General features: G+C 41.4%; 7 protein-coding genes across 10 annotated transcripts; 3 read left to right on the top strand and 4 right to left on the bottom strand.

Annotated features, from left to right (window-relative positions):
* Nucleotides 1-19,856: 19,856 nt before the first annotated feature.
* On the top strand, nt 19,857-25,269 carry anp32a (acidic (leucine-rich) nuclear phosphoprotein 32 family, member A). Of its 2 annotated transcripts, none has more exons than XM_076732412.1 (7): nt 19,857-20,032; nt 22,356-22,505; nt 22,581-22,703; nt 22,802-23,000; nt 23,105-23,220; nt 23,312-23,366; nt 24,002-25,269. In XM_076732412.1, exons 1-7 carry the CDS (start codon nt 19,979-19,981, stop codon nt 24,067-24,069), a joined length of 765 nt encoding a protein of 254 aa, XP_076588527.1. In that variant the 5' UTR covers nt 19,857-19,978; the 3' UTR covers nt 24,070-25,269. The 2 variants fall into 2 exon arrangements, with proteins under 2 accessions (XP_076588527.1, XP_076588534.1); XM_076732419.1 differs by having other exon boundaries at nt 24,005-25,269.
* Nucleotides 23,842-66,852, bottom strand: coro2ba (coronin, actin binding protein, 2Ba). 3 transcript variants are annotated; one of them, XM_076732385.1, is made up of 12 exons: nt 66,607-66,852; nt 39,971-40,171; nt 33,961-34,077; nt 32,399-32,548; nt 31,697-31,861; nt 30,719-30,835; nt 30,519-30,623; nt 29,549-29,645; nt 29,031-29,143; nt 28,834-28,924; nt 27,987-28,126; nt 23,842-27,590 (listed from the first exon to the last, which is right to left on the bottom strand). In XM_076732385.1, the coding sequence occupies exons 1-12, from the start codon at nt 66,619-66,621 to the stop codon at nt 27,456-27,458; spliced, it is 1,446 nt and encodes a 481-aa protein (XP_076588500.1). In that variant the 5' UTR covers nt 66,622-66,852; the 3' UTR covers nt 23,842-27,455. The 3 variants fall into 3 exon arrangements, with proteins under 3 accessions (XP_076588500.1, XP_076588514.1, XP_076588507.1); XM_076732399.1 differs by lacking the exon at nt 66,607-66,852 and adding an exon at nt 48,115-48,151; XM_076732392.1 differs by lacking the exon at nt 66,607-66,852 and adding an exon at nt 43,017-43,396.
* Nucleotides 66,853-88,347: 21,495 nt separating this feature from the next.
* itga11a (integrin, alpha 11a) lies at nt 88,348-133,607 on the top strand. The gene is made up of 30 exons (XM_076738390.1): nt 88,348-88,504; nt 97,021-97,135; nt 107,011-107,123; nt 107,639-107,730; nt 108,007-108,121; nt 108,250-108,377; nt 108,569-108,717; nt 108,798-108,942; nt 109,461-109,626; nt 110,181-110,251; nt 112,714-112,858; nt 113,854-114,002; nt 115,854-115,997; nt 119,870-120,073; nt 120,501-120,631; nt 120,727-120,893; nt 122,667-122,806; nt 123,235-123,345; nt 123,496-123,581; nt 123,723-123,933; nt 124,044-124,142; nt 128,045-128,121; nt 128,330-128,413; nt 128,700-128,790; nt 128,889-129,002; nt 130,391-130,474; nt 130,580-130,690; nt 130,867-130,962; nt 131,852-131,965; nt 132,797-133,607. The coding sequence occupies exons 1-30, from the start codon at nt 88,432-88,434 to the stop codon at nt 132,872-132,874; spliced, it is 3,603 nt and encodes a 1,200-aa protein (XP_076594505.1). The 5' UTR covers nt 88,348-88,431; the 3' UTR covers nt 132,875-133,607.
* A 3,702-nt stretch (nt 133,608-137,309) lies between these two features.
* On the bottom strand, nt 137,310-139,527 carry LOC143325392 (relaxin-3 receptor 1-like). Its single transcript, XM_076738401.1, has one exon. It carries the CDS (start codon nt 139,491-139,493, stop codon nt 138,333-138,335), a length of 1,161 nt encoding a protein of 386 aa, XP_076594516.1. The 5' UTR covers nt 139,494-139,527; the 3' UTR covers nt 137,310-138,332.
* Nucleotides 139,528-141,094: 1,567 nt separating this feature from the next.
* adamts7 (a disintegrin-like and metallopeptidase (reprolysin type) with thrombospondin type 1 motif, 7) lies at nt 141,095-208,033 on the top strand. Its single transcript, XM_076738413.1, has 24 exons — nt 141,095-141,467; nt 144,792-145,159; nt 155,084-155,267; nt 157,191-157,387; nt 162,033-162,116; nt 163,211-163,335; nt 165,041-165,190; nt 167,401-167,544; nt 174,387-174,531; nt 179,340-179,432; nt 180,624-180,769; nt 181,751-181,920; nt 182,026-182,159; nt 183,532-183,652; nt 183,819-184,063; nt 184,615-184,756; nt 186,976-187,102; nt 188,606-188,819; nt 189,557-191,314; nt 191,703-191,855; nt 192,862-193,035; nt 193,445-193,591; nt 195,139-195,301; nt 207,313-208,033. Exons 1-24 carry the CDS (start codon nt 141,347-141,349, stop codon nt 207,456-207,458), a joined length of 5,451 nt encoding a protein of 1,816 aa, XP_076594528.1. The 5' UTR covers nt 141,095-141,346; the 3' UTR covers nt 207,459-208,033.
* Nucleotides 208,034-212,181: 4,148 nt separating this feature from the next.
* On the bottom strand, nt 212,182-215,326 carry LOC143321787 (calmodulin-like protein 4). The gene is made up of 3 exons (XM_076732431.1): nt 215,270-215,326; nt 214,604-214,792; nt 212,182-212,519 (listed from the first exon to the last, which is right to left on the bottom strand). Exons 2-3 carry the CDS (start codon nt 214,755-214,757, stop codon nt 212,422-212,424), a joined length of 252 nt encoding a protein of 83 aa, XP_076588546.1. The 5' UTR covers nt 214,758-214,792; nt 215,270-215,326; the 3' UTR covers nt 212,182-212,421.
* An 839-nt stretch (nt 215,327-216,165) lies between these two features.
* Nucleotides 216,166-226,612, bottom strand: LOC143321798 (ceroid-lipofuscinosis neuronal protein 6 homolog). Its single transcript, XM_076732440.1, has 7 exons — nt 226,407-226,612; nt 224,935-225,055; nt 224,721-224,819; nt 222,816-223,004; nt 221,022-221,077; nt 218,337-218,459; nt 216,166-217,893 (listed from the first exon to the last, which is right to left on the bottom strand). Exons 1-7 carry the CDS (start codon nt 226,460-226,462, stop codon nt 217,623-217,625), a joined length of 915 nt encoding a protein of 304 aa, XP_076588555.1. The 5' UTR covers nt 226,463-226,612; the 3' UTR covers nt 216,166-217,622.
* Nucleotides 226,613-229,970: the final 3,358 nt, after the last annotated feature.

The raw sequence follows: 229,970 nt of genomic DNA on the forward strand, positions 1-229,970 counted from the left end.
AATTTCAAGCTTTTCTTTAAGCTCAAATGTATTTTGCACCAGGCTGCATCAGGGTATTTCAGCAAAGACTTAAATAAATGAGACATTCTCCTCTCTTTGGTACACATGCTGATGCCAAGTCTTATGAAATACACCATGACAAAGAGTAAAGGAAGATGATATCATCACAGGAAAAAAGACCCTGGGGTACAGCACGTGCATGATGCAAGACAGTAACATCTCCCCTTTGAAAAAACTGTGTAAGTGCTCTCACACTTTCACTTTGAGTTGACTGCCAGTTAAGCTGTCTTGGAAGCTCCAGAGGTCCCAGTCAAGGATGCTCATTAAAAGCAATAAGTAGGGTTTCACCACAGTCTACTGATGTTCTTGTGGTAATAGCCAAAGCTGCAAATTTCTCTTCTATTTGTGCTCTATGAGCCCTTCAGAAGAAATAGCCGACATTCCAATCAAACTGCCGCAGAGCAACAAAGAGCTAATTAAGGTGTTAGTGAGACTCTCAGTCAGATATTATTTACGCTGATACATTTTTAGCCATATGGCTGCACGTCTCGAGGGAGGGCAATGTTGGTTTGGCGGTCAGTCCACCACTTTGGTCAGGATTAAAATATCTCAGTAAATATTGGATGCATTGCTAGTGCATTTTGTACAGACATTCATGGTCCATATCTGTGAAACTATTCCCATCGGCCACAGCCGTGCTTTGTGTTTAGCTCCAATTAGCGAACGTTAGCGTGCTAACATAAGATGGCAAAAGAGGTAAACATTATACCTGTTATACATGAGCCATGTAGTGTCACTGTGAACATGTTAGCATTCTAAATAAAGCCTCACAGAGCAGCTGGCATGGCTGTAGATTCTTTGTCTTGTTCTTTAAAATCTGATATGAATCCAAAACTGTGTTGATCAGCAAATTTAATCAGGGAGATGGGAATAATATTATATTCAGTGAGGGGTTTGTGCACGAGCAGAAATATTCTTAAAGCTAGATTTCCATTATTTTCCATCCTTTTTAATATGCTGTTCTTCTGTAAGCCTTGTAATATTCCTCTATAAGAAAAACAAGGAAACGTAGGCGACAGTTTTTCCTATAAATGATTGTGTGAACTGACTGAGGGAGGACAATGATATGTGGAGCTTTATATTCAGTGTGAAATATTATGCGCTGATTATATACAGCTTACCCTGGAAGTTTATATTAGTGATCAGAGGTTGTTTTTTTGTTGCTTTTTACAGTTGACAGGGACAAGAAAACAAACAACAAGACTGTTTTTTTTATGAGGTATTATGTTCTCAAATCAAAGGAGAAAGCTTTCAACAGGATATTTGACTGTGATGGAATAGATTGATATGAGCTGTACAAGGTCATTTTATTTCATCCTGTTTAATTGTGACATTGATTTAGATGAGCTGTACATCTATATGTTCATCTAACTTATAGGGATGACACGACTAATTGCAAGAAATTCCATAATATAATTTCAAGTGTTAACAGGTGTTGAGGGTAATGGGACTGATAATAGATTAAAATGTAAAGGAAATGTAGCTCCACAGCTCATTTCACCACTCAGCATGCGTACACCATGCAAATCCAGTCACTCCCTTTGAACAGAGTAATATTCTGCTATCGCTGTTGAGAGGAAGAGGTATTGCTATCAAAAGTACAAACCAAGAATTTAAATTTGGGATTAAATAGAGGTAATTCAAAGCAGATAATTTTCCCATTTCATTCCTCTCACTGGAGAATGCATAACAAGAAAGTCGCTGTTGGTGAAGACGCACCAAGGGTTCTTCAATCGACAGAGAATATTTCAGAACTTAATCACATTTCTGGCAGACAGTAGCAACCGTCTCCATCAAACCCCACTCGCTGAGGAGTAACTGAGGAATTTCATGGAAATTAACAGGTTCTTTTTTTAAAAAAAATTCCATTCAAATACTGATTAAACACATCACAGCTAAAGAGATTTATGGGTGTTTTTTGTGGCTCAAACTCTCAAAGTCTATACTTACCTCCAAGTTCAAAATGTGGACTCACTGAAGCTATTTAAAAAGAACTTCAAACAGCCGTCCCACTTTTAATACCTGTCAGAAATCATTCCAGAGCGACAGCAGCAAAAAATAGGGATTAGCGGACTTAATGCTCTGTCTTAAAAATCAAATTCCCTCCTTAAAAATGCTGCACAAACTAGAGTCGGATGAACTTTTCTCAAAAATGTCCAACAACTGCATGAGTGGAAAATAGAAAGATTCTTTGAGAATCAGAATATAGTAAAATATTGAATGCAATATGTGCAGATGTGCTTGTTTCGTGTGCAGCCAGAGGTAGAGCTGGGAGGATCTCTGAGGCCATGGTCCTCTCTCCGGGTATTTGTAGCAGGCGCCAACTCCAAACTGACTGACTGACTGAGATAAGGCGCTCAAAATCCCGACCATTCATTTGATCTGTGGCTATTGGTATTCTAAGTCCATTTCTCATTTTAACTTTTGGGAATGGAGAGCAGGTGTGCCACTTTAATGTGGCGCTCTCTGTATCTGACATCAACCTCAGGCACAAGAAAGAGAAATGAACTGAGTGACAGCTCTATGTGGACAGAGATAGAGGGAGCGGGGGGGTGGTCTCGCTGTGGAGGGAGACATTCAAAATAATCTTCTGTCTTATATCAATGTGACGTTGAACCATTTCGTTTCCGAAGCCTCGGAATGCTGCTCGGTGATTTGTGTGCTTAATATTGAGGATGTGTATGCAGCATCATATTTTGCACCAGACTGAGCTTTGCTGAGTGTAATATAATTGCACTAATGAAGAGCGGTTTCACCGACTCATAAAACCCACAAAAACCCACAGAGACCATTCACATCGATAATACTTTGTTAGTTATATTGCTGATTTCCATTCTTAGTCCTTGAGAACAATAAAGTTGTGTTGCTAATGGAACAAGAAGGAGAGCAAAGGGAAATAATCAAATGCTAATTTTCACACAAGGCACCCTGGGACATGACTGATACAGGCCTGGATGCAGTTGGCTTTACAAATTAATTCCCTGCAAGCTGTCCTGTTTCATAATGTTTCTAAGTGATGCGTTGAAATGTATTTATCAACAGTAATTGAGAAAGTCGGACTGAGGGAGTTAGGTACTGGTGGAAAAGTGCGTGTGACAGACTAATCTTCTGTCACAAGTTCAACAAATAAAATCTGCCACAGAAAAGGTTTCCTTCCTAAGATGTAGCACGAGTTTTATATCCAATCACCTCTTTAGAAGAGCTCAGCATGAAGGACATTTTAGAAAAAAAGCGTAGTCCTTAAATCATCATATAACAAGGGAGAGCAGTAAACCTGACTGCTTCTACAGCTAATGCTAGAGCTACCTGGTGCTCGACAACAACAGACCATCTTTACGTGAGCCTCAGTGTGACACAACAAAATCACATTAATCATACAAAATAAAGAGTTCAGTTCACTAATGCAGGCATGCTCATGTAAAATTAATAATAATACTAAAAAAACACCTTGTGGCACTCTGATGAAGTGCTTTCAGAAACTGGTTCTGCAGCCAGTCTGGACCCTCACCAGTTTGCATTCAGAACCAGCAGATCCACAGAGGATGCCATCTGCACTGCCCTCCACTCAGTCCTCACACACCTTGAAACTATCAGCAGCTACATCAGAGTGCTGTTTGCTGATTTCAGATCAGCATTCAACACGATCTCCCCCATGAACCTGATGGTAGACGTGGCACTCTGGTAAAGAAAGCTCAGAGGGACCATGTTTCTTAAGGAAATTAAGAAGGCAAAGTTGAGAGTTCTTGTTCATTTTTACAGAGGAGCAACAGAAAGCATCTACAGCAGGTGATAAAAACCACCCAGAACATCATTGGCACCATCTACTGAGCATCAGTGACATCAGTGAGGTGTTTGCTCAGAGCCCAAAGGATACTTGAAGACAACACCCACCTCAACCACAGCCTGTTCACTCTGCTGCCGCCTGGCAAGTGATACACGAGTATCTGCTGCCGCACCACCAGACCACAGAGCAGCTTCTTTCCTCAGGCTGTGAGGCTCAACTCGTCCTCTGCACTCCACCATAAATAGTTGTTTGGCTTTTTCGTTCTGTGTGTAACATAATGGGACCACAGCTTGATTGCTGTGCTGTATATGTTATATGTAGTAATATTTCTACTTTTCTGCAAGTCAGCCAAAACCATTTATAACATTGGTTTGGCGTTACGGGCCTTTTAACCACATGCAATGTAACTACAGCACTTAAGCGCTTGATGCTCTCCTCAAAGGCACTGCCTCAGTCACAGACACAGATTAAGATTCACACAGAGATGAGTCCACCTGCCTGACATTTGATTGATCAGAGCGTTCACTGCGAGCGGAGCCTCTTTTGTCTTTCACTTTATCGGCCCTCTCAAGGTCATAAAAGATTCATGCGCTATGGCTTCCGGTGTTTTTTTAATTTACTTTAAGTAGAGCATTGCAGAGGGACACCGGGAGAGAACAGCGGTGTGTTGATTTTCTGAATATTTTCTAAGTCCTCCTCCTTCCCCGAAGAAAGTTCTGTTTAACCTGTGAACAAAGTGAAAGAGAGATGGCTGAGTGAGGAAAACAAGCTCTTTTAAACCAAAGTATCCAAGGAGGCATCTCAGTTTTTTATCTTTAAATGCAAATCTACTCCCACGCCTCCTGCTCTTCCTTTAAACTGATGCAAACAAACTCACCAGTTGTGAAGTCGACCACAGTATCCACAGTGCAGATGACCATACTACAGATTTAGAGAGCAGAGATTTAATCATACATTTACATCTAAAATTAAATGTGATGACATACTGCGTAAAAATAACTATTGGTTAACTCGTATAATGAGAAGAGTATCGATAGAAAGCAGCTGACAAAGGGAATATTTTCCCATAAGCATTTGTCTAAACATCATCACAATCACAGCTCAATATTACAGCAAAATTCAACACCAATGTCACAAAGCTGTCAATCCAACCAACATGAATATGATTTCTTGCTTTTGTTAAAACAAGTAAAAAGCCCCCCTCACCAAAAAAAAAAAAAAAAAATCACTTGTTATTCATTACTTTAATACTTCTGCGGCAATTACCATAAAGCTGCTCATTTTTAAAGAGGTTATGGAAGTGCTGAAGCAGGCAGCTCCTCCTGACAGCCGTATGAAAGCTCAGCTTTTTCACTTGCAATCCATCACTGAGCTAAAGCGTGCTTTGACAAATTTGAGTCTGTGCACTTTTCAGGGGATGCATACGTTTTATCATCCTCAGTTTCACCAAAAGGAAACCTGTTGTGATTGGCTTTAAGAGCTAATCTGGAGTCAGCGAAGACAACGAGCTTTGAAGTCACCTGTGATGTTTGGAGGCCGACCACTCTGCTCACCATGTGTCATCTTACTTCAGCACTAAATTAGAATATATAATAAGCTGACAAACAGAGAAGTGAGGAGGGGTTTTGCACATTAAAACAGTAATCTCAAGGCGGTTGGCTGGTGAGGGGATAACTGCAGCCCATGGCTCATTGTCACCAGGCCCCACCCTCCCTCACAGACCAGTCGATACACGCCAGCAACCTGGACAGAATCCCTCATGTATATACATCTAACTTATTCCTCCAGTGCTTTTCGCTTGCAGCAGCAGGGGAAGGACAGCTGTTCACGGATGAGCTTTTGGTTTAAAGGAGAACTCCAAAGTCTGTTTGCAGGTCTTGGGGAGTGTTACTGTGTATGTGACAAAGGTTGCATGAAACCTTTTGAGGCTCCAGAGAGAGCTGCAGAAAATCTGATAAATGACATGAAGCGACCTCTGACAGAGCTGTTGGGGGTCAAGCTGCTTCGTGGCTAATGTAGCTGCATAAGGTGTGGAATAAAATAAAAGCGAGAATGATATAGTACTGCGATGATAAATCATCAGAGTACTCCTTTAACAATACTTACATTAAAGGAATATTAGCAGACCTTGAGTCAGCCTGTCTAAAAGAAATAGTTCATTTTCACTTATTTGCTGTCTTTCCAAGAGTTAGCTGAGAAGCTAAACACCAGTCTCATATTTGGCCAAAGCTTTATCTGAAGCCCTTTTTACACAGTTCAAGATGGAGATGTGGAGCTTTGTTGTTCCGCCTTTAAGCCGTCAGAGGAGGAAGTAGCAGAGTCTAATTAATATCTGTGCCAAAAGGGTGAACCTGGCATGAGGTTGATGCTTTGATGATGTGTTACGTGAGCAACACAGGCTAGCAGCTAGCAGCAGTTAGCAGCTAACGCATAGAAGAAGAGCAACCACAAGTTATCAGCTAATGTACAGAAACTGAAAATGTTGTTCAGAAAGGGTTAGAAAGAAATGCCGCTGCCTGATGCGTGTGTTATATGTCACACTAGACAACAAAGCTGTTACACCTGACATCTCTTCTTGATCTCTGTGTAAAAGAGGCTAATGGCTGCAGCCAGCTGCTGGCAAGCTTAGCTTAGCATAGACTGGAAGCAGGGGGAAAGGGCTTGCTCGGTGTGACATGTAAAACGCGCTGTAAAAATGACAGGTTGAGGTTTTACAGTGGGTTACAGTACTTTGATGTCAAGGTGCCACGCCAGCTGTTTCCCCCTGCTTCCAGCCTTTATGCTAAGCTAAGATAATCAGCTGCCAGTTTTAGCATCACATTCACCGAACAAATACAGGAGCAGTATTGGTTTTCTTATCAGTTTCTTACAGTCGCAAGAAAGCAAACACACTTTAGCAATTTCCCAAAATGTCAAACTATTCCTTTTAGACAGACTGACTCCACGTCTGCTGATTGTTCAAATTTGTTCAGGGCCAAAGCAATAAGGACAGCTGATGAATGCACGTCTAGTTATCAACGTTCAGCAGTGAGAAAACCATCAGTGCTCAAATATTTCTGCTTGTTTCTTTACCTCCTACAGGCAAGAAGTCAAAAGACAGCGAAAGGTGTGGAGGAGTCAAAGCACGCCACAGGAGAATAGGAGAGTACAGCTGCACTGTGCTGGCAAGTCAGCACCGCCATTGTTACAGCTATGCAGACGCTGAGGACAGAGGAGTTTAAATAGAGACGATTTCAGCTTTTCAGACAGCTGAAAATGCAATCTGCTGTTTCGATAGTCTGTCCATCATCAGTGTACTGTGGCTTTCTTGTGACTCCAATCCATCACAGATGTTTACTGTTCAGTTCTTGAAAATGGGAGGTTTTTTTCAAAGATTACGATTCCCACAAAGACGACTTGAGATGGTTGGAAAAATTGCAACAGCAGCTTCGCTCTGTAAATCATGAGCTGTTAAGGTTTGAGCAATATGGATTTGTTCCACTCACAAACAGCACAATCATGTCTTTCCTCAGAAATAATTTTCCTACGAGAGGAGAGCAGGAAGAGATGAGTACAGGAGAAAAGAGAGCAGCTTTATGAAGCTGGGACCACTTCATATGGGATAATGGAAATTATGCAAATGAGGCCCGGCCTTTAAAACATTAACACAGAGAGAAGTCATGCAAATTACAAAAGTTCTTGATACCAGATAAATTATAATTTCATTTATCTCCACAGTTACTCTCTTTTAGTGCAGTGGTTTTTGGGAGTAGTTCAAAGAATGTTTTTTATTCTCAGGAGACTGAGGACATGATGCTTCTTTCTGAATGTCAATCATCCCGCTGAGGCTGCTGCTGTGGCAAGACTGTGACAAAACATTTCCAGAGAGGAGGAAGAGTTAGTGGAGGCCATTATAGTGCCGGATAAAGATTGTCTACAGCCATGCTAATGCATGATGACATTTATTTAAGTGAAGATTTATACTTTATATCAGAATATGCAACACATCATATTTTATCAATTAGTTTATTGCCACGATTTGCACAATTTGATTAATGGTAATTTTATAGCATATATAGATAGATAGATACAGTATACATAAAGCATTACAGTAACTGAGTTTGCAGAAACTACTTGCTGTATGAAAATATGCCTCATCTGCTGCAATTGAGCCTCATTCCAGCGTACTGTACAGATTATCTGTCAAATGCACCTCCATCTCATAATAAACATGAGGGCAATGCTGCAGATTAGCACTCTGCAAATATGTAATTATGCATCATCCACCATACTGAAATATGATTAGGCACAGGCAGGGATGTTTTGTGTGAATGTGTGTGTGAGGCAGAGATAGACAGAGAGAGAGATGGATGTAGCGACAGAGTGTACGATTTAGGTATTTACATGCAGGGTTAAAGAAGCAAAGGCAGCTGTTTCAAGGATGTTCGTTCCCTGATTAATGCTCCTAACTTTCTCATGCCTCAGCTACACTAAACCAAAGTCGACCTAAAGTCTTCTCATGATATGTGAAATAATCCTCATTCTACAGCAGGTGAAACACAAGCATCATCTCTGCATATCAAGATCAATCTGAGCGGGATTTCCTTTCAAAGAAGCCTGATTATTGCTTTGTTTAAAAATTGCAGGCCGGTGGGAAAAAGCTAGCAGGTGACGGGAAAGGAGAGGCTGAAGAGCAGCGAGTCTGCACAGTAACATCTGACTGCTCTAGTTGAGCAGAATGGAGAGGCCTCATTAAAATTTAATTGCAGCACGATGCTGAGTGCATTGCCATTTACATCAAGATGCATGTGACCTTCTTTTTTTTTTTCCTCATTGCACTTCCACCAAATGAGTGTGTACACATCTCATCTGTTCTCTTGTCAGCTTAGCAGCCTTGCGATTAAATAAAAAGATGTCAGAGAAAACACGGACTCAGTTAATTTTTGCACTTTAGACTTTTAAAATAATAAACAGAAAAACACTGACAGCTGTTCAGTATCCCACAGGAGTAATCTGCATTTCATTTTATTCTATGTTTGTGGATATGGGCATGTTTTTGCACTATCCGGGAAAGTGTTGCACTTCTGTTAGGCATGAGAAATTCTGCTTATATCCCTGCAGTAAGTCATGAAAATAAACAAATCTAGGACCAGTCTGCACCCATATTCCTCACAAAAGGGCCCAATTCCAAGTGTTTCCGTATGAACAACCTCCCATTAAAGACTGCTGTATGTGCACAATGAACACCATGATGCTCTAACAATAGAAATCACACTCCAGCATCAAGAATAAAACCTGAGTCACATGGTTCCTCACTGCTCCAGGTTGATGTGAGAAGGAGTCACATGAGCAGGAAGCAGCTTGTTCGGTACTCATGCTGGAGGAGATTGGTGTGTGTTTATTGTCTTCCTGTCCTGCATGGGTGTTGCATTACAAGGTATTGTCTCCAAACTGCCAGAATCAATTAATATGAATAATGAATGGATACTGACTGTTGGTCGTGAGAGCTCATTTTGTTCCAGCTCTCGCACATGCAGAGTGGTTTAATTTTGCAGGAGGTACAAGAAGCTAATTCTTTTATGGATAAATGTAAGGCCTAAGATATTCTATATCAGGTTAAAGGCACCACAGGTCTTCAACAAGCCTCACACCACAAACTCTGCACTGCTCAGCACCACAATGCCTAAACGTGGCTGTTAAAGAGGATCTAATGTGCAGGGAGAAGGAGGACAATCTCATCTCATGTATGGACGGACACCACAGAGTTAAAACAAGAGACATCGATGGCATCGCTAACCCTACTAAGATCACCTTACGCACTCAGGCAACCACAGCTGGAAAGCTCACACATATTAGCCAGGTCAGCAGGCGCTAAGCAGTGGTCACCGAGCACCGGCAGACACTTTTCAGCTCTTCACAGCTGACTTCAAATTCAGATTTCCTGCTCAGCGTACAGTAAGATCACACAGAATATGCTTACCCAGTCCATTACTGACAAGGATCCAGCAAGTGATTAAAGTAAGTAAATTAAAGTAGTTTAATACAGCAAATGGAAAAATAAGTGCGTCCAAGGATTCCAGAGTCTTTCAAAGCAAATCGTTTAGTGTAATGAGCTACGAGGCAAATCAAAGACGAAAGAGAAAAGAAACATCTGATCAGGACTAAGTAAAGAGAGCCTACAGCCATGCTGGTGGCTTTGTGAGGCTCCACTGAGGCACAGCAATGCTTTCAAATGCTAATATGATCATGCTAACATGCTCACAATGCTAACATGCTGATATTATGCATAATGTTTACTAAGCTAACCGTCTTCGATTACTGTGTTAGCATGCTAACATTTACCAATCAGCATGAAACACAAGTGCTGCTGAGGCTGATGGGAATGTCATGAGTTTTGCAGATATTTGGTCTGAAACTAAAGCATCGCACATATTTTGTGCTCACAGTGGCGCTAAATGAACAGCCAGGGATAATCTGCATCATTAAAATTCAGCATTTGTGCCATCGCCTCCATGTTGAGATATTTCCCAGGATAAGTGAAAAGTCAGAGGATTACAAAAGTCTGGAGGCTTCATCCTCTGGGGACCATGCATTTCTGCCAAAAAAAAAAAAAAAAAAAATCCATTTCAATCCATCCTATAGCTGTAGAGATGTTTCAGTCTGGACCAAACCGGTGGACTGCTCCACAGACGTTGCCTTGCAAGGCAGCTGCTTCAGCATCAGTTACATCCGAACTGGAGAGTATTTCTTCATGAAAGAAGAACAAAGACACTGAAGGCTTTTCTCCGTGGAAAAGATGTTTTCGCTCCTCTCCCAACTGGCCCTGGCAAGAGTTTCACTGTCTACTAAGTCATATGGTTTGTTGATCTGATTGGTTCGAAGTTAGCCCGCGATAGACGGTGACAGACAGACGGTTCATCCAACCACCTGCCAAGTATTATTTGAAAGTGCCTGCCATTTTCCAAACAGTTTCCATGGACGGCTTCCCACTTGGCTCTGTGTAACAAACCATCTGGTGCGTCAGGTTAGGACAGACCGTCATTACTAAAGTCATGCTGCTAACACGGCTAAAATAAAAAGTACCTGCTTGATGTTGAACCCCCTCAGTCCCACCTGACCACCGAGGCTCCACGCAGTGTTACAATGAGGCTTTACCTCTGTGAACCCGTGAGTGCATCTCTGCCTGTGTACACATCAGCGGAGCTTCGCTTTACAAACAAAACAAGCCACCATGCTCGGTGCGCATGCTGCATGGAGTGTTGCCATGGCGATCGTCCTAGCACATGAATGCATCAATTTTGCATGTGTCGCGCTCTCATGCAGCAGCAGAAGAGGTCATAAAGAATTCACTTCAACTGATATTAGTTTCCGCGAATTGACAGTTGCATCCAGTTAAGGGTTTCCATTGCACTTTTGTCTGCGTGGCTCAAGCTGTTCAGCCCACACTTGCTGTCGTTTACGTCAAAAACCTCACAGATTAAACTAATTACTCAGATTACTGTTTTGTATTGAGCTATCATTCTGCATGCAGATGAATGGTGGCAGAGAAAAAACATTTGGCCGTTGACTGAAAGGGCTGATATGCAGCTCGTCCAACATTAGCATGTTTCAACCTGTGAACTGCACGGCTTCATTAGAATTGATTAGTTAGGGCAATATACTGCTGTGTTATTGCAGCTCTGCAGGTTATAGCTCAATCGATCTATTAGCATTTCCATTATTGAGTTTTATGTCAATGAGCAGTTAACGAAGGGGAGGATTAATTGTGTCCAATAGCAGGATAAACTGAGAGCTACAATTAGTATGACAGTACAGGGTGAATGATAATCTTTTAGAACTGAGATGCTCTCAGAATATTTAAGCAATATTTCAAGACGAGGCCAAGGCCAGCTCTAAATCCTGAATCCCAAATAACTCTTATCTGATGAAAGCATCTCAATTAAAGGCTTGTTAATTATATAACTCACTGAGATGCACATTCAGAACGTAGATCTTCTTCTACACCCACAGATCACCAGTGTAGGCAATCATTTTTCACTTGCCATCTCGCAACATCAGGTCATTATTTTTCCTGCTTCTTTATCCTGATGCAGTGTTGGTCTGACACTGGAAACATTTCTTGTGCTTGATTTAAGTGTTTAAAATGATGTCTAGACAGTACAGCTGCTGTTTTACACAGTATATAAGAACACCTGCCTGGATTCTGCATCTAAAAACCTGCTTACTGCCCAGGAAAGCTGCCAAATTATTCCAAACTCCAGCAGAGGAAAAACTTCACTCTAATCAAGTCTGCTCAGGTTTATTTTGTTAAATTTGCAGGCAGCTGCTGGTGGGAGAGGAGTTAATTAGACCCGACAACTAAGTAACATTATGAGGAAGATTTAATACAAAAAACTGCAGTGTGGGAGCACTTAAGTTGGGGGTTACCACAGGCATTAAGTGCTGCCATGTGGAGAAAAGTGGAAGAGCTTGATTATTTCTGCAGCGACTGATTGCTTCCTGACGTCACTCTGAAATTGACGCGTTCACCTTTAACTTGATAAATCATGGTTTTAATGTGTATTTAACAGAAGGTGTTGAATTGCTCTCAACAGTGAAGTAGGCAGAGAACTTGAGATTTGATTATTTCTCTTGACACATGCGCTGTAGCTGTTGCAGTGAAGCCTTTTGTCAGCACTTCCTGCTGAAGTTCTTTCTCTTTCAGTGCACAATGTGGAACATATTAACAGAAGACGTGATTTTCAAAAACTGCCCAACATGGACCGCTGATGCTCTCACTCCTTAACAAATATCACCCTCTTGTGGTACATGAACTCTTTTACAAGCACGTTTTCAACAAGCCTCCAGTGGTGTTTTTATGGAGGAAGCTGGCCACGTCCTTGAAGGAGAGCTTTAGATCATCCCTCATCTCTCACATACTGTATCCACCATTACATTCACACCTGGTGGCCTCATGGCTCTGCATTCTGCTTCTTCTTCTTCTTCTTCTTCTTCTTCTCATTATTATTATTACAATGTATTACTATAAGATTATTACTATGTACTATTATTACTTTATGCATTACTATATATTACTATTTGGTATTATTATAGTATTAGTATTAGCAGTAATAGTATTCTAGTATTCTATTACTGTTGTTACTTGATGTAGAATGTTGCACAGCAGACATGTTTCTATATAGACGGTTGCTATTTAGCATAACACACATACTTTACATATGTGCATTTACATATTTCATATTGTTTTTATGGCTGATTCATATTTTTTTGTATAGTCTAAACATTTTTCCAAGTTCTCTAAAATATTTCTTATTTCCCTTTTCTGTCTTATTACTGTTAGACAATCGGAGCAACTGCAGCTAACCCAGTTTCCCCTCTGGGATCAATAAAGTATTCTGATTCTGATACCAATATGATGAACAATGGTAGATTCTCAGGGAGTGAAGATTGACTGAAAAGGATAAGTTATGGATGCACTGTGGAAACTCCGCAAAGCACAGATGTCACTAATAACATTATTGATGGCTCGGTTATATTTAAGCCCCAGTTAGTCTTTATTTTTTTAATTCTTTATCTAATCAGGTCATCTCACTGAGACCAAGCTCTCTTTTGCAAGAGAGGTGTGAGAGCAGCAGATAGAAATAAGAACACGGATGTAGGGTGACGAGACAAAAGCACACATGCAAACAAAGAACACTGACATAATGAAAGCACATACAGCTCAGAGACAATCACACATAGATAGACTCCAAGTCATGACAGCATGACAGCGCATGCACAACACCAGGACCCTGAAGCAGCTGAAAGGAATCCAGCCATCGTTGTTATTATTTATCTGAGCTTTTGCTGCTGTGGCACGTCAAAATGTCCTCTGTGAAAAAGGCCTTTCAGGCAAAGCTACGGTGGAATTACACAAGGCCATGAGACGAAACATAACAAATAGATTAGAAAATGTGTTGTAGCGTCTTAACAGGTGCAGCACTCTACACACGCTCAGGAAACACCTGTTGAGGTGTACCACTGCTGCGCAGGGCCTTTAAATGGAAGCTAAATACAGAGCATACATGCATCCACTTTAATGACTGCAGGGCCTCATGTTAAACATGTGCACGTTTGGGTAGAACGCGCTGAAAGTTGCTCTGCATCTGGTGCAAACCTCAATCGACAGCAAAGTGCACCTGTGAATTTAAGGCTCTCCTCGCCACCTGAATTGAAAGCATAATGAGCCACGACAATGAGAGTTTGAGCATGCTAACATTCGCTAATTAGATCAAAGTCATTACGATTGATGATGTGGAAACCACCAAACCTTTGTGCTACTGCGTCTAATACATGTTGAGATATTTCACAGGTGAAAAGTTTGCAGTTTAACGCTCTCCCTGGCCCCTGAACTGAAAACACAGCCAGAATTAAAAGTTTCCAAAAGAAAAGTGAAACACCAACTAATACGTAAACACAGAAAGATTTTAGAATGGGTCACACACACACACACACACACACACACACACACACACACACACACACACACTTATACACTAATGTTTAATACTTACACACAGAAACACATGCACACAGTCTGTTTTATCTCCTCTGTTGTTTCTGTGCTGAATCTGTTTTATCCACTTATTTATTCAGTTGTTTTATCCGGAGCCAAACCAATCTTTTAAATCCTGTGCACATCACATCTGCTGTCTCTCTCTGCTGATCTGTATTGTCTCTGTTTAATGCTCTAACAAACAAAAATAAACATTAACTATACCATCCACGCAGGACACACATGCATGACCTAAACACACATATATTACCGGGAAGTGTGCTTTATAAATCACTGTATGTAAATGCAATTTATATTATTAATCTAAATCAGTCCAATAACAATAACAGCAGCGGAGGCCATTTTAAAAACTCATGATTTGATAAAACAGTGGCTGATGCTTCAGATTTGCTCGAAAGATCCACGATTGCAAGAAAAATTCTTCGCCTTGCGAACATTTCCTGAAAATAAAAGTCTCCGGATTCTGTCTGAAACAAGTTGTTTTGAGAGCTGAAGATCTAAATTCAAAGTCCAGCAGCAGAGAGTCTTCAAAAGGGAACGCCTGCACAGAAAATCTGAAGATTTTTCTCAAACAGAATTAAAGAAACACGTCCGCGTTAAGAGCGTATGTGCAGGCGCTTCTTGGAGCGCCTGTGTTCTCCAGCAGCAACGACTCGAGTTAAATACATTTGGGATTATTTGGGTTTTGGATGAGCCACACATTTTGCCAACAATCTAAACAAGAATTACTCCCCTGTGACAATGAACCGCCTCGGGCATCTTAAACCACTTAAAGATGATTTCACAGATGCAGTTTCTGACATGACACCAGTGATAGTGGTGAGTCAACTGATATTACAGACAAAGCAATCAGATGTCAGTGGATTTCTGTGATGTGTCCGGGAGTAATTAGGTTAAAGAAGCATTTCTAGTGTTCCAGTATTCAAGATAAGTTACTTAGTTCAAGCCAGACCACTCTAATACGTGTCCTAACGTGATTCCCGGCAGCATGGTGAGGCGAGCAGTCTGGCAAATACACATAAAAGATATATCATGTTTGTCTTTCTGGCAAGTTAAACAAGATTTATACAAACAATCCTGTGTTTGTCATCCAGGGAAGTGTGCAAACTCCAGCCAGAAAACCTTGCAGCTAAGTGCCAAGTGAAAGCAAGCAACTGATGCAAGTTATTTAAACCGTCTCCTCATAAACAGCCGTCCTATCTCACTGCATGTGTGCATGCTAACACGCTGCAGACCTCCACACACATCCTCTTTACATCGCTGCATGACCCAAGATGGCTGCTGTCAGTTGTCTGTGTGACAGTGTGGTGAATGTTGTATCAACACACCTCAGTGGACATCGAGTTCACACACTGCTTTAATCTTTATTTGAATCCCCATAAGCTCCCACAAGAATCACACAAAATGAAGGAAAATGGACAATAAACAGCTGAGAAAGATCAGAAAACATGAGAAATTATTCCACAGAGTCAGTCACAGTCGACCTTTGACCTGTCTGATGTTGGTGTGGAGAATATTCCAGGAAGAGGATGTTCTATAAGGAACAGTTCTCATCGTGTTCTCATAAACCAGCTTTTCACCAAAGAAGTGAGTTGGATTTTTCCAGACAACAGTTTGAAACTGCTGCCGACCTCTCGGCTGTTATGGTGCTGTTTGCAGCTCGTTAAATGAACTTTGGGATCATTGTTAATTGTAAGCTTTCACTGAACTCTTCAGCTGAGCGCTATGTGCTCAGACCGACACGAGATATGGATTCATTTGGAATCTATACTGGGATTTTCAAGCCTGCAATACAAAACTGGCTGCTGTGGCTCAGGAGGTAGAGTGGTCGTCCACCGATCAGGAGGTCGGCGGTTCGATCCCTGGCCTTGGCAGTCCACATGCCGAAGTATCCTTGGGCAAGATACTGAACCCCAGAACTGCCCCATGCTGTGCCATCGGTGTGTGAATTCATATGTACGTCACTTTGGATAAAAGCGTCTGCAAAATGACTAATTGTAATTGTAAAAACAATCCACTACAAGTAAAAGTCCTGCAATTGAAATGTCACTTAAGTACAATGACATAAGTATTACATTGCATCAAAAGTAAAAGTACTCACTATTCAGAAAAATTACCTCGGTTTACTATTATATTTGTATTACTGGTGGATTAATGTGCTGCAGTCCGAAGAGCTAATTTCAACTATTTTAGATACTGTTGGGTTGTTAATCTATAACAGAGCATCATACAGCGTGCTTTGTCTTTTTAATCTTAATTTATTTCACAAGTACAGCTTCAAAAAATGCAGTGGATTAAGAAGGTCTATATTTCCCACTGAATTATAGTATGTATACGTAGAAGCATAAGGTAGCTCTTAAAATCAGAATACTTGAGTTCACGCTAGACTTAAGTGTAGGAATATGACATTTAAAGTATCACAATAAAAGAGTTTGAAGAGTTTCCTGTGGAGCCATGTTTGGTCCTTAAACAACATGTGAGGGGAGCTGAACCTGCTTCTCCTCCTGATGGACCTCAGAGGATTCACTTTTGTCTCACACTCCTTCTTTAAAATGACAAAGTGGAACACATCAGTGGTAAATTCAGACCTTTCACTGCCGGAGGTGGAGCTGGCAACAAGTCAGAGGTTGGCAGTCACTATATGCTGTTTTAGTTTAATTACTTGAAATGTAAAAGACTGTTAAACATACTCAACATCTTTCCACATTTTCGATGTTTCTTAAATAAATCAAATTCTCCCATTTGGACTGTTGTGGAAAAGTCAACTTAAAAACCATTTCAGTGCTCATGGATCATGGATCATGGTGTCACTCGCGCTGTGGACTTTGTATCTGCAGCAGATTCTTGCTGGGAGACAGATTGTGATTGGCTCCACTGTAACCGTTTCAAAAGAAAAGCATTGATACGCAACAGATGGCACAATCAAATGGAGGGATTACTCCAAAATAAAAGCTTTATCTGTACTTAACATTTCATAAAGAGGTTCTCCAGAAACAGAATTAGAGAAATACCACATTTTTAAGTTTCCACACTGATGGTCTGGTTATCAACTCAGTTGTTTTTCCTCATTAATCCATCGACACTGGTTTCTAAGAAACAATCTATGGCTAAAAATACATCCTGCAGCTGCACCGTATGGCTCAACCTGCATGGACAGCACCTTTACTTTGAACAGTTATTTCTGGAGGCTCAGAGTCATGCTGGGCTCAATCAATTCCCACAGTGAGCTCTCAGCGTGGAAACAGGACAGAGGCGCCCTCTGCTGGTCGACGTCCCACCTCAACCTCTTCATCCCACAGTCAACTGATGCTGTGCAGCCAAACTTTGCTGAGTTTATTTTACGTTCTTGCACAGATCTCCAACAAGTTGGGCTTAATTTGGTCGAAGTGCGTACAGAGTGCTGCACAAAACATCCAGAATATTTCAATTTGATGGAATAGTGCAGCCATTAAAAAGACATTGTGCCTTGAGTTTGAATGAAGTGTTAATGAAGAGCTGATGCACAATTTATATGCGATGTCAGGCAGAGTGAATGACATGAGTGTTTCCAAGGCTTGGAATCCAAGCATGATGCTACTGACAGTAAACAAAAGGAGAAAAGTGGATTCAAAGAAATACTGTCTGTATTCAGCATTTAACTCTTCTCCTGGATGTCTGACTCAGTCTTAATAAACTGTTTTGTTTTTACTGTAAAGGACTGTGTAACTGTGTTCTGAAAGATGCTATACAAATAAAGTTTATTATTATTATTAACAGGTTGTCTGGGTGAAGCAGACAAACCCGTATTTAGCAGCGACTCTGCGCTGCATTCATGACCAACAATGTTTCATTCCAGATTAATAATACATGCAGGAGTGAAATCGCTGGTGTTCCCCTTCGTTAGGATCAGCCTCATTAACCATGATGCATGTGTGCTGCTTTCAAACTGCAGCTTGTTTGACACTAATGGAGTAAAGCTGGGAGTTAATGTGCAGTTTAGGCAGCCGAGTCAAACAGAGAAGGGAAAGACGACTGAGGGACAGATTGCCTCGGAGGACGGCGCAAAAACAACAATACTGCCGTTACTGGCAGTTACTCACACGTGTCCTTATCACGAACACGCACGTTATTTATCACTTGAATAAAGTTACATGGACAGACAAGAGACACGGTGCTCCCTCTTGATATCCGCTGGCATGCATTTCTATTGGGCAAACGCCCCGTTGATATATCTTCTCTTCGTATTAGGTGTGAAACACATCACGTGGCTTCATTAGAGCAGTTACTGATCATCATAAACTGTGGCCGGAGTGTGATTACAGACCCTCCCCACCACCCTTTACCAAGGGTCGAGCTGAAAATGGCCACTTAATCATCCTGCCATGGTCACTGGCTCCAGGCCAGACGCTTTGCTTCCCCCTTGTGGATGAACTCCTCACAGCCTCAGACGGAGCTCTGCTGCTGGGGAGAGTTCACCTCAGGAGGAGGCCACACGGTGCACGGCGGGCTGTCCACACGAACCATCGATGCTCCTTATTTGTGTCTTGCGTCATGGCAAAAGTTAGTTTACTGAGTTTGTGATTGTGACAGGAAATCTTGAGAAGCTTCGCATCAAATATTCAAAAGAATCAAAATGTAGTAATGGTTTGTAAGATTTACTAAAAAACACTGAAGTTTGGACATGAAACTGCAGTTTTATTATCTTCATTTTAATATTCTCTTACTGTATTTTTGCCTGGTTTTCAAACTCGTGAACTGATCCTTTAGGTGCGATCACACCATGGATTACAAATCAATATCATGTAGATATTGTTTGTAATGTTTTCACGTCTTCATGTTGTATTCTTTCATTTAGTGAAGCTGAAGGTGCAGCAGTGTTTGGACAAACCAGGACTCTCTGTGGACGCTGTGCCATCATCAAACAGAAACTTTTCAGTTAATAAACGAAATGTAGACACTTCAAAAAATATATTATCTAGAATATATAAATATAATGGCTTTTTTTGTACTATTTTCCAGAAAAAACAACAACAAAACAAAACAGAAGTTAATCTGTATGTTTGTTTCCTGTCATGCTTCACTTTTGAGCAGAACACATTCATTTCCATTTTATTCCCTCATTTAATGTCATTTTCTTGTCTTTCACGTGCATGTGTGGATGGGTTTATTTGTTCTCTCTGGGTATACTGGGACAAACGCATTATGTTCTTGTTTTGTGACAGAGCTCTGCATGATGAGCACCTTTAACCGAGGCTTCAGCTCAGGTGGAGGCTTCACGGTGACACTCACACACCTGTGCACGTGTCATCCCTCGGATTCAGCCTCAAACACTCAAGCGTTACATTAACCATTTAAACTTAAGTTAACAAACAACCAAACTTCGACAACAAAACCCCACCCAGTTGCATGAGGGCGGCTTCATTGGCCTGCGCGTCTGTAAATCCGTTCCCTCTTCATTCGGCGCCTGCCATTGGTCGGCGGTGACGACAATCGTGAAGCGTGCTCCCGCCCACCGAGCGGATCAAGTTTGAATGAACAACAGCAGTCTGCTCCAGAGCTGCTAGTTGCATTTGCAGTAATTATTAAAAGTGTGTATCATATCGCGGGCGCGCGGATCCAGGATGGACATGAAGAAAAGAATTCACCTGGAGTTGCGGAACCGCACTCCGTCAGACGTAAGTTGCCTCACATCTCGCTCGGTTCGTGTTTCACACTCAGCTAATGGAGAGCCTTTCGTGTGATGTCTTGGCGTGGAGACACAAAGTTTCCTACAACTTAAAAGATGATGGGGGCGTCGGGTCACATTGTTGCGAACATGCTTGCAGTTGGCAGGTGCCGCAGGTGCGTTGGTTCAACTTTTGTGCTGCTCCAGCATCACGTTTTCCATGTGCAGTTTGAGAATGCAGCACAGCTTTTTATGCCAGCGGTATAAACAAGGCAAGCAATGCGAGGAGCCATATTTGTAACTTTTGATCTCCGAGCGCAGCCCTGCTCGTTTAAAAGCCCGGTTATTGTTATTTACTCGTTGTTTGATGCGCTATCTGCACGCTTTGACCGGGAAATGCGCCCACCTGAACATTTTAAGCCGTGCACTTGGCGCGTTAAGGATGCGGATACTCAAAGTCATGACATTATCAATGATGCATAAAGATCATAGCCTCGAATGATCGCCTCGCAGCTGCACCCCACTCCCACAGCTGCTCGAACAGTCCCGTTCAAGTCGTTTATTTCTGCAGGAAGTGCATTCAAACGTCGGAGCAGCGCTCACCGCTGAGCCCGCAGCCCGTGCAGGCGACAGCCGGAGCCTCGGTGCGCACAGATGGCCGAGGGAAAGCGGCGTTAGCGTGGACCGTAACCAGCAGCAGGCTGGGCGATCACACCGAGACACCGAACACCAGAACCCGCCCGCATCGTTCACAGCCGCTGGATGTTCGTTCAGCGGTTTCGTCGAGACTCGTTTTCGACGTGAGGGCGAGGAGGCTCGACGGAGAGCCGCGCTGTTGCTCTACTTCTCCAGAACTAGGACAAGCCGCCATTTTACCGAGAAACAAAGGCAACGGGAAACGCAGCGAATATCCCGTCGTTTGGACACACATGACGGACGATTCATCATACCTTCTCATTAACAGAAGTCTACACACGCCATCAATCCAATCGGCAACTGTTTAGCACGAGCGACAATGAAACGTTTGCCTGGCAGCGATCTAATCTGCCTCCGCTGCCCCTCCTACTCACAAATGACCCTGTGCACGACTCGTAGGTCTGTTTCACTCCGACTTGTTTTGACTAAAGTGCTTCTGCGCCGCTTTCAGCCCTTCACACACACATCTGACTGCTTTTTAACGCGGTAAACGGTCAAAACAAACGCCCTCAAACCGCCGCGCCGCGTCTGTTTCTGCTGAAAAAGCAGCTAATGCGATATTTACGTAATGAAAGCGTCGCGATACTTAAAGCGCTCAAGTGTGTGCGGTGCTCAGAATATCGATGTATTGTTTTTTTTTTTTTTATAGTTCTGGTCCTCAGTGCTGATTGGCTGAGTCACGCTCAAGGCCGCGCTAAAATATCCGGTAACAGCGCACCTGTGACCGCATTTCAGACTATTGAAATATCAATGCGCCGACCCAAAACACGCTGAAACGGAAGCACAGCGACGTGGCTGCCACTTTGTTTAGCTACGTAGCTAAAATGTAGAACATTTTATTATCTCGTCAATGATAATCAGCATTTTGTGTTACTTTTTTTTTTTTTTTTCTAATAGTTAAAGTGGTGTTAAACCAGTGTCATGAAACTGTAAACAGTGGTGGGAGAAGTATAGATCCTACAGTTTAGTAAAATAAGCAATACCACTCCCTCACTAACAGTCCTGCTTTCAGAGATTTAAAGTATTATTTAATCAAAAATAAACGTTACTGTGCAACATGAGTGGATTATTAATCCAGTGCGTTTTAATGACCTTTCTGGTCACTGTGGGGCCAAATTTAACTACTTTATGTACTGCTGGGCTGTAATGTGTAGTAATTGATCATGTCGTACAAGCTGATTATATATTTTGTATGGAGGGGGCTTTAAACTGCAAAGTAAATTTTAACTCTAGTAGTTAAATAAATGTAGTGGGGTAAAAAGTGCAATATAAGTTCTTGGGTAAATGTACTGTGACTTAAAGTCATGTAAATCATTCTGTTAGCTTAAATAAACACTTCAATTCTGAAGACTAGTCAGTAAAAGTACTTGAACAGAGCAGGAGCTTCCCAAAAACTGAAACAAAATCTATTTAACGTGATAAATACTACATTTTTAATCTGTTTACTTGGCATTCAATTCAACCTCAGTAGGAATAAGAGCGAGAAGTCATCAGAACTGTATGAGCACCATCCCACACGAACAGAAAATGAACACACCAATTGTATTTTATCCACTATACATTTGACCTTTTTCTGTATTTTGAGCTGCTTTTCATTTGACAAATGTTGACTACATGTATTTGTGTTTGTTCTACAGGTCAAAGAACTTGTGCTAGACAACTGTCGCTCAAATGAAGGCAAGATCGAGGGTCTAACGGACGAATTTGAGGAGCTGGAGTTTCTAAGCACAATCAATGTCGGCCTGACGACAGTTGCCCACTTGCCGAAGCTAAATAAACTCAAAAAGGTGGGTGTTCCTCCACATAAAAGCAGTCGCTGACGTTAAGGTTTTGCATGTTTTGATGGTTTAATTGATCAACAGCTCGAACTCAGCGATAACAGGATCTCAGGAGGGTTGGAAGTTCTGGCGGAGAAATGCCCCAACCTCACACATCTCAACCTCAGCGGCAACAAGATTAAAGACCTCAGCACAATAGAACCATTGGTGAGTGAAAATCCTCAGGTGAAGAAAAAAAAAAAAAAAGCACAGTGTACAAAGCAGCCGGCTGTGTTCTTCATCACACTTGATTTTTCTATTGACAGAAAGAATTGGGGACCCTGAAAAGTCTAGATCTGTTTAACTGTGAAGTGACAAACCTGAACGAATACAGAGACAACGTCTTCAAGCTACTACCCCAGCTCACGTACCTGGACGGGTACGACAAAGACGACAAAGAGGCACCAGATTCTGACGCTGAGGTTTACGCAGAGGGCCTGGATGACGATGAGGAAGATGAAGATGGTAAATTTGAGGCCATGGCCAAAGAGCCGTGTCCTTTCTAGCCTCTTGTAAAGCAGGCACTTGGACATTTGGCTAATGAATAACCATCAACCACTTTCACCCAGATGTAGATGAGGAGGAGTATGATGAAGATGCAGCACCAGGAGACGAGGAGGAGGAAGAGGGAGAGGAGGATGAAGAGGAGAATGAAGAAGAGGAAGAGGAGGACCTCAGTGGAGAGGTGGGATGAGAATATTTTTTTAATGCAGTAATTGTGAAACATGTTCGGTCTGAAATAAGAACACTAACTTTGCTTCGTCTTTACAAAAAAGGAGGAAGAGGAGGAAGATTTGAATGACAGAGAGGTCGACGATGAGGATGATGAGGGTGAGTAAACTGGTGGCTGACTAACTCAGACGCTGTCTCCCAATTCCAGACTACATCCTACATATTGTACTTTTACTAACAACCTCACTGCTTGTTTTCGTGTCACCTCCGCCGACCGCTGAGCAGCGACAGCAGAACAGTTACGATAAAGTCATTCGGAAGGATTTTCTCCTCCTAACTGAAACGGAAAAAGGGAATTTATTAGTTTTTATACAAACAGGAAATGATACGCTAACACGCGCCATACAAAGGAAATCAAACCACGACTTTAGAGCGACGCTGTCAGTTAAACTTAGAGAAAGAAAAGAGTGTTTTTCCAGAATCACGTTCCTGGACGTTACTGCATGAGCTCAGGGACACTTTGGAAACCCATCGTCAGTAAACACAGTTTGTTTGCAGATTGATTCTGATTTTATTTATCCCAGCTTTTTTTGGATTCGGGGTTGTAGTTCAGAGTACAGATTTGGGACTCAGCTGATTCAGAAAATCTTTATTGTCCATCACAAAGCGAAGGAAATTTGTCTTGTGATGTGAAAACAGTTGGAGCCAGCAATGCAGTAAACCTGAAATCGAAGTTTTAACATTTATTTGCTAGATTCTGGTGTTTGTGTCTAAATGTGACTCTTGTTTTCTAGAAGAAGAGCGAGGTCAGAAGAGAAAAAGGGAACTGGATGAAGAGGGGGAGGAGGATGAAGACGATTGAGAGTCCTCTTGAAGCTAAGTTGTGAACTGTTTTAAACTTGTATCTCCCAGTCACTTCCCAACAACCCCATGTACTTTTCCCCCAGTTTCATATTGCAGTAGGAGTGGTTTTTGTTATTGGCCAGTCAGGTAGACGGGGTCGTCTGGACAAATAAGTAAAATTTCTGTACCTTTGATGGTCCCGTGTTCCAGTCTTTACGGTCCACTTTTAACTGCTTTGTGGACACCAATTTTGTAATATCAGATAATAGCAAAGATGAACCTTTTTAAGAAATCTTTTTGTTTTCTCACCGTTTGTGTAAGACCAGTTTCTGATGACTCATGTATTTTAAGACCCCCCCCTTCAAAAGAAAAAACAAAACGAAACAAAAAAAGAGTGCATGTCTAATACATTTTAAAGTCAAATACTGGATTTCATGTATGGCTGTCTTCTCCTCGTCTTAAACTTATTTTTGCATTGTACTTTTTTCTTTCTTTTTTTTTTTTAAATGTAAGTTATGTATTTGTAGTGTCACCAGTATGCCAATACTCTCTGCTGTCCTGGTGTGAAACTTCTGTCTGAACATGCACAGTGTGACCCTCACGGGGCATATTTTTAAATCCTAGCAAAAAAATGTCTGCCCTTGTCAAAGCCGCTCCTCCTCCTTAAACCCTCAGCTTTGATAGTTCGGAAATTACGTGTTCTTGTAAATAATGACCAAATCTATTTTTTTGTATTCTCTTTGATGACGGCAGACATTGAACGGACAACTGAGGTGAAACTATGACTTGTAATAAGATATTAAATATGTATGCTGCTTTATCTAAAATACGCAGTGTGAAATTTCTTGGATTTGAACATAACTTTGTATGCATAATCTTTCCATAAACAGAAACGTTCGACATCAGAACTCATCGCTTTTTTCCATGTTCTTTTCTGTGGCACACAGGTGGCATTGTTTGAATTTGTGGTGGTAGTGTAGAGAAGTACTTGATATAAATGGAGGTTACAACCGCAACTTATGTGCATTGAAAATTTATTGTTTCAAAGTGTAAACTCTGGAAAACGGTCAGTTATTTGGACTTTGTTTTCACTATTACACGTAATGGTCAAATTGGCCTACCTCAGTGATTTTTCACTCCATGTTAAATCCACTGTCATCAGCCAAATTGTTTCTTTTTCCCTCCCATTCACTTCAATAAATCCCTTTTCTATATGTTTTGATTTGTTGTGGTCCTTGTACAACATTGTCGGGTCAGATGGAAAAGTGTTTACAGAAGTCCAGTTTTACCATCAGGTAGCACTGATCCAGGAAGCGTTTTCAGATGAGAGACTGTTGACTCTAAACTGAAGAAGACTGACAGTGCTACCAAAGACTAAGCTAATGTAAGCTGGGGTTCACTTGTGTCCCAAAAAGAAAATCAAGTTCAGTGTACAAAGAGAGTTTCAGTCATATTAAAAGCTTTTCTGTCCTGTTAAATGGTTCATTTTTGTCCTCAGCACACCTACTGTACACAAGAGGCCCTGACAGCATTACTCCAGCTGCAGCTTCACCTGTCTCTCCACTGTAGCTCATCCCTCTCTGGTGGATCCTTTCCCCACTGTCTACTTTCACTGGAGCCTTTTATTTTTCCTGCAACAACATTAACCATTAACGTGTCAGTGGTTCAAGTCTACATTTAGTGGGTTCTGATTGTTTTACCTGAAGCTTTAAAGCTCTGCACCCTTTAAGTTCCCACTATGATGCGATCAGGGAAGACCTGTGACCTTCAGTCCTTCACTTACTTTTTACTTACTGCAGGTACAAAATCCATTCTCGCCATGCATGCAGCCAATTTGTCTTTTTCCTTTTCTCAGTCCACCGAGAGCAGAATGAGTAATAAGACAGAGCTGAATGTGATTTGGGCAGGATTAAAAGACAAGGCAAGTAAAGCAGAATCTTTTTGGTAACTGCTTGAACCTGGCTGGCATATTAGAACCAATCAAATATTAATCCAGTGCCTGTTTCTCTTAAATATCAGCCGGCAGGCAGGAAAACAGTTCAATGTTAAAACAGAAGCATTTAAACTGCAATTTGGCCGAAGTCTGTTGATGGTACAAGTGCAGAAGGAGAGGCAGATGACCCGGAGTCGCTAGAGCCAAAACTACACATCTACAAGTAAACACATTTCAGTAATAGTGACATAGTTTAAATGTAAAAGGATGATTATTATTACTACAGTTTTCTGCACTGTTAGGAATACGCAAGAATACATGATTATACCTTATCTGGAGTTATGTTGGAGTCAAAGAACTAATACCGTTTCAGGTACAGGTTCACACAAATCTTGCACCATTTCAACCAGGAACATTCAGCAAAATCTATCAAGCATCACAATCATTACTTGAGTAGCTGCGTCATACAAAAACAATGGGATTAACAAATATACATGTTATTAGCTGAAAAGGTAAAGTGTGACAAAATAAATAGAAGCAAATATACATTAACCCCCATCCTCAAAATTAGCCCTAAAAACCAATCGCTTCCATGGAGACTACACTCCTCCGCCTCCTCTGGATCCACGTCTCCCCTGCTGCTTTCCCACTATTCAAATGAAAATACTCTAAGTGAGTGAACTATCCACTTTCCTTGGGAGGAAAGAATGCATTTATGCAGCTATTGGTCAGTACTGTGAAGTAAATATACAGCCAACACCACCTGCAGGTGAAAGAAGTTAGGGGAAAGCAGCTGCGTGGAAAAACATGATCCATGTCTGCAAAGCGCGTCTCGTCTGTCAGTCACAAAAACCTCTTCACGTCGGCCATTTTGAGAGGAGGCTGCAGCTCGCTGCAATCTGTGTGTGCAGCAGGGTCTAAGGCCTTGGGGAAGAAAAATAGGAGCCAGTGACAGTCTTTTGATCCTCCAGTTTCGCCTCAGCGAAAATGAAAACTAGGTGACGGGTCGGTCATTACAGGGGGATGAGTGTGGGGGCTCCTCTGCACGGCGATCGACGTATCGCAGTGTACATGATGGGGAACAGTGAGACAAACACACAGGAAGTCTGGCAGGAAATATGCAGAAACTGATCAAACACCTGAGAGTGTGCTAGATCAAGAATATTAAACAGATAATACCTCAAATGATTGGATCTCAGACCTTCCCTGTTGACTCCATCTGAAGGTGGCGATCCATGAACACTTCCTCGCCTCCATTACTTATCATATTTTGCCATTATTACAATAATTCCACTAATTGCACCAGTTAAGACATTATCCAACAGTTATCATATTATTGTGTGTGCTATGCAGGGCTGAAGGAATGACGTTATGATATATCAAAAAAAGAGGGCTAGGAGGGCTCAGAAGCTTATTGGAGGTCAGAATCGAGGGCAAAGGAAGCAGCTTTGCCAGTTCAGGAGGCTGAGAGGTCAGACGTTGTTGGGGCTAACGTTCTTCAGGTTGTTGAGCTCCAGCTCCAGCTGGCGTATTCGCACGTCCTTGGTGGTCAGCTCCTCCTTCAGCCGCCGCAACTCATCCTGCTGCCGGAAGAACATCCGCAGGAGCTACGTGCAGAAGAACAGAAACTCATGCATGTAACAAGCACGCTTCGACATGCAAGTATGAGCGGCGAAGGCTAAGTGGAGGAATCTTGGAGAATGTACAGTGATGTTCTTCAACAAAACAGTCTCATTAATCAATCGGATTATTAGTGTTTAGAATTAATTACAGAAAACTGAACACGACAGCTACACAATTAATGTCAATATCCAGATAAACGTTAATAATCTCCTCAATCTCTCCACAGGTGGAAACAGTCTGAGAAACAGAACGTAATGTGTACAAAGAATCAAAGAAACAATGCTCTGACTCCATCCGTCAAACTATTTTCTTCAACTACATCATTAGATGCTTTGTAATAGAGGAGCAGCAGTGATTCCCAGCATCAGTTCTTCACGCACCTCGTTCTCTGTCCTGGGTGGGACGTTCTCCAGCAGATCGATGCCATTCACCACCACGCTCTTCTTCTCCTTCACCGGGGCCTTGAACACTAACTGGTTTGGCCGGTGGTAACCGTCCTTCAGGGACATCAACACAGGGTCTGTTTGCACAAAGCAGCAAAAACACTGCTGAGCGAGTGAAAACCAACATTAAGCACAAAGAGGCTTCAGTCCTTCACAGACTGTCTCAGGGAATCCATCACGAGGTCTTCAGCTCAGTGTGTCCAACTCCCATAATTATGACAGCTTTTTAGCATGTGGACATCCATATCTGCAAGTCTTTTGGTCATATACAAACTGGTCTGCAGACCAGAATCTGGAGTTGTTCTCAATGAAAGCCTCTAACTAACTTAACTGGAGAAGGTACTGCTTCAGCAGACAGACCATGAAGAACGACGGTGATGAAAAGACAGAAATACACTTCCTACCTCCCACTTACCTTCCTTCTGGATTTAATGTTCAACTGGCTGATGTAATTTAAAGAACCAGTGAAAAATGCAAATCACAGGCAGCTGCAAGTTGTATGATCTTGATTAAAAGGAAATGTCTGTGGGAGTTTGCACGATGTTGGTGACAATACAAACCATATGTTCGGCGAAAGTGTGCGAGAGTTGGCAACGAACAACAAACTGGAGTAAAGTGATTGAAGGTGACTGTGTTTCATCAGCTTTACTGCAGCTCAGTTTGAACAGTCGCCACACGCAGGCTCATATATTCTGTCTAGCGCAGGTTTAGAAAAAGTGGCTTCTGTTAAAATGTTGTTTGATAAACCACCAAAGGAGCATCAACCAATCCAAGTGTTGTTTACCTCTGTTAATGCCGCTCAGCCACTCAGTGGCCGACAGCGCAGGCTCTGTTCCTGCTGTCATGGGGTAGATGTCCTCCTGGTATGTGTCTGACTGTAAACCAGGAAACACCACATACATTCTCATTTTATTGATTAGATTAGATTAATGAGAGAACAGACTAGAATCAGCTAATTACATTATCTCCTCCCTCACTCACCCTTCTTGGCACAATCATCGAAATGGGCTCAATCAAGCCCTTTAGGGTGACCAGCTTGTAGAAGCGGTACACCTCACAAGCTCCCACATCCAGCCCGTGCTTTGGCATCACACCTGCAGACGAGAACAGAGGCGTGTGGTGACACAGCCAATTTGACAACATGAAATGGCTTCCCAGAATTCCTAGCTAATTGGAGTCACATCAATCTGCTGCAATATGCCAAAATGAGTTAAATGTGTATCTGAATTTGGTAATTATAAGTCATACAAATATGTGAAGTCTCAAAAACAAGTTTGTGAGCTCATAAAACAACACTGAGGGAACATTTCAACCCATCTGCCTTTTCTTCTTCAATGAATTTGATCCTCTCAGCCATGCAACACCACTTTTAGAGCAGAACTGAGGCCGAGCCCACTGCCACTGTGGTCCATCCTATCGACTGATAATGAAGTGGCTAGGATCTCTCATTCTGCTCTCAGCAGGAGAGATCACATATCGCTGATCAACAAATGACTTACCCAGTCCTTTCTGTGGGGCCGGGGACCGGAACTCCATTAGGTACTGTAAGTACGGCTTCTCTGTGGTAATCTCAAAGTAACGGATGTTGCCGTCTCCCTGTCGGGGCACCAGAATGTGACCATCACATTACAGTTCATGAAGTAGCTCCTGAAAATTTCAACCACTTCACATTTTAATCCCTGATGGTTCTACAGAGAACATTAACACTGATACACTGTCGCGTTTCAGTGATCAGGTATCTGACATGGACTGAAACAGGACCAGTATAAACCACTTTGACGGCCTGTGAACGATAGCTTGGTGTCAAATTTAAGGCATAAAAAACATTAGATATATATATTTGATACTGATTGTTTTGACCCTGATCTGTTTGTTCTGTTCATCTATGAGGCACTTCATGCTTCTCTACATTTTTTGTTAATGGGATGCAAAATTGCCACATTTATCAATCAGCACATCAAGTTCTCTTGATTATTTATTACTGCAAATCATGTATGGATGTACTGCATGTATGTATCTACTGCATATATGTATGTTCAGTATGTATGTATAAATGTATGCTCTTCTGACTTCAAAAAGGGCATCACTGACCTTTGTTGCTCATTCATTTGTCAGATTTTTACCATACAAAATTTCTACTGACTGCTTTTATGTTGCTACCTGATCAGGTGACAAGGTCAAGTGTCTCTCTTGGACTGTGACTAAACTGTGACTTGATGATTACATTACATTACACTGCAGGACAGTGTGCAAAATGTCCGTTACCATCAGTGTACAAACATCTTTTCATTGTGTGAAAATGAAAACCTTCATGCAGTTTTGTTCATTCTGTTGACTTCATAGCAGAAATACGTGCCTAAATGAGTTACATGTGCATCTGAATTTGGTACCTTTGAGAATTCTAAGTCATATATACAGTCATAATAACAATAATCTCCTTGTTTTGACCCAGTAAAGCTTTGTGCTGACCTTGCCTGCCAGGTACAACATGTGTGTGTCAGCATCATAGAAGGGAAACAACAGTCCTGAGAGGCCGTCTATGTCCTCCTCCGTAATTGGCATGGACAAATCCTCCTAGCAAGAGCAACACACACAGGGAATTAAACACACACACTTGCTCCACCCTCTCTGGCATAACAGGCAAGAGCCATATGGAGGTGTCGTCTGACCTGATCCCAGAGAGCGATCTGCCGGGTGTTCCAGCGAGAAACCCCTGTGGTGAGCAGTCGCTTCATGTTGCCCAGGAACACCACTCGGTTTACGCGGTGGTTCTTACAACTGGCTTGCTGGTGGACACAAACACAGAGCGAGGCTTTACCGTTGTGACTATTATAAAGATGTGATAACTCAAACTGAAGTACATTTTTGTGAACTGAAGAGAAAGAATTAGTCCTTGCATTTATACATTTTTAGGATTATTTATAGCAGAAGACCACCCAGGTGGCATATCCCCTATAATGGAGATCCCTTCAATATAGTCTATATATACAGTCTGTAAATACAGATTTATCTAATCCAAATTTTGGCTTTAAAAATAGAATTTTATGGAGCTGTAATGTCTCCAATGGTCCTGAGGGGTTCAAGACCCGCTGAAGAACCAAAGAGACAATATGGCCAAAGTGTTACACAACACAGTATGTGATTGATAAACATCTAATTTCAAAACCATGAACATTAATATGCTGCTACACACCTCTCCTGGGAAGGTTTTCCACAAGTTTTTGGAACCCAACTACAGGATTTTCTCCCATTCAACACAAAAGCATTAGTGAGATCAAACATTGATATTGGATGATAAGGCCTGGCGCACTGTTGGAGGTCCAGCTCATCCCAAATGTGTGATGGCACTGAGGTCGGGGTTCTGTTCAGTCAAGTTCTGTACAAAAGTGGGAAGATAATTTCTGTATGGACCTCACTTTTTAGAAGGGGTATATAGTGTTGAAATAGGATGCTGCCATTGCCAAACTTTTCTTAAAAGGTTGGCATTTCAAATATCAGTGTTTGCAGTACCATTAAGATTTCCTAAAGTTGAACTAAAGAGGGTAGCCCAAAGCTCCAGACCAAAGTGTCCACATACTTTTGGCCATACAGTCGTACTAAATTACATTTTTAACATAAAGCTCTTGCACCAGCCCCCACCCTCTCACCTGAAGGACTGCCCCGGAGCGTGGCTCAATGACACGCAGCTTCTTGTCTTTGCAGCTGGTGGCCAGCAGGCTGCCGTCTGTGTTGAAGGACATGCTGAGGATGACGTCAGTGTGGCAGTCGATCATTTTCACTGGCTCGCCAATCTCAAGGTTCCAGATCAGGATCTGACACAGTCAGCAAGGATTGTTTGGGTGGAGCTGTTAGATGGCTGCCATGCTTGAATAGATGATGCGATTATGTTGTGAGCTTGTGAATGGAAATTGAGTTTGTGTATGTTTGCTACTACTAACACATCAGAGTGGTCTCTGCTGATATCCAGAGTGAAATAAGAAGAACATCGTAGTTGTACTGAATTCTACATGTCGTGAGTGTATCATTTGAAAACACTAATGTAGATACACAGGCCTGGTGAGGGGAAAATGGGTACACAGGGCTGCAAGAAGTAATCATTTTCATTATTGACTAATCTGTCTACTAGTGTTTTGAGTTTAGTCTATAAAATGTCACAACATGATGAAAACCCACCATATATTCAGATTAAAATGATATAGAATAAACAAGGTCCTGAGTCCTCACATTTAAGAAGCTAGAACCAAGAAGAAGCTTTAACTTGTAGTAGTTAAATCATTGGTACTCATAGTGGTGTCCCTAAATGCTGTGTTGATTCCAGCTTGTTGTGTTTGGAGTTACTGATGTGGCACCTTGTAGTCGTAGCCAGCACTGAAGAGGATGCCGCTGCTGGTGGGGTGCCACTCGATCAGACCCACCCGTCTGCTGTGGCCGTACAGCTCCAGCACTGCCTCCGCCATGTTGCGCCTCAGACCGCCCTCTGGGATCTCCCATACTCGCACCTGCCGCATTCACACAGAGAAAATACAAGTGAATACACAATCAAACTCACAGGCTGTTTAGTCAGAGTCCAGTTCAGATTCTTCAAATCCTTTTCGAGGTATACTCTGCAGAATTATCCTAAAAAAACAATGTATAGACTCATGCAGCATCCCTCTCTAATCCCTCTCAATCATCATTTCTGCCCCAACAGAAGTGTGTGGTGGTGTATTCATCTGCCCTCTGCCTGTACTTTCTTCTTATTTTGCTGTGGTCAGGGTGTTTCTAGGCTGCAGCCTTTGGGCAGTGGGTGTGCAGCCCCAGCCAATAACATCCCGCAGCTGAGGTCAGGACTATGTAAACAAGGTAGTGACCAGGTGTCAGACTATTAGCAGCACGTTAGCAGCATGATCCCAAGAGGACAGGAAAACATGCAAATACAGCGAGGCTAAATGCCAAATGGACAAATCTCATTCCAAGACATAAGTGAAACCACGGGTTGGCTTTCACCCCCTGGCCAGCACTGAAGCAGAGGATGGGGATGAAGAGTGATGCAGAGTTGGCCTGTTTTCTGTTGGACAGGGAGGTGCTGGCAGTTAGTTTTGTTAGCTTGCTAAATTTCAGCTTCTCCATTACAGCACATGTAACAGCCGTACAATAGTAGCTTGCAGTTTATGTACAAGCAGAGCGCTCCCGGTGGCGCTGAGCCGGGGAGGAGGGGCCAATTGTGCATATTGTGTTTACAAACAGTGACTGACATCTCCTGCATGGTACACCTTTAATATGAGCTCCAAACTACAGTCAGTATGACACAGCTTGAGATCCCTCTGATCAAAAATAGCACATGGTATCAATGTAGCCCATTGCATTAGGATTAGACTGGATTACAGCTATGGCTTGAGGCTCTGTGCTGGACCAGAGGAGATTATCCTTCAACAAGTGAAAGTACTATACAGGACACAGCGCTACCATGGCTTTGCTATGCAGAGTAGAGTAATGTAACAGGTGCATACTGGAAAAATGGCCCACAGGGTTTTAGTACATGTCAGGCAACATGTGAGATTAAGAGTAATAGTGATTGATTTGATATTGTGTTTTATGTCATTCATTCAGTCAGCCTTGCTCAAAGGAATTTCACATCTGTCATTGGCTGTTTTCAGGCCCGCAATGACAGGGACCAGAGCAGCAATGAACCAAAATCCAATCACACAACTGTGTCCAGTATAAACTCGCTGAATCAGTCACCCTCTGGCCACAACGAAGCCATAACCTCGTTCCCTTCTGGACCAGTGGCCGTCAACCTCAGCATCTAACAAACTCATGGTTTCACAGATACACTATGTTTCTCCACCATTACCCTCGATAATTATCCCGCACCAACCTGCTGAGTAATAAACGAACATTAAAGAGAAACAGAAGAATGTGGGTCACTTACAGAGGTGTCCTCAGAGCAGGACGCTATGATGTTCTCAAAGAAGGGATTCCACTTGATGTCCAGTACATTGCCTTGGTGGCCACACACTTTTGGGTAATGAGAGTCCAGACGGCCAGACTGAGAGAGAGAGACAGAAGTAGATTGTTTTACATTTACTTCTTCTGTTTTAGGAGACCTAGCACGTAGGTGGAAGGAATAAAAATATCATCACATATTAAGATCTGTTGTACCGTGTTCTGTACCGTAAGTACGAGTTCATAAAATAATGTTGAGTGAAAGCAACAGCGTGTTGAGTGCATATTTTGTATCTTGCAGATATGCATATATAAAGACACCCAGAACAAAAGAACAGAATATAATTTGTCCATGACCTAATAAGTGGTGATAGAAATGCTAAGAGAAAGTAATTTATTTAATTCTATTTGCTGCTGGATGCTAGTAATGTATTAATCCATGAAGAACATTGCTGAACAAAACAATTCTTGGCTTTTATTGATGTGAGCAATAAAATAATATAACATAATAAAAGCTAAATGACATCAGCCAGATGATTTGATAAATCCTGAGCAGAACACACAGACCTGGTTATTGTGAAGGGACATCTGAGGCAGCATTATTGTTATTGCAATAACCCACAGAGTCCACAGAGGGGCAGTGGCTCATAACAACAGACAACAGAAACCTCCAAATGTCGGTCATGATGTCATGAATGTTTGATGTCACTTCAATCCACTGACCTCTTTTTTTATTTCCTCAGAGATTTGTTTAAGAGCGTCAGGTCATGCCTCACTGAAATCCTGTGTGTGTGTGTGTGTGTGTGTGTGTGTGTGTGTGTGTGTGTATTTACACGCACTGTCCTCACTGAACCCTGAGGATTCACTCCAGATGCCTTACCAAGCCGCAGCAAACTCCACTTTGAATAATAAAATGTTAACTACTTTCAGTAAGGTCTTGACAATGAAGTAGCAGCATCTCTGCACCTTAATCCCTCAAAGAGAGAATGACATAATGAATTTTTAAACTGCCCTCTGCCAGACCGCAGGAGGCAAAATGGTGAAACATAATCACACGGCCACAGTGAGGCTTGGCGTTTAAAGAAGTCTGTGTGTGTATATGAATGCTGAATTTAGTTATCAGATGGTGTTTATCCATATTGATCAATATCAGCTTGCTTCTGACACCTAGCTGACAAATTAGCCAGGCAGCACTAAGGGGAAGAGCAGTCAGTCAGGTTTCAAAATATGAGCCACAATTCATGTCAATACAATCCAAGAGGCATGCATGTAACACAGCAGTGTGTGTAAATATATGATCATAAAAAGAGCACATCAATAAATACTTTACTTGTAGTTAAACAACTAAAAGTAGCAAGCAGGAAGTCTGCCCAGAGAAAAAGTTTCGAGTTAACACACTGCTAAAGACACTGAAGGCCTTGCTGACAAGATAAGGGACACATTCCAAAACCACTTGAAACCAGTGTCTGCCAAGACTCGACAACAGTGAAGTGGGACATCAATTCAGTCAATATAAAAGGAGAGCGTGGGACTAAGCGAGACAGGATGATTCATAAATATAATCGACACATGATACGAATTAGCATTAGAGGCTCTTTGACAACTTTTCGAGTCACTTTGGACCAAAATAGGTTCTCAGGTCTGCTCATACGTGCACATGTGAATCTCAAGAAAGTCAGACAAAAAACTCATAGTACAAGTTTTGATGACGCACTTTCTCTATAATTGCTAGAGTGACTAAGAGGTTTCAACATGGCCTCAAAACATTAATACCATAGGATCTAAGGGACTCCTTATTTAGGTGGAACTAATTACGTGCAAAGAAATAGCGTCTGCTGGGAACCACAGGGTTCAGGGGTTCCATGGGTATGATGAGGAATTCAGAAGTGCCGCATTCAGAGCTTAAATTTCAAACATTTTGGTTTCACAGCATCTCTCAACCACAATAAACAGCAAATATTAAAAGAAAAAATAATGTAAGTAGTGCTGATGTTTGTCTGGATGACTTGCAGGAAAGAGGCACAGACCCACATTTGGCCTCATTGTCTTTGTGTTGCTCATTTCCTGAAGCTGTGGCTCAGACCAGCAATCACGGTGACGCACATGTGCAGGATAGGTACCAACAGCTCCAGTACGCCAGAGGCACCACACTCTGATTGCTACCAACTCTTTATTGATCTGTAATTCCCAATAAATCCCCATTAACAAGGCTTACCACTGCTGTTCTGTGGTTACAGTATTAATGCGGTACATCCTAGTCTCACAGCAGCCTTTCAGAAGATTAATGTTTTGAAAATATAATATGACTCCTCTGGCAATAAAATGCAATAATGCGAATGAATTGCAGAACAGGAGGAAATGAACAACTAATGTGGATTCAATAATACAAGTACAATATTTGCAACTGTGTCTCTTCTCTCCTGCTGTCAGTGTCCATTTCTCCTCTAAGCAATTCAGTGCTGCAGCTCAGTGTGGCTGCATGCTGTTTCACTACAAACTATAAATCAAAGCAGAGGAAGTTCTAAATATTCTGCGGCACATCTTCCCATATGGCTGGCCACTCGTTAACCTAAAAAGAACATGCTGGCCACGCCTGTTCAGGGGAATTGATATTCTGCTGCTGTGAACCATCACATGGCAGTGGCTCCTTCATACATAAGCACCAGCAGTCTGGTCTACAGCGGTCTGGTCACTGTCATTGGCTCACTGGTGCCATGTGTTTCAGTCTACGGTAGAGCCTTGTTTACAATGAGCTCACAGTCATACTTTAACTCTAGGGTCATTACACACTGTGACAAAATAAAATCCTTATTCATGACTTTGTGAGCATGGTGCACAACATATTGGAAATCCTCTTTCTATATATGCCACTAAAACATGTACGCTGTAAATTACTCTCAGTTTAGAATAAGCATCTATGCATCTATCATACATGATTAATCTGCTGATTGTTTTCTTGAATAACGGCCTATAAAATATCAGAAAACTGTAAAAAATGGCCATCACAATATCATAGGGCCCAAGATGACACCTATGATTTATTGGTTTTGCCCAACCAACAATTATCAAATTTGCTGCAGATTCCTTTTCTGTTGACTGACTGCTTGATGCAATTGTACACAGTAATAGTGGTAACAGTATAGTACGGAGGTAGCAGTAGTATTACTAGTAGTAGTAGAGATGAAGCACCACACCCACTGCACTCTCTTTGTCTGAGGTGATGAGGAGGTGTCTGTGACCTTAAGTGTCAGTTTCTGGGCCGGTCTGTGTGCCAGGTGGTGCCAGCGGTGGTCCCTCCACTTGCTAATGGCGCTGTCTTGGGGCAACCATATGGCCGTCTCGCCGGCTGTCATTGTAATATGTCTTCCATGTTCACACCTCGCCATTCGCCAAAGCTACCACAGATTAGCTTGTGTTTTTAATTGAGCGGGGGGGGGGGCTCGTTTAGAAGGGTGCCTTCTTTAAAGAGGGAAAAACTGAAGGGAGATTTCCTTCAGTGCTTTTCTTATCTCAGTTCACAGCTCAAACTGCCTTTCTGTCATTTCTCTACCTGTTCTGAGTGATCTCATGCACACGACTCTCCATAGACTGCTTCTGATGATGACATCTACTGATTTTGATTGAAGAGTGCCTGGTGACATCACTCTGCATACCATGAATCCTTCTCATTCAGACTGAACCCCATGCATTGATTTGTCAGTTCAACTCGTTTGGAGCCTCATCCAATATCAGGTCACCTAATAATAACAACAACCAAAAATATGTATCTAAGGTTAACTGTCTTATACAAGGGTTGGCTTCAGTCTGCTGATTGTTGTTCTGACCAGAGCATGAAACAGCAGCCATCGTCCCACAGAAACTGTCATCTGTGCTGCTGCTGCTGAATCGTCAACTCAGCAGAAACAAGATGAAATGCTTGAGGTGCAATACTTAGATGAGGAGGAAATCAATCAAGTTATGGTCATGGATAGAGTCATTATACAGCATGAAAATTAAAATATGAGCTTCACTTCAAGAGCTCTTAGTTAGTGGAGATGATATTGTGCAATAAGTTGAGAATATGGTATCAGACAGGAGTGAGTCCTCAGATCAACTAATTAAACCACAGATGATCCAGAGAACGATCTTTTAATATCAGAAATGCAGTCAGAAAGTGAAGTACTAAGTAGTAATATATGATATATTTTTCTGGACATTCACTGTCTGTGAATTTTCTGATTCATGAGACTTTCCTCGTCTTGCCTGGACTGACTGAAAACAACTCATTTCCCCAGTACATCTTAAATTGACACACATCTATTCATTTCTTCCTCTGTGAATCTTCTTTTATCAAATTGTACTATACTACTCTATATAACTGAAGTTATTACTGGAGCTACAAGTAAGCCACCTTGAAGTCACAAGTGAAACCGGCCAACATGACCTCCTCTATCTATCAATGCAATCAAGCCTTTATATCGTAAATCAACATGATGCCAGCAAGTGTTACTTTCATTATGTGATGCTTTGAAGCTCAAGACAAAGAGTGTCATAAACAAATAGTGCTGCATCATGGCTGCCTAGACAGTATTACCTGTAGCCTCCCCAGTTTTTAAAGGCACAGTTCAGCAGTGGAGGTAGACAGAATGAAAAACACCATTTCTTAAATATATTTATGGATGACTGTCTGGAGTGATATCATGAGCCCTTTGTTTGCTCTCTGATGTTCTGCATGTAAAAACATAAAATGTGGCTACAGTCGACTGAGTCTGCTGATATGACAGTGAGAAGCACTGTTAGACCTAAAGGGAATATATCAACTATAACCTAAAAGGCAGCGCACACACACAGCCAGTACTCTGTCTTTTTCCATGACTGAACACCATCGGTCATGATGATGTGCAGCAGAAATGTAGCTGAGGTCTCCCTGCTTCAGACAGCAGAACTGCTCAGCTGACTGAATACATCTTCAGTCTGATAACAGCTTGACTCGACTCCGCTTGGCAGCCGAGAGCTTTTCAAGCACCTGGCAGAGTCTCTCTTAAAGAGGCAAAGCATTTAATGGTCTCTCAGACCTACACTGTCATCTACAGAGTGGGGTGAGATGCAGACTACACTGTAGCCTTATAGAAAGCCAACACTCGTATCTGTACTGTTCATAAGACAAGGATACATAAAAAAAATGCTGACGATCAGCATCATGTAGGAAACGCTTGTGTTACTGAATACATGAGTAGCTCAATTCATACAGTGACAGCTCTACACTCTTCACATGAAGCCAAATGTCACCACTACACTAAAACATGAGCACACACATTGTCTTGGAAAAATTACTTTCCATATAAGGTGATTTGTCACTATATGTACAATATCTCTAAAATGTGCACCTTTAAAGATTATCTGCAGCGCTGTGAATAATCCAGCTGCAGATGGAAAACCGAACTCAACACATTGCCTTTTCCTATAATAACTAAAAGAATTTCACACTTTCCATTGCAACAGCACCCTTTTGTCTTGTTTATGGGCAATACCAGTATGCCTTCATGTGGTCCTATTGGCAGTTGGCTTTAAATTCTGGCTTGAGGACTTGAGGCTGGAATGCTCTGCTATAGCAGGCAGGGTCTGTGCTGAATGTGTGCAAGTTTTCAAACTTCAGATCTTACTGTGAAGAAGCTGAAACCACAATAATCTGGTGTAAACCCTAAACAAAGGTACAGTATAATCCACATCCACATCCTAAATGCTTCGACTCACTGGGAGTCACTCCAGCTACGATTGTTAACGTAAAGTACATTTTGAGTAATGTACCAATGCCCAAATCCCTCTCCGACAAACTCGATGCATTATTTTCAGAACCATCATCAACCGAGCGTTTTAAGACACATTAGGAGAGCATCATATATCTCCTCTGATGCTGAGGTGGAGTCAAAGTGGAAAAATAACCTTCAGAGAATCACTGTTTTTCACATTGGTTGCCATAACAGCAACAGCAAATCAAGTGTAACAGCACCAGTTACCTGGGATACAGGTATAACAATGAAAGAGCCCCCGCCGGAACTCTCGGTGACCACCGCCATGAACTTGGAGTTGACGGCACAGAAGTGGTTGTCATGGACGTTCTTGGTGATGGGGATACCGTCGAAGCAGTTCTCCCGGTTGGCCACTTTTCCGTAGACATTTCGAAACTTGGAGCTTCGGTAGGTCGGACGCCATGACATCTGAGGAAAACACATAATTAGTTTGACAGATTATTATCAATGAATGTGTTTGTCTTCAATAAACTGTCAGAAAATAGTTTAAAACGCCCATCACATTTTCCCCCGGACCAGGTGGATGTTTTCCTTGTTTTGTCCGACCAACAGCCCCAAATGATTCATTTATAATCTACTCCTTTAAAGTACTGACTGTCCTTTTTAAAACCAATAAAGGATAAGAGCTTTAACCTAGATTTACTATCCAGAAAAAATATTTTGTATATTGAATTTATTGTGGTTGAACTACATGCTTGATGACAACCTTGCTTTTGTTTTGTTTTTGGATTTGACGTTGCACATAAGCAGAATAGAAGAGCCGTGCAATGACAGAATAGACGAGGAGGTAGTACTGTAATATCATCAAACAATTACATTACGCTGTAAGGGAATTTATCTTTATCTTTTAATTATCATTTGAAACTTGACATGATGATGATTACACAGGAAGAAAGGAAGAATCAGCGAAGCCTAATCGAATTCTCATCTACCAAACCCACAGTTGTAGGGTGGGCTGCCCCATCTGTGCAGACATGATAACAGTCACACATGCAGTTGTGGGAAATCGTCCAAATTGGTCATGGGTGTGAGACTTTCGAAGGGTGAAAACTGGGTGAAAATGGTTTTGACACTATTTCACGTTGCCATAGAGCCAGTGATTAATGTGTCAAGAAGGAAAAGCAATAGTAAAGACATTTCTTCCACATAACTTGAGCACAAACAACACAGCTGTAAAAACCAAAATGATTCATCTCAGTCATATGCAAGCGAGTACAGCGCGTCCTGTTGTTTGTCACTTTATTTTGGTTCATATGGGTCTTACAAAACAGAGAAGCAGCCTTTGTTTGCAGCCACTACACACAACAAAAGAGAAGTGGTTACGCTCAACTCAAGACACTTCTTTTGTTTGTGTCTCCACCACAAGAACGCATTGACGGAGCCCTTGATTTTTTTGGCGTGAGGACTCAAAAGTTGACCCAGACTCAGGAAGTGGACGTCAAATGCCCTTTGTCCCATCGCGAGAGAAGCTTCTTGTTAATGAACATAGCTACATTTCGAGAAATTCTCTGAAACCAGATCTGTTTATAAGGGTGAGTTGCAGTGACGCTACTGATGGATCATATCAGTTCACAACAGGAACTGAGGGGAGAGGATTTATGACTGTTCTCACATCAGTAGCAGCAATGCCGGATGACATCAGGCAATCCTCTATTCAGCATTGTTCTTGGGATGTGGAGGGGAACTGGTGGGAGTGGTGCACACATGCAAATAGAAACATCCTCAGACCATGCTGCTGCCATTGTCTTTCCCTGTCCCTTTCCGTCTCAAACCAGACGGGAGAAATGGAATCCAGCAGGCTACAATAGTGTGGGTGATCGCTTCGCCCTCACTTGAGTGCTCAAATGTGGAAGACACTGTGACCCCGCAGCGGTAATACAGGACCACTGCTACAGAGTATTAAACATGGTGATGTATACATATGATGTATTCATAAAATACAATGTATTGTAATAGATATAACTGCCTGTTGTTGCGATTTGTCCACAAACTGGAAACCAAAAGACGAGTGACGCACCATATGAACGAAACGTAAGCAGGCAAAAGAAGTCAACCGCTAATACAGATGTTTCTGTGTTTTCTTGGGGTTTATTTCCCCTATAGCAAGCAAACAAAGAACAAAGACATCATGGCTCCTTCTGCCTCTCTTTCTCTGGTAAAATACCTTCCAGGTGCATGCTGGTCCTATATGTGAAGGTCAAACTCTCACAGGCAAGAGAAAATATTCTCTAAACAGAAAAAATCTCTAGAATAAATCAGTCTAAACAGTTTTTTAAATATCTCCATCCTGACAGCAAGCAAATCCTGCTTACATGCTTAATGCATCAGTAATAATAAAAGTAGCCATAACAATTTCTTTTAATTTCAATACATAAAGTATATTTTACTGCTTCTGTAAAGGAGTATATTTACAGCGGTATTACTACTTTTTCTTAAGTAAATGATCTGATTACTTCCTCCTCCACTGCTTCTCTGTTTTATATAATTTTAAACTGAATAAATTTAGATTTCGGGCTGATGATTAGACAAAAACAAGACTTTTGAAAAAGTCACTCCAGGCTCTTGGCTGCAAAGTGTTAATGAAAATAACTTTCATTATTTTCAGTCCTACATACATGATTCCACTGTGAGCTGGTAATATGCAGCATACAAATGTCTCACCCTCATGCCACTCAAACCCAGATCGACTGCTCTGATCTCATGTCTGTATGAGCAGCATAATGGCAGCTTGTTAAAGAATTAATGTAGAACAGAAGAGCAGCAGAGAGCGGCCTGAGGGACGATTAGAGGAGAGGGAGAGGGGAGACTCGTCTGCTTTGAGCTCCCTCCACAAGGATGCTCATTCATTGGTCACCGGGTATGGCACAGAGAGGATGTTTGTGTGTGTTTGTGTCTTTCTTATCTCACGAGGGTTTGCAGCATGAGAATGTGCAAGCGCGCACACACATACACACACATACACACCATGAGCAGTGACGTGCACGCACACAAAAACACAGCTCAGAGAAGAAATGACTTTGTATCCATCAACAGATCACAAGACTTGTGTGTTGAGACGATTCCCTCTGGGGTCAAACAGCATGAGGCCTTCTTAACTTTGCAGAGTTTTTTTTTTTTTTGTTTGTTTTTTTGCACATTTTCACCATAAAATAGTTTTATGCCAAGTTGGATGCAAGTAAAATCCCCCTTCGTGTTTAACAGAATAACATATCTGGATACCACACTGATCACCTTATTCAAAATGCCACCTTACCTTACCAGTGTCCTTACAGTGACACTACAGTCACAGTGTTGCTGCACCTTCTCAGACTGCAAACATCCACCCTCCTTTACTAAGCGAGCCGCCAGGATCCCCTGTCTTCCTTCCTTCCCCTTGAAATCCAAGCAGGCAGCCTGTGTCTGCTATACCTCCTTCTCTCTCATGTTTTTCTCCCCCCTCCCCTTTAAACTCACTCTTCTCCTCCTACTGGTACTGATAGCTGGAGGGTTGGCACTCCCCCTTCCTCCTCTTACCGTCTTCTCTCCCATCCTGCCACTCAGTCAGCCCTCCGTCTTTACCACAGTTCATTCTCCGGACCAGGGAGAGCAGCAGTGTGAGAGCAGTGGCCATTCATCCTCTTTCCTCTCCCACACACTGCTTGTTTGGAATCACAAGGCCATTCTGGCTGACTCCCAGCACCACCAGCAGCTCTTCACTCCCTCCATCCTCCCCTCTTTTAATCTCTCTCTACCTTCTTTTACTCTAATCCATCACTCCACAGGTATGAAACCTTCCGAAACAGGTAAACCCCAGGAAGGAATAGCTGCAACTGTGGACCTACTTGGAAATTGCAGGAGTGCCAACTAACATTTTCTGAATTACTATGACGCAGTAAAAACTGTATTGCTTTTAGAACTTTTGAAATATTTTTAGACAAGAAATATAGAAGACATATTTCCAATAAGGCGTTGGGTTTTGGTGTCATGAAATCAGAAAATAAAAACTGTTTATGGGAAAAAAATAATTATGCCGTCCTTTAAACAGCCACAAGGATGTGAAAGCAGGAAGATAAAATGTTTTTCCTGAGATTTAATGGTATAAATTTAGCTCCTAATCAACTGAAACTATCACTTTTTTTATGACCAATCTACTTACCAATAAAGCATTACCAACAATGTATGAACCTGTTAATGAACCTTTAGTGTGCAAAAGTCTTTATAAATGAGCATAATGCTGTTCAGTGTCAAAGTCTGTTTTGGCCATTTCCATAGTTGTAGTTACTGTATTGTTTTGGAGTTGTGTGTGATTTAAGTTTGATTTATGCTTCATTTATGAGGTTCTTTGATCCACATATTACAATCATTATGTCACCATGGTTTGGTGGAAGAAACAAGGTGGAGGCAACACTTCAAACAGCTGAAGTTAATTTGAGTATCAGTGTTTGTTCCTATTTAACTGCATGACTTCACTCGATTTAACTAGATGACTCCATTAGGAACAATAATAACATGTTATAAATAAACACTGACTAAGCCTCCTTTCCATGAATATGTGACTTTTTTTTCAATTCACACAATAATATTAGGGAACCTGTAAATCCTAAAAACGTCTTTTTGCATCCTATTCAAATGCAAATCTAAAGATTTAATGGAACTGGAGATAATCGTGTGAATGAGTCCAGCTCCTAAATCACTGCCTGTTCCTCACTGACGAACCCTGAAGTCTCTTTCACTATGAACAGACTCTGAAACGAGCCCTGCTCAGTTCGATAGACGGAGGCAGGTGTGATAGTGAAAAGTGCATCCCCTGATGACTGTCTGTGTGTTTGAAATGTGAGTGAAGCCCTGCAGGTTCACTGTGAAGGAGCTGTGTCTTGGCCTCTTGGCTGAGTGTGTGTGTCTGTGTGTTTGTGCCATATACTGTACATGTCTTTTGCCTTTACTATGTTTCCGTGCCTACGTCCATATCTGACCATGTGTTGTCTGTTTGCACCAGTATACATTTACTGTGGAGTTCATAGCTCTAAGGCGGACCACTCCAGAGAGCAGAGTGTGTTTATTGATTTTTTTTTACATCTTGCTTCGAGGCACTGCTGCTGCTCTGTGCACACTCAGCCTTTCTCTGTCCTCCTCTCTCTCTTTGAGTTCTTAACTCTCTTTCCAATATCCCAAAAGCAGCAGATCTTTGTTTCCGAGTTAAAAACACTGACCAAAATACAAAACCAGTTGTTGAACTGCCTGAAAATCCATGTTTAAACAGTTATTACCAACATCTCTTGGCTGTACTCTTCCATCATCCCAGCTGCAGTCAAAACGCCCACTCTCTTTTGGAACCAGGCACAGTCAATGGCAGCATACAGACTCATTATGAACCATAAAAGGCCATTCAAACACCAGCAAATCAAATCCATGGGTTAAACTATTCCAATCAAGATTTCCTCAATGTTAGTGCCAAGTAAGGAAGTAGGGCCATCTGAGCTCACATTCAGTAGATACAAAAGGGAAATCCACAGGGCGACTGCATGTCTTGTCGCTCAGACATAGTGTAGCCCTGTCAAACCTCCTGTCATGCTCAGTCTCCTCCTCCTCTCCCTTGGCAGTGACACTGTACAGTCATTTATGATGACTTCCCCTCTCTGCGAGGAGTAAATATCACAAAAAGAGTTTTTTTTTTTTGCCAACTTTGCTCTCAGCGTGAAGTGGGAGCTCTATTCCTCATTTGCACAGGAAGTGTCACAGCTTGGCTGAAAGTGCTGGGATAGTTTTCCACACAGCAATGGCAATGCCTGATGGGACAGTTGTGGTTATAAAAGGCTGTTGTCTACTGTGTAGTTGGGGATTATTAGAGCAAAGTATTTGCTTTTTACAAGCTATCAGCTGTCAGTCTGCATCATTGGTTGGTCTTAATCCTCTTCAGAGTTGCATTGTTGACCATAACCTCACTGCATGCAGATAAGTCACATTTTCTTACAAGTTTACAATTGAAGTTTATTTCATTATCAAATATTACTATGCAGTGCTTAGAAATATTTATAGGAGCTGTAGTTTTCTCTGTGCTCTCAAAGTCATTGTTATTTAACTTTGTCCAAATCGTGATGGTTTTGATTTTTAATAGGATCTGCTGCAGAGGATTCTGGAACAGAGGCTAGCCAGGACAGGGCTTCAGCTCTTTGACTTCAGCTCTCTATAAGAAAAGCATTAAGCAAATCAAGTTAAAGCCAACAGTTGGCAACAATGAATGGCGGCTGTTAGAAGTCATAACAAACATAAGAGCAGTCAATAAAGTAGAAGTTTGCACCTCACTGCAAGGTCTACTTACAAGTTTCCATCAGATGATAGACTAGAAGAACACTTACTGACCAAATCTTACTTCACATAAAATAAGCTGAAACTGATGCACACTAGTGAAACAACGAGCTCGTCCTCACCAGAAAAATATTTTATCACGACTCATATTTATGTTTATTGTAGGCAGCGCCCTCTAATGGCTGTGATAATTAAGACATGAGCAAAGGAGAAAGTCAGGTAATGTATGAGGAAGAAAGTCCGCATGTGGAGGAAGGTGGGGTGGATGGATGGCTCCAACAAACAGGGCTATCACCCAGGAGGCTGCTGCTTGTGTCCTGTGTGACACTGAAAGTCAACACTGACCCATTTTAAGTTACATTACATCACCTACATAACAGCAATGCCCTCAATTTAATCCATGATCTTTTCCTGAACCGAACCTAGTAGTTTTGATGCCTAGACCAATGCAAAGTGCAACCGTTTCACAATGTCAACAACGTGAAGATGAAGGTTTGACAGAGGCGCTCGTTGTAATGGCTTCTTGCTGATACTCTCCAACAGTGACATATGTCATTTTGGGAGTCACTGGCAGTCCAGCTGTTCAGTCATTTAGATAATAGGATGTGTTAGAAACAGCAGGATTCAATGTTTGCTTTCAACAACACATTCACACAAAAGTAAAAAAGCAAAGCAAAGCCAACACTGCAGGTGATAGCAACTGTGAGCAAGTGGCCAAAGGAATAAAATAAAACAGAATAGATTTAACACACCTGCACCAGCAGCCCAGAGCGAATCGGTCCATCTGGATTTTCCATGGATTTTCCAGATGGCCAGTTCAGGAATGTTGGAGAGGTAATCTTTTATTTGAGCCCGAGCATTAATTTCAATCAGTTGAAAAGAGGGGTCACAGGAGCTCTTGGAACTCACTCAGTCTCCATTATCAGGCCTGTTAATGTCTATTACAGTATTTCTGAAGTTTCTCAAACATTTAAAAATACAAACAAAAAAGGCAAAAAGGCTCCAATTAAAGCGAGGGCAGGTGGTTGTGCTGCTGCTGATGATTGATGCTGGTCTGTCAGTCAGTCAGTCAGAAATTTGTGGTCCCCTGAGGATGAACCCCATGGACTGACGTTGACATTTGTCATGAGCAAAGTAGACAAAGTTATATGACGATTACTCTTTATCCAGTCTTTGTGCCATTAACAGGAGCCTGGTGAAACAGAAGCCAGTTTTGAAGTGTGTGTTCATGATGATAGTGTATTTCTAGGCGATAATGACAGGAGATGCAGAAGCTCAGCTAATGGCAGCTCTTGGGCCTTAAGCGGGCCCCATTAAGCAGCGGTAATGGTGCAAAGAGCTCACTAGCCAAGGACAGGAAACCCAGCTGAAGGGCACTTATCAGAGCACAAGTACATACAGGAGTGGGTGTCCCAGAACCCATCCATCCACCCATCCATCGCCTCGTATGGTAAAAGGAGTTTGTTGACAGCAGTGTTATCATCCAGGTTATTATAATTACTATGGATATATGCTGTAGGATACTTTGTTTTTCAATTCCTAGACATTCTGATATGCACAAAAATTCTAGTTTTGAGTTTCTTTCTTCATCTGTCTGTCTAACACATGCAAAATTTTACATTGCAACACAAATCAGTGACATTTTTTCCTATTCCACTTATAAAGTCAGCCATTGAAAACCAGAAGAAACATCTAAATTAATTATCCCCTGTGCTTGCCTCTCCTTTTCCCCAAGGGGTTTCTGCCACATGCTTTTTGGAGCATAATGATGCGAGCTGGGCCTCACACCCCGAATGACAGAGGGGGGTTGCAGACTCAAGGTGGAGGAGAAGTCCGGAGGAAAGACAGAGAAACAAAAGAGGACATGTGGAAAAAAGACAAACAGAGATAAAGGGAGGCAGACACCGACTAAAAGAGAGAACAAAGCACTCAAGGTGAAAGAGAAGACAAGATAAGAAGAGAAAGGAGAGGAAGAAAGGACGGGGCGGACAAACAAAGAATGATGAAATATTTAAAGAAACAAAGGAAAAATGCAGACAGAAAGGAGGAGCAGAGGAGGCTCTTACCAGACGGAGATTAACTCCCCCTGTGTCAGACCACCTGCCTTCTCTGCAGACACACACACACACACACACACACACACACACACACACACACACACAATATTGATATTTTCAGGATCTAAAAACTCACAACTGTAGCATCAAACTGTTTAAAATATCGACATTCAGGAAGCATTCAAGCTTTATCATTTTATACACAATATCCAGACAAATGCCCTTAAATGACAAACTTCTTGTGATGCCAGTGAACTGTCATGTCCTGCATCCTTATACCTGTAGATAAATAATTCTCAACACAGAGTCTAAAAGTCTATTTTTAAGATGGTAACAAAAGCCGATGTGATCATTCCATGTAGTCGCAGTTTGAAGAGACAACTTGAGTTTGGACTGTTTATGTGGTCGAGCAAAGACAATACATAATTAATGGTTTGTTTTAGGAGAAAGCCTACAAATCTTTTCAGACGCAACACAAAAAAAAGTTGATTTATGTCGTCGTGCATGAATCTCATCTATTCTATTCTGGCAGTGGCACAAAGTGAGAAGTCCAAATGGCACCGAGCCGAAGATGCAGGGGAAGAAGATGAAGGAGCACTTTCCTCAGATTACTGAGATCTACCACTGAAGAAACGAGCTCTGTGGAATGATTAATGATGAGCCAGTTATGATTTCAGATCTGTTAAGATATTGCATTTCAAAACTTCAAGGTGATTTCTGATGGCGCACGTAAATCCTGTACCCAGAAACTGCCCGGAGACTGGCATCAAAATCAGCTCGAGTGAGTCAAATACAAACAGCAGCTCTGTCTGATGTGCATAATAACACTTCAGCTTACAGCATGTTAACAAAGTGTAGGTGGCTAAGCTGCTTTTTCAGAACATAGTGCATGCACACAGATCACAGTATCTTCTGAAGACACAAATAGATGATCTTAGTCATAAAGAAGGAATATTTTGGCGAAAATTTAGTTCAAAATGCCAAAAGGGCCCTTTCAGCCAGTTAATCAATGCAAAAACAGAGCAGTTTCCCAGTGCACAATGCATCTTCGTTAGGGAAGACATTCTGACATTTGACAGTATGAAACGCACTGGTGTAAACAGTAAAAATGCATGACGGCTGAATTCCATTCAGCTGCTTTAGTTTCAGGATCCTGGTGTTGTGGACGCTGGGACACTGTCAATCTGTCACGGCTCACTGGGACACTTGGACGCAACAGAAGCATGATTAATGTTATTTGTGACACCTGTGCTTTCTTACCATGACCAATCAAAATGTCTGCAGTGAAAACGGCCAAACCTGACTGATAATTGCATCCTAACAATGTTATAGCGAAGACATTCTAGAAAGAAACGCTAACCACGGGCTACAACATGGAAAGATCTGATGCTCACACAAAAGCGTACAGTATATTTATTGCTCAGCTTTTCAAGTCTGAGAAAAGCTACTTGCTCATCCAGATTGGATGACACAGAGCTTTGAAGTTCAGAACCGCAGAGACTCAGTACGCCAGGAAATCCTGCTCCACTGTGTCATCAACCAGATTTTGGTATCTCTATCTCCTCAATCTTTGACTGTCTGTCTTCCTCTCTTTGTCTTTCTCCTCTGTCCTCTAACTATCTCTCTCTCACTCTGTGTCTCTTCGCAGGATTAGATGGATGGAGAGCGTGAAAAAGTGAACCTAGACAGAGAACGTGGCCAAGCCTTGATGCCAGACCATCTGCCCGGCCAAGGACTTCTCCATTCGAGACAGTGACCATCTGAACCTTGGCAACAAGGATTTGTGCTGCTTGAATACTGATCTTTCATCATTTACGCGATACTGCTTGGAAAGAAGGATATGATAATTAATCCAAAAAGGAACAGCAGCAGAAAGATCTAGTATTCTTCAACTCAATTTGCTGCAGTCATCTTGGCGCCAAAAATACTATATTTTCATTTTGACATATTACCTTGATTATTAACTGATAGGATACCTGAATATAACATAGGCCAACAAACAGGACATTTCTAAGCCAAGAAATGTTTGTACATATAATGAATTTGAAGTAGCAACTTAGACTCACGTGTTATGTTAAATATGAAAGAAACTACAGAAATAACACAAAAGTTAAGGAGCATACGCAAGAAAAAGTCAAAAGTCCCACTAGTGGTCTCTAGTGGCTGAAAAGACCCTTACATCCCATAATATGAAAGTGTTGTGAATTGTCTATTGTTTCTTTTCCAATGGGACTAAAACAATTCCAGTAACAGATAAATATATTTATCTCTTTGTGACTCAGTAAATGTAACATACAGCAGCTGGCTTGCTAGTCTGTCCAGTAGTTGTTGAGATGTTTTGCTCTGGACCAAAGCACTGGAGAGACTAACTGACAAGCAGTAGCTGCAGATGCTGGATACCAGTAGTGAAAAACTATTATAGAGCTATTACTCTGACAGACTTACCCAGGGCAATGAGATAACTAATGTGTTTATACATGGACCTCATTCACTTCAATATCATATTACTGCACCAGGTCAGTTCTCTTTATGGTTACTCACAATTTAATGGAGCCGTCGATTCACATTGTAGAATGTCTGCAGGTTTTATGACATGATACAAACAAATGTTCAGTCAATGAAAATAAGTGACACATTAAGTACACTCAATATCATTAATGGATTAATAATTTGGAAAAGGTGAGTCATGCGGTGTTGATGCTGGAGGAGAAATCACACCAAAGAGAGGCCAGAGAGGAGAACAGCAATAAAAAGCAGTCAAATTAAAAACAGCATACCAAGATATTGGCTAATTTGGCCAAAATGTTTTTCTCCTGATGGTGGTTCTTCAACAGAAATGACAGATAGGCATGTCAGAGTCTATTATCATGGACAGGATACAAAGAAGGCCCAATCTGTGGGAGACAAACTGAATGCAGCAATTTTGGCACCTTTGTCAGCTTTAAAGTGGGGGCAGGGAAACTCCAGATGTTCCTATTTATTCTGAGCAGGGGTCATGTGGAAAGACTTCTAATGGGTTTCTCTACACAAGTAAGCAGGTCAAACCACAACTGTAGTAATGGCCCTCGGTTATTTACCGGCAATAAAGGGAAGGTTAGATATCGAGCTGGTGTAGATTGTGAGTGGAGATACGCACAACCGCATGCACTCCTGCACAGCTGGGATAATTTCTCAAGTGTCTCTTCAATATTGTTTTGCAGAGCTTTCAGTTTCAATTAAGACAAAAAAAAACACATGCTTATCTTCTTTTTGCGTGCGCGCGCGCGCACACACGCGCGCACACACACACACACACACACACACAAAGAGAGAGAAACTGGCGACAGTAATCGCTTTTGCACCCGTTTGTGAGCTTGTTAAGCCACATTTGAAATGACAGTATTCCCATATGTGGGTGAAGGTTAATGTGTTGTGAATTTGACCTATTTCAGAGGAGCCACTCTGTTGATGAGATCACCCAGAGACAACTAACTCCAGGACTGCAACACGAACGCTGCTGTCATTCTGCATCCATGTGCACCCATTTGTTATTATAATTTTTCCATTCTGGGAGAAGTTAATTATAAAGTTTATAGACCAGCATGCCCCTCACATGGTAGGACAGTGTTTGGCTTTCTGGCAATATGCTGAATATCTATTATATGGTCACTCACGCACATCTTTCCAGTCTGTTGCATTGATCACTTGATAGCCAGCCTGTCAATTGGACCTCTGCAGTACACTAGACCTATGTGTCCCAGTTTAAAAGCCAGTCGTAAAACACAGACCTCATTTCACTATCCTCTATGGGGACAAATATTTAATTCTGGCTGTTATTCCATAAGGGATTCTTTATTGGCACCATCTTCTCCCTGTTGGATCTGTTCACTTCCAGATTCATACTTTAGCTTCTTGTATTAACTGCACCACTCTTTTTCTTTCTGTGTGTCTGTGTATCTCATTTTTTGTGTATTACAGTATTTTAGATGGACTGGGAAATAATCTTGTCAAACAGATCAAAGACACAGAAATGATTACGTAAACAGTGATGACACATATTTAGAGCTGAGCTGTAGGATACACTGTTATTGTCCCCCTCTGATAATCTGCCAGGTTGTTCTTTGAAATAAGAGTATTTTCCAGTGATGTTCAAATTAAGAATTTTGATCATCACTACACTGTAGGAACATTTTGAACACTGACTCAATTTTTTTCCCAGACAGCCTTATACAGAGCCTCTGACATTGGTATAAACAGGGACAGCTGATTAGTAGCGGCATGGCATGGGAAAAAAATGTGCAGTGATAACAGATCCTCTAAAAACACAGTGAAAAAAGTGCAACATATATGCGTGCTGGTATTGCTTACAAACCACAACTGTAGTAAGTTAATCTTGTTAAACATGAAGCTCTGTCATACATGCAAACCACATATTCAGTTCTTTCCAATGTACATTGACATTGAGACAAAAATCAAACATGTATTTAGAGTGTAGACGTAAATAAATACGTGACACACACAAACATCTGATTTCTACCTCCTTAACATAAAAACTCAGATAGGCTATACTGCAAAGCCTCCAGTATACTTGTAAATGTAACAATCATTAAATTTATATTTAGGACATTAACTTTCTATCAGACCACATCAATAGATGTTTCATATACATGACTGGCACACCCCTCCAATCTATGGGATATAAAAATAGCCTTAATTGCAGGATTCAAGTTACTTAGTGAGGTTAATTACTCATAAAACGGCACAAATTAAAACCAAATCCAAGATGAAAATCCCAACAAACAACTCCCAGACTTCTGAACAGCCTGCAAAAAACACCCCACAGTCATCAGGCTGGATGGCTTTATAAAATTTGAAGCTGAAATAATCCCAGGATGGCCTTGTCCACGCAGTAGTTAGGCCTCCCGTCGTTTTTTGTTTTGTTTGTTTCCCAGTCCAAATGACAGAAATGCTGCTACCTTATAAAAGCACAGTACATGTAGCTAATACCATTTGCAGTTCTGGAAAATGGCTAACTCTCCTGGTGAGTTCATTTGGATGTTCTTGCTATCTCCCTGTGGAGGGAAGCCACAGCTTGACATTTTTTTCCAGTCTAGACCATTTACCGTTTTACAGTGACATAAGGTCACTAATAAAGGGATGCCGACTTTGCAGAGTAAATTCATTGCTGGAGCAGCAGAAGAATAAAGGTGGTGTTGTGTGGGGGTTGTAAATCTTTATCTCTAAACCTAACATAATGATGAACATTAAAGTCTCTCTCTTTATCTTTCCCTGACACGAGGACCTGCTTAATTTCTGCATGCCTTTCTTTGCTGACAAAATCAGCACCTTTCCACTCCAAACCACAACAGCTTTTTTCCTCTTACGTTATGGAATAATGTCGTTTAGCCTTTATTACCCTAAGCTCGGGAATTCACAGCTTCCATTCTTCACTGTCAGGAGCACTGCCAGGCTACAGTCCTTTCCTCCTTTGCCCGACATGAGGAATACAGAGAATCTTACGGAAAGAAACTAAAATACCTTTCTAACAGTTTGTTAAATGAGTCTACATGATCCTGGCTAAGTACTGGTCAACTTAACTGATCATTTTTAAGGTTAACAGTCCCAAATCGATGTACGTCGAAGATGTTCCAAGTTCATTTAAGGATATCTTTGATCTCCGAATAGTGTGTTTACAATTGTGTCTACAGACCAGAGCCTGGTCTCCTGAAATGTTGTGAATTAAGTGTTATTTCAAAAAAGGTAACATGCATCACCTGTACAAAGAAAAAAGGAGGCATGACTGTAACGGCAAACAGCATGGTGGAAAGTACGGGTATAGGGTGGTGGATAGGTGGTCATGGCTAACTGCAGTGCTGGTTCGAATCCCTTCTTAGAGATGATGTTTTTGCAAACTGCACACTTACACATCCAGCAGAAACAGAACAGCATGGGCTTCCCTTTGGAGATGACTTTCTCATCTCCTGTCAAATGTGAGTCCGATGAGGTTTCATCCCTGATTCAGTCAGACAATCTTTGACTTTTCTTCACCAGCCACTCGGCCAAGCAAAACAACAAGCTAAAAGCAGCAAAGAGCTCAGGATGGGGTGTTAATTCTCTGTGGATGGGCAGAACTGACAATCCTTTTACATGACAGGAAATCGTTTTATTCAACTGACAAAAATATTGTTTAATGGTTTTTCTTATTTAACCATGACTACAGTCTTTCCTAAACTTTAACTTCCTTTCTTCCTCAATTTTCTAATTCTGAACCAACATTAATAAAAATGTTTTTGTTTTTTTTTATTGGCTATAAGTTGTTTCTCATGTGTGAATTTAAGAGAATTGGGCTTCCAGATCTTGCTGCTGTCACATTACTCATCATGTTGTGGAGGAATGCGAGGAAACAGACGAGAGAAGACTGCTGCACACTTAAATTATCCATGTCGTATTTGCAATGCTTTGATCTGAGCTACATTTTGATCAGATCTCTGGATGTTTTCCTCACGCTCTCTTTGCCACCATGTTATCTCCTCCTCCTCCATGCATTACTCTCCTCCTCTCTGCTTCTTCTCTTTCCACAAACCATTTACATAAATAAATGACCTGGCACATCAGCATAGCCCCAGCAAACCCTCTCAGCTGCTGTCAGCACCCACGGTGAAGACGCAAGGGGCTGGAATGCAGACACAGATGGCTCTCAGCTGGTGAATCCGTCCAGTAAACAATAACACACAGAGAAAGTGCATACAGTAGGTCTATGTACAGCAATGTGGTGTCCACAGGATTTCCCTGAGCAACTGACTTTGTTGTCCTCTAATCCAAAGTGTAGAGACCTTCCTATCACGAAACCAACACAGCATTATTAACACGTTCACTTTAAGTTACATTTTGTTTTGTGATTGAGGAAGCTTCTTAATCAAACTGGAGAAGGAATGTGCAGAACACTGTCCTTGGAAAGTTCAAGCCTCAAGCATTTTTCTTTTCTAGAATTCTGCATGAATGGGCAATTTGTTATGTACAATATGCTTTATTAATGTCAAAAACAATACATTAAAAGTAGCAGAGGATGCAGTTCGTGTTTGACATGACTGGAGTAGCATGAATTCTAACGCCCAATAATTTCTGAAGGCTCTTTGTTTTCACGCCTCTGTTGTTAGACGGTTGCTTTTTAGACAGACAGGCATACCCACTGTGTTCCCATAGTGACAGCAATGGAAATCCAGACAGCTGGAATTACTGTATGAACAAATTATCCAAAAATAAGGACCGACTGACATTTCTACTGACGTTTCTCAGTCGTGATGAAAAATATCTGAAGGAAGAATGAGATAATAGTTCTGTGAAATGAGTTCCAGTATAAATCAAACCCAGTGATGAAGTGTCATGTTGCTGCCTATACAAATCATAAAGAATGGTTAATTTAAGATTACTGTCATCCAAAATTCATTTCTTTTTCTGTCTTTTTCTTTGGCATCGGAATGGCTGCTAACTCCTCCGTTGGTCTGAGGAGGATGAAGACAGCAAAATGATTCCTGTGATCAACATGGTGTTTCTTTTCACCTGCCAGCTCACCACAGCTGCCCTGCGTGCGCTACCCGCCCCAGATCCCATTCTTTCCGCAAGACACCCTGACCAACCTCTAGGAGTCACTAGTGTAGCACGAAGAACACCCTCTTCTACCAACTTCCCACCTATGAACACAAACAGAAACAGTAGGACCAGGTCTGATGGACCTCTGAACTGAACCCAGTTTCTGCAGCACCAACAGCTTTCTCCTTGCACCACCTGCAGCCTGATCTCTCCAGCAGTTAATTCAACTCACGCAAGCCTCGCTTTGGCCAAACTCATCTAACAAACTGCTGACATACCAGGCTTTATCAGTGGCTCAGAGCTGACACTTTGACCATATACTGTAGCCTTTATAAGAGGATTACGTATTTATGGTTCATGTGATCTCCTCATGAGCTCTTCAGTCTGTTCATAACAGAGAACCACCATGACCAACTACCCTTCAAATATTTGTTTAATTGTTTTTGTGTATCTCGTGGATAGCAGTATTGAAGAGATCATAGCACAGACGGTAGCAAGGTTATCAAAAAATATGTACAACATAAAGGATAGTAGAGCTGTGCAGTAGGACAGAAGGCATATGAGAAATGGAAATGAAAAACATGAAGTATTTTGTGCTGCAGAGAGACTATTATCTATATTTACACAGCTATCAGTGCCCATAGGCGGAATACAGAGCTGAAGTTGACCCTAATGAACTATGTGGATGTCTGTGTGTGTGTGTGTGTGTGTGTGTGTGTGTGTGTGTGTGTGTGTGTGTAAGACAGAGAGTGAGTGTGGGTGGTTGTATCATCCACCGTGGATGTGCTCTCACTCGTTGCCCCACTCCCCACTCGTAGCTCTCTTATGTTCACTCAACTCTTCAGCGCTGTCTCATTCAGTGCAGCATACAGTACAGTACAGTATACAGTGTAATGCACTCCAAGATAAATTCATAATGTGTATGTTCATATGTATTCTGTTTCACATTTATCACCAGGACAAGACATCACAGTGCATCGGACCTCGTCACCATACCACGTGAAATACACAAATCACAAAGCATTAGGCGTCTGCACTGATGACAGAGAGTGCATCAAATGTGAGCTGACGTTGTTTAAGCATGCAAGAAATGAAAACACAGCACAGTATACAGCACTGCCATTGTCAGCCTCATGCCTGGGAGTGTGATGTAGGATAAAATTACGTAAGAAGATTCCATGACAGTTCATCAAGCTTCCCAAACAGGCAGCTAGTGTTCAGTGAAATATATGGACCACCCGGACTCTCACTGCAGTGGCATTGCAATGGCCCGCATAGCTGACAGGTATTGACTGCTGCAGTGTCACCAGTGCAGCTGTAGTGATACTCAAATAGTGCATTCCTTTCTCAGTGCCTCTGTTCTCTAAACAGCAGCATTTAAACTATGAAAGCTCAGAAAACTGAGTCATTTCATTTGTACTGTGACTATTAAAGGGACAGATTGGCTTCTGGGGACGATTCCACTTGAATACAAAGTGGGTCGTATGGCCACTATTCCTCGATTATGATTAATCTGTACTCAAGAAATTTCTGAGTTCTGGTAACAAGGGCTGACATCTTCTGGTCGGAGAAAAGCGCTTCTTAATCCATCAGTTCTGCTCACTCACCAGAGCTGTTTAATGTGCTGACACATTATCTCTAGATTAACTAATTGATTGGCTAAAGAGTAGGTAGAATTTCAGTCAACCAAGATATTCTTTGGTTGACAGACAAGTTGTAAAGAAGCTGACATTTTTGTAATGATTACCGACATCTGGTGCAAGCCTGGATAATCAATGATCGCATAAGAAAACAATGTGTGTTCAAAAGCACACAACCACAGTTGGTACAAGCTGGACCAGGTTGTTGGTCTCTTAACTGTTGTGGATGTTTAACGGCTTGGGTCATAATTTTACCGTGTGCCCTCGTTTTCTCTTCAAAGTAAGTTTCCCTATCCTGTGGGCTTGCTCACTGGTAGTGTTTCTTGCTTCTTCCATCTTCTTTATCTCGGTCTTATTTTTATGCATTAATGTTAATATATCAGAAATTACTTTGGAGAATACAAAGTTATGATAGTTGCTAGTTTATAAGGTGCGCCTAGCTAAAGTTAATGGAGTCTAATACAACAGTGCTGCAACAACTCCTATCTTAATAAAGGTTATAATGTTCAGTTTTAGCTGAGACTGTTTTGGAGAGGTGCTGATTCAACTGTATGATCATTTTGGAGGAAGCAGTTTGTGGTGGTGATGATCTGAAGTGCACTGCAGGGGTGAGAAATGTTGGAATAATCACCTCTGGAACTAAATACTAATGAAAGGGGAATATTCAATGGCCATGACTTGTTTCTATTGAGTTTTGTTATATAAATAACACCTGTACAGCTGCTGCAAGCTATTTCATCTGTTTCAATGTGCCAAAGCCAGAAACTATCTGATAAGAGAGCCTCTTGTGTCACTACAGCTCCTCTGTAATAGCCACAGGAGTTTTAGGACCCTCTAAAGGAGAGGGAAATTTAGAGAAGGGGAAAAAAGAAAGGCAGAGACAAAGACAAAGACAGACAGACAGCTCGATATAAAAAAGAAAGCAGGTAGCCACAGCTTTAACGTATAAAACAGACTGACGGCCTAAAGGACATTCACAAGAGGAGATGAGATACAGGAACGAATTAGAGATTTTGTACTGATATGTAAAGCATTAGCACTGAGTCTTACTACCAGTTTTGTCCTATATACGCTGTAAAAAAAATGCATGAACAGTGTGAGATAGATAAGTTTTCTTGAACGCAAACAAATTTTCCACAAAATTCTTGAAAACTCTTCTTTGGAATTAAGTTATTAGCCCACCTTGCTTACCCTTAAGTGTTGAAAACCAGGCGATGGGAATTTTACGGTGCACAAAAAACTTTTCACCACCCATCCACCCCTTCCACACAATCACACACACACAAAGTAAAACCCACATCTGTTTCAATGCACTTATTGCCTTGACCCCAGGCCCACAAACAGGAAGCACATCCTATGTCCTGATTGTACAGACTGCACACACAAACACATGCACATAGGCACAGGCACACAGATTCCGTGGGATGTGCACCTAATCTCAGCTGGAGGGGAAAGGCGATGGTGGTAATGGTCACTCTCTCCTGCGTCTATTTCCTCCAGAGGACGTTCACAAATAATTTCACATGATTCCATCCTCTTTTATTCCAGCAACCTCCCAAAGGGGAATCCAAAAATGAACACTTTCATCCAACAAGAGCCACAACAAAGCTTTCCTCTGTGCAGTTTCGCAATGAATTCAAGTCATACTTTGGTGAGAAAGTCACCTACTATGTGAGCGTCTGGATTGTGTGAATGCATTCGCAGTGGAATGATTCATGCAGTGACACAAGGAAAGAAGGGCTTCCCAACGCTATTGGAAATACACTACAGGCTCTTCACACAGATTTGAAAAGTACAGTTTTTACAGACAGTCACACACACACACAGACACACACAGACACACACAGACACACACAGACACACACATTGAGCGGGGTAAGGAAGCTTTCTGACGGGCAATGAGCTCATGAGATCTGAATGTCTTCCTGCGGTGAATGCTTTTCTGTGGCTTTCTCACAACTATTTCCCTTTTTTCTGTTTTTTTTTCTCACACTTTCTGTCTGTCCCCCTTTACACACACACACACACACACACACACACACACACACACACACACACACACACACACACACACACACACAAACACACACACACACACTTGCTCTCCCCTTGTTAATTCCTTTATCAGCTCCATTGAGAATAAATATGAGAAACAAAAAGCTTAATTCTGGATTTAGTTGTTTTATTCTTAATCTGCTAAGCTGCTGTGTAGATTTCCTACTCCAGGAATAGCACGTTTTGGGTTGCTAGGTTGGCGATTTAGGCCTCAGTTTAATGTGGCTGTCTCTGTGTCTGTTTGTGTGAGAGAGTGTGCGGGTAAACATTAAGCTTGACAAATGGCCAGTGGTCTAAATCAGACTCAATTAAGATTTATGGTGGGCGAGGCGAGTAAAGAATTTAGACAGTTAAAGTGTGGATGGACCTGGATTTGTGTGTAAATGTGTGCAGCGGTACAATTTTGACTGGACACATGAAATCACAATAAAAGCATATAAAAGTGAAACAAAATAGTCACGATGATTTGTCAGAGCATTCATATCTTTAAACACAACTTGAATCATTTAATACTATGAGGGTCTTAACAGCGTTACAGTTAACAGCAGAAGCTGTACCATAAACACTCTGAAAATGGCTTTCAGACGTCTTTCCAACCACACATGTGCGCCTGACATCAGAGCAGCGTGGGCCTCCTTCATAATTGGGGTGTTTGCAGATATATAATTGCAAACACACTTAAAGCAGCTGGAAGGCTACTTTGAATTATATAGAATTCACGTCAGTATGGTTAAATATAAAGCTTCTGCTGGAGAGAAACAAGCATGCACATGCAAGTGTGTTCTTGTACCTCTATGGAGGCAGAGCTTGAGACCTAATAGAACCCAGACATTTTGGCAAAGTGAGTGCATTTGCAGTGCTGCTTATCAAATCTTCAAAATCTTCAAATTTGGATAGGAGCAAATTTTAGGCACTCATGCTGAGAGGAGCAGGAGTATGTTTTTAGTTAGATGGTTTGTTCTTGAAACAACTACAATAAACTGACCAGTTTCTCAGCAGGTCTTCATCAGGGTTCAACTTAAGAAACAATACCTAAGTCTGACCTTTCTACGCATTGATTCAGGGGTGTGTCTGATTGGGTAAAAGCTTTCGCAAAATCTTACTTGAGGGCTAGGCTTTTAGTTTGAGGGTTAAATAAAACTAGGATTTAGGGTGAGGTTAGGCATGCAATGCAGATGCTTATGGTTAGAATTATGAGCCAGAAAATGAATGAAGCCATAAAGGGTCCTCTCATGTATAGTAATGAACACATAAGTATGTGTGTGTGTGACAGTGAGAGAGAGTGTGTGTGTGTGTGTGTGTGTGTGTGTGTGTGTGTGTGTGTGGGTCCACCCTCTGGGAATAGACAATCATTTATCACCACCCGGACTCCCTTTAGTGTTAGCTGGGGAGCATTTTTGCTGGTGTCTAAAGGAACAAAAAAGGGGTACTCCGAAGGCCAGTCCTCCCCCTCCTCATCTCAGTCACTCTTCTCCTCCCTCAGTGTCCCTCTGTCCATCTCCCCAGCCCCCTTCCCAGGCCTGGCACACTGCTCTTTCTGTGGTATCCAACCAAAAACAACTGGACCATTTTAAGGGGTTGCTGTGCAAATCACAGCTTTCTAATCAAAGGGGTATTCAAAAGAACAGTCCAAGTGTTCTGAACAAGTCTTCCTATGCCAGCAGCTTGCCGTTATGCTTTACGGGACTGCTCAATAGTTTGTTAAATTGCTTTGAATATGAAACAGGATTCGGTCCTCCAGTGCTTTTATTCCCCAACGTCTCTGGCTGGAGGTCATTTGGCAGACAGAGGGCTGGTTGACCTCAGCCTTCTGGAGAGGTCAGTTTCTTGCACAGAGAAATCCCACTGTGGCCATTATGTCTCTCCCTTGAGCCGCGTGGATTGAAAGCAAAACTAAAACTGACAGGAAGGTAGCTCAGGGCAACGATCAATGCTGGAGCTAGCCTCTGTTGCCCCCTGTGTTGTTGGAGGACACTGAAGTGGTCTTCATTGAACAAACTGAAGGCTGAGGAGTTCTACTGTAGGGGTTGTTCTTCGTACTTGTATGTTATGGAAGGGAGCAGCTGTGAGCTGCAGGGTTTCTTTAGCCTTCTTTGAGATGAAGTCAAACAGTCTTGAGGATAGAGTTTGGCGGTATCCAAATTTTGATACCGTCAAACCTTCCCCACATTTTCCCGGGGTATACGGTATTACCGTGACTGATTAAAAATCACTTTGAAGGGCAGCGTGACATGCGCAATTAAACAAATATAGACCTATCTGCGCAGCATTTGTTTTTAATGACGGTAATGAAACTGATACCGTTGCTATTTTTAGATACCGCAGGATACCTTACTACCGGATTACCGCCCAACCCTACTTGAGGATGTAAGACACACATTCACATGAGTTGAGTGAGTTTTAGGTCAAAAGACAGCAGATAAACAGGTCTGTTCTTTTGCCGATATCACAGGACCTCAACACTCCGTACAGATTCAGTAGTAGTGATGGAAGTTATCCACCCACCTACACATACTGTAATGTGTCTGCCAACTCACATTTGTGCCCTCCCACCCACGTCCACACACTCTTACACACACAGACGGACATGCAATAACAAAGCAAATGAGAACAGAGTGTCCAGATATAGCAATAATGATCCCATGCCGTGCCCTGATGTGCTAGCTGTGTTGGCAGTTTTCTTCTACAAGTGAGAGCTGCATGCTGTATGCAGCACTGAGCTTCTCACTGAAGTAAAACATATTCTTCTAACTTCATTGTAATAATTTACTTATTTTCACATCTCAAGAGTGGAGTATGAATATTCTGCAGATGAGTCACAGCAAAGCTCAAAAGGCTTTTAACAGCATTTCCACACAATGATAAGGTGACTGACAAAAATAAAACAAGACAAACTCCCTGTAACTGATCAATGACTGACGCTACAGCAAGTTTCAGGTACTGTATCCACCAAGACTATTTGCAAAGGAAGCAAATGTTAACAATAAACATACTTTCAAAACTGCAAAAACAATGTGCAAACAATATGTAATTCTTAGGGCTAAAAGCTGCAAAACACCAGTCTGGTCTCTTTTAGATATTTCTAAAACATTAATTTGCATTTTGGAGTATTTTGCATTTAGATTAATGGAAATTCCAGTAAGCTGTGCATCATCCATCTCCTTAACAACTCCTCAGGAGTGTTACAGTGACATCATTTGGCATGATTATATAGATAAACCTGAAGAATAAAACCATGCAGCAATTTAGGGAATGCATTAGCCTCAGGTATTTTACAAATCGTATTATGATGCTCAATTTGAGGTATTATGATATTTGGTGGCAATATGGGATAAACCTCCAGGTTCAAAGAAATTATTGCCAGCAGACTAAATTGTCGGTGTTAAAAAGCTAAAGAGCTTATGTTTCCATCTCACAGAGGACTCAGTCCAGTAAGGCCACGTCTGAAAGCAAAGGCCATGGATTTAAACATGCAATGACCCATTTTCAATGAGGTGGACGGTAGCTTCTCCCTTCATCTGATGATCTATCTATCACAGTGACAGACATACATAGATTTGACATTTTCACATGTCTATCTGTTTCTGGTCAGCAGGATTCCTTTATGTTACACACACACACACACACACACACACACACACACACACAAATTAAATATGCAAAAAGCCTGTTTCTGGCCCTGTTTTCATGAGTACCAGATACAAGAGAACCAGATTGCTCATATGTGCCCTTTGTGATGTGCTACTGGACAGTGATGGATATCCATCTTCCACCAGCAGTTAAAAACTCTGCATTAACCAAATAGTGTGAAGTCTGATTTTAGCTTTGTTGGTTGGCTCAGATTCAGTCCAGTCAGACTCTGCTCAGGGCTCAGACAATATCAGCATTTCTTGGAGCGTTTTGTGTTACTATGACAACCAGCGACCTGTGCCTTACCGCAGCATCATTGCATATTAAATGGTACTTCTTTAATACAAAGATCTTGATATTTAGTACTTTTTTCCTTTGTTTTAATATGTTTGAAAGCATAACATATAACACAGTTAATGTACCTGCAGATTTTGAATTGTTATTAAAAATGCACAATAAAATTATGATATGCTCAATCTTAATGGACCCCTGGCTAGTCCTTAAGGCTCCCACTAACCCACCTACCCACATGCAAAGTCAGCAACACCACAGGCTCAACAAACACAACAAACATATCCAAGACCGCCACTAATGTGAACCTATAACCATTTAGCCCTCATGGTTGGGTCGCCCAGGTGAGGGTGTCCAAAGACCTGAAACACCCAATGACCGCGGGTTCATCATTGACGAACTGTCCAAGCCACATCATCAACATGTAGATGGAGTTTCTCTAAACTATAGGCAGATGATGACACGTGCGAAAATCCAAATACATTACACAAATCTATTTTTTATTCTGTTTGGTGTGTTACCAGCCCAGGTTGTCTATGTCAGAAAGCACATGACCTGATTTGTAAATGTGAAATATTTGGAATGCTGATGATTGAATATGAATATTTGGATGCTAAATTTTTCACAGCAAAAAAGCAGCTAGTAACTTAATAAATCTGAGCACAGAAACTCCACTTTGAGCTTTATCTGACTTCCCCTGAGCTTTTAATTGACTTTTTGATTAATCAGGTGTGTAGATGTGCTAATGAGTCTAAGCAGATCATCCAAGTGGCAATACTGCTCCTATAAATGCACTGTACTGATGCCAAGAAGCCTACACAACATAAAAATTACGCGGACACAAAGCTAATTTAAAGAGATGACACTGTTGTCATGCTTATGCTACATGTGCAAATGGCCCAATTATAATCATTGTAAATCTGTACTGTAGTGTCTGAGGTTAGGCCAGACCATGCAAATCTTGGTCTGATACTAAGCAGGCATTTAAGGGACCGTCTCTCCAGAATATTGTCAGTCTGTATCTGTGTGCTGAGGGGGGAGAAGGCTGTTTAGCCCCGTCAGCATAGAAGCTCTTGTCCTGTATCCCTCCCAAGGTGACTTCTCTGCTTTTGGCAGGCACTGCCATGAAAACAGCTCCCTAGACTCTCTCTGCTTCTCCCACACACTCATCATCTTTTAGATACCACTGGGTAATGTGCTTTCATACCTTTTTCACAGAAATGTCAAAGCATGTTTTAGTCTTTCCTTTTTTTTTTCTTCGCTCCTTCCTCCTCATCTCATTTCCATAATTGCAAGTAGGAATCAAAATGCAAGCAAAGACAAAAACAATCATGGGTTTATTCATTAGAATTCACTTCTATGCCTTTGCCCTGGTCTACAGTCAGATTTAGGATTTGGCTAAGTGCCAACACATGAGCACCTGACCTTTTTCCTCTTTCAGTTCTCATAGTGGAGAGCGTCCACCTACGCAGCAGCACACATACCTCCCACACAATCTCTCACACACAGGAGGAAAAATTGTACTTTGAAAGCAGTCGTCTGTGAATCTGTGTGGTTTTGTGTTAATAGACTGCGGGCTGGAAGTAAAAAATGACACCCTTCTGTATTTACAGAACTTTTGTGTGGAAATTGCAGGTGTGTGACAATAAGTGTGAGTAAATAGGCCATTGTCCTGTGTCTACAGTAGGTCATCTATTTTGGTCCAGGTTAATTCTCTACATGAGAGTAGGTGTGCTAATTTCCTCTCTCTGTGTGTGTCCCCTCCTGTCTCTCTCTCTCCCGCTCTCTGTCGCTCTCTCGCCCTCTGTTAATTGATTAAGAGGATCAACTAACCGCGTTAAGCACAGACTACGACCACCAGTGCACTTCAGTGCATGTAAACAGTCATCCAAGCAGCCTGCGACAACTACCCTAAGATCATCTTGAGAATGATAATACACACACACATACACATTTGTAGTTTCATCTTATGAGAATGCCAACTGACATAATGCACAACTAAAATTTAACCCCAACCCTAACCTAAACCTAATTCTGGCCAAACCCTTAAAAGCAAGTCTGAACTCTCAAACAGCCCTTTAAAGATCTGCCCAAAAGAGAGGACCAGCCAAAATGTCCCCACTTTCCAAAAATTTCCTCACTACAAACATCTAAAAATCAAATTGGTACTCACAAAGATAGCTGTTCAAGTAGACACAAACACACACCAACATACATACACAAACACATACATATTTGTTTCTGTCACTTGAGAGGACACTGCATTGACTTATATCCATTCCCAGAAGAATTGAAGTACCATAATCTTAACCATCTTGAACTATCTGAACCCTAACATTAACCAAAGACCACGTCTTAACCCTAAAATTTAGTGGTTTGCCTTGTGGGAACCGGCTTTTCATCCCTTGATCGGGGCTGAGTCCCCATCATGTGACAGTTTTAACAGTTTTTTCAGTAACATTGATCCATCTGCTTTTGTCTAAAGTTATGTACAAATGGGGAACAATCCATCTGAAGTACAATATGTCTGAAGCACACTGAAGCTTCCAAATACCAAAATACCCAAGTTAGGTTTTCATGTGTTTAGAAATCCGCTGTAAACCAGAATTTGCATACTGTAATGGAAATCTTTCTGTTAATTAGTATTATAAATCATTACTTGTTGACGCCACGGCTTTAGAGGATGCGCTTTACTCCCTGAAGCTGCTTGCAAACAAAACACCAAATCAATAGGGACCTGATTACCAGTTGTCATATTCTTATTGATACAACAACCAAACGTGGCAAACTCTGTCACCAACACTACGTATCGTACCTGTCCTGCAAATACAGTACGATAACGAGAGGGAGTCTTATACAAAATTACAGCACCTAGTAGAAACAGTTTTGCCTTCAAACGTCAGGCCTGACATTTAATTTCTTCTCTAAAACTCATCTAAATAAAGTTTATGTAGCTCCAACACAGATAAAAAGAATTACTTTCTCATACTCAGAATTAATTGTTGCCTGTAATACGCTGCAGATTAGTAAATGTAATCACAGAATATGGTTTTGGTCTTATCATAACCAGGCTGCATTTCTAATGGGAACACAGTCATACACATTAACACACATCCTCAGGCAGTAGCAGCATCCTGATAACCTTGCGCTACCCGGCAACTCCAACACTACTCAAAAACTCATCTTCACTCCTCCGCAGACAAACAGACACACACACGAGAATAACAACTGAAATAACCTTCACAGTCCAATCCAACCCCAAGCCCAGATCACAGGTGACATGCGGAAAGTTGTTCCCCATCCAAAGCAGTCTTACCTTTGTGACAGTCATGCAGAATCAGTGGGTGAGGAGCAGGCCAGTGTCCCCTTCAAGCAGAGAGCAACGCCGCAGGAGTGGCAGAGTGATGAGGAGGAGAGGAGGGCAGCTCTGCTGAATATGCAGAGAGAGGGAGAAAGGAGGAGGGGACAGACAGGTTAGTGTGTCTGGCTCACTAAGTACAGAGGGGCTGATTGCTGCTGCAGTGAAGTAATGGCTGGCAGTCGGCGTGCGGTTGGTTACTACAACAGGGAAAAGCTCCTCGCTAGGATACACCCCTCCCTCCTCCCTCCCTGACTGCACACACGCAAACACACACACACTGATGATGCACACAAAGTCTGGCTGCCCTACTCTCTCACTCTGTGTCTTTCGCAATATGATTAGTGATGGGCTAATACAGCTTATTGATGAGCAGTCAGCCAGGCTGCAAGAGGAGGCGAGAGCAATGCTGCCTGGGACAGGAGAGGACTGCAGAAACAGAGAGAGGAAGGGAGGGAGGGGGTTGGACGCTGTGTCGCAGTCTGCTACTCAAGCATGGGGCTGGCTGCACGTCATCCGGTGTGTGTGTGTGTGTGTGTGTGTGTGTGTGTGTGTGTGTGTGTGTGTGTGAGTGACACAGGCATTGATGGGAGGAGACAAGAACATCTTTGATTTCTGCACCAAGTTAAGTCCAAACTACACTGAATCTTGTTATTTCTAAACAATATTGAGACTGAGGCACATGCACACGGACACACACAAAAATTACATGTATACACAAGCTAAAAGTTGTGAAGCTGTACTTATGAGGACACTCTTTGACTATGTTTATGTTAAAAATTCAGGATTATTTTTGAGCAACTTTCTGTGGAATCAAATTGTGATGATACTATCATATTGTGTTATTACTTTACCAAATTCTGTGTATAAATCAAAGAAATTGGGTACAAATATCAACCAAATCACTTATTCAAGCTTTTGTTTTACGCATATGATACATTTTCTCTGAGTTGAACACTAAATGCTAATGATCAGTTTGACTTCACTTTGGGTGCATTTGTTATATTTTGACATATATCACTGTCAAAAATTACTCTTTTACATGTCATGATACTGACACAATTGTGCACTTACTGTACATCCTAACTATTGACCTTTCTAATCTCAAATTTAATAATTTGCTCTTGAAAGTCCTAAATCTAGATGAATTTCTCAAAGAAATCAGAATCTGTATGGTATCCTGTGCAGTGTCAGCACACACTGGAGTAAAGGTCACAAAGACATACAAAGAGAGGAGTACAAATTGAGTGGCATGATAAAAATTGTCCATTGCAAACAGGTCATGATGGTTTTCTGTCTTAAATGTGCTTTTATCAGACTCACCCATATTGTCATTCAGTGGTTACATCGCTCCTCAATCTCAGTCTTTGGGAGTATCATCTGAGGCCCAGCTTTCAGCATTTCCTGTCTAGAACAATAGTATTTCCTGTGTCTGTGTGCATGTTAGGACAGGAGGGGGGGGAGGGGTAGTCTTCAAAATCTATATGAGAAAATATTCAGTCTGTCACTGTCTGATTGTACTTAGCTGTGCATACTGAGCATGTATTACTGCTCGCCAAAGCTTAAATAGTAATATGACAGGTTGTACTTCATTCTAAGAAACACATAATATGAGGCATTAATGTGTTACAATAAATGCATTGAAATCCTAGAATCATTGATTTCTTGAAAGCATTTTCATTACAACCTCAATAATTCTGGCATTTCAGCCAATTCAAATAAGGAGAACACAAACAAGGTCATCATTTCTAAAACCTGCATGAGTATGAGCTAGTGTGAAACCTACATGTGGTGCCACAAAACTAACCCATTGAAGCTTAATTCTTCAGGATGTTTGAAGTACGTAATCTTTCCAATTTACATCATGAAAAAGGTGTGGGAGGAACAGACATCATCCACTGGGTGGAGGTGGCAAGTACAGGAACCTGCAGACCAGGAGGAGCCACCATGTCTCATTTGTTCCACCAGACATCTATTAAAAGAAAATGGAGGAGGGAGGAGAGAAGTTTTAATCTTTCATTGCGAAAGTCAACATGTATGGATATCAACAACATTCATTTTGATAAACAGAATAATAAACAACAGTGGTCACTGTCTGCCTTGGCTGTATGCTTTAAATTCATCATTCCCTTCTGCTCCAGTGAATTATGGCGGGTCTGTTTTGCATTAGGAATTTCATTTCCTTGTTGTTTACTATTCTGGCTCTGACAGCTGTGTAACCTGGGGGAGTCCACCATATATAACAGTTTGCCGCCATCTTGTGGTAAAATCAAAATATTACCCCCAGGTCCTTTGGCTTTGAAATTTGCTTATTTTTCAATACTTGTAGAAGACTTATTCTAAGTTATTAAGTTTTGTACACTAGAGGACTTCAAATGTATGAGTCAAATAATTCTTATTGTCTGTGTTTAATTTTTCAGTGGAACATTTTTCAGTGCCAGTACCACTTTTTCCAACACGAATTTCAATGACAATGTTTCCTTTGTCGATGGCAAATTATATTTTTCGATGCCAAAATTTAAAGACACTGTTCTAGCCCCATAAGATGGTCTCCTGTTTTGAATTTTCACACTCTTTATTGATAAATGAGCTGCAAGTTTCTACTCTACATGAAAAAGAGATCATCATCATGCTTATTCGGATAAAGAAACAATGTAAATGTGATTTAAATGTACATATTGAAATGAATATAGGAAATATAGATTTCATTAAACCCAATATTGTAAGCACACTCAATGAAAGATCTGAAGTTAGTCAGCAATCAGAACTTTGAGATTGGCTACTGTGAATTCTGTCCACCAGGAACATGCCAACTTACATTTTACCAGATTTGCTGAGAGAAAAATAAGCTTTGTAACATCTTATGTGTGTTGACTGTGAATTGAGCGATGTGTACTGATGAATTAAGTACACGAAAAATTAACATTCTTTTGGATATAAAGTTTTTCTTAGGTCCACTAATTTATGGACCTCAGTCATCATTTAATAATTAAGCATACTTTAAGATCGGCAGGAATGTAACATTTAACTTACTAACTATTTTAGCTAGCAATATTATATTATTGTAGCCACATTTTTCACGACAAAAACTTGCAGTGGAGAAGTTAGCTAGCTAGAGCTAGCTAGATTAAGCTAAGCTAGCATCTTGTTGTGAAAGATCAGCACAAGCAAAATGAATTTTTAGAAACCGCCAGTAACATTTGGTCATTTTACAATTGGTGGTTTTAAAGACATTTCATAGCTTGGCATGTATCAGGTGAGTTTGGTGACACTTTGTCATTTCAACCTAGTGATAAATATGCGTAACTTTAACTGTTACCTCCATGTAAACAACTACAGTTAGCTAGATGTGGCAGTGTTCATTTTTGGTCAACTGTTAGTAAGGTGAACTTATAATGTGATTAGCTAGTAACATAATGTAACATAAAAGTAACGTATATCATGGGACGGTAAATCCGCCACAAGTACGTTATCTAGCAATGCAGCTACTGTTATGATGGCTAACCAGCAGATGCTAATTAGTAGCACGGACTGCTGCTCACGCTGAGTGTGACATTCTCTAGCTTTAGCTGTGACATGACACTACTATTGCTGTTATCGTGGATATGGTCAGTTGGCTGTTTTGGTTAGCAAGGATGCGTTTTTAATGTATATCACTGACTAACCTGTGACATGGTTGTCTGGGCGTCATGGTGATAATCCTGAAGTGCTGGTGGAAGCGTCTGACTTTCCAGTCATTTTGTTCGGTAAGAGTACCGTTAAGCTTGGTTTAGGCTTCTGCGTCGCGGCGACGCCGTACCTACGCCGTCGACGCAGACCCCTACGCGGACCCTACGCCGTAGCCTGACGCGCGCCTCCAAAAAATCCTGACTACGCGTCGCGTCGACGCGTAGTGACGTGAACGTCGAGGACTGTGATTGGTCCGTTCAGAACGTAATTTTCGGTTCAGTCGCAGCCCTATGGTCGCAGCACAACAACACCGCCATTTTCAAAGTTTCTGTGGTGAGAGCTACAAGAAAAACTGGACCAAGCCGAAGAAAGAATTGTCGAGGAGGTACGCAAGTACGACCACCTCTACAACTCCTCTTCGCGGCAGCAAGAGCCCCCCGAAACCATACAAAGACACAGCCGCACCCCCCTAGCGGCTTGGTGGTGAATTGCGGAGCAACGCGTTCCCTCGACGCAGAACTACGAATGCTCAGTGACGGCGTAGGGTGTACGCCGTAGGTACGGCGTCGCCGCGACGCCGAAGCCTAAACCAAGCTTTAGCCGGTCAGTCACAGGTCTCGCGCACGGTTGGAACTCCGCCCTCCTAGAAACCAGCGGCGATCATCTTTAAAGAAAGATGGCGGCCGGAAATGACATTTTTCTGGCGATACATCGATGAAAAGAAACGAGTTTTAAGTTGAAAATTATTCTTCCCAGCAGCTACAGTATATATTTTTCTTGTTCCAGGTAGATAGAAGAGACTTAAAACTATCTGGAAATATCTTGAAAACAGAGGTAAGTGTTGCCTGTCTGAGTCTTGTTTATTTTTGCTTGCCTGACTACATCATCAAGTTAACCGTCAATGAAAAAGTCTCAAACGTACAAAAACAATTACAAGAGAAGCCTTAACTAGGGCTAAGTAGGAAAATATAGTGTTTTTCCCTCCAGTACTGTCTAACATTTAATGAAATGGCGTTTCACTTATTAAGCTAGCTAGCCAACAAGCTAAGCCACACAAGCTCTGATCATATTTTAAGGATGGCTAAACTAGTAAACTTGTTTGACTGGTTCTACATATTATGCCAAAACCAGTGTTGTTCTGAGATTGTGCCTTTTAAGATGTCACATCAATCAGCTATTAGACAGGGGTTAGACAGGGCTTCATGTACTAGGTAACAGTTTTTTTTGTTTTTGTTTTTTTTTCTGCCCAAGTAAATTGATTCTCAATAAACTGAGAGGAATTGTGTGTAACTGCACTGCATCTAGTTTCTTAAAGTTAAATGACCAAAAGTTAGGTTACCAACCTCACCAGAACCGTTTCTGAAGTGGCTTTCAAATTAATTGTCATCTGGCCAATGGTTGTTTACAGATTTATGAAGTCTATGTGTTATTGTCACTCAGCTCTCAGGCTGGCTTGGTAAACCCTCCCAGACAAATGAGGGTGTACAGGCTACAACTGAAAGGCTGTAAAGACATGGCTGTAAAATATTTAAAAAAAAATCACTTCATCATTTACTGCATTTTCACAACTTTTATGTTTACAGCATATGGAAGCCACTCCATATCCACCCCTCACAACGTGCTTGTACACATGTAGGAATATTTATACAAACAGTAATACTAATTAGATTCATCTACAGACTGTATCACTGGTCACTGGAGGCTTTGAAAGTTTCTAAAACTTATCTATTATGCTCTTTAAGTGGTTGAGAAATTATTCTTTTAATTCTTGTCCCACTAGTAGCTCGCAGGTTGTATTATATCAGTGTGGGAGCTCTCCACAGCTAATAAATCCTATAATTGCAACACTTCAGATCACAACTGGCAGCAAAAAGATGTTCAGTTAGTTTTCAAGAAATCTGAATCTCTGCCAGCAGGCCTCACATTTTCTTAAATATTTTTTACATGGATTCCCTTCATTGTCTTATTAATCGTGTTGATGCACATCAGTGCTCAGTGGAATCCCTCATGATTCATTCTTACTCTTAAGTCAAGTGTGAAATAGCATTATTTTGTAAGTCATTATTTAATCAGTCTACTCAGCAGAAGACTATTACAAAAGACATAAACTTATGGAGCCAACTGCTGTGTCACTATCTTAAACTGGCTACCTCTCATAGAAAACTGGCAAGGCTGTGCAAACCACTAGAAAAATCTGAAAGTTCACCTAGGGACCCCTGTGCTTTGGCCCCTTAGCTGACTCACCGTTTAGAAACCACGTTATACTAACAGTCATTCGCATGACTAATCTTGCAGACAAGGCTGTTTGCATATGCAGCTTAAAAACTGCAATGTTAAAACAGTTTTATGCTTCAGGTAAAGGTGACATACAGAGTTGAACCATTCCAAGCAGCATTTTAGAGTGTACTATTAGTCAGTGGCTATTTTTCTGTTGGCCTTAATGGCTATAAATGTCCCATTTTAAATACCATAAACCAACACAAAAAAACAAGTATTACTGTATGTAGCTCCAATTATAGCTATAATTCGACAAATTGGTATGTTTACATGCGGTGCTATATGTTCTTTTAAACTTTTAATCTTAGGTGTTCTTAGAGCTGCCTTTACAGGCTGAGGTAAGCCCTGACAACAAGCTCTCAACAGCTATTTTACAACATTGCAATGGATTAAAGTTAAACACAACGATATGTTCTGTACTGAAGCCGATCCACAGGTGGCGCTGTGTTTCTGTGTCCTGACAAGACACTCATACACATACTACACATACAATTTGCTCTGTAACTAATCTGCTGTTTTTTTTGCTTTGGTGGCCAGCTGACAGCAGAGGGAGGAAGAGAGAGAGAGATACGAAGCATGGAGGAGAAAGAACTCACATATACAACAAAGGTATGTGGTCAGATTTTAATCCCAATCTACAGCATATGGCATGCACCAAAACCATCTCAACCACCAGAATAGCCAAGTTCTTATTTAGAGACATGAACAGTGCCCCCCTCCTATACTACACCCAGCCCCCCCCCCCCCCCCCAGATGCTTTAACACTGGCCCACCGCATGATTTCCCCTCACAGAAATTGTTGCTCTAGTGGAACATTTAATGCACAGGGGCTCAAATTTCGGCTTCCCCAGTGCACAGCACAGTGTTCCAGCCAGCCACAGTCTGCACACAAACCACTTCCTCTATCTGAAGCAAAGTGAAGAAGATGAAGAAGAGGGGAGGGGAATGAGTAGGGCCATGAAGAAATGGATAGAGGCGAGCAATGCAGCAGGTAGAGGTCACCAGAATAGGAAGTATGAGAGCAAGTGGAAGTGAGTGATTGAGGTTCTAATCAGTCAGTCTTGTGTATTTCATAGAAGCACACACTGAGGAGTTTTCATGACTGAGTGCCTCTTTGTCTAGGTGATGCATAGCTCAACCATGAGTAGACAATTCCACAGTTTATTCACTCAGAAATGTATTGCTCCAGTCTCGCCTTCTCTTTTCCACTGGTTTTAAATTCATCCAAGTCTCCTCTCCAGCTACGTTTCCCTTCCCAGAGCCTCTCATTTGGTCTATTTTTTCACCTGCCGGTCATTGGGGCAGATTTACGGAGTCGTCTACTGGAAAAAAAGCCCCCATCCCTCCCAGCCTTCACCAGACCATGATTCATATCAGAGTGTGTCAAAGAGAGATGCTTCTGAATTTAATGCTGTTATAATTTAATTTTTAAAACATTGCATAAGCTCTCTTCCTGCTTTATGCATGGCCTTGGTTACCCTGTTGTTGAGTTATAAATAGTTTGATTTATAAAGGTAATAGATACTACAATTAAGGAAGGAGATTTACTGCATTGGTGAGTCAGGGTTTAGTGTTGCTCCCATTTGCAACAAGCACCAAACCTAGTAACCAGACACACATATAGCTTCTTTCTTTATTTCTCTCTCTTTGTCACTGTGTATCTGTCTCTTTTCTTTGCTCTCATACACATTCACCACACACGTCTGGAAAACAACACTCTCACATTAAGTCAATGACAGCAGTACAAAGGCTTAACATATGGTAATAGTTAAGTGGACCTTGCAATCCAATAGAACCTAAAATGAAGAAGAAATTACTGGAAACATAGCAAGCAGCTTCTCATCAAATACGTATCTGACAGGAGAAAGACATAACTTTTGCCCCATATGCTTTGTCAAGGTCTGATAAAAATATTCTTCCATTATATAGCATTAGTAGAGACAGAAAAATATAAACTGCTACCTTACTCTAGTTCACTCATTTTCTCTTTATGCTAGCCCAACGCTATATATTTGGCTCTCATAAAAGTCAGTAAGTAAGGGAAAAACACATTCAATACTTATAATTCCCGGAGGATCATTCATTGAACTGTGAGTGAGTCAGTTTGGCAGACACAGTACATTTAAATATTCCTTTGGTCAGCTCTGTCCCCACCAATGAATATGAAGTGCCTTTTATGTTCATTTGGTTTCCATTTGGGGCCAAGTTGAAGGGTATTGCACTGGCACATGACAAATTTCTGACTTGTTTCTTTCATGGGTCTGCTGTGCCGTAAAGGTGCTGAGGCAGGTACTATGTACATATGTTTTACAGATAATTCAATTATTAAACAAATCTTATGGAAAAGACATAAAACACAGACACATATTTATCTTTTAATTATCACCCATGATTAGTGAGTCAGTGACAATGGAAATCATCCCCTTGTACGATGGCTTCAGTGAAAACACCCTTAGGGATTCAATTATTACCAACCTTTTTGACACAAACCATAATTTGTTTCAAAAATCATCACAGCCACATTTAAATCCACCCTTTCAGTCCTCATCAGTACAAAAACACAAAAATGAAAGAGCCTTTTTTGGTCTTTTTCTTTGTTTCATTTGACTAAGGCCATCTTAGTAAGGTGCTTCGATCATCTGTTAAGACGACAGTGTAAGAGAAACACAAGTCCTGTTGATGCAGTTGTGTGGTCTTCCTATCTCAAATGCAGCAAGGACAGACAGGCTAGGTCCTAGTCCAGCACTAAGTCCAATGCTCTTTCTTCAATTAGTGAAGCTCCCGACATTGCTTACACAGCTTTTTGGCCAGCCTGAAGTTTTCACTCGCAGGCTTTGCACTAACAGGCTACAGCTTATCATAAAAGCAGTGGAATGCTATTGAACCTTCTGCAGAACTCTGCATCCCTTTCAGTGTTCTGCCAAAAGTGAAAACAAAGAATCTCGAATCATGTTTGCCTACGCTTGAGGGTCAGAAAGTCGGGTCAGTTACTTGAAAGCTCAAAAACGTCCAAAGAAAATGTATTGTCTTCTAATTACTGTCAGAGTAAGTTCTGGGTCGTTCAGGAATCAAAATCTCATAAAAATTGATGGATTTGTTACAATTTTGTAAATTTGTATCTCTTCTGCTCTTTGACTCCTGTATTCTGGTCTGTTGTTGTATTGTTTATGTTTGACAAATAATTTGAATCCTAACTTGATTGCATTCCAAATTTCCTCTTGATTGTGTTTGATTGAGCTGGTAATCAAACTTGGAATGCGTGCTAAGACTGATTAGTGCCATCCACCTGAAACCAGTGGCATATTTCTACCACATGGAACTAGTGACACAGTGTTGTTCGATCGAGGCATCTCAAGTAATTAGATACAGTTTCCTATAAAAGAGGTATTGGATCATATTCTAACTCTGGAGAAGACTTAATGATATCACAAAGATATTACACAAGCAAATCCTTGAATGCATTATTATGTGCGTTCTTGTTATGTATTCATTCTGACTTCATATTTTCGGGAGAACAGAACAGGACATACTTTCAAAATATGAAATTCTGTGAGTTGATGACCAAAATAAACATTTCAAATAGTTGAAAGAGGCTATCCTCACTCTAGCCTGACAAATGAGAAACTGCTGCTCAGTGGTTGGGAGAGTCTGTTGTTGTTCAGTAACCATGAGGCATTTTTACAAAGAAGATGAATAGCGTGTGTTTTGTCATTGTGACTAAAACAGTCCATCTGCAGTCTGCTTTGCCTTACGGGGTTGTAGACATCCCGTTCTAATGCTTCATCATGTAGCAGCTAATAGCTCGTCTTCACAGTCACATCTGTGAGGAAACAGCTGCTGTTAGGCACAAGTGTTTGAAGCTGTGAGAGAGAATACAACAGCACTAATTGGGTGAGAGACCAGCATTTCTTTCTGGTTTGAAGAACAAAAACAATAATTTAATTGTCTAAATCTATGCATTCCTGGTGCCTTTGAAGCAGGCTTTCTTATTATGCATCCAAGTTCTGTTTCTCTAACAGACAGACATAGACACTGATAAACAGTACATTTTGAGGAAAGTGATGTTCATGTGACTAAAGACATGTAACTAGTGATATAAAAACAGATGCTGCAGTTTCTGAAGCTGAAGACGTGTTTGTAACTACAAGTCTTCAGACAGAGAATGGACTCGGTGCTCATGAACTGCGTAATTGAATGGGGGGGTTCCATCTGTCAACATCCACAGGAGGCATATTTACCTGTGCCTGGCAGAGGAAGGATGCTCAGCATGCAGCAACCCTGTGCAGCTCTGGACCCTGCTCCTGGCGTCATGCCATCCTCTTACTGTAAATCACAGAGCAGTCGGGGTTGTTGAAAAAGTTTAAAAGTCGGAGATGGTATTTCCAACTAAACATCTCATTCCTGGACACCAGCTGTTTGGCAGAGTAAAAATGGGGCTCTGGTCAGCTATATATCTTGGTGGTTTTTGGTAAAGGTTGCTGTGCATTTTTTTCCATGGCTCATTTTCAGACTTTGCTTGATGGTACGTGATGTTTATTATATGTTTAGTACAGTGTGTCTGGCATGGCTGTGGTGTGTATGTTTGTAAGCCTGTATGTGCTGTGTGTTTGGAGCCCACTAAATGTTATGTAGTCCCGGTACTGCCCAGGATATTTTCTCTAATCATATAATGTAATCTAAGCCTGTTCAAATGTTCAAATTCAGATTTGATACTATTACTACTACTACTACTACTACTACTACTACTAATAATAATAATAATAAACTATTTGTATAGCATCTTTCATAGAGGAAGTACAGCTCAAAGTGCTTTACAAGAAAGAAATCACATGCACCAAGTGAATGCTTCACAAGACAGAATGGATATGAAAACAGGGATAAAAAATGTATGTAAAATAAGGAGAATGGAGATAAAAACCCACTTGATAATGATAGCAAGAGTAAGATAGAATAAGGATGAAAATAGAAATAATGATAATGCATAATATGAGATGGAAACTAAAACCACAGAATAAAGTAATGAAATATAGGTACGAATAGTTTGGTGATGTAAAGTAAATCTAAACTTGTCTTTTACATGTGAAGGTGCATTAATTGATTTCATGTGAGATTTGCAAGGCATAAACAAGGACTTTAGAGGCCTTTCCCAATATGCTCAACCATTAGCATCTTGAACCCATTGCAATCAAAATGTGGCCTATGTCATTTTAATTCAACACAGAAGCTCTTGACCATAATTAACCACAGCCAAGACTGTGTGATTTCTTACACATCAGTATTTCCTGTCTGAGACAGCACACATGCTAACATTACATTATAGTCAGTAATCAATGTACAGTCCCTCATCACCCTGTCATGATTGTTTACATGTGAGCTATCTTTTATCTTTTTTCTGTACAAAACTCATTTTGTCTAACTTTAAAACAGTATGTAGCCTGCTTTTGATTCAATCAGGCCTTTGTACATATGCAATGGTTTAATTTAGTTGATATTTTGAGTTTATGCTTTAGATCATGTGTTAATCAGAGACACCAATAACTTTATCAAGCTGCACTCGGCAGTGCTAATAAGGCTGGGGCAAACCCAGATTTTTTCGGCCAGTCTGGGGTCCCTGCAATCTTCCGGTCACAAGCCCACTCCTTTAACCTTTAGTGCCATTACTCCTCCCATTCACACATTCATATTTACTTTTCAAATTTTACCCCAGTGTCCAGGGGCCTCTGACTGTTGGGGCCTTGGCTGACGTAAGGGCAAGGCCCCTGGTGATAAGAGGCCTCTTGAACCAGACCTAAAGGCTTAGTCAGTTATCCAACCCCATTGGCACGTGACACAAATACTAACCACACATATACATAACAAACTAATTGCACATGACGTGTTTTTTGTGTCCATAATATACTGAAACTGTTGCCTCCTTTCTTGGAAAAATATATTTCTCCAGAAGATACACTGGAAAACAGTTTAAGTTGTGCTGAGGTAATCACATTAATATGTAGTTTTTAAAATTTCAGCCGAACCAGTGAAAACAGGTTGTGAGACCTCCACTCTAATCTTGGCAGATACTTATAAACACAATGTACAGCACAAACTATAACTGGCTGATTTAGGGCAGACACTTTGTGCTTGCCAAAATAAATGGTTCTTTGAAAAATACAAACATAGTTAGGGAAACTGAATCTGCATCTGCAAATGAACTGCCAAACCTGATATGAAAATAAACACAAGGTTTAAACTCTCATTGGAACAGTAGCTGCCAGAGTGTAGAACAACATAAAACGCCATCACACATAGACTTTCCCTTTGGAAACATCACACCACAAGATGTGTTGCATTAACCATTGATGTGTTGTCATAAGGATTGCATCTTAAAAAGTCTGTGAGAGGGACTTAACTCGGTGTTTGAGTGGTCAACCTGCAACAGACAACTGCGTATAAGCTTCGTGAAACCTAATAATTACAAGCAGAAAATTGTAGACAGTTTGGTTTTCCATTGAGATCCAAGAGGAGGAAAAAAAGCCTAGTACAATTTTTCCATCTGTCTCACAATGAATGTAAATGCAAATGCAATGAAACAGGAGTGTGTTCTCCCATGATGAAGACATGGCGGAGGCAGATGTTTGTTAGACCACAGGACGGTATGACCTACAGTAAGTCTCTGTGTGATGACTTTTGAATTTTGAGTGACTTCAATTTATTTTTGACATTTCTTGTGTGTGTGTCCTCGAAAGTAACTCAGCTACAAGAATGTTGTTTGAGAGCTGATTATATATGATACGTCTACGACTGTCTCATATTCAGTGCCACCATTGGAAACGGGGCAGTGGTGAACTAAAAGTTTGAAAAGCGACCTTGATGGTCAACAGTTCCAGCTCTGTAAATCATACAGGACTCACTCACCCAAACATAGCCTCGGACAGCTAAAAGCTAACTTAATCATGACGTTGTTAAAAGAAGCAAACGTGAAAAAGCTTTCAGCTCAAGCAAGCAAGCATTTTCGATTTGCTTACGGTAAGAAACGTTGAACGCTATTGCTAGAGACATTAAAGGGCTTTGGTTTGGCGCATCAGCTAACAGTGTTTGCAAGTTGGCAGTAAATGTTAGCTAGTTAACAATAATACTGCCGCCTACATGTGGAATGTTTTTTTTTTTTTTCCACTTTCATATTAAGAACAGCAACTATATGCATAAATTACTATTTTTCAAAAGTGCGCCCAAATTTTTTTAAATGCCCCAATCTTTGAGACACTTGAAAGTTGTCCCCCAAGTTTTTTTTTTTTTTTTTTTTCAAATTTCCGACACTGTTCACTGCTGTATTGTATCCATTTTCAGGAACCAGACTGGGAAAAATTCTTACTGACATATAGCACATTACTACATCCATGGAAGTAATTTCATATGGGCAGCAAGGCTTTGTGTTTAAGCTGGGTGTCGAGAGACATGGCTTTGCCCTGAATCTGGATGTGTGAGCTTTGCGGCGTTCCATTGTCGTCCATCTTGTGGCGTGTGGCTTTAGTTTCCACATTAGTCTATTTCCCACTATTGCTACTGGCACAACTTAACCTGCACAATGCTCTGCCAGAGATCTGGAAAAGTTAGAATGACTCACTCGAGCTCAGACAGAAACATTTACTTCTCTCATTCTCTGTATGTGACTCTTTAATATGTTCATTTCTAATATACAATATATTGAGATTTTCCATGCCATAAAACTAGTAATGACATTGTATCAGTTACTGGGTAATTGTTTTACTCTTTGGGAAATTCATGCAGTGGACGTGTGGTAACAAACACCAGAGAGCTGAAAAGTAGGAGGCAAGTTAAGCTGATTATTAGCAAAAAAAAACCAAACAATTTCTTGTTACCCCTGGTAGATTCATGGGTCCTGTGATCATTGTCTTCCTTTCATCGATCTTTCATCAGTAAATGTCTGAAGTACACTAATGTGACAAATCTCAGAAATGCTGAGCCATGTCCTGTGATGAATTTAAAACCAGACACAGTGACACAGTGCTGTAGATACTTCAACCAAAGTTTTTGTCCTTCAGCTGTTGTGACAACCAGATGATTTTTGTGTTTCAGACACTAATGGACTTATAGTGTCAAATTCAGAAGAAAAGTAAAGTCTTATCCAACAGGTCCAGATTCATTACATTCAGTTCCTGAAAAGTACTGTGTAGTTGGGCGAATACTAACAACGGCAAAGTTAAAGGTGGAGTGATTGTGGGTTTTTTTTACATCTATTGGACAGATGAAGTACAGTAAGCTGACAAAACCACAGTCCTGATACAGTATCACCATATAAAACTGTTACAGCCAGTGTGTTACACAAAATATCAATGAGTGGAGTTTAAACTCACTTACTCCATGTTTGAGTGTGTTCCTAATAGCCCCATAGTAACTTTAGCTGCTTACAGTGAGAGGAGAGAGCCTTTGACTCATTCTGTAAATCTGTGTGTTGTAAAATAAACCAAAAAAAAAAAGGCTAAAAATCTATGTAGAGCTGCAGATTTGAACGTTAGTTTTTCATGTTTTCCTCAAGGTGAACGACTCTTTCACATGTGGTGGCTATGTCTCAGAAGATAGTTGTTGTTTTGAAGTGCCTTAACATGCAAGCTCTCCAATGGCCAAAAAGAGCTGGCTCAAAAAATTAACTCAATGAAAGTGCAGGGGATACTCATTAAATTCCCTTCAAACTACACAGTACAAAGTCAGTACAGTTTTTAGTATTTATCCAAATATGCAGCTGTGATTGCTTGGAGACGTTGCCCACAGCCATGTCAAGTTTAGTAAGTTTCATTGAGATAACCTGTACATCACAAATCACAATTTGCCTCAAGGAGCTTTACAGTCCATACAGCACACAGCAGCCTCTGTACTTAGACTCTTTGTTTGAATGAGGAAAAACTCCCTCAAAAAATCCTTTTTGGGGCAGATGGATTTTCCTAAAAAACAAAGTAATTCCTGTCAATCGTCACTTATGTCCCGCAAAAAGTGTGTGGTGGTGTCACTGTCTGCAGAGACCCTGCCCTCTGCTTGTGTTTTCTTATTTTGCTATGTTTGGGACTTTTCTGGGCGTCAACCTTTGCTCAGTGGATATGTTACCTCCAGCCAATAACAGTGCACAGGGCGTGAGGGCGGGACCCTGTAAAAATGGGGACCAGGTCCCATTATAAGTGCATTTCCAAGAGGAAGCAACAATCTGGGGAGGAGGGGCCAAGTTTGATCATCATGTCAACAAAGCACAACCAACAAAATCCTGCTCATTCTGCCTTTAACAGGAAAAAATAAAGGACGAGAACGGGCATACAATAGATGTCACGTGTACAGAACAGATTCACAACAGAAAACCACAGTGTATACAATTATGTCAACAAAATGTACATTGGAAAACATAAGTGAAGACAACGCATCCAAGGACAATTGAGCAGCTTTAGGTGTTACCCACTAAGTAGCATTTGAGCAACATTAGTCCTCTCCACCTTAGAGACCTGGGAGGAAGACAGACCACACAAGAGGAGGACAAAATCATTCACACAAAGAGGAGCAACAAACATTCAGAGGGCCAGAGTAGACCTCAGTTGTGCTTGTGTATCCGTGCCAGGCTTGTTGGACAAGTTTATGATAACTTCCTGCCTTAAATCTAATGCATCTTGGGACGGGCTTCAGCTCTCCTTGACCCTGAAAGGAATAATTAGGGAAAGAAAATGAATGATGGAAGTGTAGAATTGTTGGTCAGGTGTCTATTTTTCAGCCAACTCTGTATATTTACCACCAAATTAACAGAAGCTCAGCATAAAGCTCTGCTTTTCCGATGTAAGATACCACAGTGACTTGCACATAATGATATGTGGGATGTATTACGTTTTTCCACTTCAGCTTAGCTGTGGGTGGACAGTCTTTGAATCTTAAAACCATAGATCTCAGGTTGAGTTTACGTCTGTCATAGACTGTTTACTCTAAATGCCATCTTTAGAAAACATCTGTAGAAAAAACGAAGCATAACCGAAGCAAAGACTTTCAGTTTAACACACAAACACACAGAAAAAGATCCTTTCTATGTTTATTTACTCATCACAGTATAATTTTGCTTATAGGTGGAGTATACACATCACTTTCCTGCAACAGAGGAATCTTATGCCACATGCATACTCACAACATACAGTTGTGAGTACAACAGCAAGAAAGGCTTCAAGATACACAGTAACCACAAAAAATAATTTAAAAAAGACGGTTTGCATTCTGTAGAGTTACAGGATTTCTGCATGGCAGCCTAAAAACCACCGAATTCCTCCCGGCCTGCATTCTGTCACTCAAGTTCTCCTCATCCAAATCTGCTCCCATTGCCTTGAATTTTACTGCTTCTCTATTGGTTGACCATCCTTTCTCATTCCTGAAGGATGTTTTTATACATTTGGTGAAACAAAGGCCCTGGCTTTAAATCATGAAAACAGCCTAACACTGTGTACTTTTTGTATTGTAAGACAGTATGTTTACGTAACAGCAGTGGAAATTAACAAGGTAGATCTACTCAAATATGTAATTTAAGTAGAAATTTGAGTTACTGGACTATCTCCATTTTGTGCTACTTCATGTTTTTTCTTGACAACATTTCAACATCTGAAAACTAGAGGTACTAGTTTTCATACAAAATAATTTGTATAAAGTTTTAATTGTTCCAGATTTAACACATAAACATGTGTTAAGTTGTTAAAAGTTGCTCCACTTGTGACATCTACAACATTAAAGTGCTGCTTATTCATTAATGGATTAATAATTTAAAGTAACACTCTGAATGGTCTCCTTCAGTATACTGGTTATTTGTAGTAATAGTGTATTATTATTCTTTGTCATAGAACATTTTGTTGCTTTTGCTTGAATAACAGATATGACTACCTCTTCCGTCTCTTAACATTTGTCCAGTTAGCCTATTTTCATATTGAAAGAAGTGAAAATACATGTGCATCAGATATACAGTAACACCAGAATACAGAAATGCTAACCTGTGATTTTGAACTGACAATTTGGAGTTCTTTCTACACTGATAATAGATGGTATTTTGATTGGTTCATGTATTGTACAGTACATTATGCTTAACAGAGAACTCTGCAAGAACTTCCTGCAGATGACCTCCCAACACGTCCACAGGTTAATGCTTTATGCAGGGCTACTTGTTGGAACTGTGTAGTAATCGCTCCCTGCCGTCCCCGCAGCAGATGATACAGGGCCAAAAAAACGAGCTGCTGGAACAGCAACGTGTTTCAAAAAGCTCCTTGGAGAACTTTGAGTGTGTGCTCTGTTGCTCTAAAAACCATTCATTGTTTCATGCTGCCCCTGCCTTACTTGGCTGTGATTTGTGGAAAGTAACATCTCCACGGGCAATAAGCTTCAACATGTACAGCTCCATGTTTAAAGAACAATTTCCAAGAAAAATCCTAGTCAGAAACAGAGAACTGGAGATGACTTCTGACAACAGGATTTGGGACTGTGGGCATAAAGACTGCATATGAAACTTCAAACAAGGGCTTCACACCCAGATCTGAGCTTCTGAATCTGTCCTCCCAGTTGCTTCATCTTTTTGAGTCAAAAGTTGAATACTCCCTCGCATTGTTTTGTTGCTTCAGATCCCATGCACTTTTGGGGAAGTCCATCCTCTGAGGAGGATATGAAAGAGAAGCTGAGAAGAGAGAGAGTTAGTTTTCTCAGTTCACAATGAAGCTGAAAAGCCTGTAACCTTGCTTACCTTTAGCATCAGAGACCATTGATTATTGGCAGGGGTTGGTCAGGAAAAAGTATGTTCTTTTGCTCTAAGTTGTGTTCATAGACATCATTATTTGTATTTGTATCTGTTCAGAGGGAAAAAAGGTCATCCTCATTGGGTAGAATTGGGTATTAGCTGTGTATTTGTCAGCTTGGTTTGATGTTTTTACAGCCCCCTAGTGGCCATAAATCAATTCATGCATTTTTAAAGTGCTTCTTAAAAAATGGAAAGTGCTTGTGTTTCTGGGGAAGATTTTGTGCCCACAACTGTCAAAATTCCAATTCCAAGGCCATTCTGTCATAAATAGAATTACAACACAAAAACCACATCAAATTGGAAAGCATTTGTGAAAACAGTCAGATTTAAATATAGTCCCCAAAATTATAATGGCACTTCAAAAACCTTCACCATTCAACTCTTACCTTTGCTGGTGAGCTAAAGCTAAGTATTGATGCCTCAGGAAGAGGCAGTTCAGAAGCAGCTGAATAAAAGCCCCAGAGACCAGACTTGGAGGTCTCAGACTTGACAACATTATGATATGTGATAGATGCTGGGTCTCAACATGAGGCACGCACCCGGTCTGAACTCTAATGGGAGTTGGCTGTTTGCGTCTTTACGTCTGATCCCAGAGGACTTGTCTTGTGTCTGGCCAAAGCTCCCGTTCTAGCCTGAGGAGACAGCCATATATCGCACACAAACAGATAATCCTGGGGTGATTGAGGTAATTGCTTGCAGTTGTGGTATGGTGTGAGAGAGGGCCCTGAAAAGGTGAGGTAAGTGCAGCTCCTGTTCAGTATTGATTTCTGGCTGCAGCTCACAATGAGACTCTCGATGGCTTATATGCTCTGGAGGAGGGATAAAGAATAGGATTTCAAAACCCAATTTTTCACACTCCGTTTAGATCTGGTCCCCCTAACCTCAGTCCCCCGTTACTGACAGTAAGCTAAATATCTACATGGCAATTTAGGTTAGCAGCAAAGCACTGGGGAGCATTGCCCACCCCCCCCCCCCTGGTCTTGAAACGTTGACAAAAAGAGCCCAACTCTAACTGCCTTCATTCAGAGCACCAGACCTTAATCTTAATTGTAGGTTCCTCTCCGATCTACCATTTGTCTTACAGGCTGACAGTGGGGGATTCTTGAGCTATGAGTTTGTACCCACAATACTGGATGAAACAATTATTGTTATGAAACTTTGCATGTTCATGGTGAACTTTTTTATGTTATAATGGCTGCCAAACCCCTATAACTTCTTGATTTCCCCTCCAATTTAGGAATGTTTTTTTCCAATAGAGTTTGATGGGCTAGGAATGCTGCCTTTTAAAACGTTTCCTTGTTGTATTGTCTTGTTAGTCTGCCTGAGGGAATTACACTCATGATGTGAAGCGGTATACCCTGTAGACTTGCTTTTGCTTTAAAACAATATAATGTCAGCAGGAAGGACAACATGTCAGTGTCATGTAGATGTTTTATAGTTCAAGACAGAAGAAAAGTCCCAACGTCAAAGGCAGATGTACTGCGTCCAACCACGGAGTATCACTTACTTTCACTCACTGAATGCAGTAACTCATGTCATGAATCCTGCCCATTGATATTTACATCTGCAGTGCTGTGAACATTTTCAGGCACCAGCAGCACGCACAGGGCTTAATTTCCTGCCTTGAAAGAAACAAGGGGGCCAACAGTCTACTGAGGAGAAGTGATGAAGGGGGAAAAAAATCCAATGAGCTTTTAAGCACTTTCAATTAAGGCATGTCTTGTTTCTTTCTTGTTTTTGAAGGCTCGGTTATCCTAAGTCATTTAAGCACAAACAACAGCTTGATTTGTGTGATCTGCGGTTGCTCTGTGTTGAAAGTAAAAGGGATTGTGATTGCAGACCAAGAGGAAGTGTCTGTTGGAGCCAAAGATGTATATTAGTCAGTTTGACAGATTTTCAGATAGACAGCTGCTCACAGGACGGATATCAGATCTGGATATGTGATAAACTCATTATGTATAACCGCCGTGATGAGTTTCACAGGCACCTCACAGTCTCACATGGGCTGTTTGACCGCCCGTCTGCTTAGGTACTCATGGAAAGATGTACAGTACACCTATTTTGAAGGCTACTTATTCTTACTTCAAAACTTCTTCATTCATCACTCCCTGAAAGCCTCACCTCTTGGTTCCTGTAATATGTTTTCCTATTAAACTGGAGTATCCTGTCATTTTGACTTTTTAAAATCAAAGACAAAACACCAACACAATCTATGTTATTTCAACAGCGTTTTACGCTGTATCCAGCATACTTCCCCCAAATTGAAATTCAGTTTAATTGTATTTTATTCATAATGCACCTTAAACCAATAACTGTTTTGTTTTTTTGTTTTTTTTGGCCACTTGGGGGCAGCAGCACAAGCTGTGAACACAATACTAACATGTTATCACCTTTTAAGTTGATATGACAAAATAAGTTAGAAAATAGTTGCTTATTTATGCATCCAGCAGTTACAGAGCAACGTTATCATTGTTGAATTTCACAAATTTCAGCCCAGTTTCATTTTACTTTTAGCTCTGTTTGATATTTATCAACTGTTGCTCACTGTCTGTCTGCCATAGCTTACAGTAAATTTTGAGAACTTGTTCTGTGGAAACACAGGTGTCCTGTGGCTGAAAATGATACTGAGAGGGGCGAAAGTGAATCAAAAGAGCAAAGTTGAGCACCGTAAATGTTAAATTGCAGAGTCGGGTGGGTCTGTTGCCATCACCTTTCACTAAAGCACAGTCCAACATGCCTTACAGAACAGAAGAAAACAGGAATTAATATGTTCATAAAATAGATCTCAAAAATATTGACAATATCACCAATAGCACCACTATGAGTACAAGTACCAATAGTAGTAATGAAGCTATTCTTGTAGTTTTAGTATTGATACAAAACACACAAAATAGTTACATTACTTTAATGAACATAAAAAAAATCATGGCTTTGTATCAGTGGCATCAAATCTGTCACAGATGTTTACACCAATTAGAAAACTGCTTCACATGTACAAAGCTACTGTGCAAGTGCTTTGTTAAGCCGGAGTCGATGTATTTTCTTCAAACATGGCCTCACTCATTGTCAATGTGAAAATCATTTTCCAAACCATCGTGAAAAAGAGGCCTATGTAAAGAAAAGATGTGCATTTATGTGACACACAGTGGTTAAGCAGTGAATTGGACTAGGTGACCACAAATGGATTTCAGGAGAGCTTATGTACACAAACTATGTCTTATTACGTAAGTGGGATCATTATAAGTTATGTAGTTGGGACTGGATGGTTCAACTGCAAGGGTATGAGGTAACATACAAACCCCACATTTGCGTTCCAATGTTAATACACTGGTTAGTTTGTGGTTGTGCCATGATGATAGCATTTGTGGTGCATAGCTTGAGTCTGACAGAGGACGTTTTAGGCATGTAATGAGAAAAGGTTTGGCGGCGGCACTGGTCGACTGTATATTACTTTAGATTCACTTTTGGAATATCTTTGTAAATGTATGTGATCATGGTACAGTTGTGTCTTGCATCTGTCTGCGTCTACATGTGCCCCTCCATGACTTTCAGTTGTTGGTTCATTATCTACAAAGAGACTCTGCTGTCTTCCAGTCTATAGTGAAGTAAATATCAGACTTTTCCATTAAATGAAATGAGTGTACGTGTCCAACTTGTACAACTCTGATTCACCAATTTTTATTTCATTTGTTCCACATGAACAACATCTTGAGCTGTAGTGAAAAGATTAACTTAATTCCTTGACACTGGAACAGCTCAAAACCTCATTTTGCTCAAAGATGAGCCATTTGAGAGTATCCATCCACTCAAACCGAGTTCAGTGAGTGTGTGAGCGACAGAGTATTCCTGCCTGCTGTGTCAGAGTGGACCTCCTCCTCCTTCTTCAGTCCCCTCCCACTTCCCCCAGATATAGGCAGCGCTTTAACTTAGACTTAGAGTCAATCAGAGTGGAACTTTAACTGCGCCTGCTGCCAGTGGGTCTCTTTGCCTCGGCCCATCGCATACACACTCACAGCAGGCATCACTCACACACACGCATACACATGCACACTTGCACCGGCAAACATATGGAGTACTACTGCTTCATCCTGCTCTGGATCTGCAGCCAGCAGTTAGGTGAGTGAAAGGTGTTTATGTATGTATGTGTGTTATTGTTATTGTAAGTGTGCGTGTGTGTTTGCATGTGTGCATGTGTGTCATATACATCCTTGCATGCTTGTGTTATGCTCGTGTATGAATCTGACCGTCTTTCTTCATGTAGCGTTGCAGTATAATAATGGCACTCTAATTGTTAGTTATACTTTGACCCGCTCCAACAACAACTGGAAACTTTGAGACTGCTGCTCTTAAAGGTTTTTCAAAAAGTAAAGTAACTATTTGTGAACATTTTAAGATTTAATTTCCAACCTCATTGAAAATCCACATGTGCACAAATACTCTTTACTTGAAGAACAATAATATCTGAATATCTGAAGTGAATGAATGGATGTCTGTGTGAATGACATCATAACCTGACATCTTGACCCACTATCATGGTAAGAGACAGGAAGGCCAAGCTCAATGGCTTTGCTGAAGGATATATTGTCCCCCTCAGGTCTGTAGAGGTGCTGTGTCTCATTGGAAGCAGGCATGTTCTCACAAATGAAAGTTGATTCTATCTTTTCACAGTCAAGTTTCCAGTGAGGGGAGAGTTTTTGGTGCTGAGCCAGAACTGTGGTCAATTACCAGTGAAATCACTGTAGCGGTAACACATCTAGACAGGACGACAGGGAGAGAAAGAGTGAAAAAAGACTCCAGAAGCATGCATATGTTTTTTTTTTTCAAGGCCAACCATTTAACATGTCACATAAATTAATATGCAATTGCCATAAGTACAAGTAAAGCTAATGAAACGTAATGCACCCTTTGACTATACTGTGAAACCTTAAAGACAGATGCAGTGCACAGAAGAACTTTGAGCTCAGCAACCACATTATTTAAACACACTGTGTGCTGGCCAATGTTTCCATAAAATACTGCACATGTTGTCACCGTGGCATGAATATTATGTTTTTCCAGTTGTTTGCAACAATGAATTCACTCCTTAGTACTGACGAAGAAACTTTGAGGTCTGCAAGAATTTTTCAGAAGAAGAAATTAATGAATCTTTGATTTAAAACATCCTGCAAGTAAGACAAAAGTAAAGAGTGTAGGAAAGGAAATTGCCATTGTAAATATTTGGTTTAATTTTGGAATTTGTTGGAACCAAGTTTTGGACTGATGCCACAGTGAGGGAGACACTGACCTTGTAGCTGGAGTCTGCGGAGAAAGATTTGATGCTGGCTGTGGTGTGGGATGTTTTGGCAGGCACATAAGAAGGAGGCAGCATTTTAATCTGCTGTTTGTGGAATCCTGGGACTTTTGGACCGATGATCCCATCCAGATACTTTGAGTAAGGCCATCTCATATAGAAGTCTAGTCTATGTCAGATGGAAACAGTGGGTTCCATTTGCATCAAGAAACTACCATTTTACATATACTTGAAAATCAAACCTACATTTAATTTTTTTTTTCCAGATTGAATGTCCTTCTTGCATACATTTGCCAGATTTAAATGCTGTTCTGGCCGGATATGTCAACTCATGTGAACTTAGAATGTAGTCCTTTTTATAGATGTTGAATGTGGCCACTCCATGCAGAAATGATCAAGCTGTCCCAAATAATTCCCAGTATGACTTCTATTTTTATGTAGAAAGTGAAAAGTGCATTGAAAGTTACAATTATGAATCAATTACTGACAAACTCACAAAAAAGTTGCTATTACTTGAGGTCCTTCAAAATACAAAATAATGCAAAAGTTACAGTGTGTCAGATTGTGACTGGATGAAGTCAAAAGTAATGCCGTGTGAGGTGTCCTAATAATAATCAAGTAGAGACCAAGCCCATTATTTTCTTAATTAGTAAACCTCAAAGCGCCTGGTTGCAATTATATCATGGTCATTTGGAGGTTTGGAGGTTGTGTTTGCATCAACATCCACTTGTAACTTTTTTGGCGTCACTATAACCCATATTTAGCTCTGTTTCATCACTGAATTAACTACTGCTATAGCAAGAAGTTTACATATTGTGCCACAGTATAGCTATCTGCCTTATAGCCACCTATCTTACAGTTACCTGTACCATAACAGTACTTGATTTAATGGTAATTAAAGCTGCATTCACATTTTTCAGCCACTAGAGGCCAGAAGAACTTATAGACCTTACGTAATATCAAGTTATACAGTTGCTATGGCTAACATAAGACAACATTGGTATTGAAGTAACTATTCTGCCCCCTGATAAATTGAAGTCCAATATTCACTCTTCTTATAGGTCTGTCTTGGTTTCCACTAACTCCTGAGAAAAATATGTGGCTCTTTAGCAGCTTGGTGCTTCACTGTCTTCACCAGCTTGTTGGTACATTTGTTTGTATGTCGTTTCAACGCAGTCTCACAGCAATGCATGAAATGTCACAAAATTAGGCCCCAAATGTACCCTACATAGACACAAATTTCCCACGTTTCTCATGACACTCAGCTTGACTTTCAAACTAATCTATTTCAAATGAGTCTTTACTAACTTTACTAACCCTCCTCCAGACAGCAACTGTCCAATCATAGCTTAGCAGCTGTAATTAGGTGCTGGCAGGCCTGTCAAGCTTTGCATTTCTCTACAAAGTCTGGCATGTAATTTGCATTGTGCATTAGGCTCTAAGATGAGGGGTACTCAATATCTCAAGAGTAACAACACAATGGTTAGGGTTTGGTTGGGTTGAGGCAAGGACGACTTGGTTAGGATTAGGGAAGATCACAGTTTGGGTTAAAATAAGTGGTTTGTTAAGATTACAAAGTCGTCGTTGGTTTGGGTTCCGTGGGTTACAAGAAACCAAAGTTTGCTGTCAGTAGGAAACAGGAAACGGCAATCTCCCAATTTAGACACCAAAGTTTTGTTAACACCCTGAACCCCCTCAAACTTTTCGCTATGCAAACTTTATTGCTCAATTGTAATGTCACCCAACTTCTTCATTTGATACCAATAGACAAAACTCATGAATCCTACTGCCGCTGGAGGGCTTTGTCACATGTAAATCTATGCTGATTTGCGGATGCTGTTGTCTGTCTCTCTGCTGAAGGATGCTGTTTGCTGCTGCTAAGACTGTGGTTGATGAAAGCAGCAATCACAGGTATTTATTGTACCTCTGCCAACACATTTAGGAGGAGGTTATGTTTCACACATTTTTGCTGTTTTCTTTGTAAGACTGCATAATTGATCACAATTGGCAGAAGAAGATTCAGATGCTGATAGTTTGGTGAGGGTCCTAATCAGGGATTCCCTCATTGTGTGTCAACTATCCTAAGGAGTGAGTCTCATCTGTTGGCATTTATCAGGACAATGTTGATCAAAACAGTAATTAACACAAGAATGTCTCATCAAATGATTGAAGAGATTTATCATTTGAATTAGTTACTTACAAAAATACCTGCTTATAAATGAAGAGTAGTTTCGTTTCACATTTATATTTATAGGCTGCTGAAGATTTAGTGTTGCAGTTAGTTAATGTTACTGGCCACAAACAATTAATACTCTACCTCTGAATAAATCCTCATCAAGTTATTTCTCTTATAATGAACTTAACACTTACTAACTCTATGCAGATGTCTGGAGAGCATCATGTAGTTGTGTGTCACAGCTGGTGGTAAACATCCTTCATTGCACGGCCCATAGAGACTTTGTTTGAATCCCTAGAAGCCCTTTTGTTGGCTCAGAGGGATAGCAGCTTGTTAAGCAGTGCCCAGTTGACTGTTGTGCATTAGGAACATCTGGTTTTAGATACCCTGTACCTCCCGGAGTATTTTCGTTGGCGTGGGGTAATTGCAATATGAGGTGCCAAAATGTTTGAAAGTGCATTATATTGTAAAGCATGAAGTGTCTTTCCAGAGAAAACCATTGAAATGGAAGCACAGAATGAATCAATGGAAAAACAGTACATTCTGTGGCAACTCTGTTCTCATATTTGTTAAAAAGCCACTGGCCCCATAACACCAGTCAGATGCAGTGATAAGGCAGTGTCCTTGACATCACATACACCAAAACTGATTGTAAATATAGACTTAATGTGGACGAGGAAACTATTATGTAGCATGTTTTCATAAATCCTAAACCATATTACACTGTACCAACTTATGAAAGAAGTGCGTCATGCACGTCTGATATGAGGATGTCTCTAAGCCAGGGGTTTGCACATCGCATGACTGCTCTATGTCAGTGGCTCTGTGGTGGAGCTCCTGCAGCTTGGTGTTGGGCCAACAGCAGCAGCAGCCTGATGTGGGTCGCACCGGCAGCCACTGGCCTGAGGTTTATTTATCTGGGCATAGAAGCCGGTACACAGGAAACCCAGCAAGACTCCGAACTTGCGTTAGAAGCTGCTGATATTACTGGGAATATTAAATTGCTCTGCCGCATTAGTAGCTTGAAATGGAAACTGGATCACCTCCATTCTCATGCTTTCACCCTAACACTTTCCCCTGTTCCTGTCTTAGCTTTTGCTCATTTTTTGCTCAGACTTCTGCCTGTCTGTGATTACGTCTTGGGAAATGTATTTTTCACTGCTTAAAAGTCATGCTAGCGTTAAATCAGCAACCAGAACTGTTAACATTTATATGGTCCAGTTGATCGATGATGGAGAGACTTCAAAGTGATACAGTCCACTGCCCTTCATTTGTCAAATGATTTATGCTGCACCACACTGCCAAGAGTTACCTACTGATTTGTATTTATTTTTCATACACCTTTCTGTTCCCAACAATCTATTTTCAGTCACCTCTTTTATGTTTCTAGATAAACAGAAACTTTGGGAGGATGTTTGGGGTTAGGATCAAACACCAGCTGAACATGTGAACCATTCATTTGACAGGAAATGAGCAATGTGGAGAACGTGTCAATATTTACACCAAGAGTCTGCATGGCAGAGATGGCCGTTTATTTTAATGGAGTTTTTCATGAAAAAGAACAAGTGGTCTATAGTTGTGCCAATCAAGGTGTGATATACTCCTGGTCCCCCAACAGATGTGAAAAATGAACGACTGATTCACTCTGTGGCTGTCACACCACTCACATAATGCCCTGTGGTAAAGTGACGGTTTTGACACTGCCTGCAGTCATCAAACCCTTAGTTTCAGTTGTAGGTTTATAGATACTTTTCGAGGACCAGTGGGAGTAGATATTTGGTTTTGTGTTTGTTTAGACAACCTATTAACACTCCCAAATATTCAGTATCTAAGGAATGCAGACAGCTTCATATATATCTGTTGAAGAACCATTTTTGTTCAAGGAAAACAGCTGCTCAATATGCAACCTCCCCTCCACATTTCATTGTCAAACAACACACCAGACAAATAAATCTAACTGTCTTCTAACAAACAAAAGGCTCACTTCAGTTGCAGCTGTACTGTGTATTACTACAGGACTGTATTTCATTTCAAACCTAGACTAAAAGGTATTTTCATTTCATTTGACCTACTGTTAGAATATAACAGGATTTAATCACTATTGTAATGCCATATTACAACCTCAGTACTCAGTGAAAAGTCCTTTTAACCTTTGTACTGTCAAATTGCATTGCTTGTTCTGTAGTCATAACAACTGGAGGTGGATCACCTGATGCTTGATTTTCAAGCTAAAGCACAGGTGCGGCCCATCACAGTGTAACAGGCTGTTGTAGTGATACAGTGAGTCTCACAGTGCAAATCTGTTAGCTAACGACAAAGCGCTAACATGAGTTATTTGTTTTATATTGTCAACTCAGACTTTACACAAAGGGAATTTTAGAGGCAGCAAGGTTACTTACCATGTCAGATTAGATGCAGATTCACCTTTGAATCTGCTTCATAAAGGCACAGAGACGAGAGGAAAAATTTGAGAGTACCAGAAAGGACCAGAATTTCGAGTCAGTTCTCAGATCAGTCAGAGGTAAGGCTGAACAAATACACACAGGCATGAACTAAAGTGCTTCTTTTTATGTTAGTAAAGAACTAGTCTGTATGATGTGCTGATGTCAAGAACCCAAAATATTTATAGCTGTTCCAAATGGCTACAGTCGAAGGCAGTGTGAAAAACAGGGCATCACAGAGAGGGTGATACAATGATGGCTAACATATGGAGATAACGTGACACACTTTCAGACAGCCTCTCCTGGAAAGCATTTGCTGTATTTTACTCAGTTGTAGAGAATAGTTGTGCAACAAATGAAAAAAGAGAGCTTTCTGTAAGAGACCTCCAAGACCTCCAACATCTCGCTTGGGACTGTCTTTGGAACCAAACCACAAACTGCTCCACAACAATCTTTTGTATGACGCGGCTCCAAACCAACACATTGACACTGAAATGGCAATCAACTAAAAATAAATGTATGATTGATTTCTTAGAATCATAGGTGGACTTCACGCATCTGTAACCTCCTGAAAACATTGTATTTTTTTTGTTTTGCATAGTTCATCTATAAAAATGAAAAAATAAAAAGGTTTTGTCTCCATGTAGATGACGAGGGCAAACTTTGATAGTTATTGTTTTCCATGGATGGCCAAGAAAAGCAAGCAGCTCCTGTGAGGCGTGTTTAAAAGACTTAACGATAGTTTTCCTAATGGTGCAATGGTGCACATTGTTACGTCTGGGACATTTTGGGACGCACAGTCTTTGACAGACAGTTATGTAACGTGGGCAACTTCTGCTTTTTGGTTGATCTTGGCATGCAGATGAGTATCACTGGGATAAAAGTGAAAACAGATGCTATAATCACAATTAATAGGGTTATTCAATAACATAGCAACCAGAACAACAATAATATTAAGACACTCAAAGTGTTTTCTCAGCATAACAGTTTGTAGTAGCCCAAGCGTTAATCACAACATTCTCTTTATGATGAATATTTTATGTAATATTCTAACCTGCACAATCACATCATTTTGTTCAGATATATACCAGTCAGTTTAATAACTGCCAGTTGAAACCAATGAAAAATCCAGTTTCACATCATTGCGAGCGAACACTCTGTATAACTGTCTTGAATTTGTCCTCAGCTGTCACTGATTGCGGGTTAATTTGAATTTTACATGTTTTCCAGCTTTGTTGAGCATTCCTTCACCTTGTTGTTTACATTTAACTGAATTTCCCCTTGCAGGGACTCAGTTAACTTGACGTGACCCCAGAGCTTAACAGACGGGGAGTGAGCTGTAAGTGGGGTCATTTAGCGTGAGGCGAGGGATTGAATAAGCCCAACAGTGTGTGGACGAGAGCCACAGGGATGTATGAAGTGGGGGAGTTGTGGTGGTTAAAAGCAGAGGCATTTCTGCTCTCAGCTCTGCTGCGCAGCTCAAACTGTGAGAAAACACTTTATTTTTAAGCAGTAATTTCCAAACTACAAAACAAACCTCTGTGTCTCATTAAGCATAAAATCTGCTCAACTCTCCCTCCTACATTCTTTTCTTTACACATTTTTGTGGCTCTGAAATGTAATAGTTTCCAATCTAAGTTGGTACATTTGGGAACTCAGAGTATCAGTGAGCTGTCGCGTAAAGGTCACCATGATCCTCGACACCACAGTGGCTGAAACATCAGTGGAATAATACCAGTCAACAAATACACCTACGATTGGTCTGGCAAGTGGTGAAACTGAGATCAGCAGGAGATTAAGTAGAGGATAGGTTGGCGAAGAGATGGATCAAGAGGAAGTCAGAGTGGTAGACAGTTACATTTTTCCCCCCTCTCTTCTGCCAAAAGGAAAATCTCATCACCTCCATGTCCTCACACAGAGTTCTCCTCTTTTGATGGAAATTTGAAAACCAAATGATGCTGTCACCATTAATTAGCCATAATGGGTAACTTGGTGACATACAAATCCTGAAAAATACCTTCCCTGACTGGTATTTTAATTAAAAACAGACATCCAGTGCTCTTTTGTGCCACCTGGTAAGCTGTCTAAAGATGTGAGAGAAATTTAAGTACACAGTCAGGAAAGCAGGTTTGCTTTGATCAAGTCCCGCAGGAGCTTTTACTTCTTACCTACTTAACTACTTGTCAGGTGACACTTCACCATCTATTCACTGCAAAATCAAAACAAAACTCCTTGTCCAATCTCAGAATTGCAGTTGCAAGTTATTAAGTTCTTACATAGTGCAGGTTTTTTGTCATATGGAAGGAAATTTCTTCTCTCTCACCACTGAAATGTAAATCGCATATTTCACATCTTTGACTACTTACACAATTACACAATTGTTATTTGTTCCCTTAAAAGGGAAGTCTGTGTTTAGACTGATGCAGGGGGAGAAACAGACATGAGACAGAGATAGAGTAGGGATTATTTTAAGGATGAGTAAGTTTGCAACTGTTTGTGACAATTAGGCCAGATGCTGAGTTCTGCTCAATGTTAATGTTTCTTTCAGTGCTGGCGTCCATAAAACTCTTTACATACTAACATGCTGCACTGAAAACAAGGTGTTCTGTATGGATTATTCTGTACTAATGCTACAGAACAAGAACTGAATTTCAGGTTATTAATGACAGAAGTTTAAAGCTCTCCTTTAGCTGATGGTGATGAAAATGGTCTTTTCTGTTTCAAGGATTCCACAACTGCTTCAATATCGACACAAAGAGACACAGGATCATCAAAGGCCCAAAACAAGCCCAGTTTGGATACACTGTCCAGCAACACGTGGCTGCTGGAGGCGAAAAGTGGTAAGGGACCTACACACTGCTGCTGTGAGCTTGTTCATGTTTTGCAGTGACCTGTTGTCACACTCTGCTGATCAGTGCCTGTCTCAACATGGCAAACGTTGTGGCCTTTGTAAAGTCAATGCTGTTGAGTCATTTTGAACATCAGTCACAGTTCGCAAGCTCAAAGCACATTAAGGATCAAATAAGTGCTAATTTCTGTCTTATTTTGCAAACTATCATGCTTTAATTTCTGACACCACAATAACCTCTTGAATAACAGCTTCACTTTTATTATCTATATTTTATGGCATAGAAAATCAGTATCTCTTATTGTGAGGTATATTTTTAGGTTCTGTAAAACTTCCAGAATTTACCTTATTGATCGTAAGATTAATAGGTTTAGTGAGAGTGTAAAACACACAGTGCTGACAGACTGACTGACTTGGCAGCGAGACCTTTTTTCCCTGGAAAGATAGTGATCTACTGTACCTCTCCTCTGGTGTGCAAAGTTTCCTCCCATTAATTTGTGCTTGCAAAACAAACTGTAGTTCAGAGCTGGATACCTCACATTCATCATATTACCTCATAGCACAAACTGACTCCTGATGCACACTATTATTAGGCCAACTGGCACCGTGTGGTGGCCAAAATTAGTTTCTGGCATCCCCAAAATGTGTGGTTGCAAGCACTGTGCAGAATTCCAGTTGTGCTACTGTGTGTGTGTGTGTGTGTCTGTGTGTCTGTGTGTGCGCTAATCATTAGTTCTGTTTATTTATACTTTAATTATACGTCTATTTTTTCTCTTTGACGTCAATGGCTTCCAGACCAGCCTCACCAGAAAAATAGTCGTATGTTTAAATGCTAAATACCTTGTTTACAGTTTCCTGATGAGCGATCTCTTGCAGTTGTGTGACAGTGACTGTGACCTCCAATTATCTTCGTTTGATAAGGTACATAGTTTGGTGTACAATGCACATGACATCAACTCCTGAACGTGGTTCCCATCCCGTCTCCTTCTAACAATCGACTTGGTTTAAAGCATTAAAGTCACATTAAAATGCAGCCCCCTCAATCATTTCAATAGGACCACTGCATAGATGCTGTCTGGCAGACCTTTGCAACAACACAATGCAGCGTCATCAGGAAAAGTGCTGCACTGGCCACTCAAACACATACCAGTGAATACTGCTGGTACTTTGTAATGTGAATGGCGTATTTCTACTGTTTGTCTCATGACTGTCATGGAGAAACATACTGTAAAAAGGTTTCCTCTATGCTTACTTTCCAGAGCACTAAAATGCTTCCTCATAATAACATAAACTGCATCACAAACACATGAAATGACTTTGATTGTTATAGATAGTGTTAGCATAAATGCTGGTAATTGTATCAAATCTAATTACTGTTGCAACAGCATTGTAGTGCAACTGGCTTTTAGCTTATTAAGAGTTTACTGGTCACTCTGTCCTTCAGAGAACAGCCCAATTTTATAATCCAATTTTTTCCACTAAGTGCTGCTCTGCAAACATTATGGGGCCATTTAAATGTAGTAAATACCATCATGGGCTTACTGTCCCATGCTGATTGTTTTTACTGTTCCTCTTGGCAGGTTATCCATCCTCTGTCACCCTTGGGCAGCCTGAGGTCTATAGTGTTATATGTGTCTGTGAAAAGAGAGAAAGTATTGTATTCATATAACGAAGCTTAAGAATATTACACTTGGCAATGAAATCATGATATTCTGCTGGCTGACAAAATCACAGATCAGTAACATCGAAGTCAACAAAGCTCAGGTCAGGCTAAATGTTAGGCCTGTGATGGTTATGGGGTGCCTGGTGATTTTTCTTCTATTGTCAGCAAATCCCATGAAAAGAAAAACCAACAATGAATTAATCCTACTAACAGTGTTTGTGTAGCCAAAGTCTGATATGGCTTATTGCTCTGAGCCAAACACCTCCAAAGTTGTCCAAAAGCTATTAAAAACACATCAGTGAGCAATGCTGTTTCACTGGGTGACATGTTCCTTCTTTCTAATGAAAATGGGCACTGTAGTTAATGAGAGAGTCAATCCAAGATAAACAGTCCTGCTGCCATGAATATTCAGTAACATACCAAATGTTAACAGTTAAAAGAGTGAATGTTCATGACCTGTTTTTAAAGATTGAAGCCTTCAGTAGAAACCACACATGGGGCTGGGAAATCAGAAAGCACATTGTTGGTTTTGGTTTATTCATGGGCTTGTTTGACAATAATAAAAATAGAGAATATCCCAGTCTTATCCTTTAGGGTTTAGTTTAGACGTTAGGGGGTGCAAATGTGTGTTCTCGGTGTACACAAAGGGACAGTGACACACTTGGAGAGTGAGGTGACAAATTAGCAAGAGTTGCCAGCTCACAGAAGTCAAAGTCTTCCTTTGCCACAGGACGTACGTGTCAGCAACAGTCGATTACGCTGTAAAATCCAACCTCTTTAACATTCTGAGCCACTGTGAGTCAGCCATGTCTACCAGAATGGAAAAGGTCTGATGAGGCTGATTTCTGTGGAATAAAGGTCACGAGAGACACTGCTTCGCCTGAGGTAAATGTCTGAGAACGAGGTGAAAACATCTGCAGTGGGAGAATAGTGCAGCTCAGGCTGCAAACAGCGTCCAGCCAAATGGACCAATTGGGATCAGGATTTTGGCGTCTTTATTAAGTGCTCGTATATCCTGTATAAAAGTGCTTTTATTCATAAGCAATAAAATAGTCGTCGTGTGGAAGAGCAGTAATGTTGTGGAAAGTCTTCTAATTGATGCAAAAAAGTCTGTTTTTTAAATATGTTAACAATGTTATAAAGCATGGGTTGAGTATTGTGGCTGTTCAGTATATCGTTTATACTGTCCACAGTGCTGAGTATCACACTTGATTTACACCTCGGTTATGACTCATCTGTCATTCTGGCAGACAAGTTCGTCATCCAGCGGAGTTTAGTTTTGGACAGACTGTTTAGTCAGTGCAGCAGCGTGCGTAGGTGTGGGTATGTGAACTCACAGCTGCATGGACAAGCAAGACTGTCTAGTCTAGTCTATTTGTGTGTGTGTGTGTGTGTGTGTGTGTGTGTGTGTGTGTGTGTGTGTGTGTGTGTGCGCTCGCGATGCATAGTCTGACAGTTCTCAGCTGGACTAAGGAATGCTGCAAGATCTGAGGGAGATATGAAAACATGGTATTATTGAGTGTGAAAGGAATATTAAAATTATTAACAATAATGTTGTCCTCACGTTTAACATGATTTGCTTCATCCACATCCACCAAAGACAGTGCTGTCAGGACAGTAGTATTATTTTGGCTAAAGACTGTGAGCATCCACTGAAGTATCAGAAGTATTGTAATGCAGAATGCATTCTTTACAGTGTGGTATAAATGTACTGGTACATTGAATCTTATTGCAACTGCTTTGTACTAGATTGAATTGTATGATTCATTTATATGTTTTTAAGTAAAACACTGATCTGCAGAGAAAGCAGTAACTATGGCTGACAAATGTATTTGTAGAGTAAAAAGTGCAGGAATTCACTCTGAAATGTTTTGAAGTAGAAGGGTGAAGCAGTACAATGGAAATGCTCAAAATTGCCCATAACTACAACATTTAAGTAATTCATTTAGTTGTTTTCCATCACTGGTCCCAGTTCAGTGATGCTTTCTTCAGTCTTATGTGGGAAATGAGCAATGAACCCCACATGTCTCTCATTTTTAACTGTGTCCACTAAGAGGTTTCTCCAAAATGAATGTGTTGATGAGGCAATGATTTCTGCAGATTAGGCCAGAATCTGCTTTTTGTTTCAAGCAACTGAAAAGGCATCTTTGAAGTTTCAGACAGCAGCTCTGCAGCAGAACATGTGCCCACCAAGTGTCAGCACCTCAGGGGGTTGCTGATTTTGTGTTTATCTGATGGCCTGTGAGACTGCTTATACTCGCTGTATTTACAAATGTGACTTCAGTTAGATTAGTCAATTAGAAAACTGTTTTTGAATGATACACTTGTACTATAAATTGAGGTGGACAGTCTGTGCCGTCCCTGGCCATTTATGCCTTTTAACTTTCTAACATCCACTTTCCCCTCAAGTGGTTTCACCTCAACTTAGCGTTCAAGAGACTTCAAATTGTTGCAATTACTGATGTTGCATGTGAGCATCTGTGTTAGACTGCAGTGCTGTCAACTTTTCCAGACTTATGTATGATTCCTGAAAACCCTCAGCTCTGTGTTTGGATAGGAACAGGATCACAGCTGGAAAGTGACTCTGTAAGAAAAGCTTTTTATGACCCGAAGCTGAAGTAAGGCAGGCATGCAGCTAAATTCAGAAGGCCTTCTTTCAGCACCAAATTAAGAAAGTAGTGCTTGTTGATTCAGGGGTGCTTGGAAGTTATTCACAAGAGCTTTCATATATCAGATGATTAACAGCATGTGTAAAATAAGACTAACCTGAGAAATTCTTTCATTAAGGTTTTTTCCGAGCATGTGGTGTAAACGACAATATTTTCCCCAAAAAATACTGTTTTCACCATTTTTGACTTGAGACACATTGAGAAGTTGAGACATCTTTGTCAGGTCTGATGACAGTTTCTGTCCATGACTGCTGATGGAACTCCGAAACTGAGGAGAGGTCACCATGTCAAGAATGTGTCACTTCCTCATGTGTCTACTGAGCATTATGGAGCTCTAAACACTCTGCCAGAGCAGACACTCTTTGGGGAGCATAGAAGAGGCCACATCACCTCCAATTTGCAAGAGGCTTGGGTCTTTAAACCTGATGGTATACTCGGGCCTGCATACTTGAGCCATGCACCACAGAAGCCTCCCACTTTCTATTTCCACTGTTTATTTTTCTACAGTTGTTACCGGGTCTCCTCAATGGAGACCTGACCTTTACTCCTTAGCTCAGTTACAAGTTGCACACCACAAAGAACTACGGGGAGTCTGTGAAGTCTTTCACCACTGACCTTAAATAGTGTTCCCTTTATTTGGCCTGTTTGGAAAGCTGCAAAGAAAAGTGTTTTTATGCCTCCTGAGCTAGGCAGGAAAACAGAAATCGATCTATTTAGTTTAGACACAACACTCACAGTCGTGTGATTGTAATGGCTGTTATCGGCTTAAAGTATTTTCCACAGTTTTACACAGAAGTTAGATGCCTTTGATGGGACTGAGAAACACTGAAAACGAAATAAGACTCGAAAAAGCTAGTAGGTCTGTGAGGCTGTATCAGGCACAGCAGTGCTTTGAGGTAAATGTTAATGTCAGCATGCTGCCAAGCCCACAGTGTTAACATGCTGATTTTTAATCAGTAGTGTAATAAGTAGTAACAAAGTTCAACTGTGCTTCACAGGAATGCCATTAGTTCTCCACGTATTTAGTCATACATTAAAGTACAAAGAAAGAAATGTTCACCCGATTAAGTTAATAAAGTTATGACAGTTCACCCTTAGGGTGACATGAATGTTTGTACCAAATTTCATGACGATGCAATAGTTGAGTCAATTGTCAACCTTGTGGTGATGCTAGACGAAAAGTCAGAGCCATCACTAAAGTCATTATGATTCATCCTCAGGGAACCATAAATATCTGTACAGAAATTTGTGGCAGTCTGAATCTGAATCCCTAAGCCATGAGGCAATGCTGCACATGTTGAGATAAGTGGAACCTTTGACTTGCTGATGGCGATGGAGGAAAAGTCAGGGGATAATCAAAATCAGCAGGATTCATCCTGTTGAGACTACACATTTAATCTAATACAATCTAATAGTTGTTGAGATGTTTCTGTCTAGGGCAAAGTGGGGGACTGACCAAACAGCATTGCCTTTCCTAGAGCTACACCACTAGCGTGGCTAAAATTATATCTTAGATGAAATAAATACAGTTCAGTGTTAGAGCTGAAAAAGGCATTTTCAGGACACTGAATTAAAGCAACTAGCATGTGCTTACAAATTTCTCATAAGTCATCTACTCACCCTGTCATAGTCTGGTCAATGCTCTCAAGTGAAGTAGACACGCTAAATGAATGCCTTTGGAAAATGATTATGTGACCATTACAATTCCTCGGATTTATGAGGCAGCATTAGCGAGAGAACACATATCCTGTTAATGCAGACAAATGGAATCTGATGAGCAAGCGTGACATTGGAGTAGCACACTCATGTTTGGGGCAGGGATGTGGTTTCACAGCGTATACATCTCTTCCTTCCAAATATGAAAAACATTACCACATTAATGACAGCCTGGGCTTGGGGATGGCGCTTCCTCAAACCCCAAAATCCTGTATTCCCTGGTAACCATGGTAGAAAATGTCCACGCATTCATTTTGGGTCAAGTTATTCTTTGAGTGTCGTTACCATTCCTACAGTGATGATGCACTGAGGCTACCATTCGATCCTAATGAGCGCTGGAACATGATTGTTTGAACAGCTTCTGGTGAAATTCAGGAGGTCCCGAGGCAAGCGTCCAACTCAAAGGCAACAATGGTCCCTTTTCATTAAGGTAGCTGTATCCTGACCTGAACTTGTGCTCCTGTGCCTCCTCTAGCCAAAGGATAGCAAACCTGAAGTAATAATTCTGTTATTAATAGCTATGAAAATATGAGCACTGTTGGAGCCACTGTGGTGAAAATGACTTACAGAGTCTGTGAGACTTTAACTGTTGGCTTCAGGAGCAACAACACTGAAGCTTACTTCCATATGAGTTCCTCTTTGATGTGCAGTGATGGACTGTTTGACCAACATTTTCCCTTGTCCTCAGTTACTGCTGTTAAATGTCAAATCAAAACCGGTGTTAAATTTTCTGTACATGTGCCAATAATATACCATACACCACAGCTACAGCTGTCCTAAAAGAAATTCATGATTCAAGAAGAAATACCACATGACAGCATGAAATATACTGAAGAAAACTGAAAGTTCACTCTTGACCATGGAAACAAACCACATCACCATGAATGTCTGAAGCTTAACTGTATCACACAGCAAAGCAATAGTCACACTTAAGGGACTTCTTATCTGTTTATACCGTTTGTATATGCTTTATGTACAGTAATGTACTTTATGTATCAATTTCTACTAGATTCAATTCTTACGATACATTCGAAGGTGTCTGAAGTTAAGTTATTTGATAAAAAAGTCAAGATGGAGCAATGACAAACCTTAATCTGGCCTTATAACTCAATGAACAGCCATGCTGTTCTCTCCTCTGACTGTCAGCTGTTATCTGTTATTATTCTTCTGACCTAACTGATTAAATGGTGATTGTAAGTGCAGCAATGAATACAGTCTTTGTATCTGAAGAAATATGTTCAGCTTCAAAGTTAGAAATTATATCGATTGCGAAATACTGTAGAAGTATTGTTACAATCCCCAGGACACCTTTGATTTCAGTAGAAATCATGAACATCATGTTATGTCAGCCAATTTAAAGGGAGTTTCCGTCTACACGCCTTTCCTACTAAACATAAGTTTTTTCTTGGGAGTTTGGAGAGGTTTTGATACTCTGGGGATCACAAGCCTGACCTAGGAATTCTTAAGTGGAAGATCAGGCGTCTTTAATTATTAGACTTTGACCTAGAAGTCCATGCAGGAGGTTGGCCATGGTCTGCTTCTGCTATAAAGTGGTGTCGAGTGTCTTTCCTCTGGGGCACCGCTGAACTGGGAGTTGCTCCTTTGCCCGCTGCTTTCCCTGTGATTTTCACTTGGACTGCACAGTTGTTTAAATTCCTAGTTGACCTATTGTATTTATTGAAGCTTTTCCAAGAATGTGATTAGTTTAGGATACAACCCGCCAATGAATGCTTGAATTGGGTGAGCTTAGGTGAAATTTGACGAAAAAAAGTCAAAACAAAAACAAATAGGATTTTTAGAAAGAAAAACATATTGGGGAGACTGTTTCAATTTGGGATGCCATGCTGTAATTATCCCTAGTGAACAAGTTCAATACAAAAATACCCAAATCTACCATTAACTACCAATTAATTGCTTGTTAATGGTCCCAGTACAGTTGTTCTGTTGTGTCATACATTGATCACAGATCACTCACTGCATGTCCCTCATCGTACCAGAATTGTCCTAAAATTGAGGACTGGGAGACGGTATAATTTAAATGGTTGCCTTATGTACCACTTTTATCCAATGTGCTTTCCAATTAGTGTCTCATTCATCTAAATTACAGAGTTTATGGCTGCTTTTTCTGTGATTATGAAAGAATTGTAAGCGTAGTTTACTCCATTCTTGCTGATATTTCTTGAATTCACTATTTTAGGTCTTTTTGATGAAATTATTGGTTAGATCTATTTTGGTAAAGATTAAACAATGCAGCTGTAGATAATCCACTGTTTAATTACTGCAGTGTTATTCTCTATATTTGTTTACTGCTGATGTTGTATCAACAATGCAGGTTTAATAGTGTATATATAGGTTGCACTGTATGTACTGGAGCTAAAGGGCAGTCTGTCTGTGTGATGGTGTCTGTTAAAATATGTTAAACCTGAGGCAGTTGAACCTTGTGACTCCAGTACGGCATTGAGATGTAGAAATACTGAGCCATTTAGTTGAAAGACAGAACAACAGACACAGATCACAAGATTTATCATGAAATCCGCAAGAACTTTCATGGAGATTATAAACAATGAATAAAGCAGCCTTTTTGTTTCCCTATAAGAACACAAGTAGTTCTTATCTCTGACATACATTTGAATTATAGCTCCCCTTTAAGGCATTTATGCCCTCCATCAGTCCTGAAGTAAACACACCAGACAATTTTATATTCCCCATCACGTCAAGTCATCTAAAACCTTTTAGTGACATTTATGAGACCACGCTGACCCCGCGCAGGAAGCCCACTGTGAAGTCAAGTGCAGGACTGACTCCTTACAAACACTACGTCATGTGAACAGAATGTCAAGCACTCAACACTCGTTGGACAAATGTAAATCTGATGGTGCTCTATGAAGATGAAATTCATCTGTTTTGATTTAATTAACCAGACAGCCCTCATGAAATTAAATAGTTATATCCCAGAGAGCATCTTGTAGCCATGATCCACTATTACTGTCATGGTATGCCTCAGCAGGGGAGTAAATCCAGCTGTTCCAGCAGTTAACACATTCCACAAACAACTGACATTCATATACAAGTGTCCTACATTATCAGTGATTTACATTCATTGTCCTGTGTCAGTACAGGCTGAATTACATTTATTCGCATTACAACAGTAAACAGTAAGAGTGTGGACATTGGGATAGTGAATGGGTGCATAAACATTTGCTTTCAACACTTTCTATCTCATACTAACTATTTAGAACTGACAAATTTGTTGTGCAGAGTTATTTTCATGTGAATGTTCAGTTGAGATACGGCTGTGTCTTGAGGATATGATTCGCAGGAGATAACTGCTGATTGTACCATCCAGCCACTGGGTTTCACTGTGTGGAACTGTTTATGAAAGTGAAGTCCAGTGGTGCTTAGCTAACCTCCCTGGATAAATAAATGTTTAAAGTCTTCTCGGTCAGTCCATGTGTTTTGTGTGGGTCACTGATGTTAAAAGTCACACTCATATTCCCTCAGAGAATTAGATACCAGACAAAGACAGTTCACACGTCCACAGGTTTTTCTCAAAATTGAGCTTTTTCTATGCCTTTCCTTCATCCACACACAAATGAAGTTTCAGGACTCTGAAAACAGAGCTTTTGGACAACTCCTTTGTAGCCATGCCACAGCCTTGTTGCAGGTTTTTTAGAAGGAAGGAGGAAATATCCTGTTTACAAAAGTGCCTGTCTAAGTGTTGACAGCCAATACATAACAACAGGGACCTTGTGTAAAGCACACTTTAATATTAATGTACGTTTTAAGTGATTTTAACTTTTGGATTTGTGGTTTTTGCAGGTTATTAGTGGGTGCCCCATATGAAATGAATGGCCCTTACCAGACGGGGGATGTTTATAAATGTTCACTAAGCAGACGAACCAATGGAAATGGTTGCTCCAAGCTCAACTTAGGTACAGTATCACAATACACCACTCAATTTTTACCAGAGAATCATTAGATACACAACATACAGCGACAGTGACAACCATGAATGTACAACATCTGGATAAATATGTATGCATGTGTTGGATATGTGTTTATATGTCTGCGTGCTTTCTGCATGTGTCTCAGTAAACATCATGGTGGCATGTGTGAGACAGAAGCGTGGGTACCATACCAATCATTCCACATTTTACTATTTTTTTTTAAATGGTTTATATACATTTCCACATGTGTGTTATACCACACATCTCACCGCATGCCTCTTCATCCGGGTTCCACATGTGCTGTGCTGGTTAGGGAGGCACATGAAGTTTTGTCAAGTGAACGTTTAAATCTGAGGATGTAGACGCTGTTTTGGCTGCCCAGACAGCAATAACAAACCAAAGTCCCAGATGGTGGAACTTCTGTTTGGTTTCTGATGTATATACTGTATGAGTCTGTGCAAGATCCAAGATTCTCTGAGTGAGATTAATTTTCCCTCAAGGAAGGATATCTCTGACCAACGTATCAGAGCGAAAGGACAAGATGAGGCTGGGTATGACGCTCACATCTAACCCTAAAGACAACAGCTTTGTGGTGAGAATGAGTTTGAAATTCACTGGATTAATCCTCTGGAGATATCACATACAGTAATGGTCTGTTGCAGCAGAACTTTTGGAATAAGTAAGAACATATTTAATAAAATGGCAATGGTCAAAATGGAAAAACAATCCCACAAGATTGTCTTTTGATTACACGGTTGCCATACTGCAGCACTCTCCTTGGAAGTTCTCTGAGAGCATGAATCAAACTTTTTGAAATATGCTGAGGTTGTTGATGTTGCTTGTATAAAAGCTTTCTTTTATGTTTCAGGCTTGTGGGCCACTATGGTCCTACGAATGTGGCAGCTCTTACTACAGCACTGGCATATGCTCCAGAGTCAATGCGAGCTTCAAGTTCTCCAGAACGATTGCTCCTGCCTTTCAAAGTAAGCCCTCAAGACAAACATTCAAAGACAGTTCTTAGTCAGAGCAGGGGATTATTTCCTCATTTGTGAACATCTGTTTTCTCCATGTACGCTCTCATGATTAAGTCTCATCTTTAAATGTTTCTCAGGATGTGAGACCTATATGGACATTGTGATCGTTCTGGATGGCTCAAACTCCATCTACCCCTGGTATGAAGTGCAGGCTTTTCTCATCAACATTCTTCAGAAGTTCTATATTGGACCAGGTCAAATACAGGTGTGTAAGAAAGGAAGGACCACTAAAAGAAGATAAGAAGTCTTTTTTTTTACTGCTTGATTGTATCTGCAATATGTTAATGAAAGTTAGTTCTTTGTGGGAGAATTTTACATTTATTATTGCTGTGGTTAATTGTAAGAATATAGAGCTTGTCTGAATTGTGATTGATCATTGTCATTGTGTTTCTACAGGTCGGAGTTGTCCAGTATGGCGAGAAAGTGGTCCATGAATTCAAACTCAGTGACTACAAATCTGTTGAGGAAGTGGTGAAAAGAGCGCGCAGTATCAACCAGCGGGGTGGAGAGGAGACCAACACAGCTCTTGGCATCAACGTAGCACGGTACAGCATCTCCATTTATACAAATGAGCAGCAAAAATGCATAATTTATTTTACTGAACATATCAAACGTGTTCTCACAGCTCACAAGCTTTCAAACAAGGAGGTCGGCGCGGTGCCAAGAAGGTGATGATAGTGATAACTGATGGAGAGTCACATGACAGCGCGGATCTCCAGCAAGCCATCGAGGACAGTGAGAAGGACGGCATCACCCGTTACGCCATTGCTGTGAGTCTGCTAGACCCGTTATTCACCTGGCTTTGATGGCTTACACTTTATGAGTCTTAACTTAGTTTTCTGATAAACAAATTTCCAAAGGAGCATGAAAACACCATAAACATTAATGAGGCAACCCAACAGAGTTCAGTCTCTGAGGAGCCGAGCTACGAATGGAGCGAAAACATTTGGTGCGTTTGGAGAGCTCCAAACATAAACTCAGTGGAAGTGCAGTTAAAAGGTGTGAATGATCTCCTCAAAACCACATGGTTCTTTGGTCTGTGCCACTGCTGGTGCAGCTAATGGCATGCTTGATTCTATTCACTGCCTTAGCTGGGCAGAGACATCTGAGCAAAAACTCTGACGCCATTTGGTTGAAGACCAGCTGGAATTTGGGACAGCACTGGCATTGGTGAAGAAAACCTAAATCGTCTGACGCCCTCTCGAAGGGTGCTAATGCTAACCTGTTTAAGATGAATTAAATTGGCTGACTACATGCACTGACAGATCGTTCGATCTTGTCTTCACAGGTCCTTGGCTACTACAACCGTCGAGGAATCAACCCTGAGGCGTTCCTCAATGAAATCAAGTACATCGCCAGCGACCCAGATGACAAACACTTCTTTAATGTGACTGATGAGTCAGCGCTGAAGGACATTGTGGATGCACTTGGGGAACGCATCTTCAGTTTGGAAGGTTTTGCAATGATTTGGAGTATTATTTTTATTCATTGGAGAATTAATGGAGATCTCTGCCCAATTAATGGATTAGTCAGATTGACATCAAAATACTATAGAACAATTCTAATGATACATTAGCTTATTAAGTTATTTTTCAGGCAACAGTTCCAAACATTGGCTGGTTACAGCTTCTCAAATGTGACTTCCTGCTTTTCTCTTTTTACTATCATTGTAAATTGAATAATTTTGGTTTTGGAATATTGGTTGAATGAAATAAACAATTTAAATATGTCACCTCAGCCTGTGGGAAATTGTGAAGGTAATGTTTTAAACAAGCATAATTTTCTGATGTTTTATAGCAAACAATTAACAGGATAAAGAGATTAATGAAAGTAACTAATCCTGTTAAAATTAGTCCCCGAAATAACTTAATTCTCATATATGCTAAATGTCCACATCGACACTCCAATACTATGAGTCTTCTTACCTACGTTTGATTGTGGCTGACAGCTTTAATTTCTTTCCTGCTGCAGTGCTTCAAAACTTTAAAAGACTGACTTGTTTACACAGGAACCAGTAAGAATGGGACGGCGTTTGGCCTCCAGATGTCTCAGGCTGGATTTTCCTCTCACAACGTCGAGGTGAGTCTGACTTCTGCCACCACGTCGACTTCTGTCATCTATCAGCATGTACAACAACACACATTGTCTCAATTTCTGGCGCGTCATAACTCCTCCCCACAACCTGCCATTTATCACTTTCCAGTCCCCCCTGAGGTGCCTGCTGTGTGGCCCCAGAGGTTTAGGTCATCCTGATTTAGGAGCCCCTGACAGAAGAGACAGGCCTTTTTCCACTCCAACCATGCAGTGATGGGTAATAAGACACCATTTGCTCCCCAGGGAAACATTAGTGAGAAGCTGAGACAAGATTGAGACAGTTCTGCTGCAGAATGGGTTGTTTTTCCTTTTCCTTCCTAGAAGTTTCTGGTTGTATCTGAGAGCAGACAGTTGCAGGTGTGCTGGCTTTGATGATGACACAGCTGGAAGTGGGAGATAAGATGTACTCTCTCTACTGTACCTGCTGTTCATACCAATGAATTGATTTTCAGTCGTCTTTCTGGCTCTGTCCAAACATTTGCTGATGCAACTGCTTTGATTTTCCAGTTCCCTTTCACAGTGTGATTTGTCATGGGAGAAATAAATATATCCCATTTATGCAGAAAAATAAATATATAGCAGCATTTGCAGCTGGGTGGCAGCAATGGCTGGAAATTCTGTCCACAAGGCCGGATTCCAGAGATGCTCGACAACACCAACCTGAGTGTTGAGAGTAGGATAACTTTTTGGAAAGAATGTCGGGGCTTTAAAGCAGAAAAACAGTCCTGAGAGCCCAGATGGTTTTGCTGAATGTGGTATGTGCCAACCCTGAAGGCTGCTTATGTCATATTCTATACAGACGTTTCACGCATCTGCATGCATAGCAGTTTCTCCATCCGCAGTTTGTTTGGTTAACTGTCAGTAGCGCTTTGCAAAATGGATTTCTGTGTTTACCATCACGCAGAATATATAGCACTTGTTTGCTGAGCTGGTATATAGTGTATATATCCTCTATCCACTTGTGTATGTTTATGTAAAACCACAACTCCAGGACAATAAAGAGGTGACATCCTAACCAAAGCAGAGTACATGTCAGTACATGCAACTGCAGTAGAAATAGGTCACTGCCTTGTAAGGTTGAACTGTTTTGGGGTTTCATTCATTTGCCATGGAGACCATTTTGACCAAAACAGATAACCACACTGGCATTACGCTGCTGTCAGAGAGTGACGTAGTGCAAGCGTGGTGAGCACACAATTCCATCTTTCAGGAAGGAATCACACGCCTTCCAGCATAGGCTCAAACACTGGAAAATGTGTTGTCTGCATATTGTGTACGGCAAGAAAAAAAAACCTAAGCTCATTAAGCACAGGAAAGCTATAATTACAGTGTCAGCGATACAAAGTATGGTGAACCATAGAAGATAGAAAATCCTTCCTCTATCCCTCCTCCTGTCTGCAGCTAATTGCACTTTCTGGCTTGTTCCCTTTGTTGAATGGCAGGTTAATCAAGACTACACACTAATCAACAGCAACTATTCTTTCTTCGCACACTGTGGTTTGTGTGAAAATGTTCTGCTGTAGCTTTTGTGATTATTGATGTAGTAGCTGTTAATTTGTTAATTCAATCTTAAAGAGAAGAAGTCCTGAATAGGTTTCCCAGCCTGACCACTTTAGTTTATTAATTAGAATGAATTAATCATTTAGGCAAATAGCACCATTTATATCAATCAGCATCGGAATTAACATAATATAAAGTTTGTATTGAGCTTGAGAAGTTCACTGCCTGTGATCTGTCTGCTGAGACCAGCTTCATGGAAGTGATATTCGACATTTCTTCATCGTATAAAAAAAAGTCATTTGAGCAAGTAATTTGCCGTTTTCAGTCATTCTATTAAGATGACATAGATTCCATACATGCTTTTGCGAGCCCTCTGTAATAGCCAAGTACTGGTGATATAGTAATTAAGTGGCTCAGTGCCCCCCCAGTTTGAGAACCGCTGCAGGAAGGTGTGGACAAGGACTACTGTTGATCACCTAATCTGACTTGTGAGCAGCACAGCTTGAATCTGTTCTCTGCAAATATTAATGTCTTCCAAAGGTGATTTTAACTCTGTCTTTCATTCGCCTGAAGATGGACCACTGATTTCTACGGACCTCACTGTGTTCTTTTTGTGGCAAGATCAGCACGAAAGTGATCAGTTGTACTGTGGGAGAGAAACAGACGGATACATTTTATTAGATTTTCCTCATATCAGAACGTTTTGTACCTTACATTTCACCACAAGTGTTACACAATCATTAGTCTGACTGAAACTAAGGTGAGCCAAGCACAGCCTCGGCTCCAAAATGGTGGTGACATTGTGTTACGTTCCATGAGTGTAACTTCATCATATATAATAGTTACCATGTTGTGTGCATGTGCTGCACAGGCAGTACAAACAGATTATTTTCTATTACTCTGATGTTAAATGTGTAAGAGTTAACTATGCGGCACCTCCTCTTCAGGATGGTATCCTGGTGGGTGCTGTTGGGGCCTATGACTGGAACGGAGCGGTACTGAAGGAAACACGTCAGGGGAAGGTGGTCCCTCCCAAGTCTTCCTACACACAGGAGTTCCCTGAAGAGCTCAAAAACCATGGTGCCTACTTAGGTGAGTGACATCCTAAAGAGCTAGAGTACAGAAATTCTCTTAATGATGCGAAAAATCATAACTAGACTGTGAAAGATATTTTTACAATGGGAAAAGAAATGTAGAGAAAACACAGTGTCGTTATTTTAATAATGAAGGCTACGCTTGAACACAGTTTATAGCGTTTGCTCCCATGGCCAGCAGCCTTAAATTTGAGTTTACACCCTCTTGTCCTATTAGAAGTTCTGTGGTTTAACACCAACTATCCTCGCTACAACCCATCTCTATAAAGTGTACCCATTTCTCCAGCGCTTCCCATCATATCCAACCCCATCTCACTCCACCACCACAGACCTCTGCTTTTACCATCAGTGGTTTGTCTCTGAGCTTATCCACCAGGCTGCCAATGGAAGCCGTTCTAGACTCAATAGTAATATGAGGTGGAAGCATAATTTTGGACAGGCAGGGAGAAAGTTAAAGCCGGGAAAAAAGGGTATGAAGATGAGAGATGAAGGTGGAAAAGTATACGAGGAGTAAGTGGAATTTTGAGTGGGAAAAAATGAAATAGAAGAAAGAAGAAGAAATCTGAGAAACCTGAGAAATCAGAACACCCAGTTCTGCGTAACTGAACGCAGCTCACTGAGTTTCCTCCTCAAATTGCAACTTTTACAATTTTCCCTTGAGTCATGCAGATCACTGCTGTGAAGTTCAACCTGAAGGGAAGGCCCGATCACTCTAAGCACCATCAAACAGTGGAACAAAACGAAGTGCCTGGGGTTTTTATTACAGTTTGATTATCAAGCAATCAATTTGCTCAATGTACAGATCCACAGAAAAGCAGAAGAAGAGGTATAGAGTATAGAAAAGTATGACAGTAATAATTACTAACATCACTGTAAAATCCTACTTGGGTTACTTTGGTGAGGATGGGTAAGACCAGTCTCTACATCTGCTTGCTTCAGAGGGTTGTTGTGTGTGAGTAGAAGCAGAATTAATACATGTGTTTGTTTTACCAGGTTATACTGTGACGTCTGTGGTGTCAGCCAGAAACGGTCGTCTACTCGTAGCAGGAGCTCCACGATTCAACCACACCGGCAAAGTCATCATCTTCACTCTGAAGAACTCGGGCAACCTCACCATCCTGCACTCCCTGAAAGGCCAGCAGGTACTGTAGCGTGCAGGACTTGAAGAAGTTCATCAGCTGCGGGCCAGTTGCACAGTGATGTGCTCCTCATGTCTGCTTTGGAAGAATGCTGCAGTCTAAAAGGGAATGTCGTAAAACATCGTTATAAAACATTGCTTGGACTGCCAGTGATGAAGAGCAGCAGGCTTATTTATGAGTCTTAAAAGCTCATTTGTGTTGATCTTTAAGTGATTATGAAGTAATGTCTTATAAACTATTCTCATGCCATAGCTTTTTGTAGAAAAATGACAAATGCTGGTCTAGTCTACGTGTTGCTTTCAGCCCATTGGCAACAGGCATTGCTGTGTGCCGCAATGTTGTTTTTGAGACTGCTAATCGGGGGCACCAAAATCTGACTTTTTCAAATGCTATATGCAGTGGCTTTTAATTGAAATCCTGTAACTCATTAACATTTATAAAGGTAAAAATAACTCATAATGTGTAGCTGAAGATGAATCAAGGCTCGGTCGCCACAACATTTAAAACCTGGAGACCTGGAGAATCTAAAACAGAGGAAGCTGTTGTAGCTTATTTGCTGCGTCACACCAGCTACTTTTATTTAACCTCCTCTGTTGGAGTATAAACTGCTTCATAAAAGAGGCATGGTTTGTTGACAGGTATGAGATATATTGTGACTATCACTAGCATGTTCCCGGCTGGCTAGCATGTTTGCAGTTAGCTCACCTCCTGCAGCAGTTTACCTACTACTTTTTGGGACCACATATTTCACAAGCGCACACAGATGAATTTGTGCCACTTTCTGGTGTGATCTTTACACTGGAAATTGTTGGCTAGGTATTCAAGTTACATGGTAGACAGAAAAATGTCCTCAAGGGGCATCTCTTCATACATACTGTGCATAAAAACAGGATAACAACTGGTGGTGTCGATGTCTACTTTGGCCAGATTTGGGGATGGATCTTTCTCTCTGTTTTTGACATTTTGCTGCCCAGTATATCCCATATATTTGACTCTGGAAAGCATTAGTTATTCCAATTCACCAACATATAAAATATGTTGAAATGCTGTATTTTTCAGTGGAAAAGGCTAACAGCCAGAAGGGTTTTCTTTATGAAATTTAATCTCAATAAAATGACTGTGCTCCACTACTACAGTCCAAATGACATAAACATAACATACTGCACAAATTCACTGTATGTGAAGGTGTATAATCTCTGTTTGATTTGGTGCTATAAATTATTGTTGTTTTTGTTGTATAATCTTAACTGAGTGTTCATCAGATCATCTGCTGGGATTTAATCCCGCTGTCTGAATCAGATTAAGTTTAAAAATAATCATCACTTCAAGGGATGTGGCACTGTGTGTTAATGACCACTACATTCAGAACTGGCAACTCTTCACAGGCTGCAGGCCTGAAGTGATCCTGCAGCAGCTTACATTGTACCTTGTCAGCAACAGCTCATCCAGAACAGCAGATGTTTTTTGCAGAAAACTTTCTTGATCTCACGATTCTTTTTTATAGGCAGATGTTTCTAATCTGAAAACCAATAGATGATGTTCCATCCATTCCAGTGACCGATCCTTTCTCCCTAAAGCTCTCAGTCTGTGCATTTACAACAGCAGCCGGACTCTGACTGCCTGCTTTGGCACAACAAAGGCCCCCATTTGCTTACAATATTCAAGTTTATAAGGCACTAAAGATCATCAGTAAATCAGCAATCCTAAACAACAAGCAGTTCAACAAACAGTGGAGAGGAGACCAAGAGTTTAAGGGCATATAATCACCTAAATGAAAGACTGCTTTTAAAGGATCCAAACTGATAAATAACAAAAATCTTATTATTCAATGTCATGCATGTATATCTCTTTCAGATTGGCTCTTACTACGGTAGTGAGATTGCGCCTTTGGATATCGATGGAGATGGTATAACTGACAACCTTCTGGTGGCAGCGCCCATGTTCTTCAGTGGAGGCTTGGAGAAGGGAAAGGTCTACATCTACAGAGTGACAGAGCTGGTGGGTATAAACTCTAAAAACAAACACAGAGAGACATTACACACACAGGGATTAATCAGTTTTCGGATAAAGCAACCCACGGCACAGAATTGGGTCAACACCTGTTCAAACTCCAGACGTTCCTGCTAATTTCTAACACGCCTCACCAGAAGTGCCCAGTGACACACAACAAACCAGACTGTGGTGCATTCCAGCTCCACAGTTAACACACTGACATGCTGCAGGCAGACATTTGACACAGAACCTTGTCCGGATTAAATGTGGAGATCAAATGAGAGAATTTGCCATGCCAGCATGCAGACTTTATTAGATGTGTAGACTTAACTCAAGAGGAAAGTATTCTGCCCCCTTCTAAACCCATTTCCAGCCAACCATTTGGAGGCGAGAACTTTCTTTAATAGAAGGAAATTTCCCAGTGTTCCAGGTCTGTCTGTCTTGCTCATTGGAATAATAAATGTCTTCAGCTGTTTTGAATCCATCGCACAGGCATAGAGGAGGTATTTAAATATCTGGTGTGGCCCAAACCACATCACAGGTGGAAGGCCAAGTTTAATAGTCAAAAACAAAACACAAACAGAAAGAAATCACCCTTTAAAAGTGTCTGTCATCATCAGGACAGCGCTGCCATATGTTCAGGGCAATTAATAATCACGATGTGGTTGACTCAGGTGTTGCTGTAGATGCGTCACATTAATATTATTCTGGAAAACTATTTAAGGTCGTACAACCCGGTTCAAAAATGTGTCACTGTGGTCACGGTGAATATTCCACATCCACAATGTGATTCTGCAGGCTTTACTCTTTGGGACTGTGCATATATGGGACTATCACTTTTTAGCCATGCTGGCTTTAGCAGAGGCAAAGCCGGTCAGTCGGTCCAGACTAAAATATCTCAGCAAAAAAAGAAATGTTTTTTATGTCTGTGTGTGAGTCTGCACCTCACAAGAATACATGACCATTTTCCCTGTTTTTTTACTGAAAAATCTTTGCAGGTGTTTTATGGCTTGCCCTGAAATTTTGTATGCTTTGCATGTTAAAGCGGCTATCATCAATAATATTATATCAACATGACTCTTGTATGTGAAAGGTGTTGCTCATAGTGACAAACCCACAAAGAATTCTCACCAAAGTCCTCAGTTCCCCTCAGCTCTATGGATCATATAGTGTCTTTTAGCTAACTGTTTTGGTTTTCAAGTCTACAACTGTTTTGTTCGTCACAGCAGCAGCTGTCTTCATTGAGAAAGTTCCAAAAACCCACTGGACACTACAGTACCTGCCCAGCACTAGACACAGTTTGTATCTAGGTGGTGAATACAGTCGAGCATTTAGCTGCAAAACAGCCAAATGTCACCCACTGGAGTTGGTGGAGACCAAAAGAGAGCTAAAATGAGAGTGACTGTTGGACTGTTGCTGTCTATCAGCTGGACCTTTAACATCAACTATTTTATTAACAACTTTGCCATATTAACTGAAATGATGACAATACATCAATGTCAGGTTCACATCGTGTTCCCTCGGCCCCCACTTGCTGCAGGTTTGTTAGTGTGCTGACATTAGCATTTAGCTCAAACACCGCCTGCACTGGCATGGCCCTAGACTCTTGTGGCGTTTGCAGTATCTACCATAGATATTTTTCGGGTTTCTTATTCATTGTAACACTATATGAGAAGGATGTCTTGCCTCATAAGAAATGTATGAGTGGTATAGCTGGTTTGTAGTCAGAATAAATGATGAAAATGATCACAAATACACAAAATCAGTAACAAGGTGATACTGAGCTGCCTTGACTGAGGGCTCTAACTAGAACGTAGAGATAATAACTGAGCCCAAAGCTGAATAAAGTTGTAAGTCTGGCAGCTCGTCAAAAACATTATTCCATTCACTTCTAACACAAGAAGAGGTTGCACTTTTAACTTGCTCCTGGGCCACTGCAGTGTGGCTGTGACCCTCCATGGCCTCCTCACCAACCATATGTTTCAAATTTAAACAGCGCTGAATATATTTTCCCCCATTTCTCCGTCAGTCTCCCGCACACATGCACACGTCAGGTAGCCGAGAAGTAAAAGGTGCTTTCCTAAATCAACTCCCTTCACATTTACTCAACTGAAAAAACAAGTGATCTCATATTCCGTCTGCCGACCCTAAATTATATTATCGACTGGGATGCCAAGTGGAGCAATGATATGCATGACTAGTGATGGACTTAAGTATTTGGGTCCGTTTTGCCATTATGCTTCCTTTGAAAAATTTTCCAGTCGGGTAGTGGCTTTCAAAGACGTGGATATTTTCCAACTGACTTTACACTCGCTAAGAATAGAACTTCAAATAAATACACTAAAGCTACACAGCATTCTTTAGTTCTTTTATGACTGAGAGGTAAAATTCCTCACTTTTTTGTTGCCAGATGTTTAAGATATTTGAGTTCAAAAAGGAAGAATTAAAGGATTATGTGGGAAACACAGAGGCTCATCCAAACTTTATCTTTTGTTTAATTTAGAGGAAATATAAAAAAAAATCTTGTTTGTTTCTATTCCCTGAAAAATAAATTACATGATTAGTTGACTAAACAATAACAAACCCAGCTGGATGGAGGGCAACAGTCTCTTCCTTGGTCTTGTTATGAGACGTCTGAATAAATGGATGACAGATCATTTGAAGAACAGATCAGCCCTTTGACTGGAAAGCTCTGCCAGAAGGCACGCGGCTGTCCACTAGATAGGACGTACAGTAGGCATATGCTTCTGTCTCCAATAAAGCTTTTGTCCTACACAGCATGTAATTGTGTATATGTACGTATTTCTACTGCAAAAGCTTTCTGGAAGTTGTCCCTGCTTGTGTGTGTCACGTTTTGTTTGAGGTATCAGAACGTTTGCATGCTGAGTGTTATTTTCAAGGCGTCCTGTGTCTCTGTGACATTGACCCCTTGACTGACGGTGTGAGTTATTTGCTGGCAGTAATACTGGTACATTGACATTAGTTGAGGGAGTCAGTTCCATTGTTGATTTGGCAGAGGTCTAACAGAAACTGGTATCTACATCAACAAAAGTGAGCATTTTGTTTTGGCTGCAAATTTCTGGAGAGATTAAAAGTGCGATGTGGTTGGCTTTTGACCAAAAGCCAAATCTGAACCCTATTTGAGAGGCCCAATCAAAGGTGAATTTTAAAGGTTATTGCCCAAATCTGCTGTTGTCTTCACAGTGGAACGTGGGACTTTACTGGAGGAAGTGATAAGCTTTGTAGACTGTCTAAATACAACACAGGAAATGTGTCATATGGTTTCAAGGTGTTTCTCTTGGAGCACTAGTACAAGAGTACAATGCCATGATGACATATTGGTATATTTCCGAAAAAAGAGGTTCTAAAATACTCACTTGTAGTTCTCATGATACAACATTTAATCAAGAGAGTTGAAAAGAAATGTTGCACACATGGCTCCATATGTATGTCTTTGATCCAAGAACCCACGAATCTATCTTGAAAAAAGCCTGAAGGCTGAAACATCGAATAATAAAAGAAATACACATGGAGTCAGCTGACAGTTATTTTCTACGCTCAGGTTGACTTCCAGTGATCAGTACCTCAAACAACCCTTGGTGTGTGTGACTTCTGCTATATGCAACATTTAGTCCAGACGAACATGGACGTAATGACGTCTGAGGAGAATAAAGCTTTGGAAATACATGAAAGGTTTTTGTCATCTTGTGTTGTGGCTTTGAAATATTTTTGTTCTCTGTTTGTTCAGTTCAGATTTTTATAGCAGCAAGACTAAGACGCTTTGTATCAAGTTTACTTAAGATATGCCCAAAATGATGATAAATTATTAATTCATAAATAAGACAACACAAGCTTTAGTGTTTCCCTTCATCCCTCAGAATCGTTTCATCCTTGAAGGGGCGTTGGAAATCCATAATGGTGGCCAGAACGCTCGCTTTGGCTCCTCGCTGGCCCCTGTCCCTGATCTGAATGGTGACGGCTTCAATGACTTGGTGGTAGGAGCCCCACTGGAGGATGACCACAAAGGAGCCATTTATGTTTTCTTCAGCCAGCACAACAGAATACTACGCAAATACAAACAGGTAGGAGGTGTGCTAAAAGCAGACCGTGTGGATTTGTATGTTTTTGCACACTGACTGTAATCACATATCTTATGTGACAGCGCTGATTTAAACAGCAGCAGGGAGTTGCAGTGAACAATTGATGTCAGTGGTAATGCTTCAGAGAATGGTTCGTAAAAACAGTATTTGTAGTAAATGGGCTAAAACATACAAAAACCGAAGACTACAGAAACCCTACAAAAGGCATGGAAACTTACAAAGGGCCGATAAAGAAACCTTTTTTACTCTTGAGTAAACTCTTTAAATGTACAGCTTCTATTCACTAGCTTTAAGTTCACATAAATTGCACATGACTGCTCTATTAATGACTTGAATCATTTAGTTGTAAACTGTGGTTGTTGTCTTTATGATCCTCGGTGACTCAGATTTCTTCCTCTCTGTTTCTCAGAGGATAGCAGCAGCAGATTTGGCTCCTGGGCTGCAGTACTTTGGCCGCAGTATCCATGGCACAATGGACATGAACAATGATGGTTCAGTGGACTTGGCAGTGGGTTCTCTTGGTGCTGCTGTTCTCCTTTGGTTAGTATTTCACCCACTAAGTAATACTGTTGTCAGAAATATAAAAGACAGTTATTTCTTTTGGCTTCACGTGTGACACCTTTATGCCCTCACAGGTCGAGGAGTGTTGTCCGGATATACACCACTGTCAGGTTTGAGCCCAGTAAGATCAACATCTTTGTGAAGGACTGTCACAGAGGTGGCAAAGACGTGACCTGTATGTCAGCCATTGTATGTTTCAACATCACTGCCAGGACAGCCATTCCTCCCACACAGGAAATTGGTAAGCCAGTAAAAATAATCCACTGCTGTGGAAGCATTTCAGTGAAGTTTCCTAGTTCCTCCCCTTGTCTTTGTCTGATGTATGGCATCTTCCTGAGGTTAATAAAACCCCATTTCGTCAATTAGTAAAGTAAACCTTTCACTTATTAGACATTCTATCAAATCTATAGATAACAGAGGAAAAGAAAACATATATTTTTCTTTAATGTGGGTCACTCAATCATATTTGAGAGACAAAAAGCTGCTTGTGCTGCCAGCAGTATTGTCAAACCCCTGGATATTCTCAAGCCTTTAACAGATCATTTTTACTGATATGTTTGCGCAGAAGAATTTATATTTTGGATCTGCAGTTACAGTTAAGTTCAGCTGTTTGGACTATGGGACATGACAGGATGAAACATGACTGGTTTCAAGCGAGAAAAGGCATTCAGCTGTCCGAATGTATATCCTTCTTGTCCCGGCTCCAATAGACTTTTCAGCATGTGGCCTCCCGTAAAAAGCTGTGATGGTTCCTTCCATTCAGAGTGGCGCCAAAGCAAAAAGTTTCTTTACTAGCAGTAAGAGATTCTGATCTCACTGCTGTTTCTCAGCCAGGGCTAATGCTGGTATATCTGAGCAGAACTATCAGATGTTCCTTTTAATGTGGGAACGCTGGTCTTTGTTTTATTTGACTTTAAAAAAAGATTTTGCTTGTATTCTCTGGTGCACAGCTCATAGACAACTCAATCCTGCAGATGGGTGTTGCGCCACCAATAGCAGCCCACATGCATATCATCACAGGGTTTCTCGGCTCATAATTTGTTTTGAGAGATGTGATTGCAGGATCCAGTTTCAGAGTGTATCGGGGGAGGAAGCAGAGGTGCAGGGGAGCGTGTTCTGAGTTAACCTCTTGACCCTCTGACATCTTTACCAGATTTATCAGATGTGTCAAAACAGAGTAGAGGAAGAACAGAGGAGGGACTTATCTTGTCCTCCATGGCTGCATACAGTGGAACACGTTTATTTAATTTCCCTCTCATTGTCGTGTCTGGCTCGTAATGCCTCGCAGATGTGCTGGTGTTTGTGAGTTCGCTGTGGCCTGTTGCATGAAATGCAACTTTGTTCTCTGCACTATACCAGCCAAGTTAATCTCATTTAGGTAAATATCTATTTGTAGTATTTGAGAAACAAAGAGACCAACTACTTTTTAGATGTTCTTTTGTCGGCATTTGAGGTAATATGCTGATGACAAATGTTGCTGTGTAACCAAACAACTCAAGAAGTGTTTGTAAATTGTAGTTTGCCTCATGTTTTATAAAAGTTGATATTGATAATTGTGATGTGGTGAAAAGTGGAGAAAAGCTTCCAATTCAGTATCCATTATCTGCCCTGATCTTTTGCATAAAGCATTCAGATTTCTCCGCTCTCTAATTCTCTAGTTGACCCCAAACACAACGAATGCACAAGTTCAGCCTTAGTAGATTTTTCCTCATGCGATGAAAACACAAAGCAATGAATGGAAAGCCTCTTAAACAATGTGGCTTGGAAGTGACTCAGTAGTGAAGACAGAGGGTTTGGATTCTCGTATATGTTGGTCGCACATTCATCATATGTTCAGTATTGCATTGCACTACAGTGATGTCATTTACCATGGCCTGTTGCTGCCATTTGTTCAATTAGTCTGCACCAACCAGAGTAAGAGCAGGAGCTTTGAGGCATTTTAACACAAACACAATAGGACATTTGCAATTTCACGCTGAGATGTAATTTCTTAACTCTTCTTATGACCCACTAGGGATTAAATATAATGTCTCCATTGCGGAGAGACGTTTCAACCCCCGGGCCATACTGGACAACCCGAACAAGCTGCAGCCTCAAAACCTGACGCTGCTTCCTGGAGAGGAGAGCTGTGAACACATCTACTTCCACGTCATGGTGAGGCCCACGATGAGGGTTGCAAAAGTCACATACAAGGGCAGCAACTTGCAGTGTTTAATTTAGTTTGTTTGTTTGTTAATATTTGCTTTTAAATTAGTCATTCATCCCAAGACTAATGCATGCCTGTGTTTCACTCTATCATTGAATCGGTCAGATGGGTGAAAGATGTATTGACAGTGGGATTGGAGGTTAAAATGTCGTTTCAGATGCTTTCCTACTTCCTAAACACTGTATCATTATTGATTATTGGTGTCCCACATTGGGCAGAACCGACACACGCTGCACATTCAAATGAGAATCTAATCATATATTTGGAGCTTTTCTGCAGCTTGTACATTTGTATAAACCTTTTTAAAGCACAAAAATCTGCCATAGATAAAGTGCCATGATAGAGGAAATCCACGTAATGTGATGTCTTATGTTAGGAGACCACAGACTATGCAAGGCCCATAGTGTTTGCTGTACAAGTGGGGCTCCAAGATCCAGACTTTGGGCCAGTTCTGGATGACAGCTGGCCTACGGTCGTGAGGACAGAGGTGAGAGACAGTCTGACAGCTTATCCTCTCTTTGCTCTCAAGTTATTTAAATGTACTTCCATGAATGATCATCTTATTCTACCCTCATCCACATGGAAAGGAAAGGACGAGTAGTTTCTTTGACTTACAAAAGCTTCTGTCTTTGGCCAGCTGCCCTTCTGGAACGGCTGTGACGAGGATGACCGCTGCATACCCGACCTGGCACTGCAGAGTATGACCGACCTGATGACTCGAAAGTAGGTACACACATTCATCACGACACGCAGTGTAGCACATACATGGACGTGCTGCGTTAAGACGCCTAAGTTTAAAGTAAAACTGATCCTCAGCTGCTGTGTTACTTATGATTTCACCTTTCTTTCCTGCCTGCCTCCCAGTCAGTTCTGTGCGCAGCCCGTACAGTCTCGTGGTGCTTTCTGCCGCCATCTAAGTGAAGGAGGAACAGAGGGATCTCTGCGGGTTATTGAGGGAAACAGGAGGAGGATGGTGGTGGATGTCCGTTTGGAGAACAAAGGAGAGAACGCCTACAATGCTCGCCTAAACATCACCTACACACGCAATCTACGCTTCTCTAGCCTCATAGTCAAGGTGCGCTATCATCTCCCAAACTCATGTGGTTTAAGAAAAGATTCTTTGATTTAGCCAGAAGATGAAGTACCAGTACTCTACTAAAAAATCTGATGTGATTTTTGATGCAGGACAACTCTGATATCAAAGTAGAGTGTTACATCGAGGATAAACTGAGGAATGAGAAGATCTGCAACGTCAGTGCTCCATTCATGAGGGCCAAGACGCAGGTGAGATATCACACTTCAGTCCATTAAATGTAAAGGTAAAATATTTAAAAGTACACTGACATACTTTAAAATGGCAAAACTGTGACTGTCACTGTGGAGTTGTGACTTCAGACTTTAGACTTAACTGAGTACATATTTCATTGTCGTATTCATGTGAAACAGTAAAATCAAAATGATAGATTGGCAGATTTGCAGGTTTTGCACTAATTCTGGAGCATTTCTCTACATAGATTTTCTATATATTAGATCTAAAAGTTTATCATTCCAACCATAAAAAATCATTCATTTTGGATTTGTTCATCCTCTTTCCCAAATATGATAAAAGTCAGTGTAGATGCTTGCACTACTGACTGAAATAAAATTCTGGACACATGTCCACGGCCCTGTCAGAGCAGTCTCACGAGCCCACATTGTGCCGCTGCACCAGGCCTGAAAAACACTGACGTGGGCCATCTTAGACCACAGGGGCCCGAAACACATGCGCAGGCTTTAGACGACCATGACAGACCACACTGGTTAATGTAAGACCCACAAAGCAACCAGAGGAGCCCAGTTTAGTTCTGGTTCAGGAGATCCGTCTCTCTATCATCTGACATCAAAGTCTACAGTGTCGACACTAAAACATGTTTGTATTTAACTTCATAACAAATGTGATTAGGAAGCATCTGGAATGTAACATCCTTATCTTAATTTATATCCTTTGACTGACATTATTTACAGTTCTGTGCATAAAGAATGACTCCTAGAAAGCACATTATGATGGTGGAACTGGATACTTTGTGTAGTTTTCTCATCACATGCTGTTAAACTTCAGCACCTTAAAACTCATGTTACCTATAGTCCAAGCAGGAAAAGGGACCTTGTTCATAAAAGACACATTAGCGACAGACATGAAGAAGGCTACACATTCACATTTTGCTAATGACTACACACACCTACTATGAATAATTTGAAATTTTATACAGACTGTATCTCTGAATATTGAACACTTCAGTCAGTGATGAGCCATCCTCAGCATCAGGCTCCAGAGTCAAGGATTGTATGTGATCCAGACAGCTTCCAGTTTGTGTGAAGACTAAATGACTGGGCTATTGGTGTCATATTTTCTCCAGCGTCATACAGTTCAGTGCCTCCTTGATCCAACCTCCAAAACTTAGGGGCTGAAACATGCCTCCATTTCAGAATAAAAACCAGCAAAGTAGTGGAAGCCAAGACCTTCAGCAGCGTGTGCCAGAGGGAGTAAATGAGAGTTTTTTAATACTGGTCGAGCACTGGTATTTATGTCTGATGAGTTATTTGAATGACATTCTTCCACATTGGGAATGTGTTGTGTGCTGTTTTGTATTATAGATTTTTCTCTTTCAGCTGCATCCCGTGGCCTTCTTTAGTGAATGAAACTTGCTCAGGCGTTGTCCCGTGACCAAACTTTGATCGTGAAACATGTATGATAACTGGTTAGAATGTGTTACTTCGGTTTCATCGTATTTTATGTGTTCTCAAGGTCAAGAACCTCCACATTTTTCATATGTTTAACGTTCTGTCGCTGGCACAAAAACATATTGGTGTAACTGAAAACCTGCAGTATGGAGTTTGGAGAGTTTCTGGGACACGAGCCATAACATGTGAGGCCTGTTGCCATCCCTCACACAGTTGTCTGAAACTGACTTTGCATGTTTTGAAAGCAGTTTTTTAAAGGTTAAAGTCTCTTATTCAGACATTAAAGTCAGTCAAGCAATGCCTTCCTCCCCTGTACACTATAAAACTTTAAATTATCATCCCGTTTGGTTGTCACTACGTTATTATGAAGGTGCATCGTAGCAACAGGATAAATAGAACAGAAGAATCGTCTTCCTCAGCCATTAAGAGCCTTTTCTCTCTGCTTTAGCCAGGTGAGACTGAGTGAAAGATACTTCTTCTCATCTGTTACTGATTCTCACGTTGAATCCTGTCGTTTCCAAGCCTTTCCACTGGCTTGTAATGTCACTGATATTTATGGGACTCTGTGCTTTCCAGTGCATTTTACAGCAGGGCATCAAGTTTTATTTTTAAGATGTGATGTTTGAATTAGCTTTGATAGGGATGACACTGATGACACATCAGCACAGTGAAATTAAAAGCTGTTAAACAGCAAGCAGACATACACATAAGCCATCTTTTCCATTGATGTCTGAACAGTATTGTTTCTTACTTTTCTTAACTGATGCAAAGTCCGCTGACAAATACTGAAGGAATGAAGTAATGAAGGTGATTGAAGGAGTCCGTGAAATGCCCTAACCACGTCATTATCACAAACAGTAGTCATCTCCTGGGCAACAGAAATATCACTGCATTTCTCTGCAATGCTCCCCAACAACTGAACCAAGAGGACCCCGGTCACCATTGAGAACGTACTGAGTGATTCATACCCAGTCATTCAGCCTGAACAGCGTCCAGAGCCACAACGCTGATCTGCTCTGGTCCACAGCCTTTTCCAAATGTGGCACAGACTTAAACAAGGCTGATTGAACGCTGGTGCTGCAGCCAAGCCTTCCCAAACCTCAGTTTAGCCTGAAGGAAAGTCAGAACCTGAGGGCAGCCTTTTTGAAATAACCACTTATCACTCTTGTTTTGACTTTTCCGGTGTGACCTGTGTAGAACTAGCATGTACAGCAAACTTCACTACTGCTGCAGCAAAGTGAGGTCTAAAAATCATACTCTGTGTACACGCTGGTGGTCACGAATGTGTTTTTTGTGTCTCATGGGTTTACACAGGGACAAGGAACATTTGTCAATGCCATTAATTCTTTGATATTTGACAGCGAATGTGGCCGATAAGATCATCCCAGAGGAGGAAGGGGACCTCCACACTCCGTCTGAATTTCCATGTTCAGCTGTGCTGGCACACAGACGTCCTCTAGCCACGGACAATCATGGCTTCCAAACCCATACCACTTGCGTGCGTGCGTGCGTGCGTGTGTGTGTGTGTGTGTGTGTGTGTGTGTCTGTGCATTCTTGTGTGTGCGCATTTTCATCCAACTTTCTTCCAAATGACCATCACATAGATTCATCCAATTATGTTGAAAGCGGGCTGGACAGAAAGAACACGGCCTTCTTTTCTAGGACATTCATAACGAAGGACAGGGGTCATTTTACACACGAAGGAAAGGATGATATGGAGATGGCTAATCATGTTTGTATGTATGTGCTGTATCTGTGGTCTGTCAAGGATGAGTCAGTCTACGTGGGAGAGAGGGAAGCTACAGTAAACCTTGTTATGAATTCCTCTGTAGTCAGACGGCATCAGTCAGGGTTTCATTACAGCATGGAGGACTGTAAACAATGCTCAGCTCGGCTCAGTTTGATCTCTGCTGCCAATCAGTTTTCCTCTCCTCTCCTCTCCTCTCCTCTCCTCTCCTCTCCAGGCTTGGGTTCTCCCTCTGTTTTTGTTTTTGTGTAGAGTTCCTCCACAGTTTTCTATTTTCTTGCACACCCATCGTCTGTTCTGTTTATGTCTGTCTCCTTCCTTCTCTTTCCTGCCACTGTGCTTATATTTTGCCTTGGATCTGACTCGAACTGGTGGTTGTCTGTGTGTGTGTGTGTGTGTGTGTGTGTGTGTGTGTGTGTGTGTGTATGTGTAGTCATGTTGATTTGTATTTATGGTATTGTCGTCAGCTGAGGGGAAATTCCCTGGCTCTCTTTAAGCAGTATCGACTGTGCGCCTGCTGCCTGGGGTCAAAGCCTGGGACTTACAGCAGGTTATTGCAGGCTTTACTCCTTAATCCTTAATGCAGGGTCTTTACTCTTGGACAGGATATATAAATACAGTAGCATATATATCTGATGATACACTGATGAAAACCCAGAAGATTATGCAATAAACGAGTGATTTGTTCCTCTAAACTTCATTTTTCTCCTCTGTGTAGGTAACATTTCGTCTGGAGTTTGAGTTCAGTCGCACTGTCTTCCTGGAGCACGTCAGGGTTATTCTGGAGGCCGGCAGGTGTGAGCACGAATTTAAAACATCTCAACATCTAAAAACATTTCCTCTTTTTGTGGACAGATGTCTGATTACTGATGCTAACATCCAAAAAAACAAACAAGCAAACTTACTTTCATCATACAAAGCAGCTCAAGATAAGTTGAGCTGCCTGGTGTGTCTCACTGTTCAATGAAAGTCTTTGAATATTTTTGTCTCATTCTCTCAACAGCGATGGCGAGGAAATGAGCACAGCTGATAACTTCAATGATATCTATTACTCACTGAAGTACGAGGCAGACCTTCTCTTCACCAGGTTTGGCAGTTCCTCGGTGTCTTACCAATTACCAAACAATGCATGTCGAGGTGATTTTGGAAGTAATTAACTTAGAAGTGCAAATGAGCAGAACAAAGTGATTTCATGGCATCTGGAAAATGTTGAATGATTTCAGTGTGGGGAAATAAGCTGCAGACACTGTTGCTGGAATGGGGACTTTGTTATCACATGTTTGACTTGACAACATGTGCTTTAAAGCCCAGATAAGTGGAAAATAATTGCTTCTTGTGTACTGTTTGTCCATGTTTATTCTTTACTTCAAAAGGGATTCAAATCCCACGAGGTATGAGATCAAATCAGAGCTGTCTCTGGAGGAGCCTGGAGTTATCGGACCTCCTTTCAACTTCACATTCCAGGTGAGAGCCAAGAGCATCATCATCATTATTTTAATTTACCGTACAGGAGAATGCTGCTCGGAAATAATTTACCCAGTTTGCTCCTCGTTGTCTGTCAGATCCAGAACCTTGGCTACTTTCCAGTAAAGGATCTGCAGCTGAACATTGAAATCCCAGAAATGACGAAAAATGGGAACCAGCTCCTTCAGATATCTGACTTCTATATTGATCAGGTGAGTCTCAGTGATTTAAAGAGAGAATGTGTGACATTTGTAAATGACAAAACATGCTCCTGCTGACTTAAATACACTAGGGTCTTTGCTGCAAATCATGGTGGCTAATGTTAGCAAACTTACTAACAAACTTACAATATAATACACATTAGACTTACTTGGCTTGCACTGAGGTTGTTTTGCAAACTACCCAAAGGTCAACAATAAGCTGTTAAGCTTTATTGAGCGTTCGCTAAGCACTGCCTCTCTGAGTTACTACCAGTCGAACTTTCCATCCTTGTGCAGCACTCGATATAATTTAAAATGATAATGAAACAGTGGGTTGTTGGTTTCAGACAAAGGTGAGAGAAGTAGGCTTCCTGTTTCTAGCTTTCTTTATGATTAGGAAATCCAAGGAGGCTTGACCATGACCCAGATAACTGAGAGTCTTCATAGACATCTATGATAAGGAAAATTTAAGGGCAAACAAGACAGAGATTAGACTGATAAATTACAGTCTGTGTTTTCAAACAGTAGCTTCCACACAGGAAATAGCACACAGTGGATGTGTTTTATGGATGTGTGCTTTTTTAATGTTGCCTGTAACCCCACAAAATAGTACAAGTAGTAGAAGTAGTAGTAGTAGTATGAAATGCTCCTTGGCCTTGGAGTTAACGTTAGGTTACTGCTGTAGCTGATAAGATATTAGCAGGGCCTGCTAACATTTGCAGCTTATGATGAAGCAGAGCACACCGTTGAATCCATCCATTACTCTCTCGCTCCAGATTTTTTGGTTTTGGACAGTGTCTTCCTCCAAACTCTTTACATGCAGAGTACTGCTGTTACACATTCCACACTGCTTTATGCATGCATGCCAAAAAATGCAAGACTTGACAGACCTGCAGTGCCTACAGGAGTTAAGGTTTTCCCTTTCAAGGTGGGGTTTTGTGCTACTGTTAGATTATGTTTTGGCATCTACCATTATCAAGTAACTGTCACTTGCTGCAGCAGCTGTTAAAATCACATAAGCTTTCATTATAAGAGCTAGTACAGTGCTAGTATTTGCTCTATTGAAAGAGCTGGTACAGAAAGAGTTGGAGCTCAGCACTACTTTATTAACTTCTTTGAGTTCATGATATAGGACCCTTTAAGACAGCTTCAGAGGTATTAATATGCTCCTTTTTTAGTCAGGCCCTACAGTCTCTCACAGGCAAAGCTAAGATAGGCTGACCACTTCTATATTCTCATATTTCCCAAGATGTTAAACTGTTCCTTTAATTACAGAGCCATATTCATTCGTAGCTGTAATTTAAAAGCAATACACCAATACATACATTTCACTCTTTCTCTGCAGACATGAGGTTGTAACGTACTAACAGACATTTTTACTTTACTACGTCACTCCTCAGAGAGACGGTACGCGCTGTTTACCACCTCAGCATGTGGCACAGAGCAGGTCGTCACCTGAAGACCTTTCACGCTTTTTCCGTTTGGTAAAGTACAAACCAACCAAATTCATTCCCACATAGGGTTTTTGTTTCCAGCTTTGTCTTTGGTAGCTTTTTTCCTCAAGGCTGATGTCTGTTTTTCTCACACAGAATCAGTCCAACACCCTGACTCTGCCAATCCAATGCACTGTCAATGTGGCCTCCTACAGAGAAATTGCAGTCAGAATCACAGGAGCGCTACGAATAGATACCTTACACGCAGTGAGTATAAAACCCGAACATGCATGCATAAAGTTGGAGATCTCCAGCTTTTTATTCCCTTCATCATTCATCTTGCTGTTATCCTGCTTTGACTCTGCAGTGATAACAGCTTTGTAGTCTTTCAACTGTGTGATGCGTTTGTGAAAACTGGCAGCATGTTTTCATTTTCTCTTCAGCTGAAGTTTAAAATCTTGGAACTGGTAACCAGTGCCTCACTGGAGCTCCCCTCCTCCAGTCCCATGTTTTCACATGAAGAGAGGCCTGTCAGACATGTGAGTCAACAACAACTCTGAAATCTGAGCTCAGAACATCAGCATCATTTAGGCTGACGTAGCCTCTCTCTTCTTCTTTCTCCATGTGTGAATATAGTGTGTTTTGTGTTTAAGGAGATCAGATCAGTCTTTAAAACTTCTTTGAATGGACTGTAAGAATTAAAACAGTAGATCTGTAATGTAACAGTTATAAAAAGATATCAGTGGGCTCTGCTCCAGTGGAGCACGGCTCTCCATAACCGAAGCAGTGCAGGAATCAGACAGTAAAGGTTGGTATTGGAGCACACGTGCTGTGTGGTGCTGAGGGACCGAAAGGACCAGTGGCACAACATGTAAAAGTCTGCACTCATACACTAAGCTTTGCTGCCATCTACTGGCCAGCACAAACAGGCACGCAGTATCTCTTTGTTAAGCTTTTATGAGCTTTTGCTGGTTTCTTTTCACTGGTATAAGCTCTAAGTGTATTATTAGTGTGAAAAGGGGGGTGGATTTTGTGGTATTAATGAGTCTTCTTTGAAATATATATGTTAAAAAAACAATAATTCCATAATCGCTTACACTGAAATTATAATCTATGTTGGGCCTGTGAGTGTCCATGTGCTGAATATGATTATAATCCAGTGTAATCATCTTTATCTCTGAGCAGAGTACATTATTCCTGCCTGTCAGTGTCACAGCTGCTTCATCTTTAGTGTTTGTTGTCATCACAGACTGTCATACATGTACACCAGAATACTCAGTTTATCATTGTAGACATTACTGTACTGTATGTACTGTGTTCATTTTTGCTCTCTTCATAATGTACAACAGATGACTGAGTTCAACGTGTGGGTAAAAAAGAAATGAGATTTTCAAATCTAATAATTAAAATATCGTATTCTGTCCACAGATAATATTGGAGATCAGGAAGGAGGGAGATTACAGAATCCCAACCTGGATTATCATTGGTAGCACGCTGGGAGGACTCTTACTGTTAGCCCTGCTCAGCCTTGCTCTCTGGAAGGTGAGTCATCATATCATGCACAGTTATTGGTGTTAATAAAATAGAAGCTGTTGAATTATTAGAGATCATTACATTATTTTCAGTAGTGGCATATTGTTCTATTACCAAACGTTTACTCTCCTGAAGTCCTCATAAACCCAATTTAAACCTGTCACAGCAAGACAGACTCCAGTGTGGAACTATGCTGCCACCTACTGGTGAATATATAAAATAGCATCCAGTCAGACAGTTATATTATTAAATGACAGACTATCACAGCACGTTAGTATAAAAAACAGTTGTTATACAGAGAAGGAGAGTTTTAACTGTGCATCATATCTTGAAAAGGATAATAAAAATATAGGAAATTGAACGGCATTTATGTTCATCACAGGAGCCAAACTGTCAAACTCAATACATAATGAAAAGGGGGGAAAAAGGTGCTCTGAGAAAGAAATGTGACGTAACTTATTTTTGTTGATTGGAGCTCTTCTGGGTGTGTGCAGACTGTGACTGACTGACATCTCCCTCACTCTCCTGTCAGCTTGATGCACCTGTTTGAGCGTGACAAATCCTACCTTTAATGTTCTTATTAGTACACAGAGTGCAGTGAATCAGCTATAGTAACTGGAAACCCCTGTGTGCCTGTGCAGGGTCTCCAGTAATGTGAATAAAAGAGCAGCTGAAAAAATCAATCGATCAAATGTACAGGAAAATGTGGATTATATGGTTTGGGTGCACAGCAGCGAAATGCACCGTCGGTGTGTTTGTAGAAATCTCTGCACAATCTCATATCGTCGAGCCGCATCTCTCGTCTGATTCCTCCCCGTGTTTCTCTGCTCTCCCTCCCAGCTCGGCTTCTTCCGGAGGCAGAAGCGGAGAGACGAGGACGAGCAGGAGGCAAACGGGAAAGTGGCCGAAGAGCGGTAACGCAGGCTGAGGGCCCCCAGCAGACACCTTTTCCACAGGGGACCCGACACTCAGGGACCATCCCACCTCCCCCTGCTCCCCAACACCACAGTGGCACCGCATCGACAGCTCCGCATGACCGCTGACGCAAGGCTTGTTCAGTGCACTGGATCTGTCCCACGCCACCACCCCTGACCCCCAAGAGTCAGCACTGTCACACTCACTTAGCATTCCTGCACTGTTGCGACGTTAGGGCCTTCTTTGTCAATGTATTCCACTGCCCTCCGTGTCGTGAGTTCACAGATCTTTGAGCTCTCCTTTTCTTGGCTTCACGCTGGAGCTCTGGTGCTTTTTCCGGCCCTTTGAAAAGAAGAATAGAGCGAGCTTTGATCGATCTGTTCCAAGAATTTCAGGCCACAATTTGCCCTCGAGGCAAGCGTCAGCCAATCACTCTTTTGTCTCTTCCTGATGTATATTTATTTAACTCTTATCGTAAATTTTGAAATACATGAAAAACCTCAAGGGTGACTTGCCACCCAAAAGCTAGCGCAAATGTAAAGTTACTATACTGTATATTGAATTCGATGTTTGAAAGATTTTATCTGCATCATGTTCAGCTCACTCGCATTATAATTTATGAAGAAACAAAACTGAACTAAAGTCACCAGAGTACAAAGAAGATTCATGATGTTTAACTTACAGACTTGTCTTAATCCTTTTCTACAGAGACGAATCTTCTAAACCTGCATCCTCTCCTGAGAGTTCACTCCTTTCCTTTTAATATCTTCATCCTGGAAAACACGCAGGATGATCTTTAAACATTTGATGCACTTTTACTTTGTACAAAATTAACTTGAATTTTGTAAATAGTCAAGTTTTTATACCCTTTTTATACCCTTTCAAATATTCTAATGGTTTCCAGTATTTTCCACATGGTTTGTGGCATTACTTTGTAACTTAAGCAAATGAAACAAGTCGGCTTTGTGTCACTGAACCTGTTACGAGACGTTCGCATGCCTTTTAACATGCACTGCATCAGAGCAAAAGGATGTGCATAAAATACTGCAGCCAACATGGATTTCAGCAGAGTAATTCTCATGAAGAACTGTCCAGTAAGTGCACATTGCTTACAGTGGGCCAGCACCCTCCTGGTGTTACCAACGAATGTCAGTTTGTCCTGTTTGAGGTGTGAAGAGCTGTTATACGTCTACAAATAAAACATTGTATATGTCTCTGAGTGTCTCTTTAATGATTGAACGTTGTTTGTTTAAACCTTATCGATTCATCTAATACAAAGGAGTGTTCGTGGTTAGAGGAGTCTGTAGGCATTCTGGAAAAAACGTCAGAAATACTGTAGTTTAAGTGTCTTTAAAGTGGATTTTCAAACATGGCTGGTTAATTATCTTTTACAGAAACCAATGGTTACCTCTGTGACCCCAATGTGGTAATACATGAGCGCCACCCACTGGGCATAGGTGGAAACTGTGAGATTAGTGTACACTTTAAAGCTGCAGTAGGTAAGGATGGAGAGGAGAGCAGACTTAGCCTGAAGATTTGAACCAAGAAAAGTTTCACGTCACTGCCCCTCCCTCTCCGCTGCACTCATGCCCTGCCTCCAAGCCCCTCCTCCCTGCAGCTTCTGCCATGGCAACCAGTAACGTTAGCCTTAGCATCGGAAACAAGCTAGCTCTGCCCAGTCGCTAACATACCGTACGCGCTGCGGACTGTTACTGTAACAATCACCATATTAGCTTTCTGGTTATTTGTTGTCTTAGCCGTATATGCTGTTGTTGGCAGCGGCGGTATGGGCAGTTTCTCCTTTGTGGGTGGCTGTTACTCCGCCATAGCTTTCACTGGCCTCCTGACGCCAGCCAGCAGCATGAGCGGAGGGAGGGGCGGTTCACAGCGTGTGTGAGTATTGATTGACAGATGTCAGACACGCCCTCAGACGCTCCTCTGGCTCTGATTGGTTGTTTTGTGTCAGGCGCGGTGGATACTTGCAAATGGCAGTAGGAGCAGTAGGTGGGACCAATGGAGCCGTTTTTTTTTTTTTTTTTCACAGATTACATGTTTCATGTACTGCTGTCTGGGCATAGGGACAGTTTTAACAAATATGACAAAAAATTACTTTTATGTAAGTTACCTCCTGCAGCTTTAACTAACCTCAGCCTTTCTCTCCCCTGAAGTCTCCCCTAATGTAGTGCCAAAAATACATTGTCTCTCTTAATCAAAATCTGCTCACCTCCACATGTGGTATTGATGATGATCAATACCGCTCACCTCCACATGTGGTATTGATGACGATCGATACCACTCACCTCCACATGTGGTATCGATGTTCTCATGTCAGCACAAGTGGACAGTTTGACAAAATGTCAGACTACTCTTTTAATACTCTGCCTTGATGGGTACTTATATTTCCACTGCTATTAATGTGGGAGACTCACAAGAGACATTAAAATACTGCTCAAAGCCAACAGGGAAGAGGCTGAGATCTCCTGACTTCTGTTTCTTTCCCATAATGCAACCAGGTAGCATTATAGGAAATATAATTTGCATCACAGGGCTTTTTTCTCAGAGTTCATCCAGAGCCACAGGAGATGTTACGTTTTCTCAGACTGATGCTGCTGCACATGATGATTAAACTGACTTTTATGTGGAGAATCTGTGGCGTTCCCCTTTAATAAGAAAACGTTTAAGAATGATTTATATTGTGCTCTCTATCCATCAGTTCATCTTATATCTCTCAAACTGCAACAGAGCCAGAGAGAGCTCATTAGACAGTGTGATTAGAGTATCCATCCACTCTTTAATTACTGGAAATGAAAGTGGATGATGATCAAATTTACGATTAGAGTAATGTAGAGCTGGTATTTATTGAAAAATGTTTCGAGGGCACGACATGGATTTACAGGTTTGACGCATCTGCAGTGCATTATGTTCAGCATCATACAGAACAGTTTGCCTTCACACACAAAGAGAATTGTGCAGTCACCTGCTGATCAATGCTTTTTGAAACCTATGGGGTTTGTTTGGGCTGCAGTGCTGTCAAATTACATCTGAAAATCAAATCTAAAGGCAAATGAGGCTCATTGCAAGGGGTTGTTGGTGTTCTCTTCGTTTGCTGTGGTGTAGTGAAGCTGTCGTTTGCGTGGAAGCAAGCAGGTTTAATTCAATCAGCTGACACATGCTAAGCATCTGCTGCTGACAGTGCTACAGTCAAAACATATTGATCCCGGAGGGGGAAATAAATAGCCTGAGATTGTTGCAGCTGCAAATGTAATAAGATTCAGCGAGGGAAAAAAAAGGAAAGCAGCCACACAAACAGAATTAAAGATGAACAATAGATCAAAGCATGCAAAACACAGTCAGTTCAACTAAAAACAAGAGGTTATGTGAACATGCTGGAGAACATGTTCTGCAAATACACTCCAAGAATTTAGTCAGAAATGCTATTTATAAAACCCGCATGATTACTCGCTGCACTAAAATGTGGATTAGACAAGCAATATGTGCTGTCATTAAAGCTGTGTGAATTCAAAACTGAAATACGAAAATCAAGATGAATGCAAATTGCTGCATCAAAAGCAAACTTGATTATCATCATTTAAAACACACTCATTTGTCTGCTCAGTAACGACTGCTAAACCAATTGAAACTACTGGATTTAATTTAAGCCGCAACTCACTACAAGCCTGCTGTGCACTGATTGATGAAGCTCATCTGCATGATTACTCATTCTTTAGCTGGAACAATTTGTTGAAATACAGCAGTGAAAATGCAAAATTCCTTACAGCAAGCCTTTCCAAGCTGAGTTGTACAGCATGTGTGTGTATGACACAAGTGATATGTGCATACACTCTTCAAACTCTTCAACTGCTGAAATCACACATCTTCTCTTCATCAAAGTAAGAATGATGGTGAACATGGTGACCAAAGTATTTACACCTCACAGCTGAAGTCAGAAAGGAAGCCTGTAAACTGCTACCAAATGTCGTGGAGAGGTCACAAAGGTCACACATTTTTCCTGAAACCTAACTTGGCCTGGCATGCTCTGCAGATTCTGAAACCCTTTGAGAAAAATAAATTGTAAAGTTCTATAAATAAAACTGACTTGATCACACAGCTCACGATTTCCTTCAAGGAAAAGTCTGCTGTTTGGACACTTTGTGATCATCACTGTGCACCATCTCTGCAACAGGCCACACAAACCAAAGAGGCCTCGGGGCAGAAGGAGGAGAGAGGAGGGACGGCAACAAACACTCATTAGCACACGAACCTGGCAGCCGCCCCAGCTGGCTGCAGGCGGCTGCCCAGACTCCCTCATCTTGGGGGTCTCTTGCATTGTGTTTGAGGGGGATCCGCACCGCTGCCGGATTCCAAGTGACAGCTGGAATCTCTGCAGCCATTATTAACCTCTCCCTGGGCTACCTGAGACAGCCCATCATGCGTCTGATTGAATCTGAATTCATCAATACCAGCACAGGCTGAACATGATGAAAAACCAATTTGGAGCTGAAGTTTATGCCCAACACTTCATGAACGCGTACGATACTGAATTTATTATCTGAATCACTTTTGCACTGCTCAAACTAAACAATGCACACATGGCACTTCTCAGAGAGGAAAGGTTTTTTAATGGTTGAAAGCCGGACGAAAGAATCCACCTTTAGAAATGCACCTGCTCGATCTGACTACATGATAAACTGTCCACTTCTAATGATGTGACAGAAGCCTTCACTGTAAAAACACTGCATGTGAGAAAATATACAATATGTACTCTCACAGAACACAGAACAGCTAAGACCATTTAGAGATTACATTTTTATGTACACCGCTCCGAATATAGGCTGAACTGTACATGCCATTCATCTACTAATAGAAATGACCCCACAGTTAATATGAGAGATCTAGTTTTGTTCATGAAGTCAGGGAATCCAAAACAAATGGCAAAAATCAACCACTTACCATTTACAGAATTACGGACAGGCTGTACACTGTACATGGATAGAAAACAGTACAACCTTGAAATTCTATGTTAATCTCCATACCCATAGTCCTATTACATAATCATGTCATGTCCCCTGTCGCCCCCGTCTCTCTGTTTCCATGTGTCTTGTCCCTCCTCACTGTCAAGTTAAGGCAAAAATGCTAAAAGTAACGTCACAAAGAGCAAAAAGAAAAGCTGTGTGCGTTTTAAAGGAGAGAAAGGACAGTGAGGCGTCGGCTTGTTCATCGATGGAATCAACAAGTCATCTCGTGACAGTTTGGGGAATTAAAAAAAAGCCACATTACACATTGTCCCATGCATAATGACATACTCATGATAAAGTGCACCTTAACTGCATTTCTCGGTAAAAATGTTAAAATCTAGGACTCTAGCGAAAGCATTACGCACGAGATATGCCAGCAACAGGTCGACAACCTGAGCAAAAAAAAAAAAGGAAAGGAAAAAAAAACAGCTTCATGGGGTCTATTTTTATTTTTCGTAACGTCCTCCGGTGTATGGGATCATTTTGGAGTTCGATGAGCCTTTCCGGTCTATGATGGACAGGGTGTACTCTCCATTGTCCGTGCACCGGAGAGGCACGACTCCCTGGGTTTCTCCATGCGTAAAGGAGCGCGTCGGGCAGTCCTTCTTGGAGGACGGAGTGGAGACTTTCCAAAACAAAGCGCTGAGCATCTTCCTGATCTCTGGCCTCATCAGGCAGTAAAGCACCGGGTTCAAGCAGCTGTTCGCGTGCGCCAAGCACACAGTGACCGGGAACACGTACGTGTGCACCATGTAATATGATTTATCCCAGTTGACGGCGTTAAATTTGACCAAGACGCCCCAGAGGGTGATGGCGTGATTTGGCATCCAGCAGCAGAAGAAAGACAAGACCACTATAGCGACAGATTTGGTGACTCTAGATCTCCGCTTCGGGATGCTGCTGTCCATGCTCATCCGTCTTAAGAAGCGCAGCAGCATCAGATAGTTACCGGAGACTATGAGCATAGGGATGATGAAGGCTATCAGTATTTTCTGGATGTGGTAGAGAGCGAGCCAGTCGTGCCCTTCAGGAAACTTGAGGAGGCAGAGTTTTTCTCCCGCTACCACAGTCACGGTGGAGAAGACAGCTGTCGGAGCGGTGGCCACAGTCGCCGCCACCCACAGCACCGCGCACACCCACCTGACACAACACGACCTCCTGTAAGCCTTTTTCTTCAGGGCCGAGGCGACAGACAGGTAGCGGGTCACACTCATGGCGGTGAGGAAAAACACGCTGGCGTACATGTTCATCACCGTGACCGAGAGGACGATTTTGCACATGGCGTCTCCAAACGGCCAGCTGAAGTCCAGCGCGGTGTCCACGGCCCAGAAGGGCAGAGTGAGCACGAACTGGAAGTCCGTCACTGCCAAGTTGATGATGAAAAAATTGAGTGTGGACTTCTTTCGACCTTGTCTTAACCTCATGAGGAAGAAGACGAGCAGGTTTCCCACCAAACCCACTGCGCAAACTACAGAGTACACCACGGAGATGAGTATCCTCAGGACCAGGGCGCCGTCCGCGCTGATGTCGATGTCTTCGACACTGAATTTCTCATCGCCAGAGGAACTTCGATTCACTGCTCCACTGTGGTTAAATATTTCATCCATCTTTAAAGTGAAGGACCTGTAGGTCACACCGGGCCTCTACTGTGCGCACGGACTACACCGAAGCAACAGACGCTTTCTCTCTTCATACAGTGACTCGGAGTCTGCTTTTATACAGGTGTGTCGCGCGTCTGCTTGGCCACGATTGGTCGAATGAGATGCGACAGCAGCCTCCATGAATTTACAGCATCTCTCACAGCATGTCGGGTACCAGGCTGATGGCGCGTGGAGCAATTTCTGAAAACTTTTTCCTCACGAAAATTCAAACTAAATAAGGGAATTAAAGTAAAGGGATGTGAAAAGAAAAAATGAAATGCCACGTAGGCCCAGATTAACATCAAAAGGATACAAAAATATTTCAAAGATGTTTACAAGTCAAGACCAAGACAGGTGGAGTAAAGCACGTTGCCATCTGCTTCTACATCAGCTTCTGCTCGAGCAGAAACATAAAGTTAAACTCACCTTCCGTCTTTGCAAACATCCTCACCAACGTCAGTGTTCCATTTAACTGAGTATTAAAACATACCAGAACTGAAGGACAGCCTTTAAAACTGAAGCTGTATCCCTGCATCAGTGGTCCGCGGTGTCTCCATTCCTCCACTAGAGGGCGCGCTAAGCTCAGGCAGGGACGCGACATGCCCACTAGAAATGGGTGAAGGCAGATTGATGAATAGAATAAGGAAAGAAGAAGTTTTAAAAATTAGTTTTGTTGGTTTTTTTTGTTTTTTTTTTGAGAAAAAACTTGTATCTTCACCTTAACCAGCTGTGACCTCCCTGATACACACCTGAAACATCTGCTGCTGCTGCACGTCTTTTAAAATACTGCATTTTCCCTCTGTGTACTTAGATGCTTTCTCTTTACTCTATTTTCATGCTTATTTTTATCAGGTTTTTTTTTCTCATTTTTTTCTGTGAAGCACTTGTTCCATGTAAGGTGCAACACAAATTAAGTTTATTGTTATCATTATTATGAAGACTGATCAAGTAAACCATTGATCTTAAGTTTATTGACCGTATGAATTAAATCCTTACACACTTTATTCAGCTGTTTTCAGAATGAAAAAACCTCTTTCTGAGATTTTTTCTAACGGCATCTTCTGTTTAAGACATTGTGTCTGCATGACTGCGTGCAGGTCCAGGCTTTCCAAACGGGTGTCAGACCACCAACCTCACTGAACTGAATGCTTAGAACCACAGCTTCCTCCATCACTTCATGGAGGTTTAGTCCCAGAGTTTCCACTGGAGAAGACAGCTCCGTTTTCTCTTCGAGCACACGGGCAGCTAACAATGTTCACACTGAAGCCCCTGATCTGCAATCACTTCTCTGAATCCAAGTGAATGCAACAATATCGAACCTGGTCCTCATCTGACCCACTGCAAACCCGAAGGACCTCAGTTTCGGGAGCTACTGCCAGTTGGATTGAGGCACTGTATCCAATTTCTTGGAGTAGCATTCCCCTTTAAGCCTCCGGTCCCACTGCAAGATAGCCCATTGTCTTAAGTCCACCCATCTGTGGGGGTGGCTCTGCGAAAGTTTGCAGAAGAAATTTTTCAGCTGTCACTGACTGACTGTCGGTAGGAGACTGATGGAGGACAGAGGGGACAGTTAGTCGTAACTTTACGCCGACATACAAACAAGTCACAAAGACCGAGAATGGAACCAAAACGCCCCATGGAGGCAGACGATGTTCAGGCCTGAATTGGAGAAGTTTGCTGGGACTGTCACAGTTTAAGTGCACGGTCTCCACAAAGCGAAAAGCGCATGCAGCCCAGATGGAAATCATTTGAAGTGACAAGCGACCCGGTGTCAGAAAGATATTAAATGCTTCTAAGAAACAGACTGCCGTCCTGACAAAATGACCCGTTTGGACTGCGGGCTTCACGCCTTCGGACAAGGAGTCTCCCGCAGTCACCTCCTCATCGCACTGCTGACGGTCCTGGAAAGCTGCAGGACGCTGGGATTGTCACATGGAGCAGGTTGGTGGAGACTGAAAACAGAAACATTTTTAAACTCTGAATTCACGCATTCATGACCTCGCCACGTCATCTGGTATTGTGGCTGCTTTTGTGGTGCACATTTGTTCCAGAGCGCGTCTAATTCAGCGCAGTAACACGCAGAATCAGGCCAGCAGTCCTCGCTGCGCAGGGGAGGCCAGCTGTGGCTTGTGTTTACAGAGATCTGGTCTGACTGTAGCAATTAAGCCCAAGGTTTTGCAGCTGAGTGTGGTGGCTGCATAGACCTTTCCGTTGAATCATCAGAGGTTCAAGCCCCACGCAGGCACACATCTGCCCCTGCCCTTGAGCCAAAATGCTGTGCAGCTGACCTCTGACCTCAGCAGGGAAGGTCGAGAAACAGAGCTTCTCTCTGAATCTACAGCGTTCATTGTCTTTATTCTCATAATGGAGCTGGTTTCCACTCTGCAGTGTTGAAGTTGTGAGGCCTGTTGGATGTCATCACATCAGAGAATCAGGCCTCTCTGGTCTTGTAGGGATCACTGTGCTGCCTCCACCCGCCCGACACTTTCATCCTGTCACTCTTCCTTGTAGTTTGTGGTTTGGGTGTTAAAAATCAGAGCTCTCCTGAGATTCCAGATAGGCAGTAGTCTGGACGCAGTCTGTCTCGTCCTGTATAAATCAGCTGTGAGCCCTTGAGAGAAAAACTAAGTGCTGTCAGGCATTATAGACCCAGATGTGTCACTGCGGGGAGACACCTCCTGAACAGTAACGATTCAGGAGATAAATGTTGCCACAGGAGTCCTGGACGTTTATCTGAGAACCCAAAATAGAAAAGCACTGTGACAAGGCTTCCTCTTTTCATTCTCACTTGGTCCGGAATACATTATCGCATCCTGATACCAGTTTAAGAAGTTAATTTTGATTTAGCTTTACATCAATAGGAGCCTGATTGGTGTTGCTCATTAGTCTGAGGAGCCACTTAAAGACCCCTGGTGGTCCCAGACCCTGCATTGAGAACTACCTCCTCAGCCCGGCTACTAATGCAATCACGTTTTCTTCACAGTGTCTTTTTATTAGTGAGATGTTTTCTGATCACAGTTTGACATTCATTTTCTTTTTCCATGGCCAATAATTGCTTGCGGACCTTCAGTAGAGGCCACAGCTGCTTGATTATAAGCTGTAATGAAGTCTCTTGACTTTCAAACGAACGTCTTATGTGTATTTTGGTAATTAAGAGGATACATGGAATCATTATACATGAGGATAATCCTTCATGTGTTATTGAAATAACTTCCATGAACAGAATCATCGCATGTGGAACAAGACAGCATTCATCAAGGCTGCAGAGTTTCATACATACAACCCTGATTCCAAGAAACTGGGACACTGTGTAAAATATAAATAAAACAGAATGCGATAACTTGCTGGTTCACCACTTTGTGAACACATGATTGGATAAAGGAGATTAACACATGTGCTCAGGAACACTTTGTTAACAAATGATTGCTTTCTGTTTTTATTTGTGTCTGACAGCGTCCCAAATGTTTTGCAATCAGGGTTGTGTTACTTAATTAGTAAATGTTCAGAAAGCTTGAATCTGGATCCAGATCTTCATCAAAATACACATAATGAAAGACAGTTAAGCAGATTGATTGATGGCAGCGATGGTTTTTGCATTAAACCAGATTGCTTCCAGGATTATTCTGCTCAGTTGAAGGTTGAATTGTGCAAAACTGAATGTGATTCAGAGTCATGACCGCTTATTTCTTGCCAGCTTTTTCGTATTTGTTCAAAAGTGAAAACATGTTACGCGACCTTACACGAGGTAAAAACTTAGAAATGTGTGTTTTCCTGGCTCCTCATTCAATGAGAGATTCCGAGCAGCCGCTTGCCAAACACATCTTCCTCAGATCTTACTGCACTGATGTACTCTTGGAAATATTTGTGCAGATAACTGCGTGCAGTGCTGAATGGAGACAGACCTTGTCTTACCTTTCCACAAAGCTGCGTGAAATCATTTTCTGCATTCTGTTCATTTCTCTTGACTGAGATTTAGCTCACGTTGGTATTCTGAAGGTTTAGGTCGGTGAAGTAACTTTGTTGTGTTGCCTGATATCTTCTCACAAATCTTATACACTCCAGTGGTTTACTGTACATCGAACTTTTTATTTCCCAGAGAACCCCACACTCTCTGAATCGCTCCCTTTCCTTGGAACAAACTGCAAACAGTATCATGATAAGACAAATTCTTATCACATTAGAAAGTAAACTGATGATATGACATCTCCCTCATGAAAATATCTGAAAATTCATATGGAAAACAAACCATAAAACATCCTTCTAATGTGCAATAAATTGATTATGCAATGCACATTTGAATAAATACATAAATCTTTATGTGGCACCCCACAGCAGCTGCACTGTGTGCACTGCAGCTGTATTCAAACATAAAAATGACAGATTAGACACGATGAGGATGTATTCAAAATGCAAAGAGTCAAATCTCGTTGCCTCGAATGTGACACCAGCCTTTGTTCTTTTTAGGTATTTGGGTTCATAAGTAGCATATGAATGAAAAAGTCTTGTACGAATGTAACTGCTCATATACAGTAGACACATCTGCAGGCGTGGTGCAGCTGCAGGATGTTGTTTCGATGTAGTTTTATTCAAAAATAAAAATCTGGTCACAACCTCTTCAAAACTTTTGAGATGCTTTAAATTATAATTTCATATGTCAGTTTTGCGCCGCTTAATCTTCAAACTTTTTCCTGTTACTGAAGCTGCATACTAAACACAGACATTGATTAGTCAGTGCGATGAACTCGATTAAAAAGTCATGCATTGTTGAGCAAGACTTAATCTCCCCTGGACAGTAAACTGGAGCTGTGCAGATATCATTAATATCGATCCCATCAGCAGGCCACAGCCAGGCTACATGTGTAGAATGAAGAAGAGCAGGCTGCTGCTTATCCCAGTTCTTAAGGCTCGGTTTCTGCCTCACACTTCCTCTCATGCTGCTGATTCAGCCGTTCCCGCTCACAGGAAATGAAGGAGTATTATTTTTATCAGAGGAATGAATTTCACCACCTTTATCAAACCTGCTGCACATGAGAGTAAAATGTAGAAGGATGATCGTGGACGAGAATCCAGTCTTCCTTCAACAGGCTCTGCAGACACTGCAGCTGTATCCAGACATAAAAATGACACCCATATGGGTTTGTTTAGAGCTTCCCCAGTTTTGTTTACAGCTTCACAGCCACTTAATTATTTAATTGCCCTCCCCTTTCCCGTGATTTAATAACCCGTCTTCTCTCACATCTTCTCTTGCCACCACGGCTCTGACAGAGAGATTTCTGCAGGATCTGCCTCAGTATGAAGTGGTTCACCCCACAAGAGTGGATGCCAGAGGTCACTTCCTGTCCAACTTCCTGTCTCACCATGCTCGCCGTGTGCAGCGCCGGGAAGCCTCGGAGGGACCAGCGGACTTGGATCAAGTCTTCTACCAGTTGTGGCACGGCAGCCACAGTTTGCACTTTAACCTCACCCTCAACCCACACCTGCTGGCTCCGGGCTTCCTGACGGAGAGGAGGTACGGTGGCCTGGATGGGGCCCAGATCCATCCGCCTGGATCCTCCCAGTGCCATTTCTTAGGTGAGGTGTGGGATGAGGCTGCCGTTAAAGGGAACGCAGCCATAAGCACCTGTGATGGACTGGTGAGTAATACTTGAAAGCCTGACGTCCATTTGAAGTCATGTTAAATGCACAGGGGTGTATTTAACATATTCAGAGCTCAAGTGTGTGTAATGAGAAGTAAATATCATTCAGACCTCAGACTTATCTGACAGCTTAGTGTTCATTTAGACAGCTACACACCCTGGATGGATTTTCCACAAATCATAGGTGTGCCTGAAGTTATCTGATACTCAGACTTGGAAGTGAGGTGCTTCACTCCAGCCAGAAGAGCCACACAGTCACACAGTTTGTTGAAAGCAGAAATTTTCCCCCTTAAACATCATGTTTGCAAGCAGTTCAGCATGTCCTGTATACGCACACATGCAAACCACCATTAGGCTTTGCAGTAAACGTTTATTGCTCTTCCATTTGTATGCCTTGAATGTTCACTCGTACTCAAGGATGAACTGGTTAGAATTGGTGGTCAAAGGTCACCGTAACTTCACAAAGCACGTTTTTGGCCATGACTGAAGAGTTCATACGATAATTATGACAAAATTTCACACAAATGTCTGTAAAATGACCAAGCGATGACATTTTGTATCCAAAAGGTCAAAAGTCGGCTTCACTGTGATTTCTTCTGTGCTGCTGGGTTGAAAATCATCCTCCTTTTACAGTTTGCGGCGACACCCATGTCTGAAGCATGGTAGTCCACCACAGGCTCATTGGTTGTGCTGATATTGAGCTTCAGGTGATTGTTGCATCATGTGATGAAGCTCTCTATCAGTCCTCTGTGCTCCTCTGTAAAAATAGTCTCTGAGTGAAGACAGCATGTTTCTCACTGAACATTAACTTCCATTTCACCAAAAAAATACCCTGAATACCTTTTATTAAATTCCCTCAAAGTCTTCACTACATATATTAGGCATGTCTGGGCAGAAATGGATGGTTGAGGCATACGACCTCAAAGCATTAATTCTAGTTCAATAAAAGCATTCACCATCTAACCGTTGAACAAAGCAGCCCTCCCCTCCGTGCATTTGTAAGATCAGCAGGTCTATAACTGCATGCCACAATCTGCTCAGTCATATTCAAAGACTGTTCCTTCAAAAGCAACCAGCCATTCACGCTTTGCTCTGCGTGTGTGATCGCAGGTTTGAGCTCATAATGGAATATGTTAGGTTTAGCGGTGCATTCAGAGATTTTACATTTTTGATCTTTGACACAGCGTTATTGCATTGGTGCATGACTGTCAAACAATTTCCACACACACACACCCTTTGTCTGGATAAATTAGATTTTCTCTAAGATTGATTAATTCCTCTACGATTACATTCAGTTATTCATGACAGCCTACTGTCAGAACATTTCTCACATTCAAGTCTTATTTTTAAAACAGCGTTATTTTTGTTAGAATTAAACAACAATACCTTATTTAACATTATCTTTCACAGATAATATTACAACTTGCTGTATGCTTGCTTATGTTGCATTGTTTCTTTGGGAATAAATGGGAAGTCCATATTTTAAAGTGATGGGTGAGAAGCAACCTCGTTCAGAGACATTTGGACTGAAGAGAAGCCTGACAGTGGTGTCACTGTGCCTGAGAGTCCACAGGCTTTCTGACATGTCACAGTTAGAAATTGCACATTTTGGCTCACTTTGTCATGCCTTACAGGGACACTGTTTTCCTACCATAACATATCAAAATGTCTGCTGTCTCTCCCCACATTTCCTGTCTGAACTCTACACTCTCTAGTAAAGGCAAAATACCTACAATGAGGGAGAGAAAGATGTTTGGCCATCTCGGAGGTGTGGACTTGGTGGTTGAGTGTGAGTGAGGAGCCCGTCCAGCGTACGTCTGAATACAGAGATCTTCCCTTGCATATATTTTGACTGTTGAAGTCAAGGCACGACCTTAAGTTGCCACTCTGAATATGGCACAGGTTCTGCCTGATGTCAGTCAGAACTGTCAGCTCGTTACACTGTTTCCATCATCGTCTGACATCTAACTGTTTTAGGTGTGGGAGGGGGATTCAGTTTCCCCTGACCAATCACAGAAGACCATGTCTGCCTGAATCTAACATCAGTTTAAGCTGACTCTGACTCACTGACTGGTTTCGCTTGTGTTTTAAGAGTGGAGCAAAGTAAAAACAAATGATGATGTCAGCCGAAAAACAGCCGTGATAGCTGCCTCTACCTTGGGTATCACAGTTCCCGTTGTTGTTATTTCTCCTCCTTGGTTCCAGCGCACAGCTTGACAACTCCAATCAACATTCATGGCGCTGATTAGCTGATTGTTACTCCCCGACAGCACTCACTGAATCGGCTGCTTTTCCAGCCGAGAAACCGCTGTTTCATGTCAAGATGCCAGATGAATCATTCAGCTTGGTGGAGTGGGTGGATTCAAAGGTCTGGGCCCGGGCGAGGACAGGGTGAACAGCGTACTGAGCATTTATTAAGTATATGAAATAGACTTCCTCACTAGTGATGGCAATATGCGTCACATTCAGTAAATTCCTCCATAGGGCTGCACCACTTGAAAGAGCGCTCCACCCATTTAGCATTGGCCAATGTTGTCTCAAGGGCATGGTGAACTTCCTGCCTCAAACCCATCCTGGAAAAGATCTAAAGAATGTAGAAACTATCAAAGTGCTGACTTTCATGTTCGGGTTTCACTCATATTAATCTTAAAATGACGACAGGTGAATTGGATCATTGTCCCATTCAGCAGGAAAGTTCCACCACCAGCTTTGACACCATCCATGGATTTGTTTTGTTTAAGGCCAATGCTTATCCTACTCTGTCCACGTCCCACAACCAAGACAGTGGCAGTTGTTTTCTCATTCTTCATTCATTTCAGCTTTGGAGATCCGTTGCCTACCGACATGTTTTTCATCTTAACTGACAGCAGTGAAACTAGGCACGGTCTCCTGCTGCTAAATCCCTGCTGCTTCATGGTTATACTTTTGTTGCAGACTCATGTTCCTCCTGACTCATGTTCCTCCTGTTACGTGTCTGGCCTTGGTTTTTTAGCCCCCCACAAATCATTCTCAACAACACATATATCAATGACTGTATGTTTTTGCTCACTGCACCCACTTCTGTTAACTATAAATGCTGTAGTGCACACAAGTGTCCAAACAAAAGCTGCTTCTGGGAGGCTGGAATCACCACGTGCTAATTTATACCCAGTTTATACAAAATTAAAGTCTTTTCATCTTACCAACTATAATGTTTGGCTGAATAGTAAATGAATATCCTGATCCTGTTTGCATGTATTAAGCTGCAGCTGCATGATTCACTGGAGAGGCTGGCTGTTGTCCCGAGCATGTATGCTTAAAGGTGCCCTGTGGACTTTTCTTGTAAACAAACAAAAGTTCTGTTTACATTCAGTTTTGTTCATTAAATTCATTGTGTGTATCCTTGAGGTCTAACAATACATCTCATTCCTCATAAAACATTTACAAAAGTTTTTTTTAGGTAATTTAAACTCAGAATTGTTTATAGCCATGTTAACTTGCTTGCGGTCTTCTTCCCTGCCTTTGCTGGCGCACTGCTTCATTTGGTGCATTACTGCCACCTGTGGATCAGTGGAATAGTCTGAAACCATTGACAGGACGGTGTATTGTCACCTGTGTGCATGTGCATCCTTGTTCATGAGACAAAGAAGTGGGGAAAAAAGATCAACAACTCCAGAGAACCTTTTAATTAATAAAAATAAACTTAAAAGGCTTTTTATTTAACAATTAATTGTTAATCCTTTCCAGATATTCACTTTCTGAAGCCTTCATCCCACACACACATCAGCAGACACATGGTATCCACATTGATGGTGCACTGCCAGGCCTGTACAGTTGCCAGCTTCAGTTCTTGCTTGTTTTTTGGGGCTTTTTGTCTAAACTCTAGTCTACAGAGAGAAAAACACAAGATCAACTGGATTGAGGTCAGATGACTGACATGGGCAGTTACGACCATCTTTCCTTCTGACTGTTAGTTCTCTGATTACATTCAAAAGTTTCCATTCAGCTAATCAAACTGCATAACCCAGATTAGTTTTCCTACTAAAATCTTGTTATTTAATTTAAAAAACTTTTCTGCACCTTACTTTAGCTTGTTGAGCAAGCCGTCAAACAAACATTCTCCAGGGAAAAGTGCACCTTTGAAGTCAGCTTGTTGGCTCGATAGCGAGTTAGCCGATCAGCTGCAGGACATCAAACAGCATGTAAAGTAACCTGCAAATTTAAATTAGGCCCTTTTATATTCTGGTGTTGTCTTTAACCTTCAATACGACTGCTCTTAAAACACTGTGAGCCCAGAAGCTACAGTGCAAGTTTGTTCACTTTGTCCTTTGTCATTCCCTTGCTGGTGCTCAGCCTGCCAGCTGCTGTCTGTGAAACACAGACACCAGACCCCCTTTGTTTCAATGTAAAACTATTGAAAATACATTTTAAAAACAATGACACCATCTTGGCTGGACGATGGGATAACTAATATGTTTTCAGTTTAAAGCTGAAAAGCCTTCACTTTATCCTCGTCACCATTCTATCCTTTCAAATCCAGAGTGCTGCAGCCCAGTGCCAAACTTATGAAAAATGCGCCACCGTCAAAGTACTTAGAGACTGCACTGTAGAACATTTGGCAGTATCCCTGGAGATTATGCAAATCTTTTTGGCAAACTTGAGATGAGCGTTAATGATTCTCTAGTCCGTGATTAATCACATTTGACTACACTTGGGTCTTTGTGATGGAGGAGTAATGAATACTGATGACAGATGAGGAGAGAGAGGACTGGAGATTCTTTTCATATTGTTTGAGTTTTCTTGGTGGATGATTTTATGCTCTGCTGTTGGAGGCATCTTTAAAAGAGTGACATGTCCCAAATTCTGTGTTTGAAAAATATTTCTTTGAATGCAGCTTCCTGTTTGGAGGAGCTGACTGTTGTATGAGCAGGCGTACCTGATATAGTAGCCGGTGTGTGTGTATTAATGCTCTAAAGCATGAGTGCTTCTCTCATCTGTTTTATCTTTGAAGTCATGAATGAGGAGGTCAGGAATCCATATATCTAAACTGTTATTCAAGGAAGACTTATCCAAAAGCCTATGCATCCAACATGTGGCTGAACAGTTTAACATGCCAATGAAATGTCTCACATATATGATTATTCCATGTTGAGGGGCTCTGGCAGGATGTGAATATATCACAGTGTGTTATTCAGGTAGTCTGTCAAGAAGACTGCTGCAGGTCCAATCAATATTTTGTAGAAGCTATGACTGAAAAAATAATCAGCGAAGTTTTATATAAAATCTGCCAACTGTGTGAATAGAGCACGATCAACTCGCTCTAACAGAACGCTATCGCAGGTCCTTCGTTCTAACAGCTGTCACACTGTCAGAAGAAGTCATTCTACTTCATAAACCTACTGCACTGCTGTTATCTATGCTAATATATGCTCACATTATCCATTACATGTGCAATTTTGATTTTGTTATACATTCTTCAATGGTGCAGTAGTACAAACGCTGTATTTATTATCCATATTGGCAACAGCGTTTTTATAAACTGTACATAATGAACATATGTACAGTTCATTTTTTATTCTTTATTCTGTATCCTCTATCTTTTAATACTTTGCTGGCTTTAACGACTTAATTTCCCCAGTGTGGGATCAATAAAGTTTTATCTTATTGATCTCTTCTTATCTAACCAGCGGTGTCATGTCACCACAGACCAGAATCCAGCAGACCATGGAAGCAGACCAATTTCATTTCAGTCTCTGAGAGCAAACCAACTGCTCCAGATGATCTGAATTCCTCAAACGGCTTGGAACAGCAGAGTTTGTGTGTGAAAAGGGGTAAAACCTTTGAGGTGGTGGATGCAGATACTGATGCAGATGTACGACCACAAGTTGCTTTTGTAACAGAGACCAAAGGAGAGTCTCAGTTCCCATCGTTTTTCAAGTTGGAGATTGATGATATGTGGCAAAGCAAGACTCATCATCCTTGCCAGGACTTACAGTTACAGTTATTAATGTGATAGAAATGGAATGTGAAATTCATAGTTTTGTTTTCATTAGTGCATAATCACCTGAAAAGAAGAATTGTTCATCAAGGCGAGGAACTGATGAATGCATCATAAATTACGGGGAATATAGAGGAGGAAAAAATGGCAGATTTGCCAGCGAACTATTAATCGAGCCAATCTTCACCTGCGCAGGAGTGGATGTTTTTGGACCCAGGAACATTACATCTCATCACACCAGAGGAGGCATTGTGGAAAACAATCACTGGGCAGTTTGTCGATTGGAGCTGCTCACTTAGAGGACAGAGAGTCCATGTCAGCTCCAAGCTTAACAAACACTCTGGGGAGACGTTTTGCCCTTTTAAGTCCATCCTAGCCACTCAGATGTGAGCATGGGATGAGTTCTATTGGATCAGGCATGTAATTAAAGATCAAACCTGATAGCTGTGAGGTACAGAACTACCTGTCAAGTAAAGGATGCTCTTGAAACATCAATGATATGAATGCAGAAGGTGGATGCAGCATCAGATCCTGAAGAGGACTTTGACCCTCAATTTCTTTGTACAAAACATTGGAAACAGCCTTGCTGCAGCTACAGCCTTACAGGAATGTACTGTGGAGAAACACAGTGGTTAAGTCTGAGATGTTGTGTTGTTCAGAGACCACCATGATGCAATAAGTGGCCCATTGGTCTCATTGTGAAGAACTTCTTAGCATAGACAGCAAACTGTGGTGGAGATCAAAGTGATGAAACATGCCACCGCCACGGTCTCCATATCTCCAGCTTCAGACGTTATTATTCTACTTCCTAAGAGAATCTAAAATTTAGGGTGGTTCAACAACCTCTTGCATGTGTGTGTGGAAAAAGTCTCTATTTAGCTGCATGGTGGCTGTAACAAGCATGCAGTTTATCGCTTTTATTTCCTTTGATTTTGCCTTTAAGTACTGCGTAGATGTGATATTTCACCTGCAACACATTTGATCAGATTTATGCTGTTTTTAGTTGTTTTCATGGAGAAATGTTGAATGCTTCATGTAAGTTAATAAGGACCTTATTGGGTGTGTAAATTGACCAGCTTCACATGTCAGCTGCAGTATTTTACCTAACTGCTTTGGTTTATTGTCTGAATACTTGCCAGCATGCAGTATTGTTTATTTTAGTAGATATACTGATATGTATGCTTCTAAGGAAATCAAGTGGTGTCACTGAGATCAAGATCTTTTTTGCAAGAGACATCCAAGTAATTTAAAAGGAAAACAAACACATCCACGCATAATGCATGATGCACGACCCCCTCACATTCGCAGAACTTCATTGTTTTGTCTCAGTAAAGGAGCATGAGCATGCAAATATATGTAATGGTTTACAAAAGCAGTTATCTTATTCTTTGTGACATCAAAGCAACGTGTCAAGCAAAGCCTGTGCAGTTTAACAACCAAAACACATGGACAGCAAAATCTAAGTTACATAACATCTAGTAAATCATTATGCCTCCATTTTTTACTTGAAATATTGTTTGTATATATAAAAATGCTAACTAACACAATCATGTTAAAGTGTAATGTGACGCACCAGATGAAAGGGTGAGCGTAGACTAAAGGTTTTGTTGTGGTGTTGTGTTCCTGACCTGTAGAAAGAAACACAAGTTTTTTCTGTTGAGTCTCTTGTTTAAAAGCAAACTGGATCTTATTTACTCTTGCTTATAAATATGTGTACTTCCAGCAGAATTTCCCTCCTTGGTAGAGGTGGGATACCACACTCTTGCAAAGTTTAGGCCAGGCTAAAAATACAATAACAAAAGAACTCTGTGCAGTCGCTGGTGGAGAGGTTTTGGGTTTGATTGGTGACAGTGATGCAGAGACAAGTTGACATTTAAAGAGATTCAGAGCACACACAAACCAACAGAGTGCAAGAATGATTTACAGAGCAGAGGGGCGCGTAATGGAAAGCAGTCTCAGCAACTCAGTCTAAATACTTTAAATACATTACAGCGATGAATATTCCCCAGTGCGATGTCATTATACCAGCAGTGAATGTCATGTTGCCATTTTCCCTGTGTATTTATGCTGAAAGCTGATCTCCAATAGAAACTGAGGAAGTAGACATTAGATGTTGTTAAATTGTGCACACTTCAGACACCATGTGGGCATAAATGAGTGGAATAGAAAAACTAGAGGCCATCTTGTGACAGGATCACACCAGCTGTGACACCCGTCAACATGCCGACCGTCTGACCTATGACTGCGCAGTACTCTTCTATATGATTACATGAGCTCTCAGTCCTCATGGGTTGGACCACACCTGTCTCTGAATTCGGTCTTCATTTTGATCTCAGCTACTGTACCATGGCTAAGCACGTCTGATGCACATTCCTTGTGTCAAACGAGGGAACTTCAGTACTAACTTGGCTGAAAAGTTGACCAGGTGAGGACGGTTTGGCACATTAAATGAATCTGGCACCATCTCACTTCTCTCATGTCATGTGATCTGTTGCACCATACGCACTGGTTTTGCATCACGCCTAGCATGATCCCAGTCAGTGCTGATGTTCACAAACCCCAAGACCCCAAACTGAAACTATTAATAACATATCAAATAGAATGGCATGAGACTGAGCAATGTCAGTGTCCAGCTTGGTTTACATTGAAAGGCTCTGTGGTTCATTTGCATGCTGTACATCTGCAGAGCTCTGTCCTTTGCAGTCTGTCATGTGATGTGCAGCAGCTGACAGCTAATGGTTGAAGCTGCTCTTGCTTTGTGACTGTAAGAGATGGGTGAAAACTCCTCTACTTGACTTTATCCGTGTAGTTCTGTCCATGAATTGTAGCTCTGGGCCTCCTGTCTGAGCCTCAGTGGGACCCTGTGACTCTGTGACAGCTGAGGGAGGTAATGGGAGCAGAAGGTGGACATGAATTAAATATAGGGCACGGATAGTCTACAGAAAAAGGAGAGGGCTACTGGAATTTGGTTTTGGCACCGGGCCCACAACGTTTCGTGTGCTGTAACTTATGTGACATCTGATCTTTCCTGTGTCTCAGTCGCACCCTGGATGTCTGCAGCAAACTGAAAACTTCAGGCTGTTTGTACTGTTTTACTGGAAACTTACTGGGTTTTATTTTTGTGCTGAGGACAAGTTAGTGTTGTGAGTTTCCAAATGTTTTCAGGAGCTACACCATATTTGTTATTTACAAGCAGCTTTTGTAGACAAAATCTACGACATCGAAGACTATATATTGTATCAAAATGTCAAGATGGAAAAATGTATGTTTTTAGGATTTTCTGCATTGAAATGGTTTATTTTAGGAGGCTAAGGCAGCTACAGAATGGTAAAGAGTGCTGCTTGTCTTAGTAATGTGTGATTTGGACCAGCCTACACTGCTATAATTACACAGCTTCTACCTGAGTGTAAACCTGCTCCACTAAAAACAGCCAAAAATGGCCAAATATAACTTCTTACCTTCATACAAACCAAAGCTTAGCCGCTCCCTCTAACAGGAACTCAACCTGCAGCTGCTTCACAGTAAAAAACACTTGAAGCACTGTGATGCACCTGCAGGATGTGATGAGTTTGTATAACGGCATGGTCACATTAAACATTCTGAATATGAAACTAGTCAGACAAATCCCCCAAAATGTGCAATTCACCACAATTTAAGACCAAGAGAAGCAGCAAATTCTCACCGGAACCACTAAATGTTTTGCATGATTTTTGACAACCTGTTAAAAAATGTTTAGTAGTTAATGTTATTTCATTCAGCTGTTTGATTAATGAGCTGATTGTTGCAGGTTTACAGTCAGGAGACATGTCACCTCATGCCTGCAGTTCTCAGCACATATCTGTGGTGGCAGAAGATCAAATAGAATCCACAAAGTACACGAGTTTGCCTCAGAGTGCTTTTGAAATATTTAGAGAAAACTGACTTACAGCCCCTCTTTCCTTCAGACAGGACTGTTCAAGTTGTACGATGAGGAGTTTTTTATTCAACCCCTGGAGAAGACGAGTGGTGAGACCTCAGCACCGCAAGCTCATGCCATCTACAAACGCCATGCGTCCCCTCCCTCCTTGAGTCCAGTCGTGCGGCCCATCTCAGAGAAACAAGCTCTCAACGGCACCTGTGGAATTAAGGGTAAAACACTTCTCAACACACACACACACACACACACACACACTACATGTAAAGTAGCTCTTGAAAATCTCACAAGCCTTAAAACTTTACTGAAACTGTGTAATAAGATACAGTCAGATAGCACGTACGGATCATTCAGGAGAAGTAGTCGACATCATGCCGAGTCTTAACCTCTAATTAAACACGAGACACTGAGTACAAGACTGAAGATGATGCCTGATAAAACATTTTGTCTCTCTCATGAGTCTGTCCGCAGCTCATAATCTGCAGAGGTCAGAAGAATAAAAACATTGAAGTTTAGAAGTTCATAAATCAGCTACTTAAAATTCTGGGTGGGTTTAATTGACCCTGAAAGAAAATTGAACATCCTAGAAAGATCAAGAAGATGGCTTTGAGCTGATGAATAAATGATCAGGAATCTGCACAGAAGAAAAAAAGCTCTGCCTGACATCAATGCAGTGGTGTGTCAGGACCAATCAGGCTCAGCAATGTGTGAGCAACTGCTGAGGAGAATGAAACTGCTCACAGAAAGAAGTGGAATGAATAGAAAGTATCAGTGCAATCACCATAACGTTAGTCATAGATACAAAGACACAACCCTGATTACAAAAAAGGTGGGACGCTGTGGAAAACATGAATAGCACAGAATTGCTGATCCTTTTTTAAACATATACTCTATTGAAAACAGCACAAAGACAATATATTTAATGTTTGAGCTCATCAGCTTCATTGGTTTTTGTAAATATCTGCTTATTCTGAATTTGATGCAGCAACATGTTTCAAACATGTTGGGACAGCAGTTAAAGACTGGGAAAGATGTGGAATGCTCCAAAAACACCTGTTTGGATCATTCCACAGGTAAACAGTTGATTGGTAACAGGTGATAGTATCATGGTTGGGTATGAAAGGGGCATCCTGGAAAGGCTCAGTCGTTCACAGGCGAGGATGGAGTGAGGTTCACCACTATGTGAACACATGATTGGATAAAGGAGATTAACACATGAGCTCAGGAACTAATAAAAACAGACAATGTGCACCAATTGATTGATTGATTTTACAGGTGAGGGTGATAGAGATAAAGTCCTCTGTCACATATATGTAATTTTGTATGGGAATGTCATCATTGTAGAAAAAAATGAATGTTTATGGATAAATTAACCAGATGGGAGTGTCTTGCACTTCTTTCTCTAATCCAATGAACAAAACTGACAAAAATACCTTACAAAATTTACCCAGTTTCATCCTGATATCAATCAAATATTTTCGAATTCTACAATTTGGTACAATTCTGATAATTTTATCAAGGAATATAATACTTAAATCCATTGTTGCCCGTGTCAGTGGTTTGTAAAATTGCCCAGACTGGCCTGATAACCCCCTCTCCTCCGAAGTTTCCAGTAACATAAAATCATCTATCGTAAACAGAAAAGAATAACGGACGATTCAGAATAATCAGCATCAATTATTCAGCATTCAGCAGCAGGTAGAAGACGGCTTTCAAAGCTACAGGCGGTGTTAGTGTTTTGATTATTAAGCGAAATTGCAGACTATTACATGAGACTGCTGGAGACGATAGTGACAAAGGATGTTATTTCTATGTGTTATTCCCCCAAAATAGACTAAAAACAACAACAATGATCCATTGTGTTACTCACAGTGGGTAAACATCGACGGTACTTTCATTCTCAGCTAAATTCATTCCTATTTATCATTTGATACTTAAGCACATTCTGTGTGAGCTCGATATTAAATAAGGAGAGGGAGAAGAGGCTTTGTGCAGGTTTAGGCCTTGGTCCAAGAAAAACAGCCACATGCTCTGGAGCGCATGTGGCAAGTGAAAAGTCGTCCCTGGTGTGCTTTGTTGACACTCACTCTGCTTCTGTAAGAAAATTTTAAATGTCTGTTTCTTTCTCCCGTCTCCAGATTCCCATCAAAGTTTCGAGGACGTTGAGAGACAGCGGGAGCGATGGGAGCGCCGCCAGCAGAGAAGGAGGAGAATTCGTCAGCGCTCAGTCAGTAAGGAGAAGTGGGTGGAAACGCTGGTGGTGGCTGACCCGAAAATGGTCGAGTATCATGGGAGCAAAGCTGTGGAGAGCTACATCCTGGCTGTCATGAACATTGTAAGCATTTGACATTTCCAGCAGCATCAACAGAACATTACCGTGCATCAAAATCCACCGTGTTTGAACTACAATTCAAACCATTTGTTGAATAGTTTGACATTTTGGAAAAAAAAAAACCAAACACTTGTTCTCATTCTTGCTGAGAGTTGAAGAGTTGAATGAGAAGATTGATAAGACACTCATGTCTGCAGGCTAAATATGAATGCTGAGCCAGCAGGCAGTTAGCTTAGCTTAGCTTAGCTTAGCATAAAGACTGAGAGCAGGAGGAAACAGCTACCTGGAGCCTGGCTCTGTCCAGAGTTAAAGAAAAATGCCTCCAAGATTTATGACTTAACACGTTATATCACGTAGATAATCCGCACACAAACCAAAAATTTAAAAAAAAAATACATATATATCGTGGTTTTACAGAGGGCCACGCACTGGAACTATTTCTTGGCAGGGAGCAGTGACTTCCAGTCACCAATGAGATACAGCATGTGAAATCGTGAGCTTCAGAGGTGCTAGCAGGCACATTTTGTTCCCTTTGGAGAGAACCAGGCTAGCTGTTTCTCCTTGTTTCCAGTCTTTATGCTAAGCTAAGCTAACTGTCTCCTAGCTCCAGGAGATCAAATGCAACAGCGGTTTTGGGTGAACGTTAAAAACTGACGCACGGCCTGAATGCATGATTTGCTTAAGTGTGATCACTGCCGGTGATTTTGAAAAAAAAGAGCTAATGATGTTGATTTTCATGTGAAGATACCTGAAATTTGCTGTAGACCTTATATAGACAATATTGTTACTACGAGACAATGAGACGAAGTCATGTAAAATAATGATGAAGGTGAAAGCAGCAAAGGATGTTTGAGCGTCTCCCCAGATGTTTCGGATGATTCTTCTGCTTGAGGTCAGATTCTGTCTCACTTCTTCCATCCTGGTGTCACGTAACACAATGGATGGATTCACCTTTTCTCCTCTATCTTTTTCCACCTCGCCTTCACAATTAGTGCTATCACTGCCTCCTCGTTAGGGGTTAAGTAAACTGACTCCCTGTCTGTTATTGATTAGCACATAAGAGTTTTTTTTTCCAAAATACAGTCATATCTGCTCTGACTGCTGCTACTGAAAGAGCTATCAGAGGACAGAATATCAGGAAAGGGAATTCACTGACAGAGAAGCTCAGATTAACTGACTTAACAGACAATAATACACAGAGGAAGCTGCCATTATTCCCCACATCCTCTCATTGGAGTCCTCTACACTCCAGCTTTGAACTTTAAGCCCCAAACGATTCAGTTTTGTGAAAACAATCTTGCACAGCATCACGGGAAACAACCTCTTACCCGTGTCCAAACAATAAGTAATGGCATCATCTTCCTCAGCCACCAGCTGCTCCATTGTCTCATCACCGGCGCTGAAGAGGTTCATATTTTCATTTTCTGCTGCACTGTTTGAACCCAGTGGTTTGATTCACAGCCAGGGTAGTCAAAGTCTGTTACATCACGATCTTATGGTTAATTATTGTAGTTTCTTTGGGGTAATTATTGTAGCTATATATCAGCAAACAGACAGATCACATGGACACAAAGGAAGATGCAGGACAGATCCAAAAAGCAGTATTTACCTTGTAAATGAACAGCATGTGGCATGAGAGGAAATGTCTCAAATCAACAGCACATTGTTGCAGGAAAAAAACCCACGAGCTTTAAATAGCTGCAGCTTTATTTTTATTCACAGGATGAACAACAGAGAGAAGTTGAGACTGAAACACTGAAAGCGTATCTAATGCCACCGATAAGCTTTTAAAAACTGTTGCAAAATTGATTCAGCTACGAGATGTTTGCTGGAAACATCCGTGAATGACTCTGAGAGGCTACAAACAACGTTTTGATGAATTCAGTCCTTTGTGCGTGCGTGTGTGTGTCGACGCTCTTCTGTCTGAAGTGCCTCGGTTACACAACTCGTACAGAAGGTTTAGTGTGTTCACGTTTTGGCCGACAAGAGGAATGAAAGGAATCTGAGCCATATTACAAGAGCGTTGCTTCTAAACTCTGTAGTAACTGAACTGCCCTCAGACTGGAGTGGTTATTTATTAGTGGAGAATCAGGTTTCCTCTCGTTCGCTCTTTGGCATCGATCTGCTGCCGCTACTGTATGTCTCACAGCCTGGTGTTTGCTTCGGCTGCACGGCGAAATGTTATATTTGCATTGAACAAAGCATAGCTGGAGCCTCATGCACGATGAAGCGTCTGTAATGAATGAATGAGTTGCATGAATTATAGTGTAGAATGGGGCTGTTTCAAACAAATGTGATATTTTTTGGACAGTTTTCTTTGATATGATAGTGGACAAATGATGTGTGACAGTAGATGAAGGGAGAGAGAGACAAGGGATGATACCCTCTGAAGGTCAAAAAGGGGACGATTTTAGGATCTGGACAGTGTCTAAAACATTAAGGCCACCAGGAAAACACCCACTTGCAGCTTGCACAACATGTTGTCTGAACACGTCTGAAGCCAAAAGCATTTATAGCTGTGAGACTTGATTATTGTACGAATGAGGATAAGGTCTTCTCAGAGGCGTTCATGGTGATGCACTCAGCTGTTCGTATGAAAAGTGACAGATGTAGTCATCTGTGCATCTGGCCAGTCGCTGCGCCAAGTAAGTATGCTTGTCTCATAATAAAGTAACAGAAAGTGCCAGACTCAGGCCCCTCAGTGGCACACTGACGCCTTAACAGTCTTCCCTTTTCTAGCCTCTTTATGTTTGTAGTAAATGCACTTATGGTCATTAATCTGTCAAAGGGTAGTCAAAGGTTTTTACAGAGGGAACTTTGGATATCTCTTTTTATCATCCATTAATCAGAAAATACTGTCAGCAGCCATAAAAATCCATTTTGGCCTTGTTTTTAGGAATAAAATGTTAAATAAATCAGGCTGCGAATGATGTGAACACAGTAATACCCTTACAATAACTGTAAAGTTTGGTAAACGTAAGTGCTGCTGAAATGGAGCAAAAAATCCATCCTGATTTTAAAATTTCATATATTTTTAGACAGAAAATAGGACATTATGGGTAGATATGACCATGAAACTTCCCTGTTTGATTATGACATTGAGGCAATTATTTTTAGTACAAGTTTTCTGAAATGTGATGTTTGAATATGAAGCATTATCTGTCAAATAATGCTGATTTGCATAAATGTCCAGGTGAGAAATCTGAACCAAAATAAACACTTAAATTTGTATTTTTGTCTCTGTCCACTGGTCTGAAAGACAACACACTGTGGAAGCAAAATAGCCCAAAATCTCAAAATTGAGAATAATCCAACATACGACGTCTGAGCTCTGAAGCAAGCGGCCACCTCCCACTGCCAAAAACTGCAGTTCCTCGAATGGCCACTTGAGGCTGGCTCCAGAAGCAAGTCACTCCCCATAGACCTTCATATTAAAATGCCAACCTTAGCAAAAATAAGCAGAAATAAACGTGTTTACAGCCTGGTACAAAAACGATTTTGGTCGTTATTGCTAATTACTCATTTCAGTTCTATTAAGGCTTAAAGTTCTGCGTAATTATGGGCACAGCTGCTTTAAGTGACAGCTCGCTGCTTGGTTTCTGCAACCAGGCTTCAGCTCCACCCACACTCCCCCTCTTTGCTCGTTTTTAGATCAGGTGGGAGGTTGATGGAGTCAGCCTGCGGGTGACTTTACGGAGACCACCACCATGTTTCATAGAGTCTGTCCTCTGGGGTCAAAGCACAGGTGTTTTTTCGAGGGTAGACCGACATCCAGCTGTGACAGAAATGCAGTCGGTGTTGTAGTCTGTGGGCAGCAAGTGATGTTCTTCCCAGAGGATTTAATGAGACCTTTGTTGTAACAGATCAGCAGTGCAGGTCTGGTGTTGCGCTGTGAGGAAACCTCTGCTGAGCCAGTTTATACTGATGCTCTCCGTCACTCACAGCTCACACATCTATTGACCTCTGACCTTTGTTTCACGCTTCTCACTTCTCGTTTCTCAATACTTTGACCTCGATCCTTCGCTGCTCTCCAGTAATCGACCCCGTGGTGCTCCCTGTCTGTCCTGTCCTGTATGAATCAGTGTGACATGCCACCTCAGCTCCAGACCATCATGTCAAAGCTATAGACTCATTTAAATGCAATATAATTTTGCACTGCATTTACACAGTAATTATGTGACATTTGAAGGTTCAAGTTGATCCAATTACAAGCTGTAATTATAGATTGTTGACTCTTTAAAGGTCTAGACATTTAATAGCTGGAGTAAAACCTCTAAAAACTGTTGGCTGTGTGTGCAAGCTCATGTCTGAGGTCTGCTTTGTGTCTCCATACCTCAATAAAGAGGGTACGTGAGGGAAAGGAATCAAAATATCCAAAGATTTTCCGAAAGATGAGATGAACGAGTTTCTTTAAAGGAAATCAATTCATTCATTCTTCCTTTTTGTTGAATGCTGTTAGACCTTGAAATGGAAATAAGTCTCAAAGTTAGACGGCGGAGTGATATCTCTCACATTCTTTTCAAGTATAAAAACAGAGTTTCAAGGTCTGACTTTTTTTTAGTTCACATTCTTCTTTGGACATTTTCTAATCATGTGACGTCCAAATGTCTGATGGATTTATTTATTTATTTATTTTTAATTTTTTCAGGTGGCAGGTTTGTTCCGAGACGCCACTATTGGAAACGCGATCAACATTGTTGTCGTTCGACTCATCCTTTTGGAGCAGGACGAGGTAATCAGAATCAGAATCAGAATCAGAAAAAGCTTTATTGCCATGTACGCTTTTACACATACTAGGAATTTTTTCTGGTGAAATTGGTGCATGACACATCTATCAAAGTAAGAGCATTAAGAATATAACAATTTAAATATATATACACAAGTCTGTTTTTGTTGTTGCTAAAAACACTTCTGTTGAAGTACACACATTCACCATTATCTACTCTCTAATTTACATGCGTATTAGTCGCATATTGGTTCTTAATTAGTCTTTCTAAAACACTTATTACTGCCTCATTCTGGGCTTTGGGGGGTTAGGATTCATGTACAACAACACATTTACTACCAAAAATCAGTAATTAGGAGCTTATTGAGGGAACACTCTTTGTTGATGGCCGAGTAGATGTAAAATATAGTCATGCAAAATGATAAATATGTATATAACATCATGTCAGGAGTGACACCAACTTGTTTTAATTCAGTATTTTCATCAGTTTTTGTTAGTTTGGATATTAAATACTCTAAATAGGATAAGCAGAAGCCAGTGAATTATTTAGCTCACAGGTGTTAATTAATGTCATCGTAGATATCATTTTTCGCTGTAGATAAAATGCAGGTATTTAATGACTGAACACCTGCAGACAAAGCTCCTGTTAATCATGTTTATAATCTCTCAGACTGAAGTTATTGCAGTTCAAGATCATTTCCTGTTTAGACAGAACTGAACTGTTCCCCGTGTTCTTCTATGCAGCAGCAGATAATAAGTTATAAGGTGTGAATGCAGCATATAAATACTAAAACTAATAGAAATGTAACATATTAGTAAATATGTAAAGAAGTGTACTGCTGACAGGGCTGATGTGAGAAGCACGGCAGTCAAAAGCTGAAGTACACAACACATTGACAAAGTGATTACCTTGTTTTTGTCTGAATAACTGCTATTACAGCCCTCCAAGAGGCTGCACTGAGTAGCGACAGCAGAGAAGCTGCAGTTTCCGTCTTTTTCCGTCATGCAACCTGTATTTTTCTCCAGTGACGAGCGTTAGCTGCTAATTTTCAACTTGCTCCTTCTCTTCCCTTCATCTCCATGTGGCATGTGGACATCAGGATGACTTAAAGATTTCACACCATGCTGACAACAGCCTGAACAGCTTCTGTAAGTGGCAAAAGAAACTCAACATGAAAGGAGACGAGCACCCGCTGCACCATGACGTGTCAGTTCTGCTCACCAGGTAAACGAAAACGCACCTTTCTTCCTCAACCGTGCATTAATTAGGATTTCTAAGAGATCCGGCTGATGCTTTGTATTTATCACGTCCCTCCAGAGCAGTTATTGATTGAGCAATTTGGATGGTTGCAGAAAGAAGAATCAACGCTGCGTGCTCTTATTTTGTAGTCTTTTGTGCTTTGAAGTCGATCCCATTTCAGAACAGCATCCAGCAACTCACTGATACCCCTCATCTCATTTTTAAAGGGCAATAAATAACCAAAATGATCATTTTTTAGATGTCTCTCAGGTTGATATGTGATGAAGAACATTCTAATTTCAACTGTGAATCACATTTCCTTACAGATACGTCACCAATCTTTCCCAGCTTTAACAAAAAAAACAAAAAAAAACATATAGATATATCTTCAATCCCACATTTAGAACATATCTCATACACATTCCTGATCCGGGGCCCATTTTGTTATTTATCTGAGCATATTTATGAACTTTGAAGGAAATCTGATGGTCCAGTTGTGAATATCTTCACTTCTGGGTAAACTCCATGACCCCAGACCCCAGCTGTGGATCCAAGAAGTGGACGCAAACCTGAAAGAGTTCAGCAGAAGTTGGTGTTAACATAATGGAGCAGATATTTGTAGTAATACCTGACTTAATATCCACTCATTGCAAATTAATTTGCTTGTTGTTTTATGTCTGTTATTGTTTGGTTTAGCCTTTATTGAGGTCGTGATTTAATAAGGGACGAAGACATTTTCAGACATTTAATCTTCTCTGTGTTACGAGAACAGAGGAGAGGTGGAAAAATGTTCCTTTCAGATTCTAGTGCGTCTCCGTCACTTCACTGTTGTCCTTGACAGCCACAGATCTGTGAACATCTGACAAATGGGAAATAGTATCCGTCTACATGCTGTCTGTACAGGAGAGAGGAGACTCCTTCCTCTTCTTCTTGAAATAGTTTGGATTTGGACATAAAGTAAATGGCATTGCCATAAATGTCATAAATTGTATGTGACTCCAGCGTCTGCACTTACTTTTCATTTATGACATTTTCTTAAATATCATAATCTTGGGGATTATAATCTCGACCTTTGCTTCTGCATTCCAAGTGAGGCAGTGCAACGTGAGTTGGTATTTTGGTATTTGAGAATAGACGAGGCAAACTCTGGACTTGCAAAGCAGCAAATGCAAAGCAATGACAGAATAATGCCTAAAATGTAAATATTTAATCAAACACTCTCCAACAGGCAGATGAATGTAAATATGCATTAAAGTAGAAACATCAGTATATCAGTCTGCATGTGTTTGCAACTCTGCAGTTTGGTTGAGACAGTATCTGTTACCCACCGCTGCTCTGCACTGTGTGAAAAGCTTTTCCTTCAGTTCATTAAATCTCTGCAGCCATCTGAAGTCAGCCTCACAGACAGGCTGATAAATCTGCAGCCTCTGACTGAAGATGTGCTGCAGCAGAGCACGTCTGTCCACTACAGAGGCTACAGAAGAACCAGACAGTTTGCCTAAAGGCTAAAAGGATGATTCTTTTCCCACAGTTAGTTTTTGTGGAACATACAGTCAGTGGTTTAATTCATTATATAACAGGAATTAATTAGATGTATAGAAAACAAACGGTGGCTCGTGTGTAATTCATGTCTGTAATTTCATGTCGTGCTCTGTTTCAACTGATGTCTGACCACCGTCCCTCGTCACAGGAAGGACATCTGTGCAGCCATCAACATGCCGTGTGAGACTCTGGGTCTGTCACACGTGGCGGGGATGTGTCAGCCGCATCGCAGTTGCAGCATTAATGAGGATACGGGCCTCCCATTGGCTTTCACTGTGGCTCATGAGCTGGGACACAAGTAAGTGTTCACTGCACACACACACACACACACACACACACACACACACACACACACACACACACATTACTGCACAGTATTCCGAATTATGTTCACGTTGTCAAATAATCAGCAGAGAGTGAAGACTTGAGTTTTCTGTCATGTTTCCAATATCGCCATTTAACTCAGAATAATTAACCTAAATGCAATTTGTTCGTTAAGCCCCCCCCCTCAAGCTCCCTGTTCTCCCACAGCACAAACAAGGTTCACCATCCAGGCCACTTACAGGCTGAACTGACTGGTGCAAGCAGACTTTATCAACTTAACAAAGCTAGTTAATTAACCCGACACTCTGTCGCTCATTGCTGCTATTTTATCATAATTCAGCTTCTTAATTACGTCTTTTGAAATTTGTGCTTGACGATTTTTTTCCCCTCAAATGACCTCACTACAAACTTGGTAATTAAAGGAAGTAAACGACATATAAACGAGGAAAAGCTTTCTCAAGGTAATCTCAAGACAGTGGTAAAGCTCAGGAGCTGTTTGAAACCTCCCAGACGAATTATATTTTAAATGACCTCTTAGAGTATTTAATTAATTGTTGAAGCTTGTGACTTGATAGCAGATACCAGTTCTGCATGGATTAAAGCAAACCAATGAAAACCCATAGCTCATGTTCCATGAGCACCCTTGTATTTGCTGCTCTGCTGTGATTATAGCTCTCCTTGTGCATCTATTTATGATGGTTTATGTGGGAGGACTTTTATAGAATAAAAGAATAGAGAAGTGGTGGTTTTTATCTGTGTGATTATTGCTGCTTGTTTGACTGTCAGGAGGAGAATTAATGTCTCTTCAGACTAATTCAGTTTGGCTTCAATCAATAAAAGCCAGTCCCTGTAAAGTGTTATTCTCAACTGTTTATGTGTATGGTTGCAGGTAGTCCTGAATATACATTATACTCGGGGTGTTTTTCAGTTTTCTGAATGCATCAACAAGTCCTGGATTGACAGGAGCCCCTTGTGAATACTGAACTGTTCTTTCTATAAGGAGAAAATGAATTCACTGAAGCTCCAGCTGTGACTGACAGAATGTTTTCAGCATTCACAGGAGCAGTGGCAGGAAAAAAAACTGTGTATGTAGTTTTATTTCCACGAATCTTTCTCATAATTAGACCCCTTTATGTTAGATTCTGAAGATAATCCCAGTAAAGATTGTTTTGCTTTTCCCATGAGAAGCTAAATGTTGCTGCTTGCAACTGAAAATACTGTAAAGTGGCTCATTTCTTTTTTGAATTCATAAAACTGGTGATGCAGTTGTCCAAAAAGGAAAATACAATTCAGCCACACACAGATGTAAAGCTAACTAGCTGCTAACAGAGCTTCACATGTTTTTGTCACTCTGGGAAGCAGCTTTTGATGGAGCGTAATGCTACAACAGCAAGTTTAATATCAAGATTCATTTTGTCGTTTTACGGCATTCTAAAGTCATATTTATGCCTACAGCTGATAAAATATGCGAGCTAACGGTCGCAAAATTGAGAGGCCTGATGATGTTTCCTCTTCCTTGTTAAAATGTCAGATGCCCTGAAAACAAGCACGATGCTGCTACTTCATCGAAAGCTGACTCTTAAAAACCATTGCAAGTTATCACAAAATGTCTAAGAACATAATCTTGATTTTTTCACAGCGCCAGATTTGTCTTTCTTATTCTAAAATTTCTCGCATGTCTCTTAAGAAAGTTAAAGAATGATGAAAAGTGTTATTCACAGTGTGGGAGAGAAGGTGTGGGTTTGTCCGTTCACTTATTTTTCACCAGCAGCCAGTAGAAATGCTTTCAAAGGCACAAAATCAGCTGCTTAATTCTCGCCGCTGTCATTCTTGTTGCTGAGCTTCCTGCCTTGACAGACACAAGCATCCGTAAAGCCGCCACAGCCGTTCAGGAGGCAGAGATGAATGGGAGCACAAGCATTGTGCAGTTGACAGAGACGTGCAAATATGTGTTTAAGAACAGTTTGTTCAACCTTTGCTTTCCTTAATCGCTGCTGTACACAGATTGTTTTGCTGCATTGACTTTGAGGCTGCACCCACAGGAAAATCTTGAATGTGTACAGTACAGTTGACAGACACATGTGTCTGTTGTTGTACATTATAGCTTTGCTTTGATGTGTTTGTTACATGTTATGCCCACTCACTTTAATTTCACTCTGTGTGGGTTGTGCTTTTATGTCACAGCTTTGGGATTCAGCATGATGGCAACGGTAATGACTGTGAACCCATTGGGAAACGACCTTTCGTCATGTCTCCACAGCTCCTGTACGGCGCCTCCCTGCCCAGGTGGTCACGCTGCAGTCGCCAGTATATCACCCGCTTCCTAGAGTGAGTGCCAGCAATGGTGTGTGACTGAGTTTGTGTCTTTTAAGGTCAAGGCTGCGTTTGCCCTCAACTTTCTGAATGCGCCATTAAAAAGTCTCAAAGGCACTTAATACGTCCTGACCTGAGGGCAGACTCACCATCGTGTTCAACTTGTCAAATGATAAAACATACACACTTCCTGCTCTAGAATTACTGGTGTTATGCCCTTTCAAACTGCTATATTTCTCCTTTGCAGTGTTTTTCGAGCCATTTGCCTTTATTGAGCTTCGTTCTAACATTTATTTTGTCCATGCACTGCGTCAAACAACTGCCCTTGAAGTCTAAGCGCTGCATTCAAAGAGCAGCAGATACATAGGTTTTAATTATTTTACAGTGCAATAGTAGCATGGTGACAAAGAACAAGTAACTAAAGAAATTCTTCATTTTAGTCATTGTTAATTTGAAGGTTTGTCCATTTTGAAGGAGGTTATGGAGTCTAAATGCCACCTTTTTCTCAAACTGACACTACAGCGAGGTAAACATACATGCTTATACAGTGTACAAGCCATATCTGTCTATAGCACCGTGTGTGTCAGCTGCTGCTGTCAAGCCCTGATGCTGCCTTCGACAGGACATACGTTGAATGTCTGAAATAGTTCACTATAGTTGCCCCAGTTTCTCTGCTCCAAGCATCTGGAATTCATTTAGTGGGTGTTCAGATTCTTGACAGTATTGTAGCTTCTTGACTCCAGTGCGGAACAAAAGGGCCCCGAGGCGATATTTACACTGGTGGGAGTTTGCTAGACAAAAGCCACTGGTTTGTCTGTTTGTGTCTGAGCCGTGGCCACTAAAACGGAGCCAGGCAGAGACCCCCCCCAGCACCCAAAAAAGCACCACTTTCCACACATCTTTGGATAAAAGTTTGCACCAGCGGCCTGACTGTATTGTGTAGGGCTGTTGAACTTTTCACTGACTGTCTGATGATTCTCTGGTGGATTTTCATATTTATGGGTTCAAGTGAAATATGTCAACCACCATTGGATGGTTTGCCATTAAATTTTGGTAACTCACTGCTTTTTTTACCCAGATGACCCTCTGAGATTAATCTCTTTGAGTTTATTACTGCTAATAAGTCTGCTGGAGTCACATGCTGATTGGAAATTTTACCTGAATATAAAAGGCAATGAAATTCTGCTTATTGCTGACAGAAGACGGCAAACTGACTGACTGACTGACTGAAGAGAGCAGCTTGAGGTCATTTGTGATCCAGAATAAGTCGTCCTACATTATGATAAAGATGTATTTAAGATGGCCTAAATGACAAAAAAAAAGTGACCATTCAGAGGAAAAGAAACAAAGAAATCAAGAAAACATGACACTGCCCCCCCCCCCCCCCCCCCCCAGCTGGTGGTCCCACTTTACGCCCTCCCTCTCAGTATCCTGTCTTTTGAACTCCACATCCGGCTGGCCAATCCAAAAACCATTAAATCTGCATTGATCATTTTCTTCACATAAGACTTGACTATTGATGCTTATCTTCTCATCTCCTTCCTCTAAATGCCAGCTTTCGTCCCATTTTCTCCGGTTTATCTCTTCCACTGGCTGCAGGACAAGGCTTCTATTGTGCATGGCTTCGGTTGTCCTCTTCTGTCTGTGCTGCTTCAGAGGTTTGCTCCGTAGGTGTTGTTTTATGTGGAATGTGGAAGGTCACAATGAGCTGAGTAGTTTAGATATTATCACATAGACTGGCTGCTCATAAACAGAGCCAACCTTTAATGTGATTTAAATTCCTGAAAGGCCATAGAAGCGTAGTGACAAAAGGATCCGCGGTAGTTGAAACAGACCGTTACACCCTTGAGATATTTCATGCATAGCGTAGCGTATAAGATTACAGCTCATATATTGATTATAAATTAATTTTGGGGTGAATGGATTCATTAATTGGCATAAACATTTCCAGGAAAGCTGCCTTTGACAAAGGCTGCAGTCGAACCTAATTTGCCCTCTGCGCTGCCTTTCAGTCCGTAGGCACTCATGGAGAACATTTTAATTGCTGCTGTTCAATAGTCATTGTGAGGTCATCTTAAATTAATGATTTTGTTGCGCTAAATAATCAGCCTCCGTATCTTTAAATGTGAAGTGTTCATCTTTTTAATCTTTAGGTTAGCTCAAGGGGATAAAACAATGAAGTGTTTAACTAAAAAAAGTGAACAATTAGTGGCTTTTACAGCCGTTTGTTCTATATTTGACCAAATGTCATTGACAAGACTTTGTTTTTAAAACATTACTCACACATTGCTTGCTCTTCAGAGCTGCTGTAGTCGTATTTTTCTATTAGCAATGGATGAAATGACTATGTATTGTGATGTAATGTGAAAGGGTTCACTTGTAGTGACGAGCCCACAAAGAATCATCAGCCAGCCGGGACGGTACAGTTCACAGAGTGACCGAATGAGGGAAAACATCCTGTGCAAGTTATTTACATCTCGTTAGCAGCAGGGATTTGACTGCAGCGTCTCACAGCGGGTGTTTAGCCATTCCAGTGCACAGTATGTAGCAGGGTTATTCAGCCGCAACACCATCACATTTGCATATTTTTATTCTATATACTGCTACATATTTTTTAACCAATGTGCAACAGTGAAAAACACTGTACTTGAACCGTGTGCAGGTCTAAACCCACGTGCAATTCTCCATTCCCTGCACAAATTATTTAATTTTTTCCATTAGCAATAATATTTTATATGCTGCTACATACTTTTTTATCCATTGTAGGATTCCTGAAAGACATTGTACTCTCTTGTATAGAATGTATATATACAGAGTTTTGATTTTTTTTTCCCCCATTTTAATATTATATTTGATTCCTTTCTATGTCTTTTTATACTTTTGATGCTACTGCTGCTGACTGTAACACCCAAATTTAATAAAGTGTTATCTATCTTATGCTCATGACATCTGCAGGACAACACATATGGATTCAATAAGGCAAATAACATACAGCTCGGACATTTTCCCGTCCAAGTGTGCTTACAGTAAACTTTGACAATGCAGCCTTATAGCAGCTTGGCTATATGTGTTCATGAAAGCAATTAAAATTCATATCACAACGTTCCCATTTATTTAATAACCACAGCCGATCGCAATTAGCTGTCATTATGGAGATTTGGGTGGAGGCTAATATTCTCGTGACAGCCCCAATGAATCAAAAGATTCGTGTGTAAATCAAAGATGACAATGCACCGAGGTGAAAAAATACTCTACTTACATTATACACTCTATCTGAAGTACACTTTGTGCTATTGTTGTCACCTTGAAGTATATGTTGGGGTACAGGATTCATGAGCATTCAAAACACACTTGTACAGTTGTACAGGTGTATAAGTGAAATTAAAGTACACTTGAGTTAAGCATGCTAATAGTGTATTACAAAGGACTTGAAAATAAGTATACTTTTCATAAGCACACTTTATTACTATTAACATTGTAATTATGTATGTTTGAGGTTTTCCTCTTGTAAAGACCTTATGTTTCAAGACCGAAACGCCCAATGACCCTGGGACACATCACTGATGATGTGTCTGAGTGCATCTTAAGATGTATTTTGGAAACTCCAGAGCCTGGCTTTGCTGGGCCAGTGACATCCAGGAATAGACTGGATGACATCCATGAACAGAGTGGTGACAGCTGGAGAGACAGCAGACAGTGCAGAGGGCTGCAAGGGCTCGCACCCCCTGCTGCATCCTCTGAAAGGAGGAACCTGCTACAGAACATTGAAAAGGAACACACCCCCGAGTGTCAGACAGACAGAGCTACTGGTAACGACCCATTCTAATGATCAATGGACAATGAGCGTGGAATGTGTCTGCAGCAAGAAATGTAAGAACCTGCATGGTTTGCTTGGGGACAGGTGGAACACTGGAGGAGGATTCAGGCCTGGAAAAACCCCCCAGTGTCCAGAACCTCTGTGCACCTAAAGTATCGAGCCAGTTTGACACAGTCCTCGAAGTGCCAGTTCAAATGGGCTTCACACAGATACAGAAAGAGAGAGAAGACCTGGGTGAGACTGGCTGTACCAACCACAGAGTTTGATTCCAGCAAGTCTTGTTGAAAGGAGGTCCAGGATATGATAGGAGCAGCAAGAGGAGTACCGTACAGAGTCGATAAAAGATGCCACAATCTTCTGCAACAGCCGTGAGGGATCCTGAGGGTGATATGGAGGAGAGGGAAGGTCGCTCAGCAGTGGAGATACGCTGAAGATGTCTGGATTCCTAAGGTGGAGAGTGCCAGGAACATTGAACAGGAGCGAAAGGTGTTCTTCAGCATCTTTGCTCGTTGAGTATCTCCTAAAGAACCAGCACATTGATACAACAGTGCAACAGTATCAGTGAGCCTTTTGCGATGAACATGCCGGCCAAATCAGCAGAGGCAGAGTGCAGAGGTCCAGACCTGGTGTCCGCCAGCCACCAATACAGGCATTTATGGATGATCTCACAGTAATGACAACTGGTTGGAGATGACTGCTGAGAGGTCCGGAGAAACTCATGTCATGGACACGAATCAGCCTCAAACCAGCAAAGTCCAGAGTGCATCTTAAGATGTATTTTGGGGAAAAAACATTATCTGTTTAAACTGATTGTCCACGTATCTGCTTAGCAGGAATTAATGGAATAACTTTCTAACTTTAATTTTTGCTCCTTTGTTTGTGTAAGCACGCACTCTGCAAGTTATAGATAATTAAAATCCTGCTGAGTTGTTTTCACTGAGTTCTCCTCACACTGTCTGTAGCACCTCATTCTGAGCTGCTCTCACACTTATAGCAACTCACAGCATTTAGTGTAATTGGCTGTAGTAATGAAAGGCTGTAATGAGACAATTAGCTAATAATTTAGTGATGCCCTTTGCTGTTTTCAATCCTCTGGAAGTTTCTTTTTTCTCAAATGCTTATGTCACGACCAGTCTCAGAATGCGTCTATCTATGCTTTTTTCATTATGGAGCCCAAGATATAAATCAGCTTTGATTTGTCTGTAGACGGAGGAGCTGTGGACATGAATGCTGACAGGATCGCACAGTGGACTGAGCTGGACAGCTTAAGTAGCTGCACTGACTATCATCATGTCGTTTTAGAAAAGTAGTCAGTACATGAGGTTCTTTTCTCTCATGCAATGACAATTATTTATATGTTTGATTCATACGAATTTAATTTGTTATATCAATTTCTGTTTTCATTTTTCAGATACTCTGGTCGCACATACATTGAGTACGTCTTTCCGCCTGACATATCTGTGCTGGTTTGTCTTGGAAGCAAAATGAAAATAGGTTTTAATCAAATTCCTTTTTAACAGAGGACTTTGAACGTGCAGGTTTTAATTAGGCTGATGCTCTTAATGTTGGAACGCTGGAGGAACGTCACTGCTGTTTACATTATGTGAAGGATAATTGCTTGTCGTATAACATGACAACATGCAGAATCAAACCAGCGAAGTTAATTTCTCTTTTACGTACAACTAATTTCCAATGATAATTAAGTTTCCGGTGGCTGCCAAGGTGATGTTTACAGTCAATGCTTGTTTTTCTGTACCGTGCTGGAGTCACAGGGACGTGGTCGAGGTGGATGGTGGATGGATTTGGCGTCCAGACTGCGGTCACGTTTTAGGGAACAAAAGCAGTTGGGTTAATGTTGGGGGAAGATCATAACTGCTGCTGATTAAACATTTTTCCCTAACATCAGCCAAGTGCTGCCGGTGTCTCATCATAACCACAAAACAAGTAAATAGTGCCGTCGTTGCGAGTAGATTTTGCCTGTCATGCCTGCCGTGTTAATGCCTGACATGTTAATTAACAACATGTCCTCACTGTGTTTATACAAAACGAAATTCGGTTGGCATTACTTTACCTTCAGAAGAGATTTTTTGTTGGTAATTACTTGCAATACAAACACCAGGAGGAAGAGCCGGAGCTTAAGATAAAAACGTCACCCTGCCCACGTCCATTGAATGCAACACATCAACAGATTTTTGCATCACATGACAAGTAAAATAAAAAATTATGTATATCTCAATGACTGTTGAATGGATTGCCGTTAAATTTTGTTCATATTCAAGATCCCCAGAGGATGAATCCCTTAATCCACCTTGAGGTTCACGTTGGTTGTTTTCAGTGGAAGATCTCCTTCCTGCCCCGCTGAGAAAATAAATCATAACGTAGTGATCTTGATTACATAATATATACAATCTACTCCACCTGAGAAATAAGCTTCTCAAAGTAGTACACAGAAAATTTTGATATTATGATCTTACTGAAGCGTCCGTCAGTGACATGACCTCGAGACTAAACTTGTTCACGTCAAAGTGCTCCACCGGGTGCCTTTGTGCTCATCACTGTTGGTGCTTTTTTATGTTAAGATCTCATTTGAATTTTGTTCGTTATTATGAGTCTCGGGATATTTAACACAAGGATTACTGCACTAATTTGGATTCTTGTCATTATTTTTGTTTGCTTTGGCATTGCGAGGTCATTGCTCCCGTGCTGGTCCGCTGCAGTTCCCAGAGAATTTGTAGTCAAACAGTAAGGAAGCCGTCTTTCTCAGATTGTCTGCTGATGAAGGTTCTTGTTTATTTATTCTAAGCAAATCTTGCTGCCTCTGTAGATAACTTACAAGTTCATTATATTTGATATTTTCTGGGAGAGTCCGGCCCATGTGTAAGTGTTCACTGCAGAGAGAGAGAAAAAGGTATTTATTTTGATAGAAAGCTTGCAGTATGGTACTGTGTGTATAACCAAGAGACCTTTATGAGCTGCACTCACCAGACTTTTTTTTGTTTGTTTGTTTCAACCATCCACCCCCTCCCCCCACCCTTCACAGTCGCGGCTGGGGCTGGTGCCTTGATGATACCCCGGTGAAGGAGAAGCTGTCTCTGCACTTGGTGCTTCCCGGGGTTTTGTACAGCGCTGCCCATCAGTGTCGGCTGCAGTATGGATCTGGGTCCCTGCTCTGTGATGAGATGGATGTAAGACTCTCTATAGCAACAAATACATCAAAATAAATCCATACGAAGCTGTGTGCAGTTGTATGGAAATAATGTCCCTCCTTTCCTCTACTATTCTCACCTCTCTTCTTCACGCTTCATTGGATTTGACCCCAATGCTCCAGCTACTCATAAAGCTGTCACAACATGCTCCTTTGTATGCCCACAACCTCCTCCACTGTTCCCTGATCCCATTGTGTCTGCAGTGCAGTGTGCAGTTGCAAACTTTACCACATTAATATTGTATCAGATTGTTGAAAATAGAAATGCTTCCTCTAAACCTCTTTATTATGAATGCACTTCACCTGCTTCCAATATGTACAGCATCCAGCCCCAATTCCCTTCACCAGTGTTTTAGGGCAGCAGGGATGTAACCTTTGAGGCAAAACTCAGGGCACAAAGCTCCCAAAGAACTCACCTCGCTGCACCTCTTGCTGCTGTTATATAAGCTTGTTGCTCTGATCAAACAGTAATAACTGAAGGTGACTCAGATGAGAGCATCAACATTTGTACCAGCAAAGGTTAATCTTACTGAGTGTTTGCACATGGTTTCTTCAATCTGTGGTGTCCACAACATGCACTGTATGGATTATTTAATCTGTTCTTTAACTTTAAATCCAGACTGGGACCAACAGATCCTTCTTTACCAGAGTCACTAGATAGTTAACTGCTTGTTACATCATGCTGATGTATAGTTTTAATAGATCCTCGTCTTACAGCGAGTTGACATTAGTGCACTCTGCGCTAACATGCCATCAGCAATTCGTAAGAATATTAATTCAGATGACAGTTGCTGAGTCTGACCTTTCAAACGGTAAATCTTTGAGAGGAAGTCTTTTGCTAATGAGCTCATTCTAACTTACCCTATTTTTATGAACCTAGACAGATTGGACATGGAGTAGAGCTGTAACACTGCGTCTCAGGCCACATTCAGACTGACAGTAGCATTGTGTAAAGAGAATACAAGAGTTGCTGTGAATGCATTTATACAGGCACCATTAAAAAAAATAGATAAAATGCTATTGAAGTAGTTCAGTTTGAGCAGTATATCAGTGAATTTAAGGCTTATCAAGTTTTGGCTGTAGCCAAAAGTCACAATTTCAGCATAATGGTAAATGCTAACATGGAGCATAACAGTGGATAAAACATCAGCCTTTGCTTGAAAAATCAAGATAACAGGCATATGGCTTATTATAACATAGTTTGTACGGTAGAGGGATAATGCAGTCGATAGACAGTATAGCATTTGCTTTGTGCTGTCCTTCCTGCCCAGTATATGAAGCAAAACTCTTCTTTTTCAGTGTTCTGAAAGGACAGCTTATGCTTGAGAAGACATGTTGTCCTCACAAGAATGAAAAAGTGTTTATAGCGTGGACACAATACCTTATAATGGGGGCGGTGACAGGGCACATTTTGACAGCCTCTCCTCGAAAGCATTCATATTGCTGCACTTGGTTGCATGAAAAGTGACAGAAATTGTCTTCTAGAATGAAAAAAGAGCTCGAGAGAGACCATCCATCAGGCACATCTGATGTGCACTGGAGCTTTAAGGGCCCTGTGTGTTTTTCTAGCAGCCCACTGGTTTCATTATGTTGACATGTTGTATCTGTTAGCAGCTCAGTGTGGCCGGACAAACTACCAACACAGGAAACCCCCCTCTCTCCATCAATCCTAAACTCATGACATGAGCTGGATTTAAACTCTCTGCATGAGCAAAACTGACTTCTTATTATGCAGCTGGTCGTGCTAACATACATGACACGAGGCAATTACACAGCGAATGATTAACAAGGCTTGAACCGGCCTCAGTCTTCAGGTCAAGAATCTCATAGACTTGTGGGAAATATAAAATCAATGCAGACATGTTTTTGGACACAGGACTTCCATCCCTCAGGGGAGTCTCTCCTGTTCTATGTGTATGTGAGTAAATACGTTGCAAATTCGATTAAATCCTCTCGGCGCTCAAAGCTGCGTTTGTTAGGCCGCCGTGTATTTTGGCTGGGAGCAGATATACAGTCCATCAGACCAGAGCGGCAAGAGTGGCAAAAGATTTGAGACCACACACGTGCATTTTTCCTACACAGTGTCCCAGCATGCACCGGTTTTACAAGCAGCCCCCAGGATAGAAAAACAATTGGACACTTACAGATTTACACACCATCAGTCTGCTGCTTTCAAAATCCACAAATTCCAATCAAGTCACACGGTTTCTTACGCTGAAAGCGCTGAGTGGTGCCTGTGTCTTTTTTTTATAGCACGGCTAACGGCTTAAGGTACCCTGTAGAGTTTTATTGTAAACAGACATACAGCAGTTGTGTTAACGTTCTCACCAAACTGTGCGGTGTGTCCTCCAGGCCTAACTGACACGTTGAATGCATTTCCTTCCTCATCAAAGGCTGTTTGCTGCTTTATATCAGCGCTTCAGCACAAAACGGTGCAGGGAAGAGACTCAAAAGGCACAAAGTACTGTGTAGTGGGAACGTGGAAAGCCGCTCGAGCGCAAAAGAAGCCAACTTGAAAGCGCTAACATTTACTTACATTTGCGTTCAGCTGGACTCCATTTCATTTTATTGAGAGTTAATCATTTCTTACTATTTTCGACTCAGCTGTAAGCCCACGTGAGAAGAACTTATCTGCTTTGCCTGCTATGATCTTTTGAAAGTGTGGCAGCACTCCAGAAAGAGTACTTGAACTGAAATGATATAAAACATGTGTCTCTCTGCCCAGGCTGCACACACTTACTGTATACTGTTCAACGTCAAAGACTCCAGCTGTGAATTATGACCTTCTATCCTTCTAAGTGCTGCTATTGTGCCAACTCTCACAAAGGGCTTTAAGCATGAAGCTCCATAGACGAAAGCCTTGTACAGAGGTGCAGCCTGCAGATTGAATTGTGGAGTGCTGGTTTTTCCAAACTGTAGAAAATGAATGGCACATCCGATTGTTTTGTGTCCTTGGTTAGAGGGATTACGTAAATTGCTTGATACTCCATTGGTTTGGGGATTTGGGAAAGTTTCTGTATTGACTTGTTTGTTTTTGCGTGAGACACAGCCTCAGGAGGATGTTGGGGCACGTCCAGATGAATCTCATGAGAGGGGTGGCTCAGACTGATGTTTAGAAACACCAGCCTTTTAAAATAGCTGCGGCGTGTGAACAGTGACTGAAGCCGTTCCATTTCTTTTGGAAATTTATTTCTGCATTGAGAATCAGTACTGGATATGTGTTTCCATGTGTGTTATCATCGGTTATTACGTGGAAAAGAAGCCAAACATGCCTCACAGATCTGTTAATCATTACAGTCTGAAATTCAAAAGTCATCCTAATCTACAGAATGACGATTTGGACCGAAATTCAGAATTTCCTCCACTTGTTCATCACAAATGTCAAGCAACAGGAACAAGATTGGGCCGAGGCAGTCGGACCACTTGGCCAGGGAACCCCTTCACAAACACAACATTTGGCCTTTTGGTGTTATCAGTCGTCACACACAGATCTCCTTTTTGGTCTTTTGATTCATCACTGTTGCAAATACAGGCCAGACTGTTGTCAGGAAAAGTTCCTCTGACTTTCTCAGTGAGATATAAAATGTTAATTAGTGAGCTGTGGAGGTCCTGGTAGGCTTTTTGTTTTTACCTTCAGACAGAGCCAGGCAAGCTGTTACCCCGTGTTTCCAGCCTCAGCTAATTGGCTCCTGGCTGGAGCTTCACATTTATTGTACAAATCTGAGAGTGGTATTTATCTAAATTTCACTGAGGAAGCAAATTTCTCAACATGTTGAACTGCTGATTTAAAGCCCAGATCTTACATAGAAATGACTGTAAACCGTCAGAGTTGTTCTATAGAACATGATGCACAGAGCTGATGATACCAGGATGAAGAGAGTACACTCTGCCCAAAGCGATCATTTCACATGCAAACCTGAACCCAAGAAAGTTTGGGTGCTGTGTCTTATTTCAACGGTTTTGCGAAGTGTTCCTGAGCTCATGCAGTAACATCCTTTATCCAATCATGTGCTCACAAAGTGGTGAACCTCGCTCCATCCTCGCTTGTGTGTGTTCATACCCAATCATGATACTATCACCTGTTACCAGTGAACCTGTCTACCTGTGGATTGTTCCAAACAGGTGTTTTTGGGTCTTTAGTTGCTCCTGTCCCAACTTCTTAGAAACATGTTGCTGCATCAAATTCAGAATAAGCAGATATTTACAAAAAGCAGTGAAGCCGATGAGCTCAAACATTAAATATATCGTCTTTGTGCTGTTTTCATTTAAATATATGTCAAAAAGGGAATGTGAACAATTATTGCTGCTGCCTGTAATTTTTATCTGATCTGCTCTATCGGACGAGATGACACGTTGTGTCACACAAACACTAGTCTGTGAGTGCTTCATCCGTGAATATTAATGACATCCTTTTGTACTTCTGTGCTGAATTATGGAAATTAGCCTGTGAGGAAAAGCCTGTTTTGACAAAATAGACAAATACAGCCTGTACAGTGTAGATCCATAAACTGTTGATTAAAACAAGTGATAGAAGAGCACTAAACAGTGTTCTTTTTATTTTCAATGGGGGATTACTCTGTACGCCTGCCTTCATTTCAGTTCAGATCAAATGCAGTGCTTCAGCTTCTGCTCTGTGTACTCAAGTGGGAAAACCGCCGTATTGTTGTTTTCATGCAGCATCTCTGCTTGTACACCTTGAAAACCTTGTGAAAATAAATGCGTGCCAGCAGCATGACTGAAAGGCAGATATCTTGTGGAATTAACATTAATCTCTTCCTGCTTTCCTAGAATGTGTGCAGCACTCTGTGGTGCACCGTGGGAACAACCTGCCACTCAAAGCTGGACGGGGCCGTGGACGGGACCAGTTGTGGTGAAGACAAGGTGAGTTTTCCATTTCGTGAGCATGACAGATGTGAGAATGAGGATTGTGATGAGAATGCTGATTTTGTTGTTGCAACCGTCAGTGTTTGATAGCTAAAGGGAAAGAGGAGGCTCATGGGAGTTTTTTCTGTTTACAGTTTTCATCTTAAAGGTCCTTCAATGCTTCCTTTCTAACCTCCTTTCGTGTAACATACACTGGACCATCCTGCATGAAAGGACTCTCTGAGCACAGCCTAAGTCCTCGTGAATCCTCCCTCACATCTTTCCTTGACCTTAAGACGTTTTCCATCAAGGACAAGGAAAAGTGTTTACAACAAAACATAGGATGTGATTGTTTTGACCAATCGACTGCACCCCTGACTTTAGTTACCCGGCAGATATGTTTGTTTCAGACTGCTGTGTGAGCACGTCGCTCAGTTCAAAAGTGTGAAGAAAGGACCAGAATAATTCAGTCATCACCCCAAACAGAAGCTTCCGACCACGGCAAAATAATACGAAATACAGGCAGAGCTTAAATACACCACCACACACTTCTACTGGCTCACAAGTGATGATTGAGAGGGAGACTTTTGCATGAGTCTATACATTGATTTTTAGGCAAATCCTGCATAGTGTGCTTTTAATAATAATGCTTGAAAGGTTTAGTCTGTTATCTGTTAGATTTGTGGGTTTCCTCTAGGAAATTGTTCAGCAGAAGATGTACAATAAGTCCCCCGTATCCTGACCAGATGCACCTCTTCTCAGATATTTTCAGTAATTTAGTAAATGATTGAAAGCAAAAGTCACATCCATTAAATAGTTAGTAGTTCGTTCGTTTCCCTGAAAGTTTATAATTTTTTTATTATCTTAGCAGAGGTGGACTTCCACTGTGACACTGCAGGAAACGGTGGTTTTAAGACTTACTGAGCTAATGTGCAGCATAAAAACCATCTACAGTTCAAATAACAGGAAGTAAAACCATGAAATGGGTCTTCTAAACTGCCATGAAAAGCACAAAGAAAAAATATGTAGTGTATCAGGACACACAGACTGCAAACTGTTCTGTCTGTGTCTCACATATGTTCCACCCTTAAAGCGGCTGAGCCACAGTAATAGAAGACAGCTACGCTCATTTCCTGTCAAGTAGAAAAACAAGACGAAGCTTACAGTGTTCATTTATTTAATGATGTGAACTTTGCTGTTTTTCCCCAGTGGTGCTTCAGTGGACAGTGTGTGGCAGTCGGACATCAGCCAGAGAGCGTAAATGGCGGCTGGGCGTCGTGGAGCCAGTGGTCGGCCTGTTCGAGGACATGTGGGGCCGGAGTCCAGAGCGCCCACAGAGAGTGTGATAACCCAGTGTAAGATTTACTCCTCAGGAATACTTCAAAATGCTGACAAGTTTTCTTATTTCTAACCTCTTGTTTTACAATTAAATTGATATTTTAACTGGGAAGAAAGAGGCTTACTTATGAGCGAGTAAAATCAGAGTACACATAGTGTGGCCAACCCTGAGTATGAATTTTACCCTCTCTGAGCATATTAACAGTTATTAATTAAGATTTAATTAAGACTGTCAGGTAAGTCAAGACAACAAAATCTTCTCAAATGTAAAATGGATTTAAGCAATTACATTTACTTTTGCCACTTAAAGAATCAATAGTGTTACCGTGATTTGGGAATGATTAGCTCAGCCTTAACTGTGTCAGTGTCAGAGTTTCTGCTGGTGTCTGTGTACGTGTCCTGAAACATTTTAATGTCCCAAACAATTGGGAGAAGTCAAATATTATTTGTGTTTGTGGATGCTGTTTTCCCATGTTTCTGTGTTCAAGTGACTAATGGAGGCAACAAACTAAACGGGCTGCAGCGTAATGCCTCTGGGCATTTGTACACCGTCAATGTTCGTCCACTGAAAGTGTTTGTTTTTGCTACTGACTGGCTCAGATTGTTTTTCTACGTGTCTGACAACATTATGGAAAGCTTCCCTGCAGAGACCTTTTTGTTAAAGAGTAATATCCTCCTCGTTTCAGCAGAAACAACTGTTACATCACCACCGCCAAAGCACCAGACTCCATTTACAGAAACAGTGATTTTATCAACAGAAAGAAAATAAAACTCACCAAAACCTTCTTGGTTTGTCTTTCCACTGTTCCAGCAATCATCACCAACTCTGGTTTGGTCAAAATAGATTTTTAATTCATCAAATGAGGAGAGGAACAAGAGAGAGAGAGCAGAGAGACGGCCAGGAAATGAGCGTGTAGAGCCAGAACATTTTCACATCTAAGTTTTGAACATAAAAGTCAGCGTGCAGCACTGACATAACGTCTCTGAATATCCCTCAGTCCTAAGTACAGAGGGAAGTACTGTCTGGGAGAGCGACGGAGGTACAAGATCTGTAACATCACACCATGTCCTCATGACCTGCCCACCTTCAGAGACTTGCAGTGCAGTCACTTCAACACCATGCCGTACAAGGGCAACTTCTACAAGTGGGAAGCAGTCATCAGCAGAGGTGAGCAGGTTGCATTGATTCAAGCTGTATTTAGGCAAACTCGGCACGAGTCCTCTTTGGGTTTCGGTGTTCGTCGCTCTCACGATGTGTGTTTCCCTCTTTCAGTGAGCCCTTGTGAGCTGCACTGCCGTCCACTCAATGAACATTTTTCTGAAAAGATGCGGGATGCCGTCGCCGACGGGACGCCGTGCTACGAGGGGAACAAAAGCAGAGAGATGTGCATCAATGGCATCTGTAAGGTATCAAAACTGCTCCTACTCTTCAACACTTCTTCTCATAAATAATCAGTATGTTTCGTCGCCTCGTCTTCAGTTCTTCGTCTGCTTCAAAACAAGATTGATTATTCTGCCTTGTATTTCTGTTGCGCTGCATCGCTGCTTTGTTTGTCATGCAGTACGTTTAGTGCACCCTCACCTTGTTTTCTCTGCAGGTGAGTCTTGTACTGTTGACATTCTGCATGAAGATGAGCTTGTTGATAGGACGCTGCGCTGGCTGTTATCTCTCCGCTCTTGCCTATCACCGGGGCCAAAATGCCAGTCACTGATACAGACTCTGTTTGGATGCTGAGTGGACTGCAGTCTCACACTTTGGGCTCTGATTTCATGACATTTTGTGACATTTTTGTTTTGAAGGGTCGCTGTAACATGAAAGGCCAAATCAGGACTGTTTGCTTTTCTTATGAATTGAACACAGCTGACGTGGAATCAAGGAGTTCGACTTTTTCTGTGTCTCTCAGTTGAAAATGGTTGCCTTTGTCCTGCCAATTACTTTGAGTGGCATTTATGTGGAAAGTAACTTTTTACATTTTCTCAATTACTTTACTGAAGTACATTTTGGGTTACTTGTATTTTACTTGTGTTTTCCCATTTTCTGCTACTTTATACTTCTACTCTGCTACATTTCAGATGCCGATATTGTACTTTTTACTCCACTACGTTTATTTGATACCAGTTACTTTGTAGATTCATATTGATAATCCAGAATATAATCTACAAATACATATGATATGTTATTAAATCTTAAGATAAGATAAGGAAAATTCACAAGCTACTCAGCAGCACATAGAACAACTGAACAGAACCTCGTCTATACATATAAATACATCAATAATCATCATCCAATAATGTGAAATCAATTATTCTGCACAGTGAATACTTTAAATTTTGGTCCTTTAAGTATATTTTGAAGCTCATTTACTAAAGTAAAATTCTGAATGCAGGACTCCTACTGCTAAAGGAGTATCTCTACACTGAGGTATTTGCTACTTGACTTGAATAACAGATGTGAGTACTTTTCCACCGCTGCCTTTTTGTTTATTTGGATTACACATTGTGCCTTTAACTACACCATTTGGGAGCCGCGGCACCGTTTGTGATGTGACAGCAGTAACAAAGTAGCACAGAGGAACGTTAAGGTTGAAGGGATTTTCACGTGCATCACCTGCATCGGAGGCTCAGTGAGGTAGGGCGGTGCTCTGTGCTGTGTTTGTATGCATGAACACACCCTGTTCAGAGGCTGATCCCGTTCTAATGTGGGTGATAGATTTGGCTTGAAGAGGGACACGATAATGGCTGTGAGCGCGGAGTTTATTGTGCTGCATGTGTGTTTCAGGCCGTAGGCTGCGATTATGTGATCGAGTCCAGCGCTGTGGAGGATCGCTGTGGGGTTTGTCATGGTAACGGCTCCACCTGCACAACTGTGAGGAGAACGTTTGAGGAGAGTGAAGGACTCGGTATGTTCCTCACTAATGACATGCCACAGCAGGAAAACATCTGTTAACATGACTACAAAGACATTGGCAAACATGGATGGCGATTAAGACCTCCCTGCCTCATCCCTGTTTATCTGCATATCAGGATACCTTGTGCTTTACTTACATAAAACCTAATGTCCTTCAGGCTATGTAGACATTGGACTGATCCCAGAGGGAGCCTGGGACATCCGCATTGAGGAGATGGCTGAAGCTGGGAATTTCTTGGCGCTACGGAGTGACAACCCCGGCAAGTATTTCCTGAACGGCGGCTGGACGATCCAGTGGAATGGAGAGTACAAGGCAGCTGGGACAGTATTCACCTATGAGAGGACGGGACACCTGGAGAACCTGACGTCTCCTGGGCCCACCATGGAACCACTGTGGATTCAGGTAGGATGAACGTCTGAACTTGAGTGTATATTGTCCCTTTGTGATAGAAATCAATTCAGAAACTGCCTGTAGAAGGAAGTCATGGTGAATATCTGCAAGCACATGAGGTGGCCACACAGAGCGGAGTATTCAGGAAAGTAGCAACAAACCATCAAAACCTTGAGCAGTTTGTTGTAAAATAAGCTGCTCTAATGGAGGAAATCACATATATTCAAAATGCAAATTGCGAGTGTTTCTTTTTTGTTTGCCTTGATCAAATAAGCACACAGGAAGAACTTTTCCAGGAATGCAGAACTGCTTTAGGATGTTAACTTAAATTAGAGGGAGACACAAAACAAGCAGCTTCCCACTAAAGCAGTAAAACACATCATCCCCACTCTGGAGACTCTACCTTTCCACCTCTGCATGTCCCACCTTCACAGCAACCCTTTAAGAACCACATGACTTTGTGTTATTGTGCTGTTGCATGTACATAAACAGGCTGTCTCACATGAGTCTGTGTTTTCTGTATGTATTCCAGAATTTGTTAGATATCGTCTTGTGTGTCACAGCTTCTCTTTCAGGAGACCAATCCAGGAGTGCGGTACGAGTACACAATCAGTCGAAACGTCTCAGAGGACAACGACGTCCCATCGTCAGTTTTTTTCTGGAAATATGGCTCCTGGACTGAGTGCAGTGTTAGCTGCGGCACAGGTAAGAGAAACAGCTTCAGGCTCTGCTGTAGATGGGCGATGCGGCGTTTGCTCTTTCGGTGAAAAGTGTTTGACGTTGCATTGAAAGTAAACACCTGAAGACAAGCTGTGATCTCAGCGCTGCATCCTGTCAGGAAGTGAAATGTGTTATTGAAATCTCGTTATGATGCTGTCACACTTTCCCCAATTAGAAACGTCGACCTTTCTAATACAAAAACAGTGTGATGGCGCTTGACAGTAGAAAGAGAAGACATAAATTACAGCTGACCTGAGCAACAGTCGCTGGCCGTTTAACCCCTCTTGACTGCTGTTTGTAAAAATTCTCCTCAACATACGCCAGAATTATATTCTGTAGAGTCTTTGTCAAACTTATGAGAGGAATTTTTAAGTTGATCTAAACTGAGTAATCAGTGTAAACATGAATTAAACAGCTGAATGTTTTATCAGGTGTCCACAGAAGTCTGTCCTTTGCAGCACATGCAGCAGAATGTGAAGTTCAGCCATCAGACGTTTCTGGTTGTTATTTACACAGACTTGCGACCTTTTGTTAAAGAACCAGAGATTTTATAATGCAGCTGCTCATTCAGTGAGTCAAAGTACAGAACAAACACTACTGAGCAGGAAGAAGGACGCATCAGTAATTAAGTATTAGCTTCACAAGCCAGACAGACGTTGTTTACACTGTCTACAAATCTGCATTGAGCTATTTATCAAGTCGACAGTCCTCCAGGAGTCCTTCAGTGTGTGCTTTGTTCTCTCTCCTTTAGATTATGTCAGCACTTCCAGTTTCATCCACTGGACTGGAGTGGTGGAGGTTGACTTTGTTGGTCTTTTTGCTTGATTAGCTGCAGACATAAATGTAGCTGCACTTTATTTAGTCTAACATTTGGACGGTGGCCCTGAAAGCCATGTTTGAGCCCATTCCAAGTAAAAACTGCTCTGCTCTGTTTCTTCAAAATGAGAAATGCCAACTCTCCATCCTCCATCTTTAGCACGTTTTTCCTCCACTTCTCTGCTCGCACATTAGCATTGCAAACAGTTTTGATCTGTCGCCCTCTGTATTCACTCAGTAGTCAAAATGCAATTCTTTCTTAGCACCGAGGTTAAGACATCTCTGTGTGTGCTGGTGGGAACTGCTGTGGGCTGCCTAGTCTTGGTTGGTTTCAAAAACTGAAAAGCATGTTCTGAACTTTGCAGCCCGGGGGGTTGGAATGCCAATTTGGAGGTGAAGCGCATTACTTAAAATGCCCTGAGAGTAGCATATTTAGTTTTCACCGCAGAGTTGTTTGTAATAAGGGAGCGGTGCAGCACTGACAGCTTGAGAAGCCTTGAATAGACATGCCTTTTTGTCCAAACTCCTGTGAATACGGCCTGTTTGAAGAGTGCAACTGTAGCACAATATGTATTTTAACCTTTAGTATCCATCTTTGCTGTTACTGTAGAGAAAATAGCTTAGCCCATCTGTTCCTGAAGTGGTGTGAGATTTATTTCATTATTTTATTTTTCAGTCCTGTTACGGCAAGCAAAGTCACAAAATTGTCAGTAAAATCTCACCCACTTTCCAACATATTACTTCAGCATGTGAGGGAAAAAAAACAGAAACAGGATTTTAGTCACATTCAAAACGCATTAGATAAAAAATGTACGGATGGGGTGGAAATAACCTCAGGAGGGCCAGTGTAATGATGGCGAGAGGTTTCACAGGAGGAGATAAATCTGTCAGAGCTTTAGGAGAGAAGTCCTTTTATGGACTGCTTTGTGTAATGCTGCCTGAAACCTGCATGTTTGACACTTCTCAATGGGAAAGATACAGAAATGTCTTTCTGCTCAGCTGGTTTTATTGTAATTTTGACACGTCGCTGATGCAGAGAGGAAGGACATTGATTTGTGTTGCATATGAAGTATAATGAAACGTTATGAAGGTTTGTAGATCTTAAAGCCGTCAACATGTGGTGTGAATTAATAATGTGTGCATTAAAAACATTCATGTGGTCTCATATGTGTTTCAGTGTGTGATGGTGGATCCTGGATTTCTAACATACAAATATGCTGTTCTGTATTCAGTAATGTCACACTAGTGGTCTTCAAGGTGCCCTGCAGGCACGAGTCTATTATTATTATTATAATAAGATGCAGCTGGGAGCCATGTATGTGTTTGTGTGTACGTGTGTGTGTGCTGAGTGACAACAGCTTTTCTCTCTGCTCTCGCTGGTATTCCAGGTGTTCAGAGGCAGATTGTTCACTGCGTGGAAAAGACAACTGGGATAGTGGAGGAGCACTTCTGTGACCCCGTAACCCGACCTGACGATAACCAAACCAGTTGTAACAAGGATCCGTGTCCAGCCATGTGAGTTTCCCTCCCGGACATCGTTTACAAAATGACACCAGCAGTATTCACAGACGCACACTCAGAGATAAAGAGACATGTTGGTCACTGCTCCTTGTAGTGTGCATGGAAAGCTACCAAACCTCAAGTTACAGCTGCTGGTGTCACAGGTTCAGTGTTCGGAGTAATGACAATGGATATAACATAAATGTACCGTATCACAGTGAGTAAAATGCTAATCTGTGCAGGGATCCAACAGAAGCATGTCGTGAAAGGACAGTCACAGATTGCTCTGAGATTATAAGCAGGACTAGTTTGTGTGAGGAAACATGAAATAGCTGCTGAAACATTGCTCTCAAAACCTCCCTGAATCGTGTCGATGCAGGTGCTATTTTCTCACCTGCTGCTGATTGAGCATTACTGGGAGCATTTTGTGTGGAACTTTAAGGAGGAGCTCTCGAGGACAAGAGGGACCTTTTGGAGAATAAAATTTGCTTTCTGCTGTAAAAATCCTCATTTTCACCACCACTGCTTGATTGTTTCGAAGTCTCCCAGAATTGAAGACAAATTATAGTTATTTTGAAAGCACCCTCCTCATATCAGACGTCACCTCACAATCACCGCTCTTCAGGCACTTTTTCTCCAGCACAATTTATTGCAGCTTGTCGACGTGTGATGAAATAGCTAAATTTCCTCTCAAAGTAGCACTTTTTGGCAAATGGCTCAGCATCGGGTCCAGTGCTACAGATGCTCATTGTCCACTTACACAATGTCCCCGGCTGCAATCCACTTCTGGCGCAATGTCAGCTGGCATCGGCTCCAGCCCCCGACGACCCTGCATAGGTTATAGATGATGGATGGATGGATGGATTTTGCAGTACAGCAAGGCTCTCACAAGAACTCAAAGAAGCAATACATGCACAGGTTGCTTTGTGCATGTGGCAAGAGATCAGCAGCAGCAATGTTGTGTTTTCATTGGAAGATCAGATGCATTCCTGCTGGTGGACGTCAGTAATTGCATGTGTAACTGTGAAAGGGCATTTTAAAGTTAGTTTGCTAATTTTCTGTGTCGTGGCTAATGAATAGTCACAGTTTAAACACATCAACAGTATACACAAAGCAAACTTTTAACAAAAGGTCTCAGTCTTTTCTACTCTGCCTTTATCACCCTCTTACAAAGTAAACATAGTAATAATAACGGTCGTTCAATTGCGTTTCGACTTTTGCTTGTTATAATATAATCCATCCCTGGGTGAGTCAGAGGCTGAGAGTTTTGACAGACAGAAATATCACTATTTTAACATTGCTAGTACATTTTATCGTTTTACATTGAGACCCCAAAGACACAATATGGACAATATGTGCTGGCGAACAATAAAATCCTACTCTCTGAACCGCTCTAGTTGTCATCTAAATATGTATATATGAGTCATTTGCATCCTCACAGCGGTAGAATATTGTTATTTTCCATCTCAAGTGGACCATTAAATTGCAAACATTTGCATCCTCTGTGCCTGTGTGCAGATGGTGGGTCGGAGAGTGGGAGAAATGCTCAGCGAGCTGTGGGAGCTCAGGCCAGACTAAAAGGACGGTGCTCTGCATCCAGGCAGTAAGTGCTGAGGAGCAGAAAGCCCTGCAGCCCAGCGAATGTGAACACATGCCCAGACCTGAGTCACTATCCTCCTGCAACACACACATCCCCTGCCCCGCTGACTGGACCACCGGCACCTGGTCAAAGGTGAGTCTGCCTCGGAATGCAATCTGCAAATTGTTGCGGCAGAAACTCTCACAGCTCCTGTCACATTTTCTGAAAAGGTCTTTTTGTGAAAGATGGTGTTCGATTATGTAACTGTGCAGAAAGTAATTCACGCTCTGTCTCCTTCAGGCTGGCAGCGTGTGTCACATCTCAGTTATTTTCAAAAGACAAAATCAAGTGATTCAGATTTTTTGAAGTGGGGCTGTATGAGGTACTTATCCATAATCAGGGTATTATTTACAGTAGATGGCGGTTGGCATGCTTCCAGTTTAGAGAAGCAGACAGGAGAACCACCGTGGACGCCCTGCAGTGTTCTGCTGTGGATGGGGGCAGCAGCAAAAAAGGCCCACCCAAAGTCAATATCACTTTAATTGTATGGTGTATTTTGTATATTTTATATTTGTATTTTGAGTATTTTCAAGGGTTGACTTTGCTCCCAGGGAACCCTTTCTGACAGGGAGCTCAAGTAGTTATAACACTTTCTTCAAAGCCACCAGACCCCTTTGATAAAAACAGAGGTCATTATACCTGCTTAACATCAGCATGTTAGCATGTTCACTGATGCTTCAGTCCTGGTGCCTTTGGCTGTGACTCTGAGGAGTCTCAGATTCCCGGAGATGATCAGACATTTATACCTTATTGTTAAACCCTCAGATTTAAAGGACATTTTAAAAGTATGTTTGGCCTCCTCGTGATCTTTTGTCGTTTCTTCTGTGCAGTGTTCACTGACTTGCGGAAGTGGAGTGCGTCGCCGTAATGTAACCTGCTCAAGAAACACAGGTGTTGACTGTGACCCCCAGAGGAAGCCCCTTGGCATCACCACCTGCTACATCCAGGACTGTCCACAAGTGGTGGAGAACTTTGGAATTGACTGGTCTGGAAGTGGCTGGTCGAGCAAAGAAGTGCTCAATGAAATTAACTCCATAGTTTTTTCCGAAGTCAAACCTCCTCCCAAATACAGCACCACCCGAGCCCAGCCAAGAAATCACAACGACATTGTCGAGGGAGATTTTCACTACCACAATAACATTGAAGATATCGATCGTCCTGCGGAAAACAGCGTTCAAGTCGATGATTTTTACTACGACTATAACTTCATCAACTTCCATGAAGACCTGTCGGATGATTTTGCGAGCGACGGGAAAGATTCAGGGGACGGATTCAGCACCCCGCAGGAGGCCAAGCCGACCGGCGGCGTGACAGAAAACACACACATGGAAACTACAAGAGCTCCAGCAACCAGTTCAACAGTAACTGCCTACACTTTGGAAACTGAGGAGCCAGCAAACACAAATCTAGACAACATGAAGGAAAATGGAAATGCAGCAAGACAGGACCCTGTGCAAACCAGTTCTGAAAATATGGATGACTTGCTTTCTGAGGATTATCTTCTGCCTGTGTCTACCACTCACTCACCACCACTGTCTACTACTCAGCGCTCACAAACACTAAAAGAGAGACATGACAAAACCATTAGCACAGTGCATAGTCTAGTTTTCACGACAAAGCAGCCTACACAGGATGTGAAATACTGGGAGGAGGCTGAAAATAACCATGAGAGTTTCACTGAGGAGGACAATGTCACTGAGAATGTCACTGCGACTCCAAAACATCCTGATCCCGGATATCAAACCACTATTAATACTGTTGTCGCTACAACAGCGAGTGCTCAGGAGACGCAGGAACATGGTGACTATGAGTATAGTTACGATGAAAAAAGTACAATAGTTCTGGATATCTCAGCAAACACAGATGATGATGAGAGTCCAGAGCCCATGCCAGAAACTATGATTCAGGTTCAGACCGAAGTCCAGCTGGACGAGAGTGCTTCAGAAATACCTCAAATAACAAATCCATCAACGTTATTCCCACCTGACTTCACATTGGAGGAGGCTGACTTTGATACAGGAGATGCCACTAGTCAGTATTCATGGGATACTGACCTCGACCTCAGTACAACCTCATTCCCTGCTTCTGAGAAATCCACTCCTCTTCCTGTTCCCTTCCTGCTAATCTCAGGTAACCAACAGGCCTCTGATGACTCTGCATCGTTAACTGGAACAGAAATCATACCTCCTACAAGCCTGGGAGGAACCACGCAGCCTTCTCCAGCTGACTTCCTGCCAGCTACAGTGAAACAGATCCCGACCGAACCCACCTTCGATGAAAGAACTGGAACAGGCTCCACATCCCGAGCTCCATCGTTTGATGCAGCTGATTTTGACTACAATGAAATAGTCGTTCCGATGGTGAGGAGCAGCAGTAACAGAGATCCTGGGTCATCGTACCAACTTCCAACAAAGACAGCAGCTGCTCCTCGACGTAGCGCAACACCAGCACAGCATGTGGAACCACCAACACCTGCTGCACCCACTTTGCCAACCGATCCACTCTTTCCAGTACCAACACCTGCCCAAACTTCAGCCTCCACACCAACCGCCACCGCTGCCTACTGGGTCACCAGCAACTGGAGCTCTGTAAGTCTGCATCAGTCCACATATTCTGGAGTTGTATTTCTATTGTAGGATCAAGCACAAGTGTGTCTCATTATTTATGTTTTTGCCTGCCTTTACTCTGCAGACACAGTGTCTAGCTTTGGTCCCTGCACGTATTTAACTGAATTCTTTCTAAGGCATCATTTGACCAAAAGAATGTCAACCTTCATAACGCACATAACACATTGAACAAGCAGTTGTTTCTATTCTAACCCCTGCTGTGTTGTACACAAGATTCAAGTAATTTGCATGACCAAAATATGCACAGAATGCTTTGGATTTCTCATGCATGCTGGAACTAGTTCTGCATCCATTCCTCAAGTTACGAATTGTTAGTAGTATTCTCATGTGATACAACATCTGTGGGCAGTGCTCCACCAGCTGTGGCCTGGGTGCCATCTGGAGGACTTTAGCTTGCAGTACTGGCTCAGACTCTGACTGTGATCTGGCCAAGAGGCCTGCGCCAGCCCAGCGTTGTTACCTGCGGCCCTGCTCCACATGGAAGGTTGAGGAATGGAGTAAGGTGAGGCTGGATGTTACATTATACTACTAAAATGAATGTATGATATGGTCATCGATTTAACGTTGGTTTTAATAGATTATTTCCCTGAATGATCGCTGGATTTTGTGTTATGCACTGCAGAAGGTATCTTATTAAGTCCTGTCATCATATGGATTTTTGATTCATTTGCTAGCAGTGTAGCTGTAGGGATAGCAGTGTCAGTCTGTTCACCACTTTGGTCCAGAAATGATCAAATGTTAAACTTGACACAGACATTCATGATCCACAGAGGATGAATTTTAATGACTTTGGTGACCCCTTGACGTTGAGTATAGAACAACTAAAAGAAATATCGTCATGAAATTTGGTGCAGACATTCATGTTTCCCTCAGGATAAACTGACATTGACAGTCCTTTCACTTTTACTCTAGCGCCACCCTGAGGTCAACATTTCTCTTTGGTTTAAGACCACATATCTGTGAAAATAATGACATCAGCCTCAACTGTCCTTTATGTTTAAGATAAAACTTTATTGATCCTGCGCCGGGGGAAATTAAGTTAGCGTTAATGAGCAATTTTCAGCATGTTAATTAGGTTAAGGATAAGATTTTGCTCAAAGTACTTCTGTGACTACTGCACATAGGGCTTCATAGAGACGCTAGAGTAGCTGTAGCCACTTGGTGAATATTCAAAATAAACACTGATTCGATATTTGTGTGAAGCTGAAAAGTATGAGCCCCGAATAAGATATGAATTAACTGTCCTGGATAAGTTAGTTGTTTAGAGAGATGAGCGTAAAAGTTGCCCTGAAAGGATTTTCTTATTAGAATTATGTGCAGTTATTACTCCATGAAGATTTTAGGTGATCCATATGTAACCAACTGGAACTCTTGTTTGTTCATGAGGACATTTTGCTGCACATCTGTCACTTCAGCTGAGTTCACACAGCAAAACCAGCTGCCTTAGAATCAACACTACTGGATGAAAACAGTAGCTCGTGCTGCAATCATGCCATGTCTTTTCCCAGTGCTCTAAGAATTGTGACGGCGGCGTTCAATCACGAGAGGTCCAGTGTTTTGACATGCGCGACCAACGGCCCCTGCGACCTTTCCACTGCCGGGCCATGTCCTCCAGGCCACAGAGCCAAACGCCCTGTAACCTTCAGCCGTGTCTCGACTGGTACACCTCCTCCTGGGGTCAGGTGAGGAAAAAGCTAAATAATGAGAGAGTTTGGGAAAAAATGCGCTGGTGTTTTGTCTGGATTCTGAATAGGATAGAATGGAAGGAAATGTAGAATTGAAATGTGCATCTGGCAACATGCTGCATGTAAAAACCTCAGTTTTTGTCTATTTGTGTTTATTCATGAACCAATGTAGTATCAAATTGAATGGTGGCGAGAGTGTTGCATTTAAACACTGCATACATTTGTCAAAGCAAACCATCCTGTGCATTGTGTATTTTTAATAGATTTATATTCATATTTATATAGAAGTGCGAGCAATTTAGCAGCACTGCATTCACAACTGAAACGTCTTAGTTTGTACGGTTTCTTCCTATTTGTTTGTCATTGTGTGTGTGTGTGTGTGTGTGTTGGTGTGTGTGTTGTCCAGTGCTCTGAGGTTTGTGGAGGAGGTGAGCAGCAGCGTATAGTCACCTGTCCAGAGGAGGATCGATGCGACAGGGACCTTCAACCCAGCAACATCCAGTCATGTAACATTCAGGCTTGTGCTCAGTGGCTTACTGGATCTTGGGGACAGGTACACTGCAAGTACACAAAGACACACACAGACACACAACAGCTCAACAGTTGAAAACAAGACAGAATAATCCAGCATGATGTAAAATTCAAAGACCAGTTTCATGCAGACTGCAATTTCCTCTCTTTATTTAAACTGGTGGTATTATTAGCGGAAGAACAAAGAATCCTAATTACATTTAATGTAATTCTGATACAAATCAATAAATAATTTATGATGTCCATCCCACTAGTCATCCTCTAAATCTCCTCTGAATCTGTTCAGGGTCACATACAGGGGGAGACGCACAGAGACTGATCAAAGGATTTCTGAGTGACCAGAGAAATGAAGTCAAGTGTATTTGATGGATCTAGAGCAGCCACAGGATGAATGTGGGATTTACTGATTGGATCAATGTAGGAAACTGTGACATAGATAAACAACAGAAGATGAATGTTGATAGACTCCGGGTGAACGGGTTTGTGTGTCAGGCCATGCAGCCTCTCGTGTGGTCTTACTGCAACACCTTCATTATTTGCCTTTTGTGCCTAGAATTAGTATTGGCTTCTTCGATCGATTGGCAGAAAAAGAAATCCAACACGCTGTTTTTACCTTTGTCACATCGAGTTAGTGCCAGCACTGTTTTAAAAATGCACAATCAATAGTGTACTTTTTAACTGTGGGTAGCCTTTCAATCTCCCAAAATCCAAATGATCACGTATGATCCATGTGGTTTATGCACCGTCAAACATCTGCAAACAGCAGCATAATAACCCGACCCAAACTGGGAATTATGACTGTTACATGAATTTAATTTCCACCTGTCGTTGCTTGCACATGACTCCTGTCCACAAAGACGGGTCTTAATGGAATCTTTTAATCCCTGAACCACATCAGCAGTGGCAAAACACCCTTTCATCTGCGCACAGTCAATCCAGCAACATGTGCACAGCATCATTTATATTATGATCATCACTGAGCACGTGCGAACACGAGCACAGCACAATGATCACAACAGAGCTCGCTGTCAAACTGTCTTCTTGCTGCTTGAAATCTGTCCAAATATGCGTGAATATATATCCAGTGCTGCCAGATGACACAAAGTATCTCAGTCTGAGTCTCAAATCTGGCCAATTGTCAAAAAAATAGTCCTATTTTTAATTTCTATGAAGGAATTCTGCTCCTCAGATCCTCCTAATGTTCGATGAGGTTGTCAGAAATTAAGTGCAACAGGTTCAGTTTTCTGCCTCCTGCCTCAACAACTATTGGATGGATATGTGGCCTCTTATTTTCCCGCACAGCTTAATTAACTGGCATGACATTTGGTTTTGGCCATCAGCTGTTGGTCGCTGCGTGATGTGCCCTGTCAGACTCAATCATAATAACTGGAGAAGAGAGGAGAAGAGAAGGGTCTGGCAACAGTGATAATACTGCAAAGACCATGATAACAAAACTCCAACATGAATGTTAAGTTTTGACAGTCTAAAGCTATAAATCACATTATTGCATAAAAGGCAGGTACCAGGTTTTCCATTAAAAATGTGTTTTCTGTGCAAACCTCTCTGCAGTGTTCAGCCTCCTGCGGTGGCGGAGTGCAGCGTCGCCTCATCAAATGTGTCAACACAAAGGCTGAGACGGATGAAGAAGTGGATCAGGCTCAATGTGACCATGAGCTGCAACCCGAGAGCACCCAGAAGTGCAACTTACAGGAGTGCCAGAGCGCCCCCTCTGGTGAGTAACTCAAAATGTCGACCATCAGCCATCACTATGATTTGATGACACTGTTATGATTAAATGGCATTACTCAGCTAATCCTCCTTTTATCTCTTAAGCGTAGAACTAATAGACTGAAGTAATATCTTTGAGATTTATTTTTATTACTGTGATTATCACGGCTGCAGAGAGCAGTTGAGGACAGCGTGCCTCCAGCTGAGGGTTCAGTTAGAAAACATTCCTGTTGTGAAGCTGCTGAGATCTGGACTTTGCAGCTGGCAGCATCAGCTCTTTGAACTTGCTTGCCAACATGCACTGTCCACGCTGCCAACAGAACAGTTTAACTTTACTCAAACCACATTCCAACATCACCTTGCAGTCACATGTTCTGTGCCAGTGGATTTATTGTTAGAAACTCCTCTGACTGCAGCAACCACTCACTGTTGTTCTACGGTCACAGATTTTTGAAACAGTGCAATTACTTTAGAAATAATCTCTATACTGTGATTTCTTTTCTCGCATATTTAGGGGATATTGCAGGGACACTGCGGGCACATGTTGCATTTTTAAATATGTGCGCAGTCTGTAAAAAACTAGTGGATGTCATTTTGTTTTGCTTTAACATTGTGTGTCAGTGTTGCGTACATTTCAGCAGCAACTATAAAAATGAACTAAAACCTCTTCTGTTACAAGAAATGTGTGTTTAAACCTCGATTGCAGGGCAGAATCAACTTTTGGTTTACATAAAGGGCGACACAGTGGCTCTTTTGTCAGCACTGTTGGCTCACAGGAAGAAAAAGTTTGGATGTTCTCACAGTGGTTGCCCCAGTTTTCTCCCAAAATCCTCAACCATGCGGTGCGATGAGGAGAACTGCAGCCTCTGGACTGTTTGCAGCACTCCAGTCGACCCTGAACAGGAGAAGCAGGTGTAGAAAATGGTTGAATGGACATGTGCATTTGGATTACTTGAGGGAAATATATTGGTAGAATTAGAGAAAAACAAGAAAGAGTAAAAATTCAGCATTGGCTCATGAAGCATTTCTGGTTTTGTCAATGTCTGATGAAATGATCAAAAAAATTAATAATGGAAAAACAAAAACAATTGAAGATTTTCAAATGAAAATAAGAAAAAAAATGATAGTTATCTGTTTTTTAATTGTCAGTAATCACCTGTTTTTTACCTTTTGTTCATATGAATCAAACAGAACATACAGAGACCTTTGAAATACTGGAAATAAACTGTGACTTTAATTGATTTCCTGACCTTTCAAAGCACCTTTAGTCCTGACTAGATGCTTCAGCGGTTCCCCTTTCAATTCAGCTTGCTTTCACTGGTCACCGCCTTAAGCAACTCAAGCAAAATCCTCATTTCACTTGTAAATGAACTTTTAATTGGAAAATACACCCCCAGAAAAACAGACCTTATGGACCCAAAGGCCATTTTAGAATATTGTGCCCATTTCCATTAGATTCACCAGTTACCTCTGGGTTTTATACTGTGGGACGGAAAGCCATCAACACAATAGTTGATGCTGATCATGCTACAGGCTTCAAGGTTGTTACTTGATTTCATTTCTATATTGTGCTTTGCCAAGCAGAGCACAAACGTCTACAAAAATCCCTCATCTGAAACGCTGCAACCCTTCTTATTCACTTGTTCAGTTGGTGAATTGAACTGATGTGAATCAATTCACCAGAAATAAAACTAGCCCACTCAGTCCAGCTGTACTCAGAGCAGGGAGACGGTCACACAGCCAGCTGAAGCATGCACTGCTACATCCTGCAAAATCACATCCATCCGGGTGAAATACCAACCTTTTAGGGAGTCCACATGGTAAACATTAAACCAGCAATATTGGCACGTTATCATTGTCATTGTGAGCATGTTAGCATGCTGACGTTAGCATGAAGCTCAAAGCACAGCTGTGTTTAACTTCAGCCTCACGGAGCTGCTAGCATGGCTGGAGCCTTGTTTGTGGATTGCTGTGGTACTTTTTGACTCCGCCTGTTGTATAATGGGCCAGTTGTGTCATCAACATGATGATGATGACATATTGTGTCAACCCTCCTGCATGTGGGTGTGTTTAAAAGGGGATAAACTGTGGGTGGCTCATCTATAGTTTGTTTATGCGTGCTGAGGAGGGACTCAGAACGTCTGTGCTTTGACTTTATTGCACCTTAGTCGTAGTGTGCAGCTCTTTCATTTCATCGTTTATTATGACCAAATCCCGGGAAACAGTCTGAGATCGGTGTTTGGATTTTCTTACTTCCTCTTGTGTGATCCATCGAATCCACTGATATAAGTTATGAATTTGACTGTGATTCGAGGAGAGCGGATGAACCCAGATGTGAAGTGATTTCTCTGAGCGCAGGGCATCTGAAAATGCAATTGCCACAACGGAAAATGGCCTTAAAGCAATAAGCTTAGGGTAAATTTCACCTCTGCTGATACTGGCTGTGGTCAGGGCTGGTGTTGACTGGACAGTGACTGTTTGTGCACTAGAGATTATCAAGACGGCCACATGAATTAAGGTTGTGCTTCTTGAGAAGTCCAACAAAAGGTATCCTAAAAACAAATCCACAGAGGTGCTTATACAAAATAAGGTCTCAATATCCGACTGATTTCCTTTATTAAACCTGTGTAGTCACAAAGGAGAAGTGCTAAACAAAGAGAAAATGCCTTGAATGCTTTAGATTTATTTCAGGGGTATCCAATATTAAATGGTACCCTCTTTTTTTTGCCATACTCAGCCGTCAACGGCAGCACTGTTATGACTGGGAATCCACCAGCTCTTCCTCTGATGACGCCACAGCACAAGACCAGTGGAAAGGCTGACTGCAGTCGCCTCAAAGGTCTTCTTTGTTAATCAGGCACGCAGAAGATGAGCTAGAACTTCTTTTTTCAGACTTTGATAGCGTAGAAGAAAGCATTTGCAATCAAAGCAGCTATTCAGAGCAGGAAAATTATCGGCTGCGAGTCTTCTTCTGCTTGAAACGCATGCGTGGCTTGACCTTTCCATATTTTTTAGTCTCTTTTGTGTTGGATTCTGTAACACTGTATATCAAAACTTTTCCTCTCAGCAGATCGAAGTTTATATCTGGCTTTATATCTGAGCGGGTTATGGCTTTTTTTGTTTGTTTTTTTCAGCATAAATGGTCCTCACAGCAACATGGAGCCTTTTTAGGTTCATCAGCCTCCTCAAATAAACAGAACAGTAATACAAAAACATTCATCACCTCTGCAGCTCCTTTTTCTGTCTGTACCCACTTTAAGTAAACATCATTTGTAATTTTTCGTTCAGTTTTCTCAACAGTTCAGAGGCATTTCTGTTTTATATCTGATAGGAAATCGCAGTGTTCCTCAGAGGGCGGCGTGTTAGAGTCTGAACGCCAGCTTTGTTGACATTTTGAAGGCACAGAGGTCTGAAAGTGTAGTGTTGAAAGTGTTGTTGGAAATATCTGAGCCGTATGATAACGTGGCAGCAGACAGCTGGCCGAGTTAGCGCTGTGTGATCCTCCATCTCACTGAATGATTTGTGTTTTGTTCAGTGAGGCAGTCTGATGGTTACAAGTGTCATTGTTTCCTCCCTGAAGTCAAGCAAAGCCTGGGAAGCTTTCAGTCATAACAGACACAGACAGTAGCGTGTGTGATCTGCCTCACAAACAGACCAAATGTAAAATTCATGTTTTCACATGTGAGACATGTGCGATAAATTCATGTGTGCTTTTTTTTAATCAAGAGTTACACAAATACTATTTGTTAAGAACACAAAGAAATCAGCAGACTGCATCCCAAATGTTTGGGCAAATATTGAAAATGTAATATATTAGCAACGTACTGGAGGCTTATTCAAACCAAAACCCTGCAGGGAAACAGACATATGCACAAGTTGGGTCACTGTGTAAAATGTGAATAGAAACAGAATTTGATGATTTGCAAAACAGTGGAACCCCATATTTCACTGACAAGACAACATATTTCAACAAATTTCATCGTTTTTGAAAATTATGTTCTCATGATTTTGATGCCAGCAACATGATTCAAAGAAGTTGGGACAGGGTCATGTTTACTGCTCTGCTGCATCAGCTCTGTAACACTCTGTAAGTGTAAGTACTGAGGAGACCAACTGCTTTCGAAGTGAAATGTTTTCCCAGTCTTGCTTGATGTACAATTTCAGCTGGTCAAGAGTTCAGGGTCCCCTTTGTTGCACATTATGTTTCATAATGCAGCAAACATTTTCACCTTCAGTGACAGGTGGGGGCTGCAGGCAGACCGTCCCTGAAAAAGACATCTACTTGGCAGCATATGTCGCTCTAAAACCTGTTTGTTTGGATCAGCATTCATGGTGCCTCCACAGTTGTGCAGGTTAGCCGTGCCATGTGCACTAATGCACCTCAAACCATCATGCTGGCATTTTAACTGTGCGCTGATAACAAGCCGCATGGTCCTTCTCCTCTTCAGCACAGAGGACGCAGCGTCCATGATTTTTACAAAAAGAAATTCAAGGACAGGACAGTTTTCCACTTGGCTTCAGTCCACCTTAAATGAACTCAGGACCAGAGAAGGTGGCGATGTGTCTGGATCAGGTTTATATTGGTTTTTAGCCTTGTCTCTTGTACACAGAGATTTCTTCAGATTCTCTGAATCTTTTGATGACTTTATGCACTGTAGACAATGAAAATCCAAAATTCTTTGCAGGTTTACGTTGAGAAGCATTCTTGAATTGTTGCCCTATTTTTCGTTGCAGTCTGTCACAGAGGGGTGAACCACTCCCCACCTTTACTTCAGAAAGACTCAGCCTCTCTTTTTATACCCAATCATGTTACTCACCTGTTGCCAGTTAACCTAATTAACTGTGAGATGATCCACCAGCTGTTTTCTTCCAGCATTTCACAACTTTCCCAGTCTTCTGTTCCCACTGTCCCAACTTTTTTTGAAACGTGTTGCTGGTTTCAAATTCTAAATGACTGTAATTTGATTCATATCAGAAACATCGCTTAAAAATGAAGGAGATTAGTGATCTCCACTAATTCTTCAGTACTCTGAAGTGATGGAGCAGAGGGTCAGTGTATCCATCACATATAGAATATACTTAGGTGTGATAAAAACATTATCTTGACAGATAATCATAAATGTCACCATCAGGACTTTAATAAATGTAAAGGTCTTTTATGTTGACAGTGATTGATTCAGATCTGACTTTGGCAGCATTTCATCTGTGTCAATAAACCATGACCTATTGTGATGTATTGACTAACACAATACAGCAGTCTAATCGATGGCCAGAAACAGGACTGCTCTTTAACCTATATTCATGCTTTTGTCAGAGCCTGTAAAATGAAAGCTTCTCAGCACTTTACACCGTCACCTCACAGTGAGAAGGTCCTGGGCTTGATTCCCAGGCAGGCTCCTGCTGTGTGGAGATCACATGTTCTCCCTGTGTGTGCGTGGGTTTCCTCTGGGTGCTCCAGTTTCCCGCGCTATTAAAAACATGTACGTTAGGTTAATTCTCCTGTCAGTGCTCTTGACCAAGGCACTGGTTTAGTGATAATCTTACTTTATGCACTTACAAATTGCTTCACACAAAGCAACAGCTTCAGATCAAGCAGATCATAGAAGCAATTTCCAGTAGAGTAGTAAGCAAGTAAAACCAGTGACAGGGCAGTCAGTAACAATCAAGTGATATCAGGAAAAGCTCTCCCATAAAAGTAAGTGTTCATGAGAAATTTGAAGGAGGTCACAGATTCTAACCTCCTCAGGCAGTTCGGGGCTCTGACTGCAAATGCTCTGTCACATCCAGTTTTCAGCCACCCTTTGGAAAAGATAAAAGACCTCTGCCTGAGGATCCCGGGCTCCCAAGAAGTCAGATATTCAGCATGGAGGGAGGCCATGAAGAGCCTTTAAAGTTAATTCTAAATCCCGAAAATCAATTCCAAAACGTACTGGGAGAAAGTGCAGGGAGGCTGAAGCAGGCATGGTGTGGACACTTCACTCGGACTTTGTTGAAAGCCTGGCAGCTGAGTGCGAACTGGAGCCAATTAATAGATTTTTGGTCAAAGCGGGTGACGAGGCTGTTGCAGACGTCGAGGCGTGAGGAGATGAAGGTGTTTAAAATGCTCTCCATGTCTTTGATCCCGGGGCGCTGCACAGTGCTGCTCCTAATACTGCTCCTAATTCTTAGGATGGGTTAAATGAAGAGAACGAATTTCTCTGACTTAATTTAAATATCCTCCTGTTGAACGTGGCTGCACATAGAAACTGCTTTTATTCAGTGTGAGACGAATGCGGTGACACGAGCCACGTGTAAGACCTCGTGTGCGGCTGTGTGAGCCCTGGACACGTTCCATTTTTTGTACACCTGACAATAAATCTGGGCTGCAGGTTGTTAAGATCCCATCAGGAGGATGAGATTGGTGAGCAGTAGGAGGATGATATGAAGATGATGTGAGTTCATCCTTCACATGAACAGTACACGTGCTTATGAAGCATTTATCAGAAAAAAGGCAACGTGACATATCTCGTCATACGGGAAGTGACATTTTCTCCATTCAGATTTGTTGATTAACTTCTTTTCTATGCTGACTCCGACTCTCTACATCCCAGACAACCTCAGCTGTAAAGAGGTCACTGAACTGAGCCCGACCCTGAGAGCTGACCCCTGAGGAAATGCACTTTACAGGAGAATGTGTTTGAATTTGTGTGTTTCAGTTGCTTTGCTCTCTGGACTGTATGTGAGCACAGCCTCGAGACAATTTCACCTTTAGTCTCAGTGGTTATTTGATTTGGTCGGCTGGTGTCATTTATCCCACCTGTACATGTGGTGTGCTTTCCCTGCAAAAAAATAAAAAAAAATCTGTCTTTGGGAACTTTTCATAGTGCACACAAAACGTGGAAACTCGTATTTTAATAATAGTTATGCTGACTTTATGTCTTGCCTTAAAAAACATGATTTTCTGCTATTTCAGCTAAACGAGACACCAGGAAAACACCTAAACTTAACTTCAATAATAATCAATAATATTAATATGGCAGTTTGTCAAAACAGAGTTTACGACAGCAGAAAAAAATATTCTGATTTTCACATTATAACAAGATAGATCAAGCATCATTTAATCATAGTTATGCACTGTTTAAGAGGCTCTTTCTGCCACAGCTGCATTGATTTTCCTCTGTTTTGAAAAGAGATTTCAAATGTCTTGTGCTGTTATACACGCTAACATTGTGACATGTGATCTGTGATTTATGGTGCTTCTGAACAGCCGTTTGCAGACTTAAAGTAATGTCTGTGTCTGCATTCAGCGTGAATGCTGTCTGGGAAAAGCAGATGGGACAATGGAAGGAGGTCAAGTGGACGAATGACCTGCATTCAGTCTGGACGTGTGTCCTCATACACAGTTTCCCACAGCTCTGAGTTACCGTCAAGAGCCTCATTGTGTGGTTGAAGGTGTCTGCGACGTTCTGATGAAAACTTTTCAAAATCTTCAACAATTTTTTTTTCAAGAGAACTTGAACTGCAAGTGCTGTTATTTATTTAATAGCACGTTTATGTTCCTGGGTTGTCCTACACAAAGAAAAGCTTCAAATTTTAAGATACTGAGGCTCTTTTATTGGTATCAGAATTCAGAAATCGAACAGCAACATGCCAGTGAACGTAATAATGACTAAAGAAAGGTTCAAAGGTCAGGAGAGTCTAGGTTAAGTCCATCTGCAGATTACCAGCCCACGGGTCCCTGTGGAGGGCCATATTTTACTGTAATGGTACACCATTCACCCACAGAGGACTTTGGAGGTGAGGGTAAGCTCTTATCCAGCAGCTGTCCAGTGAACTGATTCATAGATGTTGATCGAGCAGCAGCATTTCCACCACCTTCGCTGGACATTAGAGATCCAGGCCTGACACTTTAAAGCAGCTATAATTGATAGTTGTAATAATACCACTGAGAAAACAGTATGAAAGGTGTTGATGGAACTACAGAGAATGACCAAATCTGCAGCTCCTGTTGGTTTTACAGAGCTTTCGAGCAAGTCTCAGCTCATTGTTAAGCTGTCTGGCCTTTCAGCAGCAGTGACGGCTCAATAAATAATGCTCCTCTGCTGATCTTGTGTTTATTTACCTTCAGATGAAGACGTAAATGTCATATAAAAATCATGCCTGAGTTTTTTACATTCACTGATCTCCCTTCAGGTCCTGGTAGGCGGAGTTTGCATTAGATCAACTGGGTGCACCTGGCCAGTCCATCCAGAGTGCATTTAGGATCAGCTGTCCACCTTTCCCCTCTCACACTCCATCGCTGGCTCTCCTGCTGACGCCTCATGTTTTTTTGTTTTTTTTTGGTTTGGTTTAGTTTTATACTTAGCTTGATTTTACGCCATGCAACCCTGTTCACTTTCACACATTCGCTCACTAACACTACTGACCTGCTGATTGCCCAGTTTTCTCCATTTCTGTTAATACATCTGAATTGTTTGTTCTTCCCAGTGCAAACATGTGCATCTCCTTCCTTTTGTCATGGCCCAAAGAGCTGGGTCGTGCCTATAGAGAAGAAGTCTTTAATTCTCACAGTTTGCAGTGTTTAATTTGGGTCATTTTCGTTCCATATGGAGTCTATACCCTTCACTCCTCAGCTCATTTGTTCCACATCTTGCTCTCTCATGATGCTGTAATTCACCATCCTAGACACTTGGACCTTAAGATATTTTTTTCTATAAAACCATGCTTCTCATGAACAGGTTTTTCTAGTCACTAAGCCCAAGGTTCTGTTTTCTCAAAGAGTGGAAGAAAAGCATATTCCTGCGGAAGTCCCACGTCCCACTGCTCCCCTTTGCTGTTTACTGTACTATATGGGGCATGCTGGTAAATGGGTCAAAGATAGCACATGGGGGTGTATAGGAGATGAGGAGCATACAGGAAATGCTGTGTGTTGAGTTGCAGCTGTGACCTTTGGACCCCTCTGATGTCATGGAGCTTCTCTCATCTGGGTGACATTGAAAATTCTGCACCCTGGAGTCTTTATATTAGAGCAGTGGGTTCAGCAGTGCAGCGCATGTCGGCCATGTTGAATGGTGCAGCCGTGGTTGGATTCAAAGTGCTTCCTTACACCTGCAAAGTCCCAGTGTTTCCATTTTGTGTAGCACTTTGCTTCTGGAGAAGATAATGTCATTAGATTTTAATGAAACGTGCTGTGAATAATCATGGTCCTGGCAGGATGAATCCCAGTGATTTTCACGGTGCTCTGACCTTTCCTCTAACACCAACGTCTCCTCTGTACACAGTGCTGAGATACATGGTCTCAAAAATAGACTTGATGCATGGACAGATTTTGATTTAGGTGGCAGTTTTTAAGAGGTGACAGCTGATATCTGCCAAGATATCACAAAATAACAAGAAACAAGATAAAGCATTTGATTTAGATCTATAGCAGGACAATAACAGGACGTTGAAATGAGCATTAAAGCTCAGGAAAGGCTCTTTTTAAATGTCATAAATATACCTGTTACACTTTTCTTTTTAGTGTCCCTTCTAAAATAGTCCCCAGTTTTCCCAATGTCAGCCATCTGCTGTCTGCACTCACACACAGCTCTGTGACTCCTGATTTACATACAAAAGCTTTCAGATCATCTAATCTGATAATCATAATGTCACACTTCATATGCAGACTGTGAAGACCCTGATGAGTAAAGAGTCAACTTGAGCTTTGAGCTGAGGGTTTGCAGGTCTCCCAGAACTTTGAGAAATAAATGACGAGCCATTGTTGGCACTGCGGGTTGCAATTTGCTGGAGGTTCATGGCTGGCCTATAATACTAAAGCTGTCTGTTAAAGCCATCAGCTGTGCCTCCGCCTCCCAGAAATGTCGAAATTATTCACCTGAACTGAGATTCCAGCAGGAAACTGTGGGTTTGTTTTTTGTTTTTTTTTTGCCTCTGCAGTTACTCCAGAGCAGTACTTCGATCGAAAGGACAGGTGGTAAAACTGACTTAATTCCTGAAAGAGCTCTGATTTCTTCCCACTTAGCTGCTCTCAAATGAGATGACAATGAGCTAAGTGCAAGAACAATATCAGGCTCTGAAACACTGAGTGTCTGATGAAGTGTAATGATTCAATAACAGCCCACACTGAAATCGCTGTCTGGCCTGGTTTTCCAGTTTCAATCCTCTGCTGTAACTGCCGCTGATTTAAAACACCAGGCAGCGGGTCCTGAAATGTTTGCTCTGGTCGATGGAAACAAACCTGTGTCCAAGACGAATGCCTTTTGGTCGCTGTTGTTGTTGTCATTGTGGTTTGCCTTCTAACACAGCAAACATTTGACGAGTTGTCTTCTGTTCTCGCCCCCATTCGATGCACGCTCGTGGGAAAGTGGCAAAAAGTCCAGCAGCTACTTTTTCAAAATGCATTCGATCACGCTGTTAACCCTTGCTTGGTTCACATACAAAGCAAAGTGTGTGGAATAGAAAAAACAGGGAGCTCCACTTGTTATTGATCATCTGCCTCTGAGCAGACATGTTCCTGAAAGCCAACAGCTGAAAAATAGAGCAGGACGGGAACTTCATACTTAATGATTGCCAGACAATTTTTGGTGCTGAGTGCAGTTTAAGAGACCCCTTTGTAATGCAGTTCCAGTGTCAGAGATTGGGGGAAAAATCCTTGTTCTGTGCAAAAATGCATTCTAAAGTTCAGCTGAGTTAAACTAATAAGAGGCTTCAGCAGTCTGAGTTTGACATCTGAGAGTCAGATATGTTTCAAAGTTAATCCTTTTAGCAACAACGCAGTGTGGGAGGAAACAAAAAGAGGGAATTTCATGTTGGGCTGCAGTGGAGGGACAGTAACACAAATGAAAGAAATAGGGACCCACCAGTCCTACTTTGTCTCGCAACATGCAGCACTCCTGTTCACATGCATTTCCTGTAGTGAACATGCGTTAAAACTAGACTTTCTGCAGCCTATTTTTGTCCTCTTGAGTGGCTTTGATGTGGATCCAGAAAGAGCAGATCGATTCACACGTATGATGATTACTTTGTCTCCAAGGAAACAAAGCAAACTTAAATTCTCATCTGTAAGTGTTCACTCATCAGGGCCACTCACTGAAATGCTGCAAATCATAGTCATTTTCCTGTATAGACAATATGTAGAACATAGACGTTCACCAAATAGCCACAGCAATTATAGCAAATATAGATTATACGTTTTCCACGAGCCAATCTCGTCTCCTGTTCCAGGAAAAGCATTCACAGCAGCAGGACCACACGTGATCTGTTTTTCTCTCACAAAGCTGTTGTTTGTGTTTTCAAGGTGATTGTGGAATTCGTTCACAAAGCTCATCATCACAACTGTGTCCACGGTTTCCAGTTTATTGCTTCTGTGCAGCAGCGTCCATACTTCAGTCATTGTAGTCCACCACAAGTTCATTGGTTTGGTAATACTGAGCTTCAAGTGATTGTTGCTGCACCATGCGATGTGGCTCTATCAGTCCTCCTCTGTAAAAGTCTCTAAGTGAAGACGGCATGTTTATTCACTGGAATCATAGGTGTTGATACCTTTTATTAAGTTTTTTTTTCAGTCTTGACTGCATATGTGAGTCTGAACAGACATGGATGTAGGTGGTAATTCTAGTTCGGCATCAATTTATATTAAAGGTCAAACTATATTTTGCAGCACTAATCAGCAAATTAAATAAAAATACACTTAAAAAAATCATGACTAACGTCTAATTAGTGCTGATTTGATCTTATGTGAATTTTTTCTCTCTCTCTGAATCAGTCTCGAGAAGTCTGGTTTTCTTTTTATCCGCTAAATAAAAGAAGGCATATTAATTAATTTTTCAGCATCTACGCATCTTCAGCGAGTCTCTAAACATCACCTGTGTTGAACTAAGGACAAAAGAGCAGCGTGTGTGGCATGACTCCCCTGTTCAGGGCATGTCTTCTGATGTTAAGAGGCTTACAGCCCTCACGTTGTGCTTTTCATTCATGCTGTAATGATGTAACTATGTGTCACCTCCCTCTCTCTCTGTCTGTCTGTCACCCTCACAGGAGCAGCTTGTGTTCGTGATCGTCTAACGTTTCGCTTCTGTCAGACTCTCCGCTGGCTCGGCCGTTGCCACTTGCCCAACGTACGAGCACAGTGCTGCAAAACCTGCAGCCAGCGTTCCCGCTCCAGCAGCGGGTCCCGCCGCTGAGGTGCAGCACTCACAGGCCTCATCAGCAGGAACACCACTGAGTGATGAAGTAGAAATCATTATTTAAAGTCAAAAATCTGAGCCCTTTCCTGGTTTCTACACCACTACAGACTAATTATGAATTAGTCCCACTCCAAAACTCTGCAGGTTTGTGCTGATGAAGTTCTTTAGAGGGCTGAAATTAATTGGAAATGTAATTAAGCAAAACCTCTCTCTCAGCAAAACAATGAGAATGTAAATATTTGTTTGCACTTTTTTTTTTTTTATTATTATTATGCTGTTTGACCAGGATGACATTTTATGAATCGGGATTTCTTTCTCTGTAACAGATGTGGCTCTACAGAAGGGGTCTTTTTGTCAATGTAGCCAGCTTAGTAATGCTTTATTACACATGTAGATTAACCTCTATGGTTGGTACAATGCTTTCATTTTACTGACAGCAGCTGAAACTGAACAGAATAAAACCGACATAGTCATAATGTGTTTTTAAGTATAACGTGGTACAAGTGTTATGAAGCAAGAAATAAGTGGTGCATAAATGCTTCATGTGGCATTTACGAATAATTGACCGTTAGCTAAGCCCTGTTTAGTAATTTAAACAATGGGTTCTTGACTTCAGACAGAAGTAGACACAAGCAGGTGTCTCATTTCTGATGGAAACAAAAAAACACCATTGTTCTTGTGCTGTAGTGTAGAGCTAGCTGTGTATTATACAATATGGTCAGAAAAAATGGAAGATCTAACCATTTTTTTTCATTCTAACATCCAGTTTGGATGCTTAGTTTACATACAAACAATTAAGATTCAGGCTTTAAAGAGAAACTTGGATATTTTTCTACCTGGACCCTAATTTCCCATGTTTTTGTGTCTACTTGAAACAGCAGTCATTGAAATTGCTTCAGCATTGAGTGAGAGCAGTGCACTGTCCGCTAAAAGTGTTTGCCACTGACAGGCTGAGGTTGGTATTTAAAGCGTCCTTTTCACACTGCGGAAAGCACTTTACAGAGAAATAAAGTGGTTTTCTTTACCTTTTGCCTGATCTGGTTTGTTATTGTGCCTAACCAAGTCTCGCTCGAGGAGCGGTCTCTGACGCTTCGCAAAGACATCGGTGGAAGCATGAGTGAGAGTTGGCGTGTTGGGAAGTTTGTTGTGATGGAGTACAGAATGTGCAGCATAGTGTTATGTTAAAGGTTTTCCGTGCCATGGCTGAGCATTTAGAAGTCACATCTGACGACACAGTGTGACTTCTTCTTAAGCGAGACTTGGTTAGACAACAGCCTGGATCAAGCGAAAGAAAACGTTTTATTTTTCTGAAGGGTGCTTTCCGTAATGTTGTCAGACACTTATAATAGCAATCTGAGCCTGTCAGGGGCAAAACCAAATACTTTTAATGGCCATGCATTGATGGTGAGCAACTGCCCGGAGGAGTTACATTGCAGCTGGATTCCAGGCTGCCGTGCTCTCAGTCAATACGGCACCAGTTTCACAAAATGTTGTCCCCATAAGTGACGTAGACACAAAAATGTGGACATTGAAACTGAGAAGAAGTTTCCCTTTAATATTCATATTTTCCAACAATAAGATTTAACTTTTAATGCTAAAACAGAACAGGCTTTACAGACGTTGCGTTTGTCGTCAGCCAATGATATGCTAACTCTTAGCTTTAGACGTAATGCTTGGCTCCTGTAGATAGCTATCATTAGCCTGCATGCTAACGTCTGCAGCTTACATAAGAGCACAGTTTGCTCTTGTCCCACACACATCGCTTCAATCTAGTGTCGCTATGATTGGACAGTTGCTGTTAAGAGGCTGGGCTTAGCAAACGGTCTGTTGGATGGCTTCATGTCCACAGCAGAATGTAAAAAGCTTTTTGGCTTCACCACACACGTTTTCAAAAGTCACAAGGTAAAATGTAAATGTGAAAAGTGGAGTTTCAGGAAATATTGGTGCTAGAGGCCACACAGGCTCCAAACATTTCGGGTCAGGTATTGGCAGGCCCAGTGCCTTATCTACTTGAACATTGGATGATTTGACGTCATTATTTTTATTAACCACTCGATTAAAATGAGTCAAATTCAGCGTTACAGAATGGAGATAGTTATTGGATTAACATCAGTGTCTTATCGCATTAGGTTTCGTATGTTGTATTAAGGAATTAGTATTTTATACTTTTGTTATCTTCTTGTTTTGGAGGAACTGAACTTTTCCTCTTCACTCTTTGTATTTTCTGCACGTTCCTGCCTTCAGAATTATTGTTCGCACTGACACGTCAGAGTCTTCTCAGCAGGGATTTAAAAGCAGCTCAGATTCATCAGACCAGTCCAGTCCAGGCAGCTGCAGCCGTCAAATCCTTCTTTACTTTTTTACGTTGTTTCCTGTTCGAGCTGTTGAAAAGCTTTTTTGTTCTATACTGAACAAAAGTAAATTCAATGAGGAGAAAAAGAGGGGGAAAAAAAAAATCAATGTCACACTTTTGAATGGACCGTCCCATGAATAGAGCATTTCTATGCAGGAAGAGTGGAGCGTTAACACGTCTCTGGAGCTGTGGTTATGTAAGGAAAAGGCATTTGTTGAAGGTGATCAAATCTCACATGTTGCAAACTGTTTACATGCTTTCCTCAGACAACTGTACACACAAGCAACACAGGAACCAAGACACAGTTGGAGTGTAGTTCACACAGACGTCTTAAGAGATCAGTTCAAAATTACTTTCAGCGTGTATTGAAAGTGAATTATACCTGCATTGTTTAGATATATTATTTGTACATGTAAAGGACTGTTGTTTGGCAGGAATCTTAACTTTGATGTGTGTTTACAGGTAGGTGCTGAAAACAAGCAATTAAAGTCATCAAATGCTACCTTGTTCAGTTTGATATCTCAAAATTACGTCCTTTTGAAATTGTATTGAATTAATCATTGGATGAACCAAGGAGGAAGGCTCCATCGTGGTCTGGCCAATCAAAATTAGAGTCTATATTCATTTTTCTAACAATGGGTCCTTGATAGCAGTTTGAAGGCAAAAGCAGGCTTAACCATTGATTTTTACAGATGAAACAGCCATGGCCACAGACAGATTTGATTTGAGTCATAAGTGGGTCAAACTCTGCGTACACCGCACTTTTTGACGTTTCTGCTGACCCTGAAAATGGGTCTTTAATATGCATTTAATAGCAACAGTTAGTGTCTTCAGCCCGCCATAAACTACTTTGTGATTCAGTCACATCATGTTCTCTACGCAAAGTCCAAACTTTATCTTTTTATCTGTTATGCAGCAGTGGTTTGTATCTTCAGTGTCTTAAAAGATTTTTTGTGGTCCCACATGTCTTCTGGCAGAATGTAGAACAGTAACACCACAGGAATACCTTTGAAGGCTGCTGCTGGGTAACAGGTACAAAATAACATTACATCAGTTTCCCTCTGAAGGTTGGGCAGAGGATGTTAAGTGACTGAATGATGGAGTGGTGTCTGGAGTGTTTGAAGTCATAGATGCAGCTAAGCTCCAAAAACACCTGTTTGGAACATTCCACAGGTAAACAGGTTCATTGGTAACAGGTCATAATGTCATGATTGGGTATGAAAGGCTCAGTCATTCACAAGTGAGGATGGAGCGAGGTTCACCACTTTGTGAACACGTGAGTGTATAAAGGATGTTAACGCATGGCCTCAGGGACGCTTTGCTCAACACAGTTTGTTCCCAACTTTTTCGGAATCGGGGTTTGTGGATAACAACATGCTAGCTCCACACCATAATCATGTAAGAGAGGCTGCGACTACAGCTTAGGTGCCAGGAAACAAGTCTTCAACCTCACCATGTAGAGTCTTGTGGACGTCAGTATGTTTACTTTTACAAAACAACAGGCTTGATGGATGAGGAACAGATGAAGTTTTGGCAAATGTATTGCTGGTGAAGAGCAGGAGAAAACCACTAACCTTTGACACAACAGCCACTGAGGCCATCTTGCGACATTCAATGTGCCAGCCTCAATGAATAGAGCTACTTAATGTCCCTTCAAACCCACAAATAATGCTAAAACAATGTTGTAGCTAATGTTTTGGCTGTAGTAGCAATGCTAATGTTCTCTGGTTGGCAGTAAGGAGAGTCATGCTAATGTTAGCAGCTTACCTTGAAGCAGGGGCCTTTTTACAGCAGAGACTGTGTAATGAAAAGCACAGCTGGACGCAGACAGTTCCATCTGTAGGACAAGATATCTGCTGTGAAAAGGTCTTTCTATTCTGAAACTGCTCATGTTTTTGTTTGTTTTTGATGGCAAAAAAAGAAAATGAACAACATGTTCAGCAGAGGGGTGCAGCAAAGGGTCAGTCGTGTTTGTAATAATTCCATTTCTAACCACACTGATATACCGTTTTTGTTTGACTGCAGGGATTAAGACTTTTAGTGCAACCAACTTCTTTTTCTCAGATTGTTGAACTGTTTGTTTCTGTACTTTTTCTGTTTTTTAAGATTCATGTTGGTACATTTGATGAGTGTGTCGACTATCAAGCACAAAATCAGGACGCTAGCCAAGTGGCTAATATGACGCTTACCTGCCCACGGTCGCTGTGTCGTAAACACATTTTTCAGTCTCTTAACAAAACCCCACTGTAAGCTTCATTTCAATCAGCTGTTAATAGGCCACACAAGTTCAGGTTGTGGAGAAAATGTTATTCATTTATTAATCATTGATGTGTTATTACATATGGATATTTATATACTGTGCTTTATACTACAAAATAAAACGTGTGAAAAAAGTCTCGAATTACAAGTCCCTGATGTAAAGTCAAGCCCATGTGTCTGGGTGGAGGGTCCGGCTTGATAGAAAGGTAAACTGAGCATTTAATGGTTTTCAAATTTGATCCCATTAAAGACTAACGTGGCAAACTATACACGGAGTGTGTTCAGTCATGTTCATACGTTCAGTGTTCCTCATCACAGCTGGTGTTTCGAAGCTTCTTCCCAGAGAAATCAGTAATCGACAGGCGGCAGCGTCACCATCTGAGTGAACTCTTCATAGTTGACGGCCCCATTTGACTTGATGTTTGCCTCCTTGAAGAGCTCATCCACTAGCCGAAGAAGACAGAAGAAACAGTTTTATCAGTGAACTCGACAAGAGGAGCTGCCCGAAAGCTCAGTTTTCTCCCACGATTATTCAGGACGCAGAGGTTGCAGAGTCCCTCCTGCTCTTGGCCTGTGGGAGTTTTTGACTTTCTGACAACGACTCCTTCAAAGTGGAGCGCTGGCAACAACCTCAGCCTCTGTGCTGATCCAGGCTGAGTGTGTACCTGGAGTTATCGTTAGCAAAACTGGAATGATTCACCTTATTATGGGGGATTTCTACTCAATCTCAAAGCTCATAAATGTTCCTAATGTGGTGAATTCAACCGTTTGCTAGCACGAACAACTTAAAAAGAAAACAGCAGAGATACAAATCTTACTATTTTAGGTAGCATCAGTATTATTACTGCTGTTGCTCTGAGATGTTAAACACAGAATCTTAACTCAGGTACTGCATTTGGTACACTTCTGAGGTACTTGTACTGTGCTTGAGTGCTTACATTTTATACTTCTACTCCAGCACATTTCAGAGAGAAATATTGTACTTGTTACTCCACCTCATTCATTTGATAGTTACTTTGAACATTAAGATTTTACACAAAAGAATCAGTTTATAAACTATGATGCATTTTTACAGATGAAACTACAAACAGTATATAAAGTAAGTACAACAGTTACATGCTAATGAATACACCAGAAACCATAACTGGTTGAATACAATACATAATAGTAACATACTCTGTGATTACAAGTTCACTTTTACTGTTTGTGCTTAGTTTAAAGTAATTTAAAGTGTACTTTAAATGTGTTTTGAATGCTCATGAATGATTTTCACTGACATACTATTTACACTCCAAGTGTACTCACGTGGTACTCAAGGACCACTTAAGTACAACTGAAGGTGACAAAAATAGCACAAAGTGCACTTAGCGCATTCTTCAGAAAGTGGAATTTAATTGAATATTTTTTCACCGTTTTTTTTAAGTCATGGCAGCAGCAGTGAGAAATGCCACCGATAGTAGTTGTACAGCTTCGAATCATTACTGTCTACACTTTCTGTCACATAAAGCACATGTGTCATTATAGTGGGATCACGATCCGCTTCAGTAGATCAGGAACCCAACAGCTTGATGGAAGTCTCCACACTGGGACACAGACGAGCTTCATTCACATACAAACTGCTTTACATGCACAGCATCCATCCACAGGCAGCCCACTCAGTACTTTGGGTTTAATCTCTATGCTGCTTTGAAGACAATGACTCTGAATGACTGATCTGGGGCTTTGAAAAACAAATGTCAGCAAAATCAACATCAGAAATGTAACTGATATTAGCATCCCTGCAGGAGTCCTTACATCAAACTCTCCACTTCAAAAATGTTGGACAATCCCTTTTTGGCGCTTTGGCTCTGCTGTCATCACTTCACATATGAAGCGAAACGTCCACAATGACGCATCAAAGACGAACAGAATCCACCGCGTCCTGAGGACTGACAGCCAACTAAAACACCAAACAAAGACTGACGGCTGTCTGATATTCTCTTCTCAGTACACGCTTAAGCTTTTACACATATTTTGAAGGTATTCAGATGTGTTTGACTGCAGCTTTCCACCAAAGTTCACTCTGCTGTTGTGAGGTTTGGAGGGCCAGAGATGTGAGGTGAGCTCAGGTCAGAGCAGCCGACACCGGCTGGGCTAGAAGCCATTCCTTTGACTGAAATATGTGTTGATTTGTGTCATTTCATGGGTACAAACATCAGTTAAAGTCTTATCTAATATAAACAGGTTGATTCGCAAGCACCTCAAGTCCTCAACTCCTCTTGACAAATCCCAGTTTTCACCAGTGGCAGTTTGACGTCCACTGCAGCCATAAAGCATTCGGACAGAGGTGAGTTATTCATTGCATTGGCTCTGCTTGCACACACTGGACTTTGAAGTTTAAGGGTATTTTGGGGTCTTCGCGTTCATACTTGATGAACAATGTGAAAGGAAAGGAACAATATGGAACAACTGTTTCTCCTTCCTTCTGTTTGCTGCTAGATTTAAGATGTTCATTCTCAGCTTCAGGTTGTACAATCAGCATTTATTTTACCTTCTTTGTTGGTCAGTTTCTCTCCTAACATGGTGAGCTTGGCCCGGAGCTCAGAGGCCTGGATGTAGCCTTTCTTCTGTTTGTCCGTCATCCTCAAGGCCTCCAGGATTTCTGTCTTGGGGTCTTCCTGTTGCATCTGTCTGTGCATCATCATCAGAAACGTAGAGAAGTCCAGCTCACCTGTCTTTTCTAAACAGAATGTTGCATTGGCAAATAATCAGGAGAAGAAATGCATGAGATTTTAAGTTGCATTATATTTAACATGCACTGAAATTGGTTCTGAGGCCCACTTGAGCACATCCTGTTCCCTCCTTGTTGCTCTTCTTAAAGTTTCTCCCTTTTTTCCATGTTTATTTCAAGGGTCTAAAGATAGAGATGTCCATTGTACACACTGTAGATTTGTGGACTCTGGGCTGTATGAAAGCTTTGAACTCAGGATTTACAATAACAATAATAATGTGGAACAGAAAAAATGCTATACATTTAGAAAAGAAATTGCACCACCCATAATAACCACACACAGACATTCAAACACATAAAAACAAACTCCACCTCTGTACGACTCAGCGACATATAGAAAAGCACAGCAGGGTGTCGCTGCTAAGACTTTAGTTTTAGTCAAGGCCTGTTTGGCTTCTGCAACCAGACAAATCAGGTGAGCTTTACCGATTTTGTGAACTTGTAGATGTCTTTCAGTTTCACCGAACGTGGGGCTTGTACCCAGGCAGCGCATAACTGTGATCAGGTCTTTGGCATCAATCTTGCCCTTTTGCTTCTTGTCATACAAGGAGAAGCACTCTTTGAACTCTGCAAGGGAAACGGGAGACAGCATTGGACTGCTAGTTTATTTCATTGCATTGTTTAGTAAGAGACACTTCTCACCATACAACAGCAGGTTAAACTGTTTATTCCTTTCACCATCTACTAATTATTAAAATTTAAATATTACAGATGGCAAATTGTACATTTCAAACATCAATAAATGGTAACAATAGTTGGAAAACAACATGCGGTGCTGTGAAATACTCTTACCATTGATTTGAACTGGTGTGAAGAATTTAGCCTGCAGGGTGACAGTTTGGCGTCATAAGCACACAAACGTTAGTGTTACATCAGAAAACACGTGAAAAAGGTTTAAAGTGTTACTCTTACCATGTCTGCTGTCGCTTTGTGTCTCTCCAGGAAGGAAAGAGCTCTCTGGAGCCCACGTCACCTGTCTCTCCACCTCCGTTTAAAGTCCACCACCTGTAAGCCTCGACGTAATTTAATATGTGTTGCTGTGGAAACGCTGATACCAGATCCACAGGGCCGCATTGTCCTTTCTCTTTCCACCCCTCCAATAAAAGGAGGCGGCCAATTATTATCCGTCAATCAACATGCGATACTACAGTGTCGTATAATAAAAAGAAGCAGTTTGTCACCAAATAACAAGATTTTAAATCATTTTCACTGCGTGTGCTGGAACATAAATCTTCTTTATGCTCTTTGTAAAGGGAGGGATTTAAAGCACCTTCTGGATCAAAGGGAAAGAGACAAAATTGATCAATAACGAGCAAGTAAGTCAATTTCACCATTTTAATGAGGTAAAAACATACATAAAATCTAACAAGCAAGGAACAAGAAGCTAAACATTATTCTACAAACAACAATGTGAAAGGAAAAGAACAATATGGTACAAACACAAAATATTCACATTACATGACACATGATGTATTCACATGATGAACAGTTACTTCAAACAAAGACGTCCATAAAAAAAAACAGCACATTTATCTCATCTTTCTGTACAACAGACTTCTTTTCACCGTGAACAGCGTCATACTGCACATCTCTTTCACACATCATGTCAGAATTAATGCAGTAAAAACCGCATGTTGTCCACCAGTGTACGCTCATTCAGGCTGTGCTACAATGACCACATGTGGACAGATAAAAGCTCACAGCTCTGATGTCTAAATGAACGACGATATTAAATGAGTCAGAGTTTGAAACCTTAAATACCTGAGAGCATTTTAAAAAGTCCTCCACTTAGTATTCCATGTTTTTACAGATCTGCCTTTCTGACTCCCCTGCAGACCCTGCTGTTCATGTAATACCGCTCCATCATGTTCCCATCAATCTGTGAGTTAAACACCCTCTTCTATATCGATTTTCTAAGCTTTTGGCTTTGTGAAGCTGCTTCATCTTTTTTTTCTTTTGCAGAATGAATTGATTGGGTTTATTATTTTCTAATGGTGCTGTGTCTTTACCTTGATACTGAAGTGTGTGTCTCTCACTTGATAAGCGCTATGTAACATATTATTATTATTATTATTATTACGTCAAATACCAGTTTGCTTGGAAAATCAGTCAGGAATGACTGCTGCTGCTGTCTTCTTCTTTTGTTGCCTGGAAGCCAAACATGAGCAGCTATAACTCACAATCAATCTATTCAACGCCTTTTTCTTAGTTATAAAAGATAAACATCACAACATTCAGTTGCTTGATTGGATTCTTTTGTGATCTGACGCAAAGTAAGAACTGTTTTTCTCGTTCTTCACTGAACGTACTGTACTTATAATCACTGGGAGTTTGTTCATAAAAGCTCAACTTTGTCATACATTTGTCTGGTTGAGAGGCAGCTGGTCTGGTGAGAATGGTGACGCTGCTCTGTGTTTTTACTGTGTTTTGCTGGATTACCAAAGCTGAAAAGTGACCAAAAGGAGTAAAACCGACCCAAACCATCAGGAGCCCCAAAGGTCCAGAGTGGGGATTACTTTGTGGGAATTCGATCAAAATGTGATCAAAAAATGAGTCTCAAAACTGGAGTCAGACAAAAAAAGGGCAACGTTTGACCAAACATCACAGCTGTGACCTAAAGTCTGTGTGTATCAGGATAGAAACAGACAGGAGACAAATCCTCTTTGGTTAAATATGGCTGAGGCCAGCAGACCCTTGTGTTTAACAGTGAGGTAGGTCCACATCAGCGAGCTTCATCCATCATCAAACGCAGACGCACACAGACCTGGACAGATGTCAATCAGTGGTCCTTCTTCATATGTAAGGTGTAGTAGGACCACGGTTCCGGCACATAAATGAGTCCTGGGTACTTGTTGCGTAGCACCGGGTCGTTCCACAGATAGACCACCCACACCGCCACCAGGAGCACGGTAACACTGAAACTATAGAACAGGAACAGGCCGTTGCTGTCTGGGCTGAGGCCTTTACGCTGCTGATGCATCACCAAGGCGACCATGGCGAGGAAGGTGAGGAGGAAAAGTTCAGTGATTTGTCCCTCAGTGACCAAGTACCTTGAAGAAATGAAAGAAAAAGCACGAGATGTCGTGACATTACAGCTGAAACATTATATTTAACTTAATTCTGATTGATTACCAGGTAAATATAAAGTCATGGCTTTTCCTAAAGGCACATTTCTTATGTTCGTGCCAGCCATCGGACGCTGCTCAGAGTGAAGATGGAGGTGAAAGATCCTTCATTTACTCTTTTCCTTATCTCACTAATCTCCCTTTGTTGTCTTTGGATCATAAAACAAAGTCGAAATGATCACAAAGAACAAAACACCTCTTGTGTCACGGACAGGGAAGGCATCTCTAAAATGAGGATTCATTGAAGACTATCATCAGATCTCACTGCTCCTCCAGTGTTTGATGTCATCAAGGCTACTGAAAAGCCATGTGTTCAGGAGGAACACACACACGCGGAGGATTTTCAAAGACGTGAGAAGGCAACTGACCAATAGTAGAGGGAGGTGGGTCCCAGCAACAGCCAACCAGAGACGGGCATCGTCTTCTGTTCTTTAGCCTTGGTGAAGCAGCCAGTGAAGTAGATGAACAGAATTATGAAGAAAGGAATATACCTGGAATAAAAAGAGAGGACAACAGCTGTACAGTGGACTGATCCCAGTTCCATTCAATATTTCTTTCTAAAGGAATGATGGAAAATTCAGATAAGAGGAACAGCTTGCGTAATTCCACATAAACGGTTCAAACCCTCAACAAAGCTCCTCTCCACTCAGCACAAGGCTGAGCCGAACCATTGAATAATTCATAAATACTGTACCAAGGCTGTCCAACATGGCTGAATTTCAGTTCAAATCATCAAATCAGGATGGCTGAAAAACACTTTCACTCACTCATAAACTCTTCATTACCAGCTGCACTTCAAAACAAAATAAAGCAACTTGAGCTGAAACAGTTAGCTGATTAATCAATTATTTAAAAAAAAGTTGCCAAAAAAAAATTAATAATCGGACCATTGTTTCAATCGTACAAGGCATTTGACTCCAATACACAACACATGATAATGATGAGGCAATAAACACTATGTACAATGAAATTTACAATTAATCAGTAGTGAAAATAATAGTTAGTTGATGCTCTGAACCTTGTGAAGCTGATTAAAAGCTCTTTTGTATCTTGGGTAAGTTATTGTCATATGAGCACAGATACTGAAAATAATGCACTCATCACTTGACGGTTCCACAACGATCCACAGCTGCAGAGACTACAGTCATTCATTCATTCATTCATTCATTCATTCATTCAGTCTTTATTAAGGACACAAGTGCAGACACATGATCCATAGTTGAGTTTAAAAAAAAAGTATAAAAGGAATACTGCAAATAATTAGTTATATTTACAGTATACAAAGATATTAAACAGTTTTCAACCGCCTATTTGTAAAGGCATGAGCGCCAATGATTCCACAGTTTTGACGTGAATCTCACTGAGCTGATCTCAGGACAAACCAGAGTCTGTATAATAGCATTAGATGAGCTAATAAGTCTACACACGACTTTATAACAATAATGCCGAAGTGCAGCAGGACAAGTGTGAACCCCACAGTCAGCAAACATTTGACTGGCCCCACAGTGTCTGGACATCTTTAACAGCAGTCTCATGGAGTCATTGTATGCAACTGTGAGCCTCTGCAGGCTGGACTAACTACGCCACAGTTGTGCAGTGTACAAAGGAGAGCAGAATGATTGAAACAAGGTAACTTTGACATTCACAGAGCACATATCAAACTTCCTGACCAACATGTTCGATTGCCCATACAATTTACACAGCTGCCTGTGCATGTCGCTGCCATCAGTGAGGCCACTGCAGATAGAGTGACCCAGGTGCTTCACCTCATCAGCGACATTAACAGAACTGCCACACAGAGTGAACTCAGGAAATGTGAGTTTCTCAGTGTCCTTCGTTCTCACAATCATAATATAGCTTTTGATTGCATTATATTTAGTATCATTTTCAAAGCCATATTGAGAACAGATATTCAGAAGCTGTTGAAGTCCTGCACTGTTCTCACACTCTGGTGCTAAAAACACTTCAGGCAGTAAAGCCAGACTCAGCCAATGAAAGGTGATTCAAAAGTCCGTGTGAGGTCGAGGCTGCTGCTGCTTTCAATGACCATGACAGTACAGAAATGCCAAAGACATGTTCGTGCATCCACCAGAGAGCACTTAGTAAAACATACATTAACAAATTTAAATAGAAAATATTGTGAGCGTTCTGGTGGTTTAGGGGGTAAATATGCCGACCATGAACCACAACGTCACCAGTTCCTATTCAACCAGGGACCTTTGATGCATGTCGCTAAAAAATGCTGATGAAATAAGTGTCATTTTAATGCACTGCCTTTATTGAACAGTTGATAGTTGAGTCAGGAAACCAGGTGAGAAAGAGAGACAGAGACAGAGAAAAGGCCATGCACATTCACACTCAGCCAGTGGGACGCCCCCGAGAGTACCGACGTGTGATGGAGAAGAAAAACACCTGCACGGTGTTTCTTGTTCCTGGATTTTATGGCAGTTTGTTTTGGCGGCTCAGTCGGTGAGATTCAAAGCTCCCACAGCACAGCAGTATCACCCAATGCAAACTAATGTCAACAGCAGAGTGAAAACATAATGCTGAGCCGATATCAGCCCAGTGAGCCGTGAAACTAGAGGCTCGAAGGAGAGAGAGGGGGAGATATACCTCTTCCTCTTACTGCCTGCAACGAAACCCCATTCCAGCAGATTGTTAAAACACTTAGACCCAGTTAACAGGCAGAATTTATCTGATTCTGCACCTCTTTTCCTGCATATTGTCAGATTGATTTTCCAGCCAGCACTCTTGGCCACACACAGCTGGTGTAAACTGTCACCACAGACCTGCCCAGTCTGCTCATCTTGTATTTAGATGGAAAAACAGCCACAGATTCCAGCACACTGATAACTGGCTGCAGTTCTTCTGGTCTCCACTGTGTTCACATCCTCTGAATTTCCACTTGTGCTTCAAAACAACATTCATTACAATCAGATTTATCATCCTGATTTAAACAGGAAGAGGCAAACAAACTTTGGTCCAATGAAAAGCATTCGATCTTCTCAGCACTGTATATGTGCACAACACTGATAGTGATCACAAATACATACCACATTAAGTGTCCCAGCTGTTCGTCATAATAATACAGCAGCTCAAAGGAGTCGATCTGTGAGGGAAGGGCAAAAAAAGATGAAAAGATTATAACATTAACAGGCATGTTTTAATGCCACAATACACTGTATGATATCCTGCATTGGACGGAGAGCACTGTGCTCCTCCACTCTGCATTATGCAACAGTGCCACCTACTGTCCAGCCATGGTTTACGCTTCTTTACAGCAATTAAAAATGAATCATATACCTAAGAGGTGCATGACAAGTAGAAAATGAGAGGAATAAAGAAATGAGTGGACAGGGCACGAGGGCGACCTGTTCAGTGTCTTATTCTATTCGTTATGACTGCGATCATTTCAACATTGTACGTTAAAATCAATGTCCTGCCTGCTCGTCATTACCTGAAAAAAGATGCATTGCAAATAACTGCTGCTCTCCCACATGCATCAGTGCATATGAAATCTGAAAGTATGAGCGCACATACTGTAGATCTGCAAACCTCTGAAAGTGCTGCTGCTTCATAAACAAACCTGATGAGGGTCTATAAATGTGCTCTTTAGAACAAGCAAATACTCAAACAATTGAACAGTTGGATTGAACTTGCTCAACTTAAACAAACAGAGACGTCTGCACTAAAAGCACAATGTCATCTCTCAGACGGACGCGTATTATTCCTGGACTTGAAATACGTGAACTATAAGACGTGTCTGCTCCAAGTCAAACAGAGGTTCAGAGACCACAGACCCGACATCTGCTGTGAAGATGTCTGTGGGTCCACATGCACGTCAGTCTCTTGATTACTGTCAGCTTTCTGCAGTAACCTGATTCCTGAGACATTACGGGTTAAGAAAAGTCCAGATGATACGCAGCATGCTGTCTGCTAGAGAAACCCGAACAACTCTGAAAGCATCAGCAGTGCGGTGGGACGAGCAGCTCATTTCTCATATCTGTGCATCCCTGTATGAAAAACAATAAAATCAGTCTAAATTAGTTCGCTGTCACAGCAGGATAAAATTCACCTACATGTAAACAGTAAAAAAAAAACAAAAACTATCTCCTCTCTCACTACAGCACCTGTATTCTCGCTGAGCTGTCAGTCAAAACAAAAACCAGCTTCCGCACTGCATCCCTCTACAGGTTCCTTACATAACATTCACTTTCAGTGCACTAAAGATAAAACAATCTTGTTCCAAGGATACGGTCGGGAGCAGGCGAGAGAACAACTGTGCATTTGTTTTTTTCGAGTAATCCGGTTATTGCATCACATCTAAAGATGTTTTATCATTTCTGGCCTTCATTAACGGATTCTCCACTGGCCAGGAAGCAGCGGAGAGATACAGATCAAGCTACTGCTGACAGTCTTAACACGAATCAAACATAACAGCGACCCTTTATACTGTAAAGTCCTGCCCCAGATATGCCATACAGCAGCCTATAATATCCTGTTGACAACCACATCACTGTCAAAAGCACCATGCGCCGCGTTCAGTCAGGATTTCAAAAAAAGACGTGATGGCAATGAAGAAGGAGAGAGAAACATAAGCACCAGTCTAACACAGCGGGATGAATTCTGCTGGATCAAACAAGTGTCACAAAACAGGACAAGAACAACTCCTTTCTTTAAAATCACCGAACTGTCTCTGGGGACTCATGCCAAGCAACACACACAGATTTTGGTTGTGTGACATTGTGACAGAGGATAATAAACACAATGCATTGAAGAAAAAACGTCTAAAAAGGAAATCTGAATAAACCCGTACCCTTCTCTACTTAAACAAAACAGATACGTACCAGTGAGGCAGGCTTGAGGTCTTTGATGATGGGGTTCTCTCTGACTGACAGGTGGAGCTGGTAGCCGCTCAGGATGAGCCGGTGGTTGATGGAGTCCCCCACCAGGTGGATGCTGGCTCCCATGACAAAGGTGATGATGCAGAGGTAGACGGCTGAGCGAGGCAGCGCCCTGGGACTGCGCTCGATCAGCTGAATGGAGCAGCGGCACACACATTTGAAATTATCCAACTGCTATTCTTAAATTATTTTGGTTATATTTTTAGGAATCCAAATGAGCATAACACATAGCAAGTGGCTATTTTTTTTTAATAATACAAATGTCTTAAGAAACGCAGGTAACTTCCTTCATACCTGGATCTACCACATGAGCAATCTGGACTACCCAGGGGCCCCTGAGCATGAAAGGGCCCTCCATGATCAGGCTCCACAGAAATAGGACACAAGGCTAGAAATGTTCTCTTGATTTTGATAATTGTCCAATTAAAATAGCAATCAGGTTGGTTGTGTGATTGGTCAGAGGGCTGGACAAGTGGTGATTGGTGAGCAAGCGGCACCGCACTGTGTAGACTGGCTAATGGTTGAAATGGGTGGGCACAGACAGCAGGTGGCTCACACTGAACAGATTCAAGATCAGTTTTTTCTTAAGCCAAGTGAAGGACAAAAACAGTGCCATTAAGTTTCGACTGAACCACCATAATTTAGGTTGTACCAAAGCCCAGCAGGGCTTTCAAAAGGAAAAACAAGAAAGGGAACTGAAGAAAAAGAAGCAGCTGCATTCAAAAATGTTCTGCTAATAAGAAAAAAGTGAAGAAAAGGGAGGTGGAAAAGCTTCCAATCGTATTCCGAAGAAGGATGTCGAGCTAACGAGCTAGTAACAGTGTGTGTGGGAGGTGGGAGGAGGGTTATGAACTCCTCCTCTTAATGAATAGCTGCTGTTTGGCAGGACAGCGACGAGATTTGATGCAGCATCAAGACTCTGGCCACAGCAGTTTGTCTCACTGATTTACAATGAAGGCACTGATACAGAACAACTCCCTGACAGAGAAGCCGGTGTTTAAAAATACAATCAATATTAAACAGTAAATTAAAAAATGTCCACTCCATCTGCGTTTGTATATTCCTTTTTTGTACACTGTGAAACATGTAACTGAATAAAATCCCTCAGTGTCCTTCACTGTTGTATATATAGTGAGTTTATATCAGTCTTTGGACCAAATGGTCCCAAAGTGTCCCCAAAGGTCCCAAACCCAGGAAGCTGTTCACTAATTAAGGCTTTACTTTTAATCTGAAAGCCAACTTAGAGCGTTTTGTCAAAATTAGTTGAAAGAGTTTGAAGGGAGATGCACAGACATGCTGACAAAGTTGAGCCCCAATCAATTCGCTTTTGGAAAACAAAGTGACATCTGCTGGCCACTGAGCGGAATTACAACTTTATTTTGAAAATAAGTGCATGGATTCTTCTTTTTCTACTGTTTATCAGACTAATGTTTAAAGCACTGCACATGTTTTCGATGAGTGCAGATACTCTGATTACTACTTCCAATCCTCAAAATGTGTTTGCCACATGAAGCAGCCTGTGATTTACAGTGTGATTGTGTTGTATGAATCAGGCACCAGTCAGTGGTGGAAGAAATACTCTGATCTTTTATTTAAGTTAATGCAACAATATGACATGTAAATATGTGTAAAAATACTCTGTTACAAATAGTCCTGCAATCAAAATCTCATGTAAGTTAAAGTACAAAAGTACGTGCATCAAAATATACTTAAAGTACCAAAAGCATTTTCAGAATAATATGTATTATATGACTGGATGCTAATGATTGAGGCTGAATACAGTCTGAATATTCTTTTCATTATTCTCTTTCACCTTCGCCAAAAGCACTTTGTTGTGTTCAGACTTACCTTGAGCATAAGGAATGGTGTTATGACATTGTAGGCCATGTGGAAATAGTCTCCAGCACTGGGCTTGTTCAGGGGAAACCACTCCAGAGGAAGGATGATCTAACACATGACACAAGGAAACCATTTGGAAACCACTGCTCCAATCCATGAAATGGAGTGTAACCAAAACTGCAGGAGGCACGGATTAAGTGAAACGTGCATTGAGCCTCCTTACCATCACAATAGGCCTTCCAAAGTCCAGAATCCAGTTCTGCAGAGTCAGACAGAACCACAGGTCAAAGTGGAAGTGCGGCCTTTTCATCTGTGGCACTTTCTCCTTCAAACCAGCGGGAGTGCTGTCAACACACATTTACAGTGACTGTAAGTCATCGCAATAAAGCAACATTAGAAAAGCAAAGGGCAGCACACAGGTCAAGTGTTTAATAGACATGTTGGGAATACTGTAATAAACTATGGTTTACGACGGCTGCTGCAGTTCATTCAGCTTAAAAAACATGGCTGCCATTGCTCCTTTTTACATATCTGCTTTAAATGTTAGGCCACATCCTTTGCATGAACTGTTAAATTACTTCTAAGTTTGCCATTTTAACAACTGGATGCTCTTTTTTTCTTCCTGCACTTTATGAAATCACTGTCAGATGATGATGATTTGCACCAGCAGCTGTTCAAAACTGTGCAGTGTGTCCGTGCTTCAGCGTATGCACTGAGACAACAGAGGGCTGAGTACAGCTGAATACACTGTGGGTCCTTCAGCCCGGCCTATGAGGTCATGCAAAAGGTGCATTAACCTGGGCCTCTGCCAGGGCTTGTGTGTGGTGCATGTGTTGTCTGGTGGTTCTTGGGTGGTTGGAAATGGAGGACTTGTTTACTGTATCTCATCATTTTCTGATTTAAAACCTCATTCAATGTGTTGTCAATACTGTATTCACAGTTTCACGATTGCTTCCAGTTAAATCCCAAAGGCAAACTCCTGCCCTTAATCATGACTGACAGTGTGTTTAGCTTGCTGTGTATCTGTGCACAGACAAGCATGATGAGGCCAGAAGAGACGCCATTCATCCCAAAGCAGGAGGGAAATGCAGCTTTTTACTGCCGTTCATGGACCCACAGCTGACCCTCCAACAGATACTAGCACTACATTTCCAGATTTCACTGGGATAATAATGAAATACAGTGAAATGTGAGTGAGCAATGCTCGTGTAGCAAGGCTGGTTCAGTCACGTGATTAAAGGCCAGCTGCGCACAGACCGCACAGGCTGACCGAAGAAAAGAGGAAGCGCGTTAACTAACCTTATAACCACCACATGTTTTTGAGTCAGTCCCTGCTCATTAACCACGACTTGACATCAAATACGGTTACATTAACCTGGCAGTTGAGACATGTTACACCTGAATTCGCGCCACCAGCACCGTCATCGCGTCTGTTCGCTTTCATTTGCGCGTCCGCTCGTTTACTTTGTATGCAGTCGCGCCGCGTCCAGCATTGGTTTCAGGAGAAACGCAGACGAACAAGCAGCAGAGCAGATACTGAACTGTACTTGCTAACGAGGGGTTAAAATGAAGTTAATTTCTAAACATCTCGTGTTTCTGTAGTTTCTCTACAGACCCCCACTCTCCTTCACTGACAACAATGCAGCGCTTAGTGTAACGGTAACTTTAGCCAACGTTAATGTTAAGTGTACACACCTATTTTGTGTTGTCGTGTGTGAACCGTTGCTTCGACGTTTTCGTACACTCTGCATTTTCAGTTCCGTGTTGGATATCGTTGGTCTAGTTAACGGCAGTCCCTGATCGCCCTGTGGACCAAACGATGGAAAGTTAGCGGTATTAAACTACAGTAAACATCTCTCTGCCATAACTCAGCTTCACTTCCTAGTTGCCGCCTTGTTCCCGCCCATCCGCCTAATCCACCAATCTGATTGGAGGATTCAGAAGCGGACGTGGGCATCATTCACCCTGAGCTATGATTTGTAGGCTTTGACTAACTTCCAGCCTGACATTTAAAAACGTTTACTTTTCCGTCAAAGTGGTGCGGATCGTAGAATGAGCTTCGATTATTGCTGTTTGGTACTTAATTATACTAATTAGCAAATTGCTACATTTACATTTTCACCCACACAGCACACATTAATGCCTCAATCATTTATTCCAGTAATATAATACATATTATTCTGAACCTTTATTTTTGGTTCTTTAAGTACATTTTGATGCTAATACTTTTGTAGTTTAAGTAAAATTTTGAAAGCAGGACTTGTGACAGTATTTTTTCCCTATGGTATTGCTACTTTTGCTAAAATATCTGTGTACTTCTTCCACCACTGATTAGTACCTGATTCATCAACACAATCACACTGAAAATCACAGGCTGTTTTATGAACTGTCACTTAACAATTGAAAAGAAGTGATGTCCAATGAGGTCAATGAGACCCAAGAAGCTGAGCAGTATGAGCTGCTGAGTCTCTCTCACTTTGATGGTGGCAAACACATTTTGAGGATAGGAAGTGGTAATCAGAGTATCTGCGCTCATCTAAAACATGCGCAGTGCTTTCAACATTAGTCTGATGAACAGTAGAAAAAGAAGCCTCCATGCACTAATTTTCAAAATAAAGTTGTAATTCTGCTCAGTGGCCAGCAGACGTCACCTTGTTTTCAAAAGTGAACTGACTGTGGCTCAACTTTTGACAAAAAGCTCTCAGTTGACACTCAAATGAAAAGTAAGCCTCCTCCCACCTCCCACACACACTGTTACTAGTTAGCTCGACATCCTCCGTCGGAATGCGATTGGGAGCTTTTCCACCTCCCTTTTCTCCACTTTCTTCGTATTAGCAGAACATTTTTGAATGCAGCTGCTTCTCTTTCTTCAGTTTCCTTTCATGTCTTTCCCTTTGAAAGCCGCGCTGGGCTTTGGTACAACCTAAATTATGGTGGTTCAGTTCAATCGAAGATTAATGGCACTGTTTTTAATCCTTGACTTGGCTTAAGAAAAACTGATCTTGAATCTGTTCAATGTGAGCCACCTACTGTCTCTGTCCAACCACCTTGAACATGAGCCACTTGGTCACCAACCACCACCTGTCAAGCCCTCTGACCAACAAAACAAGCAACCTGATGGATGTTCTGATTGGTTTATTATCAAGATCAAGAGACATTACATGCATTTGTTTTTCACTCATCATGGAGGGGAGTCTGCCAGGATTTCCTGCTCAGGGCCCATTGCCCAAATGGCAGATTCGGATATGGTTTAATGCCATGAGATGTTGCGATATCTCTAGGATTCCTGCAGCCAATCCAACAGAGATTAATGGAATTTTGTCTCTTGTCAAAAATGATATCGGAAAACTTGTCAACCTTTTGTGAAACAACCAGCCTTTTCAGCCCAGAGATTTTATCGTGTCGTAGCAGCGCAGATGTAACTAATGATATCAACAATAGCTCCTTTGTCTTCAAATGTCCACGTAAGCCAAGACAGCGTGACAATGAGCCAGAATGCAAAATAGCATGACCCTGAACCTGAAGCAGCTAAATGGAATTCAGCCATCATTCAGTGCATTATTAACACCTGTGTTTTGATGACTTAGTTCCTCTGGATGATCCTCAGACTTCACTCAACTAACACATCTAACTACTAACCCTTCTCCATGCCATTTTTATTTACCTATTTCTGCAGTATAGCATTAGCTAAGTTTTATGAATTTTACATAGGAAAGGTATCAAACATGTGATGATACTACATGTAACTAAAGAAATGCTTTTTTAATCTACAGTTCTGTAATTAGTGGATGCAATTAGTCCAGCGAGACTGTGCCTCCTGTTGTGGGGAATGCCGTTGATTCAGCCATCTGTTGTACGCGTCTCAGTTGAAAGTGACCGTATGAAAGGATCTGCAGTCTCTGAGGAGCTACCAGGAAACCAAAAGCTGGTCTTTGTTTTAAACTCTCCGGCTCACAAATGCAAAAACAGCTTTTAACTAATCTCAACATGTACACAGCCTGCATGAATTCATTATTCATCAGAGAGAGCAGACTCTGAATACCTGTTTTCACATTCCTAATGGTCTCCGTGTGGATTACACTTGAGCAGATGTTCGTTCGCCTATAAGGTCCTCTGCTTTTGATGCATGCACATGTGCAGGAAACAATGTGAATCCAAGAGAGGCAGTGTGAAACATGTGAATGTGTGTATAATGGCAGCATGTCATATTGGCACATGTAAAGGTGCAGCAGCATGTAGAGCATCAGGCCAAACTCTGTATCTGTTGCAGCTATCATTGAAGCAGCATCACTTTGGAAACTGCACTTTATGATAGTTCCCTTGGTTGCCCGGAGGTCCAGCTGAAGCTCCATGTCTAACAGGTTAATGCTTGAAAATCCTTTTATTTTTCTGACCTTTTCAAGTTCTGTTATCAGACCATAAATCTAATCCTCTGGTAAGATTCTCCAAGTCAGTGAATTAAAGTGGAAACCTAAACTGCATTCTGGACCTAAAAATATGTGTTTGTACAAAGAATTGTTGCAAATGTTAAAGTCCTAAATCCAAGAAAGTCCATTAACATTAGAAAAATGGATGAATCAGTAAAATTACATTGACAGTGGAGCTTAGCAGTAGCCTGCAGTCATATTTACATTAATTATAAATATCAATGTCACACAAAGGTGAGGTGAGACATACATGTTCACATGCTGATAATACCTGTCATGTATGTAGCTCACAGTGGAACAGCGAACAAAGCTTGCCCGAAGTCTAACAGCATTTTGAATTGTGTGTATATCTAATTAAACCAAACACTCTGTCAGACAGATAAAAGCATGATGAAATGTGATCAGCAGTATAATGATCCTGTGAATACAGAACATCTTGGTCACAGGCTGATGGAACATATCATTTGACATGCGGAGCGCATACAGCTCTGCAACATACTGTTTAATCAGCTCTATTCAACTGGTCTGGAGTTGAGTGTAGAGCTCCATTAAATTAAAGTACCGTCGGTAGCAGCCACTTTCCAAAGCAAACACATTACAGAGCAAACAACATTTAAGTTGGTGTTTACCTTCAGGTACTGCTTGTTTATGCAGATATCAGCTCATGCATGTGCATTGTGGGATGAAGCCAATCTAAACACAGTTTTCCACCTGTTCAGGACACCTAAGTGAGATAAACTGTGAGTTTTCACGAGATGCATCAAATTAATGCACTTTTAGCCTGTGAAAATAGTTTGAAATATATTGTTGTGTATCGAAGATGCAGCAATGA

Source organism: Chaetodon auriga, chromosome 1, assembly GCF_051107435.1.
Source record: "Chaetodon auriga isolate fChaAug3 chromosome 1, fChaAug3.hap1, whole genome shotgun sequence".
Lineage (NCBI taxonomy): Eukaryota > Metazoa > Chordata > Actinopteri > Chaetodontiformes > Chaetodontidae > Chaetodon > Chaetodon auriga.

Excerpts from the sequence above, each read along its gene's own strand:
- adamts7 (XM_076738413.1), top strand. The coding sequence starts at position 141,347 with ATGACCCGTTTGGACTGCGGGCTTCACGCCTTCGGACAAGGAGTCTCC. Across the intron at positions 191,856-192,861 it reads AGGTTGAGGAATGGAGTAAG|TGCTCTAAGAATTGTGACGG; the intron begins GTGAGGCTGGAT and ends GTCTTTTCCCAG. Across the intron at positions 193,592-195,138 it reads TTACTGGATCTTGGGGACAG|TGTTCAGCCTCCTGCGGTGG; the intron begins GTACACTGCAAG and ends ACCTCTCTGCAG.
- LOC143321787 (XM_076732431.1), bottom strand. The coding sequence starts at position 214,757 with ATGATGATGCACAGACAGATGCAACAGGAAGACCCCAAGACAGAAATC. Across the intron at positions 212,520-214,603 it reads GAAACTGACCAACAAAGAAG|TGGATGAGCTCTTCAAGGAG; the intron begins GTAAAATAAATG and ends TTCTTCGGCTAG.
- itga11a (XM_076738390.1), top strand. The coding sequence starts at position 88,432 with ATGCACACTTGCACCGGCAAACATATGGAGTACTACTGCTTCATCCTG. Across the intron at positions 108,718-108,797 it reads CTTGGCATCAACGTAGCACG|CTCACAAGCTTTCAAACAAG; the intron begins GTACAGCATCTC and ends GTGTTCTCACAG. Across the intron at positions 130,691-130,866 it reads GAATAGATACCTTACACGCA|CTGAAGTTTAAAATCTTGGA; the intron begins GTGAGTATAAAA and ends TTTTCTCTTCAG.
- coro2ba (XM_076732385.1), bottom strand. Across the intron at positions 29,144-29,548 it reads GGCCCCACAGAAAGGACTGG|GTGTGATGCCAAAGCACGGG; the intron begins GTAAGTCATTTG and ends TCTCGTCTGCAG. Across the intron at positions 27,591-27,986 it reads CACCCAGGACAGAGAACGAG|CTCCTGCGGATGTTCTTCCG; the intron begins GTGCGTGAAGAA and ends TTCTGCACGTAG.
- anp32a (XM_076732412.1), top strand. The coding sequence starts at position 19,979 with ATGGACATGAAGAAAAGAATTCACCTGGAGTTGCGGAACCGCACTCCG. Across the intron at positions 20,033-22,355 it reads GGAACCGCACTCCGTCAGAC|GTCAAAGAACTTGTGCTAGA; the intron begins GTAAGTTGCCTC and ends TTTGTTCTACAG. Across the intron at positions 23,221-23,311 it reads AGGAGGACCTCAGTGGAGAG|GAGGAAGAGGAGGAAGATTT; the intron begins GTGGGATGAGAA and ends TTTACAAAAAAG.
- LOC143321798 (XM_076732440.1), bottom strand. The coding sequence starts at position 226,462 with ATGCAGAGTGTACGAAAACGTCGAAGCAACGGTTCACACACGACAACA. Across the intron at positions 224,820-224,934 it reads TTGGAAGGCCTATTGTGATG|ATCATCCTTCCTCTGGAGTG; the intron begins GTAAGGAGGCTC and ends GTCATGTGTTAG. Across the intron at positions 217,894-218,336 it reads CCCACCTCCCTCTACTATTG|GTACTTGGTCACTGAGGGAC; the intron begins GTCAGTTGCCTT and ends CATTTCTTCAAG.
- LOC143325392 (XM_076738401.1), bottom strand. The coding sequence starts at position 139,493 with ATGGATGAAATATTTAACCACAGTGGAGCAGTGAATCGAAGTTCCTCT.